Source organism: Rhinolophus hipposideros (genome assembly GCF_964194185.1).
Source record: "Rhinolophus hipposideros genome assembly, chromosome: 20".
NCBI lineage: Eukaryota > Metazoa > Chordata > Mammalia > Chiroptera > Rhinolophidae > Rhinolophus > Rhinolophus hipposideros.
In genome coordinates this window covers 48,203,234-48,466,057 of record NC_138066.1, presented here as the reverse complement: position 1 = coordinate 48,466,057, position 262,824 = coordinate 48,203,234, and the positions used below count along the sequence as shown (strand labels likewise).

Sequence of the window (262,824 nt, the reverse complement as noted above, 5' to 3'; positions counted from 1 at the left end):
CCAACCACCTGAGCCACCGGGCCAGCCCTCACCCTTACTTCTTCAATACATACCTCTTCATGGGGTTGTTGGGGGGATTCTGAGTTAACAGGCATAGTGTTTAGAGCAGGGCCTGGGCCATGAGAGCACTAGTCACTGCCTTTAGGATCATTATTATTCGAACTTTTTTTACCTGGAGGATCTAATCCTTGCCCATCACTACCCCTCTTCTGGCAGAGCTCCTAGGGAGGCCTGTCCAGGAATCTTACCTTCTTGGTGGGGGTGGGGGCCCAGGGGGCAGCTGAGGCCTTCAGTTAAGGCTAGAGCCACGGGCCCAAGAGACCTGTGGAGAAGACATTTGGTCACTGCCAGCTGCATGGGCTCCCACTGCATCTTGCATGCCTGCTACACAGTGTGCTAGACCCGCCTCTCGTCAGACCAAGAGCTCCCTAAGGGAAGGCATATAGTAGGTACACAATGGATGAACAAAAGACCAGTGGTAGAACCATATCCCTTGGCCTTCCTTCATCCTTCTCCACCCCAGGTCAGATCTACCTGCCCCACCTGAAAGGCTCCTAAAAGTACTGAAAAATGAATCTGAGAAACGGTTGGTGAAATGTGTTGTTCCTACTGACTGATGTGGACAACCAAAGTGACTCCATCTTCTATGATCCTCCAGGAGTTATCTTCACTCATTTATCCAATAAATAATTGCTGTGTGCTAGGCTGGTGCTCAGTGATGGGGATGCAGGGAACATGTTTGGGGAATAACATCAGCAGGATATGGTGATGGATTGGATGTAGGGGTGACAAGAGACATCCCACTTGTGATTGCCTCAGTTCAACCCTAATCATCTCTCACCTCGTCACCCAGCTGGATTCCCTGTGTTCAGGTCACTTCATCTTTCCTGCAGCAGCCAGAATAACTTTGCTAAGACGTAGCTTCAAAGGCTCCTCATTGCTCATAGAATAAGGTAAAAGCCCCTTAACAGGATGGATGCAGTCAGTCCTTTATGCTCTGGTCCTGGTGCCTCTCAAGGTTCATCTCTTGTCACTCTGCATTTCACCCCAACTGGGTGTTTCCGTTGCCTAGTCGTACCACACCATGTACACTTCCGGGCTGTCTTTCTGCTTGCTCCAACTGCCTGGATGTGGGACATGTTCCATTTGCCCTTTTAGATCCCTTTCCATCATCTCCATCTGCTCCAGGCCCTGGAAGCTGAAGCTTTTGTGGGCTGCAAGCATGTGTCCCTTGCTCTCTTGATGTCTGTGAGTGGCTCCACTGATGGGAAGTACCAGTTGGAAATCAGGGGACAGGAGAAGAGTGAAGGTGGAGTATATATCCAATAGCACCCTACCTTCCAGAGCCTGGGAGGCCACCGCTCCTGTCTGCCCTCTCCTACAGCTGGGCTCTCTGCTCTGGGTTTTGACAATCATTCTGCACCTTGCCCCTTCAAGCTGAAGGATGGCCGAGGCTCCCCACTGCTTCTGGCCCCAGAGTGCTTCCCAGCCCTTGTTGGTTTCCCTCTCCTTGTAAATCACCTGTAGATTAAATTCTCTTTGCTTACTCCTCTGAATGTTCCATCCGTTTCCTGTTGGGACCCTAACTGATATTCTTAGTCATCTTCCAAACCTCAGCCCAACCTCTCCTTCTGTCGAGTCTTTCCTCACCTGTTCCCACCAGGGCTCTGGACAGACTCCCACTCTTGACCCCATAACTCTCTATTACTTGTATTGTTGCCCTGTGTGTCTCCCTCTCTCTCGGTCATGGGAACTTATCTTTGCAGCTCAGGCCCTGGCACATTGCAAGGTACCTGGCACTTAGTAGGTGCTGAGTCAATGTTTGTTGCGTGACTGATGGTTCCATTCAGAAAACAAAGGCTGCAGGGAGGGCTGTGAGAACTATGGAATAGTGACTCTTCCTTTAGGTTGGGCATAAAAGGAGGACAGGGCATGTTTTCCATCTTGGAAATCCTAGCTAAGAACCCACTAAGGAATCATCAAATTAATAATGGTAATTTCCTTAAACTTTCAAAAGCTCTCTTTTACTACCACTGTGTTTTTCTGTATACATCCAGTCTTTTTTCTCAAAACTTTTCACTATAAAAGTTTTCAAACGTGCACAAAAGTAGAGAGACTAGTAAGTGAATCTCCACATACCCAACCCAGATTAAACAATCACCAAGATTCTGCCCCATTTGCTTCATCTCTCCCATTGTTCTTTGCTTTGTTTTCTTTGCTGCAATATTTTAAAGCAAATCCTAGTTATTGAGCCATCTTCTCTCTACACACTTCAATATGCCTTATTAAAAAATAACCAACAGCATTTCAAAAACATGATCGCTGATGGAATTAGGGAGGGTGTTAAGTGTAACTTAGAGACGATAAACAAATGGTGGGGATAAACGGGTATGTTTCCACTTAGATGTGTTAGCAGTCACATGCCTGAGGACAATGTTAACATTTCCCCCTCATGCGAAGAGGGCAGAAGTGCACAGGGATCTTGTAAATTTTTCTGGATAGGGACACTAAGATTTTTCTGAGAAGCAGGATGCCCAGTGAATGGGAGAAGACCCCCTGAGGTTGGATGAGGATAAATGGACTCATTTGAATCTATCCCATGAAAACTGATGGGACAAGCGAGGTCCATGAGTTACCAGTAATATTTCGGTGGCACTTGAATTCCCTGGTTGCAAACCACAGAAACGGCTCTGAGTGATGGGCAAGACCAAAGGGCTCGCAATTACTTCTTTAAAATGGCCAGTGAGCACCTGCTCTGGGTTTCTGTTCTTTTAAAGTCAAGTTTATTGAGGTATAATTTATATACAGTAAAATGTACCCCTTTTAGGTGGTTGTGTGAATTCTGACAAACATATACAGTCCTGGGACCACCACCACCACCACAGTCAAACAGAATATTTTCATCACCACCCTCTCCCCCAAATTTCCTCACACCTTTGGCAGTCAATCCCCTTATCCTGCTCCCAGTTGATGGCAATGATTTATCTATTCCAATGTTTTGCCTTTTCTGGAATGTCGTATAGGTGATATAATACAGTTGCCTTCTGTGTCTGGCCCAGTGCTTTGGAGATGATCCACATTGTTCCTGCATGTGTTAGCAGCTTGTTCCTTTCTGTTGCTGACTACTAGTCCTTGTGTATGGATGAACCACAATCTGCTTATTCACCAGATGATGGGCATTTGGGTTATTTCCAGTTTGGGGTGATTATGAATGAAATTGCTGTAACAATTACACAGGCTTTTTGTCTTCATTTCTTGTCTTCAAATACCACCAGTGGCTTACTGAGTCATATAGTAATTGTATATTTAACTTTTTGTTTTTTAACTCATTCTAATAGGTGTATAATTGTTATCGTATTGTGGGTTCAATTTGTATCTCCCTAAAGACTAAGATTCAGAATTGTTAACATTACTCTGGGCTGGAACAGGGCTGGGTGATTTGTAGAGTGGACTGAAATTTTCTTGTTAAACACCAAATAAAGGTACCCTTCGTTATCTCGAAGTGATTAAAAAAGCCATTGAGCCTGCCCAGGATTTCATCCAGGGCAGGGAAAACACACCTCTGGAGCAAGGACAGAGCTATCCTGTCCAGTCTGCTCACTGGGTGACATGGTGATAACCTGTCCCCCTCCTCCCAACCTCCACACCTGTCCTACCCTGACTTTGTGTCACTTTTTTGCTGCCTAATAGTGCATCCCTCATTTTTCACCTGTGGAATTCCTATTTAAGCTAAGTGTCACCTCCTTTTGAAGCTTCTGGGATTTCCAGAAGCTTCCAGACATAACATGCAAGATGACGTTGTGGAAAAGTGCAGCCTCTTTTGGGGCCAGAGTTAAATAGGCTTTTTTGGCTTTGTTCCTTACTAGTTGTGCAACTTTGGGCAAGTAACTTAAATGCTTTGAGCCTTTGTTTCCCCAAGTGTAAAATGTGGATAATACCTACCTTAGAGGTAGGTTTTTGTTGTTAGAGATATTGTCGTCAAATTATATTATCATTATTATTACTAATCTGCCTTTATCAAAGACTCACTGGGTTGAACCATGGCTGAGTACTTTCTTGATTCTCTCCCTAGCTAACTGCTCATAAAAGGCAGATACTGTGATTTCAGTCTCTATGCCCCTGTGTCTGACACAGTGTTGCTAAATACCAATCCTTCAACACATTTGTTGAAATTGATGGACCTAAAAGGGTTTTCATGGAAGGCAGGAGTCCAGAAAGGAGTTGTGGGACCCGGAAGGACCTCCCGCCGTCATCAGGCCGGGAGCTGCTTTCCTGGAGCAGGGGCACTGAGTCAGCTTCCCTTCCACAGAGCGAATGGCTGAGCCTGGGGCTGTCTGGACATGTGGGTTTGACAGGTCAGAAAAAGGGGAACCAAGAGAGCAGATGCTCAGGGGAAAAAAAAAAGTTGGACAGGGATTGACGAGGAAGAAACCCAAGGGAAAGGGCTGGCTGAGAAAGTGTGGACCCAGTGATGGCTTGGGGACCAATGGTGAGGATGGGGGCGGGGACGGAAGGCTGGGAGGGTTGTGGGCCCTGGGGCTGGATGGAAATGGGGGAGTGGAGCAGGGACAACGCTAGGACGCTGAAGGAAGGGCGCAGAGGCACTGGGTCAGGATGGGAAGGGCGTGCGGCAGCTTTGGGTCGGAAGGGCGGAATCTGTACGCCAAGAGTGGACCATGAGGAGCGCGGCAGGTGTCGGGAGGGCGGAGCCTGACGGGGCGGAGCCAAGAAGGGGCGGGGCCGGCGCCGGGCTGGCGGGCGGGGTGTGCTGCTCTGCTCCTGCGAGAGCAGCGGGGGCCGCGGAGCTGGAGCTGGATCCCAAACCCAGGCCGGGGCGGGAGTCGGGGCCGGGGCCCGGCCGGAGCGGGCTCCAACGGTATGGGGTCGGCCGACTCCAAGCTGAATTTCCGAAAGGCGGTGATCCAGCTCACCACCAAGACGCAGGTGCGCCCGGGGCCCCAGCCTCCCCACCCACCTGCAGGGCTGGGAGCTGGGCAGGGCCGGGGGCAGGGGGTGGTGCGCGAACTTGGCTTGCCCTGAGATGGGGGGACCGGCTTGCCTGTAGGTGACACTGAGGCCAGGGCCGGAGCCGAATCCCTTGGCCTGTGTCCCAGGCTCCATCCCGAGCCCGAGCCTCCCCATCTCCAGCCTCCTCTCTCGGGAACATCCTCCCCGCAGCCGCTGCTGCCACCTTAGGCTGACGTGTGCCTACTTCCCGAGCCGGCGCCGCCGCTGTCCGCCCCCTGTCCCTCCCCCACCCTCTCCGCCCCTCCAGCCCTGCATCTCTAGCCTCTCCTGTCTCCACCCATCCATCAACCTCCCTCATCCTCTCCTGCCCCTTGGTGCCCGCGGGTCCCGGACGCACAGACCCTGCTGACTCAATGCAAACAAAGCCCGGCCCGCGCCCTCTCGGGTCGGAGAAACAGCTGGTGCGCGGCGGCAGGGGCCTCACTGGGCCCAGGTCGATGCCCACAGCTAGGAAGGCCCAGGTCTGCCTGGGGACGTGCAAAAAGTAGCGGGCAGTGCGGCAGCCTGGCCACGGAACCTGTTCCCAGGCCTGTGGGGTCCAGTCTCTCAACTGGGACCACCCCTGCTGGGGGCTTCTCCTCTGAGGCCCAGCGGTGGGGATGGCTGTGCTTGCAGTACCCTCCGTTGTCTGGGTCAGGGCCGAGAAACCTCCAGATTGCCCTTGGCCTGCTGAGTGGGGCCTGGGATGTCTTGCAGCATAGGCCATGCTGCACATTCCCAAGTCTACACGTGGCACAGAGGCCATCTCCTTGGCCCCAACAAGCAGGTCCTGGCCTCAGCAAGGCTGCTTCCTTGCCCAGCCCTTCTCTCCTCACCCCTTGAACTAAGTCTATGCCCTGACTTTACAGATCCCTCACTTTCAAGGGAGCCAGGACCTGCTGCTCTGCTGCCATCTGGGTCTTTCCTCTTTCCTCCACTCCCACTCCTATGCTGCTGCTCCCCGGGGCTCTCTCTTGCTCTTGGCAGTTAGAGGGGGATTGAGGGAACCATTTCCCCACAGCTAGCTCGTCTCCAGAGGCCAGACTGCAGGTCCCACCCTCTCTCATTCCCATGAGAGAAAGGTCAGGTGCCAGCAAATGCCCAGGGCCTCTGGAGTCCAGCCCCAGCTGAAAGGCATTTGAGAGAAACCAGACCTTACTTCTCACCGCTTCCCCCATGGCTCCTGGTTAGTTCTGACATGGAATGGGGCTTCTAGGTCTGTGGGGGGCAGGTGGGCCAGCCCTTCGATGTGGGGCCACAGAGAGAGGAGGGAGGGAGGCTCCTGTGTTTACCTACTTTCACAGGGAAATACCTTGTTGGAGAAATGAACTATGGGCTGTTGGCTCAGCTGCCAGGGTCCTTTGTTGGGCTAGCAGGACTAGCTCAGCTAGGTCCCAGAGGATTTGGGTGGACTAGATTCCTACCTGCTCCAGCCCCTCTCCCCCAAATACCGTGATGGAGCTGACTGTGGTGGTGCTGTCCAGTTTCCCTGAGGAGCCTGAGGACAGTGAGTTGGCTTAGAACAGGGTCTGAGCCAGAGACCAGCCTGAGCCTCCTTCCAGGGAGCACTGGGACCTTGCAGGTGGGAGGGGCCCTGGGCCACATGGAGGGAAAGACCCCCAGGGCCTGAAGCCTCGGGCCCTGTGTAGTAACCTGCCTTGGACAGTTTGGGAGTAAGGAGCAGATCCCAGGTGATCATTCCAGACTTTGCCACTCGGTGGCCCCCAGGAGATTCAGGCCAGTTGTCCACAGGGCGTCCTCTGTCCCAGGTCCTCAGAGGCTGTGCTGTGAACACGGAGTTTCAGTTTTGCTCTGAGCAGCAGACAAGCTGACCCAGCTCCTTTGCCATGGCCTGGGCCCGAGCTGTCTCTGCTGGGCCTTCCCGACCTTCCTGCACTGCATCCTGTTTTCTTCCTGCCCTGGGCTGGGCCTGACCCTGGTCCTGAGGGCCAGCAGATTGGGCTGTTTCCTGAGCCTTTCCCAGGTGGGTGGGGCCCTGGAGGAGGCACATTCATGGACCTGAGACCCTCTTCTAGAGCCTGCCTGTTTGGAGGTTCTCTGCCATCAGCCAGATGAGACCTGCTAGGGCCATGTTTACATGTGTGTGCATGTATGTGTGTATGAATGCCATGGTAACAGTCCTGCTGTGGTAACACAGCACCTCCAGAACAGGTCACCATTAGCAGGCTGGAGCACTGCTGGTCCTTCCCTCCTCTCCCCAGAGCGGTTCAAAAGGTGTAGCTGGTCCCCCAGGCCTGTGGGGGTTCTGGCCTGAGCAGGTCCTGACAGAGCTAGGGTAGGAATACCTGGTTTCCCACCAGGGTAGCTCAGTGTCTGTGGAGACCAGACCACCTCCAGCAAAAATACTTTTGAAGAAACTGGCTCAGTTTTTAGAGCTTCCTTGGGTTGGATGGAGCCCAGCTGGGGTAACTGAGGCAGGAGCTAAGCCATGTCCTGCCCCTCAGAAGCCTAAGGGGCCCCAGTGATCCTGGCCAATACCTATAGCATCAGGCTAGCCTGATATGGTCAGGTAATGGTCACCAAATTGAAGTGTCCAAGCCACAGAGGGACGAGGAGAGGATGCCCATTTGGGGATGGAGAAAGTGAAAGTCGTCACTCTTGAAGTTCAAGGCCAGCTCCCATAGCTGGGACTTTCCTCAGTTTCCAGGCTGGGCTATCCTGGGGACATTTGCCTGATGAATTAGGTCAGAGGTGAAGTCCACTTTGTGCTCTAATGAGTTTTAGCCCCTTTAAGGGGGTAACGGCTACCTGGGAGGTGGGGAAAGTATAGAGATAGGAGCTCCCAGAGGCGATCCCAGATTGGGGTGTGGACTCTGCATGTTTTTGGGGATGTCCTTCTCCACCCCCCAGCCACCCACACTGGGGTATGGTACCCCTGGACCCCAGTGAATGTCAGAAGGCTGTCCTGGCTGAGGGCTTGAGGGCCAGCAAACCCCAGCCCAGGCCCCTCCTTTGGCCTTGTTCCTCTCCCCCAGATAACTCGCTCTACCAGTTCTGGAACTGAGCTGGCCCTGGTGCCAGGCCTGTCCAGAGGGCTGAGACCACACTGCCCTGAAGCTCAGATGGGGGCGTTGCTTGGAGAGTGGGCCAGGGTACACCTGGCCCTTGGCATGGCTTGTGACCCAATTTGAACAGCCCTGCTGGCCCTCAGCTGAATTTGAACAGCCCTGCTGGCCCTCAGCTGACTGGGCTGAGGGCTTGTCTAGGACTAATTAGAGCCTTTAGCTGAACAAAATATTCGCTGAACATCTGCTATAAGCCTCAACTGGGAGGTCAGGGAAGAGGGGCTGGTGGCCTCATGGGGCCTAGAGGTAAGTACACTACCACCCGTGGAATCAGGGACTGTGATGAGTGCCTGAGGGGTGGGAGCAGGGCTCTAACGTGGGAGCAAGCCCCTCAGTCTGGAGCTCGGAAGACTTCTTGCAAGAAGTGGCTTCAGAGAACTGAATTATTTCTTAACAATATATCTATTTATTTCTGATGACAAGAGTAACGCATATATTACGTATGGATTGGTAGTGATGTCAGGGCCCTTTATCAGCCCTTTCAAAGAGGGGAAAAGCCTAGGTTGATTGGAGCAATGGGGAAGGTCTCTTGCAGGAAGTGCTTTCTGAAGGGTAACAGTGCCTGGACACCCTGGCCGCTCAACAGATGAGCATGCAAAGGGGAAAAAATGGTAATACTGTGCTTGCAGGAAAATATAGAGAAAAAAATAAAAACCACCCAGAAAGATCATTGCTGTTAACAGTCTGTCATTTTTCTTCTAGGCTTTTACTATATAATTTAACACAAAATTGTGACCATCCCATAGTTTTATATCTTGTCTTTCACATAACATTGCAGTGTAAGCATTTTCCATTCTTTAATATTCTTTGAAAACATGATTCTAGTGTCTGCATGTTATGTCATTGTATGAATGTGCCTTGACTTTCTTTCTTTTTTTCTTTTTTGGCTTTACACCGTCAGGCTTTATTGGCCTTTCATTCTTTGTGGGGGACACCTTAGCTTTCTAAGCATCCCGGATTGTTGGTTATTTAGGTCATCCCAACTTTTTACTTTTGTCAAGAATAACACTTGAGTAACATCCCTGTACAGGCATATCTCCGATCATTTACTTAGGAAAATTTCTAGAAGTGGAGTTTATGATTCACACTGGTTGCCTATGTGATTTAAAAGGCATACGTGTGTTTAAGACATATTACCTCAATAGGACGGTGGGACTTTGGGTTGTGTTAGGAGGGGTGGGCATGCTGGAAAGAGGGGACAGTCTGAGCAAAGACAAAGGGAAGATATGGCAGGGTTGTGTCGTAGGGATAGTAAATACAGGTGTGCATGCACGTAGGTAGGTGTGTTTAGGTAAGACCTTGGCTGACTGGCTGAAGTCTGGATTCCATCCTGCAGGCAGTGGGGAGCCCTAAAAGTCTTTTTTGAGGGAGCTATGCCTTTGGTGCTGTGCTTTGAATGTGGGTGGTAGGCAGTGTGGAGGCTGAATTGAGGAGGTAAATTTGGAGGTGGGGCCCTGGCAAGAGTGGCCTAAACTGTAGCGCCGGTAGGCACCTGGAAGAGCAGGTGCGGTCAGAGAGCTGTGGGGTTGGCTCCTTTAGGTTTGACATCTGTTGGGTGTGACGGGAAAGGGTGGAGGCTGTGGCCGACCGGGGATAGCTCTGGTGAATGACAATGAGCACATGCCCCTTGTCTTCCGAGAGGGAGGAGCCCAGCCTGGTCTGGTCGCTGGGCACTTATCCTAGTGGTGTGGCCTGGGGAAGTCCCTAGGTGAGGAGGCCTGGCCAAAGGAGGATGGTGACTTACCCAGGGTCACACCGTCCCTCAGGGGCTGGATTGGGCTTTGGCTGCTGAACTCAGTCACTGCCCAGCTGACCCCTGACCATCCGTGCCATGTGTCCCCATCCTGCCTGTGCTGGCTGGGGCTCATGGTGGCTGAAAGCTGTCCCCCATGTATGAATGCTTCTGGGCACAGCGAGGATGGAGTAGAGGGGCCGTGGCTTCTCTCTCAGAGGCTTCCTTGGCACAAGGTTGGGCAAACTGGGCCCGTTGGTAAGGGATTGTGCAACTCTGGACACTGGGTTCTCCCACAGCCCGTGGAAGCCACTGATGACGCCTTTTGGGATCAATTCTGGGCAAACACAGCCACCTCAGTACAGGATGTCTTTGCGCTGGTGCCGGCGGCAGAGATCCGGGCCGTGCGGGAGGAGTCACCCTCCAACCTGGCCACTCTGTGCTACAAGGTGAGGGGTGCCCAGCTCCTTACAGCTACTCCCAGCTGAGCCATTTACCACCGCCTTAGGGAGGCTGAAGCTGGCCCAGCCCTGTGGTCTCAGAAGGCAGGCACCCTGGACATCCCACCCACCCAGGTGTGGGCAGTCCTGAGGCTTCACACACTGGTCCCCCTGGGCTCTGGGTTCTGGGGAAGTGATCATGGCAGCTGCCATTTGTGAGGACTTCCTCCGGGCCATACCTTGCTGAATACTTTCCACAGGTCAGCTCATTTAGCTCACCCTCTGCTGTTGGTACTATTAGTGTCACCATTTTACAGATGAGGAAACTGAGGCTCAGACGGGTGGTCACTTAGCAAGGTCTCGGCTAGTGAGGGGTGGACTGGGCTCTCACTCCTTGATGGTCTAGGCTGCTCTCTGGCCCACGTCCCGTCCACCTGGGCTGGCTGACCCTATGTGGAGGGGTAGCCCTGTGGGGTGGAGCCTCCACCTGGGGCCCTGCTGCCTGTCCTCCTCTGGAGCCTGGGGTGCCCATCCTGACCCCAAGTGCCAGGGCCCCACTCCCCAACCTTCCATCCCACAGGCTGTCGAGAAGCTGGTGCAGGGAGCCGAGAGTGGCTGCCACTCGGAGAAGGAGAAGCAAATTGTCCTGAACTGCAGCCGGCTTCTCACCCGAGTGCTGCCCTACATCTTTGAGGACCCCGACTGGAGGGGCTTCTTCTGGTCTACAGTGCCCGGGGCAGGGCACGGAGGGGTCTGTGGGCTGGGCTGGGCAGGGCTGGTGGGAGGTGGAGTTGTGGGGACAGGGAGAGAGAAGACCAGTTCAGGTCCCGTCACATTCCTCCAAACCTCTCCTGGGGTTTAGGAAGTTCAGGGGAAGAGGTGTGGGGTCAACTCCTGCAACCTGAGCCCTGGGTTCCTCTCCCACAGAGGGAGCAAAGATGGGAGCAGGCAGCTGAGCCTTCTTCTTCCCTCTCACCCACCCCCTTCCTGGGTTTATCTCTAGGCACCTGGCCTAGGGGCTGAGGCTCAGAGTTTGGGGGATACGGCCTGTCCCCTCCCAGTCAATGGGAGGTTTCCTCACTGTTCCCAGTTCCATTCATCACGATGTCCCCTTTAGCCTTGGGAGGTTTGGGGTGATTGGGAGTCCACTTCCTTTTCCTTCTCCTGCCTCTTCCTTCATCCCTCTGCCCACAGAGCCGGCCTGGGCTCAGACCCTATCCTCCTCCCACCCCCTAGGTCCTGGGGCCCCCTCTCCTTGGCCAGCTGCCACTGAGGTGGCCCCTGGGTGCTCTGTCCCAAGCAGGGAGAGGACGATGATGAGAATGCTCGGCCCCTGGCCGAGTCCCTGCTCCTGGCCATCGCCGACTTGCTCTTCTGCCCAGAGTTCACTGTCCAGAGCCATCGGAGGAGCACTGTGGTGAGAGCCCCCCGACCCCCACCCCTGGACTGGGGAGGGCTCTGGTCCTGGGCTGGGGCTGGTTGAAGTTCCCTTGGGCAGGATGCTGTGAGGGCAGAGGCTGTTCTGGGAAGGCTGGGTTGCCTGGCACGCCTGGTCCCGGGAAGGGGGTGGTGGCTGGCACAGCTGGAGAGGAGCCAGCTGGTGCCTGGCCCTGCCCCCTGCATCCGGGAGGCTGGGCACAGGTTCCCATTGTCTTTGCCTGGGTGGTGGGTGGGGTGTGGGGCTTGGCCCTTTCCCTTGACATGGGCCCATGGACTCGACCTTGAGTGTTCTCTGCTCTTCACTTCCATGTACTACCCGGGGCACCCAATTCCATTCCCCTCCCTCCCTGGCTCTCTCTCCCTGTCTCAAACTAGACTGAGCAAGTAAAAGAACGAAACTGAAAAAAATATGAGGTTTTGAGAGGTTGAGAACGTTCATTTCTTCCCTTGGGCATTAGCACCTGGGGCATTTTGGGATCATATGAGCGTATCTACCCCTGGGAATGGCAGGGGTCTGGGGTTGGCAACCACCAGCCTAATCTCTCCCTGACCCTGTTCCCAGGACTCAGCGGAGGACATCCACTCCCTAGATAGCTGTGAATACATCTGGGAGGCTGGCGTGGGCTTCGCCCACTCTCCCCAGCCCAGCTACATCCACGACATGAACCGGTGAGCTCTCTTGGGCCCAGAGCCATGGCATAGCTGCCCCCGAACAGCTTAAAGAGGGAAACATGCTTAGGTTCTTACAAAGAGACCCTGCCCACTCATGACCCAACTTTAGCCTCACAGGGATAAAATGAGGCCATTTCTTTTCATGGACTTGAGCTGGGGCTGGGCAGAGGGGCCCTCCTAGAGGAGAACTGAGATCCTCAGGTACTGAACCCCCTCCTATAATCATCTCTCCCCAAGGATGGAGCTGCTTAAATTGCTGCTGACGTGTTTCTCTGAGGCCATGTACCTGCCCCCGGCTCCGGACAGTGGCAGCACCAACCCGTGGGTGCAGTTCTTTTGTTCCACGGAGAACAGGTGAGGGGTGCCTGGCCTTTCCATTCTCTTCCCTCTTGTTCCAGGCAGCTCAGAGCTGAGGCCACTCTCCAGCCTTAAGAGTCTTACTATTTGAGGGGACATGCTGCCCTCTGGTGGTCATAACCTGTAACTAGACTGCCACACCTTATGCCTGCGCTGTCCAATGTCCCATTGCGGGGCTCTGGGGGACCTGTGCCTGGGTCCTTCATCTAATAGAAATATACTGCAAGCCACATTTGCAATTTAAACATTTCTTGTGTCAACAGTAAAAAAGTGAAAACAAAACAGGTGAAATTAATTTTAATAATGTGTTCAACATGATCCAATATATTGTATATTGAAAATATTAGCATTTAACGTAATTAATATGTAAATTTTTTGGGATGATTTACATTCCCTTTTCATGCTAAGGTTTCAAGATCATATGTGTAGTTTGCACTTACCATACATCTCAATTCGGACCAGCCACGTTTTAAGCTCTCAGGAGCAACGTGTGGCTTGTACTGTCTAAGCAGAGCAGTTTAGACAGTGGGTTGGGGAGGGGACCTAATGAACACCCTGAAGGATGGGGAATCCCCGGCTGAATGGGGGTGCTCATGGACTATAGGGGCTCATATGGGTACAAGGAGGTGTCACATGGTGGGATTGAGTATTTGGAGCAGATACACGCACTCCAGCTGTGCAGCTCCAGCTGTGCCCAGCGCAGGAGTCAGTGCTCCTAAGGGTCCTGGTTCAGTCTTTTACTTCCAAACTCTGATGACCACGTGGCAGGCCTCATCCTTCAGGTTTTCCTGGCCTCCCGCCTAACCTTTTTGTTCCCAGAAGAGAAGGGAACCCAGGTGATTCCTTCCACCAGCCACAGTCGAAAGCTGGCCAGAGTTTTCTTTCTCACCAGGCTTATCAGGCAAACGGCCACACCTTGCCACTCACTTAACCTGTGTGGGTCTCAGTTTCCTCATCTGTAAGATGAGGAGCTTGAACCCTGACATCTTACAGATCTCAGAATAGAGTCATTCTGTGGCCTGGGGTCTAGGGGACTGAGCGTGTGCTCTGCTTCCCGAAGGGAAGCCCACCTCCCTGTGGGCCTCCAGCCCCTTCCCTAAAGCCCTGAAGGAGGGTATCTGCCCCTCAAAAACCTGGGAGTATGTCATTATATACTTGTCCCCACCAAGAGTGATCTATGAGGAAATTCTGGACTTTAGGTGGTTATGTTGTGTCCATGTGGATTCATCTATTGTAACAAAATGGGGCAGTCTGTGCATGCGTGGGGCAGGGGGTATGTGGCAAATCTCTGTACCTCCCTCAGTTTTGCTATGAACCTCTAAAAAACAGTCATTTAAAAAAAATAATAAAAGAAGAGTAGGCTTTAGCCTCTGGGGGGGGGAAATTAAGGGGTGTGGACATGATTTCCTCCAAAGAGCCCCTCCTGACTGGCCATCCTACTCTTGGTAATAAATTCCTCCTGCCCTCAGCCCAGCCTGGTGCAGGTCCCCGATACAGGCAAGGACAAGCAGGAGTCCTACTCAGGAAGGGATGAGCTCCTGGTTCTGCTCCCCAGCCCCCAGCCCCAGCTCAGGGCTGGCAGAAACATGTGTTGAGTGAGGGGGTGGCTGACCCTTCCACGTGGCTGGGGTGGACGGACGGAGCGCCGGGTGGCATCTCTGCAGCCCCGCTGCTCCTCTCCCACTGCAGACATGCCCTGCCCCTATTCACCTCTCTCCTCAACACCGTGTGTGCCTATGACCCTGTGGGCTACGGGATCCCCTACAACCACCTGCTCTTTTCCGACTACCGGGAACCCCTGGTGGAGGAGGCCGTCCAGGTGCTCATCGTCACCTTGGACCATGACAGCGCCACCAGCACCAGCCCCACAGTGGATGGCACCACCACAGGCACTGCCATGGATGATGCCGATGTAAGGACGGGAGAGGGAGAGCAGGGGTCCTGCTGGCCTCTGGGGGGGTGGCATTCCCTCCAGCAGAGTGGGCACCCAGTGGTGAGCCTGGGGCTCTCTGAGGTCAAGGAGGCACTGCTGCCAGCACCTAGGCCTGGGGTAGGGGCAGAGGGCAGGGTACCTGCTCACCCCCGCTCCACCCTTGGCAGCCTCCAGGGCCCGAGAACCTGTTTGTGAACTACCTGTCCCGCATCCATCGCGAGGAGGTGAGTCGAGCACTGCTCTTGCTCTGGTGGATTCTAGCTGCCCATCCCACAGTGATTATGGCTTTGCAGGGGGTGAGGGGAGGCAGATGAGATGGGTGGGGGAGTCCTGACCCCTACATAAAGGAACCATGGTCCCCATGGACTCAGGGCTACTCAAGGTAAAATAGTGACAGTAGGATTGAGATGCTTTTGAGATACTGGAAAGGGCTGATGGCCTCAACTGGGTGACCATAATTGGGAAGGCTTCCAGGAGGAGGCGCTCTAGCCTCAAGTTTCTCCCAATGTCCGGGGAGGTCATTTCAAAATGACAGTGGACTTAAAGGCCAGGGAGACCCAAGTTGATGTGTCTTGTGACCTTGGGTGCACAGTTATGCGATTCCAAAGCTCTAAGCTCTGCAGCTGTAACGTGGGAACAGTAGCTGCTTCCTTGCCTTGCTGTGAGGATGAATTGAGAGCACATCCCAGGGTGTAGTAGATGCTTAGTGAATGACTCCTCTCGGCGGAGGGGAAGGGGCGCCTCCAGGCCAGCCCTGGACTCACTTTCCAGAGGGGCTTACTGATGACATTGGAATCTGGGGCCCTCAGACTATCAGGGTGGGGTCAGGCTCTGGGGGAGTGAGGAGGCATTTGTGGGGGGCTTGGCCCCAGAAGCTGGAGTTGCAGGGAGATAGACTGGACAGGCCCCCGTTCCCCTCCCACCCCAGGACTTCCAGTTCATCCTCAAGGGCATAGCCCGGCTGCTCTCCAACCCCCTGCTCCAGACCTACCTGCCCAACTCCACCAAGAAGATCCAGTTCCACCAGGAGCTGCTCGTCCTTTTCTGGAAGCTCTGTGACTTCAACAAGGTGAGCTGGCTGCAGGGGCCCAGCCTGGGGGCACTGGTCTGCCCCTAGATGGGAAGAGGCCACTCTGCATAGCCCAGTCTGGGGAGACTCCCAGGAAGGGGAGAGGGTGGGGCAGAGCTGCCCCTCCCTCTGACCCGCCTACCTGTTCCCTTCCCGTCCCCCCAGAAATTCCTCTTCTTTGTGCTGAAGAGCAGTGACGTGCTGGACATCCTGGTCCCCATCCTCTACTTCCTTAATGATGCTCGAGCAGATCAGTGTAAGCTGGGGAGGGCATAGGATGGGGGACACAGCTGGGGGGGCATAGAATAGGGGGGTTCCTGGAAGAGGGGCAGGGCCAGCTAGTCTGTCCCCCTCCCAGGAGCTCAGATCTGGTGCCCTGACCTTCCGGGGAGGGCTTTTCTCAGTTCCGCCCCGCCCCAAATGGGTCCCTGCCCTGGTCTCCCTTCCTCCCCTCCCCACCCGGCGTGGTGACCCCTCCCATGCCACCTGCTGCAGCTCGGGTGGGCCTGATGCACATTGGTGTCTTCATCCTGCTGCTTCTGAGCGGGGAGCGGAACTTTGGGGTGCGGCTGAACAAACCCTACTCAGTGCGCGTGCCAATGGACATCCCGGTCTTCACCGGTACCCATGCCGACCTGCTCATTGTGGTAAGGGGGCGCCTGGAGGCATGGGGGTGACGTCCTCTTCGCTGAGTCTGGAGGTAGAGGGGACCCCATGGCTGCCCCTCGGCCCCCCCGCACAGGTATTCCACAAGATCATCACCAGCGGGCACCAGAGGCTGCAGCCCCTCTTCGATTGTCTGCTCACCATCGTGGTCAACGGTAAGGGGCCCAGAGCCCGCCTTCCCCGTGCTCACCACCAGGTGGCGCCAGGCCACAGGCTGACCTGCCGCCCACTCCCTGGTTCAAACCGGTCTTGTCCAGTAAGGGCAGCCCCACTAGGTACTGATCAATTTCCTAGTAGCCACTTTAAAACAACAACAGCCACCAAACAAACAAACAAGCAAAAACCAAAAAAAGAAACAGACGACAATAATTTTATAACATTTTATTTAATCCACTATATCCAAAATACCATCATCTCGACAAGTAACCAATATAAAAAATTATTGAGATAGTGTATATTCTTTCTCTCATTCAGTCTTCAACATCTCGTGTGTGTTTCACACGTGCAGCACGTATCAGTTAGGGCCACCTGTTTCAGAGCTTTGAGGCCAGATGTCGCTGTGGCTATTGTATTGGCCAGTGCAGGGGTTTGGAGCACCCGGCCCTGGGTGCTGGGATAGAACCTGCTCACCAGTGAGGACAGCAGACAGCTGGCCCGAGAGAGGAGGGGGCTCCGATTGGCTGGGGAACTGGGCCCAGCAAGGGGGGTGGCGGCAGGCTGAGGCAGGATGACTTCAGTGGTTGCCTTTCGGAGACCATGGTCCTAGATGGGAGGGGCTGACTTCTCTGTGGTCTCCTTTTGACTCCAGGGTGGTGGGGGTGTGTGCAGGGCCTGCCTTTGAGGCCTCTAGCTGGACTGTAAGTTCTGGGGCCTTCCCTTACTTGTTGACTCACTGGGTCAATCCCTCCACTCTTAACCGAGCACTGGATAAGTGGGGCCCGCTCTGAGAATGCATTTGTGAACAAGACAGCACAGGCTGTGCAAAACACATGTATTTAATTATATGGAGAATATCAGTTTGATATTCTAGAAAGACCTAAAGATCCTGAGTTTGTATCCCTGCCCAATCATATTATAACTGGGAAACTTTGAGCAAATTTATGAACTTCTCTGAACTTCAGTTTCCTCGTCTGTAAAATAATGATGGTTTCATCTGTGTCCTGCCTCCTGCTCAGAGGTGTAGGAATGAGTGGGCAAGATGGCATGTGTGAGTGGTTTTCTAAACAGTACAGCTGTCCACACAGTGAAGGGACAAGGGTGGAGCTTCAACTGCTACCTGGGGCTCCGCAGAAGGCATGGCCAGTGTGGCCTTGGCTTCTGGGGGTGTGGTTTTCCTGGCTTTTCATGGACTTGACTGGTAGGGGGCAGGGAAGGCTTGGGAGGGAGAGCATCTTGTCCTGCCCAGGCAAGGATGTGCAGGGATGGCTGGTTGGGCCCTAGGAGTGAGCCGAGCCTTCCCCTGCAGTGTCCCCCTACCTCAAGAGCCTTTCCATGGTGGCCGCCAACAAGCTGCTGCACCTGCTGGAGGCCTTCTCCACCACCTGGTTCCTCTTCTCTGCTGCCCAGAACCACCATCTGGTCTTTTTCCTCCTGGAGGTCTTCAACAACATCATTCAGTACCAGTTTGATGGTGAGGCAATGACCCAAACCCCTGGCCTGGCCCCAGGGGCAGGAACCAGGGCGGGCAGTGGACGAGGACACCTTCTCGTCTAAGGGGGCATAGCCTTCTGCCCCCAGTTTGTCCAGCGTACATTTATTGAGCACATGCTATGTACCAAGCCCTATGCTGGGTGTGGGGAAGGCAGTAGAGAGCAAAGGAGAGCGCTCCCTGCCCCATGGAGCTCACAGCTGGAGATGGAGTCATGGAAGGAGGCTTTAAACAGATGGTCACCCAGACAGGCCATCTCCATCGGATAAGAGGGAAGACGTGAGTGGTATGACCCTAATGAGTGTCACAGATGCTGGGCTACATGATGTCAATTAGAGACTTGGCTTTGTGGCTGTGGGCGCATACCCTCTCTGAGCCTGTTTCCTCAGCTGTGAGATGGTCGTGACAATAGTACGAAGAGGCATCCTATCTCAGAGGGTGTTGGTAGGGTTAAGTAAAAGAATCTACAAAAAGCACTTAGTACAGTGCCGGGAGACTTAACTATTAGCAGTTATTATATTATTATTTCGAAAAGAAGTAACATTTGCACATGAATGAGGGATGAAGGAGGGTGGATAGAGGTCAAAAAGCATTTCGGGGAGAGGCAACATATGCAAAGGCTTTGGGGTGAGATGCTGAACTCAAAGCAGAACAGTGTGGTGAGAATCAAGGACCACACAGGAGGACCAGGCCTGGAAGGCCTGGAATGCAGCTGTGTCTTCCCTGGGAGCTGAGGGAGTTCAGCTCCAAGGAAGCCCAGGGACATCGCTTTCTCCCTGGTGACCTGGTTCAGGGAGACAAGTCAGAATACTGAGCAGCTAGCATGGTGTGGACACGGACACTGATATGTTGGGCCAGCCCCACTTTGCCAAGTGTTACCCCGTAGTGCTGGGTTGGGAGGGGGCCTGGGGGTTGGAAGGTACCAGGGAGGGGATCAGGGGAGCTCACTCTAGTCCTTTCCAAAAAGGTAACATCTTGGTGTAGCCACAGTTGGCACACACCGCAGGGTGCCAGTCCTGCCCCAGCTACCTCTCTTGGGCACATCTCCTTTCCCTGGGGTCGATACCTTCCCGTCTTCCAAACTCCGCCTCCCAGAAAGCCCACTAGGTGGAGGGGATGTCAAGGGTCCTTCCTGAGGCAAGGTGTGCTCCCTTCCCACAGGCAACTCCAACCTTGTGTACGCCATCATCCGAAAGCGCAACGTCTTCCATCAGCTGGCCAACCTGCCCACTGACCCGCCCACCATCCACAAGGCTCTGCAGCGCCGCCGCCGGGCGCCTGAGCCCTTGTCTCGCACTGGCTCGCAGGAGGGTGCCTCCATGGAGGGCTCCCGCCCTGCTGCCCCCGCCGAGCCAGGCACCCTCAAGACCAGCCTGGTGGCTACCCCAGGTCTGGCACTGGCGGGTGGCAGGGGGTGTGGATACTGGCATGGCTGGGGGACGGGCAGGGTCTCTGGGGTGTCATCCCCATCTCTGGAAAAAGAAATGGCGTGAGTTGGAAAACTGAGGAGACGGATTGGGTTGGAGATATGGGGGGGCCCAGGAGGGAAGTTTCACGGGGCGACCTAGCCTCAGGCCTGGGTGTGGCTCTGGGAAGGATGGGCGCAGGGGTGGGCTTATTGGGGGATAAGATACAGCATCTCTAAAGTGGGTGGAGGAAGGAGGGAGCCTCGAGGGGGCCTGGCCCAGTGGAGACGCTGTCTAGCAGAGGCACTGGGCAGGTGTCCTCACACCCACCTGGGCCCCTCCAGGCATTGACAAGCTGACAGAGAAGTCCCAGGTGTCAGAGGATGGCACCTTGCGATCTCTAGAGCCTGCGTCCCAGCAGAGCTCAGCAGATGGCAGCCCAGCCAAGGAGGTGGGTAATGGGGACTCCTGGAGTGGGGTGCGACGAGGAGTTCCCTTCCTCCCTGGCCTCTGTGGAGTCCCCTCCAGGGCACTCTGAGGTCGCCTGCAGCAGAGGGGCAGACACCCAGCTGACTCTCTGGAAAGGGGGCTTTCACAGACCCCTCCCTTGTTTACTGGTCAGGGCTTAAGCCCTTGGCCTTCAGACTCATCCATCAGCCTTATCTGAGGCTGGGCTGGCCTTTACCCTAAACCTGTCACCGGGCTGGGCTGGGCTGGGCAAGGCCTGGGGCCTAGGGCAAAGGGTGCTGGGCTGGGCTGCCCCTCAGTTGGGAGTGAGGCCCCCCATACACATGAGCCAGTGGGGAGACCTCATTGCCCTCCCAAGTTCCAGGCCGTGGGAGGGGCAGGGGAGAGGGGCAGCTTATCTGCCCTCTGCCCCCACCCTATACCCATTCCTTTCACTCCTCACTCCGTTCCTTCTCGGGGACCAGGAACCTGGCCAGGTGTGGCGGGAGCAGCGACGACTGTCCAGCGCGTCAGCCACTGGGCAGTGGAGCCCAGCGCCGGAGTGGGTGAGGGTTTGGGCAGGTGGCACCCAGGTGTAGGCTGGGTCAGGGGCTCCTGGCCCGAGGAACAGTCCAGTAAAGGACATGTGTCCGAATCCAAGGACTGGCCTGAGAGCCGGGCTCAGGGCCAGTCCTTCTGGGAATGACCTTGGCCTCTCTCTGGCTCGGTTGCTTCCTCTGTCTACAGCAGAGTTAAGCTGCACTAACTTTCTTAATAAATTACCCTTTCCAGCTTCCTTCCCTGAATCACTTGCTCAGTCCCTTATGTATTTCCTCAGATCACAACTAATGGCACTTGCATGGGGATAACAAATGTCCCTGCCTGACCGTGCCATTTCGAGGATCCAAGGGGACAATTTCTAGCAAATAGTATGTTCTCAGTGTGAGGGCACAGCTCTTACCTTGAAGACCAGTCACTGCTCACGGGCACGGCCGCATGCCCGGCCCTTGCTGCGGTGAGCATGGAAGCTTACTGCCTTGGGGAGCCTGCAGTTCTGAGTCAGGGGGCAGGACTGTCCCAGCCCCAGGAACCCTGGCCCCTCCCCCAGGTCCTCTCCTGGAAGTCGAAGCTGCCACTGCAAACCATCATGAGGCTGCTCCAGGTGCTGGTTCCCCAGGTGGAGAAGATCTGCATTGACAAGTGAGGCTGGGGCGGGGCAGGCAGCTGGGCTCGGAGGAAGGGCCAGTCCAGGCTTGTGTGGGGGTGTGACCGGGAGCATGAGTCTTGGGGGTCCAGGGTGAGCGCCATGCTCCCCGGGACCTTCGTGGTGGGCTTTCCACGTGAGCATGTTGGAGACGCCCCTCTCCCTGGCAGGGGTCTGACGGATGAGTCAGAGATCCTGAGGTTCCTGCAGCATGGCACCCTGGTGGGGTTGCTGCCCGTGCCCCATCCCATCCTCATCCGCAAGTACCAGGCCAACTCTGGCACCGCCATGTGGTTCCGCACCTACATGTGGGGCGTCATCTATCTGAGGTGGGCCCCGCGGGCTGGGGTGGGGCAGTTACCAGCATGGTGGTGGGTCTGGTGTCCACCTGAGGGGTCTGTCCAATGGGACTCAGCATAGGCCTCGGCTGTGGGTCCCATCACTGTCGTGGTGTTAATGTCAAGACAGTCAATCAGGGTGGTCCTGTCTGGTTGAGGGTGGGTACCCACTGCCCTGGGTGGGACAGCAGGGAGGGAAGGGTCTGGGCTTTACCACCCCCTAGCATCTCCCCACTCCCAGCACCCCATGACGGCCTGCCCCCTCCACAGGAATGTGGACCCACCTGTCTGGTATGACACCGATGTGAAGCTGTTTGAGATCCAGCGGGTTTGAGGATGGGGAAGCCTGCAAGGGACAGAGGCCAGGGGAGGCCAGCACCCCCACGTTGCCCCCGACCCACCGCCTGTTCTGAGCTTTAAATTACTATGATCAGGGCTAGGGCTGGCAGCGTGGCCGAGTCCTGGGTGGCAGGCCCTAGAGGCCCCTTGCAGCTGGGACAGTGGGGACTGGCTTTGACTTTCCCCAAGGACCCCCCCCAACACCTCCGGAGCCTCCTGTCTCCAGGGCTACAGGCCTCAGCCAGAGCCCCCGTCTCACTCTGCTCTCCCTCCTTGTTTCTGTCTTGACCCTCAGTGCCCGCCCATCTCCTGTGCTGCCCACCCCCAGAGGCCACCAGGTCACTGTGCCCTAATGGGTTGCCCAAGAGGGAGCCGTGGGCTTCCCTTGAGGCACTTGGGCAGGGTGAGGGGAGCCTGTCCAAGCCTCCTAACCTGAAACCACCTGGTCCTGGCCTGGCTCCATGCCAGGGCCTACGACAGGAAGGCGTGTGTCCAGGCTGCTTAAGGAGGAGGCGGGGGGGGGGGGTGGCTCACTGCAAAAGTCAGACTGGGGGACCCCATGCCTTTAGGGGTTTGGAGTGGGGTGTGGAGGGTCTCCTGCTATGTTCTCCCAGGTCAGTGGATATAGCCTGGCTCCCTGTTATCCAGTTATAGGGGCAAAGGGGACGAGGAGGGGTCAGCTGTGCAGTCCTCTCTGCCCTCACCCACTGCCTGGACGACTGGTGGGGGGGGCCAGGATGTCACCCCTCTACCCTCCCCCTCTGTCCTCCTGATTCTGGCCGCGGGCTCTCCCTCATCCCACCTGTGTCAGTACAATCTTTGCTCTGTACAATCGGCCTCTTTACACAATAAACCCTCATCTCCATGTCCCGGCTCTTTGTGCTTGGAGGGGAGGGTCAGGCCATGGGTCTTGTCATTAGGGGAGCTTGGCATTCTGTCTCCCAGAGTCAATCCTCTGAGGACCTCGGTGTCTGACTGGGAATCTGTGTTTGTCATTTTCTTGGTGGGGGGAATGGAGAATTGGACCCTCTCGCCCAAGGCATGGCTCTCTGGGCTCTGGCCACCCAGAGAAAGAGCCCACAGGGAGGTGAGGGGCCTACCTCTCAGCCTTTTGCATGGCTCCCAGGGGCTCTGCTGGCCCCAGGTAGCCATTGGGAGATACTGGGGTGTCCCTGGGCCCTTGGCTCTGTGCTTACCAGTGCCCAGCTTCATAGGGGAGGGGCCCAGAGGTATGCAAAGCCTGCCTGCAGGCCCAGGGCTGCTGTCTCCGGGCCTCACCCTGGGCCTCACCCTGGGCCCAGCCCACTATTTGCACTGGGATCAGGAAGATGGATGGGCTGTCATGCTTGCCCTTTCCACTTGATGGCTCAGAGGATCCAGCAGGCCTGGGGACCCAGCAGCCAGAGGCCACAGCCCCCATGGTAAGCCAGCTCCAGAAAGTCACCTGGGGCTCTGTGTCCGAGAGATGGCTTGCTGACGAGAGCGGGGAGTTGAGAGCACTGACCCCTCTCCACCTCGCAAGGATCAGACCAGGCAAGGATTGGTTTAGACCCCTCCTGGACCAGAAATGTGACTGTCGCAGCCCCACAGCTGTGCCAGGAGGACTGTCCCTTCCCACCATACCTAGAGTGGCAGCTCTGTCCCTGGGAAAAAATGCCACGAAGCCCAAATGCAATCAATCAGTTTATGGCAGCAGGAGAGAGCTGTTGAACCCTGCCTGGCAGCTAATTAATGAGCTCATTAGGTTGTGTGGAGAGAGAGGGGCAGGGCTACCTGCCCAGCTTCAAGCTTCCAGGATGCCCTGGGCCGAGCTTAGACTGCGTGCCCTTCCCCCAGCAGGATGCAGACTCTAGAGAGGTGGCTGGGCAGGAGAGCTCCTCTCCAAACTCCCGAGACTCAGTCATACGGGGCTGGCCCTCCCAGAGTAGCTGTGGGGGCTTCCTGGGTGCACCGTGGGCTGTATTGATGTGGTAGTGAGCAGGGCCAGGCTTGTGCCCCTGAGGGTGTGGGCATCGGAAACTCAGTGTCCAGGTTTTGCCCTTGGTCTTGGGCTGTGAACAGTGCTCCCACCCCATGCCCAATTTAACGAGGCTCTAGGGAACCCAGGCTGTCCTACGCTCCCCTGGAATGGGGCGTCTGCTCAGACTCTGGGCTACATTGTCCCAGCCTTGGCACTTCAGGGTTCTGCGGGGGTGGGTTCCTTGGGCAGCCTCAGGCCCCCAAGTAGACCTCCACCAGCCCCCCAACAGAGTGCATGCGGTAGAAGACTCCTAGAGGCAGACCAAAGTTGACGATGGCGAACCACGTCCGATAGCCATAGAAATCCTTCTCCAGTCCATTCTCAAACTCCGGGTGTATGCCAAACGCAGGCATCATCCACAGCTGGGGAAGAGAGGAGAGTGTGGAGTGAGGGAGGGGTGCTCCCACGCCCTCAGGCACTCCGCTCAGGGGAGGAAGGCCTCAGCACCTGCAGCTCATCCAGTACGTCCCTCAGAGCCAGCCCTTTTCCCGCCATGTCCCCCTCACCCAGACCACAGTCACCTCCTTGGCTTGCCAGCCTGAACTCCAGATGGATCACGAGACCCCAGGCTGCCACCACCCATGGTTCAACCTGCTCTGTCGAGCAGGGCTCCCCTGGACCTTGATTTTGACCCCCTTCTTCTGTTCCAGCTTCATCCTTCTGCTTGTCTCGGCCCCCTCCACCCCAGCCCTTGAAATTCTACCCATTTCTCAAGGCCCAGATCAAACCTTCAGGGAGCCTTCCTTGGCCACTCAGGCCCACACATCCTTCTCTTACCTCCTACTCTGCTCTGCCAATTTATTACTGATGCTCTGCCTGGACCAGGGGTTTCAGCATCTGAGGTGTGTTGCCAGTCAGTCATTTCCCACATGAGCTCAAACAACCCTGACTTGTCCTGGCTCTGCCACTTAAGCCAGTGGGATCTTGGGCAGGTCAGACAACCTAAGCCTCAGTTTGCTCATCTGTGAAATAGGGACAGCAATAATGCTTGTTGCGTGGACTCGTGATGATTCACAACATGCAGAGCTATTGTCTGGAGAAGGGGACTTGGGACTGAGCAACCATCATCAACACATCGCACTAGAGAGTCTTTAGAAAACCTGGCACTTTCTCATCTCGCCCTTTGACTGAATTCAGTGGACAATTAATTATTTGGTAATTCCCTAACTGGTCCCCTGGTGTCTCCCCAACCAGACAGGGAACTTGCCGAGGATAGAAGTCTTACATGTTTGTCTGTAAAGAGCACTTGGCTACTGGCACATTCGTTCATGCCAGGCACCTCACAGGGAGCTGGGGGACAAGCTCTGCTCTCAAGCGGCATAGAACTGGTTGGAAAGAGGCGTGTGTCCTTGACAATCAAAGGCATAAGCCAATCACCCTGAGGACCGTCAATGCGCAGTGAATGCGCCTTGATCCAGTCCTTCCTGAGTGAGGGGATTTCTGGGGCCACCCAGCCAGCTCTGCCCCATGCCTCCCCGCGTGTCACTCACTGTGATATTGCAGAGGATGAGGAAGACCGAAATCTCCTTGAGCGCCCGCCGCTTCCAGTTGAGGTGGCTGTAGGAGTGGATGTAGGCCCGAGAGGCCCGCCGCAGACCCTGGCCCAGCTCCAGCAGGGAGCCCCTGCGGTGCGGCTCAGCCTCCTGCTTCTCCCCCAGACCCTCCAGAGCTGCCTCCCAGAGTGGGCGGCGGTGCAGGCCCTCGATGACGAAGAGGTTCTGGGCGATGTGCTGCAGGATGAGCAGCAGGGAATAGGCCAGGATGAGGCGGTTGAGCAGCTCATGGGGGCGAGTGGCCACGATGGCCACGATGGAGAAGTAGGCGATGCCCATCTGGCCCAGAGCTGCCCCCATCAGCAACACCACGTCCAGGCTGCGGGTGGGGTTCTTGAGGGTGTCCAGCTCTCGCTCCTCCAGCCCGTGAATGGCCGTGCCCGCCAGGCACGCCAGGCTCATGGCGGGCAGCACGACTGCATAGAAGGCATAGTAGAGGGTGAAGTACTGGCGTGCAATGGTAGGGCCACTTGCTTCAATCTGGAAAAGCACAAAGACACATATGCCTGCCACCAGCACCAGCAGGCCCAGCAGTGGCCCGAAGATGGCCCCGAGCAGGTGGAAGGGCGGGGTGCTGAGGTGGGCGCTTGCGTGGGGTGCCAGGCGGCGGCCCACGTTTTTCCACATGACAAAGAGCACGGCACAGCAGATGAGGCAGTACTCAGTGCTGAAGGGGTAGAGCATCAGGTAGCCCTTCCGGAAGACCTCACACACGGTGGCATTGAGGCACAGGCAGGTGTTGGTGTCATTGCCTGGGAGGGGACAGGATGAGAGGGGACAGACGTTCAGGTGAGCCTTGCTCTGAGGAGACCAGCTGCACAAATCAGTCCCATTCACCCCCGGCGTATGCCAGAGGTGGAAGGGACCCAGCCACCCATTTCACAGGTATGGAAACTGAGGCCCAAAGAGAGCAATCAGAAATCACAGATGGTCATTCCTTTACAAAGCTATTCCAGACCAGGTGCCAAGATTACTATGCAAAGCATTGAACGTATGATGACTTTGGTGCCAAATGTCACTTCCACAGATTACGTATTGGAAACGAGGGGACACCTGTAGTGTTCTAATGGGAGGATCTGGCTGCTACACTTGAACCCTTTGCAGCATGCACTGTGGGCTGAGCAGACATCTTGCTTCACTGTGAGGTGCAGGGCACACAGCCTTACTTATGGATTGCTGGTGCCAAAAGTGTGTGGCCTAAAGCTAATCAAGACTTTGCTCCACGCCTCCATTTTCTAGGAAAAGCAGGGGAGATGGGCAAAAGTCAAATGCCACTCACTACCAGAAAGCAACCTAACAAATTTCAGTGTCATTAGGGAAAAAGGCTGGCGACTGAACAACCAAATGCATTGAATGTTTGAAAACACCACCATACAAGACATTTCATGGGCTGCTTGGAGAAAGTCAATATAGATTTATGTAGAGGGTGGGGATGATGTGAAGTGATTTTGTTAGAAATTATAATAGCATTATGGTAATGTAGCGAAATATACTTAGTTTAAAGAGATACATACTGAAATGTTTTGAGATGAAATGCCATGATCTCAATAATGTAAGTAATTCAGCAAAAAATTGAAATAAACATGGCAAAGTGTTAACCATTGCGTCTGGGTGATGGATCTGTCTTGTTCGTCCACTGTGTGTTTGAATATTTTAATAAAAAAATATCTATGATGTGACTTCCAAAAAATTCTCTTTGCACAGTTCTGAGAAACGTATCCAGAGTACAGAGAATGTGCACAACGTACAGGCACACCATGACTTATGTGATGGGTGTGTAAACACATGGGGGGGTGCTGGGAAGGCTGTTCACAGGTCAGGATGGCAATGCCACTGGGTGGGGGCAGGGCTGTACACATACAGGTGTGGCTGAATCCCACTGACAGCGATGTTCCCATGTAGGTTTATGGGACATAGACTCTAAGGGGCAGGCTGCACAGCTGGGGATGGGGCAAATGAAACCATGTGGGTCGTTCTCTCTCCCCACAAATCTTCCATCCCTCCTGATATGTCCGGGCACTTACAGTTGTATTAGGAAGACATTCCTTTCAGTCCTGAAGGCCTTTTTCTTGCAAATAAAATGCAAATACCAGGGGTGGGGTGCAGACCTGCACTTATCAGTGACTACCTCAGCCAGGATTAGTGGCTAGCTTGCTGACAGCTAGATGGGTGCCTGGAGCAGGGCTGCAGGGTGCCAATACCTGATGGGACAGGTACAGAATGGGGGCAGGATGGGAACTACCGGCAAATGTCTGTTTTCTGTTTAGTCGTGATGGGGCCTCTGGAGTTCGCTCCCAACTCTACAGACTCATGGAGCCTCACCCGTTTGAGGAAGTGTAGTGTGTGTGTGTGTGTGTGTGTGTGTGTGTACATTCAGGGGTGAGGGTCATGGTCTCCTCTGTACCTGAGAACTTTTCCATGAGGGCACTGAGCTCTGCCTCAATCTCGCGGTGCATGGAGTCGTTGGTGACGGCCAGAACCCACATCAGAAGGTTGGTGGCCAGGGTCAGCATCAGGCCACACCTGGAGGAGATGCCACACTGCCCACACAGCTTGGCCAGCTCCCTGGGTGCCCGACCTGCACTATCACTGCCTTTGGGGTGTCCACTGTCTCCCCAAACAAGATCTCATCTGGCGTTAGGACTTCAGGACAGGCAGCCTTGGGGCCTCCCGGGACCATTCCCATACCAACCCGCAGCCCCAGGGTCACCATGCCCAGGGAAGCTGTGGGGGACAGGCACTAGTTGGGGACAGATAGCCCCAGGAGTTGTTGGAGGAAGAGAAGGCACTCCCATCTTACCTGGTGAAGTTGGTCTGGACCTGAACGCAGTCCTTACAGTGTTTCCAGAGCACCCAGGTCTGAAAGAGACAGGGCCTTGAGCCCAGGAGCTGGGAGTGGGAGTGCGGGTGGGACCCTGGGGTGTGTGCCTTGTGTGTATTTACCATGGAAGAGACAACGAGGAAGCCCAGGTTGGAATCCTGGCTCTACCGTTTCCTTGCTGTGTGGTTTTGGGCCAGTGGTAAGATATCTCTGAGCCTCAGTCACCTCGGCTCTAAAATGGGACTACAATGTCTACCTCTCAGGGGAATGCATACTTATTGGCAAAATAAAAAGATGCTGAAAGTGAAACGCAATGCCTAGTATAGAACAGGAAGTCAGGAGGGAGTTGGATATTCATTAATAGGAGTAGCTTTGTGTATCTGGGGGTATAGATTTAGGTATATGCAAGTAGGTACAGGCAGATGTATTTATAGGTGTCTGCATTTCAGGACATGATGTGTGCAGGTGTGTGTGGATGTGGGTCCACGGAGACAGGCATCTGTGAGGGCTGTGGTGTGTGTACACACTCTGGGCCACGTAGGTTATTTGCCTATCAGGCTGTTTCTAGGCATAAGTTGGGGTGTGTGTGCACGCTGCATGGGTAGGGATAGCGTGTGCCCGGTGGCGTGGGGACTGAAGAGGCCTGTTACCTGGACGCTGATGAAAATGATCTCGATGGCAGGGAAGATGAGCTCCAGCTGTGACTTGCAGTGGATGTGGCTCATGTCGTAGCCCACACGGAAAACATTGAGGCAGATGGTGCAGCTGCCGAAGAGCAGCAGGGAGCCTGGCGGAGCCAGGCGGCCATTGGCACCTCCCCTGGAATGGGCTCTCCCTCTCCACCCCTCTCCATCCACCCAGCACCCCAACACTCACCCTGCACCCAAATGGATCCTGCGTGAGGGTCCCTGTAGAGCACGGCATGCGTCCGGCATGTGGTGCCGGCCACATAGTAGAGAAGCCAGAGGAGGGAGAGGGCCTTCAGTGCGGCCAGCAGGATCCACACGTCGCCCAGAGTCACGGCCACGTTGTTGAAGATCATACTGCAGATAAAGGCTCCGCCCAGGAACAGCACATTGAGGGCCAGAAGCCCTGAGAAGAGCTGCCCCGCCTTCTGGGCCTGCCGGTCCCGCCGCAGGAGCAGCGAGAAATGCCGCACCAGCCAGGACTTCTGGTGGGGCGAGGCGTGGGCCTCTGTCACCTCAGCCCCCATGTCCACTTGGTTCTCCTTGGCTGGAGCCGCTCTAGTCTCCTGTGCTTCTGGAGAGGCCACGGGTGGAGCCTCAGCAGCTGCTGGGGAGGGAGAAAGGAGCCTGGTTGGTTGGTTGCCTGTTGTCCTGGGTTCAATTCCACTCCTGCCCCTAACTGCTGTGTGACCTAGGGCAAACTCTCTAGTCAGAACATTGGAAATAATAGCAGCTGCCCATCTACCTTACAGGACCCTGGGAGGTTCAAATAGACGAGGGGATATGGAAGCACTTTGGCTCCACATAAACACAGGGATTATTTTGACTGGCCTGAGGACCCCCTACCCCCTACCTCCACCTCCTGTCTTAGAGCCTGAGCCAAAGATGGAATGATAATATCTGCCAAGGGAGCCAGGGGCATCTGCACGGTGGTTGGCCACGGGGCAGTTTCGAGGGCTGTGACTTCTTGCCAACAGGCAGCTTGTGCTCTGCTGACTTCTGGAAGGAATTTCACTCCTGAGAGAAAGAGCAAGGAGGTGCCCTTTCTTTTCCTGACTCATTAGCAGGTAATGGTTGCCTAGTGTTGTGTGTTGAGAAGGATCCTGAGGCTGAGAGTGGGCCTGGGGAAAAAGAATGCTGTGCTCGGAAATAATACTCTATTATGCGTACAAATGGGGGTATATAAATTACTTTGAAAAGGTCTAGAAGACACCTACCAGATTCACAATAGAAGTTTCTTGTGGGAAGAGAGGACAGCACTAGGAGTGGGAGTGGTTTAATGTTCTAGTTTTTAACAAACACACTACTTATATAATTGAAATTAATTGTAAAGGCTTAGGGGACAAAGGTCCGGGAGTGACCTGTGATGTCCACGCTGAGCATGGGGAGGTGGGGATCAGCGGGAGTGCCGTACTCGTGACTTGACTTTGACAGAACTGACTGCCATTTGCACCACCTCCTCCTGACTCCTGGACGCCCCGTGACTGCCCAGCACACGAGGAACACCATCCTTGACACTTCTCCACCATGAATGTCTCTCGCTCCTTCCTCACCGTCCCTAAGCTTTCACTCAGGCCAACCCCTATGTCACACCTCTCTTGGACCCAGACCTAGGTCACCTCATACGTGCAGCTCAAGGCCTTTTCCTGGAGTCCTGCACACTCCGCCTGTGGACTTTTGGGTAGCCATTCCTTGTGGGACTGAGCTGCTCTAAAGAGGGGGACACCCTATGGTGCAGGGTGCTGTCCTGACGGGAAGGCTCCCTCGCCACTCCCTGCCACCCCAGGTGCTCCCCTTGGTCCTGCCACTGCCCCGGCATCCCTGGTGCTCTGGGCTCAGGATTCTAAGTGATTGCGGTCCCGGTCCTCCAGGCTGCAGGAGACCTGCTTTCTAAGCTCACTATCTCATCGAGTGGTATCTCCATCCCCACATCTCTCAGCAGGGAACTGGGCATCCTTGCCTCTCACCTCTTAGGCCCCAAGCCTGTCCATTCCAGCCCCCAAATTGCTCTTAGATTTTTCTTGACGCCAACTTCTACCCTAGTTCCGGGCCCCCTCCTCTCTCTCCTGGACTGGTCTCCCTGCCCACCATGCCCCTCCCTTACTGCAAGCAACCAACTGCGCTTAGTATAAAGTCCAAGCTGCCTAGCACGGCCTTTAAAAATGAAACGAGGCCGTGTGTGTGTAATATGGATTTGGAGCACACAAAGTACTCAAGGCAGGGGAGCTGCTGTTACTTCCTGGTCTGGCCTCGACTTACATCTCCAGCATTGTCTTCATACCCCACTTGCCCACAGGCTGTGCCATCCTGCTGTAGTTCCCAGAATGCCCTTGCTTTTGCTCACCTCCCTATCCAGCCACACCTGACCCTTTGCCCATAATGCCAACCCCCATACCCCTTGGCTGACTGCAGCTTGTCCTTCAGGACTCAGAAGAGCCCCGCCTTCTCTAAGCTGCCTCCTCTGAGCCCCCATGCCAAGGCTGGATTAGGTGCCCCTCTTGGTCACCCCACTAAGTTCTATGCTTGTTTCTGGAGTCCACCTCTCATGCTCTATGTTAGTTAGCTGTGCTTCGCTCTGTCTGTCCCTCTGAACTCTGAGCGTCAGAAGCTTCAGACTTTTCCACTGTATAACCACCAGAAGACCCTCATCTCATTTGGTTCTAAAACGCAGGCCCTCCAGCCCCTCATTCTCCCATGGGCAATCTGCTCAATATTCATACCTTCTACTGTTCTCTTCTGAGGCAAATAGCATAATAAAACTTGGTCCTCTTTTAAAGGTTCTACAAATGAACCTTTCCTAGTCCTCTCTGTCATTCTTGTTCCAGTTCTGCCCCCTCCCTGTCTGGCCCCCTCATCGCACTCCAGGCACCTGCTCCCCTTGTCCATCCAGGCCCAGCCAGAGGGCTCCACATTTCTAATGTGGTATCCTGCCTCCCGCCATCATGGAGCCGCTATTCTTTCTGCCTTGCCTGTGTACTCCACTGTGGCCCTAACCCATCCTCCCCACCCACCTTAAATACCTCTCCTGGGAAGCTTTCTCTCTCCGCCCAAATGTCTATTTGGAGTGGGTGTGCACTGTCTGGTGAGGTTCTGTGGGTGTTCCTGGCTCCCTTCAAGACCAGGAGCTCCTCCAAGGCAGAGAAAAGATCCTCTTTAACTTGGACCCTCCAAACATGGCACAGCATGACATCAACCAGTGTTTGCCAAATGACTGGCATTTTCTGGGGGAAATTTCAGCACCAGAGCTGTGGACAGAGACCCTTTCCAATAAACATTTTCTATGTGTCACTGCTGAGGAGACTTTGCGGGATCTTTATCTTTCCTCCTAGGCTCCCACACCCAGGTTGAGCAAGCCTGAGGTTCATGGGAACACCTCCCTGTTCCTTCTCTTCCAACCCTGACTGCTCCGTCCCTCCTTCCCCAGATTCTCCCCCATCTTCCCAAGGCAGGATAACCTAATGATTTAAGAGCCCAGATTCTGACACCTACTATCTGTGTGATCTAGGGCTAGCTACTTAGACTACCTGTGCCTTGGTTTCCTCATCTGTAAAAGCAGACATATAACTATGGAACAGTACCCAGCATATAGTAGACGTTCAATAAAGATTTCTTGAATGAATAAATGAAGGAATTAATGCATAATACCTACCTCTTAGGGGTAGGTTTTATTGAAATTAAATGATTTAATTTAGGTAAATGAATGTGAATTCCTTTCTGGCACACAGAAAGCTCTCAGTGTTAGCTATTTATACACTACCAGTTCTCTTGAAATCCTGGAGAGACTGGAAGGGTCGGGATTATTGGTGAATTTTGGAGGCGGTTTTTCCTTGAACTGCAAGCCTCGAGAGGATACCGAAGGTTCCCGGGCCCTCCAGGGTCCTCGCCCTACATTTCCCACCCCAGACCGGCGGGGGTTCAACCCTCCATCAGCCGCTAGAGGGAGCCCTCAAAGCGGTGGATTCGGTCCGCCCCCGCAGGGTCAGTGACCGAGAGGGGGTGCACTCAGGGGTCGCAGGAAGACGGTAAGGGCGCCTGAAACTGACAAGGAGGAGTCCACCGCCCTCTGGCACGCCTTTCGGCGCGACACCAGCCGGAGGAAGAGCCCGCACAACTGGTTTGTGGGCCGCGTTTAGAGGCAGGTGACGAAAGCCGTGGAGCCGTCGGGGCGCGGCGTCCGGCCAGGAGCGCAGGGCCGGGGGCTTCGGGATTTATTTCCGAGCCACTCGGGGGACTGTGGGGTCCTGGGCAGCCTCTACACGTATGCCTCAGACCGGGCGTCCAGGCAGCCCCAACCCCGCACCCCTTTCCCCAGCCATCCGGTTTTTCTCTTCTTCCTGGCCTCCGCAACGTCTCAGTTGCGCGCGCCCATCCGAGGAAAGGAGGTAGGGGCAGGAAAGGGCGGGCGTTCGGGCCGCCAGTGTTGACCTCCCACAGTCATCCCGCCCCGCACCCCAGTCCCCGCAGCCCCTAGCCCCGGAAGCCCGCTTTGGGGGCGGGGTAGGTGGGAGTGTCACAGTGGGCTCTCGGAATATTCCTGCAGAGGTCGAGGGCGCTCCCGGCCCTAAGGGCACCGCCGGAGCGCCTTACCTGAGGCCTGGGCGGGCAGCGCTGCCGGCTCACCACCAACCGTGGGCGCAGTACCGGTCATCCGTCCAGGTGAGGCCATAGCGCCCGGACCGATGCCCCCGACGCCCTCTCCCCGCGGGACTGCGCAGCCGCCGCTCGGGCTCTGCGAACCATCGATTTTTTTTGTTGACTTTGGAGATCTCATTAATTCTTCCTTAATTACCCGCCGGGGGCTCCGGCTGGGACGGAGCAGCCAATAGCGAGGCGGCTAGATGGACGGGCGGGGCCGGAGGCGGTGCAAGCGCGGAGCTAAGGGCCAAGGGACCCACGGGAGGCCGCCTCCAGGGTGAGGTGGGGCGCAAGGTTCCTAGGCCGAAGTAAAGGCCTTGCGGGGTTCAGGCCACACTTTCCTCTGGCGGCCAGACAGGAAATGGAACTCTCAGGTCTGGGGTTGCCTTTGCTTGTACCCAACTCTGCCCCAGGCCATGCTGCTGCCACCCCGCGTGTTCCAGCACCCTCTCTGTCCCTAAGTCAAACAGTGAACTTGGGGCGGAAGAGACCCCATTCAGATGGGGCAAGAGGCGAGTAGGATGCGAAGTCGCCCCCTCTGGCCCTGCTCAGCTCCTCCTGCGGCTTCTGAGACCCGCCCACCTCATGAGGGAGAGGGCAGGGACCGGGCACATTTTCCTCTGAAGTCCTGCGGCTGCTCCCACGCTCTCCTCCCTCCCAGCGCACTCCCCTCCCAACGCCCCGCCTGTCCTCCCTTCACCTAACTCTGCTGGCCGCCAATCCTTCCTCCTCTACCGTGTTTCCCCGAAAATAAGACCTAGCCGGACCATCAGCTCTAATGCGTCTTTTGGAGCAAAAATTAATATAAGACCCGGTCTTATTTTACTATAATATAAGGCTGGGTCTTTAATATCATATCATATCATATCATATAAATATAATATAATACTGGGTCTTGTATAATATAAATATAATGTAATACCGGGTCAGTCCTTCCTCACCTTTCCTGTGTCATGGAACATGGAACAGGAACATAAAAAATGCATATGTCACTTGAGGATACAGGGAAGAGGAAGGGGACCGCCTGGGTACTCCGCCAGCCCCTCCCAACCAGCCAGGTACTAGTCTGTAACTGGTTTGTAACTCAGACTCAGCTCACCCACTGAAAAGCTTGAGACCTGAAAATCTCCAGGGACCTTCCCAGCTCCTACCCTCAAGATCCTCTCCTGTGATCATCTCAGATGGGACAGCTGAGACAAGAAGTGGGGGACAGGGAGCAAACTGCAGGTTTATTGGTTCCCAGCTCCAGATGGCAGCATCGGCCAGGTCACAGGGCTGGGATGAAGGGTGGAGCTGGAGCCACCAGCACTTACTAGTCCTACAGCTGCAGGGAGAAGTCTCCCTCCCGGTTAGCCCCATGCCCCAGGGTCATGCTGGGGTGGACAGGCATCTCCTGATTGTGAATTAAAAACTCATCCGGAAAAATAAACAAAAAACTTTTGTGACAATTCCACTCTGGTGCCAGCACGGAAAGCGTGGTAATGTGGCACAGTGACTGCCAGCCTGGGTTTCCATCCCGAGGGTCTCTGGGTGGGTACATGAGCTGAGTCCCTCCCTCCACGGCTCCGTCGGGGGGTGAGGGGGCGGAGCTTCAGGACAGCACGTAGACCTCCAGCAGGCTAGAGACAGCATGCATACGGTAGAAGATGCCGAAAGGCAGGCAGATGTTGACGATGGCTGCCCAGAGGGAGTAGCCATAGAAGCCCACCTCCACCTTGTTGCTGAAGTGAGGGCGAGCTCCGAAGGCGGGCATGATCCACAGCTGTGGGAGAGAGGGCAAGGTTAGGGCCTGGCCCAGCCTGGGTCATTTATGTGAGCTTTCCTGGGGGTCCCAGTCCTCTAGTTTGGTGAATGGCAGGGGATGGAGCTGCTGAGTGGGGACTTCCTGCATCCTAGGCAGGGACTGGCATTCACTAAGGTGTTCAGGAAATGTGCCCAGCTGAACTTGCCCACCTCCAGGAGAGGGCTCCCTACTGTGATCCCGTCTCCCACCCTCAGTCTGGGTCACTTTTTGGGACGTGGGGAGGGGGAAGAGGTTTCAATAGATGACGTGAGAATTTGGTACAAATGGCTAAATCAGCGCTCTCTCCTGGAGAGATGTGTGCAGGGTGGCTGCAGAATCAGACACATCCTGGGCAGGGGGTCAGATCCAGCAGAAGGGTACCCCACCACAGCCCTTTATGAACTCTGCTCTCCAGCTCCACCTCCACTCCCTGCCCCCTTCCCAGGTCTGCAGGAGGTTGAAGCTGGAATCCTGCTTCATCTCTGGCTCTGAGCTCAGAAGGTTCTGGTGTGGGGTAGGAGGCAAAGAACAAAAGCTTCTCGGCTAGCCCCACCCTCCTCAACCCCATCGAACTTCGCCCTTCAACACATCACAGCTCCCCTCTGAGCCTGTTTCTGTCCTATACAATGAAGGAGTTGGAGATGATGTTTTCAGAGTTGATCCAGGCAGATACTAGAGCAAACACAGCCTCCCCAAAGGTGACTCCCAGCCTATGGGCCTGATGAGCAGAAGGTGGGGCGGAGCCAGGGCTGGGCATCTGCACTAAAGCTGGCTCAGGATATGATGAAGTTTTGAGCCTTATTGCTTCCACTGGTAGTTTGGAGATTGCTGATCACTTTTTTTAAGGTGACCTATAAGATGGGCAATAGTTAAAGTGGGGACTTCACTAAGAAAGCACCTCAGTGAGGATGGATTGTTGGTGTATTTCATGTAGATGAAGCTAGGGTAGAATTCTCTCTGGAGATGTGTTTTATATTGGATATACCCACATTACGGATGTTTCTATATTATGAGTGTTTTTCTATTGGAGGTTATAGCTAAAAGGACTATTTTCATATTGAGCAAAATTTATTTAGAGGTTTGTTCTTTCTTTGGGATGTACTTATGTGGGTACATGTTTCTGTATTAGAGATTTCCTCTTGGGGACTGTATCTACACTGGGACATTTCTCTGTTGGGTTGTAGCTGTATTAGGAATGTTTCTTTATTGGGGTTCACCTTCATGAAGAGTATTTCTGCACATGGCATATACTTGTGTTGGGTGAAGTCTGTTGCTATATAGAGGAGTTTCTTTTAGTGAGAGACTCTGCTGAATCACTGGGAAGGGGGTGGCTGTTGATGGTACCCCGCTTCCCAGCCAGCCTGCTGCTCCACTCTGCTAACAGATTGCTCACACTTACACTGGTCTCTGCTACTTCCTGACATGGCTCCAATTATTCTAAGAAACAGGCTGATCACAAGTTCCCAGGAGCAGTCACACCTCCGACCTGGGGTGAGGGCCCCCACTCTCATGTCCACCCAGCCCCCATGTCAGCATTCCCTAGGATTCCTCTAGCTCTGGCTGCTTCCTAGATTCCAGTACACTGGGAATTCATTCTCTGTGTGCCCTGAGATGCTGTTTGCCTGGGGGCTGGCCCTGATCCCCTCTGAATCTGCTCCTTCGCTAGAGACCTGTGAGATTCTCTAGTAGGCTGGGGCAAGACAGAGAAGGTCAAGTGAATAAACCAGAAAGAACCTCCTGGTCTCCTCTTCCCTGCAGCCCACCCCTACACCGCCAGTTACTCACGATGACATTGCAGAGGAGGAGAAACAGAGAAATGTCCTTCAGGCATCGGCGTCTCCAGTGGCCCCTGGGGGCCAAGGTGATGGCCTTTGCTTCCTGAGGGCCTGCTGGGCTCGGGCCAATTGGCCTGGGGGTGGGTGGGCAGGTGGGCAAGGGGTGGAGGGCATCCAGATTGGCAAAGGTAAGGCAGGGCTCCTTGGGAGGGGTCTCGTGAGGCTTAGCCCCAGGGGGGCCCCGGTGGAGGCTCTCAATGATGAAGACATTCTGGAAGGTGTGCTGGGCAATCGTGAGCAGAGCATGGGCCAAGTTGAGCCCCCCCAGCAGGCCCCTGGGCATGCCTATCACGACGGCCACGATAGAGTAGTAGGAGATGGCGTACTGGCCCAGGGCGGCACCCATCAGCAGGGCCACGTCCAGGGTTCGCGTGGGGTTCTTATGGTGGTCCATGGCCCGGCGGTCAAAACGGTAGATGACTGAGCCGCTCAGGCTGACCAAGGTCATGAGCCCCAGACAGACAATGTTGAAGCTGTAGTGGATGATCAGGGCTTGCTGGGTGTGGTCCCCCTCCCCACTCACTCGGACCTCGTAGATGATGAAGACGGCCAGCCCCACCACGAGGAGCATCAGGCCCAGGACCGGGCCGGCAAAGAAGGTCTCCTGGAAGAGGCTGACCCGGGATGGGGCGTGGCCGTGGCCATGGGTGGAAGAGGCCAGCAGCCTGCCCACATTCTTCCACATGACGTAGAGCATGGTGGAAGCAAAGAGGCTGTACTCGATGTTGAAGGGGTACAGGTAGAAGTAGCCTTTCTGAAAGATCTGGCAGATGGTCGTGTCGCAGGGGCAGTCTCCTCCCACCTGGCTGCCCGCACGCGCCGCTGTGGAGAGAGGGGTACAGAGCCGTACTGACCTACCACCTTCCTGGAGGTACCCCGTCTGAAGAGCCTCAGCCGTGGACTGTGACCTTTGTAAGGGCAGGGTCTCTGTCTGCCACATTCACCGCCATATCCCAAATGCCTGCATAGGGCCTGGCATATTCATTCATGCCAGGTATTTATTGAGCACCTCTGTGTGCCAGAGACTGTGGGACACAGCAGTGAACAATAGCAGTTGCTCAAGGGAAAAGAACAATCTGAGCCACAGAACTGCCCACTTCGTCCCATCCCATTTCTTCAGGAAAACACTGCCCATCTGTCCCTACCAGTAATGACCCCTGGCTCTTCGAGATGGATGAGGTTCTGATTCTGATAGAAAGTAGCCTTCTTGGAAACCCCTCAAGTTGCAGCTTCCTCTAAGCTCTCCCCAGCATCTGCTCAGCCCAGAAAGCAAGCAGCTGTGCCCACATCTGGACGATGACCTCCCGTCACTTCTGTTTGAACCACACTGAAAGGTGTTTTGTGCTGCACGCAGACCGTGCTTTGTAGGATGCCATGGGCCTTGGCAAACATCTCTCCGATCCTCAGAACTATGCCAGCTGGCTTTGCAGATGAAGAAACGGAGGCTCACTGGATAAGGTGGCTTGTGACAGCAGAGCTGACTCAAACGACCCGGCTCTGAACTCCAGGGCAGGGTCAGCGTGCCTCTCCAGCGTGCCTTTCTGCAGCCCAGCATGCTCAGTTGGCGACCTCCCCAGGTTGGTTTTAGCCATTCTCAGGAAGCCCTCTGTATGTGAAAGGAGGCCCTTTGTATATTCTGCTGGACTGGGGTCTCCCCATGGCTGGCCTGTGTGTTCTACTCTAGATGCTTCCATACTGGAGTATGTGTGTCTTCAGGCGGAGTCCCGATGGACTCAGCCATTTAGTCTGGTCCTAGCTAGTGAGGTGCCCTAGAGAAGTCCAGAGAACTAAAACCGGGGGACTATGGACCCCATTCTGCCTCAATACAGCATATTGGTTAAAAGCAAAGATGGATCTGAACACTAGTTCTCCAATTTCAAGCTCTGTGACCTTGGGCAAGGTACATAATTTCTCCATGCCTTAGTTTCTTCATCTGTAAAATAGGAACATTAACATTACCCATTCATAGGGAAACTGTGGGAGTTAAGACACTTAGCACAGCACCAGACATATAGAGCTCAATAGATTGTCACTACTGTCATCGTGATTATTATTTCTAGCTTCTTGCCACGCTCTCCATCTGATCCCATGCTTCCGCCTCGAGCAACTCTGCCTCCTTTCCCCTCCCTCCAGTTTGATCACCCTGGCCCTTTCGTCCTGGAGCCCGAGTCCCTTCTTTGGTGGAATGGAGACCTGGACAGTGGGGCCTAGGCTGCACCCTCCAGGATGAGAGGGTGCCCCTGATACTCCCCTTCCTGAGTCACCTACAGTTATATGCCAGAGTCAGAGCTTGGAGCAGGAGGACGCTGTCCTCTCTCACGAGGGCACAGGAGACTGACTCTAAAAGTGCACAAAGCACCCAGTCTGAGTTCTGGAAGTCATAGGGCCAGACTTCATCTGAAGTGGGGACTCACGGTCAGGAGCGAGGCGGGAGTGGCTGGCGTTGCCGTGAGAACTGCTGTGGAAGTGGGCCTGGTGTACGGACTCATCCACCACAGCTGCCATCCAGATGGCCAGGTTGGTGGTCAGTGTGAACATGAGACCACACCTGTTTGGGGAGGGAGATCAAAGGCCAGTCAGTGTGTTTGGCTCATTTTGGGTCCCTGGCGAAGTTGAGAGAGGGTTGGGGAGCTACACTGGGAGACGGTATTGAGAAACAAGAAACAGTCACGCCCCTGTGTGAACAGGAAGCTGAGTTTGGAAGGAACACAGCCTGGGGGGGATGCCATCCAAGAGAGGGCCAGGGGGTGTCCAGGGGCTCAGGCCACCGCTGTTCCCTGTCCTAGGGAAAAGGACATGTAGTGCACTACATAACCCATCCCACCAAAGCACATGCAGGTGCACACACACGCACAAACAGCACAGCACAGGGTGATGGAAATCAAGCTGACAAAGCAAGGGGACTTTGGCTGCAACCCACCCAAGCGGCATGAAGAGGACCCCTGCCTCAGGTGCGAAAGCCCTCATCTCTCATGCAAGGTGGGCACAGGCATCATGGGCAAGGCCATTGAGCTGTGGATCGGGCACTCACCGGGTCAGATCCAGGTGGACGTGAATACAGTCTTTAGCAGAGACCCAGAGAAAGTAAGTCTGTATTGAGAGAGAGTGGTGAGGTCATTTACTCTGCAGAACAAACACAGCTAAACTCCAGAGTGCCCATATCCATGCCCAGCATTAAGGTCTCTCTACCTCAAGAGCCCTCATGCTAAGTTATTATGTTTATTTTAGCTTTACAAAATGAGATCAAGAGCTTTCTCTCTTCTATGGAACAATCCATATAAAATAATACTCTGCTCTTTAATAATGTGCAAAATGTCATATCTGTAAAACTCTCTGGTTTCAGAGTTTGTGTTTTGCAAGGTAGAGGTCAAGTAGAGTTTTGACCGTCTGGTTGTTTATTCCTGAGAGCAAGACCAGCCTCAGGCTAGGTCGTGTCCAAGGCAGAAAGATTCTCTGGTGACTACTCACTTCCCTTTGGCAACACCCCGTGCCCCAACCTCATCCTTTGTTGCCCTGCAAGACTTCACTCTCATCCGGCTGCTAACAAACCCTTGCTATGTGGGGGTATCTGTATGTTCATTTTACTTGAGTCTCCTCCAAGCCCATAAAATGTAAAAGACTAAAACTATATAAATGCCAAAGTCATAAATGTTTTGAATTGTGGAAACCTGGCCACACGGTGGTGTTTCACGGGAGGGAACCATAACATGTGATCGTTCTGATGTAGTGCTGGGGTCTGTTCTAGTCCCATATAAGACTAGTCCTGCTCAGTCAGAAGGTCTTCAAAAGTGTTATTTACGCTATACATACATACCTACATACATATCTGTCTATCTGAGGCCAAACTGGCCATGCCCGCAGCAGGACCTGGGGCTGAGCCCGATGCCTCCGATGGGCACGCAGGGAGGGCAGGCTCCGTTCTAGGAGACAGGCTGGTTGCCACAACTCACACCTCTGAGGCGTTAACTGCTCTGCTCGGGTTGAAATGAAATCACTGGGCCCCTCAGTAGGTGCTCACATTTGCATATTACTTCGTTGCCACGTCCTTCCAGATGCATGGACTCATAGTCCCACTACAGTCCTATCCCCACCTTATTCGACTGTTCAGGGTAGAAGAGGAGTGGAGCTCAGGTCTCCGGACCCCAGGCCAGATGTTGGCTCCTTTCTGCCACACTCAAGGACCCTCCTCCCACCCACCCACCTGGACAATGACAAACACAGCCTGGGTGAGAGGGTGCAGGATCTTGATGGCTGACTGGCACTCAAAGAAACTGGAGTAGTAGCCGGTCTTGAAGACATCCATGACCAGAGTGCAGATCCCAAATAGCACCAGCCCACCTGGGAATCAGAGGAGCAGGAGAAAAGGCTTATAAATACGAGGAAGGATGGCTAGATGGGTGGTTGGGTGGGTGATTAGATGGATGGATGGATGGATGGATGGATAGGTGGATAGGTGAACGGATGGATTGAAAGATGAATGAGTGGATGGAAAGGTGAGTGTATGACTGAGTGGGTGGATGGATGTCCCACTGAGCCCCCATCTCTTTGGGGATACATAGATAAGGGGAAGGGCCCTAGATGGGCTCTTTCAGCTGGAGCTGTCATCTGTTCTGCCCTCCATCAGAAGCTGTCCCATGACCACCGTTTTCCCATCTTTAGACAGGGCAAAGAAGTTCCCCTTCCTCCCTCCTCCAGGACCCTTTCCCTTTCTCTTCTCCCTCAAGAGCTGCCCACCTGTCCCTCAGCCACATGGAATCCTGCCAGGGGACTTCTGACCCCTCCACCTCGACGTGCACTCCCTCCACAGTTCCTTGGAGAGCCCCAGCCTCCAGCTCCATGCCTGGTCCACCCCACCTCCGCCCACACTTTGCCTGGCACCTCGGAGCCAGATGGGGCCGGCGTGCGCATCCCGATAGGGGACGGCGTCCGGGAAGCGCGCGGTGCGGAGGAGGTAGAAGACGATCCAGAGCGCAGCGAGCAGCATCATGGCGGTGAGCAGCGCGAACACGTCGGTGTCATACACCGCCACCTTGTTGAAGGCGCCGCCACTGATGAGCGTGCAGGCGAGAAGCAGCACATTCACGGCCAGCAGCACGGACAGCAGGCGGCCGCCCTTCTTCCACACCTCGCGGGGTCCTGCCCGCGGCGCCCGCGGGCTCTCCTTGGGGCCGGTGGCTAGCTCCTCCGACATGGCGGGAGGTTGGAGGGGTCACTGTGCGGAAGGAGCGGACAGGGGCCCAGGTTCATTCTCCGGTCTTATCCCTAGATTTGGGGACTGGGGGTAGTTCCTAACCTCGAGGGTGGGTGATGGAGGAAGAACTGCGACGGGGAAGAGAAAAGCTGAGCCTGCCAGTCTCGCGGGACGGCAGCACCGTCGGACTCCGTGCAAGGTCCCCTCTCCCCAAATCCGTCAGCCCGCTGGCCGGGGCACTCACCTGGCTGGGCCCAGAGCCCGCGCTGAGCTTGGGGTCAGAGGGCGGCGAGCGGCTCCTCTCTCGCCTGGCGGTACAGGCGCTTTATAGCGGGGAGGACAAGGCGATTTGCAGCCACAGAAGCTCAGCTCCGTAAACCTCTCAGTGCCACTCACATGATCCATCTTTTCTCCGAGCTGAATTTAGGGAAGAGCGCGCCAGAGCCAGATAAGGTGAGATTTATGTTTACCCGGAGAGGCGCCCCCTCCCCCGCTGCCCCGTCACCGCCGCCGGGCCAGGCTCCAGCGCCGCCCTCACTGCGGCACCCAGAGGGCACCCCGCCCCCGGCGCCCACCGCGCCCTGGCGCCCTGTGATTCCGCCCGCTAGTTGCCCGGAGATCTCCTGCTCAGTGGACGCCCCGAGGGCCCGCAGGCATCCTGGCTCCCTCCCACCCCCGGCGCACCCTGTACCTCTGCGCTCCTCTGCTGTTGGCCCGGACCCTCGAGACCCTTTCCCCGGCACCCTCACGGTGATCGAAATTCCTTCTTCCTCTATCCCGCTCCCCTATCCCCCGCTCCGCTGGATGCTGTGAAGTCGGGCGTGGGTACCAAGTTCCGCACGCGGAGTCCACGCCCGGTCTCTGAGCGCCACCTGCTGGAACGCGGCTTGCAGACCCCACGGGAGCCGGTGGCGGCCAGGACAGCCCGGTCCTACTGGCTGACTGGCGGTCAGTCCTACGAGCCCCCGTAGGCCCACTGTCCTAAGGGTCAGGACAGTGACCTTGGCCCTTGGCCTGTTCCCTCGACGGGTGGCACATCAGGAGCCGCAGCGTCTGGGCTCTAGTGAGGACAGACCTCGGACTGTCCCCAGACTGGGGCTCCTGGGGCGGGGCTCTGGGGTAGGCACTTTCGGAGAGAGGGCAGGACCTCGCGTGTGTCATCCGTGTGATCTCGGGAGCAGGGTGTTTAGGACCCAGGGGCAGCCCGGGGGCGGCTCCCTTGGGCCGCTGGAAATCCTCCCGCCTCCTGCCGGGGGAGCGGCTCAGATGTCAGTGTAGCCGCGGCTCTGGCGCTCCGCACCCTCCGTCTGCGGCAGCCGGGCCTTGCGGCCCCGGCCCCTGCCCGGTCCCCTCCAACCCCATGCCTCAGTCCTAACCCCGCCGCCCTCCTCCGCCGGGGGCCCTTTCCCCGCGCCCCCTGCCCGCCCCGTCGAAGTCGGGCGCCATGAACGACCAGTACCACCGGGCGGCCCGGGACGGCTACCTGGAGCTCCTCAAGGAGGCCACCCGGAAGGAGCTGAACGCCCCCGACGAGGATGGCATGACCCCCACCCTCTGGGCTGCCTACCATGGCAACTTGGAGTCGCTGCGCATCATCGTGAGCCGGGGGTGAGTACCCACCCCAGCACAGGAAGGGGGCCCCTGAGACCCTCCCCCAGACTCCATGGCACCCTCTCCTCTGAGTTGCTCCCTTCTCTAGCGACAGACCCTAAGGTGGGACCTTGGGGCCTGGCGGTCATGGGATGGAGGGGGCCACAAGCTGAGGTGTGTGACATTTGTGACCTGGATATGGGGCTAGGAGGGGAGGACTAGGATTTGGGGGTTCATGACTGAAAGGGACTGCAGTGTGAGGGGAAGGTGGGAGATATCTCCTGGGTGGATGGTGCCTGGAAGCAAGAGTGAGAGCATCGTGAGAACCAGAGAGAAGGTGCTGAAGTCTCAGCGGAGTCAGGAAGGGTTCAGGAAAGGAGCGGCTCCTCACTACCCACCTCCAGCCTGGGATCCAAAGGGCTGTCCCAGCAGCGCCTCCTCCCCCATGCTGGAACTCACATGCTCTCTTCCTGCTCATTGCTGGGATTTATGGATACTGTCCACAGCACCAAATGTCACTTGGTTCAGCCACCCATGACTCCATCTGTGCCCCTCCCCCACCACAGTCTCCCTCACTCTCCCTCAGTCTGGGGGCAGGGGTTGGCAGAGTCCAGGTGTTAGGCCCAGGGAAGGGTTTTGGAGGTAGCAGTTGAGGAATGCAGCGTTCAGGGTCACTGAAGGGGGCTTTCTGGGGCTGAATGACACTGTGGACAACTTCCCTGCCCCCAGCAGTTTTACAAAGTCAGATTGAACTGGGCACCAGGGCGGCCTGGACAGAGAAAAGGAGTGAAAGAGATGCCCCAGGAGGGTCAATATGTGCATCTCAGGCCCTGGGAGATCGTGGTGGAGAGGCAGGGGCCCAGCTGGCCCTGATGCCAGGTGCTGGCCTGTGGCCTGAGCATGTGGTGGATGGGGGACACCCCCCCCCCCATTGCACTCCCTGGGTGGCTGTTCCTGGGACTGGGCAGCAGCCCCTAAGACCATGCAGCTAAGCCATGTTCCAAGAGGCCAAGACTGGCCTCTCCTTACTCCAGGAGTAAGGAGTAATCTGCCCTCCTCTCTGAGACAGTGTGACATCTGCTCCTACTCTCTGAGACTCATGGGAGGAGGGGAAGAGGGTGCCCCCTTTGTGCTCCAAACCTCCCCAACTCCCACAGAGGGCAAGGGTTGGTGTTCGATGGGGTATAGACCAGATAGCAAGCAGCACCTCCCCACATTGTCCTGCGGGACTTGGTGGCAAGTAGAGGAAGTGAGGAGGGGATTGCTCAGGGAGCTGTAATGATAAAGGGGTGATTCTTTCTCCAGCCGTGTGAGGTGGCCTTGTGGCCTCATTAACTCAGGGCTGAGGAGCTGAGCTAGGCCCTGAGGGAGGGTAGAATTTGGAGAAGCCAGCAGGAGCTCGCCCAAGTGAAGCACAGTCTGTTGTGGAGGGTGTTGGGAGGGGGCTGGGTGGGTCCCCTGCACAGGTCCAAGCCAGCCTACCTCACTTGGCTCCCAAAGATGGGGCAGCCCAGGGAGGGGAGGGCTGCTGGGCCCAGGTTGCAGACTTCCCTCCTCCTCTTCTGTAGTCCTGGCTGCCCCCACACTCCCCTCCAGGCTCAGGCCAAGACCCGACACCTGCTCTCACACGCAGGCTTGCCAGGGCTGGCCCCGCTCCCTACAGACATGGCCATGCCTGCCGTCACGCAGGCATGCGCTCTCGCTTACTCACCCAGGGCTGAGGCCCAGCACACACCACCCTCTTGCCCTCTTTTATGATCACTCCTACACACGCAGCCACGCTCATCTCCACCACTTCCACGCCTGCCTAGAGACCCAGACTCTGGCCCTGGCCCACCACCTCTCTGGGCCAGCTCCCCACTGGGCTCCATGAATAATTCACTCCTTTCTCTCTGGGCATCAAATATTTATCCCCTGAGATTCCCAGCCCTCAGTTCTCTTGGGGAAGGTCCCGCCTTGGCCCCGCCTTCTCTTTCACCCCACCCTCTGAGTGCCTGGGGCCATTTTTCTCCTGGGCTCACTCTATGTCAGTCTAGAGGCTCAGGGCCGAGTGTCTCCTGGAGTCAGAGGAGAGGTCTCAGGGCCTCTGTGGGGAGGATGAACCAGGTTGGGAGCTCCTCACACCAGCAGCCACTGCCCACTGCCTTCTGGAGCTGGAGATGGCTCACCACCCGTCTCCACGTGTCCTCCCTGCAGGGGTGACCCAGACAAGTGTGACATCTGGGGCAACACGCCCCTGCACCTGGCAGCTTCCAATGGCCACCTGCACTGCCTCTCCTTCCTGGTGTCTTTCGGGGCCAACATCTGGTGCCTGGACAACGACTACCACACCCCACTGGACATGGCCGCCATGAAGGGCCACATGGAGTGTGTGCGCTACCTGGACTCCATCGCGGCCAAGCAGAGCAGCCTGAACCCCAAGCTGGTGGGCAAGCTGAAGGACAAAGCCTTCCGCGAGGCGGAGCGGCGCATCCGCGAGTGCGCAAAGCTGCAGCGCAAGCACCACGAGCGCATGGAGCGGCGCTACCGGCGCGAGCTGGCGGAGCGCTCGGACACGCTCAGCTTCTCCAGCCTCACCACGTCCAGCACCCTGAGCCGCCGGCTGCAGCACCTGGCACTGGGGAGCCACCTGCCCTACTCGCAGGCCACGCTGCACGGCACCAACAGGGTCAAGACCAAGATCCAGCGGAAACTGGAGCGGCGCAAGCAGGGTGGCGAGGGCACCTTCAAGGTCTCCGAGGACGGCCGCAAGAGCGTGCGCTCTCTCTCCGGCCTGCAGCTGGGCAGCGATGTGATGTTCGTGCGCCAGGGCAACTATGCCAACCCCAAGGAGTGGGGCCGCTCCCCGCTCCGGGACATGTTCCTCTCCGACGAGGACAGCGTCTCCCGTGCCACACTGGCGGTCGAACCTGCCCACTCAGAGGTGAGCACCGACTCAGGCCACGACTCCCTGTTTACCCGCCCCGGCCTGGGCACCATGGTATTCCGCAGGAACTACCTGAGCAGCGGGCTGCATGGGTTGGGCCGCGAGGATGTGGTGCTCGACGGCGGGGGCACACCGCGGGGTCGGCTGCACAGCTCCCCCAGCCTGGACGACGACAGCCTGGGCAGTGCCAACAGCCTGCAGGACCGCAGCTGTGGGGAGGAGCTGCCCTGGGACGAGCTGGACTTGGGCCTGGATGAGGACCTGGAGCCCGAGACAAGCCCGCTGGAGACTTTCCTGGCCTCGCTGCATATGGAGGACTTCACCTCCCTCCTGAGGCAGGAGAAGATCGACCTGGAGGCCCTGATGTTGTGCTCGGACCTGGACCTCCGCAGCATCAGCGTACCCTTGGGGTCCCGAAAGAAGCTCATGGGCGCCTTGCGGAGGCGGAGGCAGGCGCTGGAGCGCCCCACCGCCCTGGAGGACACAGAGCTGTGAGTGCCCTGGCCCTGGAGGGGTGGGAAGATAGGCGTTGGAAGGTGGGGGACCTGCCTTTTCAAGAAGGGGGGATAGTACCGTATTTCATAAAGTCTAAATCGCCATCCATTACAAGAGGCCCTACTTACCTTCTATATCCCCAGTTTAGAAAAAGAAGCTGCCTGTTTGATAATGACACGAGGTTTGCTTATACGGTGAATATAAAACGCACCTCGATTTTGGAGATATCAAAATGTGGGAAAAGGGGTGTCTTAGTCTGTGATGAGTAGTAGTCATAATAATCACAGCTGAGATGTTTTGAACCCTCCCATCTCCGGGGTACTGGAGATGCCCTTGCGTGTATCCTCTCATTCAATCCTCCCTAACTCCCAAGCACAGGGGTTATGTCGTCTCCATTTTCCAGGGGAGCAAGTGGAGGCTCAGAGGGTTCGAGTAGCTCACCCCAAGGCTCTGCTGCTGCTCTGTGCAGAGCTGGACTTGAGCCCTGGTCTGTGTGTGGCTCTAAAGCCTAAGGACTAGGTGACTCCCGTGGGAGGGCAGTTATCACGTTCAAAAAGCTATCATGGGGAGCTCAAGGCTGCTCCCACACTGGCCATGCTGTGGCCCATCTCTGCCCCGCCCGTCCCTCATGGCGTCCCAGAGCCCTTTGGTATCTGTGGCCTTTACCCTACGTGTCTGGGCAGGGGTGGGGAAGCAGTCCGGTTTAGAGTTTGGGGAATAGTAAGGGAACCCCTAGGTTAGCGTTCCTTTCCCTGATCGTTAGCCTATCTGGAGAGGGTAAGTTGTCAAAATGGCTGGTCTTGGTTTAAAATGATGTTTTGAAGGCCCTCATCTGAGGTCTGTTTCTGTCTCTTTCTCTACAGATAACAAGGGGCTTCTCTCCCCAGACCAAAATGAATTGCAAGTTGCCACAACCCATGGTGGGGTCTGGAGGTCCTCACAGTCGCCAGACCTGTAGCCCCCAGGGCCCTCCCTAGGGGCCAGGACCATGTGGGTCATCTCCCTTGAAAGCCTTTCCACACTCTGCAGCAGAGGGTATGGCCTGGAGGCACCCAGAAGGGTCCTGGAGCCCTGGAACCACCCCCATCCGAGTGGCCCTAAAGGACATGTGGATTTGTCAGAGACTAGAGGAAAGGCAGGGGCCACTGGGGCCCCGGGGACTAGATGGTGTGCCCATTAGAGCTGGGTGGGTGTGTGTATGTCAGGGGTGGGCATGGCCTGTCCCAGGGGCTATCGTCTGCCCCACCTCTCTCCCCAGGCTGGAGACTTACTCACTTCCTACATTTTTGTGAAGGGAAGAGTTTGGGCTGCCTCCCCTCCCCACCATATACCCCAGAGAGGAGGTCCCAGCTAGACTCTTCAGCCAAATGCCCTGACTTTAGTCCCCACCCCTGCCTTTAGCACGGCCAGCCCCTTTCTCCTCCCACTGGCCATGCTGGGGAGTTGGAGTGCCAGGCTGGAGTATTGGGGGTGACTGGTGCCATTGCCGGCTCACCTTGGGGCCCAGCCTGACTCCGCCCTCCCCACCCTGTCCTTCACCCTCCCTCTCTTTGTTGTGCAGCCAGAGGCGGGACCCAGAGGGTCAGGGTCATAGACACGTGGTGCTAGAGCAGCTGGCTGCAGTGTTGTGGTCCCTCGGCCCAGCAGGCGTGCTCTGGGCTGGAGAAAGGCATCCACCCTCTGCCTCTGTCTCCAGGCCTGAGACTGTCGGAGACTGGGTGTGGCAGGGCCTCAGGCCTCGGCCGGGCAAGTCCTGTGATGTGGACACAAGAGCAGCTGAGGATGTGGATCATCTAAGCGGCTAATTGTCCCCAGGTCCCCGGGGCTCTGTGTTGGGGGTTGGTTGGTGGATTTCCCTTGAGGTCTGGAAGCGGATGGGTGGCTCCTTGGTTCTTCATGAATAGTGGGTAAGCGAGAGCCCAGTATGTGCCCCTGCTCTGGGATGGTGGTGAAACCAGGAGAAAGGCCGGCCCCCATATGTGTCCTCAGACATGTGTCCTCAGATATTGTGTCCTCAGAGCTCTTCAGTTGGACTGAGGTCACAGATGTGGGAGAGTCCCTCAGGAGTGCACACACGTGTGTGCACATTCACACCCCCACGCAGATGTGTCCTTCCTCCTCTGTCAACAATGGACCCCCATCCCTGACCTTCAGCTTGGGAAGCAGTTCCTGCTGGGAGCACTGCCACAGCCCCCCCACCTCCTTCCTGGGCCCCCTTGGCTGGGGCAGGGGAAAGAAAACCTCCAAAGAAGGCCACAGCCTCCCTTTGGTGTGTCTGTGCCTGTGTGTGGGCCCTGTCCACACATGCCCAGAGCTGGGGGGTGTGATGGAGGTGATCTGTGGTCCCTGGTCCCACACAGAGGGCTTGGCTGCCCGCCACTGCCACCATCAGCCCACCCCTGTGTTTCTCCCCGTTCTCTGGGCCTGAGCCTGGGGCCACCCCCCAAGTGCCTACTCGGAGCCCCAGGTGCTGCCCCTTCTCTCCTCTTCCTGGCTGTGTACTGCCTCAGCCCTCCAGGTTCTCCCAGTGCTGGGCTGGGCGGGGCTCAGTGACTCCCTCCACTGTACAGAGCACCCCTTCTGCAGGCTCATTATAACTTTTGTAGAGTACGTTCTGCATCATTGTCATGCTGTGTCTTGTTCTTTAATCGTAGGGGGTAGGAGAGGGGTGGGGTGAAGAGAGCAAGGGGGTGGGGGTGGGAGAGGGAGAGGGACTTTTGGTGCCTTTAGAATTCGGTGCTATTCCGTGGAGGGGGTTCTGGGATGGATGGTTGGGCCCTCCCCCCACCATCCTGGGCATCTCTGCAGGGCCTCCCCTCATCCCTGGACCTTTACCTGCTCTCTTTGGGCCCAGAATTTGGAGCTGAGGGAGAGGGAAGGTTCAGAAGAATTGGGGCAGGACAGCCCCCAGCAGCTGATGGCGGAGGATGGTCCAGGCTCCAGCCCTGTTTCCAGGGCCCGCAGCTACTGAGGACAGGATGATGCTTTCTCTCCCTTCCCTCCGGGGTCTGCCTGGGTTTCTCCAGACACGGGCAGAAGCTGTACCCCAGCAGGCTGCCAGCCATCACCCCAATCTCATGACCCCTGATCTCAAGGCCCCCACCCACTCCTGGGACATTTCCACTGGGGTCTCCATTTCCCTACCTCAGGCAGCTAGCTCTTGGGGCAGCCCTATTTAGAACCCTCTTTCTCCCAGGGGTAAAGCTTCCCCTTAAGCTGCAGAACAATAGGCTCTGTTTTCTCAGTCAAATTTGGGAAAGGGCCCCAGAGTTATTATGTTCCATTCCCTAAAGATGCTGGGCCAAGTGCTTCTGCCAACGGGAGGTCAAGATAACCCCCTCCCTCCAGCGTTAATCAGAAAGGTCCACAGGATGGCTGGGCCCAAATGTTGCCTAGCAATCACCTAGGGTTCCAGGCCACCTCCCTCCACATTACCAATGGAAAACCTGAGGCCTACCGAGGGGAAGGTTCAGACCCAGAACACAGGCCTCCTTTCCTCACCCGCAGGCTGCCAAGAGGGCCAACAAGATATGCAAAATTCTCCTGCCCCACGCTCCACGGGCCGGCCCCTACTGGCCATCCTGGTTACTGCACCTACCTCACAAAAGACCCGCCAGTCCTGGCGCCGGCGGTCCAGGGAAGGACATGTGGATGAGGACTCCAGAGCCAAGACGGAGAGTGGATCAGAGCTTCGGCGTGCAGACAGAAACTAACCGCAGGCAGTGGGGCCGGGGGTCTCCAGGAGTCTGTGTGGCTGGAGGGTGGAAGCCTGGGGCGCAGGAGCCTGTGTAATTCCCGGAAGCCTGAAGGGACTTGAAACACAGCAAAAGGAAGAATGTTACATGGCAGGGTCTAAACTTTCTAGACTCATTTCTCTAAAAGTTTAGATCGAGGTTAGGGAAATTCTAAAAGGTTAGAATAATCAATGGTTCTTAGCCCATCTGGTAATAATATGGACAGTTTCCCTGGAAAAATGCACATTGGGCGCACACACACTCATACACAATTTTGCTCCTAATTCCAGGCAGCTCACGGAGCCGGGAGAGGTCCAGGGACCTCAGGTTAAGAAGCCTTCCTTAGACTACTGTGAAGTTGCCTCATAAGTGGGATTACTGAGATGATGGAGGTGAGGGTGGTGGAATGAATCACGGGCAGGAAGGGCCTCCGGGGATGTGGCACAATCTTCTCGTTTTACAAAGGAGGTAACTGAGGCCAGAGGGCAAGGGGCTGTTCGGAGGTCACAGAGCAGCCAAGTGGGCAAAGTAGCAGCAGGTCTCCTGCTGTCTTTGATGGTGACAGCTGCCTCCTGTCCCCAGGTTAGATCAGTCCTGTCCTTCCAGCATGCCTGTGTCACCTCTGAGATAAGCCTGGGTGGTACGGGAGGTGGCAGGACTCAGGACACAGCCAGATCTGGGCAGCAAAACGATCTCCACCCCGTTTTTAGCTGTGTGTCTTGGATAAGCTACCCAGCCTCTGAGTCTGTTTTCTCATCTGTAAAATAGGTATTATAATTTATTATAATAACAGTGTTAATCCCGTAGGTCATTAGGAGGGTGAAATGATAATGCATGCAAAGGACTTAACACACTGCTCAATATTTAGTACACATCAGTTAATAGTGATCATGCTTATTGGTGGCCTGAGACAGATTCATGGGGTCCTCCTTGCATTTGTGGTCCCAGTTGCCCAGGGGAGTCCTGGGCAGTCCCAGGGAGTGGTCTTGCTTTTCTGACCCTCATGTAAGTGTGAGCCCTTGCCCCCGCCCCCCCCCACTATCTCTGGAGGCACCCTCATCTGACCAGCAGGGGGCATTGACAACCCAGCCGGTGGCTAAGGAATGGTCAGCTAGTCAGGGGTGGGCCACCATTCAGCGAGAGGCCCCCTGGGAAAAGCCAGAGATATTACTAGGATGCCCAAGGAGCCGGGCATGTTTTCTGGAGAGAGAGTAACGCATCCATGGGCCAGGGCCCCCCTTATGCCACTAGCTGAACTTTAGTTTATCAAAAGCTTTCCCCTACTCCTGTGAGGCAGGCAGGCGAGGGGTTTTATCTTTCATTGATGAAGAGATTGAGTAGCAGAGAGGTTTTCTGACCTTTCTAAGGTCCCAGTAAGTTAAGGAAAGTTCAGGCTACCTGACCTGGGTTCTTTCTGCCACCCCTATCCTCAGAGGTAAGCTTTCAAGTTTTTACTATCAACTGTTGAGAGCTTATAAGGTGTCAGGCGCTTATGTTAAGCACTTTATATACATTTAACCCTCAAAATAAAACCACAACCCTATAAAACAAGGACTATATTATCATTATTATCCCCATTTTACAGGTGGGAAAACAGAGGATCAGAGCAGTGATATGACTTGGCCCATGGTCACAAGGTCACAGGATGAACCAGTCCTCAAAGACAAATGTCCATGAGAGTGAAACCTGCATGCCTAACCATAGTCCTGGATTGTGCCCTTTGGTGGGGGTTGTCTTTGTTCTTGGGTCCCTTTGACCTGGGTGTGCCTAGCAGGTGGGGTTGGGGGCAGGCTGGCAGCTTCAGCAGCCCAATCACATGGTCTGACCCACAGCTCAGCACTCAGCAGCCTTGGGGGACTGGGCTGAGAGAGGGCTGGTCAGGTGCCTGGGGCCCCTGGGCAGGATACTGGGGGCTGTCAGGGAGGGTAAAAAGCTTTGTGTCTTGAGCCTCCTGATGGGGAATGGGGGAGCAGGCCTGCAGAAGGATTTCATCCCAACCAGAAGAGTCTGCTGTCCCCCTCTCCGTCTTCTTGCCTCTTGGACTCCCTTCTTTCTACTGTCTCATCTCTTTAGGCCTCACTCTCTCTTGGTGCCATGAAAAGAAATATATATATCTGCTCCCGGCTCCTAAAACCCTTGCGAATTCCTCAGTGATAAGGACACTGGGAGTACCTTTTGTTCTCAGATTTGGTCTTTGACCCCAGTTTCTGTCACAGGGCTCCTAAATCCCTTAGAATTTCCTGGGTGATAGGAGTGTTTTTTGTTCTAATGAGGGAAGTCTGGGTGGGCTCCTGGTTGGGAGTTGTCACTAGAAAGACCAAGTCCTGATTAGAAGCTTGACACTTTTAGGGGAGGGGAAAAAGGCTGAAAACTGACTTAATAATTGATCAAGCCTAGATATGTGTGAAGTCTCCACAAAATCCCTGAATACGGGATTCAGAGAGCTTCTGGGTTTGTGGACGCTTTCAAGTGCTGAGAGGGTGGTGCACCCAACTCCTTGGGGACAGAAGGTCCTGCTCTAGGGTCCTTCTGGGTCCTTCTGGATCCTATGTTTCTCTTCATCTGGCTGTTTATGCGTATCTTTTATAATATGCTGTATAATAGACCGATAAATGTGAGTAAAGTGCTTTTCTGACCTCTGTGAGCCGTTCTAGCAAATTATAGAACCTGAGGTGGTGGGCTGTGGGAACCCTCACATTGGTAGCCAAGTCGGACAGAAGTGTGGGTAGCCTGGGGACCCGGAACTTGTGACTGGCGTCTGAAGTGAGGGGGGTCATGTGGGACTGAGCCCTGAGCCCTGTGGAGCTGATGCTAGGTCTGTCTGGGTAGTCCGTGTCAGAACTGAAGTGAGTTATAGGATACCCGGTTGGTGCTGAGAGAGCTGGTGGCTTGGTTACTGATGTGGGAAAAACCTTCACATTGGGTATGAGAAGTGTTATGAGCAGAGGGACAATTTTCCTTTAGTGTCTTTCTCTTAATCTGTCTCCCCACATGTCCAGCCTCCCTGTTCCTCTCCCCATCTCCATCCCTGGCCCTGGCCCAGGTTGAGCTGCAAGCCTGGAGCCCAGCCTCTCCTTGAAGGACCCCTTCTTCTCTCAGTCCACACCTTGCACCTCAGCAGCCTCCGAGGCACCTCCGGGGAACCTGAGTCTTTGCCCGGCTCCCACAGCCAGTGAGAGCTCTGACAAGGCCAGACTCCTTATCTGCCTGACTCCATAACCGCTCTGGACCGGCTGCCTCTCTTTGCCCCATTTTTTCTGACAAGGCTGAGTGAGCGAGCCCTCCCCGAGTTTCTATTGCTGAATGATACGTCTGATGGGGTTTGCAGTCCAAGGTGGGGAAACTTGGCAAGTCCATTCAAAGCCACCATTGCCTAGTCTTTAGGAAAAGGCCCTGGGGCCTGCCAGTGTGGTGGGCCCTGGAAAGCCTCAAAGCTGTACATCCCATGGAGCCCTATTTCCACCCTCACTCACTCGGGCGTCTTTATTGCGTGGGCCCTGGTGGGTCTTCGTGGGCAAATGTTCCGGGGGCTGTGGGACCCTCTCTCTACTCTGGATATGCGTGTACCTGGGAAGTTGCCCCACCGGACCTTGAACAGTAGCCGGTGGGTGCCCTGGTGAGCAGGGGAGCGCGGTTTCTCTGGGAGAAGATGATGTGGAGCTCAGTCTGGCCCTGACCCCCATCATCACCGCCCCATGGGGGCTCTCTCTATCCCTCAGAACCAAAATGCCCCTCACAGCATTGTGTCTTCAAGTCACGCAATTTGAAGAGGTGGGCGAGGGCAAGAAGGCATTATTTACGAGCTCCAGTTTAGAGATGTGGCTACTGAGGTCCAGCAGAGCAAAGGACCTGATAGGATATCTAGTCTGGTCCATATGCACTGCTGCACATGGCCAGCTGCCTCCCCAGAACATGTATCTAGCACCTTCTACCGACCAGGCACGGCAAACCCATGAGAACAGTATCACTGACCTGCCTCACAGATAAAGAAACCAGGGCTCAGGCAGAGGAAGTCATTTTCCAGGCCTCTGAGTGCAGAAGGGTCAGGGCTGTGGGATTCAAAACTGAAACTCTAGCTCTTTCCATGGCAGCCACTGCCTTCCAGTCATTGAGTCACCTCCCCAGGTTCTCACCTGGCATGAGGATGGCTCAGGGGTTCCACGGGTCAGAATGGGGCTCAGCTGGCAGGACTTGGGGAGATGGGCTGGGGGACAGGTGACACTTGCCGCCTCCTTCTCTTCTTCCATTTCTGTTTACCTCCCTCCCAGTCAGCCTCTAGCTGTGCCACTGACTGCTCTCCGCTCTGGATGGCCCACACGTATGCCTGGGTATGTGTGCGTGTGATGTGGGCAAGGACCCTGACAAGCATGGGGTGGCACAGTGGGCACAGCTTTCCCAGAAGGCTGTGGTCTGTGAGCTGAGTGTGCTTGCGTATCTCTGAGGTTTTGCTCGTTTATCGTTGCTTTGAGACCCCTAGGTTTCCCTGACGAGGGGTGTGTGCACACGTGTGTGAGCATGTGCACACACACTCACAGAGGCTCCACGACTCTGTCTAGAGCCCAGTTTTAGATGCCTCCTCCCACCCATTATCCATTTTCAGGGTTTCAGCTCTTTCAGACCAGAGGTTTGAAGCTCTGGCCCCCCCCACCTCCCCTCACCTTATCCCTCATCCTGAACTAGGGGTTCCCACCAAGCTGCCTCCAACCTCTCTCTGGGTGGCTGGCTTGTTGGGGTTCAGAGTCCTGGGGGAGGAGGTCGGTAATAGGGGGAGAGAGATCAGTGGCCCAGAATGCAGGGGAGAGTGCTGAGGCAAATTTACCTTTCTGGGTAGCTAGAGTCCTGAGTGGCCTGATTGGGCCCTTCCCTGGGTTCGGGTGTCCAGGTTGGACATAAGGCTCTGCCACTTGCTGAGAAGGCTAGTTTGCCTTTCCCAGCCTTGGTGTTTCTGACTGTCAGTGAGGAGAATTATACCCCATATTGTAGACCAGTTGTGGAGATAAACTTTACATAAAGCGCTCAGCCCAGGGAGCTGGTGTTCAGGAATCTGGGGTGGGGAGGGCATCAGCCAGGCCTGGGCATCCCTGAGTTGGTGGCAGAGAGAACTGACAAACTGGTTGTTCCCAGACTCCCCTTTCCAAGCTCACCACACCTTCTGCATACCCTGGTCAGTACTTCAGAGCAGAAGTGAGAGGAGTCATCATGCCCCTGAACCCCAGCCCTCTACACACACACACACACTCACACACACACACACGCACTCACACATGGAAAACATGGGCAAGGAGGAGAGGGAAATAGAGTGAGCATGTTTAGGCCCTTTTCTCGCTAGAAATGGAAACGATTTATTTACTATCATTATCAATATCAATATATGTTAGATTTAAATCACATCAATATTCAACATAACAATAATGTTATAATAACACAAGTAATGGCATTAGTAAAAACTATATCTACCATGAGCACTTGCCCTTGGTGGTCCATTGATATCCATAGTACAGAAATTATTTTATTACTCTCTTCAGAGACCCGGTAAAGTAAGTAATATCACCCTCATCTACTTTGAATCACCTTCTCAGAAAACTGAGGCTCAGAGAGGCCAAGTGACTTCCCTAAGGTCACACAGCAAGGATGGGAATCTGAGTGTGTCTGAGTCTAGAGCCTCCCTCGCTCTAGACACTTCTCAGCCTCCACATTGTGCAAGAATTGTAGCTCTCACTTTCCTTCACTCCCTGGTCCCACCAGGCCCAACACATACCCTTCAGGCTAATCCATACCCCAGCGTCACTCACACACACACTGGATTGCGGTGCTGACCTGACTCAGGGCGAAGGACCAGGTAACCCTTGGAAAACCTCACCAGTAGCGAGCCTAGGTCACTAACAGCTCCAGTCTTGGGTTTTCAAGGACTTAACTTGCTATGTAACCAGGGGAGGTAGCCTGGGCCTCAGTTTCCTTCCCTCTAAGGTGGGGACAGGCTGATAGCCTTCATAGCATCTCCACCAGCTCACAGCTGGCCTCCTTTCCCATACCCCTCTCACTCCTTGACCTCCCTCTGGGGCATCACCAACCTGGCTTCGTCCCTGCAGAATGGCTGGCAGCCTGGGAAGGCAGGATGGAGGCTGCAGGCGGCTGGGGCAGGCCCAGGGTAGGGTCCTTGGAGGTGATGCTGACGCCCGTCAATGTGGCCCTACCCTCCTAGAGCCAGGAGAGTTTGGGGTGCCAGTCCCACTCTCAGCTGACCAACATCTGACCTAGAGGCCGGGCTACTTCTTCCCCAGCTCACTCAGCCCCACCCCTGTGAATAATGCCACTTGCCTCATGGAACCAGGCCTCACGGGGCTTTGATGATTTGGGGGATGGTATGAATGGGTGGAGGACTAGAACGGGTCAAAGACCCAGCCACTTAGGCTCAGAGCACAGAAATGATAACACTGCAGGAGGAAGTGCCTTTCTAATCCATCCTGTGACCCCCAGTCTCCCAGTCCCAGACTTCCTGGTCTCTAAACCCATCCCTGACTCTCAGGGTCCCCCCACCCCCCCCATGGCTTGGAGCCAGGGCAGGGCTCCCTCCCATCGCAGCCCAACCACAACAGTAATTAACCCCAGAACCCCAGCAAATAAAGATCTGAATCGCAGAAGGGAGGACTCATCGCTGCCCCAGGGTGGGAAGCTCCGGAGGTCCCAGAAAGGCCAAACCCAGCATCATCTAACACCCCACACTCCACGCCATTGTTGCCTGAGTAGGTCCATGGGCACCCAGTGCAATGGGGCCTGGGAGGAAGGCTCACCTGTCTCAGGGCCAGAATCTTCTCCACTGTCCAATTTTTTTTAAAACCTTTTATCTCTTCCTTCCATTCTCTTGAGCCTGTTTTCCTAATGTTTCCATGAATCCATCTATTCAGTAAATGTTTACTGAGTGCTGAGTGAGGCCCGAGGGAAGCTTCGTTGTCTAAAGAACAGGAAGGACCTGTCTCTCTACCAAGCCCCATCCCCTTCTCCCTCAGGCAGCATGTTTTGACTCACAACAGTCTGTCCACCAGCTGGTAAATATTGAGCACTGACTGGGTACAAGGCACTGTGCTGGGTGTGTGAGTTTGTGCTGGGTGGCAGGCAGGTTGGAAGTTATGGAAGAGGTTCTGGGAAACATGAGGAAGGTGTGTGCAGGCTCGCTGCCCTCAGAAAGCTCACAATGCAGCTGGCTTTGGGGCAGAGATGGCTGCTATACGGTCACTCATACTATGTCCTCTTCCCTGGGCACACAGGAAGGCTATTATTCCATGACTGCCGGTGGTTTGGTTGGGGTTAGATGCCTGGGTTCTGGCGGATGGAAGTGACATGCAACACTTCCAGACCCGGAGCTATAGCTACCTTTTCATTTCTCTCCCACTCCCATGGCAATCGTGGTGGCCTGTGTTGGAAATGGAGGCATTAAAAGATGAAAGGAACCTGAATCCCCAAGTCACCACTTGGAGGAGGGGCACATGACCCATATCAGACTTTGACGTGAGCAAGAACTAAACCTGTATTGTGTTTAGCCACTGAGACATTTGGGGTTGTTTGTTACAACAGCTAGTGTTATGTATCCTGACTGATACAGGCAGATGGCACAGACACAGGGAGCAGACTGGATCCTAGGGCTAGATGGCAGTATGCAAGAGGGATCATTGCTGGGCAGGTCATGGCAACTGATGTCTACTGCAAGCTGGTAGATGAAGTCAGAGGAGGGAAAACACAGAGCTGGAGCACCTGGCACACAGTAGGTGCTCAACAAAATTGACTGAACGAATGAACTGCGTGAGAACATTGGAAATGCTTTGTAGGGGTGGCTGAAGTCACTAGAGCCCCGGAGGATAGGTGGGGTTTGGATGAGGGCGGGAGTAGAAGCAATTATCCTGGGAATGAAGACAGAGAGGTGAGAACGGGCAACACCTGTCCAGGGGGCAGAGGTCAGTGAGCAACCTGTCTTACCCCAGCTGGAGAGTAGACGTAGCTAGAACTCAGAGACCCTCAAAAGCCAAGATGAGCCATTTAGACCTTAGGCTGTGGTCCAGTGGTCTCCACAGTGGGGGTGTGCACAACAATCTATTGGGGTACAGGAAGAAAATATGAAAACGTCCATTGATATTTATCCCACCCCTTTAAATCTCTGTTTGTTGGTTTAGTGTATATGAAGATACTAAGGCTCAGAGAGGTTGAGTAACTCAAATTAGGTCACAGAGTGAGTACGCATGCTGGACACCAATGCTGTGCTCTTCACAAAAGCTGAATCTTGGCAGACAGGTGAGGGGTTGAGTGGGGGCAGAGGTGGGTCTAGGCTGGGGGTGCTGTGAGGAGTAGACAGCTGTCAGCTCTGGCTGCCTCTGCCTTACAGCAGGCCAGTGACCTACTGCAGTAGAGGTCAAGGAGCCTGCCCACACCTGCTGCTCAAGACTGTTATGAGCAGCCAAGCAGAGTCTTGATGGGTACAGGTTTGCCTGGCCAGCCACCCAGAGCCTTGTATCCCAGGCTGCATTCTCACCTTTGTGAGTAAGGAAGGGGAGGACCAGGAGATGGATGGAGGTCAGGATGGCCCGACAGAGAGGAATGGGGAAGAGTTTGGTAAATCAGGCTCTCTGCCACCCCTTACACTCTGCTGCCAACGCCCCTGGCCAAGGGAACCCAGCTGCCAGCCCAAGGCTGTTTTCCCACACTTCATTGTGCTGGGTAGATAGGTGATGTCTACCTTCTGATTTATACCTGTAAAAAAAAAACACAAAAGAAAAACTATTACCAATTTTTAAAAAATAAATGTTTTCATTAAAATACACATATAGAAAATGCACAATTCCTAACAGTGTAGCAGGATACATTTTTGCAAACAGAACACACGCAAGGGTAACTAGCACCCCGATCAAGAAACAAATCATTTCCCAGCCCTCAGAAACCCTTTCACAGCTCTTCTGGTCACCGCTGATGGGAGTAACAGCCATCCTAAGCCTGTTGTTGAACTGTATCTGAATGGAATCAAATACAGTCCGTGCCTTGTGTATCTGGTTTATTTTGTTGAACATTAGATCTGGGCTGTATAGTACTTCACGACATGCATAGAACACATTTTATTTATCTGTTCTACTGTGGGGGGACATTTGAGTTGTCCCAGTTTTTGCCTGTTTTGAGTATTGCTATGTACTTCTTTTTTTTTTTGCATTTCTGTTGAGAAAACACCTTGGGCAGGCACGTGTTCAGCTTTAATAAAGCTTATTCCATTTTCAAAGAAAGTCTGCCTTGCCCTTTTGTTTTTGCTTTAATCAGCTTTATCGAGGTACAACTAACTACAACAAAGCACACCCATTTTGAGTATACAGATCAATGGCTTTTGACAAACGTGTACATCAGCACAATCAAAATATGGAACATTTGCGTCCTCCCAGTTTTCTCACGTGCCTTTGCAATTAATGTCCCCCACCCAGCTCTCCCCAGGCAACTACTGGTTTGATACATATCGCTGTGTATTAGTTTCGCCTGTTCTTGAACTTCCTGTAAATGGAATCAGGCAGTAAGTAATGTTGTGTGTGTCTGGCCTCTTTCCCTGAGCATGCAGTCTGGGAGATGGCAGCTATTAGTTCATCGACATGGCTGTCTGTGCCAGCTGCTCCTTTTATTATACTCGTATATGTTGTATGATTGTATCGTAGTTTGTTTTTCTATTCTTGCGTTGGACACTTAGGTGCTTTCCACTTTGCCTACAGTGAATAATGCTGCTGTGATCACTCAGGTACATGCCCTTACGTGGACACAGTCTTATTCCTGTTGGGTGTCTGCCTGGGACCTGTCTTGCTGGGTTGTAGGGTAAGTGTATATAAAACCGTACAGGAAACTGCCAAACTGTTTCCCAAAGTGATTGTGACACTTTCCACTCTCACCAGCAATGAATGAGAGCTCAGTTGCTTCACATCTCCTCGTCAATACTCGATGTTTCCTGGCTATTTAATTTTAGCCATTCTAGCAGGGCTGAAGGGCTAGCTCATTGGGGTTTTAATTTGCAGTTCCCTAAATAACAACGATGTTGAGCATCTTTTCACGTGCTTATTGGCCCTGTGTACATTTCCTCTGGTGAACTGTCTATTCAAGTCTTCCTTATTTTGTTAGTCCCCCATCTCCCATCCCACAGCCCCTCCTCGTCCTCCCATCTATTCCTCAGCACCTTCTCATTTTTAGGGTACCAGAGCAGTCTCCAAACTGGTCTCCTGCACTCCAGCATCTACTCCATTGTGCCAGACGAACCTTTCTGAACACAACAGTATACAAGTCACTTCTCTGCTCTAAAGCCTGCTGTGGCTCCCGAGCCTGCAAGGGCAAGCCCAGCTTCTCAGTCTATCATTCATGGCACTTCCACCCCTGGTCCCAACCTTTCTTTCCTGCCTTCCCTAGCCATCTCCCAAACTCTACTCCTGCCCCATACCTCAAGGACCCAGAATCTCTTGTTCCCTTCCTTCTCCCCCTGGTTTAAGTTTGTAGTAATTAAGTCTGCCTCTTTCCAGGGAGGCTGCCAGCCAACCCTAACCCTTGGGGATTCCTGGTTTCTCCAAGCTCAGCATTTGTCTCTTTACAGCACCACTTAGATGTTCAGGGGGTAGCCAAGGCCTTGGAGAGGGGCTTCTTGGTACCAGGAAGTTCCCGAGCTTATATAATAAAAGAAATGGGATTCCACCCTTATGCAATATATTATAATATTGCATATTAGTAGTGAGTATGCTTTTTAAAATTGTACATAGCCCCTCCCTGAAGATTCTAGTATGTCTGAGAAGGAGGGGCTTAAAGGTGGAATAGGGAGGGGGAAGGGCATCTCCCCCCTCTCTGTCTTAAGAATCTCAGATATAAACAAAAGGTATTGGGTGTGGAAGGGATGTCCTGGATTTGAGTTCTGGTTCTGCCATTTAGTAACTGTAGGGTGGGTATTGGACAGACCAGTTCATATCTCTGGGCCTCCATGTATTAAACGGGGATGACGCCATCTTTACCAGTTGTGGGAAATACACATAACCTAGTAAGTATATAAAAGTCAATGGTAACTGCAAGGAGCCAGATATGTGTGTGTGTGTGGAGGGGGGGAATTGGTCTATTAGATTGTAAACTCCTTAGAATACTGACCTGGTAAAGAAATCTTACCCTTTTATAAAGAATTGGAGGGACAAACTCTTAACAATTCACGAAGGAAAACGCCAAGGAAGATAGAAGGAATCAAAGCCATTAGTGTCCCTGACTCTCCCTCACAGTTTTCTCCTTCTCCATCTCTCTCTCCCCTCCTCCTGTGGGTCTCATTCTTCCTTTCCAAAGGTCTGATCCTAAAAATGCTATTGCCCTCACCATACCAGACCTCATTTTTAGAGGGACTTCAATGTGAAACTGGGGGAAAGTAAAACAAAACAAAACAAAAATAAACAAAAACAGGAGAAAGGACCTTCAGAAACTGAGAAGGAAGGTTGCAGAGTGCAGTGGCTTGTGTTCTGAGGACCAGGGCCAGCCTCCAACAGTGCTGATGGGAAGGGCTAGCAAGTTTGTTTGCCGTGGCCCTGGCCTTGGTTCTGGGTTCAGATCCGGGCACTCCTGAGTGAATGGAATTGCAGAGGAATCCCACCCGGAATGTGTTTTCTCTATAGCTGTCCCTTCTCACCCCCAAAAATCACTGGGCTGGAGAGCCAATTCTCCATGAGTCACCGCTGCTAAAACACTGGACACAGAGGGGACCCTGCTCCCATTGGCATGAGTGGAGTGAGTCCTTGAACTTTCTACCTCATGAATTTAAAAACCTTTGTGTGCCAAGCACCGTTGCAGGTACTGAAGGTACAGCTTGAGCAACAGTGCAAGCAAGGTAAGGCCCTGTGGGCACCCCACCACCAGTCTGTGGGTGGGGACAGACGAGGAACAAAAGCCTGGGTCCTGTGCAGGAGCGCCTGCTAAGTGCTCCTAAGAAAATTACTCAGGCTCTGGGATCAAAATGCTGCAACAAAGGCCACAGGGAGAATGGGAGGGAGTTATTTGAGGTGAGGCGGTGAGGGACCCTGGGGAGTTTCCACTGGGGTCTCTGCGTACCCCTCCTCCCACCGGCGTCCCCCTCCAGGGTCTCCTCGCCCCACCTTCGTGCATCTACCGGTTCCTCCCGCAGCGGTTCTGGTCCAGAGGTGCTCGGTGCCCGGTAAGCACCGTGACACCGGGAGTGGGGGGTGGGGGACGGGTGTCCCCAGCCAGGGCCTGACTCCGCCCAGACACGCCCCCGCTCGGCTCCGCACCTTGCTCAATGTCTCAGATACTCCGGTGTCCTCCGAGTTGTCCTGAGCCCCATGGAGACAGCACCGGACGCGCCCCAGGAGAGCGGCGGGGCTCAGGCGCTGCTGAGCGAGCTGGAGGCGCGGGTCCAGGATGTGGTGAGGGCGAGCTCGTGGTGGGAGCGCCACGGCGTGGATTGCGCCATCCTGGCGCTCAGCCTCCTCGCCTTGCTGCCTGGTGAGGGACATGGGGACATGGGGACACCGGGACAGGGCGACAAGGGGGCCGGGCTGGGGGTGGTAGTAGGTGGGGAGGTGATGGAGAGGGTTGGGGTCGGGGGCAGACACTGCGTGCCCGAGATCCCAGGACGGAAAGTCACACACCAAACCCGAAAGTCTGGTTGGGGTGTCCTGTCCTATGTCCCCAGAGGACCTGAGTGCTGAAGGAAGGAGAGGTTCTGATGGCATGAAGGGCGGTGGAGGGGAAAGTTGAGAGGAATCACTGATAGACAGCGAAGGAAGAAGGTGGCTTGGGGGAGGGGGAGGGTTTCCTGGGGTCACCATGGGTGGAGTGAGGTGAGTGAGGAAGGAGGGTGGGTATTTCCCCTGGACCTCTCCTAATCTGGACCCCCACCATGCCCGAGCCCCATCACTGCTCTGGCTGGGGCCCAGAATCAGCCCCCCAAATCCTTGGAGAGTCTATGGGGCTCTGTTTTGTCCCAAATCCTGGAGAGAGAACCAACCCGCCACCACAGGCCATTGTGGGACCTGCCTCCCTGCTGCCTGTGGCAGCTGCCCGGCCGGGGCCCACTTTGGCCTGGCCTCCCAGTGTTGGGGGCTGGGGTGGTTGGGCCTAGATCTCCAAAGCTGGAGAAAAACCCTGCCCCCCCACTGCCATGCAGGGTTCCTGTGCCTGCGCTCTGAGAATGTCTTGGTCTTTGTCCTGGGTGTCACCCTCCTGGGTGTGTGCCACTACACACTCACTGTCAAGGGCAGCCACCTGGCCACTCACGGTGCCCTCACGGAATCCAAACGCTGGAGCAAGATCTGGGCACTTTTCTTTGTGGAGGTAAGCCTGGAGGGGAGGGGGGCGGCTGCTGGTACCAAATGGGCAATTCATTGTTTTGTGCCAGCATGACTCTTGTTTAACCCAGTGCGAGGATTAAGGGAGACAGCGGAGATCTTGTTTAGGGCTTGAGCCTGACTCCTTGGTGCTCCCCAAGTGCTAGCTTTGCTTATTTCCTCTGGAGGGAACATGCATTCAGTTGCAAGGAAAGGGTTTTCATTGTTGTTTGTTGGTTAGTGTTATTTATTTTTAACTGAAAGGTTGATTCAATTATGCAAAGAAGTCAAAATTCTGTGTGAGTGTGTGTGTGTGTGTGTGTGTGTGTGTGTGTGTGTGTGTGTGTCTGTGGTGGCCCTGGCCCATCACCTGTTCTCTGGATTGCACAAAGGACAAGCTCTTGCCGCCCAGGACCCTCCTGGATCTCTGACTCTCCACTTGTGCCATGTCCTGTTGTCACCTCCTCTTTCAGGGTGCCTGTGCTCTTCCCAAGCCTTGACACTCAGGAGACCCCCCCAATAGAGAAGAACTTAGTTCTCTAGTTCACAACCTCAGGTGTCAGGAATATCCCAGGCTTTTCCTGGGCACCCAGTGTTTGCCAGGTTTGTCTCAGGGTCTGCTGGCTCGAGCTGGGGGTGGGCAAGGGCCTCACCCTCTCTGATTCATTGGATCTGGGAGCAGTGGGTAGGATGGAGGGGGCAGTGACACTCCAGGGTGTTGTTATTTCTTTGCGAAAGTATCTCAAATCATACATACTTCCGTACACCAGCATGAACTTCCCTCTGAAGACTCGCTTCTGGTCTACAGAATGTTCCATTCTTCCTGCTAGGGTACTTCTGACTCTCTCCCCAGCCCACCGATAACCTTAGCCCCTCCCTGTCCTGGGTGATGTCACAGGGACTGTCAGTTATACCCTCTGGGTACTGCCCCATGAAGGGCCACAGGAAGGTAGGGGCAGGTGGGTGGGCAGAGCCATCATGGTGTAAGTACTGAAGCTTGGGAAGATTAGCTCCTGAAATCAAAGGGCTTTAGAGACTCCCCTGCATGTCACTTACAATCAGGACACCCCCCTGAATGGGAGGAAACAGGCCAGTGCCAGTTACTGAGCTCTATTGTGTCTCCACTTCAAACCTTCCTTCTGAAGTCAGTTTTGTGCTACGGGTGTGGAGTCACAACTGGTCCAAGGGAGCATAGGCCAGTTCTGTTCCCTCCTCCTCCCCAGGGTCATCCAGGGGAATGCAGTCACCTTCATTTGAGTCCTGTGTGGTGGTGGAAACAGGGCCAAGAACGCCCAGCCTGGTCAGGATTCCAACGTTCTCTTCCCAGGAGTGCAGTGTCACCCTTATCCTCGGGGCCGTCTCTGACCTTTCCTCTGCTTGTTCCCACCCGAACCCTGAGGGGTAGTAATCTGTGGATGCTCAACTATGACTTTCTTTTTTTAATTTAAAAATTTTATTTAGGGAGCATTTGAGATCTTGCTCCCTGTCATATGTTGTCAGTTTGGCTCAAATAAACTTTTATAAAAATTCAAAAAAAAATTATTTGGAGGGAAAACTGAGATCTGCAGTACAAAATACACTTTTGTAATAAATAAATAAACGTTTAATTTTTATTCTTTTTTTTTTTTTTTTTTTTTTTTTTAAGGAGGGCGCAGCTCACAGTGGCCCATGCGGGGATCAAACAGGCAACCTTGGTGCTACTAGCACCACGCTCCAACCAACTGAGCTAACCTGCCACCCCAGTTTTTTATTTTTGAAATAATTATAGATTCACAGGATGTTGCAAAAATAGGACAGAGAGGTCCGGTGTACCCTTCACTGGGTTTCCCCCAATAGTTACATTTATATATGTCATTCAATAGCAAAACCAGGAAATTGACATTAGTATAGTGTGTGTGTGTGTGTGTGTGTGTGTGTGTGTGTGTATGCATGCCTGTAGTTCCATGCCATTTTATCATATGTGTAGGTTTGCAAAATGTACTTCCAAGGAGCACGCCTCCCCGCCCCCAGCTTTGGTCTGGCTTCCTCAGGGATAAGCCCGAGGACTCTGGGAAGGGGGTCTCATGGTGAATCCCACTCTCACATGGATCTGTAAAGCCTGGCTCCTGGTGGACGGGACCCTGGTGGGCTTGCACACGGCCCCTCAGAGGCCGAGAACCCTGCAGCAGCTACCTATGGATATCCGGCTCCACTGAGCCTGCTGAGTGTGCCCTCGAGGAAGGGGCTTGGAGAGAAAAGGGTGGGCTTGCTTCGAGGGTCCAGGGGCTGCCCAGCTGAGAGCAGAGACTAGGAGGGAAGCTGGTTGCATGGGGAGCTTTGGGGGCCGAAAGAGTGTTGGCCGAGTAGGCAATGGCATCACTGAGCTTCTGCTCCCTGTCAAGCCCTCTGCTGCGTGCTGGGAACATAACAGTGAATAAGACCCACTTCCAGTTCCCCAGGGGCTTTGAGTCAAGTGGGGAAACAGGCACACATGAATGACATCAAAATAATAAAAATCCTGATTATACCAGCTGACACTTATTGGGTGCTTATTGTGTACCTTCCATGAATGATCTCATTTAATAGTCACGCCGCTTTATGTGGTTGAAGCTATTGTTACCTATTACCCTCACTTTGTAGATGAGGAAACACTTGTCTGGGAGGTTAAGTCACTTGCCCGAGGCCGCTCAGCTGGCATGTGGTGCGGCTGGGAGCGGGGTAGGCAGAACCTGATGGCGCCATCAACTAGGCAGGGTGAATGCTGTGAGCACAGAGAGGGGAGAGTATGGCAGGGACACGGGCAGTGTCTGCTGACATTTTTGGCTATCATGATCGTTCGTATGTGTGTGTGTGTGTGTGTGTGTGTGTGTGTGTGTGTGTGTGTTACTGGCATCTAATGGGTAGAGGCCAGGAATGCTGCTAAACACCCTATAGTGCACAAAAAGTATATGTCTACAAAAAGTGATTGGCTGGGGTATATGTCTACAAAAAGTGATTGGCTGTTTATCTGCAATTTGAATTTAGCTGGGTGTGCTATACTTTATCTGACAAACCTGTCACCGAGGCCTGTGGAGCCCCGGAGGTCCCCACCACTCTGTAGCCAGTATGAAGGGGCTGCCCAGCCCCTGGGAATCAGTGAGAGGAGCTGGAAGGAGGAATGGGAACTGGGCAGACTCCAGCCCAGAGTCTGTCCTGCCCCTGGGATAACCCACAGCTCCTCTTTCTCATCCTGTCCCTGCCTGCTGCTCTCTTCTCCGATGCCCACCTCTGGAGTGGCTTCACCAGGTCCCCCGCCTTAGCTGGAGATCTGGCCTTATCCTTGATTCCTTCTGCTCCTAATCCTCCTCACCTTTCCCCCAGATCCTGCCCCCATGCTGCCCTTCCCATCCTCGCCATCTCTCAGCTGGCCCAAATCAACAGCCTCTGGCCCTATCACCTGCCTCACCCCGCCCCTTCCAATCCAGCAGGGTGACCTATTGAACACCCAAAGTTGGTTGCGTCACAAGTTTATAATGGTGGTTTTTAATCCTGCAAAGTATTGTTTGTTTAAACAATAAAATACAAGGGAAACATTAGAGGATACATGAGAGATCGAGAGCCTCCCTTACCTCCCAGGAAGAAGACCCTCACTGTGTACTTTTTGAATTCCGAATGATGTAAACGTATTACCTATTCAAAGATAAATTAGATAACTACATTTGGCCACCAGCTGAGGCCCAGGGATACTTTAGTGAACAAACAACTGAATGAAGGAACGCATGAACTAATGAGAGATTTGGGTCCTGATGTTTAGCTGAGAAAGGATGTCAAGAGGAATTATTCTGACATCCACCCCTAGCACAGTCTGCCACTTGCAGAGCCTGAGTGCTATTAAGACATTGGGGCTTTTAAGTCTTCCTGAGGAACACAGAAGGTGGCGATATCAAGAAGTGCCACCAACCTCAAGGCTTCTGGAACTTTCTCTGGGTCTGGATGTGGAATCTTCGGTTGAGACCTTTAAATAAACCTTTACAGCAGGACAGTCCATTCTCCAAGTAACTCCGCAGCATGTGGCCATTTCCTAGTGCCCTTTGGTTAATGGGTGTACACTCACGTACACATGCTGTAATTTGTGTGCAGTCTCCCCTTCTAGCTTAAATTCCTTTCTCTTCCTCTCCGGGAAGAACATCTAGAATTCCGGTGTTACAGAAACAGCCTCAAATCTGTTCTTATTCACGTGAAAAGGCAAATTGTACCCAGACTCTGGAAGTGTGTGCTGAGTCACAAATCACATGTTATGTACTGTACAGGTAACCTGTTCCCCCTGCATCCTTGGGTCTGGGCACACTGCTGAGAAACCCACCAGGGCCCTCAGGGCCGGGTTCTTACCATGCTCGGTCTGGTTCAGGCTCCAGGTCGTTTCTGGCATTGCTGCTTAAAGGAGACGCTGAGCTTGGGCCAGAAGGAAAATCGACTTTGTTACTAAGCAGACGGCTGCATTCAGCTGACATTTCTTCACGAAAGAAGCAATGCGGGGCTGGCCCGGTGGCTCAGGCGGTTGGAGCTCCATGTCCTAACTCCAAAGGCTGCCGGTTCGATTCCCACATGGTCCAGTGGGCTCTCAACCACAAGGTTGCCAGTTCAATCCTTCGAGTCCCGCAAGGGATGGTGGGTTACCCCCCCTGCAACTAAGATTGAACACGGCACCTTGAGCTGAGCTGCCTCCTGGATGGCTCAGTTGGTTGGAGTGTGTCCTCTCAACCACAAGATTGTCAGTTCGACTTCCGCAGGGGGTGATGGGCAGCGCCCCCTGCAACTCGCAACGGCGACTGGTCCTGGAGCTGAGCTGCGCCCTCCACAACTAAGACTGAAAGGACAACAACTTGACTTGGAAAAAATCCTGGAAGTACACACTGTTCCCCAATAAAGTCCTGTTTCCCCTTCCCCAATAAAATCTTTGGGGGAAATAAAAAAGAAGAAGCAATGCATGGAAGAACCAGCTGAAAACAGTCACTTCTTCCAGTTACGTGGAACGGAACTGTGAGGTTCAAAACACACACTTGCAGGCCTTGGGCAGAGGCAGGCTGGCCTCAAGACACCCCAACAAACTCCGGCTGTGGCCCCTGTGCCTGCTATCAAAGGGCTTCTGTCACTAACTTGAAGCAACCAAGGGACCCCCAATGGGTGCACGCTCTTGAGCAGGCAGGTCCTCCGAGACCAGCAGGCCTGGAAGAGACGTCACTTTAATTGACACGTTACCGGCCCACCGGAGAGCCAAAAACAGAGAGCAAAACCCGCCCCTCGGGGGTTACATCCTCTGAGAGCAAAGTGCCTGTTTTCAGGGACTCCTCAGCAACACTGTTGTTGAATTAGCTTAACAAGTCACATATGTAAAGGACAGAGTGCTGAGTATACATCAAAGTGTTCTGCTGTCTGTATCAGCTCACGGTGATTGGCACTGGGAAACTTCAGGTTCTTCTGAAACTGCTAGGCAGCATCTGCAATGAAATTAGCAAAACCTTCTGGCCAGGATGGAATATTGGAAGAGGCTGGCATCTGCACGTTCATTTGCATGTATCTGCATGAGATACACCTTAGTGCCTCTTTTGCCTTCAGAATGACCCTTCTTGGCGTCAGAGAGCCTGTGCTGGTGACCAGCTTAGGAGAACCCCACACCTGCCAGAGGAGCCACCCCAGGGAGAATTTAGCTCTCGGCTCCCACGAGGGCACCCTTGCTGCCACCCTTGTGGACAGTTCAGAAGATGGCTTCTCTTTGCTTGCAGACCACTCCCGCACTCCTCCCCTCGCTGCTGTGGGCTCAGAATGCAACGTAGGCTATGAAAGTACAGATGTTTCCAAGATAAACAAACACACACAAAATAATTACAATCAGATGCCAGGAAACTGACAAGCCGGGTGTCCAATCCTCTCAGGCTTTCAGGCTTACCTGGGCGGTGGCAGAGTGGCAATCTGGGGGCTGGCCTCCTGCCCCCTCACATGCCACGCCAAGCGGACGCACTTGTGTTGACTGGCTGCCACTCTGTGGTCCCAGATACCTGAGAGTTGATGGTCAAGGCTGATTGGCTAGGGCTGTGAGCAGGAAGGCCCTGGAAATGCGGCGTCCGGGGACGGCGGGGTGTTCTCGAGGTTCCCAAAGGTCCTGCCTTGCTTGGCTGTGCGTGCCTGACGTGGACCCCGGCGCCTTTTCTGGCTCCCTCCTCTAGGTATGCACGGCCTTCCCTGCAGAGTACGCCAAGTATGGACACGTCAAGATACACCATGGCTATACCAATGTACTGGGCTTGGGGGACTCGAGCACGTGGCGGCTGCCTTGCCTTAACCGCTACGTCTACATGTTCCTTGCTCCTCTCTTGATCCCCATCATAACCCCAGTGGTGGCTGTTGGTGAGTATGCCAGGGCCGGGATCTGGAGTGCCCTGCAAAGACCTGGTCTTCCCTTTCCTTCCTTTCCTCCTTGATTGCTGGAAGCTGCCTGTGGAGGAAGTGGGGAGCCCTGAATTAAGATGGGACAGAAACTTTCTGGGACAGCCAGGCAGGGTGGAAGAGCCTCAGACCCGGGGCCAGGGCTGGCGCTGCCACTTACTGGCTGGTGACCTCAGGCAGGTCACTTAACCTCTCTGAGCCTCAGGTTCTTACCTGCTCCTCAAGGGTGGTGTGAAAACATAATGAGACCATAGACGTAAAAATGCTTTGTAAATGCCTTGCACTGTATTGCATGTTATGACTAATATCATGGGAGCGCTATCAGGGTGGGAGGAGCAGAGGTTGGGGGGCAGCCAGTCCTGGGTTCAAGCCCCAGGCCACTGCTCACTATCAGAGTGACCTTGGTCAGGCTGCTTAAAGCTCCATTTCCTCTCCATAAAATGGGTAAACCTACTTTTCAGGGTGTGTGGGTGGACACACCTAGGTCACCCTAGCTGGCACCACTGAGTCGCCAGGGAGCCAGCTTATGTTGGATGGGAAGCTTGCCCACTGTGTCACTGTATTTCTTGCCCCTTCTGGCAGAGCGGCTGAGTAATATGGAGCTCAGAATGGCGCTGCGGACGCTGGGCCTGATTTCCCTGGGCCTTTATTCTCACTACTGGCTGCTCTTGAACGTGTCTGGCTTCAAGAGCCCCAGCTCAGCCCTGGCCTGCATGCTCATCACCAGATCCCTGCTGGCCCACCCTTTCCTCCATGTCAACGTCTTCCAGGTGAGGGCTCCCCCACCCTGGGCGCTGGGGGGCTGTGGGGAGCGTTCTCCACCTAAGGAAGCATCCCCCCATCTCCCACCCCGCCCTCTCCTCGTCTCCTTGTGGCTCACCACAGAGAGTTTTGGTCTCAGGTAAGGAACTGGCTTCCCTTCAACGCTGGCTGCCATTCCCACGTGGAGCAAAGATTGGTTAAGAACCTACTACTATGCTTGGGCTCCTGATTAAGTTCTGTGTCAACACAAGTGATTAGTCCCCAGCTCCTGCCCTCAGGGCGCTTACTGTGAATAACCTCACGAAGTGGAAAGCGGGCCATCACAGAGGCCCCAGCACAGGCCACGAGGCAGGCAGATGGAGGAGCTGGGGACGGAGTTCTTCCTGGGAGGCCAGGACTCAGCACACTGTCCTCGACCATTTCTGTAGGGACAAAGCCTCTGCCATGAATGACTTAGTGTCGTAGTTTGTCCCAGTTACCTGTCTTGCTAGAACGGAACCTCCCCTGGACCTAGGACGGTGCCTGGCGGAGGGGTATACACGTTTGTATACAAACCTGTTGAATGAAAATACACACGTGGTTGCACAAACTTGATCTTGAACGATGAGCAGGATTTTGATCGGTAAAAGCAGAGCAGAGAAGGGCTCTCCAAGATGAAGCAAAGACATAGTGACATGAGAGTAAATGGTGGGCAGTTGCGATCTTTCGAGACCATGGGATCTGAGGGGTGCCCAGGCCAAGACCCTCATTGTACAGATGGGGGGAGAGGCCCAGAGATGGATGAGATTGAGCTCAGGGCCTGGCCAGGTGAACCCAGCCCCTCACGCCTCTACCGGGTCCTGCCAGAGTGGGAGTAAGGGGGCAGAAGGACCCACTGGTCCCTGAGTGCTAGGCGAAGACTCCTGGGGCAGGGTGGAGGGGTGCAGGAATGGCCCAGGCGGTGACCCACGTGTCTGTCACAGCACATCGGGCTCCCCATGTTCTCCCGGGACAAGAAGCCCCGGCGGATTCACATGATGAGCCTGGGCGTGCTTAACCTGCCCCGGCTGCCCGTGCTGGACTGGGCGTTCGGCCACTCCATCATCAGCTGCCACGTGGAGCACCACTTCTTCCCCAGGCTCTCTGACAACATGTGCCTGAAGGTAGATGAGGCTCGGGCTGGAGGGGCTGGGATGAAGGGACTCCTGAGGGCAGAGGGTGAGTACCCTTCAGGTTTCGCTTGAATCCCATCTCCCAAGTCAGGCGGCCTCAGGAAGGGCAGCCCAGGGCACAAACAGCAGTGTGGGTTTCTGATCAGAGACATGTGGGTGTCTTGCTAGCAGTGCGACTGGACAAGTTAAGTGACCGTCTGTGAGCCTCAGTTTCCTCATCTGTCAGTGCTTACATTGACAGGCTTTGAGGATGAAATAAAGAAATGGATCTGAAATGTTGGGCACCCAGTGGGATGGTTAGTAAAAGGAACTATGGTTTTTATCCGCCATGGCAAGGAAGACTGGCATACAGCTGGAAGCCCTGGGTGGGGGGGGTGTTGAGGAGAAGCCCCCTCCCCCTTGCCTGCTGAGAGGGGAAGAGGCAGGAATTCTCCAAGCTCCTCAGCTCCTCCAGAACACCATGGAGCAAGGCAGACGGGAGCTGGGGCAGGGAAGAGGAAGGGCCCCCAGTCCTGGCTCAACGACCCCCTCCTCCCGCCCGTCTTCTGGCAGGTGAAGCCCGTGGTGTCCCAGTTCCTCCATGAGAAGCAGCTGCCTTACAACGAGGACACCTACCTGGCTCGCTTCCGGCTGTTCCTCAATCAATACGAGGAGTTCATGGTGCAGGCCCCTCCCATCACTGAGCTGGTGGGGCTGCAATGAGAGCTGGGCCAGCACAGTCACCCTGCTCCCCTTCCCGGGCCCCGACCCTGGCTCTCCTCCTCCTGCTGGCCATCCCTGGGGCTGGGAAGGTGTGGGCCCTTCCCCAGTGGGGGTGGCTGGGCTGCTGGGCAGACAGTGAGGCAGGGATCGCCTGCTGAGGGCTCTGGGGGTCACCTGCCCTGCTTGCTTTTCTGAGTTGCGAGGGATATCTGGAGAAAAGAATAAAGGTGGCTGGGTATTATGGGCAGTCTGGCCAACTTCATCTCAGGACTAACCAGCTGGATTCCTCCCCTGCTGTGCCTGAGCCTTGGTAGAGCTAAGGGAGGGTGACAGTGAGGACAGGCCCCGTGCAGGGGGCAGGCGAGGAGGGGGCATGGAGAGAGCAGGGTCAGCCCTTGGCTAAGGCCTCCCGGATGCCAGGAGAGCCGTACACTTAGTGGCTACTGCTTCTTCCTGTGCCCTTGGAGGCTCTGTCCCTTAAGGAACCCTCTCCTCAGAGACCACAGGGGAAGCTACCTTTGGCAGACCTTCCTCGTTTCTCAGCCAGAGAAGCCTGTGCAAGACACAGCCTGGCTCCACAGCTCCCAAGAGGCCCGGCATCAGTGAGATCTAAGTGTATGTTTTGTGAGGAGAGCACTCCAGTTTCTGGAAGTAAGGGGAGGAAAAATATAAATAGCTTTGAGCATGACCTTGGCTAGATCTAGAAAAAAATCTGCTTTGTTCCACGATATTGAGAAGGAGTGGGCCTGGAAGAATTATCAATTGAGGGAGAGACAAATTACTGGGAGGGTAACTGAGGCTAGAGGGGGTGATGGGCAAAGGGTCTGGAGGACAGATGGCCTTAGAGAGGAAAGGAAGGAGGAGAAGGAATGTGGGGTGCAGATATAAGAGCTGGAAGTCAAGGGCTGGGCTGGGCTGGGCTGGCTTGTGAGAGCTTTTTCTGCAGCTTGGGAGGGAGTCTGGAATGTCATGGAACTATTGATGCCAGCCAGAGGAGAGGTCGAGGTGCTGGGGGACACCACTAAGTAAACCAAAAGTAAGCAGACTTGAGAGAGGGCTGGGAGCTGCCCTGGCTGGAGGCTGGACGAGGGGGTACAAGGAAGGGCCCAGCTGGAGGCTGAGGGAGGGACAGAGAAGGAAGTCAAAGAAGTTCGTTTAAAACAGGGTTTCTTGCCTCGGCACTATGACATTTTGGCCTGATGATCCTTTGTTGTTGGGGCCTGTCCTGTGCCTTGTAGGATGTTTAGCAGCATCCCTAGCTTCCCACTTGGTGCCAGGAGCCCAAGTTGTGACCATCAAAAATGGCTGCAGTCACTGACAAATGTCCCCTGGGGGGCAAGATCATCCCTGGTTAAGAACATGCAAGTCATGTTCTGAGTGCATAACTGCCTTATTTTTCAGTGAAGTCCTTGGACGGGGCAAAGCGCATGCTGCCCCTGATGTTGAGAAGCTAAATGTCAGCAAATGGGATGGGCTGATGGGTCAGGTGGCAGGTGAGGGCATTCTCTAAGCCTGGCCCTGTTGGAGAACCCATCTCTAGTGAGGCCTTAGGTAGCTCTGCTGCGTAGCTGCCATTGGCCCCTCCAGGTCCTTTCCCCACTCCCCTCCACCCTGCTTTTGTCTACCAAAGGCACGCTCTTGCAGGCACCCTCTCCTGCAGCGACCACTGTCACTGTGAAAACAGCTCCTTCCTTTGCTCCTTCAGGGACTGGGGTCGTAGTCGCTTCCAGTTGTTTCCAGCCCAGGGGTGCTTCACGGTTTCCTTAATCTTGCTTACACCTCTGTACAAAGTTCCTTCATTAAACACTCTGCAATCAGACCTTTTGAGCATGCCATCTGTTTCCTGGTGGGAGGCTGATGGATAGAGCAGAGTTTTGGATCCATGCAGCCCTCTTGTAAGGAGGCTGGCTTGGCAGCCTGCCCAGCCTACGGCGTTGCTATACCTTACTGCTGCTCTTTTGAAATGCCCTAGTAGCTCAGAAATGGCCTTAAGGTCTGGGAGTGAGACTCATCAAACTTCTAATTCTCCATATGAAAAATGCAATGTCAGAAAAGTCTCCATTGCACAGTCCTGGCTAATGATTAAAACCATCCTAATATATAACCAATGACTCATTCTTATTGATCTGGGCCTGAGTAGGGAATGGGCAGCGGCTGGAGGCCTTGGTACCAGACTTGGCTGTACCACAGGCCCCTGGAAACAAGTCACTGGATCACTTTGAGGCTTCATTTTCTGTTACTCTGGGGATGTGGGCTGGGACTGCATGGGGCTTGAGAGGTGAGGGGTGGGGACAGAGTGAATGAAGCCCTTCTAGGGCTCTGCAGTGACCTAAGGTCTAATCTACAAAGTGTATCAGAGGTAATAATACTGATGATGATAGCTAACATCTTCAGATTGATGATGATCATGATAGTATCTATTCAGAACTTATGGCACATTTTTACCTATGCCATCTAACTTTAATTTTTACAAGAAGTTAGTACTGTTTTCTCCTCACATTACATATTGTGAAGATAAGTCTTGGAGAGATTAAATTTCTCAATGTCGTAAAGCTAGTAAATGGCAGAAGAAGGATTCAAACCCAGTGTGTCCGACTCCAGAATCCCTGTTCGTAACCACCACACATAGTGCCTCTGGGAGGTGAGCCCTACAGGGCTTTCAGAGGTATCTAATCCCGAATCTCCTTCTCTTCCTCCCATGTGAAAGGATAATGAATGATTTGATCATAAAGACAAACTACGAACATCCATTACGTACCAGGCACTGTGCGAAGCTCTGGGGATACAAGGCTGCATGAGACTGGGCCCCAACTTCTTGGAACTCACAGTTTAGTGCAGGAGTTGACAAGCTTTTCTGTAAAGACAGTAAATATTCTGGGCTTTGTGGACCATATGGTCTCTGTCTCAAACATTCAAAGCATTTTGTGCCAGCAAAGTGTGAAACAACCATAGACATATGTAAAGAATGAACATGACTGTGTTCCAATAAAATTTTGTTGAATTCGTGTAATTTTCACATGTCACAAAACCTTATTCTTTACATTTTTAAAAAAGATTTAAGAATGTAAAATCCATTAGCTTGTGGGCAGTACAAAAACAGGTGTTGGATAGGATTTGGCCTGCAAGCCATACATAGTTTGCCTACAGTTTGGGACAGGCACAACACACAATGACTTTATTAGACATCAGAACAGTAGGAGGGAAGAGACTAGAAGGGGGACAAAGGGTTCCTGGGGTGCTGGCCATGTTCTACTTCTTGATCTGTATAGCAGTTACAGGGTTACATCTTGTGATAATTCATCAAACAGTACCCTTCTGATTTCTGCACTTTTCTATTTGTGATTTCAATTTTAAAAAGGTAATTAAAAATGATAAGGTAGTGTAACAAGTATTATTAATAGGGTAGAGTGTTAGGGGACAAGAAGGGGCCCTAACTCAGCTCGGGAGACGATGGGTCAGGGAAGGCTTCTCCAAGGAAGCGTTTGACAAGAGGGTCCTTGGGAAAAAAGGAAGCTAAAGCTGGCATTCGGCTTATTGGGTCAGATGTGACCGCAGATCCTGCCATTTAAAAGTATATTTTGTTCATCATGGATTTTTTGCATTAATTTCAATCTTTCAAAATGTTGCATTAAAATATTATCTTGATTCCCGAGGTTTTTGCACCCAAGGCGAGTGCCTCAGGGCCTCACACTATTCCTGCCCTGATGGACCAGGGTCAAGATCTGGCTCTGTCTTTAGTACCCAGGGCGTCTCTCCTGCTCTGTTTCCTCACCTGTATAAAGGTGGGACTCTACGGAAAGTACGGAAAGTAACCTCACAGGGGGATCTGAGCTTACATTCCTAAATGGCCAGGTCATGGTGCGTAGTCACACCCCAGGCCGGTAACTTCTTTAGCGAAAGGTTTCAAGCCAGGCCTGTCCATTGTTCTTGTGCAGCTAGGTCAACACACCTTTGAAACGCCAGAAGTTATACCTTGGGAAGCTGTAATCAGCCTCAAGAAAACACACAATCCTAACCACCTGTAATATGATCCCCACCTTGCTTTCTCCCACTTTCACGTACTCTTCTTTACCTTCCCGCCTTAATTTCAAATGCCTAAAAGAAACTACAAAACTTATCCTTGGGAGCATTGTAGATCTTGCTTCTCAGCCATTGTGGTCAGTTTGGGCTCAAATACATTTTTACAAAAATTATCCACAGGTTTAGGCGTTTCTTACATCGACATCTCTAAGGTTTAAAATTCTCCCTAGCCCAACCTGGACCGCACCTTCAAAGGGGGGGTCACACCTGTGTAGCATCCTAGCAGGGCCGCCAAGCTATAACCTGGGAGCCCTTTTTCCCGCCCCCTCCCAGAACTTCCGGACTCGCTGGCTATTACCCAATGGGCGTGCTTGAACGGACCAGTGATTGGCAAGCAAGAAACCCGCTCAGGCAGAGGAGTACGCGATCACAAGGGACAGGCGGATGCGTCATCAGCCAGCGACGAGAGCCTCCGAGAAAACTCCTCTCTCATTGGTTCCCTTCGTGAGGCGATATTGAAACAGCGATGAGGATTCGCTCTCTTTTAACTCTAAACTCTAGCAAGTTGGAGGGAGGGCGAAGACCGGGGAGAAATTTTTTAAAGTCACGTGGGGACCAGAAATCCTGGGGGGGCGGACCTTCAGGCCAAGTGGGTGGATCCGAGGGCGGGCTTCACTTTTGGAGGTGGGATTCTTTAAGGGGACGGTGGTGGAGCCGCCCGGCTGCGCTTTCCTAGAGCGTGGGAGGCGGGATTTGGGGCGGGGCTGCGCCTGTGGGCGGGGTCAGAGAGGGGAGGGGCCGGAGCCGGCGCTCCACGCGAAGCGCGGGGCAGTCGCGGAGAGCCGATCCCCGGGCTGTTTCCTCCTCCCAGCCATGGCTCCGCGCTGCTGGCGCTGGTGGCACTGGTCGGCGTGGCCTCGGACCCGGCAACCTCCCGCCGGGAGCACCCCGAGTAGGAACAGTGCACCCCTGGGGCTGGATGGGAGCGCGGGGCGGCCTACGAGCGCTAAGGGGAGGGGTTGGAGCCAAGCTGGGGCCGAGCTGGAGAGGGGCAAGAGAGGGGACCAGGGCGAAACTGGAAGGGTCCACTCGTGCGGACGAGATGGGGCACGAGATCCACCGGAGGCAGATGAGGGCCTGTGGGGTGGGATGCCCTAGGGTGAGACCATGATGTCCACAGATGTGAGAAGCCGTGAACGAGGGTGACATGGAAGTCTGGGACAAGAGAGGAGTCTGAGACGAAACGGGATTATAGGAATGAGGCCGGAGTATACACTCCGGTAGGGTTCTGTGGAGAGAGGGGGTAGAGAGGTAGAATGGGAGCATTGTGGGGAGATCCACCGCGGTGAGCTTGGGATGGCATGGGGTCCGTGGTATTCTAGCGGGGTAGGTAGGGAACCCCACAAGGAAAATGAAGTACTGTGCAGGGCAGCTTAAGAGGTGGGGGCTGGGGGTTGCTGAGTAGGCCATCTTCAGTGACAGTGAGTTCATGGGCGAGATGTGGGTTTCTGAATGAAGACAGCCTTCGGGGTTCAGAGGCAGTAAGAACACTGCAAACACCAACGCTTAGACAAAAATGAGGGTGCAGCTTGGGAAGCTTCATCTCCTGTTTGACTCTGAAGTGGTTTGGGATTGGGGAGGGAGTGTTGTTCTGATCTCCCTACCTCCCGTCCTAGGTTCCCGCCAGCACTTCTCCACGCAGGAGCAGACCACCCAGATCTGTGTGGTGGGAAGTGGCCCAGCTGGCTTCTACACTGCCCAACACCTGCTAAAAGTAAGCCATGCCCTTCTGGTTCCCTCACCCACGATGCACCTGCTGCTCCAATCCTAAGGGCAGGCCCCACTCTTTTGGGTTTTAAAAGCACTCCTGGATTCCTGATGGAGAATGGGCTCCCAGCCGATCTAGACAGGACACTTTCTACTCGTTTTGTCATCCACATCTGGGGGTCGCCATTTCTAGGTCCTCAGCTATGAGAGAAGTGTGTCTACCTCATGGGCGATGGTCAGTGGTCAGTGGCAGAAGGCTGGCTATGCCTCGTTGGCCAAGCCCTTCAGGGAGCTTGAGCAGACCTGTAAGATGACTTTATCCTGCTCCTCATCTTCCCGTTTTTCTCCACCATCTCCACTCTGTTCCCAACATCCTACATCTTGAGGCTCTACCCCCTCTTGTTAGGGATTTCTGTAACTTTATCCACCTCACTGTGCTGTCCTCACCCATAGCTCCAGCCCTCTCCATGCCATGTTGTTCTTTCAGCCTGCTCTCCACCCTCAGGGCCTCCCCCAAAGGCCAGGGTCTCAAGGCTTATAGTAGTGGCCTTGGTGGGCGGGGCCCCAAGGTTACTAATTATCCTTGAGACTTTGCCAGACCTTGGACCTTGGTGGGAGGGAGGTGGGAGGGAGAACCATGTTGGGAGAGGAGGGGAGACCAAGGCTTACTAAGACATTGGACAATGGCCTTGCTTTGAAGGAATTTGGAGTGTCCATGAAGAGACAGGAGAAATGGTGAATATGTTAATTCTATAAACACATGTGCAGATAGTTAAAAGGTAGGGTGATCGACTACCCCAGTTTGCCCAGGACACAGGGCTTTCAGTGTTAAAACTGGGAGGGTCTTGGGGAGACTGACATGGGTTGTCACCCTGCTGAAAAGGGACCTCAGCATGCCTTTCAAGCAACACGGATGAAAGAGCTAATTACGATGATGTGACCGGCATGAGCTGAGATAGGTGGGGATGAAGGTGTTTCCTGTAGAAGGTGCATTTGATCTGCAATGAAGGAGACCATGGGCTCTGGAGAGGGCCTCCCACATGTGGGGAGTTGTCCCCAGGCAAGCTGCCACATTGTAGGACAATTCTGGTCTCTGTCCCAGAGCCCAGGAATCTCCCAGGGACTGGTGAAGTCCTGGAGGGTTTTGTGTAAGGGACACTGTTAGCTGAGCCCGAATTTTGGGGAAGGGGGAGAGTGGGCCTTCTAGACAGGATTCTCAGTGCCTCTGATGTGAGCAAAGGCTCTGGTCTGCACTCAGCCAGTTGACACGTACACGTGCTTTCCCTGTGGGAGGTGCTGGGAGATGGACACAGGGGCCAGTTAAGAGCTGGTCTTTGCCCACTGGCAGCTCCAAGATACATGCACGGCACATCTGGGGCAGTGACACTTAGCTGAGTCAGACACGGTCTGTGTAGCATCTCATCACATCCCCTAGACAACCTGCAGCAGGTGTCGTGACTCCCGCTTCACTCCCCCAGGTGAAGACTGGGGCTGAGCGAGGTTGCCCAAGGTCCCACCTAGACAGGAAAGGTGCTGGGATCTGAGCACAGGCAGTCTGATGGCAGAGCCCTCTCTTAGGCACCATGGCAGCCCATTCTGGAATCAGTTACTAGACACCGACATGTTCAGGCATGGGCCCAGCACTGGGAACAGGTGTGAGCAGGACAGGCATGGTCCCCACGCTCAAGGACCCGATGTGGGAATTATGGAGAGCAGCGGAAGAGGGTTTCCACAATATTGTAGGGCTCTGGTGGTGTAAGCACAGAAACTGGGGTGGGGGATTGTACAGAGAGGGGCACCTAACTCAGCCAGAGGAGGAGATGGCCAAATTGCTGTCTGAAGGATGGAGCCGGTGAAACTTCCCCAGGGGATGTGTCTAGGGGGAAGGGAGAGGGTCCCAGGTGGGAAGAAACTCAGAGAATGTTTTTGTTAGAAGGAGGACAGAGGAAAAGGGGCCCAAGAAAGAACAGCTTTCAGAGGGAGCTGCAAGGGTTATGGGGGAGAGGTTTGTGGAAAATGAGGTCGGCCTGCGCCAGATGACGGATAAACATGTGCAGTGCATTTAGCTTTGTGGGAGGTGGCCTTGGAGAGAGCAGTGTGACCTAGAGGGAAAGATCCACAGCAGGAAAGAATGGAAGATAAAGTGGGATTGTGCAAGGTATTGTCCACAGGCTGAGCAGTTTGAACTTCGTCCTGCGGCAGTGGACAGCCAGGAAGCCTATGAGGGTGGCAGTGCATGCGACAAGACCAGTAATAGTAATGGTAGCTTTTGTTGATTGTACACGCACGTGGGTCAAGCCCTGGGCTAAGTGCTTCAGGCCTTGCTCATTTACTCTTGAGCGTCATGCCAGAAGGGATATTCTGTTGTACAGAGAAGTTAAGAAACATTCCTGTGACACAGAGCCAGAGAGTGGTGGGGTCCCCGTGGCTGTTGACTCCACCGCCAGAGCTCATCCTGGGTACCACATCAGTGGGGTTTGAAGGAGGTGGGTTGGCTGCCACCTGTGGCTGGGGTGGGTGGGTGGTGGGGTGCCTGGACTCAGGTGTAGGCATTGGAGTGGAGGGCAAAGGGGGTTTGGACAAAGGCGAGGAGGGGAGCAGGAGCGTTTATCAGACTGAGGGCGACTGGAGGGCATGAGCTCATTTGGCCCGAGTTCCACTGAATCGGGGGTATTACAGCCAGAACCAAGATGGGGGTGCGAGGCAGGGCAGTGTCGTCTGTAGGAGCCCCAGCTGCTTGACTCCGAACCTGCTTGTGGCCCAGAGTCTCTCACCGTCCTGACCTCCAGGAGGCTTCCCAACAACCCAGCGACATGTCTCAGTTTACAAAGGAAGAGGCAGATCCAGGAACTTGCCAGTCATGTGGCTGGTTGGTGCCTGAGCGCCGCCCTGTGCCTTCTCCATGGCCCCTGTAGGTGTCCTGGAGGGTAGGCCATGTGGACCAATGTCTGAGTGAGGTCATTTTTTCTAAGACTAGGGCCGCTTCCATCCGTCTCTATCCCTCACATGCCCCAGCTGTGCCCCCGACTCCTTTTCCAGCTCGGCCCCCTTTCCAGCAGGATGATCTTAGAGACTAGAGCTAAGGCAAGCATGAATTTCAAAGGGTGGTTCTCAAGTCACCAGCCTGGCTGGGCATTTCTAGAAGTGTCGAGGGGTTCTAGGGCAGAGCGGTGTGGCACGCCCGGTCCAAGTAGATAAAGACGCTCTCCTGATACGTCTTCCTGTTAGCTGAGGTTTCGATGGGCTGGCAGGTCTGAGCTCAGCTGCTCCATTCCTCTTGTCTGGCTCTCTACGCAGATGGGGAGTCAGGGGGGTCTCTTTCTCCTTGCAGAGGGTCCAGGCCTCCTTGTGTCCTCCGTCCACTGAGCTGGGCCCTCCTGCTCTGTCCGGGAAGGGGAGGACCTATAGGGGCCCAGCCCCTCCCTCAGCCCCACCGCCTGCCACCTTCTTCCCCAGCACCACACCCGGGCCCGCGTGGACATCTACGAGAAGCAGTTTGTACCCTTCGGCCTGGTGCGCTTTGGTGTGGCGCCCGACCATCCCGAGGTGAAGGTGGGTCTCTCTGGGCACGGAGAGGAGGTTTGGAGATATCGGTCCAGGTGAGGAGGGAAGAGAGGCTGCCTGGCTGCATGGAATGACCCCAGGCCCTCTAGATGTCACCCAGGTTCCATCCTGGGGACATTGTGGGGTGAGAGTGGCACAGCGTGGTCCCTGGAGCTGCCTCATCCTCTAACCCCTCCCACTCCGGGGCCCAGCAGAATGTCATCAACACCTTTACCCAGACGGCCCGCTCTGACCGCTGTGCCTTCCATGGCAATGTGGTCGTGGGCAGGGACGTGACTGTGCCAGAGCTGCGGGAGGCCTACCACGCCGTGGTGCTGGTGAGTGCAGACGGCGGCCGGGCTGGGGATGAGGGGCATTGGGGCAGGGCAGCCGCGGGAGGGGGTGGCTGAAGGATGGAAGGCACGTGGGTGAGGCCCAAACCACTGGGTGTGGGCCAGCATGGAAGCTACGGAGTTGTCGCTGAGGGAGGCCCCTGGGAGCCCTGTGGGGGCTGCCTGGTCCCTCGGCTGGTATTGAGGGCTCTGGATCTTTCCTCAGAGTTATGGGGCCGAGGACAATCAGGCTCTGGAAATTCCTGGTGAGGAGCTGCCCGGTGTGTTTTCGGCCCGGGCCTTTGTGGGCTGGTACAATGGGCTCCCTGAGAATCGGGAGGTGAGTTTGGGGAGCACTCCCTCTGCCTCTTCCTCCTCACCCCTCAGCCAGGGCTGGAAGAAGAAGGAGTGGGAGGCTCCCAGTGAGATGAGATGTGAGACGTCAGGCTGAGCGAGGTGGGAGGTCACCTGTGGAAGGCCTCTGGAAAGTTGGGGCCCGGGGAGGGAGGGAGACCTGAGCTGAGGCTCATGTGAGTTGGACGTCTTACGTGTGGGGGAGCCCGAGGGCTCTGGACAAAGGCGAGGGGAACCCTATCCAGACCTCTCTCCTCCAGCTGGTGCCAGACCTGAGCTGCGACACAGCCGTGATTCTGGGGCAGGGAAACGTGGCTCTGGATGTGGCCCGGGTCCTGCTCACCCCACCTGAGCACCTGGAGGTGAGTGGGTAGGTCCGGGGCTGGAGGGATGGGGGTGAAGTCACACTGCGGGGAGGGTGCCCCTGCTTCACGGTTCCGGCCACATCCCTGCAAGCTGAGCCTCAGTTTCCCCTTGGTGTCAGGCAGAAAGTCTTTCGAAACTCAGCCCATGAGCTTCATGTCACACCATTTCCTTTTCACTTTCAGAAGTGCAGCTCTGTGGGCCTTTAAAAAACAGTACTATTCAGTGTGTTACAGGACCTTTGCACATACCACTCCTCTGCTTGGAACACTCCCAACTCACCTCTTGCCAGTTAACCTTTCAGTTCTTGGCTCAATTGTCCCTTCCTTCAGGAAGCCTTATACCCTCCTCTCACAGACTGTCTACTTCTGTTTTCCAAGCATGTTGTCACCACTGTAATTTTACATTTATTGATGAGTATTTGATAAGTATCTCTCTCTCCACCAGATCAGAGGCTCTGTGAGGGCATGTCTCTTGCACCGTTAACACCTGCCCTCTCCCCCTGCTCCTTGCGTGGTGCCCTGCACCTAGTAAACCCTTTTTGAGTAAAAGAGCATGGGCCTGGTTTGCTGCTACCGTGTTTCTGTTGCTACCGAAAATAAGACCAGGTCTTTTATTAATTTTTGCTCCAAAAGACGCATTAGGGCTTATGTTCAGGGGATGTCCTCCTGAAAAATCATGTTGGGGCATATTTTCCGGTTAGGTCTTATTTTCAGGGAAACGCGATTAATTGGAACCATTTGCAGAACTGGCGGCAGTGCTCCATATGGCCACCGGGGGGGGGCAGTGGTGCATTTCAGACTACCAACCTTCTCAGGCTCACTCAGGGTCGGGACATGACTGAAAGGAGGCTCAGTGTTGGATGACTTTAAGGTCCTCCTTTTGTTCCAGAAAACAGACATCACGGAGGCTTCCCTGGGGGTACTGAGGCAGAGTCAGGTGAAGACGGTGTGGATAGTGGGCCGACGAGGACCCCTGCAAGTGGCCTTCACCATTAAGGTGCTGGGGCCAGAGGGAGAGGGGCCAGGGTCCTAGGTGGATTGTTTGCCCTTGGGAGGTGGGGGAGGACAGAGCCCCTGGGGATAATTCTGCCTGGGGTGAGAGAGGGGAGCTAGGTGGAGGCCAGTTCCTCCTGCAGTGCTGGGTGATGGTGGTGTCCCCTAGCTGGCCTGGGCTCTGGGGTGGGCTCCAGAATGAACAGTGCTCTGGGCCTGATCTCCTCCCCCACTCCCCACCCCCACCCCCAAGGAGCTTCGGGAGATGATTCAGTTACCAGGAACCCGGCCCATTTTGGATCCTGCAGATTTCTTGGGCCTCCAGGACAGAATCAAGGGTGAGGGGCCCCGGCCTGGCCCCCCAGCTCACTAAGGAGGGGATGGTCTAGGTCAGAGGGCTTGGGGAGGGCATTCGGGGTGAGGACTGTAACCCAGGCACAGCCCTGAGCTGTTCTGCATTGCTGACAGAGGTGCCCCGCCCAAGGAAGCGGCTGACAGAACTGCTGCTTCGAACAGCCAGTGAGAAGCCAGGGGTGGAGATGGCCGCCCGCCAGGCACTGGCCCCCCGAGCCTGGGGTCTCCGTTTTTTCCGAAGCCCCCAGCAGGTGCTGCCCTCTCCAGATGGGCGGCGAGCAGCAGGCATCCGCCTGGCAATCACCAGACTGGAGGTGAGTCTCCTGTTACCCAGAGACACCCCTGTTGTCGAGTCTCCCCACCCCAGCCACGTGTTGCTCGCACTCCCCAACAGGGTGTCGGTGAGGCTGCCCGGGCAGTGCCCACCGGAGACGTGGAGGACCTCCCTTGTGGGCTGGTGCTGAGCAGCGTTGGGTACAAGAGCCGCCCCATTGACCCCAGTGTGCCCTTTGACCCCAAGCTTGGGATCATCCCCAATATGGAGGGCCGGGTTGTGGATGTGCCAGGTGAGAGGGTGTGGGAAGGTTAGGCACCAAACTATGGTGGGGAACAGGGAGGCTGGCATCCCCTGGGACCATTCACATTCATTCCTTCATCCAGTGATGAGCCCGGCCCTGGGAGTCTGGGTCCTGGGACCCAGCCCCACCCTCCTCGTGACTCTAGGGTAAGTTCCCAGTCTAGCTGAGACGCCCACGTATGTCTGGTTATTAAGTCATTCACTTTACTGAGGCCTGTTCTGGGCTAGGCCCTGTGCTCATTGCTGGATTTGGAGATTAAACAGCAGCGCCTGTCCTCAGGGAGCTTCCAGTCTGACTAAATATTCACACACCTGTCTATTCCTTCAGGAAACATTTCCTAAGGGCCTGCTGAAACTGGAGGTGGGCAAGACCCAGCTCCTGGTCTACAGGGAAACGGAGGTGTAAGGGGGGATGGTACGGTACAAACAGGTTGAGAAAAATCTGGGGTGGTGAGTGAGCAGCTGCAGTGGGCCTAGAGGACTTAGGGTATACCGATGTGTGTACTCACATCTATACTGGGGGCTCAGGCTCGCCAGGCTAGTGTCCAGCCGCCTCCCATTTTCTTACCCCTTCACTATCCTCTCCCAGGCCTCTACTGCAGTGGCTGGGTGAAGCGGGGGCCCACAGGTGTCATCACCACCACCATGACTGACAGCTTCCTCACCAGCCAGACGCTGCTGCAGGACTTGGAGGCGGGGCTGCTGCCGTCCGGCCCCAGGCCTGGCTATTCGGCCATCAAGGCCCTGCTCAGCAGCCGAGGTCTGAGCCCTGTGTGAACTCCTGGGAAGTGGAATGGGTGGTCCCGGGGCCTTTCCTCTGTTTGGGGGTTTGCTCTGGGCTGGAATGGAGGAGGAGGTTGAGGTAGTGACTCGTCTTTCCTCTGCCTCAGGGGTCCGGCCCATCTCTTTCTCGGACTGGGAGAAGCTGGATGCTGAAGAGATGTCCCGGGGCCGGGGCGCTGGGAAGCCCAGGGAGAAGCTGCTGGATCCTCAGGAAATGCTGCAGCTGCTGGGGCGCTGAGCCCAGCTCCCAGCCGGGCAGGGAGGGGAGGAGTGCTGCACAGGAGAGGGGCCTGGGCCAGTCTGAGTGGGACGCTGCACCATAGCTGCATACCCTGCCTGCCCTCGCATGGATCCTTGGCTGCTTCTTTTCCAGGGGTCTCTGAACACTTCCCCCTGCCAGAAGGTCACCCTTGCCAGTGTAGGTTTAACTCTCAGCAAGGAGATAACCTCAGGGATGGGTGCAGGTACACGCTGACCTTCTTCCCTCCCACCTCTCTCCTGCGGACTGTGAAGGGTCACCAGGTCAGGAATATGCTGAAAATAAACCAGCTACAAGGGAGGACCAATGGTTGATGTGCCTGCGCCTTCTTCTGGAGCCTGGGGTCACCTTCCAGCCACAGTTCCCCTCTAGCCCGCAGGTGGCGCTGCAGAGCGAGCTCCTGGCTCAGGGGCCTCGTGGAGGGGGGTTTGGTAGCCAGCCCTGGCTCCCACCCTTCCTTTCTCGGCTTGGCCCTGCTGCTAAGGCCTGCCTGCCTTCTGCCCACGCTGCAGGCACCCTAAGGCCCTGGCCTGCTTGCTCTGTTGGCCCCACTGCCTGGTCCCCTCCCTGGTTAGCCCGTGGTACAACCAAAAGAAGAAAAGAGAAAAAGAGGGAGTGAGAGGACTGGGCAGCAGCTTGCCCCAGTCCCTCCCTGTGGTCCCCACACCTCTGGTGCGAGTCCCCCATTCTGCTTCCAATGCCTTGCACGCCTCATCTCTTTCCAGCCAGACCAACCAGCCTTTTAAAAGCAGTACTAAACTCCCCGTAGCTATTTGCAGTTTACAAAGCATGTTCATCGTTTAAATGACAGTCCCCAAGATGCTGGCCTCACTTTATAGACTGGGGGAATCCTGGAAATTAACTGGCCCAAGGTCATACAGCTAGTGAGCTTTGGACTCGAACCCAGGACTCCTGGCCGGTGTTTTCTCTGAGGCTGCTTTGGCCCCGAGTGTCGGGTCTGGGGACACAGTCCTGGAGAGGGGAGAAGGGACCCAGACATCCGCACGCCCGTGGCGAGGAGGTGCTGGAGGAGCGCGGGTGCGGGCAGCGAGGCGGGCGGGCCGGGGCGGGGCGGGGCGGAGGCGGTGGGCCCCGGGTGGGGCGGGCAGCGCGGGCGGCGGCGAGCGCTCCGCCACAGCCGGCTGGCGAGTCCCGGGAGCCAGAGGCGCGGCGCTCAGCCCGGGACGGAGCTGGGCACCGAGCGGGCCTCGGGAGGGGCGCAGGGGCGGGCCGAGCCCGGCGCGCCCGGCAGCGCCACGGACACCGGCCCCGAGGCGCCCCCGGCTCAGGAGCCCCCCGAGCTAACAGAACGCGCCAGCGCGCGAAGCCGAGGCTCCGGGACATGCACCGCACGGGAGGCGGGCGGCGCGGACTCTGGGCGCTGGCGCAGCGCCCCTTCCTCCCGGTGAGTGGCGAGCTGCGAACTGGGGGCGCAAACTTCGCCAACTTGGGGCTGGTCTTGGGCACCGAGCGGGCAAGGACGGCGGAGACAGACGGGGGACACCCGGGGAGAGTCGGGCCAGCGCAGAAGGAGGGGCCAGCGGGGCACCCGGACCCTCGGGGGCCGGGCCTGGGGTTTGGACCCGGACGGGTGGAGAGGAGGCGAGGAGGAGAGACAGGTGACAGGAGCGCGGCGGATGCGAGGGAAGGACGCGGGCAAGGCGCCCAAGATGTTGGTCTCCCGGGTCCCGGAGCCCTCCAGTTCCTTCGCCTGGCGCGGTGGCAGCATGGGGGAAGGGGCGGTGCGGGGACTCCGGAGTCTGGGCTGCCGGACCCCCCAACTGTTGCTGCTGGAAGCCGCTAGGGCGGGGAGTGGGGGTCGCCGCTGGGTTCCGCCAGAGCGAAGGGGGCTGAAGCGGGCACTAAGCAGGACGAGGGGAGCTGTGAGTGGCTCCAGGAGCCCGGCCCCCTGGCTCCGGGAGGTTGGCTGAGCACCTGCGGCGCGCGTACGCACTCACACCCCCACCCCTTTACCAGCTGTGAGCCCCCCAGGCCCTCCCCTCCCAGCCCTTCTCCTTCCGGTACTCCTCCAAGCTTGACGCTCCTTCCTCTGATCCCAGGGAATCAGCGCAGGCTTCACGCGGTGGTGGGATCTTCCCAAATTCTGAGCCCGTGCCGGGCGGACCCAGGCTCCGAGAACGCGAAAGGAAGGGTGGGCGGAGAGGGCCCTGAGAGAGCCGTGAGCCCCCCCCCCCCCCGGGCGCTGGGCCCTGGCTGCCACACCAGCGGATTGCTCTGGTCTCCCGGGGCTTGGACCACGATCCCCGACGGCGGGGAAGGGAAAGCCGAGCCCCCTGCTGCAGAAGGCGGGTCGTGCCTAGGTCTAGGCGGGCAGGGCCGGGGACATGCGAAGGCAGACGCACGTAGCGGCCAGAAAATCCCCAAGGCGCGTCCCCTGACCCATCCAAAGGTCCTGCTAGGTGAGGAAAGCGGGAATTTCCGCCCGGCCCTGTGCTCACCCCAGTGCTCCACCCTGGTTCCTAGGCCTGCTCGCCCGACGCGACTTCTGGCTCCAACCCCCAAGACCTCCAATGGTGGCACTGCCTTGGCTCTGTTCCCAACCTGGAGCCATGGGGAAATCGAGGGAAAGAACTTATTTGGGCCTCGTCTGCTCTGTCTGCTCTGTGTCCGTGTAGTTTCTGGCTGTGCCAGTCTGTTTGAGTCTGTTTCTAAACTCCATACTAGGAATTTGAATAGAAACGTGAAGGGGACCGGCCAGAAACCGGACTCCAAGGTTTACGCCAGGCCCTAGGGCAGGCCTGGGCTGTACCCCGCCCACTGCCCCACCTGCCAGGACAGCTGCGCCCCACCCCACCCTCGGGGCGTAGGGATGGGGGCCTAGGAGCCCGTGACCCCGCCAGGGGTAGCAGCACTGTGGGGGGTGCGGGCTACGTGGTGCCCAATTTGGCCGCCAGGAGGCGTGGCGCGGGTCCCCGCGTCTGGAGTGGCTGCCGCTGCCGCCGGCCGCCGCATCGCGAGTGTCCTTGAGCTCCTTGAGCCGCGAGTGACGATGGCTCTCTCCGCTCGCGCCCCCTCCTCCTGCAGGGGGAGCCTGATGCCACGTTCCCTATGAATTATTTATCGCCGGCCTAAAAATACCGCGAACTTCACAGCCCGAGTGTAAGAGATTCCTGTCGAGGGGAGGGGGGCGGGGCACCTCCCCTCCCCCGGAGGAGCAGAGCTGAATCAGCCAGGAGGCTGGGAGTAGGTCTTGGGAAGGAGACTTCTGTGCTGGTACCAGTGGCGGTTAAAATGGAGGGGCGGTCTTCTCCCCTGACGCTTGTGTTTGGGTTTTGGCTCCGCAGTAGGAAGGGAGGGAAACCCGACGGCAAAGCAGAGGCTGCTCACCGAAAGGGTAATGGGTCTTCAGTTAGCCGGGGTCCCTCCGCTGCAGCTCCCCAGAAGCAGCATGGACTGGTGGGTTCCTGGCCTGGCAAAGGGGGGAGCCCTCATTGTCTGGTGTGTGTGTGTGTGTACACACACTCACGTACGTGGTCGGTGTGCCGCAGCCTGCCTGAGATTGGGGGAGCCGGGGTGAGGGGGAGAGAAGAACCCTAAGCACGTGGAGGTGCGCAGGCCAGTTAAGGTGATGCTGGGTATCCCCTGGAACTGACCAATGGCACCCTCCTCTGGGCCATTATGGGGTCCATGTGTTCATTAAGCAACCTAGTGCGTTTGTGAACGGGGTGGACCACATATGGATGGGCAGGGGTCTTTTAGACAACAGTCCACTGTGGGGTCGGGCCTCACTGAGGGGGCAAATATAGCACGAGCCACCTCAGAGGCATAGCCTGGAGCTCCCCCCACCCAAGAGAGGTGGCGGAGGGATGGGAAGAAGCGCACCTGGCCTAAAGCCCTACCTGGATTCTTGTCTTCTCATCCCAGGTGTTCTGAGCCGGGGTAGACCAAGGCAGGTGCCCTGTGGGAGAGGGATTTAGGCTGGGCTCTGAAAATTCTGGAATTTTGTCTTAGTCAAGAGGGAGGCAGTGGGAAGAGGATGTTCCAGCATGAGGGAACAGCAGAGCAAAAGCCCGCAGATGAGGACAGTGGGGTTGTCTGGCCACTAGACTGGCAGGAGAGGGGGGGTCCACAGAGAGGAGGACAAGTGGTTGCAGTCAGGATAGGTGGAGCCCTGTCCATGGGACCAAGGTGTCTGGGCTGCATTTGTGGACACCAGACAACAGCTATTTTAGGACAGGTACTGTGGCCAGTGGGGTAGATGGGGTGGGTGGATGGGAGGTGGAGAGGTGGGAGGCCAGGGGGAGGGGTGAGTGGGAGATTGCATTGGGCCAAGGCTGTGGTATGACCCTCCTGGCCTTTGGGGGAGGCTGAGTGACACACAGGGACAATCTCCTTGAATCTGCCTATTGCTGTTTGCAGCTCAGACTTGCCTGATTGAGGCACCCCCTCCAGAGGTTTTCTGTGATCACTCCTGGTGAGAGGTACACCCAGCCTTAACTTCCTGTGCTCCTCCACTGCAATCTGAGAGGACACCTTCCCACGAGAGAGCGTGTTTGGGGCAGTGCCCCTGGAGTTGAGGGAGGGCTTGGGTCCTTCATCTAGAGTCCTGTTGTCCAAAAGAAACAAAACGAGAGCTGCATGTGTCCTTTAGAATTTTCTAGTAGCCACATTAGAAAAAGTAAAAAGAAACAGGTGAACTTTAATAGTATATTTTGTCTAACTCAGTGTATCTAAAATATTATTTTTTCTACATGTGATCTATATAAAATAGTGAGATATTTTACTTTCTTTTTTTCTTACTAAGCCTTCAACATCCAGTGTGTATTTTACATTTACAGCATATCTTGATGAGCCACATTTCTAGCAGAAGTGGGGAGGCTGGGGCTTCCCAGAGGGCAGGGAACCTGCAGGGATTGGAGGTGCGGGCAGGGGTGAGCACGACAGTGCCCTTTGCAGGTGTAACCTGCGATCCCTGATTGATGGTGGATGAACATGGTGTCTAGCCTGGCATACTTAGGTCCCATCCTAGACTCACCCATGTCTCCGGGATGATATCTTAAGGCAGTGTACCAGGAAACCATACCTGGGGGGTATGATCTCAAGGGCACCGAAATGAGTACCGTATTCCCTCTTCTGCTCCAAATCCTGTCTTCTCTGCCTGAAATTAAACCAGGCCCATCCTGGTCCCTCTTTAGCTCTCCCCTGTTCAGAAGTTTTGTCGGGGATGTGATGAAGATGGGAGGACAGGAAAGCTGTGTCCAATGGCCAGCTGGGAGGGAGAGCTATGTCAAGGGGCAGCACTCACCTGGCTCATGGTCCCAACCCAAAGCAATGACATTTGTTTAGCAGGGATACACGTCAAGCCTTGGGGTTAATTTAGAAAAGACAGCTCAGGTGTAAGAGAGTGACCCCAAGTCCTGCACAGGTCACTGTGTCACACCCCTGCTGTGAAAGAGCTGCTGCTAATTGGGGCCATAGGGGGAAGTGTAGGGATGTCCAGTGCCCAGGAGGAGGGCGCTCGGTGCCAGGCAGGGCCATGCAAGCTCAGTTTAGGTTCAGTTAGAATGGAGAATCGGGGCAGGGAGCTGCCTTCCTTCACCTGGCTGAGGGGCTGTCACCTGTAGGATTAGGTGACAGTGATAACAGCTGTGGAGTTGGTCCTGTGAGTATTGCAGGCACGAAAATGTGGCTCAGAGAAAATGAGCAACTCCTCCCAAGATCACCCAGCTAGTAAGTGGAAGAACTGGGACTTGAACTTGGATCTGTCCAACTCAAATCCATACATTTGGATACCAGACTGGCATTTTCAGTGTACCTTCCTCAGGCAGAACCCAGATGGATGAGTTTCTAAAGGGCTGATCTTTCTAGCTAAGAGTGCCGTTCAATAGGCGAATGGAAGTAATGAGCACCTATGGTGGCTCATGTTCTTCCCAGCCCCTGCCCCCTGGGCTGCCCTTGGGATGCTCAGCTAATCTCTCTGTCTCTTTCTCTTTGTCTGTTTGTGTCTGTCTGTCTGTCTGTCTGTCTCTCTGCCTCTTTTTGTGGAGGGAGGTTTCCCCCTCTTCTCTTTCATCCTCCGGATGTGTGTTTCTCCGACTCCGGCCTTCAGCTCCTGTCTGTCTGTTCATCTTTTCTCTCCGTGCCTCTGTCTCCCTCCCTGTGCCTGTCCTGATCTCTCTGCAGGACCCTCCAGTGGACATGGGTGGGGCCCTGGGGCCAGCCCTGCTGCTCACCTCACTCCTCGGTGCCTGGGCAGGGCTGGGCCCGGGGCAGGGCGAGCAGGCTGTGACGGTGGCCGTGGTGTTTGGCAGCTCGGGGCCACTGCAGGCCCAGGCCCGGACCCGCCTCACCCCCCAGAGTTTCCTGGACCTGCCCTTGGAGATCCAGCCGCTCACCGTGGGGGTCAACAACACCAACCCCAGCAGCCTCCTCACGCAGATCTGTGGGCTCCTGGGAGCTGCCCGTGTCCACGGCATCGTCTTTGAGGACAACGTGGGCACGGAGGCCGTGGCCCAGATTCTTGACTTCATCTCCTCCCAGACTCACGTGCCCATCCTCAGCATCAGTGGCGGCTCCGCTGTGGTCCTCACCCCCAAGGTGCCCGTCTAAACTCAGGTCCCCTAGTCCCTTGGGCCTGGAGCCAGACTGGGGCTGGGGGAGTGGGGCTGAGTCTGGGCCAGGGAGAGACTTAGGTCCTGGGAAGCTGGGTTTGGGTGGGACCCACAGGCAGGTGGGGACTAAGGGCGTGACATGGGTGAGAGAGGAGAAGGCTGCCGGCATGATGTTCTAGAAGATACATTTTCTAGGCTGCTTTCACATTTGTGTCTGGATGAAAGGTGGGCAGGTGGCCAGCCCACCTCTGGCTGTGGTGGCAGCCGTGGCCCACCTTCTCTCTGCTTCTCCGGCCTTCCTTGGTCAGGCTCCAGACCCAGGGGTAGAAGACCAGGCTGGGCATGGGACCTGATATACTCAGCCTGCAGGGACAGCATCCAGGGGCCGTCACTGTCTGAGGCATAGGGGAGACATGTTCTCACAGAGCATATATCCTGTGGGGAGAATATTCTAAACACAGATTCATCTGCGATCACAACTAGAATGAGTGTTCTGAAGGAAAAATACAGGATGCCATCAGGAAGTCAGACGGGGCCCCGGTCTGGGTAGGGGTTTGGTTGTTCAGAGAAGATGTCTTAAAAGGATTGTGAAGTTGAGATCTGGAGGATAAGGGGAGCTGGTATGCTGTGTGTGTGTGTGTGCGTGTGTGTGTGTGTGTGTGTGTGTGTGTGTGTGTGTGTGATGGAGAGTTCCAGGCAGAGGGATCAGGTGGTGTGAACCCCCTGAGGTGGAAAGGAGCTCCGAGTTTTTGAGGAACAGAAAGAAACCTGGAGGAGGGAAGTGGGATCCCAACTACATCGAAAGACATTTGGGTTTTACCCTCAGTAAGTGGGGAACCAAAGAATGTGTTCAGGGGTGACTGATTTGCCTTTCTTTTATGCTTGTATTTTTATTTTATAAAGACTTTTATTTTATTTTATGGAGATCATTATTTTACGGAGACTTTTGAACACACATAAAAGTAGAAGAGTATAATGACTTCATGTACCCCCATCCCTACCCCCACCCAGTTCCCCCTCTTCTGTGTTATTTTGAAGCAAAGCACAGACATCCTATTATTTCATCCATCAATATTTCTGTGTGTATCTCTAGCAGATAAGGGCTTTAAAAAACCCACCGTATATTATCATATCTAAACAAAAAAAAATTCCTTAACATCATCAGATATCCAGCCACCATTCAAAATTTCCCCATTGTCTCATAATATCATAGACGCTTATTTTTAAGTTTGTTTGCTTAAATCAGGAGCCAAAGTGGGTTCGTTCCCACATGACAATTGGTTGATTCAGCTTCTGAGTTTAAGTCTCTAGGCTCTTCCTCCAGCTCTTTTTTCTAGCAATTGTTTGTTGAAGGAACTGAGTTATCCGTCCTGTATTGTTTTTCCGGATTTGCTTTATTTTCTTCTTTTTTTAATGATTGGGACAGTAGCAGTATGGTGAAATCTCGGAGGGGATGCAGGAGCAGCAGGGAGCCCACAGTTAGGAGTGGTTTGCATTAAGCCCAGGCTCCAGCTGGCAGGACCCTGGGCATTTGTGGTGGCGGAAGTGGAGAGGGAGGAACTTTCTCATCGCCAGGGCTCTGTGGAGAATGGTGATTTCGGGCCCGACATTAGCTCCCACAACGGTGGTCCTCCACCCTCACGGTGTTTTAGAAAAACACTCAAGTCCAGCGTCCCATCTCTAAGATTCCAATTCAGCTGGTCTGGGGCAGCGCTTCCCAAACTACAATCACCTGAAGAGCTTGTTGAAATGCAGATTCCCGGGCGTCACCCCCAGAGATTCTGATCCAGTGTGTGCGCGATGCGCCCCAGCTTCTGCATTTCCAACCAGCTCCCAGGTGACGGTGATGCTGTCCTCCGGCCTCGGTCGGGTGGGGGCCCTGCATCCAAGTCATCTAACGGGTGCAGCGGTTAGAAAGCACGTCGGGGTCGGGGGGAAGGGGGAGTGGGGCGGGGCTCCCGGGCCGCCCAGCACCTTCCGACGCACGGACGTCCGGAGGCTGACCCAGGGGGCTGAGGTGGGGGCGGGGGCGCGGGGCGGGACTCGCTTCGCCCTGCCCCCGCTCAGGCCCCGCCCCACCCCGTCCCCAGGAGCCGGGCTCCGCCTTCCTGCAGTTAGGCGTGTCCCTGGAGCAGCAGCTGCAGGTGCTGTTCAAGGTGCTGGAGGAGTACGACTGGAGCGCGTTCGCCGTGATCACCAGCCTGCACCCGGGCCACGCCCTCTTTCTCGAGGGCGTGCGCGCCGTCGCCGACGCCAGCTACACGGGCTGGCGGCTGCTGGAGGTGCTCACGCTGGAGCTGGGCCCTGGAGGGACGCGCGCGCGCACCCAGCGTCTGCTGCGCCAGGTCGATGCCCCGGTGCTGGTGGCCTACTGCTCACGCGAGGAGGCCGAGGTGCTCTTCGCCGAGGCGGCGCAGGCCGGCCTGGTGGGGCCTGGGCACGTGTGGTTGGTGCCCAGCCTGGCACTGGGCAGCACTGACGCGCCGCCCGCCGTCTTCCCTGTGGGCCTCATCAGTGTCGTCACCGAGAGCTGGCGCCTCAGCCTGCGCCAGAAGGTTCGCGACGGCGTTGCCATCCTGGCCCTGGGGGCCCACGGTTACCAGCGCCAGCATGGCGCCCTGCCTGCCCCGGCTGGGAACTGCGTCAGTCACCCTGGGCCCGTCAGCCCTGCCCGGGAGGCCTTCTACAGGTGGGCACCTGCCCAGGGCATGTGAGTCAGGGGGAGTGAGCCTCAGGGGACCTGGGTGTCAGTGAGCTTGGACTCATTAGCTACACCGCCCACCAGCTGTGTGCCTGGGTCCCAGTGACTTCCTCTCTCTGGGCCTTAGTTTCTTCATCTGAAAAAAGATCAGGTGAGGATTGTAGGGGTCAGCACAGGAAAACGAGAGTGAGTACAGGATAAATGCTCCCTGTTGTCGGCGGTGAGCCAGGAAGTGGGGGACAGGCTTTGTGGTCCTGGGCAGGGCTGCAGGCAGGGCTAAGGGGACATCCTGGCTCCTCTCCCTGCTTGCAGATACCTACTGAATGTCACCTGGGAGGGCCGAGACTTCTCCTTCAGCCCTGGTGGGTACCTGGTGCAGCCCACAATGGCTGTGATCGCCCTCAACCGGCACCGCCTATGGGAGATGGTGAGAAGGGGGTGAGCCCAGGGGCCCTCTGTTTCCCCTCATTTTGTTCCCAGCCCCTCTTGTGCCCACAGCTGAGCAGAGAGTCCCTTCTGTCCCTTACCCAGCCCCTCATCCTTCAGTTCTCAGCTGAAACATCTCCAATGGGAAGCCTTCCAGGTCCCCCAGGTTGGGTGAAGCACCTCAGCTCTGGGCTACCACAACACCCTGGCCTCCCTCCACTGCAGAACTTATCAAGCTGTCTTATCACAGTCCTGCCTCTGGCTGTGCTGGCCAGGCGGGCATATAATTAAATAGAATTTGGGGAGATCGGTGCTTGAGTAGAGATGTGTGCAAAGTATTAAGGGAGTAGAATGGAGGGGCAGGAATTAATTCTGCCTTCAAAGGAGGAAACTGGGGAAGGCTTCACAGAAGTTGGGACGTTTGGGCTGGGCTGTGGAGAGTTGAGGAGGAGCTCACCAGGAAGAGATACTAACCTTGTATGGACAGAAGGGCAGGAAGGTTTGGGGCAATTTTATGTGATGTATTTGGGGGTGTGGAAACGGAGGAAGAAAAGTGGAATAATGGGGGTAATTGGACCTGAATGTGAAAGGCCTTCAAGTGCTTGCTAAGGAATTTATACTGAGGTCGGGAAAACGAGTATGGTGAGACAGACTCAGGTGTGGGCTTTAGGAAGATGCTGTGGGCTAGTGACAGTATGGAGGCTGGATTGGGAAGTGCAGGGATGGGAGCCGGGGAGGTAGCTGCAGGCCCCCTCCCTCCTGGCCCCTGGCCCTGACTCTCCTCTTCTCCAAATGCTCCCGTCTCAGGCCCTGCTCTGTCCTGCTCCATGCGTCCCTAGTTGTGGGAGGGGGCTTCATGACCCTGGCGGGTCTCACCCAGAGGCCCCAGCTAGAGGGTGGGAGTAGTAGGGGTGCAGGTACCCGGCTGAGGCTGGTTGCCCTCTGCAGGTGGGGCGCTGGGACCATGGCATCCTGCACATGAAGTACCCAGTGTGGCCTCGCTACAGCGCCTCCCTGCAGCCCGTGGTGGACAGCCGGCACCTAACGGTGGCCACGCTGGAAGAGCGGCCCTTCGTCATTGTGGAGAGCCCCGACCCTGGCACAGGCGGCTGCGTGCGCAACACTGTGCCCTGCCGCAGGCAGAGCAACCACACCTTCAGGTTGGTGAGAACACGGGAGGCCGCTGTGAGCCATGTGCTGCTGTGTGATGGCAGGTGTTGCATGTGTCCTGTGCCTGGCTCTGGGGGCGGGGTCCACGTGCCAGGTGGGAGGAGCTGCTGGCTCTGACTCCCGGTGGTCTCTTGGTGGCAGCAGCGGTGACACAGCCCCCTATACCAAGCTCTGCTGTAAGGGCTTCTGCATTGACATCCTCAAGAAGTTAGCCAGGGTGGTCAAGTTCTCTTACGACCTGTACCTGGTGACAAACGGCAAGCATGGCAAGAGGGTGCGCGGCGTGTGGAACGGCATGATTGGGGAGGTAGGCCCGCCCCCGAGGTCCACCTGAGCCCGCCTGCCAGCCCACCTGCTGGCCAGGGTCCACGCATCACTTAGCCACCCCAGCTGTCCCTAAGGCATTTCCTCTTGTGCTGGGGATCAGTCAGAGTGGGACCCAGGCCCAGCCACTAAGGGTCTCCCAGCTGACAGAGGAGATTGGCTTGTCACCGGAGATGCCCCCTGGGGTGGTCAGCACTGAAAGTGGAACTCTGAGGACCCCAGGTGGGAACAAATGACTCAGCAGTGGGTGCTGCACGGGGTGCCCGGAGGCGGCTGGGGAGAGCGCTCCAGCGTGTGGGAGCCCCTCCTTCAATCTGGGCTGGATCCCCATGGTCCTCAGGTGTACTATAAGCGAGCAGACATGGCCATCGGCTCCCTCACTATCAACGAGGAGCGCTCCGAGATCGTGGACTTCTCCGTGCCCTTCGTGGAGACGGGTATCAGTGTGATGGTGGCTCGCAGCAATGGCACCGTGTCCCCCTCGGCCTTTCTGGGTGCGGCTCGGGTGGGCAGGGATGGCTCTGGGGCAGGCAGAGGGACCCACAATGTGGATGGGTGGAGCTTGGGTCGAGCTGGGGAGCTTGGCGTGGGCCCTCAGAGGGCAAGCACAGCAGCCATGGGTACTTCTGAGCCTGGGTATTGAGTAAGGGTGGGGACAGAGGGGGAGTGGGATAAACGGTGATGCCATCGTGAGGGATGAGAGAACCAGTAAGGCAGGCTGGCTTCAGGATGTGCCTAGTGGGCTGGGCAGCAGAACAAGGGGAGAAGCTCCTTGGGGAATTGGGGTAACGCACCCAGAACATGGGAAATGGTGCTAGTTTCTGACTTGATTAGGAAGTCATTTGTAGGGTAGCCCCTTGTGCTAGGCCCCACAAAAGGTCCTGGCCTTCCCAGAGCGTCCAGTTGGGAGGTCAAGTTGGGACTTGCAATGTGGAGTTGAACAGAGAGCAATGAGTATGGGCTAGAGGAGGGAATCCCGGCTCTGCCCCTTCCTGCTGTGTGGCTTTTGGGAAGGCACTGAACCTCTCTGAGCAGGGCTCCTCAGCCACAGGGAAGACAGCAAACTCCACTTCACAGATGGGCATCTTCTCAAACGAGCAAGTGCTGACCTTAGTCAGGGAGACTGAAACCACTTGTCAGAGACCTCAGCACAGTCTCCCAGCTCCTTGGGCTTCGGTTTCTGTGTCAGTAGCTTGAGGAGAAAGACTTGGCCTCAGAGGCTATGATTCCAGGCAGAACAACCAGCGCATCCATGCCAGGCCAGGCATGGGAGTTCCAGAACAGGGGTGTGGTCAGCAGGGCTAGCTGGTGAGCGGGGAGAGGAGGATGGAGAAAAGTGGGCTTAGGCTCAAGGGGTGGAGAGGGAAACCGGATACAGGCAGGGGAATGGGAGAAGGGGAAGGAGTGTGGGTGTAGACCTTTTTGTGAAAGGAAGTGGAGGGGAGAGAGGGTGAATGAGAGCCAGGGGAAGAGTGAAGTGGAAGGGAGGTGTCCTAGGATGGGCTTATGGGACCCTGTCCCAGGGCAGATGTGAGGGGGAGACCAAAAATGCTGGAAGGCCTGACCTCCCCTGGGGGTGGGGGCTCTCCTGGGGCTCTGCAGCTCTGCTCAGTCCATGGGGCCAATGGGCCCTACTTTGACCCATGGACCCATCTATCTGCACCGAGCTCTCTGGGCTGTGGGTGGGAGGAGCAGCGTGGCGGCCTCTGAGCCCCTCCCTCTGTTCCCAGAACCCTACAGCCCCTCCGTGTGGGTGATGATGTTTGTCATGTGCCTCACCGTGGTGGCCATCACCGTCTTCATGTTTGAGTACTTCAGCCCCGTCAGCTACAACCAGAACCTCACCAGCGGCAAGAGTGAGCTCTCACCTGGGCCTGGGAGGAGGAGGCTGGGCTGGAACACCCGGAGGGTGGGCTCAGGGCCCCAGGGGCCCTTTGGAGAAGGCCAGATCCTTTGCACAACATGGGGGGGGGGTGGCAATCAGATACACGAGAGAGAAACAAGGTGAGTTGATTTGCCCTGGAGCGGGGATGGCCTGGGAGGGGGCCCCCACGTAGGCTGGAGTGGGGATAGGAGCCGTGGAGTTGGGTGGGCTGAGGTCTGAGCCCCTGTGTTCTGGACAAGAGGAGCTCCAGCATCTGTTCTCTCGCGCCCAGAGTCCGGGGGCCCATCCTTCACCATTGGCAAGTCTGTGTGGCTGCTGTGGGCGCTGGTCTTCAACAACTCGGTGCCCATCGAGAACCCCCGGGGCACCACCAGCAAGATCATGGTGCTGGTCTGGGCCTTCTTTGCCGTCATCTTCCTCGCCAGCTACACCGCCAATTTGGCCGCCTTCATGATCCAGGAGCAGTACATTGACACTGTGTCTGGCCTCAGTGACAAGAAGGTTCTAGGGCCACAGCTGGGGAGACCACGGGCAGGAACAGGTGTTGGGTGGGACACAGGACAATCGGAGTCAGTAGCATTTGAATTGGAGCCCGGAGTAGGAAGGAGCTGGGGAGGCGGGGGCTGGGAGTGGGGAGAGATGGCCCAGGTCCCATGAATGAGTGGCCCTGGGTAAGTCTCTCCTTACCGTGGCCTCAGTTTCCCCATTTGTAACTCAGGAGTGGCCTGGACAGAATCTAAGGTCATTCTGCTCTCACTATGCAAGTGTAGACTATGGGGGTGGGGTTGGGGTGAGACGATGCCTGGAAGGTTGGGCTAAGGGTCACAAATGGCGCTGCCCTCTGTCCGCAGTTTCAGCGGCCTCAAGATCAATACCCACCCTTCCGCTTCGGCACCGTGCCCAATGGCAGCACGGAACGGAACATCCGCAGCAACTACCGTGACATGCACAGTCACATGGTCAAGTTCAACCAGCGCTCGGTGGAGGACGCACTCACCAGCCTCAAGATGGGGTGGGTCAGCCCTGCACATCCCTTCTGTCTCTACTCACACGTCTCCCTGGTGACCAGCCTCAGCTCTGTCCCTTCCTGGGAAACCCAAGGTGGGGACAGCGAGGCTGGGCTGTCCTGGGGAGACTCCTGGGGAGACTCCTGGTGGGTCTCCTGGGGGCAGGGGGAAGGAGGTCTTAGGGCAGAGTGAAGCTTGAAGCAAAAATGGATACCCAGCATGCAATCCAGATGTGCAGCTGAGGTGGTGACCAGAGTTCGGCTTTGCCCTAGGTGGTAGCTGTGACCTTTTTAGGGTCTTCGGGACAACGAGGGTTGGGCAGAGAGGGTGTGTCCTCTGGGGGCAGAGAGGCCCTTGGCCTCTGTGAGGAGAGGTGGGGTCCCCAAGCTATGAGAGGGGCTCTTCTCTGCATCCAGGACCCAAGGGAACCAGAGAAGGCTCTGACTATCCCTCCCTCCTGGGTGGTGCCCAGCGGGCTCATGTGGCCCAGACCCCAGGAGGCCCCAGGTTTGGTGTCCCTACCCCACGTGATCCCTGGCCTGAGGGCTCCTCCTGTCCCTAGGAAGCTGGACGCCTTCATCTACGATGCTGCTGTCCTCAACTACATGGCAGGCAAGGACGAAGGCTGCAAGCTGGTCACCATTGGCTCTGGCAAGGTCTTTGCCACTACCGGCTATGGCATCGCCATGCAGAAGGACTCCCACTGGAAGCGGGCCATAGACCTGGCACTCCTGCAGTTCCTGGGGGACGGTGGGTGCTGCTGCTGGGGGTGGGCCCATGGTCAGATGGCTGCCTGATGGCTGCGGAGCATCTCACCGTTCTGAGCCCCCCAGGCCTGTGGGCAGGGAGAGGTCTGTGGGGTGAGAGGTTGGGGCAGTGTGGGGGGTGTATTTGAAGGGACTGAATGGAGACCTGATGAGAAGAGATGAGTTTGCCAGGAAAATAGGACTGGAAATAGGAAATAGGACTGGAGGAAATAGGACTGGAGGTTGCTGAAGGCCAGGAAGACAGGAAGAGCTCAGGCCACACCGTGGGTGTTGAGCGGGGGTTGAACTCCTTTTTTTCTTTTTCCACCCTGAGATTACCTGGGTAGTGCCAAGGCCCCGCCCAGTCAGAGCCTGGGCCCAGGCTTGCCTGTGTGAAGGGTCCAGCTGAGCCTGCCCGCAAAACCCAGAGGAGCTTTGAGTTTCGAGTTCCAACCCTATTAGCTAAGTAACGGTCTGATTTTCCATCAGTACCATAGAGTAATGATAGTGGTGATGACAGTGAAGGTGCTTGTGGCCTCCTCGGGCCCAGGCCTTTAGTCTGTGTGCCCAGCTCCATGCCTGGCATGTAGGGCATCAATACGTGTTTGACGAATAAAGGAATGATAACGTTTACCCAGTCAGGAAGCTTCTAAGGGCCATGTGGGGGGTGGGTATGTCGAAGGCTGGCATCGCCCACCCCAGCCCCCACTCTGCTTTCCTTCCTGCTCATTGACACCCTCCACCCCCATCATGCCCTGTGGGGTCCTACAAAGGGTGGCACCCTGGCCCCAGACCCTACCTTGCTCAAGCCTTGGGTGAGCATTGGGAGGGTCCCTCCTGAGCCAAGTATGCCCCCCACCCAGGGGAGACACAGAAGCTGGAGACAGTGTGGCTCTCGGGGATCTGCCAGAATGAGAAGAATGAGGTGATGAGCAGCAAGCTGGATATTGACAACATGGCCGGCGTGTTCTACATGCTGCTCGTGGCCATGGGGCTGGCCCTGCTGGTCTTTGCCTGGGAGCACCTCGTCTACTGGAAGCTGCGTCACTCAGTGCCCAACACGTCCCGGCTGGACTTCCTGCTGGCCTTCAGCAGGGTAGGTGCCCGCCCCGCCCTAGACAGCACCAGCTTTTGGGCACCAACCCAGACATTCAGAGCTAGCCATGGCCCCATTGACACATGTGCAAACCGAGGGCCCGAGAAGTGGCATGGCCTGCCAGCATCACACAGCCAAAGAGAAGCAGAGCCCTTCTGCAACAGGCAGGGCAGCACTCTGCAGCCAGGCCGACTCCGACTGGAGTCCTCCCTGCCATGTACAAGCTGTGTGACTTTAGGAGGAGTTAACCTCTTGGAGTCGCACGTCGCTGCTCGGTAAACTCACATCAGCGGTGCCTGGCACGCAGGTGGCGCTTAACAAACGCGAATTGCCCCCTGGGATTCAGAGGTGTCCGGGGTGGCGCCTCCCACGGGGTGCGGCGGGGTGCGGCCCGAGAGGGGGACACTGCTCATAGCCTGTGTCCTCCCTACTGCGCAGGGCATCTACAGCTGCTTCAGCGGAGTGCAGAGCCCGGCCAGCCCCGCGCGGCCACCCAGCCCCGACCTCACGACCAGTTCGGCCCAGGCCAGCGTGCTCAAGATGCTGCAGGCGGCGCGCGACATGGTGACGACGGCGGGCGTGAGCAGCTCGCTGGACCGCGCCACGCGCACCATTGAGAACTGGGGCAGCCGCCGCGCGCCCCCGCCGCCCGCCTGCCGCGGCCCTCGGCCGCCCACGCCCGGCCCGCCCCCCGACCCGGCCCCCAAGGGTTGCGGTCCACCAGGCGGGGGCCACAGGGCCCCGCGTCCCCTGGGACGCCCCGTGACGCCAGGGTCGCCCCTGACCGATGTCTCCCGGGTGTCGGGCCGGCGGGCCTGGGAGGCGAAGTGGCCGTTGCGGACCTGGCGCGGCGGACGGCACCTCTTGGCTTCGGACAGGCGCGCGCTCCCGGCGCGCCCCCTGTCGCCCAAGCGCTGCCACGATAGCTCCTTCCCTAGAGCCCACCGATTGGGGCGCCCCTTCCTCCCGCTCTTCCCAGAGCCCCCGGAGCCCGAGGACCTGCCCCTGCTGGGGCCGGAGCAGCTGGCTCGGAGGGAAGCCCTGCTGCACGCTGCTTGGGCCCGGGGCCCGCGCACACGCCACTCTTCCCTGCCCAGCTCGCTGCCCACAGGGTGTGCCCACCTGTCCTGTGGGAGCTTGGCGCAGGCGCAGTCGATGCGGCTGCCAACTTACAGGGAGGCCTGTCAAGAGGGCGTGTGGGCAGGGGTCCCCGCCTGGCCACACAGACAGCATACCTGCTTCCACACCCAAACCCACCTGCCACTTTGCTGGAGGGCTGTCTGCCCTCACCTCCCACCCTGTGCCAGCCACAGCCCCTGGCTCGCTGGGGACTGGGGGCCTCCAAGGCACAGGGGCAGGACTCTGGGGCTGAGCACAGGCTGCAGGGACAATGGGGGGCTGGAAGAGGTCAGAAGGGTGGCCTGTGGGACACACAGCTTCCCGGGACCTTGCAGTTGGAGGCGGATCAACAGCTTGGAGTCAGAAGTGTGAGGTGTCAGCTAGTCTGGTTCCTGGCCAGCTGGATTCTCCACCTGGCACTGCCAGGGTTAGGGGGCAGGCAAGCTTGGACTTTTCTGACTTCTGTCATGAAATCCTGGCTGTGGGGCCTGTGACACTGTCTTTCATGGTCAGTTCAGTGACCTCCGCAACCTCAGGTCCTGGGGTGGGCTCGGTTCTTGCTGTCCTCTTATCATGCAAAGCCCTTCCCACTGGACCTGGAGTCACAGGGCTCGGTGGGGTACCCTGCCCTGCTGTTAGCCAGGTCCTGGTCATGGTGGCAGGGGACTCGGTGTGGGAGCACAGAGGCTGGAACTCGGGGTTGGGGCAGGGCTGTCCCACTCCTCGATCTACTGGCTGGAGTTTCTGTTCAGCGCTGCGGTATTAAACCTTTTACAATCCACTGGTCCTGCTGCCTCATTCTTGGAGGGAGCACATCACAGTCTGTGGGCAAGAGGAGCATCATGGGAGTATCCCAGACAGAGTGCCCACCCAGAGCAGGCGGGCAGCTCCCTCTGAGGGAGTATCTGGGCAGTGAGGCTGAGAGAGGGCTCTGCCGGCAGACGCCACTTGGTATTCAGCGCCAGTTCCCGCCCACCCTAGTGCGGATGTGACAAATGTGCTAAGCACGGGGGCTCTGGTGGCGAGGAAGTTCATTCTTCAGTGTCCTTGAAAAGATAGGCTGGTGCCAGGGGCTATGGGTGTCCTGTCCTACCAGGGGCCCACCTGGGCACCTGACAAGTGTCACGGTGGAAACGGCAGAGGGACGTCTATTGTGGGGAGCCTGCTGGGCTCTCCTGGGCCCTGGCCGACTGCATTCTCTGCACTGCGCTGGCTCTGGAAGCCTGGCACCGGTGGCTTCCAGGGTCAGGCACAACTCAGCCTCGCTGGTGCTGGGACTCCTCGGAAAGGAGGTTAGAGAAGCAGCCAGCGTCTCAGTCCTTCACCCATGCTCCCTCTGGGCTGCCAGACCTACCTCCTTTCTGTCACGTCATCAACCATGGACCTGATGGCTCTTGCTTACAATTTGCAATGTTTCCCCATCTGTGATTACATTTGGCTCCCACAATGACTGTGAAGCAAGTACCCATTCTTCCATTCATTCGCACAGTGTGTGTGCCGTCAGACCTTTTTCTAACCGCACAGCACGTAAAGCCCGAGGCAGAAATTAGCTCCGCATAATAGGGAGGAGGCCAGGGAGGGCAGCCGCCGCCGCCCAGGGCACTTTTCGTCCACAGCCCTGCTGGTCCCCTCTTCAGTTCTGCAAGGCTCCCCTGCTGGGCTGGGCCATGAAAACTGGAAGTTTTTTGTTTGGTTTTTAGAGCTGAAATGGTAGAGTAAGGGATATTGCTAATGCTCCTGCATTCTTGGCTGGAGAGCCTGACTACCCCCAAAACGAGCAGCCTGGCCCATTACAGTCAATTTCATCATCTCTGTCCTATGCAGTTTCATGGATCCGGTCAGGGGGTCAGGAGGCTCAATCTTAGCTGGTGAGTATGAGTCTTGCTGAGAGCTAGAGGCCAGCACCCTGGAAGGGAGCTTGACCTTGGTTGCAGCCACTGGTGGCAAGAGGGTTAACTGTTGGCCAGCAGCCCCTGACCCCACATCCTCCCTGGGTCTGAGTGCAGCTCTGAGTGGAAGGCTGCAGCAGGTGAGGCTGAGGAGTCACAAGGTTCACGCTGCTCTGCTCAGTGCCCAAGATCATTAATAACCAAGGACCGGAAAGATAATTAAAAGCCCAACGTGGAGCTGAGCCTGCTGCTGCCGGCTCCAAGGAGGGGCCAACCCTGCGCCTGGGCCAAGCTATTGGTTGCCTCGTCCCTTCTCTAGGAATGTGTTCTGGGGAGAAGTGAGTCCGTGGGAAGTAGGGGCAGGAAGGACGCCTCCTGCAGGTTCAGAGCTGGCTTGGCCTGGCTTCCCAGCCTCCTGCTGAGTCACCATGCCCCCTGCCCCTCCGAGGGGGCGCCAAGGAAGGGTCCTGCGCTATCAAGGGGAAGGCAGAAGGCCTGGCAGCGGAGAGGAGGGAGCAGACCATGTCAGGCTACAGATGTTGAATCATTGTAAACAAGGGCCTGACTGGAGCAAAGGTCAAGCTGTGTCCACCCAATGCTAGCTTGTCCTTCCGGTGGGACACAGGCAAGGCCCTCATCACTAGTCTCAGGAGTAGGACCTTCTTTACTATGTCACCTTGTTCCCTCCTGTCGCTGTCGCTCGGGGATGCAGAGCTTAGACCAGGGCGAACATGATACCCTTGGTCCGAAGACCTGGCTTCCGTCTGGCTCTTTAAAAGGGGACAGCTGTCCTGAAGTTTCCTGGGGGGGGCGGGGGGAGGCTGGGGAATGAGACCACTCCCTGCCAAAGCCCTGTAGACCCTGAAGAATTCAGACCAATTTCCCATTTCTGAACTGTAGCAAGCAGTTGCTACAAGACGACACTTGACTAATTGGGAGGCTATGAAGCCAATTAGGTGCCTGGGTACCCAAAGCAGAGGTCTTCAGTGAGTCTGGGGGTTCGTGGCTACCAGGGCAGTTATGGCTGGCATGTGACAAGGGAGCCGGCATCAGCACAGCTGTATCGAGCACGTTTGTGCCAGGCAGGAAGCTCACTAGTTTAGTTCCTACAACCTGTCAGCAACACAGGTACTATTATCTCATGTTACAAATGACAGGAGAGCGTGGAGGCTCTCGGCCTGCAAGGGGCAGGTCCGAATTCTAGATCCACACTCGATTCCTAAATTATGCCACTCAAGTCCACGTGGAAAGTACCAGGCACTTAACAGATGTTACTTCTCCCTTCCTTCAATCAACACCATGAGCCCAGGCCTTGGAGAGAAGGGATGAGACAGCAAAGCTCCCTCCAGCAGCCCTGGATCTTAGTCTCGGAAGAGCTGACTTTTCAGTGGCCATTAGCATAGCAGGGCCAGGCATCAGCCCTGCTCAGAATCTGACAGGCGTGGTGTCTGCCTTCCGCTTGCCCATGGTATTGCATCCCGAGAGCCTGGCGCTGCCAGGTTCTTCCCCTGCCAGGGGCTGGTTTCCCAAGGGCCAGGGGCAGCTCCTATCCTCCCCACCTCTGTGACTTTAGCCTCAGCCTGTTGCCGAGGCTGCTCCCAGCTCCCGTGTGTCTTAGCTGTGTGGCTGAGAGCAGAGTGAGATGCCCACTGCCCACCTTCCCCTACTCAGCAGTGCCTCCCAGCCTGTCACCTGCCATCTGCCCCATCCAGAAGCCCGTGGCTGCCTCTCTGGCCTCAGGTGAGGGAACAGACAGCAGCTGCTGGCACGAGGCTCCAGTGCTTTGGCAGGGAACAAGGCAGAGAACGCTGGCTCCCTCCTTGACCCGGCCTGCCCCTGGGGCCAGTCTGGGCCAATGTGGGCAGATGTGTCAGGGGGAGGCTGCTGAGTTTTCGTTCTCCTGCACGGTGACACTTGTACCTGGGCTGGCATCCTCTTCTGCCCTACCACCACCAACCCCCTGGGGTCCCTCTGTAAGACAAAAACCATGACCCACCTGCCCACTCCCCAAGCTGATGTAAGCCCAACGTGCTTGAGGCACACAGTGAGTGAGCACCATTAGGGACATGTCCTCTCCCCCGGCTCTCAGCAGTAGAGAGGTGACCCCATCTGACCTCTAGTGGGACAGACAGCAGGTGAACCTAGAGCAGCAAAGAAACTCAGACAGTGCCCGGCTTGCCATCAGTGCTGTCGTCACCTCAGGCCAATTCCCTTCAGGACTGGGGCTGCCCCGCTTGGAGGGAAAGCAGCCACCAGACTCCACGGCTGTGGCTCTAGATTGTCACATAAATCAACTTGGGCTTTATGATGCTAATAAATTCATGTTCAAAATTTGGTTTGGAGCCTGGGGCAACAGGATGATTTAATTTCATTTGTCCTTAAGCAAAAGGGAAATTGGAGAAGGGTAAGTACAAATGTTTTGGGTTTTCAGCAAACAGCAGGGGCAGCTCCAGGAAGGGCCTGAGCCACAGGGGGCCTGGCCACCCCAGGGCCTTCCCTGCTGCACGCACCTTGTGGTCGGGCCTCTTGGAAAGAAGCTACAATGGAAGGTTGGAAAGGGGCATCTATCTTTCAGGTGAATGGAAAATGATGATACATGGGGGCAAGGCGTGAGAACTGAGAATGTGTGGTAACAGAGAAAGCAGATCACAACCAATTATGATATGGAGTTCTCACAGGTTGGGGCTGCTGGGGGCCAAATGTGGGGGGTAGTGTTGCCTGTGGACTCCCCATGTTCCTGAATATCCCACGTGCCTCTCTGCCCTCCCGAGGTCACCGTGGGCCCCAGGAGGCCCAGTGCTGTCACTCTATTCAAGGTACAAAGCTGGTGCGATGCGGAGGGCTACAGAGGTTCCCTAAAGAGGGCTGAGCAAGGCACACTGAAATCAAAAGAGGGGCAGGGGCCTGGGACCCCATCCCAGAGAGGCAGCTCCCGGCCAAGCTGCTCTGGGCTCCAGGACAGGTGGGACCAGGCCCAGGGCTGGGGGCAGCCAGTGTCAGGAAGGAACCCCAGGTCCTGAAGCGGAAGGCACATAGAAAATGCAGAGTGCATCGGTCAGCTGTTTCCGAGGAAGGCTGCCCCGCAGCTACATGCATGATTATGATGGGCAGGGGACCACTAAAGAGCTGACGAGGTGATGGGAACCCAACCCTCCTTCCACGGGAAGGCTGGCCGGTGCCCTGTCTTACCACACGGTGCCCAAGGGATGTGGAGTGTGTGAACATTGAGCACCCACAGCCTGGCTCGAAAGGGAGCCACTTTTAGTGTTGGAGCAGGAACAAGGAGCAGGTCTGACCTCTTACAGGGTGGGAACCACCAAGCCCACTCACTGCCACATGCCCAGGGCTCTCCCAAGTCACTACGGTGGAGGGTGGGGGCAGCTCCCTTGTAGTGGCCCTTATACACTGTGCCCCGCACTGCAGGACGCCCCAAGAGCCCCAGTGGGGCAGTCAGCAGAGCAGAGGGTCCCTTTCGATTTCAGGGGTCACAAGCTCCGGGCTTTAAACCAGTGCACGAGCTGCTGTGCCCCGTTGAAGGGCTGCTCCTGAGTCATCTGGGCTCAGGAGCCTGGAACAGGAGCTGGTGCCCACAGCAGGGCCCTCCCAGCTCTGGGTGAGGGACCTTGGTACCGATTAGCACCTCCTGCTCTCGTCATCAGGCTGGCCAGGACCTCCCCGAGGAGTGACACTTGGTGACGCTATGCCTGGTAAGAAGGTGGGCCCTGCCCCTCACTGGCAGGCCTGGTGGGGAGGAGGCGGCAGCTTCTAGTGGACGTCTCCCAAGCTGGGACAGGAGAGGGGGCTGGGAGGGAGGCGGGGACATGGCATCGGATATAAATAGTGGCAGTGCCAGCACTGCGTTACCACCGTGCAGGGACAGGAGCCCACCCCTGGTGGTGGGAGGGGTGGGCATGTGTGTAAAGCAGGGGGTCGATTCCAGTAACCAGTCCTGGAATTGGGAGCAGTGGCGTGCCCAGTTGTGCGGCTCAGCTGGGGTGGCCCTGGCAAGTGAGGTGAGATGCAGGCTGAGTGGAAGCCAGGACGGCGAGAGGATCCCCAGCTAGAGATGTGCAGGTCCCTTCCCAGAGCCTGGGTCGTGCCTGCCTCATGAAGACCTGGGAGGCAACTAGATTTTGGCTCTGCAGGCGCGGAGGGCCGAGCGGGGCCAGGCTGGGGCCCCTACCCCGTTGTCAGCAGACATGTCCCGCCATCAGAGCTTGGTCTCGCTGAGGACGATGTTGGCGGTGACAAAGAAGAAGCAGGAGAAGGCCCAGAGCAGCACAAAGCCCACCCAGAAGGTGTGGCGGAAAGGGGACCTGTGCTTGTTGACGGTCCCGTGGCCGAAGGCCAGCTGGGTGTCCTTGCGGCAATAGTATACCAGGAAGGCGGGGATGACATACTGGATACCGGTGCCCGCATAGGCGCCCGTGATGCCCACCAGGGACTCCAGGTCGTGCGTGCAAAAGGCTACCAGCACTGGGGGCACCAGGGTGATGGCGGGAAACACCACTCGGTCCACCACCCAGGGGTACGTGCCCCCCTCGCGGTGGAAGAGGGTCTTCCAGTTGTTACGCAGGGTCACGGCGATGATGGGGAAGTTGGTGCTGATGGTGAAGACAGGGAAGAGGCCCAGGAAGTAGCGGACGGCGGCCACGCTCACCACGTCACAGCGCGCGAAGTTGAGGGTGTACATGTCCAGGAGATGGTCCCCGCGGAAGCAGAAGATGGCGGTGAAGGACAGCAGGCCGTAGAAGGCCAGGATCAGCACGTAGTCCAGGAAGACCAGGCGTGTGACGTGGCGCTTGGAGGAGATGGGCGTGACGAGGGAGGGCAGGGAGTGCTGGCACATGAAGGAGTACACACATACCCCGAACAGGTTCCGGAGCCCCGAGAAGTCGGCCAGGGGCGGGTGCCCCTCCCCGTGCCCGCGCCCGATGCGGACCAGGGCCAGCACAATCATGACGGCGAAAGCTGGAAACGAGAGGGGAGTCAGCCAGGGCAGGAGGAAAGAGCGTGCCGAGGACGAGGACGGGGCCGGAGCCCTGTGAGCAAGAACCCTAAATTCATGTGACCCTGAGGGCCACGTGCTGGGGCAGGTCAGCAGTGGGTACTGACCTGATGCGTGTCCCGTTCATTTCCTCTTCGTGCCCCCCGTAAACCCTCCCTCACCCCTGCCCCCGCCCCCACAGCAGATAAGGGAACATCTTGGGGGGAGACCCTGAGCATGGTAGGAGGGTGGCTCCTCTTCTCTGAGGAGCGCACAGTCCTGGCCAGGGACAACCCAGCTCCCTTACTGGCCCCCAGGGGCGCTCTCAGGGCCTCTGCCAGCTTCCTGGCAAGGATCAGGCACAGGTACAAAGTGGTGTTTGCGTTCTCACCCTTGGTTTAAAAAACCCGTCTGGGAGCTGGGGGTTTGAGGGGTAAGAGGCCCCGAGCATTTGGGAGGAGGTGTCCTCCTGGGCCAAGGGCATCTGAGGGGAAATGGGAGAGTGCTGGCAGCCCTGGGCAGAGGTGGGCACCCAGGCCCTACATCAGACAGCAGGGTCCACATGGTCACTCGAGGAAGCAACGGCCCTGAAGTCCAGGCTGGAGAGGCAAACGGCACACATGGCTCTGTTCTCCTGGGCCTGGTGGCACAGGCAGCGGACAGAAAAGTGACTCTGACCTGGGTTTGCTTGCAGAAGGGGAAGGGGACCTGTGACACTATCTGTTCAGAACAAACGGTTCCAGGCTGGCTTCACCCGGCAGTCTTTTACAATGGCCCTCCTCTGGGTCTGACACCTGGGCCGGGCTCACAGGCCGGTGTTCCAGAACGTAGGCTCCCTGAAGACAGATGTACATCCAGCTCTCTCCGAGTCTCATCTGAGATCCAGATTACCCAGAACTGCCACCATTAGCCACTCAGCACACACAGGGTCCTTGTCTCTAATTTCGGGGTTCGCAAACCACTATTCTCTGTTCAGACCAAAGCCGACAGCCCCTCTAGCCTACGCCCCAATCCCTCAGGCCACGCCCACGGTGCCACTTGCCATTTCTTGGTGAGTGCCACAGGCGAGAGAGGAAAGGAGCAGTGGGCTGAAAGAGGCCAGGTGCCAAGTGGCCCTCAGATGCCCAGGACTCTTCCTTGGGTGGGAGACTGGGGGTCTCCTCACTGTCGCCTTCAAGCCACATCACACCCCCTGGCTCCTTCTCCTGAGACTCACAGGAGGCCAGACCATCTCCCACAGAGACGCTTGGAAGTGGGATCGGCAGCAACATCATCTATTACTTTGAATCAGAGCTGCCTGACCCTGCCGGGAACAGAGCGGGTGAGGAAGCAGGCCTGTGAAGATTGCCAATAAAGACGACGATCTGTTTCTGACTCTCGGCCGCCCTAGTCCCTGCTGTTCCTGACTCCCAGAGCCCCACGATTTGCAATGCCCCAGGGACATCACAAATCTTGCCAGTCAAGGGGCAAGTGGCGCCCCAGTTCCTCCCAGGAGCTGCCTCTGGCTTAACCCTCTGAGGGGTGGAGGGACGTGCGACAGGACACCTCGTGGGGCTTCCTGCACCCTCAGGCTGCCTCAGGACCGCGGCAGTCTGGCTCGTCAGATTTCTGGACTTGGGTACAAGGGGATGTGCCAGGCAGACATGCATGTAGGAGAACAACAGCAAAGGAAGTGTGCTGGGGCAGGAACTGAGGGACAGGGGACCCAGGGGAAAGGCTGGATGGGGTGGTGGTGGAGTACCCTGTGCCAGAAAGGGATGCGGAGCAGAGCTCAGCGGGTGGGGTGGCTACAGCTGGCACACGGAGGGCCCTGGCGCTGCCTGGTGATTAGCTATCCAAGAGGCCAAGCTGACAGTTCCATCATCACAGGCAGGGCACCGGGGTCAGGGCAAAGGGGACAGCTGCTGCAAGGCAAGATGCAAATCCTGCCGTGCCTCTGCCGCCTTGGGGTGTCACCTCATGACCTGAGCCAAGGCTGGCATGGACCCTGAATGCGGAGAGTGGAGGAATCCTCTAGGCGTCTGCTGGCCTTGGCCTCAGAGCCCTGGGTGCAGTGAGCAAGTGAGAAGCCAGGAAGAAGGTGGCTGTTGGGACGTGAGTGCCTCACTGCCCTCTCCAGCTCACAGCTGTAAATCTCCATGAGGTTGTAAGAAACGCAGGACGAAACTGGCTTGTGAGCTGTCTGGCCAGCCCTGAGTGGGGGCTCTGCTTATTGTAAATAAGTCAGTTTATGAAGCAGCTTTCTAAAGATGTGAGACTGGTTTTTTAAAGCATGCATGCGTTCCCCCCGCCCCCCCACCAAGAACGGTACACCTATACTAGGGGTGATAAGAAAATTTACCTTACAATCTTCTTCTAGCTGTAATTAGTTTTACCGTATAATACTATTACCTAGGTTAGTCACAATGTTGTTCTCTTTAATCAAACAAGTCTATTTCCAGAAACAACAGGCTTATTTCCAAAAACCAGGTCTAACTTCAAGAGCTGGAAGTCCAGGAATTATGATGCCAGAGGCTCTTGGGAGGTGATTCCAGGAGCATTAAAAAGTGGCCACTTCATGGTTGCAGCTCTCCAATAAGCCTTCACTAACCTCGAAATGGGCAGGGAAAACATGAGCCAGAGGCCTTTCGGTTCCCCCCCCACCACTGCTAGGATGCAGGGCGGGCACTGGCTCTGTTCTCTGGAGTGGAGCGGGAAAGCAAAATGTTCTGTGCTAGTCTCCAAGCTGGCCAGTTCAAAACAAACCAGGGCTACCCTAAACACCGTGTCGTGATGGAGGGACAGAGAGAAAAGGGAAGGGAAGGAACCAGGAGGGCCAGGTGTGGGCGGCTCTCGTCTTGAGCGGTCCTGGGAGCACAGCAGGAGGACTAACTCCACACTGCTGCCTGGCCCCTGCCCTTGAGACCACACTCCTTTGCTCCTGGCCCTTCGCTCCTCTGGCTGTTAGAAGGGCAGCCATCTTTCACATTGTTCGTCTGGTCCCTGGGAGCTAGCTGCTCCCAAAACTCACTATGTCTGATGATAAATCAAGATGAAATGAGGATGCGAGGCCGTGAGCCACGACATAGGTGGGAGGGGCAGGGCTCTGAGCGCAGCCCCTGCCGCCCGGGAGCCCGGCATCACCCACCTGGCTGAGGCGGTGTGGCAGGCGGACGACACCAAGGTGGACAGAGCGCTGAGCACGCCCTGACAGCTTATGACCAGGGCCTGCAGTTCTCCGAAGGCAGGGCTGGCCTCAGCTTCTGTCTCACCCTCACAGGCCATGCTCAGAGAACCATGTGACGGCGGAGGGTCACAGTCCACATCCACCAGCATTCTACAGCAGCAGTCATGAGCTTCTGCGGGAGGATTCTGGGGGTGGGGGATGGGGAAGGAGGCGAGGGCCTGACATGTTACATGAGTAGCTGTCGGGCCTTGGAAGGTGCAGCTACAAGGTGATGAGGTGGGACAAGGGATTTCTCTTTTCACATCTGAAGTAACAGGCCCTGTAAAGAATAACTGTACTTGTTTTGTGTGACTTATCGGCTCAACTGGGACCATGCATGCATGCATTCATTCATTCATTCATTCATTCATTCATTCATTCATTCATTCATTCAACAAAGGTGTACCGAGTGCCCACTGTGGGCCAGCACTATTCTGGGATTGGGGGTAGTGCTCTGAGTAAACAGGTACAGTCCCTCTCCTTTGGGAGTTACAGTCCAGCGGGACTAACAGATGGGAGTTAGAGGAGACAAATTATAACAACGTAGTCAAAGAACTGGTTAATAGTCACATTAGTTGCTGGAGTAGATGGTGAGACCTGTCATGGGAGGTGTCCAAGCCCGGGGGCAGAAGACTCCCTGGGGGTCACAGTTGGGAATCAGCTGTCAGAACCCGACGTGGAAAGACCCGTCGTCGGGCTGTCCCACTCTGCAAGCCTGTGGCTGCCACACTTCCTCTTGGTGCCGGAGGAGGAGCATGATGCAGGCTCCGGGGGACGCACTCAGCCTCCAGGCGCCATCCCAGCCCGTGACTAACTTGGCCTGAAGAGCTGTGCTGCTTTCAGACTTGTTCTGAAAGCTGCTAAGTCTGTAAGCCGGCCTCACCATATCGGGTCCCCATGAGCCCCAGCCTGCTCCCCACTCTCCCATACATCCGACTCCTCAGGAGGGAGAGAGGGGAGTGGAAGGCAAATCCTCATATCAGTATAAATCCTGAGCCCTGAGTGGACAGCTTAGAGAAGACATCTCCTCCCTTCCCTGTCTGAGGAGGTTAGGTGAAAAGTAAAATTTATACCAGGAGTGACCCGACCATCTGAGGGCACCGCCCTCAGGACCTGGGTAGCTCCCGTCCATCCAGTCAATGAGTGTCAGGACGGGCTGTGGAAAGGTCCGTGGTTTACGCCAATATCAGCACTGAGACACTGATGGCCAAGGGCCAAGGTATGATATGCACTAGTCCTTGAAAAGCTGAAGGACAAATAGGCTCCGAGTCCCCCTGGGCTGTGACTCCCAGGGTGGCCTGCCTTAAAGAGGGGAGGCACTGGCTAGGCCTGGGGGTTCTTTGTGAATGGCCTGTGGTCCTGGGTCACTGAGTCCCAGGGGCATCTTGATAAAGGCTGGAGCTAGAACTGAGCTCCTGGAACCCTAGACGGCTCTGCCCAATGGCCGAGGCTTCCTGAGGCCCTGACCTCAGCGCCACTTGTCTCCTTGGCAGCTGCTGGAAGAGTAAGTAGTACAGCTGTTGTGGAGGAGAGGGGTCACATGTCCACTAAGGCAAGGAGTGCACAAATACGCCGAGAGCCAGGACTCGAAGAGCCGGAGGTAAAGCCACAGACTCCTCCCAGCGGCACCGTAGGGTCTGCGCTCGCAGCCCCCGACCCTTCCCACAAGTGCCCCGCTGCATCCCCCATCGGGCCCTGTCTTGAAAGGGCTGCCTCCCGGGGAGCTGCCCCTTCAACTCTGACCTCTGAAACTGGCCCCAGATGCTCCGAGGCTGTGGTAGGCCCCAGCCTGGGTCGCCCCCAAACACCTTGCTGTTCTCCGAGCCAAGTAAGTGGCTCTGGCTGTGACACATGCATGGCAGAGCCACCCAACATGGCAGCTGTCGGGAGGGCGGGCGCTCTCTTCTCCAAGCAGAGAATCCACACACCAGGGCCAATGATAAGGAATGGCTATGCTCTGCCCATTCCCAGCTCGGGCACCCGCGCTCCACCAGTCTCGTCCCTCATCACTGCACTGCTTTCCAAGGGCGCTGGGCCGTGGGTGTGTCTCTCCCTAGGCTGGGTCATCAGTTTGCCCCCCCCACCCCGCCCCATTCAGGAGAGCTGGGAGGAGCTGATAGGGTAACACCAGCCTGAGCTGAGAACCACTAAAAACCAAGCAGCTTCTTGGCCCTAAAAGCAGGAACAGGTGACTGGGCCGTTGTTCCTTAAATAATAGGACCAACTGTAAACAGGGAGGGCAGGCTCACAAGAGCTGGGCGGGGGTGTGAGTGGAAGCTCAGCCCAGGAAACAGCCAGCGGGAGGGAGGCTGCTGCTTTTTTCTGAACAAGCTCCAGTTTTCAGTGACACTGGGTTCACCTCCTGATTCTGCCACTTAGCTGTGTGATCTCGGGGCAGATGATCACGGGACGCTGAGAGGATGGATAAGATGGCACAGCGAAGCACTCAGGCAGAGTCTGCCCACAGCAATTGCTCAGAAATGTGTAAATCACTTGAATCATTGCAGAAACCTTGTTCCCTCTCCTGAGAGCCCAGGTCCCAGGCAAGCAGGAAACCCTGTCAATGCCCGATTCTCATCTAACTCCTTTCGCTCCCAGGAGGATATTGGGATCACACTAGAGACCTCACCTTGCCAGGCCAATTGGAGCCACAGACACGACCCTTCCCAGGACATCCCCTGCTCTGAGCTTCTGGGGCCCAGGCATCCGCTAATCTAGCGCACTGGTGGTTGGGGTGGGGTGAGGAGACCCCAGACAGGCTGCTAACACCTGCTCTGTGAACCAGAGCAACCCTCTTCTTGCTCCACCTAAGGTCACACAAGGCCAAGCTGTCCCTGTCACTGTGTCATCTGGGGGGATTCTGGGTGAGTGCTCTGTCCTTATGGGGCTGAACGACATGGAAAAGGAATTTTGTTTAGGTTTTATCGTGGCTCGAGTCGGTTCGTCCTCCTCCAGTCATTACCTCCCCACCTGAGCACAGGCCTTTCACGTCCCGAAAGACAGGGCACACTAGGGCAGACTCGTCTCACTCGTCTCTGGCTGGGAGGCATTCCCTTCGGGAACAACGAGACGTTCCCTACACAGATGAGTTTCCCTCTGGAGCATCTTGGCCCTGGGTCACAGCTTTATCTCAGGCCAGTAAGACTTTCTGTGATTGCTGGTCTGGCCTGTAATAATAACTCACCAAAGAATCATGGGGGTTTCTGCGGAAGGGAGGGAACTTAAAGCCAATCTGACTACCTTCTCAGGTTGGTTCATCCCCGTGGTTTCTGGAGGATTCCAGCTCTGTCCTCCTCCTCTTCATCTCATTGAAGTAGAAGAGAAGGGTGTTTAAATAACTGTTACAGGACTGACGTTCTACTCCGTGGTTAAATTATTTATCCCAAAGGACTCAGAGTGGAGCCTTCCCCTTTGCAAGTGCGCTGGGGGAGGGGGTTGTGGATAAAGGGCAGGCATTGGAGTCTCTGAAGCTATTAAGTCTGAAGTAAGAAATCAAGAGTTCTGGCATCTTCAGCCTTCAACCTACCACACCCTCAGAGCATGGTGAGCGGGGCTGTCAGGGGAGGGTCTCCATTTTTCATTGTAAGCTGTCAGAGCCAGTTTGCAATTGCTGGGAAAGCGGAGCCGAGGGACCACTGGCTGCTGGCCAACTAATCTTCTTCCCAGAGATTGGAAACATAAACTTGGGCGCTGTCACCTTTCCTAAAGGCTGTCCTCTTGTTATGAACTGTCTCCCCCACAATTCTTATGTTGAAGCCCTGATGCCCAGTGTGACTGGACCTGGAGACGGGGCCTACAAGGAGGTAAGAAAGGTGAAATATGGCCCTGATCTGACAGGGCTGTGTTTTTATGAGAGGAGGAATAGACGCCAGAGCGTTCTGTCTCTGCATGCACAGATGAGAGGCCACGTGAGGACAGGTGAGGAGGTGGCCATCTACCTACAAGCCAGCAAGAGAGTTTACACCAGAAACCAGCCCCGACAGCACCTTGACGTTGGGCTTCCAGCCTCCAGAACTGGGAGAAAATAAACTTCTGTTGTTGAAGCCGCCCAGCCTGTGGTTTCCATTATGGAAGCCTAAGCTGGATCAGAGAGCAAGCAGGGAGGCGAGCGAGTGGGGAGTACTGTGATAGGGGCACTTGGATTTCCTCGTCTGAATGTAAATTCCCGGGCTCCGGGGCTGCTATGGGCTACGCCAGCTCTGCAGACGAATGTGGCTGCCTGACTGTGCCCCGAGGCTGATGTTACCCTGGCCCGTGGGAAGCCCAGCTCTGTGTAGAGACACAGTTGTACCCATCAGACACCTTGGCCCGCTGACCACCAGCTACTGGAGCCTTATCCTCCCTCCCCTTGCCGCGGTCCAGGCAGCTGGCCCACCAGCCTCCCAGGTGGAGCAGGAGTCCTTGCTGATGGCCAGGTCAACACACGTCTCAGCTACACGCAGAGCAGAGCTGCTGACCACAAAGGCTGCTGAGAGGAGAGGTGCATCCAAAAGAGCAAGGGCCTTTGCTCAGGGCCCAGCCGAGCTCTGAGATCAGTCCTGCTGTGCAGGAAGGGGGTGATCTGGTGGCACGTGGCTGGCAATCTTTCATTAAGTGTCCACTCTAGCCTAAGAGGCTTAAGACAGAAACCCCGGGTTCCTCTCCTTTAAACTGACCTCTGCATTTGCAGGGAGAACTTTCAGAAAATCAAGAATAAAATTAAGACCAAAACAAACATATACATAAAGGTTTTCCTGGATTCCCTCCACTGGCTGTATAACCAGGGAACGCTGGACACTTAAGGTCCCAGGAGAACCCTGGATGGTGGCCTAGAGAAAGCGAGGGCTCGGGGCACAGGGCTGGCTGGCTGCTCAGGGGCCGATGGGTACCTTCATTTTTGGGGGTGTGGGGGCCCTTCTTGGCCCTCTGAGAAGCACTCGTTGAGTAAAGGGACAGCAGTGAGTGGCTGAGAAGGAATGCATACACCGAGCTGGCATGCTGAGCAACAGGACGTGAACAGATGGCCCAGCCCGAGGGGACCCCTGGCTGCTGGGAGTGACAGATCAGAGCAGTCCTACGAGGAGACGCTCCGCTGAGATCAGTCATGGATCTGCAGGGAGCCGGCCAAGCAGCCGCACATAATTCTGGGGACGAGTAAAACCAGAGAGTCCTTATGTTCCCTCCCAGGTGATGGTCTCCTCCTGGGGACCTTCTGCCACTTGGGCCACCACCACCAAGTCCCACCTCTCCCCCCTGGCTCGGTCTGGAAGACAAATCTGGGGCACCTGCCAGGGGCGGGTGGTGAGAGCAGGGCCAAGAAACTTCTGGAGGCAGGAAGGCTCGATCAAGTTTATCCACGGACGCTCACTCAGAGGACGGCGCCTGACCCACTTTGAGCGGAACACCGAGACGGTAACAGTGTGTGTGGCAGCTGCTCTGAATACACAATCAGAGGGAAGGTGGCCCTGTGGGTCCCAGACCCAGACCAAGGAGGGCTGCTGCGCTCCAGAGCAGCCTTTATTAAAAAGAATCAGTTTTTTAATAATGCCAAATGGGGTGTCCCGAGCTGAGCCAGCTGTTCATGTCCCCAACTGGGAGGTGCCTGCTGGCATTTATGGGGTACGGGGAGTTGGTAACAATGGGAGTGAAGTAATGATGCTCCCTCCCGGGTGGCCCAGGTGGGAACAGTCTACTGTCATCGTTTTAGTGGCTTGGGGCTTGGGCTCTGAAACCACAGCTGCTAGGCCTGGGGACACGAGGGGCGGGACTTCTGGTCGTGTCTCTAAGGGTCCCTGGTCTGCTGACCGCTGACAGTGAGAGCACTAGAAGCTCCAGATGAAGCCCCCGGCTCCCCTGTGAGGTGGGCCTGCTTCTCCTTTTCCTCAGCTCAAGCTTCCTCGGAGGCAGTGGGGGTGGAGGCTTGTTGGGGTGCAGGAGGGCTCCCCGCCGGGTATGCGTCTGGGACCAGTGCTGGGGGGGGCAGAGGGGACGCTGTACACAGCTGACCAGTGATGCTTCGAGATCTCACTGGGGACACTCAGTGCCACAGTTCTTTCTGGGAGCCCTGATCTCATGGCCTCCCCAGGGTAGGCTCACTCTGAGGCCACTCTAGGCATGTGATGACTAACAGAGATGACAATAGCAGGGAGGCACACGGCTGCTGACCCGGTGCCAGCACTGTGCTAACAGCTTGCATACAACCCCAATTTCTCTTCACGGCTGGTCCAGAAGGAAGTGCTGCCTTTGCTACTGTCAAACGAGGAACCTGGCTAAGGCAGGCTGGGCCTGTCCTACACAGCAGGAGTGCACACGCTCCCACCTCCCCGAGCGAACAAAGGAAGGGGGTGCGTGGGAGTGGCCGGCAGGTGGGGCCCCCAGGCCAGAGCCCAAGCTGTCTACTCCGGAGGCTGCAGCTGATCAGGGCTGAGAGGCTGGATGGATGGAACCAGGCCGGTCAGGAAGTTGTCTAAGGCCTGAACAATTGCAGGCCCCGGACGGCAATTGCAGACTATTGTGCACATGTGAATTCAGAGACATGTGTAATCTGGTCTTCCAAATCCACTGGCCTGGTCTTCCCAGAACTTATTTGGGGAGCAAAAGAAATGAATCAACACTGACACTTGTCTTACATGTTCTGACATTTTCCTGGACGAGTGGCTATTTGCAAAGACCATCCAACCCTCTCCATCCCACCTGGCAGCACGAGGGGCTCCTGGGGCTAATGACGGGAGGAGGGCCCAGAAAAAGCCGGGGAGGCGCTGAGGAACCAGCCTCAAGGCTTCTCAGCTCCTCCTGAGCTCCAGGTGGGCCGCTCGGGGCAGGATCCTGACGTCCTCCTCAGGCTCGTTTCAACAGATGGCACAACCAATTCCTCATTAAGCTCAGGGAAGTTTCTGGCTCAGCACATTTATTTACATGATTTTCTGGTCCCTTTGGTGCTCACTCTTCCCTTTTGTCTTCCTAGAACCCAAGCCAGCTTATCACCACCCGTGCTCCCCACTCAGCTCTCTTGGACAGTCTGGGCCAAGGAGGAAAGAGGGAAGAGGGCGGAGTGTGGGGAAAGCAGGGACGGTCACGGGACACGGCCATAGCAGCTTTTCAAAGTCAACGTGAAAAGGGAGTTCGCTGCAAACTGACAACAGGGTGCAGACTTGCGAGGACAAACAGGGCAGGGCTTCGGTTCCTTCACTGCCTTTGGAGGAGTTCTAGAAAAATCACCTGGGATATGCTCAGGCCAGAGGAGGGACCCCCTCAGACGGCCTGTCAACCTCCAGTGGGCAGAACTCAGCCCCTCCCACTATGGGGTGGCCTGGTTGGGGTGCTTGGCGGCTCCCAGATTCCTCAATGTCTGTCCCCTTCCCCCTCCTGATGCCGCGCTGCTGTCTTCCACCAGCTCTACAAGGAAAAAGGCCCAGGTGGCTGCAGTGCCCCACGCTGGGACCGGCCCCTCCCCCCACCCAGGCTGGGCTACATTTCAGTTTACTTGACTGGGTGATTTTGTCTCAGGTGAGAGGTTTACTTTTCAAGTGCAGGAGAAAAACGCCGGCCTGTGATGTCACCCAAGGAGCACGCTGGAGGGGAGGCTCGGGAGAGGCTACTGCCACCTGATTATCTATCAAATCAAAGGGAGGAGAGAGGCAAATGACTTGCAGAGACAAGGTGTCAAGACAACAATGTCACCATCAAGCGTGCCTGACCTTCACGGGCTGGTCTCTCCCTCGGCAGCCAAGCACCTCTCAAGGCCACTGCCACCTCGCTGTGCCGCACTGTAGGGGGTGTCTGGGGGAGGGGGCCAGAGTCTCAGGCGGGAGACCCAGGGGTTTCAGCCCCAGGGCTGATGGTCGCCACCTAGCTGCCCTGTGGGAGGGGCTCTGGCAGGGAGAAAGTGAGGCAGAATGGGGTCACCAGGGGCCGCCCTGGGGAAGAACAGTCAATTGTCTGGCGGAGGAGAGGACTCCAACAGCAAGATGGAAAAGGGGCAGGGGCTGTTCCCAGGTGCCTTTGAGGCCCCCGGGGCACAGGGACGCTCAGCGCCTCCTCTGAGGGTGGGAGCTGGGCTGACCTCGTATTCTGTCAGTATCCTCCTCTCCCTCTTACGATCTTCTCCCTTTTAATGAATGTATTGCTCACCAGACAGAGGACTTCGTCACGCTCACCAGGCACCGGGGTGCTGCGGAAGCCATTAACTGTCATTATCCCCTCGTGGGCTGACATGGGAATCTATCACACTGGCGGCAGCACGGCCTTCCCTCCACCTCTCCCACCCCGCTCCTGCCCCCCCACTGCTGGTGCAGTAGGTCAAGGACAGCCAATCCCTAGTGGGCAGGTGCCAGGCTCCCAGGACTTTGGGACCCAACAGCACAGGGGGCGAGAGAAGCGAGGAGGAAGAACATTTTCCTCCAAATACTGCTGTACTGAGAAAACGCCTTCTGAAGGTCACCAGGGTGCTCAAATACTTCCGATAAGCAGCCTCACAAGGGGAAGGGCCTGGTTCTGATCCCTGAGGATCCCGACTTTTGGACATAAGCCCGCCTGGTGCCTAAGGAGGCTCCATTCCAACATCGCGCCCGTGGAGCTGGTGTGATCCTACCGTTCTAAGCAGCAGTGAGTCCTCATTTCCCCAGGGGGTCATGTTAACGTAACCCAGGGCTTTAGAGCTTGTGAATGAAGTTTGGGTGACAACAGGGTCAGACCCACTGAATGGGGTAGATAAGGAATCCTGCCCCCTCATCCTGACTGGATGATGATGGACAGGCTCATCAGGTTATAAAGGCCCCAAAGCTCACACTCCAGAAACTCAGTCCTGCTCTTGTTTCTTTGAAAGGAAGGACCAAGAGTGGGAAGAAGTTACAGGCGGGTGTGTCTGGCTCAAGCCGAAGCAGAACTTCCCAGCACTGACAAACGGTCCCCACAGAGCACAGCGGGACCCTTCTCTGGTCGTGAGCTCCTGGTGGCTCGCTGCACAGCCTGGGGTGACCGCTGCGTCCCTTCCAACTGAAGATGCCAGGGCTCCCGTGAGGTGATGGCTCCTTACCAGGGATCTTGTAATCCCGAGTGGGAGGTTCCGGGGGACCAGAGGTGCCAGAATTGCCGGTAGTCATTTGGCTCGGAAACTGTCTGGTTTGTCATGATCTAGTGCTGAGTGCCGGCATGTAATGAGGAGCAATGGACACCCGTGTCCTGACGAGGGGCAGACGCAGTGGAAGCTGTGGAAGGGGGTCAGGAAGGGGGAGCCCCACCAGAACAGCACCAGACTCAAACAAGCATGAAACCGATCTCAGAGCACAGGCCCGCTGACGGGGTGGCAGGGACCCCACACCTTCCTGTCCTGAGTCCAGGTGGGTCAGCAGCCCAACCCGTGCAGGTGGCTAGCAGGACGGTGTGGCGGAATGAACGTGCTCCCCACTGCATACCTGATTTAAAGGGAGAGACCCCCAAACTCCCCCCCAGGACAGCCACACTCTTGCTCAGCGGGGTGTCAGTCAGTCAGAAGGCACCGTAGCCGGGGAGGCGGCCGCCACGGCCGGCCGGTTTTATGGCTGTGCGGCATAGTGCACCCGCGAGCACGCAGAGTGGCACTGCTCTCATGCCCGAGGGGGCGGAGCCTGACCCCAGAGTCTGTGGGGTGGTGGGGACCCAGCATGGGCGTGTGAAAAAGGCTGGCTCCAGAGTCAGCGGTCCTGGGGCTACCGCCAGCCCTGTCCACACTATGTGACCTCAAAATGACATCAACTTTTCAGTACTAAAATGTCCCCACCAGTGAAAAGGCAAGCAGCGCACCCGCCTCCGCCTTGCCCTCGGGAGCCCACGCAAACCTCCACCGCGTCCCAGCTACGCCTGTGTGCCTGCACTGCTATCTCAGGAAAGGATAAGGAGGGGATGAGGGGAGAAAGGGCAGAGACGCAAGAAGTTTGTCAGACTCACCGATCCATCTCATCAGGGAGGTCAGGATCTGCAGGTATTTGGTTTTCTGGACGTCAAAGAAGGTGAAGGGTCCCAGGAGGAGAGTAAAGACAGCCTGAGCAACAAAAACAAGAGTGAGAGGGACGCACAGGCCAGGCCGCATGCAGCACACCATTCACGCAACCTCTGGGCCAGGCTGGTCCTAATCCAGGTATGCACCTGGCCTGGGGTCAGAGAGCATCACCTACGAGTTTCCAGTGTCACGGGTACAAGAGAAATCCAGAGCCATGCTTCTCTGCTGTCCCTCACACTCACTGTCCTGAGACTCCTTTCCAGGCTAGTCCAGGCGACATCCTGGGGCCACCATCTCCTACTCACTTCTGTTTAGCAAACACTGACTAAAGATTCACAGCCCGGCACTGAGCTGGGAAGAGCACAGATTGTACAAAAGGGCAGGAAGACAGGATCCGAAGCACCAGGCACGCAGGCCCTCAGGGCTTACTGGAAAGAAAGGACACGGGGAGGAGGGGCCACGGGGGCCCTGGCAATGCACGGCAGTGGAGGGGACACGGTTCTGGAGGGTTCAGAGGAAAGGATCAATCAGGGTGTCAGGATGTCATTAGTCAGCAATGTTTTTAACTTAAAGAGAAGAGGAAACTTGGAGAACCAGAGCCAGTGGCTTCCAGGGCAAATCCCTCAGAGAAACAGCCCAGACCAAGCAGACAAGTAGCACATCCAGGGAAAGAGGGTGTGGAGAAATCTGGGGAGGGGGTAGGAGTTCAGCCAGAGAAGTGGCTGCCTGCTGGCACCTCGCTTCTCTTCCTTTTTGGAGAACAGGGGAGAGCGTTTACTCAAAACAAACAAACAAAAAGAGAATTCAAAGGCTGTCTTAGAAAACTGGTCTGTGGGAGATCTGAACCTTGTTTGCAAAAGAAAATGGGGTGAACGTGGCACAGTAGAGATTGGGGCTGAGAGGATCTTTATGCCAAATTAGGTGCTCAGGGAGCAGAGGAATTAAGAGCCGCTGGTTGGAGTTAGGATGATGGCACCATTTCCAATCTGCCACTCGGAAGCAGCAGAGGCATCAGCCTTATTAGCATTTACACTGGGCCATTTTATCACGTTCATGCTAATGACACTGGGAAGCCCAAATGTGGGGTGTGGGGCCCACTGTGGGGTGTCAGGCTCTGGGTGAATACATCCCAGCTGCGGGGCCTGGCAGCCAGTCTCCAGCCAGCTTGCCTGCGGGAGCTCAGCAGAAGGGGAGCTGAGCCTGTCCCTTCCCCGCCCCCATCACAAGGAGAGCAGGATGTGGGAGAAGCTGTGACCTCTTATCCAAGTCCATTATCAGTGTGAGACTGAATGACACGAAAGAAAGACTAAAGTGCTGCTTAAGGAAAAGGCTCTAATTAGCTGGGGTGGATAAAGCCTTCTGGCAGTCACGAGGGCTGGGAGACTTCTGGAAAGAGCTTTCTGCTGGGGGCCGAGGATCAGCTCTGCTTCCGTTTAGGAGAGGGAGGAGAGAAGCGTCTCCATCAGGCTAGAGGACAGGGACTCAGGGCAGCCCGGTTCCCCTCAGGCCCAGGGAGAAGGGCTGGGGACACAGGAAGGTGCAGTCACCAAATGCCATCAGGTCTGTACGGAGCTCCATCCGCAAGATGTTTAGGAAAATTACTATTTCAGGGAAACTTTGCACCGATGGCTTTCTCTTCTGAAGGATGGGAGAGGGAGATGTCATGTGGAAGGATACGTACAAAGCCACTGGCCACAAGAGTTTCCGAATAATCATGGCCTGATCCGAACCGGACTCCCGGTGTGCCCGTAGGCCAGGTGGCGAGGTGTTTCACCTCTGACCTGCGGTGCTTCCCACGGAAAGCAGGGTACTCGAGCTGCGGGCGCTGGAAATCTCCTTGGGGGTGGCTCATGTGGGAGGTCAGACCTCATCTCTGAAGCGTAAAGACTGGTTTTCAGGAAGTTCCACTATGTACAAACGGGGAGAGCAGAATCAGCCCCAATGGCAGACAGGGAATTCTGCTTCTGCAAGCTGCACGCGTCCTTTCCTCCAGGAGTCCTTTCTCGGATGCCAAATCCATCGTCCTCCTCCTCGGCAGATGTTTACCAACATGCTATTACACAGGAGGCCCATTTTATAAAACCGTCGCATGGGATCCCAGCCCCCTACAGTGTCCCGCTATTTACTAAGCCCAAGCGCATGGACACATCTCAAGAATGCAGAGTCAGAAGTCCATGTGTAGTGCCAGCTGGCTGATGGGGCTGCGACAAGGGTCCAGCCCCACCTGGCACTCTTGTGTCCAGTCCTAGGGACAGAGGGTCTATCCTCGGAGTGGGAAGAGGCGGTGAAAGCCTCTTTTGGAAGGTTCATTTGGTCCACAGCAGTGACATCCACAGCTGGACGGCAGCTGGGACGTAGTTTCTTTTGCTTTTAATGCTTAGGACCCCAGATGGACTACCTCACTTGGGAGGGTGCAGGGCCGCTTGGTACAGGAAACACGCACAGACTGCCACACCACAGCCCTTGCACAGGGCCGCTGGCTCACGCATCAGAGGGCACCCAGACAGATACACAGCACAAGCTGGGGCTAATTACGGAACAGGTGTCCTCTGCAAATTAGGTAGAGCCAGACGCGGCTACTGCAGGGACAGGTGTCTGGGCTGGGAAAGGACAGAGGACATGGAGCTGCGTCCTGTGCTGCCATGCCATGGTGGCTGCAAGGTCTTCGGGGAGGAAGGGGGTGCAGGAGAAGACACAGCCCCAGGGTCCCGATGGTCTAGCATGGACAGAGGTCATCTCTGAGTGCTGAACAGCCAAGCGTGGCACCTTCTGTTTTCCTTTTTCTTTTTCAAAAAGAAGAAATAGAAAGCCGAGAGACAGCCTATCCTCTTGGGTCTTCTCGTCTAGCCGGTATGACATTATAAATTAGCTGGCTCCTGAGCAATTTTCCAACCCCCAAATGCCATTGATCAGTTCAAACTCAAGTCTCTGTTCAAGGACTCCCCTAATACTCCTAAGGGGAGGCACGACACCAACCACTGCAGCCAAATGCGTTTCTTAAAGAAAAGAAAAAAGCAATTCTTTGCTTTCTAACAAAATCCTCAAACAGATCACTGAGCATAATGCCTGAGACAGACCTGGGAAGGTGCAAATGGGGCCACTTGTGTCGCTCTTTCTCCTTCGGTCAGTGAGTTTAGACGTGTACCAAGGGCCCCACAGCAACTTTGCCAGACTTCACAGACACACGGCAGCTCCCGTCCCCAGGGACATGGCTGGTACAGTGTCCCTGCAGCACTCCAGGTTTAACATGGGGTCTACAGACAATGCAGCGGCTTCTCCCCCTGCGCCCCTGTGTAGGTTAAGAGCACAGCCCACCTCCAGTTGCTCTGGCTCCAAACTTCCAACAATCTCAGATTCCTTCCTCACTTCCTGTGCTGGTGTAGAGGATCTAACTTGGTGGCTTAAAACCACAGAAATGTATTTCTCACAGTCCTGGACCAGAAAGAGAGCGCAGGGCAAGGGCTCCTAGCCTGCCTGGGTGGGACTGGGGTGGGGACACGAGTGGGGGTTCTGGAGGAAATAATATCTAAAGTGAGAGGCATCAGGTAGGCAGGGGGCTGGGGAGAGCTCAGGACTGTCCTCTCGGAATCTGTCCCAATCCCTGTCTGTCTTCTCTCTCTTGGGCCCGGAGGCAGTGTTGTCTCCCAACACTCAGCCCCAACCATATCTGCTCGTTAATCCTCAGTGGCTTGTCACTTCAGAGAGGACAAAGGCCCCATGGTCTGGTTTCAGCCACCTCGCTCAACCTCGGTTCTGAAGACACCAGCCACCCCAGCACATGCAATCTCGCAGCCCTGGGCTGTGTGCGTCCCGGCGTGCTCAGTGCCTCCTGCCACTGGGCCTTTGCTCGGCAAGCTCGTCCCTCCTTTCTGTGGGACAGGCCTGCTGTCTGTGGAGTCCCACTCAAAAGCCTGCTCCTTCACCCAGCTGTTGTCTTAGGATTCCCCTCACTGGACTCTGCCGTGACTCCCCAGCAGTTCTCGGCACGGTGCCCTCACAGGAGGACTGAGCCGAGTGTTGCATATGCCTGGAGGACGGGGCTGGCAGGGACGAGACACATTTCTTCGGCCTCTGCCAGAAAGGAATCCAAGGGCAGGGGAATAAAGAGAGTCCTAACTGACCTCCCAGGCCTCTGTTCGCCGGAGGCAGGAAGGAAATCCACTCCTCAGGGTCAGTGGAGAGACACTGGACAGGACAGGCTCTGTGGAGGCCCGGGTGCTCACGCCCCACGAGCTGGCTGGCATCTGGGGACTGAAGGCTCCGTTGGTAACTTGAGCCACCACATTCCTGTCGGGAGAGGTTTGGAGCAGTCGGAACAGCCAGCCCCGACTACGGAACGGGAGACACACACGCTGTGCTCCTTAAGACAATGGATCTTTACGTCAGGAACTTGCGACTCAGGCCTGCCTACTGAGGTGGAGCTGTGCTCATCACCGGCCTCCCTCCCCGTGAGTTTTAACCCCACAGCCCACGGCACTCAGAGAGGAAAGGCTCCAATGCGACGTAACCTTGTTTCACACCCAAAATGAGCCCACGCGTGGCCACGTGTTGTATCCTTTGTTTAATTGTACAAAATGGGGAAGCAGGAGTAAGTGCGTCAACACCAGAGCCCGAGAGGAAAGCAGCTTGATACCTCTCTGCCTGCCCCCACATCTCTCTGTAAGTTTAGCTGGTCAGAGAAACAAAACTTAAATTTGGAGCTAATCTTAAAAGGAACTCCAGCTCGACAGGCTGCCAGTCTCTTGGTCCTGCCTTCAGCCTGCGTATCTGCCCTGTCTGCCCCGCTGCTGTGACTGCTCACCGCCCCCTCACATCAGAGTTGTCCCATGATAACGTCCGCCCAGTGCTGCACGTCCCCCTGCATTCTGCAGAGAGCGCACCCTCAGGGACCAAATGCCTCATTTTATTAACGAGGGGGCTGAGGGACGAGGGAGGTGTGGTGAGAGTAAGAAAGCACGGAGGGGGCACGGAAGTCTCCTGCCCCTGCCCCTCTGACTGCCCGCCCACACTCTGCACCGTGTTGGGCTGTTCCCTCCTCCCCCTCCACATTCCCACTTCGAGCTAATTCTCACCCTCAGGTCTTTAGTCTCCTGATCTCGCCTGCTGGCAGAGAACTTCCCTCTCCACCTTCCTTCTTCCTGTCACCTTCCAAGCCCCGCTCAAGTGCCAGTCTCCTCGGTGAGTCTCTCCAAATGTTCTAATCCTCCCTGGGGCTCTCGACGGAACCACCAAGCCCATGGCTGCTGTCATGTTACTTAATTTTTGTAGGCTGTGCGTTGCTCCTTTATCATGGGTTCCTTCTGTGCCCCCAACAGAGCGCAAGCGCCGTGATGGCACCCTGGTTCCTGCCAGCACCGAGGGAGGCTTGGCACACCTGAGATGCTCGCTAAGCATTTGCAGGCATTTGGAAGTGCCTGGTAGAAAGGTCTCATCCTGCAGCGGGGAAGGAGGCAATCCCAGTCTGGCTGACTTGCTTCATACCCTTTGCCATCTCTCCCGCAAGGGCAGTGTCTGAGCTGGCAGAGCAAAAGGCACACGGGAAAGCAGTTCACAGTGTCAGGGGAAAGACCCTTCCCCAAACAGTGGTGAAATCGACATGCTTTGACTTAGGAAGAGCGAATGGAAACCGCCATGCTCCGAGTGTACCCACTGGTTTCAGGGGGAATGGTACTCAGCCCTGACAAAGGAGAAAAGGTGCATCTGAGTAGAGCCTGGGGAACCTGGCGGCCTGCCATCAGCAGCGTCTCCCGGGACCCTCATCAAGGAAAGGCTTGGATCCCAGTGGGCTGTGACCACTCTGTCAGTCTGTGTGGCCTCCAGAAAGGATGATGTCATAGAAGAAACATCAGGTCAAGAACCTAAAAAGGTCTTCAAAGGAGCGACTCTTTCTATGCCTTCCTCTGGGAGACAGTACATTCACAGTTCCCAAATGGTCACAAACCAGCCACCTACCAGTTCTTCTCTTACAAAACAAAGCTAAAGCCCCAAATCCTGTTTGCTGTCGTCTTTTTTCCTGCTGGGAAGAGTGGAGTGGATTACAACTTCTAATTGGAACTTAAACTTGGACGAAATGCAACAACTCCCTTAGTCTCTCTCACTCCCCTCAGAAAAGACAGAAGAGACCGAGGGCACACTGCTCTTGGACGAAAGGGAAGACAGGAAAAAACAGTGTGTTAAAGTGACGGCCACCACACAGGGCAAATGTCCTAAGAACCTCTGAGCAACTGCATGGGACAGAGAATAACCAATTACCTCTGCAACAAGTGACAGTGAGAGAATCTCCTAGAAGACAGGTAGAACAGCCAGCTGACTGTTGATCCATGCGGACTGGTGGTTCCTCTTAGCCCTGCCCCGACCTAGCGCAGCACCAGTGGGAACCAAGGCCCAAAGGCCATGAAGCTAGCAGTGGCCAGTGAGGGGCAAAGGCTATGCTTCTGTGGTGTCCCCTTGCTCCAGGCCCGAGAGAAAGCTCGAACTGAGGGAGGCACCACTAACCAGCGGGCAGGTCCACTACGGACCTGACGAGACAGCAAGCGGGTGACTCACTAGATGGCAAATTCTCGGAGTGCTCGCTTATTATTGATTTCCCTCTAAAAATAAGGATTTTGGGGTTTGTTTGTGGCTCCCGCCGTGCTGTGAAATGGAGCTTCCAGGAGCCAAGAACGCAGGCATCAGAAGCTTTCTCTTCGCTCCACCTGTCTGCCCCCAGAGTTCCAACATAAAAGGCCAGAGGATCTACTTAGAGCCTTCTTGCTCGAGGGTTGGGGGGAGTCGGAGTTCTCTGCTAACTCTGTTAGCAGGGGTGACGAAGCAAGGCTGGAAGCTGGCACGCCATGTGCTGCCTACTCGACCCTAAGCACTCAGGGTCTGCGGGAGCCGACTGCAGGGCACACGGGCTTGGCAGGCTCGGGGCTCAGGGGCTGGTTCAGGCAGAGACGGCACCATGCTGATGGCACAGCTGAGCTCTCTGGACTGGTCCTGGAGGGTGTTTCAAGTGGTAGAGGAAGTGGATGCCCAGATTGCAAGGCTGTCCTTGTCAGGTTCGAGGGGTTAAGAGTTAATTGGGGTTAATGCAACTCAGCGGGAACCCATCCCTACATGGGAATGGAACTTTCTACCGTCCTTGAAGTACACTGGAGAAATGTTCAAGGATTCTATTTTTGTTTCTCAAGTGGCTCTGAACATTTTGGTTGGGGGGTTTTTACACTTATTTTCCCAACTTGAACGATGTCTGGGGCTTCATCCTCACAAAAGGAGAGGCGTTCTGAGACAGCAAGGGACAGTGGAGGGGCCGCCGACTCCAGGGCCCCCTGCACTGAAATGGGGGCATGGGGGGGCTGTGTCCTGATGTTGCCCGGCTGTGAGGCTCCGGAGCACTGGTGAACTTCTCCAAGCACGTTACGTGTGCACAGAAGGCAATCGGTGACCATTAGCCCTGCCCGCCTGAGCCGCCTGGTATCAGCACACACCCACATCAGCACACGCAGCTGTCTCCCAAGCATCCCGGGTGGGGAGGAGAAAGGACTGAGGTGAGTGAGGACCGCCAGCCAAAGGTTATGTCAGTACTCTTCCTGCTGGACTCCATTTCCTCCACCCAAGCTCAGTAAAGGTCCAAATGCTCTTTAGGGGGCTTCAAGTTCTTCCCGACCAAATGACTGTGAGGGAATGAGAACAGGTGCCGGGCCTGAAGTCGTGTTGGTAGCGTGTGCCAAGCCCAGTGAACCATCATCGCAGCTTATTTGCCAAAAACCCAGGATGAGGTGCATCACGCCATCTAGAGGAGGTTGTCTGAGCGTGAGAATGAGGTTTCGGAAACGACAACCCCCCCACCCCTTAGGACAGATGAGCAGCGACCCTCTAAGGGCCCAGCCCAGGTCTGAGGGATCCAGGGATGCGAGCAGCTGGGGTGGGAGGGGGGCCTTCTACCAGGACAGGCTGCCGGGCTTCAGACACCAACCCAACCATGATGGACACGCTGCCAATCTCTCCGCCACCGACCCCTCAAGTACTGTTTACCTGGTGGAGAATAATGAAGACAGAGGCTGGGGCGCCTCTGTGAGTGCACTCAGCCACTCTGCAGCCATGCTTCGTCTGCCCAACACCACCCCAGAACTGCTGCTTAGAGCAGTTACCACGGCGTCTAAAGCCTGGGCCCACCTCTCCCTCCCAACCCCGCCTAGAAGGTGCTTGGGAGGCATTTCCTGAATGGATGAAAAGACTGAAAGAGTCAGGGGATGCCAAACGATAAAAACAGGGAGTTAATGCCTAGAAGTCAACCTGGAACCCAACTGTTACCTCACGACATCTCTCAGCAGAAAACCAAGTGTGCTCACGCCAGACAAGTCAGCCCCGTTCTGAACCGTGCGGAGATGTGCAATGCCTGCAGCCTCGTGAAGAGGTGAGTCTCTGCTTGCTGGAAGACACTGAGCCTCCGGGAGAGGAGGGCGCTGAGCCCCAAGCAAAGGCAGTAATAAGCCAAAAAGGTCTAGCTTCCCACAGTGCGTTCTAAAACAGCCGCTGAGCTACGAAACAGAGGCAAGAAACCAGATCCAGAAGAGAAAGGCTCAACCAGCGAGTCAAACCCCTGCTCAGGGAGCTGGAAGAAGACAAGGCCCTACGCCCGATTAACTGAGAAGAGGCCCAGACACAGACGGGCCACTGAGCTGCTACTCAACAGCCTTTGTGAAAATACTGGCGAAAATGCTACCAGGGAGCCTGGGAAAGTAATTTCGGGGAGAAACCATGGAAGGGGAGCCTGCTCTTTTCCCTGACGCTGCCCCCAAGGACCTGGTGGGCCAGGGCTCCCCACCCGCCGCCACCTCCCCACGGATGGCTCCAGCTGTCACAAGTCCAGAACGCAGCCTTCCACGTGTGAATTCAGTCGCTTGTGGCTGGGAAGAGAATGGATGAGAGCCTCCAGGACAGAGCTGAGGGAGCAGCTGCTTGCGGGGCCCGGAATCAAGTGGCAGCCGCAGTGCAGGCTGTGCGGGACGAGAGCTCCCTGGACCATCAGCACCCGCGCTGGAGGGGAGTGCCCAACACAGGACGGCCCAGGCCCCCGGAGTTTCGCTCAAGTCTCCAGGAGCCTGGGTGATGCCGTCTGCAGCCCTGTCAACCCCGAGACAGCCAGGGCACTGGGAAAGCAGCTCTGGGCTGGCTCGGTTACTCCCCAACACACTGACTGAAAGGCTGCCTTTGACTGTTAGACAGTCAAGAACACCCACAGGTCTCTTCCTCAACACCTCTGCCTCCTCTTCAAGGCAACTGGAAAGAGAGCAGAGACCTAGGAAAGAACCCAGATAACTTCCTTTGCGGAACCCCCTTCTCTAGACACCCCCTGCCCTACATGGATGAGACAGTAATCCTTAGAGACCTGGGGTCTGAAACCTATGGTTTGTGCTCTGGGAGGCAAAGAAAGGAAAAAAAAGGAGAGAGAGAGAGAGAGCATGTCTCCTCCTTAATCCATAGATGGTGATAAGAAAGGTCAGGAAACTCGTCACAAGCTTCTATTATCGAGCAGTGTGATGTCTTACCTAGAGCCTGGTTGCTTAACTGTTTTAAAGATGGTGGGAGAAGGAGCTGCCTGGGAGACAGTGAAACGTCACAACCCACTGGAGGTCTCCTTCAGTACAGGGTGGGTGGCCTGGCCACACACCACTGGGAAATGGTCCAGGTACTGTGATGACTGCTGGAGGAAGGCCACATCTTTCCAGTACGCATGCTGCCGTGGCTCCAGCCATCTCGACCACCACCTCACAACCCCCTCCTGGCCCCCGCTGTCGGAATCAGGACAAGTCGCCGACATCGGCCAGGTATCACCCCCAATGTCACCTCCAAGCCCCCAGCTGGGACATGGCTGGGGAGTTGCCTTATGAGGAGAAATCACTGGCAGGGAGGGAGAGTTCTACCCCCAAACACGCCACTCTTGCCCCTAGAGCCTTCCCCAGATTCCTGACACTCCCAAGGAGATGTCCGTCCTGCAGAGGAGGCTTTTCCCTGGGGACAGGGAAGAAAGAGGCTCCCAGGACCTGTCTGAGAAGCATTACTGGGCATGCGCTGTGAGCTTAGACGTGACAGCATCTTCCATCTAAGATCTCTTTTTAATCTTGACACCCTTTAAATGGATGACTGCCTCCATTTTAGAAAAGTGAGGTTGTGGGGATTAAATAACTTGTCTAACAGCTCGTAGCTAAGACACAGCTGAGGTCAGAACTCAGGTTTCCACAGCCAAGGCCCAGACCCTCTTTAGGGCATTTCACTGCCTCCCTTCATTACGTCCCAGAGGAAGAGTGTCCCCTACCCCCTCCACGCCTGGCTCCCTCGGGGGCTGGGCTGGTCCAATGGCGTCAGCCTGGCAGGGCTGCTGTCCCCCTCGCCCTCTTATTGGACAAGACTGCATGCCTGTGTTTGTCTCTTTTTCAGCTGAAAGGCCAGATGGTACCCGGGGGTGGGCAGAGGTCCAAGGATTTGGTGCCAAAGCTGCAACCCTTGAGAAAGGCTCAACAGCGAGGTTTGGGGGGAAAAGATAAATATTGTGGAAAACCCACAGTCACTCACTCAATGATTATGAGCCACCTGGGTTTTTGCAAAGGCCAGCTTGGCTCCTCACAAGCGTGAGAGAGAGCTGGAACCCACACCCACACGTCCAGGTGAAAAGACCAACGCCTGGTCTTGAACTCGGCGGGCTTTGAGACATTCTGACAAGAGGCTGGGGTGGGACATGGGGGTGTGCGTGAGGCTGTGGGAAGTGGGGTGAAACAGAGGGTTGGGGGCTCTGCCTGGAGAAACAGACCTGACTTTGGAGCTGGCACCTGTTCTAATACCTCATTGCTCACATCTCAGGCACCAAAGAGGGGACGGAAGAGAAAGAGATGGGCAGTGAGCCCTCCTCGATCTCCTGGCAAACAGCTTCTGACTGCTCCCCTCCACCTCCAGCCCCCAAAGACAGGGTGTCCGTAGCCCTTGCTGAGGGGTAGCTTCCATCCGGGCAATGAGGGGCAGAGGATGAGCCGTGCCTCTGGGAAAGGAGGGGCTGGCTGGACATGAAGTTCTTCTGGCTGGAGCAGTGGCCACCAGCTGTGGTGAGCCTGGGTGTCAGCAGGTACCAGGACTGATGGAGGGACTCGCACCCGTGCCCGGCCACAGACCCAGCAGTGGAAGCCCACCCGAGAGTGGTCTCATTCACAGAGCAAGTTCCTGCATGAGGCCCCACGCTGCTCTGGACGGCCAGGTGAACAAGGCACAGCCCTGCCCTTGAGGAGCTCACAGTGAGGCAGAGCTGCTGAACTCTATAAAAGGCCAATCAACGCCAGGCAAGGGCGAGGGGAGAGGAGGGTGGGCTGCAGGTGTTTCAGGGGAAGGGGCCTCAATCTCAGTCAGGAATAAGCAAGTGCTTGTCAGACTCTGAAGCAAGGGAAAGGCAAACGAAGGGCAAGGAGCCATGAAAGTGCACAGCGTTTTTAAGGACAGTGGCCAGTGAGGGTGGGGCAGTGGTGAGAGAGAAGGTTCCAGAAGGAGACTGGAACAGACCATGCCTCATTAAGTTCAGATACTGTCTTACGGAGAGGAGCTGCTAAAAGGTTTTTAGCAGGGAAATGGCAGTCAGATTTGCCTAAAAGCAGGGCTGAAAGAATGACATACAGAAACATAAAGCCTCGTGACCCTGGGGCAATCCTCATGCCTGGACGACAGGGACCAGGGCCCCGAGAGCAGCACCTCTCCGTGGACAAGTGGGCTCCAGGGCTCTCCTGTGTCCCCTGGGTGGGAGTCCTCTCTTTTCTAATGGGACGAGGTTTGAAAGGGACTTTAATCATTTGAACTACAGGTTCAGGGGGGCGGGGAGAGAAAGCATGCGGATACACTCCTGTCCACCTGGGCTGCAGCGGGCTGCGTGGAACCAGAGCAAGGAAGGTGCACATGTCCAGGGCAGGCTGCAATAAACTATCTGCGGCCAAAAGAAACAGGTCTTGGAAGGGAGGCAAGGCTTTCCTCACAGGCGCCAGATTTAGCCAGTGAAATCTCTCCAACCAGCTCTGTGTCTTGGTCTATGTACATAGCATGTCAAGGAAGGGAGAGGGTGGGGACAGGGCGTGCTTCTCCAAGACCATGCCTGGAGAGGAACTGTGCCACTGCCTCACACAGAGAAAGCTGGAGGGATTCCTCTTGCTTGGCCACATGACCCAGAGGCTGGGAATGGCTGTTGGGGCCAGGCTGCGGTCAACAGGTCCTTACAGGTTCTTGGAACTAGAGGACTTGGGAGCAGGTCAGTTGGGGAGCATTCTGTGCACCGTGGACTGTCATGAGTGACGGGGGTGGGAGACTCTGGGCCATCAATCTTGCCCCCCATCATCCTGGCAAGAAAGTTGTCACACCTGATTCTGATTCAGGAATTAAGCTGCTCAGATACTCTCAGCGATGGGGAGGTGGGGGGTGTGCCTCATGGACCTTAGAGCCTGCAGGGTGTCTGCATCTCCAGTCACCTGCTGGCATCTGATTGCTTTTGGTGCCCCAGCCCGGGGCTGTGAGGACACAGAGCCATTGCCCTCTGTGCAATGCTCGCAGAGAGGTGCCATGCGATCACTGCAGATGCTCTCGTCACCTTCCCTTCCTCATTCCACTCTACCCACTTGTCTCTATGCAGGAAGGGCGGATGGTGGTGGGAATGCTCAGCGCTGGAGCTGGGGGAGGGAGGGAAGGAAGTCAGGTGCCCAGAACACGGGAGCCCTGCAGAGAGGAGCAGCACAGGCCGAGCTGGCTCCACCCCTTCCCCCGCTGACGTGTGACCTCGAAATAGACCCAAACGGAGCAGGATTGGAACAGGATTCTTTGCCGGCACTGAGTAACCTTGGAGGTGGGGAAGGAGGGGAGACAGCTCGTCACGCTGGCTGATCAAGGAGCTCTGTCGTATTGGGGATAAGAAACCACACTAACAACTCTCCAGCTTCCTCCCTACTTGGTGGTCAGAGTGAGGCCTCCCTGTGGGGCTGGCATGCTGGGCTCTGAGAACACTTTCTGTAGGGACCTGAGAGGGACCTTTTGGTCCCCGGTAACAAAGCAGCCATTGGCAACGGCATGTTGTTGGAGGCCCTTTTCTCTTGAGGATACTCTGAATCTGAAACCAGTCTGGTCAGAGCAGGAGTGATGCTGTTCCCTGTTGGCACAGAAGCCCGAGGCATCAACTCCAGCTACTAATGATGCCAGGCTGGCGACCTGGGCACGTCTGGCCACCGTCTCCCTGGAAGAGGCAAGGCACAGGGGGTCCCTGACAGCTGCCTCCAGAGCTGTGGCTCCGGCAGCCATTCTCGATGGGAGACCAGAGCAGGCAGGACCTGTGAGGGGTCCTCGGCCAGCAGGATTTCTCACAGAGGAGCATACACAGAATCATGCTCAGAACTGGTTGCAAATGCAGAGTCCTGGGCTTGCGGCCCTAAATTCTGCTACATTAGGCCTGGGGTGAGACCCAGGAATCTGTATTTTTAATATGTGTCTGAAGGCATTCTCACACTAGGGGTCCCGGAACCAAACGTGGAGACACAGAGGTAGCTCCTATTCCTGATGTGGGGGAAGGGACCCGGCTGGGCAGTCTCCTGGAGGCCAGTTCCCTGTCTCGGGGGTGGGCAGAGCCCCCCGAGAGCGGTGAGGAGCAAGCTGCCAGGACTGCTGGGCTGCCACAGACATGTGTGTCTGTCTGTCTTCCAGCCCCAGGCAGCACCCAACACCCAGCCTGGTGGTCTCTTCCCTGGTCTTCTCAAGGTTTTTCTAGAACGTCTCAATCCCGTCACTACAGGAAGTTCTTCCCATGGCCAAACTCCGTCTGCCCTGCTGTACTCTCTGCTTCCTTCTAGATTCACACTTGGACCCAACATCTGCCCCACTACAGCCCCGGCAGTACCCCCCTCGCACGTGAACGCTTATGAAAACGGACCTTGGTCTTCTCTTGGCTAATCCACCAGACACCCCGAGGTCGTGCTAATTAATCAGCAATCAGTCATTCGTATGCAGCCTAATCGCTCATCCCACGTAATGCCAGCATGCCCGTGTCCCGGGCACCACTCTGCTGGCTTCTGTAAACCCTCTGGCGTTTGCTCTGCTGTCATCTCCGGGCCAGACCGCAGTCTGCAGAACGTGCCCACAGAAACTTTTATTCTCTGCACGGTTGCAGGGTAGCGTGCTGGGTGGGACGACGGAGAGGCGCAGCTCTTACTTTAGTACGAGCACTTCAATTAATTAAACAATCACCACCAGTGCCTGGGGGAGCTATTTAGAAAGACACCAGATTCTGCTTATAACAGACACCCTGTAACAGACTGTGAACACAGTTCAGGGAGCAGCATCGCTTCACGGAACTCTGCAGGGCCACCGCCAGAACCCTGCACTCCTCTTCATGGAATAAAAGCAGAGAGACACGGAGCCGGAGGAGGAAAACAGTTTGGCACGGTTTTCATTCCACTAGTGCAAAATATTTAAGCACATTCCATATTACGCTAAAACTATTGGAAGGCTGCTGGATTCCTCAGATTACAGTTTTTTCCTGCACTTTTGGGGAGATGAAGCAAAAAAAAAAAGGAGAAGGGAAACAGGGGATTGGGAATCAATAACTGGGACATTTCCTTGAAGAATACAAAGTCATTTTTAGCTCTTGGCCCGGAAATGGGAGGTTTGGAAGCAGAGGGGCTGCAGAGCGTGGAGATGGCCTGGGCTGCAGCGTTTTGGGCATTTGCCTGGAGCCGCTTCTTGATGGAAAAGACTGCACACACACACGGGTCAGCAGCCAGGGGCAGGCCAGTAGCTTGCGAAGCAAAGAACACCAGGTTACCATCCCCGACTGGGCTACTCACAGATGAGGAGAGCTCAAGCCTCAAGCTCTGGGTCAGCCTGGGATCACTGTGAAGTGTGGATAAAAATGGTCCCGAAAAAGCACAGCGCAGAAGGTCCCCAGCAGGGATGGACGCTCCCCACGGAGACCTACTTGGAGGCTTCCCAGCCAAACTGGCCTGTGCACGAGCGTGGGCTGTGGGTGTCCTGCAGGACGGAAGCTGCAGGAAGCTCTCCCTGCCTGGGGGTGCGTGTGGCCTGGTGATTTCTTTCAGGTGGGCTGCTTGTGATGCCACCCCAATCCCACGCTGCCCATTACATGAACTGCGACTCAGATTTCTGCACCTTCACACAAGAGATGGGTTTTGAAAGTTCGATTTATAAAGACTTCATTTTTACAGAATAACATTTTAAACGCACTTGGGAAATGGAAGTACTTAAGAGAAACCTGCTGGCAAGTCCTTCTATAAAGCAACCGATCATTTTATAACAAATAATCACCCCCCTGGCCTGTTTACACATTTGGACTTGCATATAATGGGGTTTATTAAGAGATGTTGAGTATGGGGTGGGGGTGGTGGCGGCAAGGTAATTGCCCCGTTTCCATGTACCCCGTCTCCATGTACTTCTCTGGGTGAACTCGAGAAGGGGGCGGGGCAGGGTGAGAGGGTAAGAAAACAGACAAAGTCAAAATGACATTTTCCCACTTGCCCAGGAATAAGAGTGGCTTGCCTCAGGCGAGTGGTATTTGCAAGGATGTACTCATGACTTTCCAGGTCACAGAGAGGGGGGTGGAGATCCAGGGCATTCCAACAGGGGCAGAGAGACAAACTGCCATCGTGACAAGGGGGTCTGGCAGTCAGCTGGCTCAGTAGCAGGAACCATGTTTTCTCCACCCAGTAGGACACCGTCAAGCCTGGAGGACCCCAACTAATGCACAAGCGAACAGCTTCTGAGGCTTGTGGGGAGGCGGTGGGGGATTGTCCAGAAGAAACCCCTCCCATGGGCTTGTGATCCAGATTCCCCAAACCTGGTCTCTTTACTGGGAGCATGAAGACGGGGGTTTGGGGGATTAAGCATTGTCCTCTAAGCTGGTGTGTCAGGTACTGGCCATGCAGAGGTGGGTTGTGATGGATGGCGGGCTTAACGTCAGCCGACAGAACCCCTGTGCCTGAGAGTCACATGAAAATAAAAACAACACTCTCACTGAGCTGGAGGAGGAAGCTCAGGCCAAACACCCAAAGGTGCTGGGAAGGGGGGGTGGCAGTCACTGTGCTACTCAGCTCTCCTCAGAAAGGTGAGGGTGGTCCAGAGCAACCCTGGGCAGCAGCTGGGCAGGCCTGGGGATGGCCTGGAGGCCGCAGTGGGTAGTGGGGGCTTACAGGGTCCCTTGGCAGGAGTTCACTAGACAGACCAGTGTCGGAGTGAGTGACAGAGTAATTGGAATTTCATTTAGAAAGGGCTGGGGCTGGGGGATGGAAAGCACGCCAAAACACAAGAAGTCATTCCCAGGATGCGACATACAGACAGCTCCGTAGGGGGGGAAAGACAGAAAGAAAAATACAGGCCTGTCCCTGTATTATTGATTTCCTTGAAAAAGAAAGACACCAGCTGATCCTTTAAAGTCACTCATTTCAATCTGAGCGCTGGTCACTGTTTCAAGATAGAATTCCCTCACCCAGCTCCTGTTTGGGTAGTGGGCACACGCGTTTTGGGATGTGGGGAGAAATTCATTCTTCCTTAGACCCAGGATCATGGGAGGAAAGCAGAGCTTAAGCACATGGGGGGCGGGACTGTACCCTGGGCCAGGGGTCCTCCCAGAGGCTCGTGCTGACACAGAACCAGAGCAGCTGGCTGAAGATACCACAGATCTCCGCCAGGCTAAGCTCCCAGCGCCTGGGCCTCGGCCAGGAAAGCTGCTCTCCTCACTGCTCCCACAGCGGCCACCCAGTAGGACGGGCATCTTCCCATGAACGAGTGGGGAGAAAAGGGTGAACGGCAAATGAAATGAGACCTTTCGGGAGCCTCCAGAACTGAATAAGGAGGAACTGACAGAGGCACATTGTGGGAGAAAGAGAATGAAAAGACGGGTTTCCCTGGTAGTCTTGGGTCCCCAAACAGTCACCACCCTAGGAAGGAGGTGCTTGGATGTCCCAGGTGCTGGAAGCAACACCCCGCTCCCTGCCGCGAGGCAGGCAGGACTCTCCTCTCAGCTTGCTCCCATTTACTGGACTTAGGACCTGCTCTGTTTCCAGACGGAGCCGACCCATCAGACCCCTCCATAAAGAAGCTCATCTGTCCTGCCAGTTCCTCCAGCCTGCGGGGGGCACCCTTCACACGGAACCCTACTGGAGCTGTGCTCTGGGAGCACACGGTGGTGCCCTGGACGTGTGCAGCAGGGTCCCTGAGCGCCCCCAAGTCCTGTGAAGTCCCTGCTGCCGCTAGAACTTGTGGCCCCACGTGGACTTTCCCTCCACACTGGTCCTGAAGGCCTCTAGGCCACCTCTTGACCCAGAATTGGTAAGAATAAATATTCAAGTGAAGGCAGCAGTGACCCACTTATTCACAGATGTCACAGCCCCAGGGCACAGTGGCTGATGCTGAAAGAACAAAGAGAGACACTGCAGGGGAAGGGGGACGTCCTTGGGAAGAAGTCTTCAATTACAACGCTGCTTGAGTGAAGCAAGGGGCAGCAGGAAGACAGCCTATGACCAGGCCGACCAGCAGGATATGCAAACAAGGGTCACTGCACAGACCATCCTCAGGCGTGTCGCCCCAACCCTCCGCAAACGGCAGCTCCAAGTACCGACGAACAGGTGCGACCTGCCCCCCGTACCTGGGCCTGGCATCGGGGCCACCCTGCGAGCCCCGCAAGTCTGTGTCACCAGGGCCAGAGGACGGGGCTGAGCTGGGCTCCCGTCTCTGTCTTAGCTCTGTGACCCCGAGGAAGTCACCACCTCCGAGTGTCAGTTTTCTCTGCTGCAAGATGGGATGGTGGCATGGACCTTGCTGTGTGGCCAAGAGGACAAAACCAGAAATGAGAAAGTAGCTGGAAACACGCTACGCCAGTGCAAGACAACCACAGCGGGAAGGGCCCATCACGGGTTGGCACGGCCCTGGGGGTGCATTACTCCCTTCTCCATCCTCACAAAGAGAATGCCTTCCTCTCGAGAGGTACTGTTTTAGGAAGAAACCATTTGGCTCTACAGGGGACTGCACACTGCTTTGCTTTAAGTATTGCAAATGTATAGAGGCAACAGGTGCTGTGTAAGACTAAGCTAAGACGGAACCAGAAAACACGGCCTCCTGGTACAGAACGAAACCAGGACGCTCGGGGAAGGCCCGGGAGGACCCTTCCAACGTTAGCCGGAGCCCGAATTGCAGACTGCCTACCTACTCCTCTAGGAAGGGAGTCCAGCACACAAGACTCCCCTGCGGCCCCCGGCACACACCGTGCTTCTTCAAGGGGATGTCTGGAGAGAAGCCCCTCTGCGCGGCGGAGGGTGGCAGGTCATCTGCCGGGCACTTGTAGGCCACGCCTCTCTCTCCCTTGTCACCCATGCCCTGGAGGCAGATCTCAGCTCCTGCGTTCAGAGCAGGATGGCAACCAGGGTGACCTTGTCCTGTTCCGAGGCAGCCCACGAGGGTCCCCCACTCAATACCGCCGCCAGTTTGCGGCCGAGTCTCAGCTAGGATGCGCTGCGCTCTGCCATCTGCACCCGCGCCTCTGCGTGGCCAGTGCCTGCTGGTGACCCAGCAGCAGTGTCTGTCCACCTGTAAATGGTGGATGCCGCTCCTGTGAACAGCCAGGAGCTTGGGGAATCCCACTGTACCCCCACGGCTTCCTTTGGACACTCCCGAGGCAGCAATGACAGGCCTAGAACCTGGGCAGGGACGTGAATGACAGGCTGGGAAGCACGTCATCTGAGGAAGTGAAACGGGAGTGCCTGGCAGTGGCCTTGACTCCAGGGGACGGCGACGCATGTCCCATTTCCCAGACACTCGGGGCAGTCTGATTCCTGGATGGGCCTGCTTTATATACAAAGTTACCGCTTCACCAGTAATCCCAGACTCCTGCTCACTGTACAGGAAGGAATGAAACACTAAATCCTGGCTTTGTTTCCTACCCAAGCCAGAGAAGCTCTGCAGAAAGAGTCCCAAGATATCCCCAGCCTGGAGGCAAGGTTGCTGGTTTGAAAGAGTTGGAACATCTAACACTTTTCCTTTTGATCCTTCAAAGGAGCAGGAGGGGGGTTGCTGGGGTTCTGAGACTCCAAGGCCTGCTGAAGGCAGGTCCTGATGTCAGTTCTCAAGGGGTCTCACGACAGGGCCCAGGTCACTGCTGGCTCCAGCTGTGGCAGCTTGCTGGGACGCCCTGGAGAGCACGTGACTCACAGGACCCCCTACCTCACAGCGCCCTGTAACGTGGCCACTCCAAAGAAGGAGACAGAGAAACTGACTCATCTCAGCTGCACTGGCAATCAGAGATGTGGGCGGAGGTCGCAGGGTGCAGGGGGGAGGAGGAATTTCCCATTTGTTAAGGTCAAGGGCTTTGGGAGGCGACTGGGAGCTGCTGGTGGAGGAAGCTCCCTTCTTACAAGTAATCACAATGCTGCACATAGGCCAGCCTCTGGAGAGAGTTAATATCCCAAATATTCTCATTCTGGGCGTGCATCTCAGCATTCCCAAGAAGACACAGACAAGATCGTTTCCAGAGGACTTTCTGAAAATTAAACCACAAAATAAAAGCCTGTATCTTTATCCCCCAGACCTGCTAGCCTCTTAGCATTTCAATGAAGAAGTGCTCATGTGGAGGCCCTTTTAAACATGTGGGCCGGACAGGTGACTGTACCTGGGGTAGGAAGGGGGCTTAAATATGCTTGCTGTCTTGCCAGACATTTTGGTGAAGTCTGGCTGGCAACAAAATCAGAAACAGCTGGTAAAAAGAGGTGCATGGGAGTCTGCAAAAGGGAAGGACAATCTTCTGAATGTGAAAGACTGGGGTGCAAGGGGAAAGGGAAACCCTTGTGCCCTGTGATCCAAAGAGGCCACTTGATGGAATGAAGACAGAGGGATGAGCCCCATAGGCCAGACTGGGGAGGGAAAGAAGCCATCACCACCTCTAACAGAGAGCTCAGGACCCAGGAAGGAAACCTACCCCTGCCACCCGCCCTTCCCACCTCACTCAGGGGGAGCCTGCAGAGGGATGGAGGGCACCCAGCATGTAGGTTCAGGAGACACTGTTCTGTAGAAGCCTGGGACCCTCGGAGCCACATACAAACTCTGGAGACAATGGGAAAGTCCATCTGCCTTGCATTTCTCTAAACCAGGCAGAAGAGTGCATCCGAGCATAAAACCTCCTGGGCAAACCGAAGTCCTCAGCAGTGGACTGAAGGGGGTGTGGGGAGAGGAAGGTTATCAACAACCCAGAGAGAACAGGCTGTTTCTGCTGTCCCTTCCCTTCCTATTGCTGTAGCTTTTGCAGGCCTGGTGGCAATTAGCTTTATGAGTTATAAGTATACTATCTGGGAGAGGAATGCAGTAATTAATGCCTGTCTGCTTTCCTGAAGGTTTCCTTCTGTTCGGTCAGAGAGTTATTGAGATTCAGGGAGTGAGGCTTCCATCATATGGAAGCTTTACAGGAATAAGTGAAGGAACAATTTAATAAGGCAATAATAATGCTTCTAAATAATTTACCAGGCAAACGGCAGCAGCCAATATTCCAAGGGCTCCACATCAATTTTGCCAGGCCGATTCTGTACAGAGTCCGTGGCCCCCCAGGGAGATACCCACCTGAGGGGCCCTGTTACTGCCCCCTAATTCTGTCAGCCCCTTTCCTCCATCTCCTTCTGCCCACACTAGTTACAGCTCCAGGTAGGTTCTTACATTTACTAATACTTTTGCTAACTTTACCAATCACGGCTTGTTGAAATGCTAAGGGCTGGCAGGTCTGAGTTCTCCCGGATGCCCCAAGTTACTCTGCCCACTCCCAAGGCTGGGGAAGTGGGGAAGGGTGCCAGGAAGTCAAACCACTACCGAACAGCTACCAGACCTGCGGAGGGCAGAGCTCAGCTAAAATTCTTTCAGCATTCTTTTAGGAGCATTGTACCTGAGCTCCTCCAGCCAGAGCTGGATGTGTGCAAGAAACATCAGACTGCTCCAGAAATGCAGAGGAAAACAAATGTCTCCCATGGTTTGGGCCACAGGACTCCTTTGGTAGGTCTGTGGGGTGGGACTGGGAAGGCAAAACCACCACTCAGCAAGCAGCCTCGGGGGTTAACAGATTCAGACCCAAATAACACCGCTGGCGGGTCCTGCGGGGATCTTTGCCAGGATAGGGATGATTAAGTTACGAGGCCAACTCCGTGAACAGCTCAGTGGTCTCCCGGACCTGCCTCCCAATCAGCTCAGTGGCCACGTGTCAAATTGTGTGTCACCTGGAACACCTAAATTTGTGTCAAAGCTCAGGAGAACCAAGAGGAAGCAGAATGTTAACAGATACTGCAAAGGGGAAAGAGAAACATTCCTGAGTCCCACCCACAGAGCAGGCGGAGATAAATAACTGCCTCTCGTTTCGTATCTTATTACTTCTTCCCCCTTCTGCCCCCACCCAGGGCACAAAGCAATCGAGAAGGAGCCTGGAGATTCATCATCCTCCCTAGTCTGCGGGGAGCAGGGAAGACAGGGAGAGCCAGGCTGACCCTTTCCTGGCTGTTTATAGTCAGGGGCGGCCGCAAGATGGCGTCGTCCTGCCTGCCCTGTCAGGTGCCCTGGTGTCCACCTGTATGCTGTTGGGCTGGCCAAGAGGGCGGTCAAAACATAGAGTCTCTGGAAAATTAGCTCTGGTACTCTTAACAGTTTTGCTCAGAGTGCCCCTCAAATTCTCAGCTAAGTTGGTAAGAGTTCACCGCCCTGAAGCTGGCAATGACTCAAATGCCAACCCCAAACCACATACGATGGAGGCCCGGTCGCCAGGACATTCTGGAGCTAGAGTCTCAGTGACACGGTCCATTTTGTACCCCAAACCGAGGCCCCAGTAATAAACCAGAGTGTGGAGCTGTGCAGATCTTCGTTTCTGGAGGAAAGCATTCCCCGGGGAGTAGAGGTGGTTCCAATCCCTCTGGCTGCCCAGGACGGCAGGGCCAGGCAGGGCCACTCACCAAGTAGATGCGGTAGGCGTCCACGCGGCGCAGGGGACCCCAGCACAGGTCCGTGTCGTTGAACCTGGTGTCGGCCTCCACACCACAGGAGTCGTTGCCAGCGGCGCTGCTGATAAAGAGAACAATGGCTCAGTGTGGCCCTGCCTGCTTGGCTGGAAGCACAGAGAACACGACATTATTAATTATCAGCCGCCACTGAGCCCATCCTCCCCCCACAGATGCTTTCCATCCAACAATCTGACTTCCCATGAACCCCATTTTCCTGTCTTTAAGGGCATGCACCATAGGAATGCCCCTGGTGGGACTCCTAGTCACTTTCCCAATGGGACAGGGCAGGGGACAGCAGTGTGGAGTGTGTCCGGAAGGACAGCACGCACAGCTGGCTTCCATGCAGGGAAGGGCCTCAGGGACCCGCATTCTTTAGATGCTGATGGATCCCCTTGGTGGTGAGCCTCTGCCCTGACTGCCTGAGGAAGCCCATTTGGCTACAGTAGTGGGGGTGGGGGAGGACACTCACCAGGACACCTGCATGAGGGAGAAGGGCACGGCGGCAGCATAGATGGCCAGGTCACCGTACAGGTAAACGATGATGCAGAAATAGAACAAGTTGACCCCCACTGAAAGGGACAAAGTCATCGGTCAGGGAGCAACCGGGGGACTTCGGCATGTTTTTTTTTGAGGACTCATCTTCTACCTCTTTCACAGCTCTCCGTTCTCTAGGTTGCATATTTTTTCCAAAAAGAGTGGAAAAGCAACTCCAAAGTCCTGTTTCTTATTCTGGCCGGCATGTGATGCTGGCACGAGATACATTTACTCATTACTTTCGCCAAAGAGGGGGCTAAGAGAGGCCTGGAGGGTGGGAGAGGTTCCGAATCCAGATGGGAGCCAGGTGAATGTGAGGTGTGGAGGGGAGGAGGGGAAGGAGATGCCAAGGCAGGAGCGTGGGCCAGGGCCCCCTGCACAGCCAAACACAGGGCTCTAAGACAAAAGACTGCTACTGAGGAATTGAAAAGCAAAGAGAAGATAACTGGAAATGAATGGCCCAGCTTCTGAAGCTGAAATCGAGAGGGTAAAAAGCCCTTGATTTCTGAAGACCAAGCGCCTCATTCTGAATCTGACCTACTGCCAATCACCGGAGGGGCAGAGGCGGCCTGGGGGGCTGGGGAGAGGGAACGACAGGGGTTCATGGTCCTTACAAAGAACCTGAAAGGGAGGACTCTGGCTTGGGAGGTGTGCAATGTGAAGCTCCCGCTGCAGAAGCAAACTGTGGTCCCTTCTCCTGCCACAAGGGGCCTGAACTAGGAGCTGGGGGTGCAGGCTCTGGTCCTAATTCCACTGGTTTCACTGCCCAACCCTGGCAAGTCCGTGACCACCTCCACTCCTGTACAGTATGAAGGCCCCCTGTGCTAAATTCCCTGTGTAACTCCAGCTGTAAAGACTTTGAGCAAAGTGTCTGGGCCCCACAACTTCAGGGTCATAGCGCTGACAGCCAACCTCCTGTTCAGACTGACTGCTTGTTTTTGATGTCACTGGTCTCTAGCTGCTGGCTTCATTGAAAACAGAAAGAAAAATGAAGTGACAGTTCCCTCCTAAAGCTGGTGGCTCAGAAAAATCTCTAGGGTCCCCAGGGGGAAAGCCAGGGACATGTTTCTCCTGGGCTATATGAGGTTGGCTCTGCTCCTAGGAGTCTGGGGAAAAAAGACCAGGAAAAAAATGGTTCTTGAAAGATCCTAGGAGGGCCTCAGACAGGTTCACTGTCCAAGCTCAGGGGCCCCTGGGGTCTGTCTGCCACTCACACCCAGGCTCCAAGGACAGCCTATGCCCCAGCTTAGACAAGCTCTGCCACCAATGCTCTGTAGGGAGGCACTATCCCCTCCCCACTCCCCACATCCTCCACCTGCCCACGGACCCCAGTGTCAGCTCTGCTTATAAACTGCCACTGGCCCTCCCTGATCAATAAATTTCATTACTAGACACAAAGTGGGAGGATCAATGAATTTCCTGAGAGGACAGTAATGACTAGGCCAGGCATTTTTAATTACAAAAAATGAGTCTGGACCCCAAGGGAGTCTTCTGTGGAGGGTGGCAGCCCTTCTAAAGGGGAAGGTCATGATCTGGAAATTAGGAATAGAACAGAGCAGTGGGTTTTCAACTGGGGGCAATTTTGTCCCGCAACCCCTACTGGGGACGTTTGATAATATCTGAGGACATTTTTGGTTGTCACGACTGGGAGGTGCTACTGGCAACTAGTGGGTAGAGACCAAAAATGCTACTCAGCATCCTACGCTGCACAGGACAGGCCCCCACAGCAAAGCATGATCCGGCCCAAATGGCAACAGCGCCGAGCTTGAGAAACCCTGGAGCAGAGTCCCTAAAGAGACTGCTCCCACGCGAACATGCTTATTTTCTAGTCGACTTGGGTAAACTCGGAGTCTAGTCCGTAGGGGGCAAAAAGACAACAAAACCACAAGTTCCTAGAATTCTTAAAAGAAATCAGGAGACTGTAAAACATTAAAATTAGAAAGGAGGTTTAGAAGGTATATCTCTGCCTTCCAAAGTGCATTTTATTTCAAAAGCTTGCATTTGGAAGGAGGCCACGGCAGCTTCCAGGAGGAAAGGTTTACGCTCTTATCTTAGTCTAGTGAGATGGGGAGAGGCAGAAATGGAACAAAGGAAAAGTACAGAAGTGGGCAGACACAACCAGTCTGGTTTTCATGAATTTTGGAAACTCTCCACAAGGCTGGTAGCGGGGGAGTGGGGTGGGGGGTGGACTCAGACTCTCAGGCCACCTCTCGCTAATGACCACGACCTTCCAGACTGGACCGTCAAATCACACCACCAATGATAAAAGGAATGCTTACTGTCCTAAAGAGCAGCCAAGAAGCTTCCAGTTTCTACAATCCCCACCCGGCTCTAAGTTAGTGCGGCCACCTTCATGACGGGAAGCACTGGTGGAGCTGCCTCCCTCTGCAAACGGGTTCCGACAGAGGGGCCAAATACCTTCCAGGGTAACTGCACACACAAGGATTTATTAAGCTGTGTCTGATTTTCTATGAAGGAAAAATGGACAGGTTTGGGCATTATAAAACGAAACTCTTATATCGCTCATTTTCCAAAAGAACAAGATTTGCCCTGGTGGTTGGTGTAAGGTGTTGTCGCTGGAACGCCAAACAAGCCAGCACCTGAGCTGGGTTGGACACTTTCAGCTTGAAGCCCACCTGGCTAAGGGGCAGGTACAGAGTGGGGAGAGGTCGGAATTAAGAAACTCAGATTCCCAGACAGCAGCCCGGTGAATGGGCTCCTAGCGCCCTCTGCTGGCCACCCGGAAGAGACAGACAGACAGAAACGCACGCACAGGTGCACGTGCACAGCGGGTCTGACCACTGTCACAAGGTAGCTGCTCTGTGTCGTCCTACACAGAGCACAAAAGAGAGACAAGAGACACAAGTCAGGAGAAAAGAGAGACAAGTCAGAAACTAAAACAAGAGGCACAACATGACCAGCTGGCCTATGGGCTCCCCTCCTTGGAAAGCTGCTTAGGATCCCCACTTCTTTGTTCCGAACGAGGCGCCCAGAACACGGAGCAGCCCAGGCCTCTGTGCAAGGTGGCTTCTCAGGCGCGCTGGGGGCAGGTCAGCAATCCACTCCTCCCCAACGCCTGCCCTATCCCGTCGTCAAGGTGGGACCCCCATTCCAAGCGCCCAGGTCTTCAGGGAAGGACCAGCTTTCCCCGTGCCCTCACCCCTCCTTGAAAGGAACAACTTATACCTTTATTGAAAAACATGGAGGCCATCTGTCCCATTTCCACCCGGTCTGTGATTTCAAACAGGTTCAGAGATCCGCGTCTCTCTGTGGAGCCAAAGGACAGGAAGAAGTGGTTTGTTCACTTGGAAAAGATCCCAGAGGCGCTGTTGAGCTCACTGAATGCTCTAGAATAATGAAATCTCTAAGCGTTTCAAACTCTTTTGAGAAAACTTTCCCTAATGCTTCCTGTTCTGACCACTTAAAAACAGTCTGTAGACAGGGATCCCAGGGACGCTGGTTGCGGGGTGAGAGGAAAAGCTGAGACGCTTTGCCCTGGTTTAGCAGGACCAGGCATGAGAATGTCAGGCATGCATGGGCGCGTGCGTGCGTGGAGACAGGAGAGAGGGCAGAGACCTGATATTTACTCGAGCTTCCAGTGTGCACCGGGCATTGAACCAGGTGTTTAATCATTTCAGGAACAGCAGGAGAGGTGGGAACTAGGGTGCCACGCTTATGTAACTTGCCCAAGCTGCAAACATTAGTAAGCGATGGCGCCGGCAGGGGTGAAGCCTGGACCCCGGGCTCCAGAGCCCTGCTCTTCTTCCTACATCACGGTGCCGAACTAGAAACCGACCTGCAGGCAGGAAGTGCCTGGGGTCTCTGCAGAGATGCCCACCCGGGCCTCTGTCCACGAGGTAAGGGAACCTGTGGACCAGAGGAAGTGCAGGCCAGCTTGGAATCCCAAGACTTACGCACAGACAGGATGGGCCGTTTCTCGGCCCGCTCGTAGTTGTCCTGGATGAGACTGTCACTGTCAGAGGCTGTGGAGGAGTCCTCGTCTTCGTCCTCCTAGGACGGGTAGGAGGAGGAAGGAAGACAAGTAAGGAAAAAGGAGGAGCACGTTACTACAGAAAAACCCCGGGACAACGGAGACCCCATTTCCTTTGTTCTTTCTTTCTAGAGGGGATCTGGTTAGGAAGCTCTCAGTGCTTCCACGCTGTCACATTAGGGGGGTAGATGCACTCGGTTGTTAGGCTCCTGGGTACAGAGGTTCCGAATGACTGAGCTGGCTTAAGGTGGGGAGAAGGAAGAGCCATGATGCAATGCTACGAGAACAGAGGCTGCACGGGTTTTGTTACACTGCAGCTGTGGGACAGGGTCCTGGAGTGGGGCTGTGGACACAAGCCCTCCACGTGTCGAGGGAAGGAACTGGCCGCTAAGGGCTGACTCTTTGGTACACAACTGGCCAGAGGCACTGCCCAGAGACAAGGGCACACACACACCTGGTGGTTTTCCATCCTCTTCCAGTGGAGCCGAGCGTTGCCTGCTGCCATGGCCTCCATCACAAAGGTAGTTGTCACAAAGCTGCAGTGGAACGATGCAGGCAGGAGGTTGGAGAAGGCACCAAGAACAAGGAAAAGCCATCCGCCGCCCTGACCAGGCCCACAAGCCCCAAGCATCCTGTTCTGAGAGCTGTTTCCTAGGGAACTTTCAAGATGGGTCTGACCCGATAAAAAAAATGTGTGCGCACACGTGACACCTCGCGTCCTTGTCTTGATGTTCCTGTTTACATTTAGAATGTATTTCTGACACACAGCAGAGTGGAGTGCAATAAGCAGATGGGGGAGAGAGGGGAGCCTGGGGCAACGCAGTACCGCACAGCAAGAAGGGGCCTGGTGGGGGCAGAGGCGGAGGGCAGGCACCAGCGGATGCTTTCCATCGGGAAGAGGAGGCTGATTCCCAAGGCTTCTGAGAAGGGCAGCAGGCAGCTCTTAGCTCTCCTTGGGAGGACACAGACAAGCAGTCAAGTGCCAATCACACACACTAATGGACGGAGCACAGGCATGGATAACTGAAAAGGAACGCTTGGCCCTGGAATCTGTTCCCTGTGTTTTTTTGTTGGCAGTATTTTTACTTTCCTAATAACCTGGCTAATATTAAAATAAGCCTGCATTTTAATGGCCTGAATCAAAGGGGAGATTGGGAGGTGGCACCAGGCATTTGCTGAGAAGACAGACTAGAGTGAAAAGTCATCTTTTCTTTTCCTCTCAAAGAAACTGGAGAGAACTAGACGACAGCTGGAACGCACAAATGCTTGCTTCTGTCAGCAGAAGGTACAGGGAAGGGCCGCCTTCCTGCTAATAAATAAAACCTGAGGAATGGATCTATCCTTGCCGGAACGACCTGGGATGGAGTGTTCCTCTCCCTCTTTCTTGAGGCCAGCATGGCTCTGCTGTAGGTTTGGGACCCTGAGACTTTGAGTGCTGTCGCCCGCCCCAGGCTGACTGCTGAGCCCAGCAGTCAGGTGGCAGGTGGGACAAGGGTTAAATCCACATGTACTCCATCCTGGGGGGCAGCCAGCTCTGAAACTCCCATTCCAGTCTCCTCGGCACCTCCTAGAAAGGTTTCTCATGATCTTGCCCAAGTGACCCTTTTAAGGACTTTAGATTTTCCCTTCTTTTTGGAAGAAAAACTAAAATCAATCTTAATTAAGGCGTAAGGAGGCTTCTCATAGTTGCACAAAGCCACCTCATTGATCATGTTCAAATAAATGGATTGAGCAAGAAGGGGGGCATGGCGGCCTCTACCTGGGGGCCCCCAAAAATCACTTCCCATTTTGATGTCTGCCTGTGCTGAAGGTCTTTTAAAGGGGACAGCAGAGTCACAGAAGGACAAGGACGAGAGCTCTTGGCTGCCAGGGCTCACAGAATGTAATGAGCCAGTCCCCTAAGGCTGGCCCCACACCCCCCAAGAGAAAATGTGTGAACAAACTGAAAAACACGGGCATTGTCCTATCCTATGCAGCCTCCTCAAGGTCTTAATTTGCTTCAACTGCTAAAACATTTCATTCTTCTAGTAGCACCCACTCCTTTCTCCTTCCAATCTGCTTAAATGCTGCCATCCACGGCCACCGACCGCCTACTTGAAACTTCTATGACCCCCACCCTCCCGATACCCTCACCCTGCTACACTTTGTGGGGTTTTGTTCCATATTACTCATCACCTTGAAACTTATGCTACAGTTGACTTATTTAATGTTTTCATTATTTACTGTCTGTCTCCCCACCAAAAGGAGAGTTGGTGGGCTCTTTGTTTTGTTCAGTGGGGTACCCCAGTACCTAGGAACACTGCCTAATGTCACCTCTCCCAGGGGAGGTGCCCCTGGTGGTGTTGCCAGCTGTTCCCTCCCACCTTTTTTTTCTGCAGCTGCGGCTTCCTATTTGGTTAAGCGGGCTGGAAGTGCTTAGTCCTACATCCCTTCCCAGCCTGGGGCAGACTTCAGAGCTGTCTGCGGAATGCCGGAGGAGAGCCTCAGGTAGAAGCCCCAGTGGTGAACCTGGCCGACACACCAGCTCAAGGAGCCGAGGCTTTGAAGGCTTGGGAAGGCACTGGCCTCCTATTAGCTGTCAGGCACAAGGGAGGGGAGAGCAACATTGATTAGATGTGTGCCTGTGTGTTTATCACTTCCTCTGTGAACTGCCTTAAGAAAATTCCAAGTTATGGATTGATTTCCCATCTCACCTTCAATGATGATCAGATTCTTTGTCTGTGACTAGGTGGTATCTTCTCAGAAATACACACCAGGGGAGGTCCACCAGTGGGGAAGGAACACGTGAGCACCGTGGGAAACATTCCAAAGCCTACCTGGAAGACTTCATTTTTAATGGGTCAGGGTTGTGTGGCTGCTCCCTTAGCACCGATACCGGAGACCTGTGTATCACCTGTCCTCTGTCCAGGTCACCCTGGTTAGGACTCACCCCAGACATCCTCCTTTCCCCTAAGGACACTTGCTCACATTGATGGGTTTCTGGGCAGGCGCCCTTAGCTTCGCCCCCAGCCCTCAGGCCCGTGTGACAGCTTCTTACCTCATGAAGCCCAGGAACACCAGCATGATCAAGCTGACGAGCCACCCAGCGGTGGCAAACGCCTTGGGCATGGTGAGCGCGCCGGTACCCACGATGAGGTTAAACATGTACACCAGTCCAACCTGGAGCCAAGAGAAGTGACCGTCAAGCCCAGAAATTAACGTCTCCCCGCATGGGCCCCCAGGACGACCCTGGGCGGCAGCAAAACCGAGGCAGCCAGGAAGCCAGACTGGAGACGGAAGTGGGTGAGAACTCCGGAAGGTTCCGAGGTTCTCAGGAGGCATGCTCTGCTGTAGGACACTGGGGGCCAAACAGTAACCCTCGGAGGACTCAAGTCCACATTCTATCAATCTTCAAATGTTTGCGACCATCAGTTTCATTCTCCATTTTTGCTGTTGTCATTTCGTATTATTTAAAGCCGAGTCGTATGTGTCAGCTCTCTGCTCAACCAGACCGCAGGCTTCCTGAGGACACACCATTGTATCTGTTCTTCCACTTTCCCCAGACGGCTGTGCATGTGACCCAATCCTCCCCTCCCCCATTCTTGCCATTGTGCTTTGGGGACCCCGACATTCCTGCTCCTTCCCTTTCCCTGCCTTCCTCGCCATGCTGATTTCAAGGATTTAGGGGACGAAAAGAATTTACACACCATAAAATTCACCCTTCTAAAGCACACAGTCCAGGGGTTTTTAGTACATTCACAAGGTTGTGCAACTAGTCCCACTATCTACTTCCAATTCAGCACCCCCAGGACACCCTGCATCCACCAGCCGCTGGGCCCCATTGCCCATGCCCTTGGCCCCTGGCAACCAACCTCAGGTGGAACTGCTGGGTCGCTGAGTTCAGGTTTTAAACTTAACTCTAATTCATGCCAACTCGACTCTAGGTCAGTTCATTACAATCGTTCCTTTTCAAGATCTTGACCATGAAATTCCTTTCTCTGACCCAAAGCCCTTGCCTTCCACAACTCTCTCCATTCCCACTGAACCTCCTCTGTCCCCATCAGGACTTCCTGTCCCCCCAGTCTTCCCTATCCGGGCCACCACCGCCATGTGACCTCACTTACATTCTTGGGCATCACTTAGAATCAGCTGGTTCCGCAGAGCACGCACTGCCCCCGAGCTTGCCTCCCCCTCCCCTGCCCTAACCTTTCTGACCCCAGCCTTGATGGGTGGGACACAGCACCTGTTTCTTCGACTCCCTCATACAAAACCGCTAAAGGTTCCTGGAATTTTTTGAAAAATTATAATGACAGGTCCCACAATGAAGGATGGATCCTTCACCCGTGTCACCTTCACAGCATGTTTTCTTTACTCCTCACCATGGACTTCCGAGCATTTCCCACGGAACTGCTCCAATCCTGTCTTCAAGCCCCTAGACCCATGACCGCCATCTTTCTCAGATGAAGGCTGTATCTCCTACGTCGTGGAGGTGACAGGCTATCTGACATGCACTCCCCATGCCTCTCTCCTTCGTAGCTCACAGATCAACTGTCTGTGTCCCCCGACCCTCTTCCCTGTCTTTGGGGAACAGGTGTCCTCCCTTTTTGCCGTGAGGCTCAGCCCTTCTTTCTGGAACCCTCTCCTCCTACCAGCTCCTCACCTCTGTCTGACGTATACACCCTTGACTCCTTGACCCTTTTAGAACATCACTCTCTCACTTTCCCTTAACCAAACTCACTGAAGAAGCAACCTATACCCTCTGCCTTCCTTTCCAAGTTCCGATGCTTGTAGCGTCCGGCCCCAGAACCCTTTTGAAACTGCACTTAAAAATCACCCGCCTCCTTTCTTACCACTCCCCATCCCAGTGCTAGTGGTTTTATTTCTGAAGAATCTTCTGTGGCCACCTCTGGCTCCTATTCTCATTTACAATTCAAATTAATCATCTCGGCCTGGACTAAGACAGTAGCTTCCTAAATGGTCCTCCTGTTCTCTGCTGAACTGGCTGACGTACCGTTTGCTTTACCACTTGTTTCTGATAATTTAAAAACAGCAGAAACACTTTGTCTCTGGGAACACCTGCCTGTCCCTCATTTTTACTTCCCCGTTCTTAGATGCACTTTTCTACATTTAAAATTTTTCCTAAGATACCCACCTGCTACGTTTTTTTAATCAGAAACACACCCACTGGGGCCTAGCCTCCCAGCCTCAGTCAGATTTTTAAGGAAAAAACAGAGTTAGGGAACATCCACTACCATTTTGGGGCGCTTGACAGGTAGGAAGGAGGAGAAGGCATTAGTTAGGGAGGGAAAGGCTCCTGGGCATCTGAGTGCTGGACAAATATAAGGGCACCCTGGAAAGAGGAAAGGGCTCTGCCCAGTCCATCTGCACTTGGCACATGGCACCAAGCCCACTGTGCCTCTTGCCCAGCCCCACCCAGCATCCGGGGCCCATTCAAATGATACGTCCACTACCAAGCCCGCCCCAGGCTCCCAAACTCGTCTAGCCCTCGGGGCGAGAACACTTCTTATGCCCCAGCTGGGGTTTTTGGTGTTGGTGTGGTGTATTTATCTCCCCCCCCCGCCCCCCCCCTCCCCCCGTCACTAAATCTGAAGCTCGTCATGGCCTGTGTCTCACTTCTCTTGGCGTCTCGCAGGGGGCCTGCTTGGCACACAGGCTCAAGGCAGGAACCCTCCATGAAGCCGACTGGATCTGGCTCATGTTCTTTCTGATGCGTCTCTGACAGTCTTTGTCTGTTTTAAACATCACAGTCTCAGTTTGATCCCACAGACAGATCCCAAAAGTATTAAAACATGTCTGAATCCTCTTCCTGATTGGGTGACAACCCACCGTGACGTGACTCCCCTACTGGGAGTCCAGGCGCACAGCGGTCTTGCAAGACTAAATGTGAGGGTGGCAGCTGGGTGGGAAATGGCACACAGCCCATCATCGCTGGCCTTCTGACCCGGAAGTTCCTAGTGCTGGCTTTTCACAGGTAACTGTGAACGTCTATAGGAAACCAATCTTTAGGGCCGACCCGGTGGCTCAGGCGGTTAGAGCTCCGTGCTCCTAACTCCGAAAGCTGCCGGTTCGATTCCCACATGGGCCAGTGGGCTCTCAACCACAAGGTTGCCAGTTCAATTCCTCGAGTCCCGCAAGGGATGGTGGGCTCCGCCCCCTGCAACTCGCAACAGCAACTGGACCTGGAGCTGAGCTGAGCCCTCCACAACTAAGATTGAAAGGACAACAACTTAACTTGAAAAAAAGTCCTGGAAGTACACACTGTTCCCCAATAAAGTCCTGTTCCCCTTCCCAAATAAAATCTTTAAAAAAAAAAAAGAAACCAATTTTTACTTTTGTTGGCGTGATTTCAATCACTGCACTGGTATATCCAAGTACGGGACTGAGGCATTTAGCTAGCTCGGTTCTGCCTATTTACTCAACAACTCCGAGCGTCTTCCATGGGCCTGGCCCCGGAACCTAGGATGTGACGGTGAGAAAGACAGACGTGGCCCTTGACCTCCTGCAGGAGAGAGGCAACAAGAACAGAATGATGACAGCCTCAGAGACGCGTTCTGAAGGAAAGCAGCAGGGTGCCGTGACAAAGCACAATGGGAACACGTTAAATAGAGGGCACTCAGGAAGGCCTCGTGGTGACATTCAAGCCGGGACCTGAAGGATGAGAAGGAGCTGCTCAGGTAAAGGGCCAGGAAGTGACATCCAGGTAAAGGCCGGAGGTGGGAAAGAGGGCGACATGTTCGAGGCTGGCGTGGCTGAAGCACAAGCCGGTGGCAGTTGGACTACACAGAGCCCTGGTGCCTGTGACAGGGAGTTTGAGGTTCTGCAGGGTTTTAAGTGGGGCACTAACAGCCCAGACCTCAGCTGATGACCTAACGTCCGACCTCCCTGCAGCTTTGTTCTCTCCGTATCACTTTTATAAACAGCAACACTTCTGAAGGGTAAAACCTTATTTTTTTTTATGGAAAATGGCCCTGGTGGTGGTTCTCACGATGAAAGTAAAGAGAAAGCAAAGAGGCCTAGGGAAGTGATGGTTCTTGGCCAGAAGTTTTATGGGGAAATGAAATAGTGCAAGAGACATTTGTAAAATCAGGGTGCCTGAAGGTTGGGGTATAAAAGTCAGAGTTTTATTGCAAGTCAGGGTTTCTCAGCCTGAGCACTGCTGACAGCTGAGATCAGATTCTCTACCGTGGGGGGCAGGGGGGGCGCTGTCCTGTCTTGTAGGATGTTTAGCAGCACCCCTGGCCTCTACCCGCTAGATTCTAGTACCCCTACCTTGCCCCTGAACTGTGACAATTGAAAATGTCTCCAGACATTGCCAAATATCCCCTGGGGGGGAGGGCGAGACTGCCACCAGCCGAGGATCACTGCTAAGACACAGTGAAATAAGCACACTGTCTACAGAAACTTAGAATAATTCTCAGTGAGAAAGGCCCTTTAAGAACTTCACAAAGAAATCCATTGGGGATAAACTGCTGGCAATTCGGAGCAGGTGGGTAATCTCATTTGTCTTGTGTTGTTGCTACCGAAGCAAGCAGCCTGGGCCCCGTGGGGCTCAGGGAATCGGGGAGGACAATCCAAAGCTTCTTCACCTTCCTGGAAAGACTTAAACCCTCTTTCCCTTCAGTAAAGGTGGCCGATGAAGACCAGTCACTAGAAGCAGACTCTGGAGGCAGGAAGCAAATCTGAGCTGGGTCACAAGTGGGTGTGGAGCAGGAGGAAGAGGATGGAGACATTCTCTTCTGCGGGTACGGGCCAGTTCTTGGGGACAGCCTGCTGAGAAGTGTGGCCAAAAGCTGAGGAGTAAAACTCCATTGCATTGTCAGTAAAGACCTACGCGCACTGTGGCCCCTGCAGGCCAAACTGAGCTTCCTCCCCCTCTTGGCTCTTCCTGGGTGGCTGCCCTGGAGAAGCACAGTCCCTGTTCCCTGGGACGGCCGACCTGCTCCCCTACGCTCCAGGGCGTTCAGGGCAGCATTCCAGCTGCCTCACCCCCCGCCAGCCGCCTCGCCCACAGATGTGTGTGCATGCGGCTGGGTCACGGGCATCTTTCAACAGCTTCCCCATTGACCGTTGTCAAAGGAAACAGATGGCAGCAGAGATGGGGAGGTGACCACTAGAGCTTAAGGCTGTGAAACCGGTACTCTTTCCTTCGAAAGCAACAGCAACGGTGTTTGGCAAGACCGGCTGGCGGAAGGCAGTCTCAGCAGCTGGCCCTTGTGGAGACACCTCACCCACTATTTTGATCCCACAATCCCTTCAGTCCTGAGCCCCTCCAGGTCCCCGTAAATGGGACTGTACGGGCCTGAATCGTGTTCCTGTGTTCAGCACTATCCTTGACAGGGCCTGTTACAAATATTTTATGCAGAATGATGCGAGCTAAGACAAACGTCCTCAACACCCCTGAAGGGGACAAGCACTCACAACAGGGCAACACAGAGGTGGGGAGACGCCTTGTGCTGGGGATGCCTATGGAAGTGCCCCCAGTCTCCTGATGTGCCACAGCACGTTCTGCCCACACTGTGCTGAGCAGGGGAATTCTAAGCAGCACCCACTGTAACGCCAGTTCCACAGCCTGTCTGGGATCAGGGGATAAGGAAACTTTCACTCTTCTATAAGGTTCCTTATCCACTGAGCCCGGATCTTGGCCTCACGGGGGGGGGGGGGCGGGGGGGGAGATCAAGAAGTATTCTCCCAGGATGATGGAGTGAAGGAAACCTCAGGAAGAAAACACGTTCTCTCCTCAAACCCTGACCACTAACTCCTGGTAATGCTACCTCGTCCTCCACGCCACCCAGAAGTTGTTTATGGCAAATGCCCAGAGTAGGCCCTCAAAAAAACCCAAACACATAGGAAAGGGAGGGGAGAAAAAAGAGAAAAGCAGAACCCACTGGAGCTTTTAGGGTACGTGACCAATTTCCTGTGGGCACAAGCTGACATGTGAAATGATTACCTGAACGACCAGAGACATAAGAAAAGTGGGCATATCAGCGTTTTTTCCTTCCCCAAACTCAGTCACAGACATGACTCATCTCTAAGTGAATAGGTATTGTGAGAAGCAGCAGGAACCGTGGTGACCCTTAGGGACAGTGTGGACACTGCTGATACCAAGAGGAGGCTGTGGGCTGTTACACAATTCCTCAGATGAGGGGGACGCGATTCAGCGATTCAATTCATTCCAAGACTCAAGGAAGACTTCCTCTGATAAATTCCTGAGGTTCTGAAGCCCTTTGGTGCTACACACGAATGACACACACCCAGCAGGAAGACCCTGGTGTAAGGAAGGCTTTTTCCCAGCTGTTCCCAGAGATGCTTCCTTATCCATCACACAGCGCTAGAGTCTGTGAAGCTAGCAGGGACCCCCAGGCCAGGAAGGTAAGTACAAAGGAGGGCAGCTGTTTAAGAGTAGGTAAGTTCTAGAACAGGGGTGTCCAAACTTTTTTCAACAGTTTTCACCAAGGGCCATATGCGGTAAAATACACAAACAGCCGGGCCACTCACTCGAGGTAAAGTACTATTGCCTCACCTGGTTTATTCAAGGAAACTAAATATATTTTTGGAATTTGCTGCGGGCCAATTAACAATGGATCGAGGGCCACAGTTTGGACACCCCTGCTCTAGAACGAGGACTCTTGCTATTTTCCCTGGGCTACTTGGTAGCAACATGAGTCAATCATTTGATTCTTCTAACCCTCCTTCTACTTCTCCAGGCAAGAGGACTCCGTGATATAACCATAACCAGTCTTATATTACACAAAAAAGATAAACTGAGTGTGTGTGTGTGTGTGGGGGGGGGTGGCGTGAGGGGGAGGGGGTAATGCAGACCCAAGAAGGGAGCAATCAATCGTTCTAATTTTTCTAACTACAGACTCCACCAAACTGCAGCTGGAAGTGTCCGCATGCTTTCTCTGCCTCTTACACCATCCAAGACTAGAAAAGTTGTGCAACTTAAAATTCAGCTGAAAATCAAAGTGGTTTCCAGCTGCTGAGAGGAGCAAAACCCAGAGTCAACAGCTGTCAGTCACTGCCCATCTGAACCGGCAGGCAGCACACACGCCAAGTTGTAGCAGCCCGGAGGTAAATATTCCAAAGCGTTCGCAAGTTAATTTGGTTTTCTTGACCGCTCTCTCAAAAGTGAACAAACCTGACTCTCACAACATGTTCTCAGCCAGGACAGCCAGGAACTGGCCGCAGCTAAATCCATGCCCCCACCCCTTCCCCCGGGGTCTAGGCAAACAGGACATTCGCGAGCACAGTGCACAGGACGCAGAGTGCTTCCCTGGGAGCCAGGAGCACCGATGTGGGCCAAACAGGTTCCAAACGCAAAACTCACGTAGGGAGAATAGAGCTCCCCGGTCTCTGTGATTTCACCCGCCATTTCCAAAAGTGAGGAAGGGTCGTTCCGCAGCTGAGCTTCCTCCGGTGCGGGGGGCTACGGCTACTGCAGCTCCCTGAAGCAAAAGAGCGGATTTCAACTTCACGATGGGGCCCTCGGTGGGGTGGGGGGAGGTCTGCAGACGCGCTCGGCCCCGTCCCTTTATCACAGACACTGAGGGCCTCCGGATCTGCCACAGGACAGCGGGGAGGGAAGGGTCCTCCTGGACGAGTGACACCTGGCAGGGCTCTTCCCTTGCTGTGCACGGCATGAATCTATTCAACGCCGCTCGGACCCCCAGAGACAGAAGGGGCCCCAGAAGCCACCAAGTCACACCCTCCACAAGCGCCCCCTCCCACAAGTAACTGTCTCCCTCCTCCGCCTAAGGCGAGGGTCCGGGGCTTTCCTAGGTCTCCCTCCAACCCAGCTCCTCGCCCCAAAGCCTCTCCTTCTTAACCGGCCTCCAGTTCCCGCCCGTCCCCAACCTGCCTTCGGGCTCCCCACCCTTAAGCCTCCCCGTCTTCTCAAGGGCTCCGCTCCGAGGCTCCACCGACTTCTTCCCGTCCTGGACGAGGCGCGGGGTCTGGCGCTGCCCGAGCGCATCCCACCCTGGCGCCCGGCCCCTCACCTGCAGCGTAGCACGCTCGGGACGCCACCGCCGCCACCTCCAGCCCCTCCGCTGAGGCCGGCGCCCGCTGTCCTGCACCAGCGCCCACAGCGCGCAGGCGCCTGCGCCTGGAGCGCACTTCGTCCGCGCGCGCCTCGGGCGGGGCGCAGCGCGCTGATTGGGCGCCTCGCGGGGGCGGGACCGGGATTGGGTCCTGGCGGCTGCCGTCTGCGTGGCGGAAGTGGGAGGGGTGCGCTCCCACGCGCATGCGCGAGGGGCGCCCGTCGGCCGGGTCGGGCAGCGGGGCTGGTTAGGAGAGGGGGAGCGTGACTTCTGCGGGGCAACGCTGTCGTCGGCGCCGAGTGGGTGTGAACTGGGTGGTTTGGGGCCTCCGGTGGTTGGGTTCGGGGGTGAGGGCAGAGGAGCGTAGCCTGTAACTCCACACAAAGTGGGGGGCACGGAGAACTTAATCTGGCCTCACCCGCAAGTGGCCTGGTGGGCCTGGCTTGCGAGGTGGGGAAGAGGGACGGCCGGAGCCCAGAGGGGTGGTTGGAAATAAGCTGAAGGCAGGGCCGGAAGTTGGTTCTGGGGCGGAGTTTCACGGCTGGACAAGTGATGGGAGCTTTGGGGGTAAGTCTCCCAGCCTAAGTGGGGGAACACTCGCGCGGGGCCCTGAAGTCTTTGCCCTTCCCACCCGCAGGCCGCCACGATGAGGTTAAATCAGAACGTCTTGCTGCTGGGGAAGAAGGTGGTGCTCGTACCCTACACCTCACGGCACGTGCCTAGGTAACGGGGATGCAAGCCAGCTCTAGAAGGCGTAGCGAGGACGGTCGGCCTCCCTTAGCCCGAATCTCAAAGGCCATTTCCTCTGAGAAGGAGAAACACGGGTGTGAGAAGTAAATTACAGGAAAAAGCGAGAACTAGGACTCTCCTGGAGGAAGTCACCCGTCCCCTTGCTTTTCCCTTTCACCCCCCCGCCCCCAGCTTCCTTTTTGGCCTTTCAGCAGGGACTTATTTTGTGTCGACTAAATGTATGTAGGAAACCAAGAAATTGTCTTCTCACCTGCTTGTAAATTAGTGACATGTACTCAGTTCCTGGGGGCTTCGTGTTAGCGTGCCCTAAAAGTGCGCCGATGGCTTGTTCTGATGTCTGTTTGGAAAGGCCAGGACTGAGTCGCAGGGTGGGACTCGTGGGGCAGCGGGCAGTCTGGTAGACTGGCGTGGTGGTTATGTAGGGGTGTTCTCTACTTGTAGATTTCCGGTGCCCAGCCTCTGGGGATCGGTCCAGATTTCTTTGCTGAGCTTGGCTTGCCGTCCACGTCCCCTGAGGAATCTGAGGAATGTTTGGCCTCAGACTGCTCCTCTGCATTGACCCCCAAGACAGGATGGCGGATAGAACTCCTGACCCCTCCTGCTGTTGTCTTGTGGGCCTTGTGCTGTGGCCATCTGCCTTAGGAACCATTATAATCCTTTCTTTGGGTCTTCCATGAGTCCTGTGTTAGCCCTGTAGGGTTCACCCTTCTACCATCCATTTCTTTATCTCATAGTGTCAGATCCACGCTTCTGAATCTGCCCTGCCTGCCAAAGGCCATCCCTCTGTCCCTGCAGGTACCACGAGTGGATGAAATCAGAGGAGCTGCAGCGATTGACAGCCTCCGAGCCGCTGACCCTGGAGCAGGAGTATGCGATGCAGCGCAGCTGGCGTGAAGATGCTGACAGTGAGAAGTGGAGGCCCTGGGCTGGGCTGGTAGGGGGAGGGCTGACTCCAGAGGCAGTCTCCAGGTTCCCTCCCTTTCTCATTGCCAGCTGTCGCCCTTCTGCAGCCACAGAAGCCTTTTGAAAAGCACTTCATGAAAAGCCTCAAGGTGCCTGAAAACCTCAGACTCTGATGACCACTGAGGCTGGTCCATGTGGCTGATGCCTCTGTCCTCTTCCCCACTCACTACACCGGGCTTGGAAGGATTTAAAGTATTTGGGGCTCTGGCTGGAATTGAGGCCTTGTCTCTCATGTCCCTTGTTGCAAGCCCAGTGTAGTTATTGCTCTTTGGGTCCCCCACTCTCTGAGAATACGGGTAAAAGCCATCATTTTCCAAAATGGTGTTTGGAAAAAGCCGTTGTTTCCTGCAAGAGGCAGATTTAGGCTTTGGAATCAGCTGAAGGAAGGCCTGGCCCCCCCCCTTTCTCCCACCAGACTCAGAGATAGTCGTTCTCTGGCTTGGGTAGGAAGACTGTCCTCACTGCATTTCTTTAGGGAGTTAGGTGATAACCCTGTTGCCTCTCTCCTTAGAGTGTACCTTCATTGTGATGGATGCGGAGAAGTGGCAGGCCCAGCCAGGCACCACCGAAGAGAGCTGCATGGCGGGAGACGTGAACCTCTTCCTCACAGATCTAGGGGACCCCTCCTTGGGGGAGATTGAGGTCATGATTGCAGGTTTGTTCCACTTGGCCCTGCCTTCTCTCCCTTCTGGCCCTCGGATCTGCTGAACCTTAAGCCAGCCAAGGCTGCATAGGGACCGCAGAAAGCCCAATGGGAGGCTCCAGCTGGGGCAGACGGCCACTCGGCACCCATGCTTAGCAGTGAACTTAACCTTGAGTTTTAGGGTCTTCAAACTTCAGTCCGTCCCATTTTGAGGGTGTGCTGGGGACGCTCCAGAAATAGTCTTGCCTGGAGCATCTTCCCACACTACAGGAGGAGCCCATCCAGTTTGTGTCCTTGGTCCTTAGCCTTCTCCTGAGGGGTTGAAGTGGCACACTGAGGTTCAGGGATCAGCTCTGGGTCAGGTTACTGGGTGCATTCAAGTTGAGACCTTGGGCAAGTCATTTACCTTCTCATTGCTTCTGTGTACTTATCTGCAGAATGGTAATATTTACAAACTGTGTAGAGTGATGAGGATTAAATGAGGTTGTACCTGTCTGGAGCCTGGCACGTGGTGTCAGTGATTGCTCTTTTTCCTAGAGCCCGACTGCAGGGGCAAAGGCTTTGGCACTGAGGCTGTTCTCATGATCATGTCTTATGGTAAGAAGTCGGAGCAGACAATGCGGGGAGATGTGGCCAGGCCCCAGGTGAGGGCTAGCGCATGTTGGGCGTGAGCCTTTTTCAGGCCTGGAGGGGGTGGGGGTGAGGGTGTGACAGGTGCCTCCGCCACAGACTGGGACAGGAGGGGTGGAGTGTGCTGGAGGGACCTTCGTCCTGCAGCTTGTCCCTCTCTGATCTCTGGGAGGAGTGACCAAGCTAGGTCTGACCAAGTTTGAGGCTAAAATCGGGCAAGGAAATGAACCGAGCATCCGGATGTTCCAGAAACTTCACTTTGAACAGGTAAGGGTGTCACGGGCAGGAGGGTGAAGCCTGGGTCTGGGTGGGGAGGTCTGCTGCTGCTAGAACTCGTGGCTGTAACATAGCCAACCCTGATGTTTCTGGCTCACTAGGTGGCTGTGAGCAGCGTCTTCCAGGAGGTGACGCTCAGACTGACGGTGAGTGAACCAGAGCGGCAGTGGCTTCTGGAGCAGACCAGCCACGTGGAAGAGAAGCCCTACGGAGATGGGTAGTGGGAGCCCCGCTGACAGCCCTGCAGCAGGAGGCGAACGGATGGAGCCTTTGGGGCCGAGGGCTCCCGGTCCCGCTCCAGGCTGGGAATCTCTTCTCGGGGCCTGTCAGACTCTGGGCCGGACTTGCCCTCAGACTGGCAGTATGGCTGAGGGACTCAAGGGTGCCCCTCCTCCCAGCCAAACGTGCACTCAGATTCTGGGAACCTGGAGTAGACAGCACAAAGCCATGGGAGGAGGCAGGGTGGAGCTGGAGCTGGAGACGAAGGGTGCCGGGTGAATAGGCAGGTCCTCTCTTTCCCCTGGGAGGCCAGAGGTGCTGCCCTGGGGCTGAGGCCCTGGCTGGGAGTAAAGCACACTGCATGGCCAGCTTCCTGTTTCCTCATGGGCCTTGTAGACGTGAGCCCCTAGGAGGCCCAGCCAGCAGTGCCTGGTCCAGCGTGGGAGTGACAGGACAGGGGTAACTCAGTGCTCTAGGCCGGGTGTGACCCTGGGAGCTTTGGAAATGAATGAGCTTGGCCCTGTTAGGACAGAGAGATGGCTTGGAAAGTGGGCGACTGTCCTTGCTCCTCCTTCCTCTTCTTTGGAGCCAGTTTTGAATGTTGAATAAATTAGTTTTGGACACAGCTCCTTGTGGCCGGATCACCCCTCTGCTGAAAGCTTCAGGCCTCCGGCTCTCCACTCCTCAGCCTCACACCTCTGGGAGAAGCTGACAAGGCCACGAGGGGGCGTCGGAGGCACAGGTTCGGGTGATCAGGCTGCCTTGAGCTGGTGCTTAACAGGCAGAGCTGGGCCAGGTCTCCCCACCCCAGAGGAAGGGGGACACACTTTGACTTCTCAACGTCCTCAAAGCCTGTCGTAATCTGGGGTGGCCATCCAGAAAGGCCAGGCAGGTTTCAAAACACAATCGTGGCGGAGACTCTTGAGGGCACCTAGGATATTTCTGAGAAGAAGCAATCCCAGACAAGTTGAGGTGGCTTGCCTGAGGCCTCCTGATGGCAGAACCAGAACTATGGTTGAAGCCTCCCAGCTCCCAGTCCCCTTGATTCTGCCACCTGACACCAGGCTATGCATGTAAAAACAAAGAATCTAAAACATGCCTGAATCCGAGACACAAACTTCACTTGCTGGGCTCTCCTGTGTACCATGTCCCCAGCCCCGTAGCATTGGGGTTCCCTCTGAGCCACCTGTCCTTTCTACCTGTCTTCAGCTTAATCAGGGTCAAAAGTAGCTTAGGGCTTTCCCACCCAGTAGATGATGTCGTGGGGCAGTCCCCAGGCCTGCTCACCTGTGGGGGCCTCCATCGGGGGTCAAAGGGTAGAGGCAAGGGTGGAGGGGCCAGGCCAAGCCCAGCTGAGCCGGGTTTGGGGCAGTTGGTGCTAATATGGGCTTTGGACACAAACCCAGAGGTCAAGATGGCCGGAGAGCAACTGGCCTTCTGTCAGTCCTAGGGCCTCACAGGTCCCCTCCCTGGTTCGCTAGCTCTCTTCTTGTTCTCAGTCCCAGAAACCTGGTTTCTGAGGTTTCCTGCTTGGGTGGAGAGTAGCCCGGGGCCAGCTTCCCTTCCTTCTCTCTGAGCACCTCCTGGCCCAGCAGCCTCAGCTCTCAGGCCACCCTGGCATACCACTAGGATGTGGCCTCAAGAGCCAGAGGTAAGGGAGCTGGATTTCTGGAGGAGGAATAGGGCATCTTGCCCTTGGCAAGTCCCCTGCACCCCACCTGCCACCGGGCCCAGCACCTGGGTTTGTTTTCCCCTAGGCCTGGACAACTGCCCTCTAATCAGGCCCAGGCTAGATAAGATAAAAGTATCTGGCGCCAGCTCAGGCCACTCCTGGGAATCCTGCACCCCACTGGCTGAGGGCGGAAAGATCAAAGCCTAGTCTTCACATTCCCAATGGGCTCCAGCCAGGATTCACACTTCCAGCCCTCCTGGAATTAGAGGGAGGCTCAGAGCCCTCAGCAGGTAGGTCTGGGCTCGCACCTCTCTGGATGTCCGTCTGGATCAAGCCTGTGCATGTGGGACAGGGACAGGCCAACGCCTTCTGGTTAAAGCTGCCCACCTCCCACTGTCGGGCGTGGGGTCCCAGGGAGCCGTGGACCCCCCTCTCCCTCCAGCCCTACCTTCTCAGCCAGAGGCCATGCTGGGAACACCTGTTCACCATTTCTCAAGGCCAGGAGGCCAGAGCTCTAAAGGAACACACAAAGCCGAGGAGGTTTGGAGAAACCAGTTGAATTTCTGATGGGGTTTCCTTAGAATTACAATGGTGGTGCCTGGCTCAGCGCTGGGCAGGGGCTGGCCAAACTCTCCCCTACCTGCCCAGTGTTCTGGGGTGGGAGTAGAAACAAAACAGTTTAAGGCTGAGGCCACTGCTATGTCCTCGATGCAACAACCTGGAAAATCATGTGAATCAGGAAACAAGTATCCCTCTAAACTCTGCAATACTGCACTCTTAAAACAAATCAAATGACAACAATAAGATGCTTAACCCACAGCTCTCAGGATGATGTGTTTGTCGAATCCTTGAGTCCTTGATCAACCCCAGACCCACATCCACTTGGGGTCACGATGTCTCACCTGGTCCTGCAATTCTTGCTGGGCGCAGGTCCCTGTGATGTCCCAGGTGGGGTGGCAAGGGGACACCTGACAGGCTGAGGCACTCAGGAGGAGGACAGTCTGCTTTTTGATTGGGGTAGGACAGAAAAACATTCCCTTTCTCTGCGGTAAGGGAAGAACACAGTTCTCTAGAAAAATCAGATTTGCCAAGGGGGAGATGCTGGTGCTGATTTGCATGTCATTCGTGGGTAAGTGGGAGAAGGGAGGGAGTTAGATCGGGGTGTGGGCCCAGCTCGCCAGCTTTCCTGGGTGGCCGGGGCAGGCCCTCAGAGGTTGCTGAAGAGTTCGTTTTTCTTGCTCCAGTCCATCTGCGGGGCCCGTTTGTTGCTGCGCTTCTGGTGGGCCCTCTCTTTGGCCACGGCCAGGGAGATGTTGAAGTCTGGGATGGGGTCGGAGGAGGAGGAGGTAGATGAGGGTACAGTGGAGTCTTGTTTCTTGGGGCTGTCTTGGGAATTCAGCTGTGAAGAGCAGGGGAGGCAGAGAGCGGGAGTCAGTGCCTGACAAGGCTTCCTGGTCCTCGGCCTGGGTGAGGTGGCTCCCTTGGGCCAGTGCCCAGGGAAGTTGGGTCACGAGTAGACTGTGGCTCGGCATGTGACCTCTAAGGCAGGCTGGTACGTGCCAGGAACGAGTGTGGCCTGGGAGTGGGCTGCTAGTAAGCCGGTGCCCCCCCCCCACCCGCCCAGCCGCCTACCTCCTCGCTGGTGTCACTGGATGTGGATCTTGCCAGGGCTGGCCTGGGGTTCTCGGATGCCACCTCGGCCAGGCCTTCATAACTGTTCTCCTGGCAGAGAGAGGACAGGTGTGGGCTGGTGGGGGATGGGGTGGTGAAGTCCTGAGCAAGAAAAGGGAGTTCCCAGGGAAGACAGGTTCCTGAGCCTGAGAAGTTCCACTTGAGCCCTCGTCATCCACCGCACAGCCCCACTGCCTGAGCCTGCCAGGGGCCCTCGGGATTTTCATTTTCACATTCCTCCAAGGATCAGAGGCAGCCGGGTTCCACAGGGGGTGGGGGGTGGGGGGAAGGTGAGGGTGAGTGGGGGGGGAGCATCTGGGATCAGCTGAGTTGCCCACTCCCCAATCCTCCCAAGGAGGATTTGCCTTTTGGGCCAGTGGGGCTTTCTGGAGCATGAGGACACTGGGGGCCTCCTTATTTGGCATGGGGTACACCTGTGATGTGCCCTCTATCTCCTGTGGCCCCCCCTGACCGTTTACTTGGACTTGACCCCAGGAATCTTAAAACCGTAACCCCAAAGCAGCTAAGAATGGCTTTAAAAGCATAAGGTGGATGACAGCTCTAGACCCACAGATGGAGCAAAAGGAGGTTCAGGTGGCCCAGGGTCCCGTCCCCTTCCTTTGTGCCCCAGCAGGAGCCCCTGGGGAAGGGAAGCCTTTGAACAAACGCTGCAGAAAGCTCCGCTCTGTGGTCCAGCTCCGAGTCGGCCTGTCCCAGAGTGAAGGCCTTGGCCAAGGCTTCAGCTTGGCGCTCAGCCCCTGCCTGGGTTCCTGTGGCCTCAGCTAGCACCGGCCCCGCCATCTCTTCCCCAGCCTCCACTGCCTTCCCGTCCCTTCTGCCCGGGGAGGAGGGGTGGAGGGGCTTTGTTCTTCCAACCCAGACTGGAAGTAGCAGCGGCCGGGCAGCATGCGGCCAGACACTGAAGCTCTGTTCTTGGGGGGAAGAATGGCCTCCTCTGTGCGGTGGGGAGTTGGAGGTGGGGCTTGTCACCCAGGATGGCGGGCTGCAGAGGGGCGTGCCAGGCCTCTCCGTCTGAACGGCCCTGGTCCTAGGCAAGGGCCGAGGCTACAGCGGCAGTTGTATGGCTGGGAGCTCCTGAGCCTGACAGCCGTCCTCCCAACCACACCACCTTCCACCCTTCTCCCGCAGCCCCGGACTGAGAGCCAGAGAAGCAGTTAGGGGTCTGTTTTACCTTCTGGATCTCCCCATTGGTAAAGGGCTCGGGCAAGGGACCTAGTGAAGGAAAAAAACAGAGATGAGTCCAGAAGCTCAGGGAAATGTGGATGGGTTGAAGCACGGAGACGTGAGCAGTGGGAGCTGGACAGATAACTAGATCTTGTGCCTTGGGACAGTGTTTAAAAGTCTCTTGACTAGACTGCAACTCACTGTTAAGTACAGTTGACATTTTGACAACCCAGCAGCACACACAGACTGTGTGAGTGTAACACAAGTTTCACAAAACAACTTGCCTTTAGTACATCCCCAAACCTTACGCTCATTATGTCACAATGCTCTGATATTTTCTATTCAATTTCATGAAAGAAATGTGCTAGGCGCTGCCTACTAAATTAATATTTAGACCACTGATGGGTAAGGAGCTGTTGGAGAAGAGCACTGTGCTAGGTGGGGTTGAAATTCCTGGCTGGCTGCCTAAGAATCACCAGAGAAGCTTATTAGAACCAGATTCCCGGGCCTTGGCACCAGAGCTTGTGACTTGGTGGGCCTGGGGCAGGACTAGGAATCAGTGTTTTCCAAATGCTTCCCAGGTGATGGTGGTGTCACCAGGATTAGAACCACATCCAGGTTGTGGGAAATCATCCCAACTCGTACTTGCCCGTGTGGAGTTGAGGGGATGGGGGCTCAGGGCAGGGTTCTGGGTGTGACCCCCCACCCAGCAAAAATGGGAAACCTGGTGGTGATAGGAGGGGTCGGAGGGAGAGAACCCTGGCCTGGGGTCACCCTCGCTGGGCTCACTCAGGGTAGAGGTCCCATGTGGTGGCAAGGGGGCTGCCTCATCTCCAGGGACTGGTCAGCCTGGGTGCAGTTCTTCTGAACTCTTAGCTTGACCTTTCCCCTTGCCCTGCACTGGAGGCCTGAGCAGTGACGTATACCCGACTCGCACCTTTTCCTCCCTTCCAACATCCTCGGCCAGACCAGGGACTGCGGAGACATAGGGACACTCACTTTCCCACTGCGCCCAAGCCAGCCTCTTCCCTGTGAGCTCCAGACTGTTTCATAGTGGTCAGGGTGAAGCCCTGGGGTGGGGTGGGGGGGCACATTCCTCTCTATGGGACACCCCAGTTACATCTAGTTGGGAGGACCGGGTAGAAGACACCACCCTGAAGAAACAAGGGGGAACACTAGGGAGACCTGCCCCTGGCCTCTCCCTGTGCAGGCCCTCTGGCCAGAGGCTGCAGTCACCCTAGTTCCCAGGGCCCTTCCCATCCCAAGAGGGAAGAATGTGAAGGCTGATGACTTGGTTGAGGGGAGAAGGATGCTGGAGGAGGCGGGGAAGGTATTTGAGGAGCTGAGTGGAATCCAGATCTCTGCTGTGTCTTCCTCATATCATGTCCCCAAAAGCAAGGCTGGTTCCCAGGGCCTCAGTTTCCCCCTCCCTAAGGAAGGGGATTATCTGAGTTACCTGGTCTCCATGAATTTGGGAGACAAGGGTAAGTTGACACCCCACCTCTCACGCCCAGTGTCTGCTAGGGACTTCCAACTGACCCATCCTGCCTTCTGGGAACCCCTAGCACCCTAGATTGGGCTAGATGCAGACTGGGCCTTCCCATTGGGTCCCTCCAGCTAGGGATCCAAGCCTGTGGCAGGACCTTTGTATGGACCCCCAAACACACAAATATAACCCTGACAGCCTGAGGGAGGCCCCAACCACTGCAAAATCCAAAGAGATTCCATCTCCCAACCCCCGCTGGAGCCATCTTCCCAGGGAGAAAGTCCAGACCAGGGAGCAGAGCGCTGCTTAACTCCTTGCTTTGGTCTAGCAGCCCCGCCCCCTTTGGCTTGGACTCACGTAAGGGGAAGTGCCAGGCTTGGCAGGGTGATGGTGGGGGATGGGGAGGGCAGGGGCCCAGGGACCGAGAGGGGACCCACTGCTCTCTAGAGCCAGCAAGCCTGGGTTTCCAAGACAACCTGAGAGAAGGGAGGGGAGGCACTGGGCCCCTGTCATTGGACTCTGATCTGACCAAGCAAAGGCTGGAGGCCTCCCCAGAGTTAACCCTTTCCTTGAATCAGCACTGCCCTGAGAACACGCTGGGGGTGGAGGGATTGGAAGCTCAGGCCTCCCTGTGTTGTTGCAGCCTTGGGGCAAGAAGCAGCAGCTCATCCCATCTGGCCATCCCTCAGGCCAGCTTACCACTGTCATATGCCATCCTCAGGAACCCACTGCCAACCCACACCCCTGGGCCTCCCCCGAAGGACGTGGGGGTGCACTGAAGCAGGAAGCTGTTCATCCCTCACCCGGGACACAGTGAAGTCTAGAACCCTGGCCAACCCCTGACGTGGGGGCCTCGTCCTCGCCAATCAGCTCACCGCTCAGGTGCTCCTGAGACGGGATCACTTTGCATTTCTTGAAGAACTCGTCGGTCTCCTTGTCCACCACCAGCAGCTTCGTCTCGTCCCCACCAGCTTTGATGGCAGATACCACATCCCCGTGCTGCTTGCCCTCCATACAGACCCCGTTCACCTGTGAGTGGGGGCAGAGTTACCGGCACAGATCTCAGTTCTGGGGGGGGTAGGGTGAGGAGGTGCAAGTGATCTTCATTCTCGGCCAGTTGGCAATCTGGGGACACTGAGCCCCACTGGCCTGTAGAGGCCAAGTGGTCCTCCCACTTGACAGTCAGATGGGAGGCAGGACACGTGAGAAAAGCCAAAGTAAATATTCAGATGAGACTAAACAAACACAGCTGTGACCGGAGGGATGGGAAAGGTTTGGGAGGCTGGGTTGGGCCCCAGCTTTTCTGTGTACTTGTCGACTTCCTTCTCTGGACCTTGGTTTGCTCACATGTAAAATGAGAAGTCTGGGGAGAGCTGATTTTCCAGCTCTAAGGTTCTAAGACTGAGATTCTGGGACCTGCCCAAGGCATTTGGGTCACGTTTCCTCTCCTGTTGAGCACAGCACACGTGCCTAACAGCCTACTTGGGGAAGAGGATTTCATCCGCCCATCCCCATCCCTATGCCTGGCCTTGAGGACTCAGGCAGCAGGAAACTCTAGGGGTGGCCCCAGATAGCTACCTGGATAGACAGGTGAATCAGGGGCTGCGCTCGGTGAAGAAGAGCCAGGGGAGGTGGGGAACGAGAGACGTCAGTCCCTCCACCCACCCACTCACCACCTTTCCATCTCCCCTCCTGCCCGCCTGCCCGCATCTATGGGATGCCTGGGCCCCAGGGGCTAACCAAGGAGCAGAAGGTGTGATGGCTGCCTGGAGATGCTCATCCATGTGGAGGAATCAGGAAGGAAGAACCTGGGAAGAAGGCAGGAAGCATTACCTCAATGATGCGATCCTGGGCCTGGAGCCCCGAAGCTTCGGCCGGTGAGTCCGGGTCCACTGACCGGATGAACTGGCCAGGCTTGGACTTGTCACTGTGCAGGTTGAAGCCATAGCCATTGGTGCCCCTCTTCATGGTGCAGAGCCGAGGCCGAAGCTCACGCTGTGGGGATAAAGGAAGGTCCGTGTCACTCCAGTGTCTTGGGTCCTACTCTCCTTGCCCTGTGCCTGACCCCATGTCCCCATCAAGGAAGAGTGCTCAATAAAGCGAGTCTGCTTAGAGCCTACACAGCAATGTGAGAGAATGCTGGCCTGGGACTCAGAGACCTGATGTTGCAGCAAACTGCCTAGGCGACCCCGGGCAACAAGGCCCCTGTCCAAACGTGTTTCCTCTTCTGGCAAATGAGGGGTGAACCAGATTAGCTCAAGTCCCCCTTTCAACCGTCTAAGGTTAATCATGTTATTTTGATTGCTACCTTGTCCCTCCTACCAAAAGTTCAGTCTGGCCCTCCTGAGCGGGGGGCGGGGTGGGGGGGGTAAGTAGCACCCCTGCCAGTCTGGCTGGGTACCTGAGACATGTGACAGGGGACCCCAGACCCTGTACCTCATTGTCTGCAACAGGGAGGCAGAGGCAGGTGTTTACTGAAAGCTGCTCGGCATGTTTACAGTAAAGCCCTTCCTCACCCACACGACTCCTGTCTCCCCCACCACGACAAGTGGCCCAGTCAAAGGGAGCCGGGGCGGGGAGGGGCAATGATGACCACAGACCCGGAGTGGCACAGCTGGGGTCCCTGAACAAGACAAGGACATCCTACTGGCAGCACCAAGACTGGCCTAGCAAAGGCAGCAACAGAACCCCAGAGATCCTGTTGGTCCCCCAAGAAGCCTGAATGGGGGGGGATCTGGGCTAAAGGGAGCCCAGTGTGGCTGCCTGGACAAGGTGACCTATTGAAAAGGCACAAGCAGATTTCTCGTGAGCACTCAGACACTTAGCTGAACGTTTTCTTTACCAAATGTTTGCTCCAACTTGGCAGCTGAGCTTAGAAGCTGCAGGCCTGGGACACGTGGACAGGATGGAGGGAGGACGTGTGAGTGGGCAAGAAACTGAAATCTTGACCAGAAGCCCAAGCACCAGGACTGACTTGGGGTCCCTCTCCCCCTCCTCCCAGGCCTGGGGCAGGGCCGCAGCAAATAGCTTGCACACTCTGGGTTACCCCTGGACCCCAGACAATGAGCAATGGCTGGAGTCAAGGCCAGGCCCAGGTTCCAGCTTCCCCACTATGTGACCTGGGGCAGTAAATGCCTTCTCAAGAACCTCAGGTGCCTTATTTATAGACCATTCTTAGTGCCACCTGCCTCCCAGAGTTGCTGTGAGGCAGTGAGATAATTAACATAGGAGAGAACACCTGACAGTTGTAAAATCCCCTTGCATATGTAGACTTTCTCACTTGTGCATACTAATGAACAGTCAAACAAAAGTGAGAAGTGAGATTCTGGGGGCTGGGTGGGGTGCCAGGTTGCTCTGAATTCCCAGTCCCCAGCTTGGAGTGGAGAAGGCAGGGATAGGTGGGGAAGGAGAGAAGGGTTTACAGGTCGCCTGCCCCAACTTGCCAGCCCCAGGAGGAGGTGCCATCTGCAGTGAGACTCAGTCCCCACCCCTCCACTCTCGGGGTGGTCAGAGGGTGACTAGGTCTTCCTTTAAGCGTAGCGGCAGATCTTTCTGTGTTTCAGGATGTTGATGAAGGATGTGGAGAGGCCAAGACAGGAAGGAGGGGTGACGGTTGGGCCTGTGGGTACCCTCATCTAGGCTAGAGGCCCCAGGAACCCCCTTTTCCCAAGTTCTCCTCATCCCTCTCCTTTTCCTCCCTGCAGAGCCCACACCAGCAGGCCCGCGGATGCCTGCTTATCCGGGCCAGCCACAGCCGTGTGGGATCTTGTTCCTGGGAGTGAGTGAGGCTCTTCTCCCCTCAAGCTAATCCCTTCACAAAGCTGCCAGCCTGGCCCTCTGAAGCTGAAGCCTAAGCTAGCAGGAACAGGTCTGACCAGCTGCCACCACCAGGGCAGGCTCAGCTTTCTGCCCCAACCAGGCTGAGCTCCAGTGGCCCTGAGAAAGTGGGGAGGGTGAATCCCGGGGAAGGAAGGGGGGAGCTCTGATGTCTCTGCTTCTTCCCGCTTCCCCTCATTCCAAAGAGCCTTCCCATAGCAACCTGGCGGGGCCTGGTCACCTCCTGCCCCCATCTTCAAGATGCGGAAACTGAGACTCAAGATGTTATGCGCACTGCCTGATGTCACACAGCTTCCAGTGGAGGAGGAGCCGGAACTCCAACCCTGTCTCTGACTCGACCCTTAAGACCAAGTCCAGACTGGGAGGGGGCCCACTTGGAGCTGAGGCCTCAAGAGTCACAAACACTGGAGTGGCTCTCCCTGAGGTACCTGCAGTTTCTGTGGGGAGGTGCTTGGGAGCTGATGAAACCACAGCCTTCCTTCCGGGGTCTCAAAAGGCCTCTTGCAGCCAGAGCTACAGACTGAGCTTGGGACAGGCGACAAGGCAAAGGGCAGGCCTGGGCTGCTCTCCTGGCTGGCAGGGCTGCCCTGGCCCCGTGATGCCCATCTCCAGGCCCAGGTCTTTGTGCTGCGGGCTTCCCTTACTGATCCTCAGCATGTTTCACCCCAGGACTATGTGCCTGGTGACCTGTCATTAAAGCTGGAAGCCTGCTTTCAGTCTTGTTCCCCTCTGCCAGCAGCAAGCCATGAGGGTGGGGAAAATGGGAGACCCAGCCTGAGGGACTCAGGGCCCTGCTGCTTCCTTCCCCCTGCAATGGGACCTGGTCCATTGCCCGCTGGGGCTGGGCAGGCAGACTGGAAGCCCCAGGTAGTTTTTTGAAGTGTTCAGATGCCTACAGAGCTCCATCTAGCTCCCTCCTTTCCAAGCCCCTGGAGACTCCCCCCTTCCCACAGTAAGGGGTGGGGGCTTCCCATTCTTTCAGGGAGACCAGCCTTGTTTCTCCCTCCCCTGCCCCCAGCTGTCTCCAGGAGGTGTCATTCCAGCGGCTAACTCAGCTCATCTCATCCTGGGTGGAGGCTGGTGCTGACAGGAGTCCCTGGGGGGCAGTCTCCCTGGGGACCTGTGGGGCTGGCCCAGCACTGAGAAGATGGGGGGGGGTCAGGCACTTAGTCTGAGCTTGACCACCATTGCTCCTGGGCCTGTACCCCCAGAACTGGGACAGGGCCTGGTGTGGCCCCCTGGAGTTCAGGAGGAGCCTCGCACCACAGTGCTAGAGCGGTCCAGAGCTGGGGGGGGCGGGGGGTGACTTCAAGAGGACCATGTTTCCAGGGTGTTCAGAGCCTCAGGTGGGACTCCCAGTGATAACAGCTCCCAAATGAAAATCAGGATCTGCTCAGTGAGGAGACTGGCGGAGACTCGAAAGCCAGAGGAAGGAACCTGAGGGAATGGCGGCCAATGGGCAGGGGCGGCTGGGAGCTAGATGGGTCTGAATGTCTCACTTCGAGAAAATGCCAGACGACGCACATTCTGGAAAAGACCCTGCCAGGAGAGCTGCTCCCAGACTCTCATGGGGCCTTCTCCCACTCTCAGGTTCTCCGGCTATTCCAAATCCTATCCCAGAACTGATGTGGCTGCCCCCCTCCATTCCTTCCTCTCCCCCAGGGAGTCCAGCTCCACCCCAAGTGGCCGCCCAGTCACCTCCACCCACGCAGCCCAGAGAGCGGATGGCGGGCACGGAATTCAATAGGCACCACCAGCAACCACCTGGAAAGCTGGGGAAAGTCGATACCATAATCCCAGTGACTGTCTCTGGGGAACAGGCCCAGGCCGCTCCCTGCTCCTCCTCAGGGAGGGCAGCTGGGGGTGCCAACGCCCCACTGGGCCCGGCCCCTCCCTGGCCAGTGCCGTGGTGAGGAGCCTATAGAGAACAGCCTGGCGGCTTCCCGTAAAGGGCAGGCTGGAGGAGGCGGAGACCACCAGGGTGGCTGGGGGAACAATAGAAGTGACCTCACCCCCCCCAAACTGCCCTTCCCCCAGCCCAGCCCCAGCTAAGGGCTCTTGTTCATGCACCTATGAATGGTTCCCTGCTGCACCGTACAGGGAAATCAGCTTCAATAACGGGGTGAACAGGTAGGAGATGGGAGAGGTAGGGAGAAGGGGCCCTGACAGTTCTGCTGGGGTGGTGGAGGGGGTAGGAACCATGGCTGCTCTGGGAGGCAGCTCAGTCTGTTCCACGAGACTGTGGAGACACAGGCTTGGGTCTGGTGCCAGCTCTTCAAGGAAGCCAGGAAGGAGAGCTGGCCCAGCCTGGGGTGACGTGTGACAGGGCAACATGGGGGTATTGTCCTTAGGGCAGGCTGGGAAGTGCCCAGGAGCTCAGACCACTAGCCAGGATCCACAGCTCTAGACTGAAGGGATATTATGCTCTCCTCCCTCACCCAGGGGAGGTAGTGACCCATGCCTTATGGCCCTGATGTGGTTCCAATTCACCCTACAGAACCCCCCCAGGTCTGTGCAGGCTGAGGAAAGTTAGACACCTCCATTTGCAAAAAGGGAGCTGCTCCTAGCCCCTGATCTTGGACTTTCTGTTTCTCAGTGGGAAGGCACTTTGCTGGAGCCCAGCAGGGTGGGATCCAGGAAGGAGACATAAGCTAAAGTGGGGGCTGCTTCTTCAACACCCCCAAGCAGGAGCCCTGAGCCAGATCCCCCCTCTGGCTCTTTTCTTCTGGTGCTGTCCAGAGACACACCTGAGGGAGTTTGGCTCAGGTCTCCGCAGGGCTGGGCAAGGCTGGGATGGAGCAGGCTGGTACGTGGCCTGGGCTGCTGCCTGGCTGGCCACCGTCCAGGCTGGCTACCCCCTGCTTGCCTGCCCAGCAAGCACTCTACCAACAGTCCTCCTCATCCCTCTCCCACCTCCCAGAAGGTGCTGGATTTAACTCCTGTGGGCTGTCCCAAGAGGCTACTTGTAAGGACCTTCAGAGAGCTTGTGAAATGGGGGCTCTACTGAAATAACAAACAGCAGCTACTGTTTTCTGAACACTTACTATGTGCCAAGCACTGCACTAGGGCTTTATGTGGTTTTTTTTTTCGTTAAAACACAATTACAACCCTGTGAGGAAGGTATTATTGCCCTCATTTCACAGATGAAGAAACTCAGCTTCAAACAGAGCACATAAATCGCTCAGCTCATAGGAGAAGGCAGGCTCTTAACGTATGTCTAGACCAGCTATCCAGTAGAAATATAATGCCAGTCATTCAGGTGTTAAAGAAAACCTCAGGTCCAAAATGGTGTCACTCGTGCTAATAGCCCATGATACCAAACCTAGATTCAACACCTTATCTAACTGTAGTTTCAACCTCTCCATGAAATATAATCTTAATCAACCAGTCTAGAATTTTCTGGTCAAGCACCAGTAAGGTAATCGGTCACCTGGTAATTGGTCACTTCCATCTCCCCCATAGAGAGAAGAAGCAATCTATATCAGAAAAACCCTTCCCGAAGAAGACGTCAGGCCCCAAAATAATCTTTTCTTTTGTTTGTCAATAGCTCCAAACCTTCCATTTTGTACAACCCTTCGGAGCTCCCCTCTAGTTGCTAGATGCGATGCTGCCCAATTCATGAATCACTTAGTAAAGCCAATTTGATCATCAAAGTTACTTGGTTGAATTTTGTTACGTAACACAGGTAATTAAAAGTTTTCTAGCAGCCACATTAAAGGGTAAAAAGAAACAGGAGAAATTAATTGTAATAGCTTACTTTACACAATATATCCAAAATATTATCATTTCAACATGTAATACATTTAAAAAGTTATGAGGGGACTATTTTACATCTTTTTATTTGTACTAGGTCTTCAAAATCTGGTGTGCATTTAACTCTTACAGCATATCTCAATTTGGACTTGTGCACATTTCAGGTACTAAGAGCCACACGTGGCTAGTGGCCGTGGCAATGGCCTGAGTAGATCCTAGAGGTCTTACTCTCAACCCTTAGGCTGTCAGCGCCAAACACTCTTCAAAATCCCCACCCGTGACCTTCGAACAGGGCACAGGGAGAGGCTGGAGCTCAATCACACAGCAGAGAGCAGTACTTGAACCTGGACCACAGGGAATCTGTATCACTTACCCTTTTCCAGGGCACAGAACCCTAAACATTGTCTAGGGGTCTGGGGACTTGGTGAGCTGTTCTAATCCCTAGGGATGGCGAATGCAAGGCCAGGGCCAACAGTCAAGGTCAGCCTCCAGATAGGCCCTTTGTGCTACAGGGTAGCCCAGAGATAGCGAGGGCGGGTTCTCAGGACCTGAGGGTGGAGGCAGAGCCTTGGTCACTAGACTGCCCACCCAGCCCATCACAGGAGAAGGGATAGGCCAGGAGCCTGCATCCTCAGGTGCTTGAAGGGTGCCACTGGGAACAGGAGCACCTGGGAGTCCTGGCCCAAAGGGCTCAGCTACCGGGACCTTTTTAGGGAGATGGTTCAAGCAGCCTGAACTGATGTCACTCTGATGGGCAGAGACACCCAGCTGGAGAGGCAGGCCCCTGAGCACAATCCAACTGTGTGGCCAAATGGATATGCAAACAGACACTGGAATCCGAGTGAGCTGGGTTCCAAGACACAGCCCTGAAGGTAAGAACCAGGCGCTATAGACTAGGGGAGAAAGAGACCCCACACATGGCCTAAGAGGAGGAACCAACGCACACGAGAGCCCACACCCTGTTCATTTCAAATCCAACATCCTGCTGCTCAAACCTTGTTCTGTTCCCCCAGAAATGGGATAGCAGTTGGGAGGCTGCCAGCTCATGGTGCCCACCTACCCACCTTGTTACCTGGGGTGCCTGTACCATCTTTGCCTCTGGAATCAGGGTCAGGTCTGGCAGAACTCACACCAAGGTGGGCACTTACCCCCGCCCCCCATCATCGCATCGAATTCCCCCACCAACCATGCAGGATGGGTGCTTGTGTCCCCATTTCACAGAGGTAGAAGCTGAGGCTTGCAGGGAACAATGAACAATTAGGGGCCCAGAGCCAGCCAGTTGGCAGAGCTAGGATTCACATGTTGATCTGGCTTACTCCTAATTTTAAAATGGAAGCTGCTCATAGGCAAGAAAAAGGAGTGGGTAGGTTCTGTCTGGAATTCCGAACTCTGGGTGTGCTTGAGTTGTAATGAGGCCCAGGTGTGCTGGACTGAAATGATTTAGGACAAAGGTCCCGGGTGGCTATTATGCATTCATTTCAAAAACGTTACTGAGCCCCTCCCTACTCTGTGCCAGGCACAGTGCTGGGGATATAAACACAAATCAGCCACAGTGGTTGCCCTGGGGAAATCACCATGCAGTGATGGAGATCATAAAGAGATGATTCAAATACCGTGTGTGCAGAGCAATAAAAGAGGTAAGGACAGGGAGCAGGAGGAGGAGGCGAGGAAAGGCTCCTTGGGAGGTGAGAGGTCTTGGAGAGAGTGCCCAGTGGAGAGGGGGGCTGAAGGGTTCCCAGGCCGAGGGAGGTCAGGAAGGGAGGGTCAAAGACTGAGTGAATACGGTGTGCTAGAGAATTTGGACCCTCGGTGTGGTGGGGTAGACACAAGGGGGAGGTGGGGAGAGTAGGCTGCCAGGTAGTGAAGGGCTGTGAAATATATGGTTATTCAACAATAGCGAGCCCTGATTGCGCAGGTACTGAGTGCCAGGCGTGGTCACAGCTGCACCTGCCTAAGGAGGGAGGCAGATCCAGTGCTACTTGCCCCATGGATAGGTGTGTAACAATCACTGTGAAATATTTAATTCAAATACCGGGCACTTACTGAGTACCAGACACTGAGCTTTGCAGATAGCCTCGTATAATCCCCATAAACCCACCAAGCAGCTGCTATGGCCCCCAACTTACACAAGAGGAAATGGAGGCTTAGAGAGGTTAAGGAACTTGGCTTGAGGTGGCCCAGCGAGTACAGCTGAGCTGGCTTAGGCCTGCCCAGCCACCACTGTGGGCCCATGTGCCAACCACCAAGCTCGAGGGTTTAGATTCCATCCTGTGACTGCGAGGTTATGAGCCAGGGTGCTGCTGCTCCTCTCTCCCCATGGGTGTGGAGGTGGGAAGGCCATCGACAAAGGTGGGCAGAGCTGGAAGTACACCTCCTCTTCCTCCTACCAGGCACCAGGTACTACAGGCACCAGGTACTACAGGCACCCCTCGCCCTCTGCCCTGTATTATCCTCCCAATGAGATGTCACCTGCCACCCACAATCTGCAGAGCACTTTCCCCCATACCACCTTTTTCACGGATGAGGACTCATGTAGATACCTTAACGGCACCCACTTTGCAAACAAATTCAGGCTACCACTAATTAGTAAACCTTGAAGTGCTTTACATAGGAGAGGCCTTTGAGGAAAAAAATAACACGATATTACCATTGTTTTGCAATGTCAAGGCAGGTCACCTGCATGCCCAGATTCCATGGCAATTTCCTACTAGAGGGATTTAACAGTACTGACTGGCTATGCATAACTCTAAAGGCAGTGTGTGTGGGGGGCTACACAGAGCTGGTATTCAAATGCCTGGACATAAAGGAACTCAATTCAGTATTCCATAGGGGCATGAGTACTTCTGTTATCTATAAAATTCTAGAGAAGGTAGGTATCACTGTATTCCAAGGTCCCCATTTTACATATGGGAGAACCAAGTCTCAAAGAAGTTCTGTGATTTGCTTGTTGACCTGAAACCCCAAGAGGCCTGGCGACTATGTCCCTGGGACAGGGGGACTGGGTAGGAGTGGTTCTACTCCCTTCTGCTGGCCTAACAAAGTACACACAAATGCAGGTGTCACACCACCACCTATGGGAATCTGATTCTGTGCTCATCCTGACAGCAGGAAGCCAAGCGTTGCTGTCCTTTCAGATGGGGGTGGTGCATGTGCTAGGTCCTCTACCACCCCCCAGGCCCTCTGGCACCCAGCAGCAAAACCAAAAGGGCAATGGGAGGAGCTGAACATGATGCAACTGCTGGGGGAGGGGGTGTGCTACTTGTGTGAGTGCCAAAGTTCAAAAAAATAAAAGAATGGCAAATCAATGCCCTCAGCACAAAGTTCAAACTGTATTTCTGCCTGGGACCAACTCCCTAGTCTCTGACCCCTGGCAGGGATGCTTTGACTCCTGCCCCACCCTTGCCAATGCCGGCCTGGCAAGGGCAGGAAGTGGGAGACTGGAGGCCCTGGCATTCCGGGCACTAGGAGCTCCGGCGGGACAGGGCTCCTAGTGACCTCACTTCCTTCACTTCCACCGAACCAGTTGGTCCTCTCGGGCTCCACCTTCTACCTCAATGCTAAACTGTACCCTTTCTCTGTCTAGGGGAGGCTCCTGCTGGCACCGGACACCTGCACCACACACTGCCACCCGGTGGAGAGCTGCTGCGAGCCATATAGGCCCTACTCCCAGTCTGCACCGAGACCTCCCCTTCACTCTCTGGGGACAGGAGGCTCAGCACAACTTGTTTTGCCACTGCCCCTCCTGCAGCTGACCCAAACTGGGATCGTTTAGGGGAAAACCAAACATGGGCAAAAAGCAACCAGCCTGCTTGGCTGTCGGGGCACTGGAGTGAGGCAGACGATGCCAGGGCAAGACCACCTGCCCACAGCACGCTCCGCTCGCCCATGCAGAGCTGCGTGCCACGGGACCACTCCCTCTCCTCCATCCCCCTCAGCCACCTTTCTCCTCCTTCAAGATCCTCCCTCCCAGCCGACACAAGCTAGCGCTTACTCCTCACATTCCTGAGAACCATAAATCCTCCTGGGCGGCAGAGCCGCCGCCAACACCCCCGAGAGGCCTCTGCACCTCCTCCCCGCACCCCACCCCCCACATCGCCCTAAGACGGTGGGGCTTCCTCTGTCTTTCTTAGAAGTCACACCGGACTTCAGAAGAGGATGAAGTCCAGCCGGGCTGAAGCTGAAGTTAAGGATACACACACCCGTGGGCTGGAGGGTAAAACCCTGCCTGCGACCCCTGCCCTCCCAGCGCCAGGGCTCCGCACAGAAAGGGAGTTGTTATTCCTCTAGCTTTTTGAAGTCGGGGCGGCGCTCACTTTACCCCAGCTTCTGTTACCACCCACGGGGACCGTGGAGGAAGCTGGCAACTATGGGGCGGCCAGGAGTGGGATAGTCGAGGAATCGGGCCCGGAGAGGGTGGGATTGGAGGGTTGCGAAAAAACGAGAGCAGACTCCACCAACAGAGCCGAGGAAACGGGGACTGGATTTCCCCGAGTCGTCCTCCCTTCCCTCACTTCCAAAGGCCAAGGGACAAGAGGTGCTGGTGGCAAAGAAGCTCAAAGTCCAAGCGAGTGTGGAGAGGGGGTGGGGGTCGTGGGACGCAGCCCCAAGCCTGTAACTGCCAGTGAGCCTGGGAGGCGGGCGGAAGCAGTCTCCCCCTCGAGGATCGAGTTTCAGAAAGACAAGGCGGGCGCGGGGCGCCTGGGTCTGTCCCCGCTCCTTCCCTCCCACGCCGTTCCGGCCTCGCCGCCCGGCCCAGCCCGCACTTACCCGCTCGGGATGGCTCTTCTCGGCTTCACGCGGTTCCCGAGCGTCGGCCTGCGGCTCATTTTCGCCGCCAGCCTCCTGTGTCTCGGCGGCGGCCGGAGGCTCGGCCTGCCTGGGCCCTTCCTGGACGCGCAGCAACTCTTCCCGGACCTGGACGCCCAGCTTCTGCAGCCGCTCGTCCGTCTCGGGATCGACCACCAGCAGACGCACCGCGTTGAGCGCCGCGCGGATGCGACTCACCACTTGCTGATGCGTCTCCTTCTCCACGTTCTCTCCGTTCACTTCCACCAGCCGGTCTCCCGCCAGCAGCCCCGCCCTCTCGGCCGGCGAGCCGGGTTCTACCAGCCGGATGAACTGGCCCACCTTGCCCTTCTCCCCGTGCAGATGGAAGCCATAGCCGTTCGGACCCTTCTCCAGGCAGCAGAGCCGGGGCAGGGGTGCCCCGGCCGCCGCGTCAGAGCTCATCTCGCTCTACGATGGCTGAGCGGCGCTACGCAGGGTCCGGTAGGGGTCCGAAGACTGCACGATCCGGTCCTTTTCCCAGCCCTGCGGACTGCGAGGCTGGAGGGAGCGCGGCCGCAAATCTCCGCGCCCGCAGCACTAGCAGGTGTCCCGCGAGCGGCGGCAGTGAACTGCGAGGAGCCAAAAACACAACTCCTGGACCAATCCCCGTCCCGCGCGGCGTCTGAGCGTTCCAGAACCCGCCCCGGACCCTTATTTAGGAGGCGGGGCCGCGCCGAGGGTGTGGACCACCTCGGACCAATCAGGGACCACGGACAGGAGGAGCTCAGGCCGGGTGAACGACGCCGGCCAATGGGAACGCGCAGGGGCGGTGCCCTGCGCTCGGCCTGGCGCCCCGCGGCGGGAGAAGAAAGGGTTCAGGAAGTGGAAGTGTTTGTTGCCAAGTGGCCGGAGTTGAGGCGGGGGGCGGGGCGAGTTCCAGGTTCTGGGTAGACGGGCCCGCTGGCTGGGTTCTGATTTTCCCCCACTAGTGGCGGGAATTGAGGAGAGCCAACCCGTGGGTAAAGGACCCTAAAGTTTCAACAGCCTTTAGCCAAAACCTTGTGTGCAGCCCCAATGCGGGGGTGGAGGGGCGAACGTTGCCGGGGAAACCGCTCCGGGTCTGGGGCTACGAGGTTCCAGCGGTCTTAAGAATAACACTGAGGTCTACCTCGGACCCAACAGAGTTGTTTGAATAACAACATTTTCCCGTTTGTGGAGTCATTTTGTGCTGTCTCAGGACCTGCTTATGGAGGGGAAGGGGGCGTGCTCTGATCCTCACTGGGAAAGTGTGAAGGCTCAGCAGAGAGCCGAAGGAATTGCAGGGTCTGCCCACTGAAGACAGGCCACCTAGGGCAATGGCCTGGGCATTGGCGTCAGCGTCTGCCAAGGGAGTTGGGGTGGGGAGAGGCAGAACAGAGTCAGGTAACCAATCTCTGGATACAGTCTACAGGGAAAAGAGCCCAGGCTTCCTTCAATAGAGAAAGAAAGAAAAAAATGATTAGGACCTTAAGATAAGCCTTTAAGCTCCTTCCAGATAGATGAAAGGCTGGTCACAGAGTCTGGGGGGCAGTCTGTTAAGGGTGAGGTGACCAGTTGGGAACACTGAAGGATGAGGATCAAATGATTTTGGCACTCAGTGACAGTGCCTCCAACATGCACTAACAATCCTTTCAACATGATCCCCTCCCCATGCGCATCTCAAAGAAGCAATGAACAGGGTGTACTTTCCAAACTACTGCAGTTTAATTCCGAAGAACACAAATGCTAGAGGCCCAGAGCAGCCTATGTGATTGGATCCTGTGCGACCTGCCTTGGGCAAGGTCAGGCTCCTCCTTGCTCTGCCTGGGAGAGGCCTAGGAGAGCTTCCTTATCTGGCCCAAGTAGGAGCTGCTGACTCTGCTCAGACAGCAAGATTTCTGCCTTGAAAGCAAATGCAGTAGCCTCAGAAATGTGCAGTGCATACCTCTTTCTTGCTCTTTCCCCCACCCATAGCCTGGAAGAGCTGGAGTGAAAGTGCCTCTGGTCATAACATGCATGTCTCTTATGCCCTTCTGGTGGCTGGGCTCAGGGTTTTGGGAGACATGTGACCTTGGCCCCATGAAAACTCATTGCTGCCCCTCTCCTCTCACCCCAGTCTTACCCACATGACCTTGTTTTGCACACATCACGTTGGTTTATCCAGAAAATGGATGACCTCTCATTCCCTAACTTGGCTCAGTAGGAGGGGAGAAAAAGCAGTTGGGTCCCTGGTGTCTGTCTCAGAAGAAAAGGGTGTTGGTGATCAGGGGAGAGGCAGCACTTGATACACGACGTGGGGTGAGGTTTGCTTCCCACCTGCTCCAGGAGTCAGAGGTTTTTCTTTATCTGGCACCTCAGCTTTTTGAAAAAGTAGCCTGTGGGCTGCATACCTGCCAAAGGGTTGGGACAGGAATAACCTTTCCCTTGCTGTGACCTTAGGTGTCTAGGGGCAGAGACAGGAAGGCAGGTGAGAGAAGGGATTAAGGAAGGAGGGGCTCCCCTGGATCTGAGGGCCAGAGAATGGGAACGGAATGTTTCCAGGTACCCCAATGAGATTGTGGGCTGAAGGAAAAGGGGTACACCGCTGAGGGGGGGGTTGGAAGTCCAGAGGTAGCCAGACAGACCCAATCTCCGCTACTCCACTCTCCCCCTCCCTGGGAGCTGGGCCCCAGCTCAATCTCCACATTTCTTATCTTCCCTGATAAGAGATAAGCTTTGGTCTAGCTCCGGGCACAAGCGCCATCATATGGGGAAGATTGTCCCTGGAGAGCTAGAGGAAATGAAGGCTGGGGTCTGCTCAGCCTCCCTCCAGCTGAAGTGAGGGTGGGAACCGGGTCACTGCCTGCCCTCATGCCCCAGAAGTGCATCAGGGCCCCTGGTAGTCAACTGGAGCAATGCCACCCTCATCACGGCTAGAAGGGAGGCCCAGCACCCACGGACTCCTAGTATATACTAGAAGGCAAAAGGGCTACCAGGTCCCTATCTCAGTTGTCTGGTGCCTTTTTTTTTTTTTTGGTATTAAACTATCATTAAAACGAAATATAAATATTTTACCCTCCCTGGGGATGCTGAGAAGCTACAGGAACTAGGGTAGGGGTGGGAGTATAGCCCCCTCTTGGGAAGGGGCTGTGCCCTGGATCCCCCCAACTCTCTCCCCATTGGCTCAGCTGCTCAGAACCAATCCGATCTGGGGGAGCACGCTGTATCCTCGTGGGATTCCTCTCAGCCCCTTGGGATTCACAAGAAGGAGCAACAGCTGGGGCGCTTCTTCTGGGACTCCACATAGTCTCGGATCTGGAAGCTGGGTTCATCAGCCTGTTGCCTGGCTCTGTATTTCAGCTCCCTTGAAGAGGAAGAAGCAAAGGGCTGGGCAGGGGGTGAGGAGCTGAGCATCCTCCCCACTCCCGTGGCCCAGGGCAAATGGTCCTCAAAATGCAGTTGGGGGCTGGGCCGGCGGCCAGGCCATGCTGGGTGCCACTCTACCCTGCACAGTTCCCTTCCCTGCTCGGCTCTCACTTGGCAATGGCCAGAAAGGCTAACTCCACATTCATGCCCGTCTTGGCGCTGGTCTCCATGAAGGGAACTCCGTACTCCTGCCAGGGAGAGAGTGTCCTCAGGACCAGCCTCTGGCTACCCCCACCCCTCACCCTGTCCACAGGCAGTCACTTACCCTGGCCAGTGTCTCTCCGTCCTCTGAACGTATCACCCTTTCACTGCTCACATCTGCCTGTCAAGCCCAGGTGGGTCACTCTGAAGAAGGAAGCCTTGGCCCCAGCTGGCCCCTCTCCTGCCCCTGCTGGCCCACTTTTTGCCCCAAGAGCAGGCACTGCCCCGCCCTCTGCTGGTGGCCTATGTGACTTGCAAGCGGTATGATTGGCATGGGGCCGGGGTTTCCATTCGGTTCAGGCTGAGTTCCCCAGTTCCCAGTCGTGGGATCTCACTTCCACTTGGGGAGGTCAGTAACTCTCCTTGGCAAGGATGGGGTGACCCAGCCTCAGAGGTGACAGTTGGGGCTAACCCTTTCTAGTCTTAGCTGTGCGTCTGTGACCCTAGACACTATGACCTAATAGGGGTTGAGCAGCTGGGTCTCAAAGTAGCAGCTTGAGCTTTCTGTGCAGGGGGGCATTTCCAAAGCTTTAAGAGGGCAGAGGAGATGGCTGAAGACACCAGATAGGTCTAACCCCTGAATTGGAGACTGGAAAGAGTCCTTTGCTGGGAGGATGTCCAGCTAACACTCCTGGGCAGTGACAAGGCTGGATGGAACTAATTCTGTGGCAGTGGGAAAGGAGATGTGGGTGAGCTGACCCTCACCATAAAGCCACTTACCTTGTTGCCTAGCAACATGATCACCACATCCCTCTGGGCGTACTCATGAATCTCAGTAAGCCAGGCCTGTGGAAGAGGGTGAGCTGAGCCAGGCCCAGCCTGAGCATCGGCCATTCTCCCCCTCCCTTTTGCACTTCCTTCTTCCGCCCTGTTTGATTATCCCACGCTACCCACTGTTCCCCTGAACATGATGCCCTGTGCATTCTCTCATCTGTATCTTTGTTCTGGCCTTTCCAGTCCTGAGGGTCCTCAAACCCCATATAATACAACTCCCAGCTCTATGGAATATAGAGATGGCAGAGGCTTTGTTTCATAAATCAGTTGGTAGTCACCAGCAATTTCCTGGAGCACCCTGTTGAGTATTCTGAAGCCACATAAGGGCTCAATGATCAAAAAATACTGTGATTGATTAGTGATTTAGTGATGAGCATGGCGTTGGAAGTGGCAGTGTGAGTGCTGTGGATTTCCATCCTCTTTATAAGCTGTTTATACCTTTATGTCTTGTTCCCCCAGTTTGCTTGCAAACCTGTGGGGTTCAGGGAGCATGTGGAACTTTACAGTGTTGCCTACAGTCAGTGCTTATATTTGTTGAATTATTATCTCTATTCTCCAATAGTTTGGTTGTAAGGACAGAGCCACTCACTCTATCTGCCTGAGTCACTTTCTTGCAACTTGGGCTGGATGTGTGGATAGGTTTTTCTGCTTGAGTTCTCCCCTTGGTCTCTGTGGGTAATTGTCCAGGGTGGAGCTGAGTACTTTCTGAACTTTTGTCATGAAATGCACTCATGAATCACCGTCATGGCTAAGCAGGTGGCAGAGGCAGCCTTCCTGGCCTCCATGCTCACGTGCCAATCAAATACCCAGCAGCAGCTTATTACTTCTGAGTCACAGCTCAGGTATTTTTAGAAGTCAGCAGTGTTCCATGCTCCACTCCCTTCCCACAAAGCAGGAGGCAGTTCTGAACTTCACAGGCCCTGCCTGGCTGCTTTGGGTGGTGGGTAGAGGGACCTACCCGGATGTTGTCAAAGGAAGACTTGTTGGTGATGTCATATAGCAGGAGCAAGGCTGCAGGGGAGAAAGAGGTCACACAGGGGACTTGGGGCAGAAGGGTGACGTCACAGGTGGGCTGGGGGAAGCAGTTGGAGTGCAGGAGGGACTTACCCTGGGCATCTCGGTAATAAGCATGGGTGACACTGCGGAACCGCTCCTGCCCTGCGGTGTCCCAGATCTAGGAAGGGACGGACAGATGGTCAGAAGGAGCCAGGGTGCAGGGACTGTGCTAGCAGAGGGAACACACGCTGTGATATGGGAGATTGTGGGAAGGTGAGATTTTTCCTTCTCTAGGTTCTCATGGGCTTCTGAATGTCCTGGATGGTGGCAGTTACTGAGCTCTCAAGCTCATTTAGTTGTTGCCTCTTCCCCAGCCCAGGGGTTGGGGGTGTCCAGCCTCTGAGAGCAGAGGAGGCCCGGGAAACTATGGAGGAGATGGAGGAGCCTGAGCTTGTCAGAAGGCATTTGAGCTGTCTTTGATAGAAGAGGGTGCCTGGGAGCTGCTTTTTCTGCAGACATCAAACAAACAGAAGCCGTTTCTTCTCATGGGCCCCACAGGAAATTACCCCAGGCTGAGGGCAGGGCCGCAGGCCTCCTGTGGTTTGGGTGAGGAGCAGGGGCAGGCCTCTCCGCCCTCCCCACTCTCCCACAGCCTCTGGTCTCACCTGCAGCTTCACCCTCACACCATCCACAGTCACCACCTTGTTCTGAAAGAAAAAAGGGCAGAGGGAGAGGTGGGGTGGTGGGGGGAGGCGGGGGAGGCTTGGCTCCTGTGCTCTGCTGATATCCTACCAAGGAGAAAACACCCTGTCCAGGGCTAGAAGAGGTGTGGTGAGCCCCAGGGATGTCTCTAACCAGATCACCCCAGATACCCTCACCATGGAGCCCTCTGTTCTGGGCATTCCATCTGCTCTTCTCACAATATGCCAGGGCAAGGGGAGCCTGAGAACCTGCCCAGCTCTCTCCAGGACTCAGCAGGTAGCACAGAGCTGGGCACTGGGGGCCCTGCCCCTGCTTTATTTCTGTCTGCCTCTCCCGGAGCTCGGTCCCATCCTGCAGCTGAGTCCTTTGAGACGAGATGTCCACTAGCATCTGGGGACCTCAGAGGCCCTATCTGCCGGGTCACCTTTTCTCTAGCTGCCCACTAATTTTCCCAAGTGGGAGGGAGGCACCAAGCCTCTGAGAACCACCCTCCCTGCTGCTGCCAGGGTTAGACCCTTTGTGTGTGCTTTGCTCAGCGTGCCCAGCATTTCTGATGCAGGTCCGTAAAGATGGGTTCATCAAGGGGAGAGGAGGGACACTGGCAAGCTGCTCTTTCACCCTCTCTCTTCAACATTGTGCAGCGCTGTGCTTCCTGGTAACTCCAGAGAGGCTGGTGGACCTCTGAAGCCTTGCCCAAGGGGCCCAGGTGAGAGGGCGATGAGCAAGAGGGTTGAGGGCCAGGAAACTCAGCTCACATGGGATGTTCTGCCCTGCTGGGGGCAGAACTTGAAGACTCAGTCTCTCATTTCTCATATCCTGTAGGGGGGTGCCCAGATTCCTCTAACCTGGCCACCGCTGTGGTCCCTGGGAGCACCCCTGGTGCCCTCCAGGAAGTGAGCCACAGCTGTCATGAAGAGCCAAGATGGGCAAGGATAGGGCAGTGGCCCTGTGCCTGACCCCAGCTTGCTGCTGAGGGGCAAAGCCTGCAGCCACCTCACCCTGAAGTCTATGCCGACGGTGGCTATGAAGGTCCCGGACAGGAAGGCCCCGTCTTTGAATTGGATCAGGAAACAGGTTTTCCCGACGCCTGAGTCTCCCAGAAGCATCACCTAGGAGATGGGGGCAGACGCAGTTAATGGGGAGTTGGGGCAAGTTTCTGGGCTTCCAGGGAGAGAGGCCCTGAAAAGAGGGGCAGAAGGCGAGGGAAGGATGATGACGGCACTGAGGGGTACCTGCTTCTGGAAAGCCTGCTGCTGTCTTCACCCTGCCTCTCCGCCCCACACTCTCGCCTCTCAGGCTCTCCCTCTGACTCTCCTGTCTTCAGCCAATATCCTGGAAGCCTGAATTGAAACCTCAGCACCAACAGGTGCCCAGATTGCTCAGGAGCCCTAGAGAGCCACTGCATTTGTCTCAGACACATTGGCCCCCTGCCACACCATGTCTGATTCCCTCCTTCTGTGTGTGTTCCAGGCATGTGTGCATGTGTGGGTGGGGCTCTACTACCGGGAAAGGGAAGTGTTAATACCTGGGACAGGATTCCTACCCAAGGGAGGGGTCAGGATCTGATGGGGGCGGGCACTGTCGTTTGTAAAGGCATATTCTAAAATAACTGTTTTAGGTTCTTTTCCACAACATTTATTTGGAAGTTTCTAATAACATTTTATGTTTATAAAAAGGTTACATGAATTAGGGAGGGTTGAAATTTATATTGAAGTGAGGAGAGTTTAGTCTTAAGTTCGTTCAGCAGAAACCTCCCAAGTTGGGCAAATGGCTGCAAATTGGCATCACCGGGTCATTGTAGGGCTGGGAGTGTGGGGCGGTGGGGTGTGTCCTGCTCCTTTATTGCCTGGCCAGTCTCTGCTCATCCTCTCTGAGGAATATGGGGGGTGAGGGAGGGAAGCCCTTTGTCCAGTCATTCCTCAATCTTGGAGAACAGAGGTCTAGACCTCCTGCTGGAAAATTCACAACGGGCAGGTTAGATACTTAGTGGTTTGAGCAGGGACTGGGTTTGAGTTATTTTTGAGGCCTTGACCATGACAATGGAGCCCAAAGGTTTTCCTGCTGTGCACATACATGTGCAGCAGGTTTTCCTGCTACTGGGATTAACTAACTTTGGTAGACAGGTAGGAGGGCTCAGTAAAAGGTGTATGAAGACTGGGGTCCTGGCTAATCAATGGCTAACTGGGGGGACTTGGGGAAGATTCTTTAAACCATCTGTGACCTAGTTCCACAGTGGCAAGAAGGCAGGAGGGATTATTTCTTTGAGGCCTTTCTAGACTCAGTCGGTGGCTGGGAACCATAATGTTGGTGTGAACAACCTAAGACTCCAGAAGAGTGGCGCAGGACTGGGTATGGCCTGCCAGTAGTCCCCATCCCCTCTAATCCAGCCCAGGAGCTCCTGCCAAGCTCCTCCCAGTCTGTCCCGAACTCCGTCTCCTGGGGAAGTCTTGGTGCACACAGGCTGGTGGAGGCCAGGAGCCAACTCTCCACAGATGCTGCTTGGCCCAGGGGACAGATGGAGGGCTGGGGACTGGGAGGGCCCTCTGGAGCCCGCATTGCTCCCTGGCTCCTGGGTCCCAGCCCCCAAGGGGGAAGGAGGGAGGGAGGGTGAGCTCCTGTGTACTTTACAGATCACAGCTGCCTTGAGCAAACGATGCCAGCTACCTACCCAGCCAGGCAAAGCCACTAAACACAAACAGCTGCCCAGCCTTGCTACCTCCTAGCAAACAGTGCAGCTGGCTTGTCCCGTGAGGAGGTCAGGTGGTCCCCACTGGCCCAGGGGCTGGCCCTCAGCAGCTCCCCTCCCACTGAATGCACAGGGGCCCATTTCCTGCTGAGAGCCCACACAGGACGTCTATCTCAACGGCTCTGGGCGGGTGACTTGCAGAGTGGCTTCCCCTGGAACAATGGGGGTGGAGGCCCCAGACTTCTTTCATGAGTGAGCCCCGTGTGTGGGGAGGAAAACAAGGCACAGAAAGAGGCAGGTCTCCTTTAAGCCACGTAGCATGAAACAGGCTTGCCCCCTCACTTATCCCCAAGCCTAGAGGAACAGTGGAAGGTCTGGGCTCCCTCCGCACAGCTTGCAGAGCTCCTAGTAACTGCCTGCTCCAAGACAGGGGGGCAGACAGACCAGTGCCCACCTCCACCCTCACCTGCTTGTGTGCATGGCCACCCCGCGGAGGAACCGAGCCCCAGAGAGCTGACTTACACTCTCCCAGGTGGGGGCATTGTGACTAACCACATCGATCTTTCTCAGGTTCTAAAAATTCCCAGGTGGGCCTGCATTCTGGCTAGCAACATCCTCCTGGAAGAAAGTATGAGGCAATAGTGGAAAGGGAAGAGGTAGGACTTGGGGGAACCTGGGGATCTCAAGAGTTTGGGGCCTAAGGCCTTGAAACTGGCTGTTAAGTGTTAGCTGAGAGCTTAGCTGGGAAAAGGGTATTAACCTCAAGTTGCTCGGCCGCCAGGGGGCGTCCGCTCTGGGTTTCCAAGCATCCCTATATCCTAGCACTTCGGGCGCCCGTGCCCAGCAGGGTAAACCCTTATCAAGAATCGTGGGGTCCCAGGGGGCCCATACTGGCGGGAGAGTGGCAGAAGAAAATTGGGTGGGGAGTCACTTCCGACCTACTTCTCCCACCTCCCACCGTGCCAGCTCAGATCCCTAGAGATTGGGACGGTCCCAGGAGCTGCGTCTCTATCCTCCCTCCCTACTCTGGGACACCCGGCTGCCTGGGGGAAGAGCTGAGTGCAGCGCAGATGCAGCCAGAAAGGCGCTTACGCCCGGGAACGCCAGGGTCTTAGGGCAAAGGACGTGGGGAGGGGTGGCCCTCAAAACCCGCACGGGAGTCCCTAGCGCTAGGCGCAGTGCCCACCCACCTTGCCCGTGAGATCGTAGCTCGGACTGCAGGGCGGGGAGAGCTCGGGGGCCTCGCCATCCCGGGTGGCAGCGGCGCCAGGCGTGCCCGTCATGTTCCTGGACGAGAGGTGAGCTGGGGCAGGCGGCAGGCGAGGGACAGCTCAGAAATAGCTCCGCCTTAGGCCCCACCCACTCCTTCCCCCCACCTCCGCTGCGGCCCGGACCCCAACAGGCTCCTCCCTCCCTCCCACCATCCCAGCGACACCCGCCCAGAGCGGGCAGTCCCGCAAGGGCGTTTAGGACCTCAGTGTCAGTGCCCGAAGGGGCAGGGGGGCCCCCTAGGCAACACTGACCCGGTTTCCTCCTCTGAGGGCATGGGCCAAATCCAGTCCCAGGAACGGTTCCCCAAGGTCGCCAGCCGTGGGGGTTAGGCTCCCACGAGGAGAGGTCCCTGGAGACCCCGCTTGCCGCGGAATGTCTGGCATCACTGGGATCAGAGCACCTGCACCCGTGTTCCCGCTGCCTCTGCTCAGCGCGGCCAGCAGGCGGCGCCCGAGCCCGGCCAGCTGGCGATGAACAGGTGGCCCCCCGGGGCGGGGTCGGGGGGGGGGGGGGAGGAGCGGACGCCGGGGTGCACCCCCTCAGGGCCGTGCTGCCTTTGAGAGGAGGCGTGCTTTCTGAGGACAGCGATCAGGCAGTTTCACTTTTGTTAATGCAGTCCAGCCTGAGCTCACGTGAATATAATTTTATTTACCGACCGATATTTATTCATCTTTTCACATCTCGCCGCTGGATGGTTGGTGCTCGAACTTTGACCCTTCAGAATGATTACTTCTCCTTTCTCCCTAACCTGTTGGGCTGCGCCCAGGATATTCTACACCTGGATGGGAGAGCCTTCCCCCCCATACCCCTACCAATCTAGGCACTCCTGCAGGCAGGGACGGCCTTATTAACATGTGACCCCCCCCCCTTTGTCACCTAGTAGACCTTAAATGTTTAATATCAAATGAATTCACGAAGTTGTGGATCATTGTGAGCAGAGGCTCCAGGACACCCTAGGAACCCTGCAGCTGCTGGAGGCAGAGGGTGGGAGTGTGTCCTGGGTTGCCCATAGTAGAGCTCAGCTGGGCCAACCATTCAACTACCCCCTCTCCTGACATTCTCTACAAGCTCATTCAGCTCACCACCCACTCTCTCTGAACAGGGTGGGTGTATTATAAAGGGACCGTTTGAGGGGTGTAGAGGAGGAGGGGCACCTGCACCTCTTTGCTTAGGTGTTGGGGGTGAGTGGCAAGGGCAGGAGTGACTTTGGGGATTGTGTGTATATCCACCTCCAGCCCTGTGATTTTTGTCACCAGTTGGGGTTATTTTCTGGAGGTGGACATGCCATAACCTCATATGTACACTGGGTGGGATTCCAACACGGAATCGTGTCTGGGAGAGGAGAAGCTGCATGGATGATGGATTTAGGATTTATTTGGAAAGCACTCCTGAGCCACTGAGGGTGTTGGGTGGGGCTGAGCGAGGCTTCCCAAAGATGAATTTTGCAGTGGCGTTTAGGCAAGGCTAGAGAGTTTGGGGAACACCGAGGCAAGAAGTAACAGGAGGAACTGAATTGGGGTGGGAGAGGGGCTGGCTAGAAAGGCTACTGTGTGAACCCTATTGATGTCAGCACCCCAATAAACCCATCCGCAGGACTTGGCATCAGTGTGCTGGTGCAGGTGGTGGAGGAGTTGAGGAAAACCATAATTTGAGAGTCGTTCACACAGAACCTGCGCAGGTCCCACTTCCAGAAAGCAACGGGCCTGGTTTCTGGGGTAAAAATTGCTGAGAGGCCCTGGTACACCCAGCTAATCACCCCACTCACCATTGACATTTAAAGTGGAAGACCCAGGACTCCTTCCCTTTCCTGCTGCCCAGGCCACACTCAACCCTATGAGCTGGGCCTGCACGAGCTCCAGTGGCTCCCTCTGCCTCAGTTACCACAACGCAGGAATTCCGGGCCACAGCCAGGACCAGCCATGGGGCACTTGCAAATAGCCAGCTGTAAGCAGTATTTAAAATCTCTGTGTGAATGACATGGATAAGCAATGTCTTGTAGCCAGGCTCTTTGGGGACCCCAAAGATGATGATGAAGGAGACCCCAATATCCTCCAGCCTTTTTGTTCGACACGATATGGGAGATTTTAGCTGCTGTGCAAAGAACCAGCTGCTCTGAGCGGAGGGTTGGAAAGAGACATGTCTCTGGAAAGGAAAGGAATAGCAGGGGGCGGGGGTGTCTCCATCATAGACAACGGTGTGGGCAGGGGGCTTGTGGAGGAGACAGACATTTTTCTCAGCAAGAGCCTCAAACCTCTTTGTAAGTGAGCAACTGTTCCTAGGCCCAGGGTCAGTCATGTGGGGCCTATCACAGGCTGCTGTTGCTGCCCCCCACCACCAGTGTGGGGGGCCCTCTGGGTTGGTGTCCCAGCTAAGGAGCAGGGTGTGGTCTGTTTGTGCTCCCAGGTCGTACACCTGATCCAGGTGTCCCCAGGCTCAGGCTTGAGCTGGGCCCTCAGGCTCTCACTCAGTGTAAGCGGCCCAGGGGTTCATCCTGAGGTGAATGGAACCTTCCTGGTACTGACCGATGCCAAGCAAACAGCAAGGCTCTAGAAGGTTCAGCCTGAGGAGAGAGGAAGGGCCTGGCCTGGCCTGTCTCAGGCTGCTTCAGTCTCAGTTTGAGCACAACTTTTTTCCTTTTCACAGGCAAGTTGCCTCACTTTCCCCACCAGGCTCGCGGAAAAGTTGGGAGGCCCCGCCCTGTGCCTCTGTGGAGTGAGAATCAGAGCTTGCGTACCATAACCTCACCCACACCCACCTCGCTCTCTGCCCTCTGAGTCTGACAGGCAGGAGGACAAGCGTGGAGGGGGCGAGGAGACGTGAGTGTGACTGTCGGGCACAGTCTGGGCAGGAGCCCATGGTGGGGGATGCCTGGCCCTGGACTCCTGGTTCGCTTCATGGCAGCTGGTCCAAGGCTAAGGGACTGTCAGGGCAGCCTCGCCCTCCTGGGACTCAGCCTTTCCCTTCCCACACTCCGGAGTCCAGCAGCTCCCAGTCGTGGGAGAGCCCTGGGCACTGGTGCTTCAGGTTGGATTCCAGACCCTGACACACACTCTGGCCAGGTACTGATTTCTGCTTCCCTCTGAAGCCCTGTTCATCATGGGCCCTCACCTTCCTCACTGTGACCCAAGGGGCAAGCCCAATTTCTGGGGTTCTTTCCTCTTCCCACCAGTGTGAATCTGCTGTGTCCCAGCCCCAAGTGTGACCTCGCAGGCCTATGCTCCGCGCAGTCGCAGAGGCTGGCCTCTCAAACACCCATGCTGCCTAAGAAATGACGTTAGCTCTTCCCCATCTCTGGATACGAGGATTCTGGAGACCCCAAACGAGGGCCCTGCAGCTCCTGCCACAGTCCAAGAGAGGAGCCAAACCCTCTCTAAAGGTTTTCCCAGGATTCAAGGGTCACTGGAAGTGGCCAGCAGGCGTGGTACAAGTGGAGAGAAAGGTGTGCCACGGGGGGAGGACTTCTTGGCCCACAGAAGGGCTGAGGGTTGGGAATACTTCCTCGTCTGAGCTGCCTTGCTGCGCTGTGTCCAGGGAGAGACTGAGTGCTAAAAACTGAACTTTAACCTTTGACCTGCCAGCATGACAATGCTAAGTTTGGACTATGCTTCAAACTTCAAGCCATTCCCTTGCCTCTCCAGATTCCTCTTGCCTTGGAGGATGGACCTGAGTAATCTGTATTGTGATATTCCCTTGCTGATTAAGAAGTACAAATCGCCAGTGCTAAAAACAGTCATGGGGATGTAAAGGACAGCATAGGGAATATAGTCAATAACATTGTAACAACTATGTAGGCTGCCAGGTGAGCACTAGACATATTGGGGTGATCATTTCGTAGTTATATAAGTGTCCAATCACTACGTTGTACACCTGAAACTAATATATGTCAACCGTAATTGAAAAATAAAAAAAAATCATTAAGAAAAACATTAATGCATCTAACAGCATGGCATATCAACATAAAGCAAAAATTGATAAAAATAAAAGAAGAAACGGAAAAATTCACACACGCGCACACACACACACACACACACACACACCTTCCCTTGCTTTCTAGCTTCTAGAAAAGAAGAGTGTTCAGCCAATGGGGAGTCCCAGAAGCAGATGGGGGAGCAGGAAGAAAGCAGTGTGGGAGGGAGATTTATTGCCCTGGTTCCCTCCCAGTGAGGCTACTATGCGTTGCTGTGTTCCCTCCAGCCAGCCCTCTCCACACAGCCCTCTTTGTCCCTGTGTCTGGTGACCGTTCCCTCCTCTCACCTTTTAGGCTAGGGGGTGGAAGGGAGGCCCTATAACTACCCAAAGCCACTGCACCATCCCTCCTCTTTCCCCAGCACCCTGCCTCCACCTTGATACGTAGTTTTATATGAAACCTTCTTAAATGATCTAACATGAGTGTCCACCTGTTTCCTGCTGGGACCCTGACAGAGGTACACCAGGGTCCTGAGGCTGGGTGCTTACTGTGAATCCGATGCCCACGGTGGCCGAGAAGGAGCCGGGGATGAACTTGCCCTGGTCGAACTGAACCAGCAGAGATGTCTTCCCCACGCCACTGTCGCCCACCAGGATGGTCTGAAAGGGAGCAACAGAGAGGCGTGAGGGCCTGCAGTGTGAATTAGGCTTCCTCGTGGCTGGGGGAGTGGGTTTCGCTAAACACATATATACATGTGTGCGCACACACAAACACACACGCACAGACACACACAGACGCACACTCACACACACAGAAGAGTACACGCACACGTCACACTCTTGGTTTCCTAGTAAAGTCGCTGAAGAAGACGTGAAGGCATAGAGGAAATCTTGTTTCACCTCAAGTTAATAAACATCTGAGGTGACCATGAGAATGTGCCTCTCAGACTTCCAAGCCCAGGGGCGGAAGGGACCGAGGGCCCGCTGCTGCGCTCTGCAATCCACCGCTGGTGTCTGCACCGCGGCCACGTTTCCCATAGGCAGTCCCCAGCAAAAGGCGGAGTGTGGCAGGGACACTGAGGCGGGCCTGTTTCCCGGAGACACGGGGCTCCCCTCACAGCTGATGTTGGCATGAGGACCGCCTTGTGGTTTTACAGAACGTTCTTCCAGAGACTGTGTGGTGGTCTTCGACACTTCCACACAGCCTTCCTGGCCTTTCTCCTTCACGTGGGGTCACTCCTGCATCATGGCCTCATGGCTCTCCCCTCCTCTCCTGGTTCTTACCCCATTTCTCCCTCAGGTGTTTCCCCTGATAAAAATCCCTGCACATTTAATTCCCTTTTGACACCTGCTTTTTGGAAGACCTGGACTAACGCAATAGGTCTCCTGTATGGGAAAGTCTTAGAAAAATAGTCTATAGAATAAAATAATAATAAAGAGGATGTCTAGCTATATGCTTTAGGAAGAGTTTGCAGTTGGCCCTGGAACAAGGCCTTGGAGAGGACAACATTTCAAAGAAAAACAGAGTTTGGGAAAAGAGAGGAGGCCACTTCTGTACTGGGAGGATGAAGCAAGGAGAATTAACGTGGACAGGTGCTGTATGGGGAAGAAATCATAAGCAACAAAGAAGAAATATACGTCCAGAGGTTGGTACCCAGCAGTCTCTCAGTGAATGAATGAATGAATGAATGAATGATTGAATATAAATGCCTTAGTTTCAAAGTGGACAATAGCCACTTTTCAAAGGCAAGCATCAAAGTTGTTGGAAAGGTTTAGGACATGCCAACTTTAGTTGGACTTGCAAACACAAACAAAAGCAAGCAAGCAAGCAAACAAACAAATAAAACAGAGACATAAAACCCCCCCAAAATAAAAGCATAAGGATTAACAGGGTTTTCTTGGGCCTGACCCACAGCCCCAGCACTGTTTGTCTCTGACAGTGTCATGAAATGGGTAGCAGGGCAAACATGAGGTTGTCCTTGACGCTGACCTTGGATGTTCCCTGTTTATGGTCCCCCAACCCCTCTCTTCCCAAGCCAAATTCTGTCCAGCTTTTATTTCCTCCTGGGTTAAAGGGCTCCAATTGTTTGTTATGGGTAGTGGTTTTAACAGTTTACATCTCAAATCCAACTTCCTCAGGTGTGAAGAAGTGCTTCCCAGAGAGAATATTCCAGAAAGTGAGGAGTCAGTCCTTCTGTGTCCACCTTGCTCATTTACTAAAAGGATAGAAAAGATTCTGATTCTTTTCCTTTTAATCCATTTCTTTTCCAGGGGGAAGAGTTCTCATCACTTTCGTCTCTCATTATGCGAAAACAGTTCCATCTTCTTGGGACCTTTTCTGGTTCAGTGGGGACACGGTCCAGGGTGACAGGGTTCAGAATTTCAGATCCAGCTGAGTCCTGCCTTCGGCCAGGGGCAGGACGATGCTCTTGTATTGGCCTTTCTAGAAGCAGTAGTCCCCTGGAGATGATCACATCAGGAAGCCTCTGATGACTCTAAGAACTTTTTCTGGGCCACAATGGAGAGCTCAGAGCTGATCACTTTACAAACATTATTGAATTATTGCTCCCTAAATCCAGGACTTCCCTGAGACCTGGCTCTCCTCAGTTTGTGCCCCTCTGCATGTAACGAGTGGTCCACAGGGCCAAAGGCCCGCATCCCTTTTATAGATTATACTTTGCCCCAAGCTCACTGTGCGTGTCGGCTGTCTGAGGAGTGGCTAAAGGGCAACTGTTTTCAGGCGTGTGGACAGAGCTTGGATGTGAAGCCTGGGGTGCCCACATCATTCTCTTGAGGACCTTCAGGGTGTGAAGTGTGCAGGAGAGAGAAGAGCTCAAGGATGTCCTGTTTTATAAAGTCTTTGATGTCAGGTTCCTTCTTCACTGTCAGCACTGAGCAGAATCTAAGGGCAGCTGGCTTCTTTCTTAACCTCTCCAGCAGGAGGCGGAGGGTGTGCTTATGTGCGCCAGACCTGGCGTTGAATCCTGGCTCTGCCAACAACGTGCCATGGGACCTTGGACAAGTTGCTTGTTCTCAGAGCCTTGATGTTTCTTTTATTTTAACTTGAAAAGTGGAATTAATATCACCTTTCCTCTAGATGTGTAGTGAGGATTCAATGTGATAACTACGTAAAATATGGAGCATAGCACATAGTGGGTAGAAAAGATGGATGAAGTGTACTTGGGACCAAGGGGAACTGAAACGGTTCGGGAACGGTTGCTGAAAACAATTCTTGTTTACGATCGGTTCTTAGGTGCTAGACAGAGTTTCTTAGCAGAGCTTACAGGACCAGGGGAAGATTGACAATACAGTAAAAATAGTTCATTTGTTTATTCATTGCCCATCAATTATTTTATTGAGCATCTACTATGCGACAAATGTGGTTTTAGCCACTGGAGACACAGCCCTCATAGACCTTTAATCCAGAGTGGAAGAGACCCAGTTAAACAAGCCCTTTCAATACCGGAGCTCTGTCACCTATGAACAGATTGGGTTCTGAAAACAGATTGTCTATAGTTTGCAAATCCACAGTGACCATAAGGAGTTTGGGATTGTAGTCCCTGGAGGCATTTCCATCTAGAAGAAATGTGAGCTGACTCCCCAAAGTTTTAAAACCATCCTTGTTGATGACATTTGTTTGTAGGACGTCTTTCCCCAAAGTAGACAGTGTTGTTTGCAATGAAAAGCTGTTGAGCAATGAGTGACAAGAGCTCATACAACACATTAGTGACTGCTCAATTTCTGAAATAATTGTGCATTTCTGCAGGAAGAGATAAAAGACGGAAGTATAAACCTTAATGTTAAAAGTGATTATCTCAGGGTGGTGAGATTAGAGGCAATTAAATATACATATTTTACCTTACCTGTATTTCATAATTTATTTTCCTAAGGTGAACATGTATCGCTTTTGTAATTTAGACCAACTTATTGTTTTGACTAACAAGCCGCAGATGGTTGGTCCAAGGTCTGTTCTGATCTGAACCACATCAGAGGGAGATGAGTGGGTGGAGTCTTGAGGGGCAGAAGGGGCCATCTGTGAGGAGCTGTAAGGGAAAGTCAGAAAGGCAGAGGATCTGGATGAACAGAAGCCAGGTGGCAGCTAAAGCCGTATAGAGGCGAGGATAAAGCAGCTGCTATAGGGCGGGTCTATGTTTTGGGGTCTTCTTTTAATTTTCTGTTGCCACAATAATGCTGCATAGAACTGTCCCAAACTCAGTGACACAGGACAAGGTTGTGATTTGGTAATTTAATCTGGGTGGCCCTTCTGGTCTCAGGTGGACTCCATGGGTGTTGGGGGTCAGCTGGCTGTTGGCTGGGGCAGCTTGGCTCTGCTCCACGTGTCATTCCATCCACCCACAGGCCAGCCGGTACCTTCTCACGGCAGGAACAGAGGCGTATGAGAACAAGAGGAAATGTAAGAGGCCTCTGTAGCTGAGGTTTGGAACTGGTGCATCATGACGTCTGCTACCTTTTCTTTGGCAAAGTAGGTCACAGGCCTGGTCCAGACTTGGTAGATGGAGGGGAATAGACCCTGACTCGTTAGTGAGGACAGCTATGGGGCCAAAGGAGCCAGGGGGGACTGTCTACCACAGGCCTGAGGCTTATACAACACGGAGGTCCCCTTTTAGGAAAAAGGACCCTAAATTATGAACACAAAATTGGAGATAGGGCTTCGAAAGGAGCCTGATCAAATGAGAGGTGCAGATGTTTAAGATCCATTAGCTTCATGGCAAATCTCTCTTCCTCATTTTCACAAAGAAGTGAGAATTGAGAAGCCCCACTCACTGGCAGCTGAGAAGGAAAGCACAGCAAAGCCACTGTCATGTTGGTGGCAGAGCCTGAAGTGAAACCCATTCAGCCCTGAGGCGCTTGGATTCTGGTGACCTCTGCTCTGGTCTGATGAACTCTGTCTAAACACTGTTTCTTGTTGCTCCTCCATGGAGAGGCTTTGTTCCTTGGTTTTCTTCAGGTCCAATGCTTTAGACTTTGTTTTTTGTGATTCTCGGGTGGGCCTTACAACAAACTTCTCATGGACCTTCTATTCCAGAGTGGGAAGAAACCCGGTGAAACTGGCCCTTTGAATACAGGAGTGCCTCCACCTATGAACAGATTGGGTTCTGAAAACAGATTGTAAGTCCACAGTGACCACGACCAGTAGCTTGAGCAAGACTGTTCTTTGTAACCAGGAGATCCCAATGAAACTGCCAACACGCGCGCACACACACACACACACACACACACACACACACTACATGTGCACACAATGTGCGTGTACACATGCACACGTTCACACAGGTGATTCAGGGCAGGGGGAATCTCAGATGGTCCGTCCAATCCCTTCTTTTACAGTGGGGACCTGGAACCCCGGGGAGGTAACTGACTCATGCAGAAGTCGATGACCCAGCCAGGTCTAGGGCGCAAATGGGTCTTTGAGGACACAGGGCCCTCAGGATAGCCTGGCTCTCCTGTAGTCCCCAGAGGCACTTGTTCAGAGCAGCAGTCTTGCTACCATTCCCAGACACTGGGGACATCTCTGTACTTGATTCAAAAGGCAGTCCTCCTTCAGTAGGCGGGGCCCAGGGAGGCCCAGGTCAGATGCATGGGCCACAGGCAGAACTCTGAGCAGCTCTGAGGCTGTTCACTCCTTACTGCCCCTGCCCAAGAAAGGAAAGGTTACCGGACGACCCTCAAAGCATCTGCCCCCTTGTTTTTCAGGCTATCACTTTCCCCCCGAAGCCAAACACCGTCCCTATTTGCAGAGGCCCGCGGTCTCAGCATAACCGCACAGCGACCTGGACAGAGGGTGGCCTTGCGGAGCAGGAGCAGTGAGGGCCACGGGCTGACCAACTTCTCACCCCCTATTGTTGATCTGTTGATCTTGCTTTATGGCCTGGAGATATGTAAAGTGAAAGGCCGGCTCTGGCCACATCCTGGAAAAGCCACAGCTTATCAGCTGTTGTGTTTTACTGTGCAAATAACCTTCTTGCACTCCTACTCATTCCCGATTAGGGTGTGAGGGGATTAGATCCCCCCTTGGGGCTCACTTGCCCCTCAAGATGTCACAGGGTGTGTGTGACACAGAGCAAAAGTGGCTCCAGGAGAGAAATATGAGAAGGGCTCTATCTTTTCCTAATCTCTGTGCTCCACCCCAGGGCTTGTTGGGATCCTGATGGGGGAGGGAGTTAGGGGACAGGCTCAGAGTTGTTGGAAAGTAGGGAGTAAGGAGAGCTGGTGCTTCCTTTCTTCCTACTTCAACCGATAGATATTATAAGGTGGGGGCTGAGGCATGAGAAGGTAATAACCATGAACAAGGAGCTGGTTTCTTCAGACAGGAGCCCTTGGCATGACTGTGGCCCCGAATTCCCCTTAATGCGATTGAAATCCTGACCTTCTGGGCTCCTGAGAATCTGGTTACACCTGAAATTCCAGGTTTAGGATATTTTGTCCATCAGCTTTGGGTATCCAATGGAGCTGGGTTTCTCCTGCCCCTGTCTACCCACCTATGGAGAGGATTGCATAAGAGCCAGCTTGAGCCCATGGGTCTGTGCCTGCAATTTCCAGAAGACCTAGAAACACTGCAAAGTTCTCTTTTTAGAGAGCCCATGTGGCTCCAGACAGGAAGGTATTTCTCAAAAGCTTATTCACAACCTCTATGACTTCTTGCATTGCTAACTGCTTTGCCATTTCACCCATTCCCCCTCCTTCCTCTTTTAGGTTTATTCATCAGTGGGAAGTGACCAAAGGAGGAAGTGCAACAGCAAGAGTGAACAAAAGTAGAGATTGCAAGATGAAGGAGTTTACTCTGTAGTTTGTCCTTGCCCACGGGCTTGACCCAGGAGGACCTGTGTTTGGAGAACGATGTACCTGCTGCTGCTCTTCCCCCTTCTCTGCTCATTTTCAGGTGAGTGGGGTCTGGGTCTGTACCTGTGGGAAAATGTTATGGGGCAGGAGGAAGTGGCTGGCAGATGGAGGAGGGGGCCCAGCAGGTGTCCTGCTGAGAAGGGGACCCCATTGCTAGGTCGTTCCTCCGGGCCATGAGCCTGTGGGTTTCATCCACTCAGTCACTCACCCAGTGTTTCAGTGCCTACAGTTGCCAATGTGGAAATATTGAGCGTGGTGTTTGTGATGAACCCAGCACACGGCATAATTCCTGAACACCCAGGGGCTGATAATTCAAAATGGACAGATGGGCCTCTGTGGTCAAAGCAGAGGGGACCTGGTTCTCAGGAATGCGGATGAATGCTTGCTTCTGGACCTTTGTGAATGCGTTAGGAGCAAGGGAAGGCTTTGGGGAAGAAGTGAAGGTGGAGGGGGCTTTGAAGGAAGGCAAGCAGGGAGTGTGCTGAATAGGGAGGGAATGGTGATTCTAGGCATTTGGGGTAGAAGGAAATAGTAGAAATTGCTGAAGGACTGAAAAGTCAAGAGGAGGTAGCTTCGTAGGATAAAGAAGGAAGCGGTGGGGCTGAGATACAGGTAGTGATAGCAGGTTGAATTAAACTTTAAGTTGATGGATACCATTTTGATCAAAAGTTAAGGGGATTTTCTTGACTTTGACATGTTGGAGGACCTCAGGGCTTCGTCTTTGGGCTTCTTCTTTATTTAGAGTCACTCCCTTGTTGCTCTCACCTCCTCTTGTGGCCCTGAACACCATCTCTATACAAATGACTCCAATTTGGTATCCCTAGCCCAGCCTGGACTCCGACTCCAGAATCATCTATCCAATTGCCCACTGAACATCAGTCAGATGTTGACATTTCAAATGTGACCTGACCACACCTTCCCCCTCATATTCCTTTCGCCCCCACCTTTGTGTTTGGAGCCTCTGTCTTTCTAGGTGCTCAGGCAAAACCCAGGGAGCACCCATCTCTTTTTTCATATCCCATAATGATCCTTGGAAAATGGAGGCCAGATCTTGTCTCTCCTTTGGTCAAAACCTTCTGACGACTTCCCATCCTACTTGGAGTAAAAAGTCCTTACAGAGGCTACAAGGTGCTCACCATTTGGATTCTTCCACCTCACCATCTCTCTGGTCTCTCCTCTCCTCTGCTCCCCCTGGCTCAACCCACTTCAGCCACACGGGCCTTTTAGATGTTCTTTGAACATGCTAGGCACAGTCCTGCCTCAAGGCCTTTGCACTTGCTGTTTTTTCTGTCCAGAATGCGCTTTCCCAGATAGCCACAGGCTCCAAAGGTCCCTCCCCCCTGTCATGTTTTTGCTTCTCACTGAGGCCTTCATTGATGACCCTAATTAAAATAGCAATTCCCTTGCGTTATTTTTCTCCCCCCATCGGGAGAGAATGGAAGCTTCAGGAGGAAAGGGATTTTTCACCTACAACCACACAGATTAGACAAATAGTACTAGTTGAATGAGTGAATGTGTTTAATGAAACAGAAATAATATGATTGCTGTAACGACCCCACCCCCAGGCCCAGTCTTTCTCTTTCTACTTTCGTAGAACTGAACAATCGAGAGGACTTAACATTAATGAACATTATTTGGAGAGGACATACATTGCTCATGGGAATGTAGAGTGGTGCAGTCACGTTGGAAAACAATTTGACATTCTTAAAAATGCTAAACATGTGGTTACTATGTGACCAAGCAATTCTACTCCTAGGTAAATGCCCAAGAGAATTGAAAACATGCGTCCATGTAAAAACTTGGATGACAATGTTCATGGCAACATGATTTGTAATAGCCAAAAAGTGGAAACAATCCCAGATGCATCAACTCGTGGATGGATAAATAAAATGTAGTCTATCCATACAATTCAGTCAAAAAAGAATGAAGCACTGGTGCTAGAACATGAATGAACTTCAAAAACATTAAGCGAAATGAAAAAATCCAGACACAAAAGGCCATACACTGTATGATTCCATGTATATGAAATGTTCAGAATATGTGAAGTCATAGAGACATAGTAGATTAGTGGTTGCCAGGGGCTGGGGGTGGGGAGGGAGTAAAGGAAAGTGGCTGCTAATGAGTAAGGGGTTTCTTTTTGGAATTAGATGGTGGCGATGTTTGCACAGCTTGTGAGTGTCCTAAAAACCACTGAATTGTACACTTTAAAAGGGGGGATTGCATGCTATGTGAGTGGTAGCTCAGTAAGAACAATATCAAGGAACAGAGAGAATAAATGAGAGCACTAGAGTTCTCCTGAGAGAAGCTTCTGGGTCGCCCCTGGAGTGTGTGTGGATCTGAGGCCCTGGAACTGGACGTTCAAGGCAACCGGATAGCCCTTTTTGGTTTGTGATTCTTCCGTGATCTGATTTGATCCTTCATTCCATCAGCCATAGGAATGAAAAAGATACTTGCAAAATGTGACACGTGCTGTGAGGAAAGCCAAGCTGGTGCCCTGACAGTGAGATTTAGGACGAGTAGGAGGCTTTAGCCAGCATGAGCGGAAAGGAGCCCTCTGAGGAGACTCCTGAACTGAGACCCGAAGAGCAGAAGCAGCAGGCACTTAAGATCAGGGGACAGCTTTCCAGGCACAGGGAACAGCAAGTGTCTGCTATGGAAATAAGCTTGGCTTTGGCATGTTTGAGGAACAGAAAGGCCATATGGCTTGTTACGTGCTTCAGAACAGCCTGGTGTGGCAGGTTGGGAATATACTATTATCTCTTTGGGGAAAGGATTTTAGGAGAGGAAAACAACATGCCCAGGACCACTAGGTTGATAATGGAAGAGCTGGGGGCAGTGCTTGGACGCTCAGTCCCGAGTTTCGGTGTAGATATGGAGAAGGCTGACTTTGGGTGAAATGTTAGGAGAGAAATTGGCAGGGAACACACATAAAGCCCTGCTTTTCTTCTGATGTGTGGAAACGGGGGAGCTTGATGGTGAGCAGATGTGAGAGTAGTGCTGGTGTGAGTGTGTGTGCTCATGGCTCAGGTGTGACTGAGGCAGAGTGGGAGGGTCTGTCTGAAGCCAGCAGGCACTGCTGCGCGTTAATTAGGAACCTGGTCACCAGTGTGAACCTGTCACCTCTCACCAGCCTCTCCCCCAGAACGTCCAATCACAAGTCACAAATTTACCTGGCACTGCTTCCCGCTTCTAAAGGGTTCGTTATTTTAAAAGTACACAAGAAAAAAATATCAACCAGTTCCCACTGGGCTTTATAGCATTCATTTTCTGTGAAAAAGAAAGAGAGTTTTAATTACCCTATTTTTTTTTCAGAGAAAAATGAGTTGCCTTGTCCAACGTAAGCTGCTCCCTAACTGGCGGCAGAGATGGACAAGACTCCAGTTCTGCTGACCCAGCGTGGAGACTAGCTGATGTCTTGTGCTGGGCTGGAGATGGGGTCTATTATCTCCTTCTGGGGCTCAGCTTCCTCCTGATCTAGGATTGTTCCCAATCGATCATGTAGGCTGTGAATAAACACACCTGATGCAGATGGTGCTCCTTGGAGCTCAGGGCTGCCCTCTGTCAGGAGGGTGCTCTGCCGAGGGTGATGACGAGTGGGCACTTGGGCAGAGGGGTCCAAGCAGGGAGTTGCCCAGATGCTTCGAGAGTCAGGCCCCAAACCAAATGCTCAGGGGAGACAGGCTAACAGGGCGGCTAAGAGTGGATATTTATATATGATGTATGAAAACTTCAGATTGTATCAGAATCTCTGGCAAAGCCAAGTTCAAAGTGGTGAGAACTAGAGACCATTTGACGGCACATAGACAGAACTGTGCTACCAGCTGGGTGTCGGTAAGGAACAGAAATATTTCAAAACTGGTCTAGTGTGGAAAAAAGGAGGCGAAACAGGAAAGGAGGAAATCTTGTGGCACATGTAATCAATAAAAATGAAATAGTGTGTGGAATCGAAATGTGCAATCGTAATAGATATGAACATTTTAATTAAAAAAGGATACTTCATAATTGCAGAACTTTATGCTAATACATACTCCATAAAATAGATGACTTTCTGGGACACAAAACAATGGAATTGATTCAAGAACAATAAAAAAACTTGAATAGATCAATATTGATGGGAAAATAACTTTAAGTAATCAAAGAATTTGCTCCAATTGATGTAATGTACAGCATAGGGAATATAGTCAATAAAATTGTGATAGCGTGGTATGGTGTCAGATGGTTGCTAGACCTATGGCGATCTCTTTGTTAGGGATAAATGTTGAATATCTATGGTGTACACCTGAAACTAATATAATATTGTATGTCAGATATATTTTAATACAAATATTTTTAAAAACATGAGGAGAGGTTAAAAGTCTAAATAAAGCGAAGCCTCCGCCAACAGCCACCACAACAAAAAGAATTTACCCCAATAAAGAATTTGCTGGATAGTTTTGTAGATAACGTTTTAGGGTTCTAAAGAAACAAAAATTTCTTTGTTCTATTTATGTTCTGATAACAGAGCATAAAAATGATGGGAATCTGCCAGACTAATTTTGTGAAACTAACGTATCTCTAATACCAACCTTGACACAGCACAAAGAAAATTATAGAAAAGAGCCTTACTTCTGCATATAGACCTGGAGCTCAAGATGGATGCCAGGTCCAGCCAACAGACAGGGTTTGTGGGGCCCAGTTTGTATCTGTTGTTTTAAAGTTGAGAGGTTCCACGTAAGATCCAGATTTCTGGCTACTCCAAAAAAATGAAAAGATCTGAAAATACAGAGCCTGCTGCTTGCATGAGGACAATCGGCTGACATGGAATGGGGGCCCTGCCTTTGCATAAGTCCCCTGTTCTCCCATCTCTGTGGTCCTCACTACTTCCCAGGGTCTGGCACTGAGGCTTAAGTGACAGCTGTCATTTTTCATTATGCTGGAAGTATTGTTCTCCTTACAGTAAAGAAACATTTTGGGCTGGCCCGGTGGCTCAGGCGGTTGGAGCTCCGTGTTCCTAACTCTGAAGGTTGCTTGTTCAATTCCTCGAGTCCTTCAAGGGATGTTGGGCTCCGCCCCCTGCAACTAAGATTGAGCACAGCACCTTGAGCTGAGCTCCTGAGCTGCTGCTGAGCTCCCAGATGGCTCAGATGGTTGGAGCCAGTCCTCTTACTTGTAAGGTTGCCGGTTCGACTCCCACAAAGGATGGTGGGCTGCGCTCCCTACAACTAGCAACGGCAACTGGACCTGGAGCTGAGCTGCGCCCTCCACAACTAAGACTGAAAGGACAACAACTTGAAGCTGAATGGCACCCTCCCCAACTAAGATTGAAAAGACAACAACTTGACTTGGAAAAAAGTCCTGGAAGTACACACTGTTCCCCAATAAAGTCCTGTTCCCCTTCCCCAATAAAATCTTTTTAAAAACCCCCACAAACAAACATTTCTCCATACCCTGTTTAAAAGATGAGAAAAAAAAGAGAACCAGAAGAACATACATGATAATAAAATGCTGCTTCACTCTATAATACCTGCCTTCCTGCAAAGCTATAGTATTGAAAACAGTATGGATCGGCATAAGGATAGACAGACACATGGATCAGTGGAACAGAACGGAAAATCCATAAATAACTCACAAATTTGCTTTTTGACAAAGAAATCAAAGCAATTCAGTGGAGAAAATGGGATCTGCGTGGCATGGGTCCACAGTTGGCATTACGGTTTTGGTCAACTTCAAAGGTGCCCCGGGGGGGGGTTACTATAGAGCCACTAGAAACCCTTCGGACCACTAGGGCCACAGCCTCTGCACAGCCAGGCGGTGAGGATGCTTCAGCTGGACCCACTGTGATCATGGGGAAGGTCAAGGCAGTGTGCCTTCTCCTGTGGAAATGGGTCCTCTGGTACTTCCTCCCCATGAGACCAGTGTCCCAGAGATGGCTGCATAAGGATATTGCTGGAAATACCAAGATGATATTGGCCATAGGGACGGGGAAAAAGGTGAATTGCAAGAAGCTATTATTGCTCGGTGTCAACATTTTTGTTTCTTTGAGATCTGTAGTTGTGCTCGTAGGTGATTCTCATGGTGACTCTGACCCAGTGGAATTTTGAAGGACAAAAGGTCTGTCTGGTGGAAGGGGTATTCCCTTCTTGACTCTATTTGACCCATCAGGCATACGGAATAATTGGAGCTAGTCACAGTGCAGGAAGCGGCGGCCCTGCCCTCAGGTGAGAAGTGACAGGTACATGGGTTTGTGTTTTCCAGGCTGTTTCTCCATCCAGGGCCCAAAGTCCATGAGAGGCCCAGAGCGGGGCTCATTGACAGTGCAGTGTCACTATGACCCCGAATGGGAGACCTACGTGAAGTGGTGGTGTAAAGGAGCTGCTTGGGGTTCCTGCAAGATTCTAGTTAAAACTACTGGATCAGAGTGGGAGAAGGACCGTGTGTCCATCAGGGACAATCAAAGAGACCACTTCATCACGGTGACCATGAAGGAGCTCAGGCGAGAGGATGCAGACACCTACTGGTGTGGGATTGAGAGAAAAGGAATTGACCTTGGGTTCCAAGTTGTAGTGACCATTGGTCCAGGTAAGAGGATGTGATGTGTCTCTTCATGGTCTGCTCGGTCCTAGTCCCTAGGGTCCCTCTGTAATGACTTAACTCACTCAGAGTGAACTGTCACAGGGTGGTTGAGTCCTGAGGTCTCGTGGAACCCTGACTGATGGTTGCGCGTGGGAGGGGCAAGGCTTCTCTGAGATGCTTCCATGGCTCCCAGGACCTTCTCCAGGATGGGATCAAGCCTCATTGGCATATATATTTTTTCTCTGTACAGCTCAGTGCCTGAGTCTATTGTCCATAGAGATGAAGGTGATGGTCCCAGTTTTAGCCTGTGGGTCAAAAGGACCCTCTTCCTTGGGACCCAGAGACCTCAATTCCTGCAATGCTTTCCTGGGACCTCTGGTGCCCAGATAGTCCTGCTCTTTGTGGAGTGTGCAGCTGGGACTTCACAGCTGTTATTCTCACCCCTCCACATCCAATCTCAGGGAGAAAGAGGCCCAGAAATTGGATGGGGGCCTAATTTCTGAAGTGTGGAAAGGCCTCAGAAATCAAAGAGCTGCATTCCTGGTGCCTGAAAGCCCATCGTGAGCCGTTCATGTATCTGGGTTTAATGACACTCTCTTCCTAAGTCCTTCTAGAATGCAGACACTCCTGGGAATATCTTGGTTTGAACATGTTTATCTGTCGGGCTGTTTCTGCCGACCCGCGGACAGGCAGTGCCAGTTCACAGGGCACTAGTGGCACGAGGGGGACACACAGTCAACAGAACCCCCACAAAACCTGGAACCTGGGAGGCCTGTTATATCTGCAAAGCACAGCACGTTCACTGTCTTATGGAGTCCTGACAGTATTCCTGAGAAGGAACTGTCCCCACTGTAGAAACTTAGAAACTTGTCTAAAGTAGACACTTCCTGAACATTGTCATTTTGTTCAGGGCTGGTTCTGACCTTGGAAGTCACAGATCTTGGGTATGTTACCTGGTAAGCCTCCATTCTGCTCCTATCCTTGCTGGATAAATAAGACGGGGGAGGCATTGGCCGAAGCCCTGTCATAAGCAGCAGGAGTGCTTCAATTTCAGCTGAACTCCAGCTGCCCTTGACCTGAAGCAATCCTGGGCCCCCTCCCCCTTCTAAGGCCTGCTTGATGCCCTCTCTGGACCTGTGCCCAGCGCTACCTGCCTCTGAGGCTCTGAGTCTCGTAGAGGCCAGGGAGGTATGAGTGGTCCAGGCCATAGGCCCCTTCCACGGCCCTGCTCCAACCTCCTCAGGCCAGGGCACCCCCTCACACCTAGGCTCAGAGCCACATGCAGGGCTGTGGGCAGGCTAAGCAGGCAGAGTAGAATGTAATCTGGTCTGTATGCCAAGCAACAACTACAGTGTCGACCACCCCCACTACCTCTACTGCCACCTCCACCAACAACATCTTCACAGCTGAAGTCGCCCCAGAAAACATTACAGACGTCCCGACGGTGACCAGCCACCACACTGATGGCAGGTAAGTCAGCTTCGATGCTGCTGTTCCCTGTGGCCTATGTGCCCCAAACTCCTCCAATGTGGGGACCCTTTCTAGTCCTAGGTCCCAGCCAGGATGTCAGGAGCCCCTCCCACTTGCTATCAGGCTGCACAGTGTTTTGGGAGCCCCCAGACCTTTCCTCCTGGAGCTCAGTGCAGTTTGCAGGTTTTTGGTTCTTTCCTTCATCCATCCCATTTTTACTGAGCTAATGTCTACATGGCTGGTACTGCGTTGAGCTCTGGAGACACAGACGTGGAGCACCCCCTGCGGAGCTCAGAGTATGGGAGATGAATGAGCAGGCACACACGGCCTGTGGCACGGCCAAGGCATGCGTGGGCATGGGGGCGTGGTGCTCTTGGTCCAAATTCCGGGAGAACAGGGAGGGCCTGGGGAAGTCCTGTTTCCCTAACCACTGCTATGGCGACAGCAGTCATACTGATGGTCCCTCATGTCTCTAGAGCATGTGGTAGCTCCCAGAGGACGTTCCCATCCTTTATTCTGTTAACGCTTTGACCCTGCCGACAATCACCTTATGAGGAAGGATGGGTAGACACACACGTTCCCATTTTACAGAGAAAGAAACTGAGACCTGCTCATGTTTCTTAGTGCCCTGCCCAGCCATGGCAGCCAAAGGGGCTCTCTGGAGGCTGAGAGGTCCCTTTTGTTTCTTCCTTCACTTTGCTTGGCCTTCTTGCCTGTGTTTCTAGATCTGCTGTGATCTATTGCTGAATCTTCCCACAGAAGCCATATGGGACATCCCCAATCTTTCTGTCCCAAGGACCCCTTGGTCCCCTCTTCCATTTGCCCTCTGTTTGGAGAGGTTCTTTCTACCAAACTGCTTTTAATAAGTAATAGCTAAGGAGTTTCCTCATTTTATGAATCAAAGCCATATGTAATTACCAATTAGGATCTATGATCAGCATTGAATGGATAATTCATTCATTTATTCAACAAATAATCAAGCTGTCTGCCCTCCAGGCACTTACGACCAAGACGTAATTAATGTACCAAATAGAGTTAATTGATGGATGAATTCATTCTACAAATTTCCATGAATATTGATGAGTAAGAGATAGTCCTTGATAGTCAAGGCTGCTATAACCAAGTACCATAGGCTGGGTGGCTTAAACAACAGACATTTATTTCCGGACAATTCTGAAGGCTGGAAGTCTGAATCAATATGTCAGCAAGCTTGGTTTTTTCTGAAGCCTCGGTCCTTGGCTTGTAGATGGCTGTCTTCTCCCTGTGTCTTCCCATGGTTTCCGCTTTGTGTGTGTCTGTATCCTAATCTCTTCTTCTAAGGACCCCAGCCATTTCCCTCCCAGTAGAACCAGCGAAGGTGAGCATAGTAAGACATGAGGAAAGAGAGTTTGGGGGAGTGGAGGCCATTGTCAGCGTTGATCGTTTTCTTGGAATGAAATGGGGCTGTTGCAGGATTGTAAGCAGAGGAGGGATGTGCTGGAACTTTTGGTTAAGAGGATTCCCCTGGCTGCTCTGTTGGTGCTGAACTACAGGAAGCCTCCTGGGGCCGCCATAATGAACTGGGGGACTTACAACAACAGAAATTTATTCTCTCTCTGCTCAGGAGACCAGAAATCTGAAATCAAGGTGTTAACAGGGTTGGCTCCTTGGAGCTCAAAGGTAGAGCTCCGTCCCAGGCCTCTCTCTTAGCTCTGGTAGTGGCTGGTGGTCCTTCGCGTTCCTTGGTTTCTGGCCGCATCACTCCAATCTCTGCTTCTGTTCTCCCATGGCCTTCTTCCTGCGGCGTGTGTGCCCACATCTCCCTTTTATAAGGACACCAGTTATTGGATTAGGCCCAGCCTAATCCAGGAGGACCTCACCTTACATCTGCAAAGATCTTATTTCCAAATCGGTCACTTTCACAGGTGACCTTCACAGGTTCTCCGTGAACATGAATTATGGGGTAAGGGACACTAGTAAACCAGTACAGAGGATATATGTAGAAGCAGGGAGACCTTATCGGCGCCTGTTGTCATACAATTTCTGTTAGGCTTCTAGACCTACTGAAACTTTTTCTTAAACCATTTTTGAGGGCACCCAGGAGTGGGGGTTCTCAGTCTGGAAACCGCAGATCAAAAGGTGTATGACCCTCCTTGCTATGAGGTAACTGGGATAAGGCCCAAAGGTGAGCCAGGCTGCATGGGTGTCTTCTGTTTTTTTTCCAGCGGTGACTCCATTAATCTCAACACCCTCCTGCCCATCTTCTTTGCTGTGTTGCTGCTTCTCTTGGTGGCGGCCTCCATCTTGGCTTGGAGAATGGTGAAGCGACAGAAGAAAGGTGAGAGGATCAGGGCTGAGATGGGGCTGGGGCTGGGCTGGGTGCAAATGTGTGGGGCCAATGGCCAGAAATGTCATCCAGGAACCATCTGGCCAAGGGATTACCCACCTGGTCTGGAAGGGGGCACTGTACCAAAGGCCACTGGCAGCTGAACCCAGGAGGCGTTGGCATTAGCTGTCTGCCTTGCACATCCCTCCTGGCTCTCCTCTTCTCTCTGACCCACCTCCCTCGGTTTCCTGGCTTGGCTCTTGGTGGCAGAGGTGGCAATGGCCTTAGGTAGGCAGCCCATTTAGGGCATCACACTTATCCACTTCAGTGGAATTCATGTGGTTACCAAGGAGGTACTGAGCTGACATGGGGCTAGGGAGAAAGACACACACACACACATGAGCGAATGTGCACACACTCATGCATGCACACACATGCACAGAGACACACACACAGTTAATATACATATGTGCACATGCATACACGGTTGTACACAGATGTACACACACACACACACACACACACACACAGTTCTCTGGGTTTTATTAAAAAGGTTGGCTGTGACTCCTACCTTTGCTCCTCCTCTGCCCCAGCCTTTGCTCAGGCCGACCTACTGCTCTTGTAAATTTGCTCCTTAGGGAAGAGGCTCATCGCTCACCAGCCTGCACTTATCCATCACGAGGCATGGCCTCAACCAAACCCTTTTCCTGTCTGGCTCCACTTCCCCATTCTCACGTAGCTGCACCTCCTTCCCCTCTCAGTACCCACTGGGACCTAATCTCTCATGGTGCCCTCTCCACAACCTGGGGGATCTTGTGGTTTGGGGGGCAGCGTGCCTGACCCATGTTCATCATGTTTTCTCCCAAATGTATTATCTCTGACTTAAGTTCTAGGTACTTTCCGTGCTTCTCAGTATCTAGACTTTTGAAACTAAAAATCAGGGGAAAAACTTCTTGTTTCTCTATTGTCTCTAAAGCAGAGAGTAGAGGGAGGGCCAAGGGGCAGAAAGGGGAGCCAGCAAAAACCCGAAAGCTAGCCCACTATGCTGACCCAGTTCACACACTCCATTTGGAGGGCAGCTTGGTTCAATCCTCTGTCTCTGTGAACAGCTTTTCCTGATGGGCACTCGTGTGCCAGGCACCAAGAATACAAGGAAGGGGCAGGCTCAGCCACCCTGTAGCCCACAGCCCACCTGAAGACAAACCAGAATCCAGTGGGACAAAGGTGACGAGACAGACATAAGTCAAGGGCAGTGGGAGCTGGGGAAGGAGGGATTAGACAGCCTGGGTGGCAGGGGGAGGTAGGTGTGAGAGATGAACCAGGTAGGCACATGGTGGAGTTATCGGCAGCACTTCCGGCAGGAGTTCCAGGCTAAGCCTGGGATTGCACAGGAGGAAACTTAATCCCAGGAGAGCCGATGGCTGGCAGAGCCACTGATCAGTTGATGTCAGAGTTGTGTGTCATGGGGAACAGATGGGCTGAGGTCTCCTTATTTTTCAGGTAGAAAAATGGAAGCTCAGGGAGGTGAAGGGCCCTGTGTCACAGAGTGTCTTTTGAGGAGTCAGAATTAAAACCAGGTCTCCTGTCTCTGAGCTTGGAGACTAATTTACCTCTTTCCTTCCGTATTTCTCTCCCCCAGACCTGCTGGTCCCTGTAAGTCCCAGAATAGGCTTTCTAATTCTGATTGTTTTTGTCTTTTAGCTGCTGGGACATCCCCAGAGCAGGTAAGAAACTCCCTGAGGTCAGACCAGAGAACCAGACAGCTCCTTTCCCTCTTTCCTCATTTTCCAGCTCCCAGGAGCACAGGGTCCAAAGGTATCAGACAAACCACATACCCAAGTGTCCACATACTCATGGCCCAGTTGCAAGGCCTGAGAGAATGGCGGGGGGTGCTGGAAACAGCCAGAAGGGAGGAAGGCAGGGAGGGGACAGCGTGGGGGACTGAGAAGTGAGGGGCCCAGGGAAGCAGAAGGCTGGTGTCCTGTGTGAGAGAAACCTGGGCTCCCTCTCCTAGGTGGTCCAGCCCCTGGAGAACGACCTTTGCTACGCCAACCTGACCCTGACGCAGACCGGAAGCTTCCCCAGCTCTTCCCGGAAGGAGGCCTTCACAAGGTCCCACGCTTCTGCCCAGGAGGAAGTGGAATATGTCACCATGGTGTGTACTCGGTGTGGCCCAGAGCCAGACCCGCACAGAGGAGGGTGGGCGCTAGGCAAAGTGGCAGCTATTAAAAGACCTGTCTGCTGAGCTCCCCCAGGCTTTTGGCTCCATACTAGGAGCCCAAAGTGTCTCCGTACCCCGTCTCAGCAGTGGGGACCCAGAGCCTGGTCATACACGGTCCTCGTGTTGGGCAGGCAGAGTACCCTGGGACTCCATGCAGACTGTGCCGCCCGGCACGGAGCTGAGGGAGAGTGTCTTCTGCTGTGGGAGATGCTCAGGGTGCCTGGCAGGATACACAGGGGAGCTGGAGGGTCCGAGAGTGGACTTCAGGAGCCCTGAGGGGGTCTGTCCCTCAGCCTCATGGAGGCTTCCTCTGACCATGGGCTTAGCCTCCTCCAGCCTCCCTGACCCAAGCGTCTTTATTGCAGTCTCCCTTTCCAAATGAGGACATTTGCTATGCAACTGTGTCTTTGGACACCTCGGACCAGGAGCCAACCTATAGCAACATGGACGGCCTCATCAGTGACCTGCCCAACAGGAGCCACGAGGAACTCACGGAATACAGCTCCATCAGGATGCTTTAGCTCGTGCTAAGACCTCCCCTCCACCTCACACAGGGCCTGTCAGCATGTCCCGGCCTCGTCTGCTTTCTGTTCCCAGTCCCCTCATGGGGGCCAGCTGGTGCCTGAGGCCTTTGCCTGTTCCAGCCAGCCTCACCCTCAGCTCTGACCTGGGATCCAGGCCTGGTCTCAGGGAGCCTCTGGGAGATACACAGAGGTCTCTCCACATCCCTTCCTCTCCCACACAACTTGGGAGGGGGCCAGGGCCATGCTCTGGGGCTGCAGAGGGAGGAATAACGAATGATAATGATACTAGGAATGCATTGTTATTTACTGCTTACCACATGTGGTGGGCTGAGTAATGGGGCCCAAAGATACCTGTGTGCTAATCCCCAGAACCTGTGAGTGTTAGTTACCTTACATGGCAAACGGGGTTGTGCAGATGTAAAGAAGTTGAGGCTTTTGACAGGAGGAGATTATACTAGATTTTCCAGGTAGGCCCTAAATATAACCACAAAGGTCCTTATGAAAGGGAGGCAAGACAGTCACAAGAAGTGAAGGCAATGTGACGTGGAAGCTGCCTGTGGAGCGATGCGGCCAGGAGCCGAGGACCGCCGCAGCCTCTAGAAGCTGGAAAAGGCAAGGACCGGATCTTCCCCTGGGGCCTCCAGAAGGAACCAGCCCTGCTGACACCTTGACTTTGGCCCAGTGAAACTGATTTCGTACTTCTGGCCTCCAGAATTGTAAGAGAATAAATTTGTGTTGTTTTCATCAAGCCACTAAATTTGTGGTAATTTGTTAGAGTAGCCAGAGGCAAAAGATACTATGTGGCCGATGCTCTTCCCTACAGCAACTAATTTAATCCTCAGGACAGCCCCGCGAGGGTGCCTTGATTACTGCCCCATTTTACAAAGGAATCGAGGCAAAGAGGGGTTCAGTGAGTTACCAAGTTTTATCGCTAGCAAGTGTGTACACACACTCACACAGCTACTCACACGGGGATAGTTAGCGAATATTTACAAACTCTGGATTCATCGTCTTTATTCCAGAGTCCCGGAAGCCCTCCCCTCCGGAATGTGACCTAAATCCTCTCATGTCTCATTGTCTCCATGGAATCGTCCAGTTCCCTGCCTGGAGTCCCTCTTTCGTTCTCTGTCCCTGAGCCCATTCTCCTCCCAGCAGCCAGAATGATCTTTTTAAAGCACAGACCTGCTCACTCCCTGTTTATTACCTTCTGGTGGCTTTTCCCCCAGCCCACAAGGCCCCAGGACCCACAAGTCCCTGCCCACCCCTTTGATGCCGGCCACTCTCCCGCTCAGTTGCTCTGCTTATCCACACCGGCCTTTCAGCTGTCCTTCTAACAAGATAAGGCTTGCTCCCTTTTCAGGGTCTTGGCACTTGCTGTTCCTCCTTTGTGGAACGCTCTGCTTGCAGATATATGAATATTAGCTTCTTTTTATCATCACCACTCAGTTCAAATGTCCCCTCTCAGAGCGGCCTTCCCTGACCACCCAACGGCAGTGGCCCCTGCTACGCCTCCCATTTCTCTGTCACGTTGCCCTGTTTTACTTCCTTCATAGCATTTACTACTTTTTGAACTTATTTATTGGTATGTGGGTTTGCTGTGTTCCCCCCTCTATTAGGCTGTAGGCTGCCTGAAGGTGAGGACTTTGCCTTATTCACCTCTATACCCCCCATGCCTAGTTTCATGTCTGATAAGCGGTGGGTTCTGGAATGTTTATTGACTGAATGAGTAAATAACGCATGTTGTTTAGACTTGGAACTCAGAGCAAACTCTCGGGAGCAGGAACACCTGTGTTCATCATTCCAGGAAAGACATTCTGGGCCACCTGGGCCACCTAAGGAATTTCAGCATTGCCTTCACGAAGTGTGAAGTGGAGCAACTTCTTTCTCTCCTCCTGAAACAGGGGAGAGGTGATTCCTCCCGACTGGAGGACAAAGTTCTATTACTTCACTGAAGTCTCTTTTGGAGGGGGCCTGGAGTGAAGTGTCAGGGAAAGGAGTCATGACTTGGGAAGAAATGAGCTATGCCTGGGCCACAGGCAAGTGTCCCAGCAGGTATGGGGGCCGTAGGAGTGTTTAGTGGGCCGATTTCAGTGTGTCCTGGGGCTTTTCAGATTTCTCACAGCTATGGACCCCGCAAGTGTCTGGGGGTGGTGGTTTTGGTGGATGGCCATTCCAGCATGTGCCGCTCTTTGCTTCTGCTCCCACTCCCTGAATAATTCCCTAGAATCTCAAGAGCTTTACAATCCTGGGGAATTTGCAGAACCCAAACAAGCTTAAATATTGTTGGGCCGGTCATTTATGCTGGTTGGGTCAGAGTGAGACTGTTTGACCCAGGCTGTTTGAAGATTTACAGAACAAGAAGTACCAACAGAGAGATCTTTAAATGGAAAAGCTCAGAGCAGAGCAAAAGTTGAGTGAGTAGAAATGTAAAAGTCAGAATAGAAAGCCTTGGGCCAGGGAATCATTGTGCCATTTTAACGACTGCGTACAAAGTGGTTTCATTGCTGAGTTTTTAAGCAGCCAGCACCAAACAGAATCTCTAAGTACATAGTCATGTTGGATACTAAGGAATTCATCTTTTCTGGTAATCAGATACTAATGAAGATTACAGCCGTGAAACTTCTGACCTAAATCGAGAAACACAGGGAGACTAGCACTTTTAATTGCTTTATTCAAGCTTTAAAACAGGTGTTTACCAGGTATATCACTGGCTATAATGTTTTAATCCAGAATTCCAGTCACCTGGATTGGTGGCTGTCTGAAAAGGGACCTTTTCATGACCTCAGAAATGGAGTTGACTAGCCCATGACATTTGTGAAACCTGTCCAGTCCATTGTATAGGCGGACAGAGAAGATTTCCGACTGGTGGTCCTCAGGGGAGGTATTCGGGTTCATTAGGTGTTGGGTCATGACGGCAGGAATCTACCTCGAAGCCAGCCCAGTTTGTTCAAGCCTGAAATAGAGTTTAGAGAGTGCCAGGGAAGTGGTCAGGGCTGGGAGGAGTGAGGCAAATATATGCCAGAGGTTTGAAAGGAAGTTGTGCCTTTACAGATTGGTATCTTCGTGTTGTCTCAGCCGTATCCGGCTGTTCCATAAATTCTTTGCTAAGGCAGATTTTGGGTGCTAGACTAGCACCTTTGTTGCAAAAGAAGCGAAAGTTCAGATATGATTCCTCTGGGCTACGTGAGGCTGGCATTTACCATTTTGCTGTATGATTTTCAGGAAAGCACATTGTGTTGACAAACTCCATGATATTTCACCACTCAGCTCTGATTGAGTGCCTAATTATCTACAGCTTCTCTAAAGTTGCTGGGGTTTCCCTCCTCTGGCTTTTGAATTATTAATATTTAAACATTCTACTTTATAAAAATTGTAGGGTTTGGACAGTCACCTTTTGAGAACTAGTTGTCTATTACTGGCCTTTAGAAGATGGAGTCTTTTTGAGAGTTAGCTGAGGGAGGAAAGCATACTGGGCTTGTAACCTCCAAAATACATGATTAAGAGAAATGTCAGACTGAAGTGAGGCTAAATGCTACTGTTGCCTGACACCTTAAAAATAGAGTTCATAGCCGCTTAGCTGTGGAAGAGCCAAACTGCTGGGATCAGTTGATTTCATTTCATGTATCAACAATTTTTTAGATCGGGAGGGATTGATACATAAGGTCAGCCTTTTATTTTACCAAGTAGGAGGTGCATTCTTATCCAATGTAATTTGAATTGACATGGGTTCATTGAAAAAGTTGGTTAAATCAGGGAATCATGAAAAAGATACATTCTTTCTCTAAATGCTTTATTTTGACTCAGAATATCTAACTGCTAACTGCGTAGTGATTTGCTAGTATTTTTGATGTCACCGAAGCCTTTTCTTTGCTTGTGGGTCTGAGGAAAGAAGGGTCCCACGGCCTTTTCTGCATAAACTACACACTCATGTCGCATGGCGCTGGAATTCCAGTTTCAGTTTCTCTAACATGAAGCCAGACACTCCAGACACTTATGAAGCAATCTGATTGCGAAACCCTTTTTCATTTTTGTGTTTTTACTCTGAATATTTTATAGTTCTCCCTCATTCCTAATTCGACAGTATTTTTTAAAATGATATGCTTTTCTCGAGTCTTTCCAAAGCATTTAATTTAGTTTCTGCAGAAAGAACAGTTCTTTTTTGTTCACGCTCTTATTTCACACATCAATGTCCTTTGTGTTTATAACCTTAATTGATTAGTTTATGGGTGAATTAATGAAATTACATAATTATAATTAACATGTATAACCAGCCTAAACAAGTTTGGGCCCAAACAGAGTCAACTCTGGCTGAATATGTACCTCAGAGGGTGAGAGCAGAAGTGAGTGGGTCTTCAAGAGAAGAATCTACCCATTGCCACAGACAGAAAGTCAGTATGTTTCACCAGGAGACTAAAGGCTGGTGGTTGATTTAGTAAGTTGCTTAAGAGAGGGATCAGTGAAGAAAGTGTCTGCTAAACCATCTGTTAGGACCATAATTTCATAAAAGAAAGGACATTTGAGGACCCCAAGTCTTGGGAAATACTGCCTAGAGTAGTAGGCAGTATTTCCCAAGAAAGGACAATTGGTAACTTTATGCCAATATGGATTTATGTTGTGTGTGCACAAGCTCCTGCAAACTGATTGATACTGAGTCAAGGATGGACAGTCACATATAGAGTAAGGATTGGCAGCCATTGATTTTGTTCACACTGTTCTCTAGAAAATGGATTCTCTCCACTACACCCCAGCTAGTATAGTCTAGCGCCCCCTGAAAGGCCTCTAGTAATTATATGCGTCTGGACACTGACTCACGTTGTCACTCATGAGGGCCTGTGGTCCAAATGCAGTGGGAAAGGGTCCCCTGCAATCACGCAAATTCCCCTTGCCCAGCACAAGCCCTTCCCCAGCGTAGTTCCCTGAGATCTCAAAGTCACATGGCCCTGTCCTGAGGGCATGGGGTGCTTGCATCAAGGAAGGGTGGCTGACTCACTGGTTTTGCTGAAGGGACCTCTGGGGACAGGTTCAGAGTTAAAGAAGGGGTAAGACTATTCCTAAGGGTCCGAAATAGAGAAGAGACATTCTGAACCCTTGTGTGGCAGAAAATCTACTCTTAGCGGAGTGGAGGAAAGTCTTCTCTTGCTTTCACTACAGGTCCTAGAATAAAAATTCCATCCTGGGGAGTTTCTGACGCCTTCCACATCTCTTCCCATCACCTTCCCACCTTCTATATCACAAGTCCATAACCCCAATCCTATCATTTATTCGCTTATTCATTTTTCATTTTAAGTTACAAAAAATTTGATGTGTACCATATATGTATATAATGTGTACGTATGTTAAAAAGATAATGAAACAAACTCCCATGTACGGGTTACCCTACCAAAGAAATGGCACATTACAAATACGACTGGAGCCACACAGCTCATTATGCTTTTTTTCCTTACTTGGAGGGATATGTTCTAGGGGTCCATCACAGCCCTGAGCTCTCTCTGTTTGCCGTCATGTTAATTAGTAAAATCATCAGATGAGCTGGCACTAAATTGACTAGACTATGCAGCTCTTCTTATTTTAATATTGTTTTTCTCCCCCCTCAAACCCACATGCCAATGCCCAATCGTGCCTCATGTTCTTTAAGGATCTGGTGATTGGTTTGTCACTCAGAAAGCACTGGAAGGAGTTGCAACATTCAGGCAATGTGCTCATTTCAAAATTTCACACAGCCTTTGCAAGATTAATAATAACCCACAAAAGCAGAAGGACTAAACCCCACTGTAACACCTTGCTGTCTGGCAGTTGGCAAGTGAAGGAAGAACCAGGAGAGAGGTAAGGTATTTTATCTTAAAATACAACGAGATGTGAAAAAAGATGTGAGAGAAGGTGGAGGTAAAGTGAAGCAGATTCTGCCCCGAGCGGTCCTGGTGTCAGTAAATCTTGGCTTGCTTTCCTGGGGCTGTTATCCTGCAGTTGGCTTCTGATGGAGGCAAATCCCCAGGGGATGACGTTGCTCGGCTCTTCTGCTCCTGAGACCCAGTTAACAGTGACTCACTACATCAGGCCTCCTTCCCAGAGGCATCTGAGCCGCTCTGGAGGCAGAGTCTTGAATCTGTATTGTGAATAAGTGTCTTCCACTGGTACTGACTCTGTTTCAGTGTTTGTCCTGGGCCAGGCTGAGATTGTCCCTAGGGCTGCACTAGAATTTGTGGAGGTCTGTGTATAAAAATTATTAAGATGGCAACAGCAGAATATTAAACCAATCACGAGGCCCTTTCATTGGGGGGCCGTGTTTGACTGCCCAGGTTGCACACACAGGAAGCTGGCCTTGTCTGGCAGGCGTCTGTCTCACTTCTCGTCTGCCTCCATGGCCCCTCATGCCCTACCCTCACTGGAAAAATCCAGTCGTCTTCACCAACTGACCCTAGTCCCAAAATGAGGAGGAAGAGCTTCCCCTTATTCTGGCCTGAGCCTCACTTCCTGTGTCCTCGTCCCCTCCCCCCACATGAACCTGGATGACTGAAAATCGGGACATCTATTTCCTCCACAACAAAGTCTACTGTCGCCCAAAGGGTGAAGTCTGGCTCCACGGCCCCAATAAGCCAATCGTGTTGTAGGGTGACATCATCTCATTTCTTAAGTCTGGTTATTAATAACTTAAGTCTGTTTATTTAGTCTTAAATAACACCACGTGTGGCACACAACCAACTTAGTGATAAGTTGAGAGAGTGGTAAGTTCAGTTTATTTCTTTTTCAGTCACTTCTCATTAAATCTTTAATGAGTAGCCTCCCCCGGCATTACCTTGGGGACACCTGTTGTGGTTGCGTGACTAGCCTATGCCAACACCACCTCCGTTTCCCTTGGAAACTACTCTCTTCCACTCTTTTCTGCTTCAGATGGTTTCAGTTGGGTTTTGTCACCCACAATCCAAAAGGCCCTGACCACAAGGGCTCCCCTTTTACTGGCAATAACCAGTACCTGTGCTGCTTATCTCAGGGCTGTGGAAATCAAATGAGACAACGTACGCGCAAGTGCTCTGCAAACTCTAAAGCGTTGTTTGAATGGAACGACCAAGGAAGCACAATTGGCTAATGGCAGACCCAGGACCAAAGCCCAGTTTTTTGGACACCCCAAGTCCAGTTCTTCTGTTTCGCTAATGAGCTACCTCCTCCGCTAAGAACATCAGTGAGTAGGGCACGTGGTGGCAGAGCAGGTGGCAGACAGGGCAGGTGATGGAACAGGCAGGCGGGGGTCAGGGGCTTCTCTGCGGCCTTCTCATGTGTCTGTGGTGCTGACTGGTGTCTGGAGGAGACCTGGCTCTTCAGGCACGGGGGAGGGAGGGTCCGGGAGGGCATAGCACAGGGCTCACCCGACCCTTCACCTCTGTCTTTCCCAAGCTTCTCTTTGTGTGCCAACCTGTCATCCCAAGAGGTCAGGTCCCTGGTGTTTTTGAGTGTGGATGTTTTTTGGCTCAGGTCTTTGGAGGTGTTCAGGGAGGGAGGTGCCAGCTTTCCTTCTCTGTATCTGACTGCCAATCTTGGACCATGGATCTTTGCTCTGGGCACTTCTCAGCAGTGCACTGGGGAACACCTTCCTTTCTTGGACATGGACTTGAAGGGATCCCTTCTTTGGGAGCCCAGAGCCATTCTGACCTTCAGAGCTGGGGCCTCCTCCTGGATCTGTGGATTTTGCAGCCCTTCTGAGGTCACTGAGTCAGGACCTAGAACATGGCAGCTGGACAGAGCTGCCAGCATTGGACCTGGTCCCCAAGGGCCCTCTTCCCACCATGTGAGATAGGAGGTTCCTGACTTCTAAGAAGTCTTCCATGCGTCATATTGGGCTGAAGTCTTTGTGGCCGGAGTCATCTTTCTGTGCCAGCTCACTGACCCACCCAGCCTGCCAGACTCAGCTCCTTGGGGATTGGGCATGGGTCCTGTTCCTGAGTGCTCAGGAATACCTGGCACCCAGCAGAAGTTTTCAGGTAGAATCGCTTCACTACCAGAAATGTCTGATTTCAAGCAGGGCATGTGGGGTGAGCCGGTGGTGGGTTGTAAGGTTCCCATCACCCTTTTTTCTTTTTCATGGTTCTCTCCTCTGAAACCCAAATCCCTAAGGACCTGACACAGGCACTGAGCGACATGGAGGCAGAGATGTGAGCGGACAACTCTGGGTGTGACTGACGGGGGCTCCCGAAGAGGAAGCACCCCTCCCCGTCTGTCCTCCCTCCCCATAACCAGGTCAAGTTCAAAACATTCTCAAGCTCAAGGGCAAATGGTTCCTGAAGGAGTGAAGGCGACGGGAGATCTGGAGAGAATAGAAGCCTACCCAACCTGGGTCACCGTGGAGGGAGGAAGTGGAAGGAAGCAGAGGTCCGGGTGGAGAGGGCCCGGGGGTAGAAGGGACTATAGGAGTTGTAGATTGAGGCCGTCCTTACAGTGTAGCTGGCCAATGTCAGCCTGATTTCATTCAACATCTAAACCCTCCAAGTCTCGTTTTTCTGTCATGCTTAGCAAACAATCCCCTGATTATCATGTGGCTTGGCATGCAGGGCATTGCTCCAGTCTTGTGAGTTTAACACGGGCCTGCCTGGGGAAATGGATCCACTCTTGAGGGAGTGAGCAAATCTAGGCCTTTGATCCTGCAGAGCTGGGGCCACACACTGGACTACGTAATGACGACCTGTGACCCGCTCAGCAAAGCCCTTTGTCCTCTCCTGACTCTATGCCTTCGCACGTCCAGCTTGCTGGGATTTGCCTCTGGGCTCTACCACTTAGTAGCTCTGCGTGGCCACAGGCAGATTTCTTAATGGCTCTGTGCCTCAGTTGACTCATTTGTAAAATGAGATTAAAATAGCGTTGCCGTAGGATTGGACGATGTAAGTGCTTAGCACAGAGCCTGGCACGTAAGTGCCATATGAGAGTCTGCCACGATTATTTGAATTCCCACAGTACCTACCTACTGTGACCTTGAGCAAGTAACTATTTTTTTTCCATCTGGCCTCTGTTTCCCATTTTATAATATGGAATTAATAACAACATCCACTGGAAAAATCATGTGGTAAGTATAAAGTATCACAGCCCATATTCAAGTTTTTTTTGTAAACTGCAAAATGCTCCACACAAGAACCATGGGTTTATTTTTATCATTTATTATGAGCAATTATTGGTCTCACTGGCTCCCTCTAGATTACAGTGTAGAGATGATTTTAATATTTCTCAGTTTGTAACCCAACAAAACCTGAGGAGGTTGTTTTGGACTGGAAGAGGAGGAAGAATCTGGATAAAGACGAAGGTTTGTCTTTCTCTGTCTGACTTATTTCACTTAGCACAACGCTCTGATCACCACATTGTACTCCTGAAACTCATATAATATCGTATACCAAATATATTTAAACTTAAAAAAAAGATGAAGGTTTTGGACTGCCCTCCCACTGAGGGAGGAGGTACCTGAGGGTCTGGAGGGGGAGGGGGAGCCCTGCCTGGTCTGACCTGGGTCTGCACAGCAGTTTTATTCCTTTCCAAAGGGTAAGGGCTTCTCAGTGTGTGGTTGGGAGGGGCTTGAAGAAGCTGGGTGACCGTCCCCTGGGGGCATTGCTCTGATACAGGACAGATCTGCTTTTTAATAAGTGGCGTGGCTGGGGAGTGGTGAGGATACAAAATTCAAACGGTGGAGAGAGGAGCAGGAGGCGGGGAAAGTTTGCTTTGCCTTTAAAAGGCCCATAACAACAAAAGACAAGGAAGGACAGAGAACAAAAACACGTCATCACTGGCCCTGCCTGTACCTTGTGAAAGGAGGTGTGCGTGTGTGTGTGTGTGTGTGTGTGTGTGTGTGTGTGTGTGTGTTAACGGCAGCAGGGGCAGAGGAGTGGAAAGCAAGAGGAAATATGAGCTTTAACATAACTGGTTCAAGACCTCTAAAAGCATAGCAGTGGTACTTGTAGCAGCACAAATGGTTAAATGACATCTCCACATTGATGGGTAAAAGCTGTCCCTACAGAGCAGAAATGCAAGTCAGAGTGAGGGAGCAGACTTTGGCATCAAGGTCAGGGAAATAGGAATCACTCGCCAGGGGAATTCTTGAGCTCTGCTCATTTCAACAGTATATTATTTTCACTGAACCACTTAGGACCTCGCAACTTTCAGGAACAAGGTGAAGTCTGGGGAGGCTTTGAGTGGTGCAGTCAGTGAGGGGTTAAGATTTCCAGATCTGTTGTTTCCTGCTGGCGTGGAGCTCTGTTCTTTGGCCCCAGAAAACCTCCTCTGGTTGGCAGGTGGGAGGATGGTCCAGGGTTGCTCCCAGCTGGGGAAGGGCATTGCCTGAGTGCTCTGTAAATTAGCAAAGCAGCTACAAACTCCATTCTCAATTGGAGTCTCCAGGGACAGCTTCCCTTGCCTGAGAAGGGAGGATGGAAGCAAGGAGCATGCTGGGATAAATTTAGAGCCACTTCAAATGTCCGTTCAACAATTCCCCAGGCTGGTGCTCACCTCTGGCTGTTTATTTCCAATAAGGTTGGGTTTCCTGCCCTGAAAATGAAGGAAGTCAGAGCCCTTCCCCAGAACAGCTTACGGGAGGAAACATTAGCACACCAACACTAGTGAGTTTTAGATATTTTCTCACGAAATGTCCCAGGGACTTTAAGTTAGAGGGAAAAATGCCTTCCTTAAGCCTGAAGAGTTTGGAAAACGACTGAGATGTTGGACTGAGTCACCATCATTTCCTGCTAAGGTTTTTGAAAAGACCCAGCCAGCACCACTCCCCAAGACAGCTGCCTGTCTTGGGACCTGGGCGGGACCCACAAGTCAGCAGTCATCAGTGAGGTAACTCACACTTCATTTGTTTATCAGAAAGTCTCCAGAGCGAGCAAGAGAGGAAAACAAGCTATTGGAAACACTCTTGGCTTCTTGTTTGTTCCTGAGCTGAGGATGGAAATCTGGCAAGAAGTGGAGCTGGTGCTGTCATTTTGATTTTATGTACTTTTTTCTTTAAAAAACAAACCACTTACTGCCTGAGGTATGACAGGCTCACTTTGAAAGTCAAATCTCTTTATCTATAGGGTTTGGATTTCCTGTGGAATTGGTTTTTTTTGAGCACAAATTTGTGTTCCATTAACACTGTTTAATTGAAAAAACAACAACCAAAGCACAGGAAGCATTTTTTGAAGAATAAAGAATAGTAGAGGAAGACAGAATAGCGCATATGCACCTTTGCTGGTTGATTTGTTTTCCCCTGGTACAATTTTCTGGTAGGGAAGAAAAACGTTAAATCCAGAGGCTTTACTAGGATCAGTGGGTGATGGCCCTGAGGGGGAGGGCAGCTGGCTAGTGTGTGGAACTCTGTCTCATCTATTTACTCTTCATCAGAGGCCATGGGAGAGAAAGGATCTAGCCTCAAATTGAGGTCAGAAGTGACCATTTCTTCCTCGGTTATTTCACTGTATCTTCTTGTGCTTTCTCTAGGGCACTTCTGAGACCTCACACAGTATTATAGCAATTTGTGTGTCTTATGGGCCAGGAGCTCATTGAAGGTGGAAGCCAGTGTTTTTGTGTGTTTGTTTCGTGTGTGTGAGTGTGTGTATGTGTGTGTGTGTGTTCTCTATAATGCCCAGCATAGTTTCCTACACTTTGGAAATGCTCGCTGCATGGTTGCTGAAGGACGAGATGAATCACGTGGACTTGTGAGGGACATAAAAATCACAAGATGAGCAGAGGGAAGTGAAGGACAGACACACAGGAGGAAGAAGATACTAGAGACGAGCTGCTTGCCTTTCTCACCTAGAAGAGGTGTGAGAGCTGCGTCAGAGAGAATGGAAGTTGCTTGTAGGACAGAGACCTTGGGTCCTCATCTCCCCAATAATTCCATCTTTTCAAACAAGGACCACATCCTGGAGGAGTGGATGGACAGTGCACATCTCTCTGCCCCCTGGTTGCCGGTCTTTCTGAGATGCTATGGAGGAGACTGACTCAGTAATGGCTCAGTAATGGCTCGGCCCTCTTGGAACAAGATTGGCATATGGGTGTTCATCAGAGCACTGGCGATGGTGAATTTGAAATTAAGCTCTTGAACTGAAGTCCCTTTGTCCTGATTCACTAGCCTCTGGGGCAAAAACTGCCCCCTCTCTGTGCTTCATGTTCCCAGAGCTCACAGCCAGACCCTGGCATAGCAAGAACCCCACCCAAGGGCTGTTTCTGAGCCTCTAACTCACATCACTGCCCTTAATGGCCCTCAAGACTGTGCAGGTAGCAAGACAAGGCTGGGAGATCGCTGAGGGAAAGAGCAGCAAGGTTGTTCACACGTTTTCAATGATTTAGTTGCATAAAACATTCAAATTCGTGAGCACAACAGCAACACTATTGAAAAACTCCAAGCACGTGATGGATGAACTCTGTATTTCCCAGCAGTTCCCAGCTTCCAGCTCACCCTCCAGAAATATTCTAAGATATACTCAGGCTCATTTGGGTCAGCTTCCCACTCTTGGGACTAGCTAAGAAGCAAGTGCTATCCAAGGCTGATGAGATTTGGCAAATGTTTTTCATATAACTGAATTTTCACAAGAGGTTCCATTGCACTTCATAGCTCACCTCCCAGAGAAAAGAAATATTCAAATTGTGAAATCAGGGTTGGGATGTTTCCACAGATGTCATGGTTTTTGAATAGGAGGGTGTGCGAGCTTAATCCTCTGTGGCCGTGCCTATGAAGTGTGTGTGAGTGTGTGTGTGTGTTTCTGTGTATGCAGCTACTGCTCTTTCTTAACAAGCTTCATCAGTTTAGGTGAGACCCAACGAGATACTTATTGAAGCTGCTCTGGAGCCCAAGATGTGTGCTCTAATGACAACCACCATTTTTAAATGCTTCCTATATGCCAGAGAGCAAACCAACAAATAAATAATATTATATTATCCAACATCTTCACTCAAAAAACAATGAGCCAGGTATTATTATTCCTATTTTAGAGATAAATAAAGTAAGTCTCCCAGATGTTCAAAGTCACATCAAGGTCTGCCTGATTGCAAGCCTGGGGTTTCTTTCCACCACACAACAATTCCCTTCCCTGGCAAATTTCTAGGATTATCTGACGTAAAAACTGACTTCACTTTCAAGATGCTAAATCATACCCCCCCACACACACTCCATAATGGGAACTTCTGGGGAGTGGAAGGGGGAGAGTGTGTGGACGGTTTCTGGGAAGGTGGCCAGGTTCTATCTTTTTATATTGGTAGTGGTTGCACAGTGGTTCTCACTTTGTGAATCCATCAGGGTGTACATATATGATTGGGGCTTTTCTTGCATTTGTTGTACTTCAATAAAAAATTTACTTGAAAAAATCCTTTTTCTTAGCAACTAATCTTAGAGGGAAGCCTGCATCTCATGGCCCATGTGTTCGAGTGAATCGGCAGGAATTCCCTGATATATAGCAAACTTAAAAATGAGACAAATATATTGATTCCCTGGCCATTTACTAATAAATTTTAAGTGGATCACAATAAAAAGTGATGCGCAATAATAAAATAATATTAGGAGGAGGCAATCAGCATTAAATGGGAAGGAAAACTTTGTAAACACATATGTCGCTCTCTTGGGTACCACAAAAGTTTTAAGCCAGCTTCTGCTCTCAGCAGCCTCACAACCAAGCTGAAAAGACCAAGCATGTATTAGCAGTAAGTAGATACTTGTCTTCAACTACAGTAGAACTTGTAGGAACAAGCTCCCCCACAATTCGGTGGTCAATAAACCCAAAGGAAGTGAAAGGTCTCAGGGGCCACATCCTACATTTCACGTGTTGGTAACTGAAGTGGGAAAGACCACACTTGTTCAATAGTTTGAAAACTTTGACCTCCAAATCTTAAATCTTCCGTAAGAAATATTTCTATCTTTATACGATGGTTTAAACTTGGAGAAGCCCATATATCTAGTCACCAGGATGCTTTTGTAATTGATTTGTAATTATGTTCCTTTTTCTTGCATGTACTTTCTACTGAGGCTAGATTCACAACCTCAAAAAACACACATTTAATACTAGCGGTTTTAAAATTTCCAGACTGGAGTAGTTGTTACAAAATTTTCTCCTCTCTATAACCTAGGGGTTCAGAGACCTGGAAAAGTCACATGGACTCTTCAAATCTACAGGCCTGCTTCCTCCAATAGTCAATTTTCCTTCATTTGTGTCAGAAATAACCAACAGGACACAGGGCTGTGCATCTGAAACTTTAACGTGCATATTTATTTCCTAGGGATCTTGTTAAAAAGCAGATTCAGGTGCAGCAGATCTGGGGTGGAGCCTGAGATTTCACATTTCTAACAAGTTCCCAGGTAATGCTTCTGCTGCTGGTCTATGGACCACACTTGCGTAGAGAAAAGAATATTAGACTTGGAGTCATAATTCCTGGCTTTTAGTACTAACTCTGCCATTTTCTACTTTATTTTCTTGAACAAGTCACTTTGCTTCTCTGGACTTCAGTTTTCTCAAATATAAACTGTGTAATACGGGAGAAGGGTAAACCAATTATTTCAAAGTTTGCATTCATGGAGTTTTCAGAGTGATATTTTGATTAACAAACAAAACCCAAACCTCCAAGTATAACACAATGCACAGCCTCTCAGGGGACGAACAAATAAACTGATATTAGCAAAGGAGAAAATAGGAGGGCTAAATAAAAAGGGCAGAGAAAGGGATGAGGAGCCATGATGACTTCTTATGGCAAATATTAGGTTCTGATTCTTTCAAAGCAACGGATTTTGGATTAAAAGTGAGAACTTTGAAATAAGCAAACACTTTCAGGAGGCTGTGAGTGAGTCAAGGCTGGAGGGCAGCTTTCTGGAGTCACAAGGGAGCCTCATGGGAAAACAACAGTTTATTTCTGCTGCAGAGCATTGCCGTGTCTAATTTTAGCTCGCTTGGCCAGGAATTCAGGTCTGACCACAACTACCAGACCTCATGGGGTTGGAGCTTGGATGGGAGGACAGACACAGCCTCCCACAGGGCGACACAGGCATTCACACGGACGAGAGGCAGTAGGGGGGGAATGAGAACGGGACACAGGTGATTTAAGTACATGAACGAAGCTCCTGACAATCTGAGCCTCTGGCGGCGGCCCCTCCCCAAGCGCTCACGCATCTCTGTGTTGAGCCCCAAACAGGATCAAACAGAAAGAGTTCCCCAGGCGAACAGATATGGACTCGCTTCTTTTTAAGTCCCGAAGCCACGTCAGGGGAAGGAAGCGAACTGCCAGTGACGGACGGTGTCCCCTCCCAGAATTGGGAAGGGGGCGGAGGACTGGAGGAGATTCTTACCTTATACAGGACGTGGTCAATGAACTCAGGGCCGGCGCCTCCCTGGTAGGAGTCGAATCTCTGCAGGTCCATGCCGGGCTCGGAGCTCGCTGCTTCCCGTTGTCCCGGCGTTCTGCGTCAGCGCTCCCAGCAGCGCGGTCCTGGCTCTGCGGGGGCGGCAGGCGCGGGGCTGAGCCCCGCCGGGCGCGCCGCACCCGAGGTCAGCACTGGACAGCTCCCGCAGCGGGCGCGGCGTTTCAGCACCAGGGACAGCGACAGCAGAGTTCTGAGTCCCGTCTCGTGACTCAAGGATGCTGGGAGGGACGCAGGATTTCAGTCTAGCCCGACAGTGGTTCATTCGTGTCCCATTCAGCTCTGCCGGTCACCGGAGGCCCCGCGACCTGGCTGCGTTCTCAGGGCGTTGCGGCCCCGGGCGCTCACGGTCCCTGGTTTTCCGTCACACAACGTACAACGTAGAACAGCTCTCCTCCCGCGTGTGTAGAGGCGAAGTCCTGCGGCGCTGGCACCGCTTCTCGTTTCTCCCTGGACAGTTCCCTTCAGTATGTAGGAGACAAACAGCAGTTTCAAGCCTGAGGTTGATCGATGATGGGCTTTAGGGGTCCCTGAAGTCTCTGAAATACTTTGCAAAATTCTGCTTAACTGCATTTTCCTTGGGAGAGGGCCTGGAGCTTAAACTACACACTCTAGGATGTATACGACCCCAGAAAGTTAGGAACAACTGGCTTGGGAGAGACAGAAAGATGTTGGTTCAGAGCTCAAACTCCACAGATCAAATCTGGGCTTTGAAAACTATCAGCTGTGCAACGTTGGGCAAGTTTCTCAGCCTCCCGTAAGTGTCCACAAAGTGGAGATAATAATTATGCCTACCTCGTGGTGTTGTTCTGAGGATTTAATGAGTTAATTCACGTAAAAACCTAGAGCAGTGTCTGACATGGATTAGGAACTCCAAACAATGGTAGCTATTGTTCTCTTTGGGCAAGAGTCTGGGGAGATCTGGCTACCTCCCCTTAACACCAGACTCCTGATGCTGGAATTCTGATTTACAGAGTTGCATCACACCTGAAATAAATGAGCATGCGGCTGACCACCACCGGAACTGGGGGCTGCGACTGTGGCCTCAGAGATTTTCCTCATATGATGACCGTGGTAGGTGGCTACCTCGCTAGACACAAGTGCTACCACCACTGACCACTGGACTCAATCTTAATAGGGAGGGAAAGAGCCAGGCCTAGGGTTTAAAGCAGGGGTGTCCAAACTTTTTTCAACGTTTTTCACCAAGGGCCGTATGTGGTAAAATACACAAACAGCTGAGCCACTCACTGGAGGTGAAGTACGTATTGCCTCACCTGGTTTATTTAAGGAAACTAAATATATTTTTGGAATTTGCTAGGGGCCAATTAAAAATGGATTGCGGGCCACAGTTGGCCCGCGGGCTGCAGTTTGGACACCCCTGGTTTAAAGAGTGCATTTCATTCCTGGGCTTCAATTGCTTTTTGGCTGGGTGACCTTAACCAAATCACTTGCATTTTCAGAAATTATTTACTCATTTGTAAAATAAGTAGAGCAATGTGTGTCTACCTCACTGGTTTTTTCTGAAGAGTGAATGAGACGATTATGTGAAAATACTTTTTCTTTTGAACTGTAAAGCAAGTTTCATTTATAAATTGTTATTACTATATTCTCTATGCTATAGATACTTGGTAAACACTGATGAAATGAACAAAACCAGGGAAATGTTTGTGCAGTTGTGTGCACGACATTTTCTCTAGGTCTACAGTTGGGGTTCTTAACCTGAGGTGACTAGATGGACTTTAGGGAAACTGTGAAACATTGAAAACAGTATCAAGGCTTTTGCCTACGTGCATTACTTTCTGGGGAAGAAGTCGCATAGATGTCATTACATTTTCAAAGTTGTCTATTCAAAGAAAGTTAAGGACCAACAGCTTAGGAGAAACTCTCATCATAACTTTCTCCTTAGCTTTCTCACCATTCCTGACTGTTGTAGATAAGAAGGTTCCAGAGGACAGCGGTTGCTTTGCCGGGGACCTAATATTTCTGGAAGGGTTTCCACTTCTCAGGGTGTGTTTCCAAGATCTGAAGATTCAGACATGTGTTTTCATTTGTTTCCCTGAGGGTTATGAAGAACACATGGCAAGGATCGGAACCAATCTGGAGTTGATGATGGAAGAATTCCCTGAGAAATGATGTGTAAGCTGAGATCTGGAGGAAGAATGGGCATCTGTCGGATGAACGGAGTGGTGGTGGTGTGACTCCAGGCAAAGCAATCAGGATGTGCAAAAGCTTTATGGTGGCAAGTCTGGCTGGAGTCCAAAGAAGGATGAGAGGAGGATGATCGGAGAAAAGTCTAGAGAGATAGGTAAGAACCAGATCATGTGGGTCATGTGAAGAGTTTTGGACTTTGTTCTAAGGGCAGCGTGAAGCCACTAATGGACTTTCAATGGGGAAGTGATATGACAAGATGTGGGTTTTAAAGGTACCGTTCTGGTTGCTGTGTGGATTAACAGCCAGGAATAATGTGTGCATCTTTTTCTTATTGATTTTTAAAATCTCTTTATATATTAAGGACATTAATCCTTTATGTCATAAATACTGATGCATTATTTTCTGTAGATTGCTTTTCAAAGATTAACTTTGTACGTTAATTATACTGTATTAAAGTTTTCAATCTTTAAGTGTGGGCTGAGTATGAGCAGGCATTAGATAGGCAGAGGATATCAGAAGGTACATTGTTGAGAAAACCATTAAAGTAAAGGAAAATAGACATTCTTTAGAAAATGTGTCATTAAAATGTGATCTAGTCGTCAGTAGTGTTGGATTATGTGGGGTTCAGTTACAACTTCCCCTTTATATTTGTGGTTTGTAATTCACGTTTTTATATTAATGGTAGGTTACGTCCTCCCTGAGAAATTAATCTCTATCAGCATCTCCTGATATGTGGAATTCGTAGAGCACTCATTTCCATTTTAATATAGAAGATTTCAGTCCTTTGTCTGGGAATAACAATCATTTTTGGTGGGTTCCATTTCCGTACCTGTCATGATGGGAACTAACTAGGTTAAAGACCTTTTCCCCCTCATTTCATCTTGAAAAGTTTAATCAAATTAATAAATAACATAGTCAGAAAATAAAATGATATAGAAGGGCTTGTATATCCCTTTTCTCCCCACTGCTCACCCTTCTCCTTGAAGGCAACTTCTTTTTAGCTGTTTCTGTTTTTAGTTCCTATAATGCCTTTTTTGTTTGTTTGTTTATCAACTACAAACACTTTCTGTTGAGTCATACCCCTCTATTTCCTCTGCTCATTCTTCTTGATATAGTTAAACCACTATTTTCTGCTCTTTCATTAGTCAACTCTACAATTTCATGTAACAGAATTAAACCTCCATTTCTTGCTTCATTAGTCACAGATTGCATCTTTTTAGTTCCCAATATGTGAAATGAAAGATTAGTTCCCCCATCCTTCCTTTGACTTCACTTCCCCTTTCATTTCCCAACCTCCAGCAGATATACTTTTAAAAATTAACCTTTTTATTTTAGAATTATTTTATGTTCACAGAAGAGTTACACGAATAATGCAGAGAGTTCTTGCCCTGTAGGACTTGATTTCCCTGCTCCAATCTGATTGCTTCCTGGGACTGCTGCAAAGCTGTAACCCTGTTTTTCTTTAGTTTTATTCCTGGTGGGTTTGGTGTTTCCCATGGTTCATACGTTCCTCTTTCTTGGTTTATTCCCTCGTGAACTTGGTTTACTTTCCTTGGTTTACTTCTCATGAATAAGCATTTGAGGAAGTTACTCTAGAATGTACACAAATAGCTTCTTAAGAAAGGGGGCGTGGGAGGTCCACTTTCTGAGGCTTTGCATATCTGCAAATGTGTTTGTTCTACTCTTACTCAGTTTCAGCTGGATTTGGAATTCCGGTTGAAGACGATTTCCCCCAATTTAGAAGACATGACTTTACCGCCTTCCAGTAGTCAACAGGAGTTAGTACTGCTAATTGGAAGTTGCTGATCAGAAGTCTGTTCCCAGACTAAGTCCTCAGCTTTGGCAATGGCCCGTTTTATTGTTTATTTTTCTTTGGCAGCTTTTAGGAAGTTGTCTTGACCCATGGTTTTCTGAAATTTCACATTAATGTTTTTAATTGTATACCTTTTTACATTTATTGTGCTGGGTACTCAGTAGACCCTTTCAGTTTGAAGATGCATGTCTACTTTTCTCTCTGGAAAATTCTCTTGATTTAACTTTTTTTCTCCCTTTAATTATTACTTTTTATTTCCCTGAAGTTCCCAGGTAGTGAGATGTTGCATTCCTTCGATGGTTCCTTTTGGTATTTAAAAACAAAAAATCTCATATTTTACATCTCTGTGTCTTTGTTTTATGAACTAGGATATGTCCTCAATCTCACCTTCAAATCCTTCTGATGCATTTAAAAGTTTTAGTAACCTTCCTTTCAATTTCCAAGAATTATTTTTTTGTTCTCAATTAAAATGTTTAATTATGGTAAAATACACATACTATGAAATTTATCATCTTAATGTTTAAGTGTACAGTTTGTTAGTGTTAATTACATTCACATTGTTGTACAACCAATCTGTAGAACTCTACTCATCTTGCAAAACTGCAAGTCTATACACGTTAAACAACAACTCCCATTTGTCCTCTGGTAACCGCCATTCTACTTTCATTTACTATGATTTTGACTACTGTAGATAACTTATATAAGTGGAATCACACATTATTTGTCTTTTTGGGACCGGTTGATTTCATTCAGCATAATGTCCTCGAGGTTCATCCATATTGTAGCATGTGTCAGAATTGCCTTTCTTTTAAAGACTGAATAATAATTCATTGTATGAATGGACCGCTTTTTATTCATCCATTGATGGGCACTTGGGTGGCTTCCACCTTTTGCCTACTGTGAATAATGCTGCTGTGAACATGACCAATATACAAACAGCTCTTCGAGAGCTTGCTTTTAGTTATTTTTGCATATATCCCCAGAAGTGAAATTGCTGAGTCATATGGTAATTCTGTTTTTAATTTTTTGAGAAACCACCATGCTCAATTTCTTTTTATACCTTTGTTTTATTAATATACAGTTGACCCTTGAACAACATGTGTCTGAGCTGCAAAGGGCCACTGATACACAGATTTAAAAAAAGAAATATACAATTGTCCCTCTGTATCACAAGGTTTTGTACCCACAGATTTAACCAACTGTGGATTGAAAACAGTATTTTCCATCTGTGGTGGGGAATCCACGGATGCAGAAGGCCAGGTCTATGCATTGTTCTGTGCCATTTTATATACAGGACTTGAGCACCCTTGGATTTTGGTATCTCTGGGGAGTCCCGGAACCAATCCCCCCATGGATGCTGAGGGATGACTGTAGTTAAACTTTTTGGAGAGTCAAAAATTATATGCAGATTTTCAACTGTGCAGAGGTTGGCACTCTTAACCCTCATGTTTGTTGTTCAAGGACCAACTGTAGTATCATCTCAGATCTCTCTATTTTAAAATTTCTCTCTTGTTCTTCAAATGATCTCTGCTTTGATTAGAGTCAGCTTTGCTATTTACTTTGGTTTTCTTTTTCATGTTGCTGATTTAAAAAATGTCTACAGATTCTTGGTTGCTTTCGTGTTTAAGAATGAGGCATTATAAAGGCTAGCTGAGATCTCTGTATGTGGGAAGGATTTGTAGTGGGTTAAACTTTTGGGTGAGAGGCCAGGGAGTCTGCTGGTAATCTGGGGAAACCCTAAAGCTACAGTGATCTGGACTTTATTCTGGGAGTATCAACACCTATGTAATTGTCTTAGGTGTCCTTGACCTCACTTTTAAAAATTAACATTTATTGAGCATATACTATGTGCTAGATAATGTGCTAAATGTTTTATACATTATCTCATTAATCTCAAATAAATCTATGAGATAGCTATTATTGTATCCATTTTACAGAAGTGAAAACTGAGGCTTCAAGAGTTTCAAAAAGCTTATGTAGCTAGTTGGAATCTGAAACCGGAATACGTGGCTTCAGATTTTGTACTCGTAATGAACATACTATTTTGATTCTAAAATTTTGAGTTGAATCTCATGGGGAATTAAATGGCAATTTCATTTTGGGTCCCTAAGGAAATAATCTCTAAGCCATAATAAAACAGGTGAAATAGGAGAACTGCTGAGTTGAATAAATTTGAAGAAAATATCCAGAGTAAGCTCTATGAGGGTTTAATGCTGCAAAAAGTTGTGAAATGGGAAGATGGCATAGTCTTTCTTGCATTAATGACCCAGCAACATCTCTCCTCTAGTGGAGTGCTTGGCACTGCTCCCATAGCCAGGCTCTGGGCTCTTGGCATGAGTGAAAAGTACACTGCAGGGAAGGAGCAGTCTGTTCCACAGCCACCTGCACCCTTCCCCCACACCCATAAAACTCTCCCTGATACCAGACTTCTGCTGCCTTGTCACCTCTTAGTGTCTTTAATGGGTGCTTTCTGGGAGATACAAGGATGAATAATGAACACACGAACCTTTATAATGACACCATGTGCCAGATTCTTTGGCATGCATTATTTAATTTAAGCTTACCAAAGAATCCTCTGGAGGAGGCGCCTATTCTTCCCTTGGGAGCAAGGTTCAGGGACGTTCATTTAGTCCTGAGATCATGCAGATGGCAGATAGAGCTGAGATTCGGGCCCTAGCAGTGTGGCCCCATGTTGATATGTTTTCCAGATCCTGCAGATGCCTCGTTTGCATTGAAACATCAACCCAGAATTGTACGGTTCAGGAAAAAACAGCAGAGATTCATTCAGTGCTTTTAGCTCCATTGCTGGAAAAACTCCCTGGCATAAGGACTTTTTCCAACTTTTCCCGCCACTCAGTCAGGGTCACGGGGAGGAGAAGCTAAGGGGTCTGTCTCTCCAGAGGTACAGAAGCTCCTAGTGGTGTTACCACCTCTGTGCCAACACCCCCATTCCTGGTACATGCATGGGAACGCCGCAAAGCACAGCGCATGTTCCAGGGCTTCTCTGACCTGGAACCTGGGGCAGTATGATGGCCCCCCGGGCTAGGACTCCAAGAGCCCGTGGTGCTTCCAGTGGTCGTCAGGACTGGAGCTCTCTCCTGTCTCACATACAGGCTAGCAGCTGCAGACCCCAGGACACCCCGAGCCTCCAGGCAGGCTCCTCGACTGAGCTCTAAGTTCTTTGCAACTCACTGTCTCCTCCTTGTGGACTTTTCTCCCCAGCAGCATCTCAGAAGCTGGCAACTGTGCTATTGGAGAACTGCCAAGTTCAGCAGATCTGGGAAATGGGCTTCTTTTGCCCAATATTCAGGGGAGCTCAGACAAAACGATAAAGCCAGTGTATCTGCGCTTCTCTTAGCCACTCTTTCTGCTCTGTCTCCTCACTTAGCCCCCTTTTCACACAAGAAATAGCTATCATTTGCATCTTACTTTGATTTTAAGCGCACATATCATTGTTTGGGAAGGTATTTGCTCTTTAGGCTTCATACTTGACTGCGAGTATTAAAAAATGATTTTTTCCATCGTCAGCAGCCGGTGTGTGTACATGCCTGTGTGTGTATATCTCTGTCGGGGAGGCATCATATTTTTGAGGGCCTTTCTTTGCTGAAACCACATCCCATTTGGCCATCACCCTTTTCTAGGCAGGCCCTCTTACCCAGCTGGCCACCTGCTTGCTGGGATCAGTGGATTCAATTTCAGGTATTTTCCAGAAGAGGCAGAAGGTACTCCAGGCTTCTTCATGCTATCCTGTGTGATTTTTCTCCTTGGGGCACACAACTGAGTATCAGAACTGGTAATTGGAGAATTCAATCCCTCATTCCAAGAACTGATAATGCAAGGATGTCAAGTCATTTAGTTGTCTATTAACCTAAATTTTCTTTAAATTGGACCTTAGGCTGCAGAGAATCAGGACAATCAAAATAACTGAATTGTTACACACTCATCATTTGTCCACGAATAGTTTGCTTGCTTTCATTCAGTCATTCATTCATTCATTGATTCAAATGTAGTAAGAACCTGTAAACCCAAAGCAAAAGCAATGACCTTGACAAAAATAGAAGGCTATCTATTGTTTCGCTTTCCACACTCTTTTGAAGAAGCAAAGGTGGTATTCTTCAGTAGAATGCAAATGTGGAAAGGATTGCTAGTTAACACCTAAATATATACTCTTTGTTTCACAGTAACAGAAGTGTCAGTTGGACATATGGCTGGGAAGTTAAAAACCACGTTTCCCAGCCTTCCTTGCAGCTAGGTATGGTCACATAACTACAAGTAAGTTCTGGCCAAGGGGATGTGTGAGCAAAAGCCATGCCTATAACTTCTGAATCATGCCCTTAAGAAGAAAGGAGCAAGCCCTCCCCTTCCCTTCTTCTTTTCCTCTTACTGGAATGTGAAGGTCGTGGTGGAAGCTGGAGCAGCCATCTTTGACCTTTGACCTGACATCTTTGACCTTCAGATGGAAGCCAGGTGCTGAGGATCGTAAAGCTACAGGCTAGAAAGAACCTGAGGCCCGTGGAGCTGCCGTATCAGCCTTGGACTGCTTACCCTTGGATGTTAGAGGAAAGATAAATGCATTTCTAGCTTGTGTTTGATATAGTTATGTTGGCTTTTAATACAACAGATGAATGGGTATTTTAAATAATATAGTTGTTATGTGTATAAAGAGTAAACACTCCACCAGGTGGTCAAACGAGCGAAGAAGTAGAGAAGGATGGGAGAAAAATACTTGCCTGAATGATATAAAGACAGGGGTGTGGGGAAGGAGGGCACAGGGCCGGGTTTAGCGTGAGGCAAGAGAGATGCTTAAGGACCATCATCACTCTCAGAATCATCCAAGCTTTACATTCTGTGCCCTAGTTGCCTCTTTTGTAGTCTTGATCGTGGGAAGGAGAGGAGATGGGTAATAGAAGGATAGAAACTGAAGAAAAAGAGGGATGGTAGTAACACAGAAAGTGAGGCGAGAGTGGGGATGGGGTTGGGTGGAGAGGAATTATGGGAGAAGAAAGGGAGAGAGGAAAGGGAAAAGAAAAGAGTAACGTTAATGATTCAAGTTAATGATTCAACATGGAAAGTTTTTAATTCAGAGAGAATATTCCTTTACACCTTGTATTTTAGAATTGAGAGCAGATGGAAGGTTTAAAAATCCGGCATAGACAGGGAGAAAAATACTGGACTCAAAAATACTTAAAAACCAGGCATAGACAGGGAGAATGTGACAAAGGACAGGGATATATGACAGTCAGGTAAGTGTCAGCCGCATAATACCCCACAACCATATTTCAAGTGAGGTTTCTATGCAATGTCTATGGCTGAACTAGAGGGAAAATCTGTTTCCAAGGCAAGCTCTGAGGATGGGACTTTTGTCCCATGCTTTTCCCGTTTCCAGGAGGCCAATACAGGGGTCAGAACTATTTTGTCCCATCCTATCAGCTATGGCACCTAGTCTTCTAGGTAAGCAATGGCTGTGAGACACACTAAGTAAAATCAGCCTGGACTAATCTGAAAAGTCTAGCACTGCCTATGTCTGTTATGTATCCAGTCATTCCATGATCTCATTGCCTGCCCCACAGTTTTTCTCTAGCATGAGGCATGGAGAAGGGGAGATTCAGACCTCAGAAAGGAGTCATAGGGATAGAGGGCAGCTAATTGGATATTGCAGTTGTCTGGAATTGCTGTTTGGTCCAATACTAACGGGTGTGCATGAAAACATAATTCAAATAGGGCTTTGTTTCCTTCAGAGCGCTGGGAGAGAGTCTCAGTAGAATGGAGGTAGATGGACAGTAGACATAGGAGAGGCCATTTTTCTTTGGGTAAGGCCCCCTATGTAGAGTGCTCCTGGCCATTGGGGTCAGGTAGGGCAGAATCTGCAGTGAGGGTTTAGAAGCCAGGCAGGTGCTGGAAGACCCAGGGTCCCAACGCTCATTTATGGAAACACTTCCTGATCCTGTTTTGGGATCTTTTCTGGTCTCCCTGGGGCAATAGCCCATCCAAGGGACCATGAGCAAGATCCATGGGAAATAGTGGAAAGAAGGAATACCTGAGTCTGGGATGGGTTAGGAAGGCGCCAAGGATCACCTACTACTCTTAGCAAGCACACCCAATATTTCACTCTGGACTTGCCGTGGACAGACCAGAATTCCAGTCTTTACTTTTCCTCCAGCTTACCTGGGCAAGACATGTCATTTCTCTTCTGAATCTCAGTCTCCCTATTTTTCAAATAGGATTTGGGGTGGGGTGAGAAAGATATTTACAATACATCTTATATTTGTAACATCTTTTTAGTTCATGTTCATCTTCATTTTTACTCCTCCTGACATCAAAGGAGACACATATTCTTGGCCCCATTTAATAGATGGCTAGTAAAAGTAGTTAGTATGTGCACTGAGGTCCCTTTCCACTCTAAGATCCTTCCAGTAGTAAAGCTCTGTGATTCTCCCACCACTGTGTAACAGAGTGTTCTTGAACACCCACTGTGTGCAGGGAACTGGGCTACAAAGGGGCTTCTATATGGCATAGAGTCATTTGTCTGCTTCCCCCACTAGATTGTTCACTACTTGAGAGAAATACACATGCCAGCTTCTTCTTTGCCTCTCTCAAAACACCCAGAACTGTGCCTTATCCTCTGGATAAATATGCAATGTCAAGCCACAGGAAACAAGCACTCTTGGTATGTGTTCAGAATTCACTCTGGACCCAGAGCTTGGCTTGTGCTGTAGAGAAGGCTTCTCAGGCATTTTTGTTTATCACGAAAGCAGTGGCTTTTGTTTACCCTCTTATCTCCAGAGATGCTTTCAGCCTCGTGAGACGCAGTCATCAATCAACATTTACTCTCCAGATACTACCCTGTGCCAGACACAACAGGATGCACTTTATCAGCCTCTTAATTTAGTTTATGTTTCAGGTAGAAGCCAGACAAGGAAGATAGCCCCCATCCATCAATTCCCGCCTCTGCTTCTTTTTGGAGAAACAAGTCTCTATTCAAAAATAAGTGTATTTAAGGATTATTTTCCTGGCGGTGGAAGGAGGCTAAGATATCAGGTGGTCCAAGCAAAACAGTCATGATGGAAAAAGGGGATAATTTGTTTAAGAGAAGTTCAATTTCAGAAAAATAACATACATTCAGGGGAGTATTGTTACCAGAACGTTAGCAGTAATGTAGTGAAATTGTGATGATTTTTATTTTCTCAGTCTTCTGGATTTTGCAAAATTTCTATAGCAAATATACGTTATATTTAAACCTGGAAACAAAAATTAGAAAAAAAAAGAAATTCTCTTTCTTAAACTGGGTGGGGGCACACAGGTGTGCATTTCATTATTATTCTTTATAATTTACTTATAGGTCATATATACTCTTTGCATAAAATACTTAACAGTCTAATTTTTTTTTCAGTTGCAGAACCTCTTGTTTAGTAAAATTTAATCTGGAAGCTGTATTCATTGAAGCGGGGGTTCCCTGGAGGCTGTGCTAACATGTATCTATCCTAAAGAATGTTTTGTGTGCACTTGAGAAGAACGTATATTCTGCTGCTGCAGGATATAATGTTCAATATGTCTGTTAGCTCCATTTGGTCAAGTGTATGGTTCAAGTCCAACATTTCCTTGTTGATTTTCTGACCGAATGACCTACCCAGTGCTTAAAGTGGGGTATGGAAGTCCTTTACTATAATTGTATTGTTTTCTATTTCCCCCTTTATATTTCTTACTATTTGCTTAATATACTTAGGTCCTCCGATGTTGGGTGCATATATATTTTCAACTGTTATATCTTCTTGCTGAATTGACCCTTTATCATTATTTAATGACCTTCTTTGTCCCTTGTTATGGTTTTTGGCATAAAGTCTATTTTGTCTGATATAAGTATGTCTACCCCTGTTTTCTTTTGGTTTCTATTTGCCTGGAATATCTTTCTCCGTCCTTTCACTTTGAGCCTATGTGTGTCCTTAAAGCTGAAATGAATCTCTTGTAGGCAGCATATAGTTAGATCTTGTTTTTTTAAATCCATCTAGACAGTCTGTGCCTTTTGATTGGAGAATTCAATTCATTTACATTTAGAGTAATTATTAATCTGTAAAGACTTACTAATGTCATGTTATTAACTGCTTTCTGGATGTTTTGTAGTTCCATTGTTCTTTTTCCCCCTCTCTTTCTATCACCTTTGGGAATTGGTGATTTTCAATGGTGGTATGCTCTGACACCCCTCTCTTATCTTTTGTGAAACTACTATAGTTTTTTGCTTTGTGGTTACCATGGAGTTTTCATAAAACATCCTATACTAGATAAAACAGTTCATTTTAAGCAGATAGCAACTTAACTTTGATCACATGCAAAAGCTTTACCCTTTCACTCCCCCTTTTATGTATTTGATGTCACACTTTACCTGTTTTTATCTTGCACATTTGTTTAAAATTGTAGTAGTTATAGTTATTTTTAATACTCATTTCCTTTAACATTTATATTATAGCTAAGTGGTTAACACATCATCACATTACAGATTTAGAGTTTTCTAAATTTAATTATTCAACGTTTTGAATATCTCAATTCTGCTGTCTCCTGACCTATAGAGTTTCTGCTGAGAAATCCACTGATTCCTTAATTTGGCTTCCTTTGTAGGTTATGATTTTTTTTTCCTCTCACTGCTTTTAGGATTCTCTCTTGTCTTTGAATTTTGGCAGTTTTATCATAATGTATCTTGGAGAAGGTTTTTTGTTTTGAGATAATGGGGATAATCTATTAGCTTTATGAACTTGAATGTCCAAGCTTCTTCCCCAGTTTGGGAGGTTCTCAGCTATTCTTTCTTTAAATAAACTTTCTGCCCCATTCTCCCTCTCTTCTCCTTCTGCAACTCCGATTGTTCTGAGATTTGTACTTCTGATGGTGTGCTACAGACCACGTTGGCTTTCTTTGCTCTTTCTTATTCTTTTTTTCTTTTCTCTCCTCTGACTGGATTATTTCAAAGTTCCTATCCTTTAGCTTGCTGATTGTATCATCTGTTTGGTCTATCCTGATGTCAATGTTCTTTATGTTTCACTTTATTCATTGAATTCTTCAGCTCCAGAATTTCTGTGGGGTTCTCTTTTACGATTTTGATCTCCTTGTTAAGTTTCTCCTTCGGCTCATGTATTGTTTACCTGATTCTGTTCAATTGTTTTTCTGTGTTTTCTTGGTTGAGGCCTCAAAACATCTATTTTGAATTCTTTAGCAGGGAGATTGCAGTTCTGTGTCTTTGAGATTGATTACCAGAGGATTATGATGATGGTGGTGATGTCATGGGGCTTTGATGCTTCATGTGCCTTGGAGTTTTGCATTGATGTTTTTGCCTTTGAGGCGGTAGTCACCTCCTCTAATATTTACTAATTGGCTTCAGGTGGGAGATATTCTCCATTGCTTCTGTTCATATCTGGGACTTTCTCCAACCTTGTATGGATACATCTGCTTCATGTTTCTTGCTCCCTCTCATTTCAGAATTGTTAAGCTCGTATATGGTCTCTTTATCATCATCACTCATCAGGCTGGCTGTTGGAAACCTCTCTTGCTTTCCAGAAGGTGGTGCTACAGCTCGAGTGTGTGGCTTTCCTTTCCCACAGAGCCCGGCTTGTTTTCTGAGCACAGAAACAAGCCTGGATTGTTTTCTGTCTATCAGAGCTCTATTTAGCCGCCATACTTGGAATGTGCACAAGCATCTGGCTGCAGAGTGGGGGAGGTGTAGGTTCAACATTTGGGCCATTTGGGTTACCCATGGTCTGTGTCAGGGGGATCCTTGGGTGGGGTTTTCCCAATAGCTCATGGGTGAGTTTTCTGCAGGAGTTCTGAATGCGGTCAGCTGGAACCACATCGCTTTAATTCCATTTAATAGTCTTTTCTGCCCCGTTCCCACCCTCCTCCCTACCCCCAGTGATGGGGGTCCTGCCTCAATATTCTGGTGGTTACAGAAGGAAAATGGGTTTCTCCAACTGTGTCCTTCACAATTGGGGAAGCTGGACACTCTCCCTTTCCTCTTCAGGAGAGGTCGACACAGGCTAGTTCAGCCGCACTCTGTGCTGCCTTAGGGAAGGGGTGATGCCGGCAAAGTTTCTTTTACCCTCTCCAGTGGCTCTAACCTTGCCACCCCCCTCACCCCGCCCCAGTGGAGTGCTGGAATCTTTTCTTGAGAAGCCTGGACTTCTCCAAAGGCTCTCTCATCAGTGGGTGTCTGCCCAAGTCAGCACTCTCCAGAATTTTTCCAACCGCTGCCACGGAAGGCTGGGGCCAGTCATTCACACGTGCTGGGTACACAGCGTATATCGAGGTCTGTCTGCCTATTACTCAATGCACAGGTGGGCAAGATTCCTCCTGGTTCCCTTGGTATACCGTACTGAATCCACAGCTCCTACAGAAGCACGATTGTTCGTGGATGGACGCCCATTTTTAATTGTTAAAAACGGGGACAAAAAGGAGGGATGTCTTATGCCACATGAAGCACTTGCTCATTTCTTTTTAATAGACTGACTAATATCTCTTTGATTGATGAAACACAGGTGATTTATCGTCCACCTACCGAAGAACATCTTCTTTGTCTCCAAGTTTTGGCAATTATGAATAAAGCTGCTATAAACATCCACTTTCAAGGTTATTTTTTAACATTCCAAGGAGACCCTACAAGCAGGTCCCAAGGCCTGTGGCACACTAATTTCCTCTCCATGGCCACAGGACTGTTGGGATTTCCAGGTTATGAGAACAGAAGTAGACTGCCACGCTACTGTTTTCTAGTACTTCTTTGCCGCACTTGCTGTTTTTCTTTTCAGTTTCTTCCTTGGAAAAAAAAAAGGTCAGAAACAACTATTGGGTTTTGAATTGAAGCCACGATGGTGAGAGGTGGCCATGAAAGCGGAGGTAAGGGAATGCAGTCTTTGCACTCTGCAGGGTAGGCTCAGTTAGAGTCTGGAATGGCTGGGCTGTGGAGAGGGAGAAATGAGCTCAGTAGGTAGAGCCATGAACCTGTTTGTGGCTGCCTTCCTTTTCTCTCTTCCTGGTGACTGGGACAGAAGTGTTGATAGAGAAATGAGTAAAAATACTAAGAACAGGGAGGGAGAAATTGAAATTGCAAAGACTTCTGTTTATTTCTGTAGCCATTCCTGTGTGCTTAGTAGAGGAAATGATAAAATCATCTGCATTGTTCCAGAGTTGTTCATTTCAACCAGTCTCACCTGCATTTAACAAAGTTTTATGTTGAAATAATTTTAGATGATATAACATTTTGTAGTTTGCAAGGAACTTTCTATTCATCAACGCATTTAACTCTTACAACTCTGTGGAGGTAAAGCAAGGTAGGTACTTTTGACTCCATTCTATAGATGAGAAAACTGAGGCTCAGAGGTTATTTGACCTGCCCGAGGTCATATAGCAAGTCAATGGCAGAGTTGAGACTAGAATTAGGGGTTTTGACTCCCAGTCTGGTGCTCTTCCCAACGGCTTGAGGTCAGGGGCAACTGAGGGAAGTGAAGGGACAAGTGGAGGTGAGTGGGGTGGTGAACACAACATTGGTGGGGGCGGGGGGACATGCACAGAGACACAGAGAAGGGGGTTCAGGGGTGGTGGCAGGTGTGGACGAGGATGGGCAAGAGTCACTTGTTTTTAGGCTGGGCTTAGTAGTCTCAGTTCAGTGGAGTCACCATGCTTCAGGGCAGAACTTGGCTTTGGCAGTTGAGAACTCAATTCTGATTTTCATTTCATCAAATATTTACTCGCCTAAATCCCAGGTCCTGTGCTAGACGAAAGGAGGTAAGATTTACTCTCACAACCCGAGAACTTTATTGTTGGCAGTGATGGGAATATTTCACCACACTCACACCGTCTAAGAGACTGATTCAAAAGTCTGAATTTAATTTATTGATTTGCAGTGGGAAATATCCCTGACATGATAATTAGTTATTTTCACTTACCAGGTGGAAAGGTCTGTTCAGGAGACCAAATGATTGGTCTGAACATTGCTTGATGAAAACAGAATGAGCCACCAGGCATGGGTACTGTCAAAGGTTGCCTATGTCCTGTTGGTTCAGTCTGCTGTTTTTATATTGTGATTTTGTTTGTCTCAGTAGAGGGCTGTCACTTTCTGCTGGAGACACACTAACACATTGTTACTCCCAACTATTTCTTCTGGATTCTTTCCTGGTTGTTAGACACCCCTATCCTGCCATCTCCAGCCTTGTGGCTCAGAGACGGTACCTGAGGGTGAGATGCGTGGGTTCTGGAATCTGGTGGCCAGTATTTGAATCTCAACCCTCTCACTCATTGTAACTCATACACACACTTAACCTCCATTTCCCCTCCTGTAACCGGGGCTGAGGCTATTCCCAGGGGAATGCTCTAGAGTGCTCTTGGCCACAGACACTCGGGGAGATGAGTGTGAGAATCACCCCAGCATAGACTGTAATGGCGACTAGTCAGAAGTGTGGGTTAACAGGGAAAGAACAGCTAACAGGTGGTATCTGGAAATAATGGGAAAGTCTGCAGCAGTCAGGAGGAATGACCTTTCACTTCCTGGAAGGATCTCAGAATTTCGATGTCCAGCTGAAAAAGTAGCTGAATAAGATGCCTATCAACTTGAAATTGATGTAAGATAAATATTCAAAAGAGGGTATTTCTATGGGTGAAAGGGAGAAGATGAAAAACAGAGCAGAGATAAAATAAAAGCAAGAAAAGTCTTATGCGTGGGACTAAAAGTCACAAGCCGAGGTGTACGATTGATGGGGTTCTATGTATCTGAGGTCCAGTACTACATAGGGAAATTAAGTCATAGAGCAGATGTGAGGCCTGAATGAGATAATGCGTGTAAAGCCCAAGAGAGTCCTCATGCAAACGCTTAGCAACATTGCAGCTCTTCCTTCTTTATCTTTCCTAAGACACGTATGCTGCAGCTTAGCTGCTTCCTAGTGATACGTCAGGAAGCCATTGCATTTCACCAATCAACAGTGAACAAATCACGACAGCGGGCAACGAGTTGTGGGCCTCATCTCTTGGGTACTGATTCCTTTTGTCATTAGTTTTATAAAGTAGGAGTTCATAGAACAGGAATTTATAACAATGAGATATGAACCCATCCACTTTATAGTTGAGGACACAGAGGCCTGAGTTTTTGATTTTGGCCATTCTAGTGGCTGTGAAATGGCATCTCATTGTGGGGGTTTTTTTGGAGGTACATCTAACATTTTTATTTAAATTTATGTTAATATTAATACCTTATTTATGTTACTGTCTTGTCTGTGAAATAACGACATAAGCGTATTAAAGTTAGTGATGACACTAAAGATCTATTAGCTAGGAAGCCAGATAGGATGAGGGTGGGTCTGTATGTCCACATGACCAAATCTTTTTCTGAAAATGATGATTTTTTTTTTTTGGAGTTCCAGTGGGCTTTTATTGAGATAAATTAACAAAATAAACAAAACAAAAAAAAAATCAAGATTTTTATCAACCATCTTTTCTAAACTCAGCAGACTCTGGTCCATGTACATATAACATCACACATCCCAACAAAAACAGAGCCCCACTGGAACATTTGCCAATTAACAGAAAGCCAATTTTCCCTTTCCCTAAATGTTTTCAAAATTTTGAGTCCCCACTGTTAACTTCTCAGTGGAACTGGTCCCTTGTGTCTAGGGACATTGAAATTCTATCCCACTTTTATTGAACAATTTTTTTTTTCAAGTTTTAGTTTTGTTTCAAAAAAGGGAAGTGACTTTGTTTTCTCCAGGCACCCCGCCCGCCCAACCATTGGTTAAAATACAGGAGCCTGTATCTTAATAACCCAACCCCTCCTGCCTCCCCTGCCCTGCCCAGTACTGTCTACTGGAGAATTTAAATACACTTCTGTTGGAATCAGCTCAGCTGTGGAGGGGCTGAGTCGGTGCCAGGCTAGCTCCCTCTGACGTCATGAACTGTTATAACCTTTGGACACTTAACTCTTTACCCCAAAGATGAGTTTTTTAGATCAGGAGAGTGGATTTTCTTTGGGACTTTTTAATAACTATCTTTAAGGATATAAAGTAGAACTACAAGTTCACCAAAGTCCACTTAAATTCACCAAGTTGACTTCAGCTCCCCCAAGGCCAGTATTTTGAAAAAGGTATTTTGACAGAAAATGACTCACTATTTTGAAGATACACAGAACACTGAAAAAAGTCGCAAATTAAAATAACATGGCTTAATTCCCAATAATTCATCTTTTGTTACTCATCTATAAGGTCAGGAGTGTGCCCAAGGGCAGTTTCTGACGAGGTTATGAGCTTCCAAAGTATTTCTAAATCCTAAAGCAGACACCCTCCCTTTTGGGGCACAGTAACCTCCCTCCCACCCCTATTTTTTTTAAAAAATAATTAAACCAATGATCAGAATGAGATGTTTTGATTCCAACAATTTACACTCAAGGCTTTGTGCTGAGTTGTCTGGTTCTAACCGAAGCATGATGGTATCAAACACAAAGCACATGGTAAGGAAAGATGCTCTCATCTCATTCTGAAAATATATTGATAACCAGTTGCCTTCCACTTCCCCCCTGTCTTTGGGGCCAACCCATTTTATGATGTAGGGCCAACTTGAAAATAATTTCGAGACATGTTTAGGTTTCCTTCTCCCTTACTCCTTCCCATGGAAGATCATTTAGGAATAAGTTTGGAAAATGATGATCTTTTGAACAGAGGTCACCGTTTACATATCTATGTGCCTGTTTCCTGTTCTTAAAAAATCTTGTGGTAAGATATATATAACATACAATTTACCATTTTAACAAGTATACAGTTCAATGGCATTAAGTATATTCCCATTTTTGTGTACCCATCAATACCATTCTCATTGTGGTTTTAAATTGCATTTCTCTGATGATTAACGATGGTGAACACCTTTTCATATGCTTCTTAGCTATTCATATATCTTCTTTAGTGAAGCGTCCATTCAGATTTTTGGCCTAATTTAAAATATTGAGTTCTAGCCTTTTTACTGGTAATTTATAAGAGTTCTTTATATACCGTGTTTCCCCGATAAAAAGACCTAGCCAAACCATCAGCTCTAATGCGTCTTTTGGAGCAAAAGTTAATATAAGATCGGGCCTTATTTTAATATAAGACTGGGTCTTATATAATATGATATGATATAATATGATATGATATGATATAATATAATAGGACCGGGTCTTATATTAATTTTTGCTCCAAAAGATGCATTAGAGCTGATGGTCCTGCTAGGACTTATTTTTGGGGAAACACGTATTCTAGATATCCAGTGTCTATGGTTCACTGATGAGACACATGTATTGCACATATTTCCCCCCAGGTTTGGGTCTGCCTCTTCATTTTCTAAATGATTTCTCTTGAGGAACAGAAAGTTTTAATTTTGATGAAATTCGATCTGTAATTTATGGTACCATGTTTCCCCGAAAATAAGACCTAGCCAGACCATCAGCTCTAATGTGTCTTTTGGAGCAAAAATTAATATAAGACCTGGTCTTATTTTACTACAATATAAGACTGGGTCTTTAATATAATATAATATAATCAGGTATAATATATAATATAATAATACAGGGTATAATATAATAATACAGGGTATAATATAATAATACAGGGATAATATAATATAATATAATAAATATAATATAACATAATACCGGGTCTTACATAATATAATATAAGACCGGGTCTTATGTTAAGTTTTGCTCCAAAAGATGCATTAGAGCTGATTGTCCTGCTAGGTCTTTTCGGAGAAACACGGTAGTGCTTTTTGTGTCCTAAGCAAATAATGGCCTACCTCAAAGTTCTGGGATATTCTCTTATGCTTTTTTCCCCTAAAAACCTTATGAGGGCCGGCCCGGTGGCTCAGGCGGTTAGAGCTCCATGCTCCTAACTCCGAAGACTGCCGGTTCGATTCCCACATGGGCCAGTGGGCTCTCAACCACAGGTTGCCAGTTCGACTCCTCGAATCCCACAAGGGATTGTGGGCTCTGCCCCCTGCAACTAAGATTGAACACGGCACCTTGAGCTGAGCTGCCTCCCAAATAGCTCAGTTGGTTGGAGCGCATCCTCTCAACCACAAGGTTGCCAGTTCGACTCCCCCAAGGGATGGTGGGCAGCGCCCCCTGCAACTAGCAACGGCAACTGGACCTGGAGCTGAGCTGCGCCCTCAACTAAGACTAAAAGGACAACAACTTGAAGCTGAACTGCGCCCTCCACAACTAAGATTGAAAGGACAACAACTTGATTTGGAAAAAAAAGTCCTGGAAGTACACACTGTTCCCCAATATAGTCCTGTTCCCCTTCCCCAATAAAATCTTTAAAAAACACCCTTATGAGTCTAGCTGTTATGTTTAGGTCTGTGATCATCTTTAAATTAGTGAATTACAGTGAATTCATGTCAATGGTGTGAGTAGAGGTCAAGGTTCATTCCCACACATGGGTGTTCAGTTCTTCCATCAGCGTTTTCCTTTCCCAATGAACTGGCTTGGGGTCTTGGTTGAAAGTCAGTTGATCACGTATATATGAGCCTATTTCTGGATTCTCCATATAGTTCCAATGATCTATTAATCCAACTGCCCTTAGATTTAGGGGGACAACGAACTCTTTAACTTGCAACTACCTAACAAATAACCACAGAAAGACTTGAGCCACTTTTGTGGCTGCATCTCACCACTGTTTACACCCCTCAAGTTTCCGGGACACTCACTCTCACACATGTATGAGCTCACACCGAAACTTCTGTGGAATCTAAGAACTGAAACTGCAGCCCGGTTTAGAAGGAATTGTGCAATGTTGGGCAGTTCCTAAGAGGTACTGCTTGCGTGGTTCTTTGTGATTCCGAATTAGAAGCTTGTTTTCATCATTCTCTCGCTGATTAGGGGACCGTGCACGTGAACATCAGTGGGAATGTGTAGAAGTTCTTTGTATTGGACTGTGAGCATTTCTGTGTATTCTTCTATGGGGTTCACCAACTGGAAAACGGACCTGCAGGCTCAGATTCTTTTCAGATTCTTTTCCTGGGGCATCTTGTGGGCATAAATGTTTTTGTCTTGGGTTCCCTTGGTATTTGGTCACCTCAAGTTTGTGAGGGGGTCCAGGATTCAATCAGAAACCAGAGTATGGGAATGTGCCACCCACATCATAGCATTGCTGAGTTCCTCTTCTGTTGAGTACCTCTGGGAACAAGTCAAGTTGTGGGGGCAGAGGGCAGAGTCCACGTTCCAAGTTGTCCAAAAATGGGTTGATGGAAGCAGAAGTGGCGGAAGGACACGTGGCAGCACCATTGAGTACAAGCCTCCACAAGGTGGGAACAGGCAGGGTTTACATCACTGGGGCTGGAAAACTGGGGGAATGGGGGGAGGGACAAGGGTCTCCCTGACACAGAAGATGTCCCAAGTGTGACACAGGGCTCTGAGGCCTGAGGAGCTGAAGCCCAGTGATGAGAAGGAAGAAAATAGGAGGGAAACTTCATTCCAATATTCATGTTTTCTCTGTGACCTTGACCTCTGGCAATAAAGGTCTCCAGTAACATCCTTCTGCTAGACCCAAAGGTCAACTTTCCCATCTACCTCATTGACGTTATTGACTGCTCCCTTGGGAAACCTCACCATATCACAGCCTGATTTTCTGAACTTAATTTCTTGGTTTTCTGCATTGGCGCCTCTTCCTCGGCCAACCCCGTGAATGCCAGGGTCCTCCAATACCCCTGTCTTCTTCTTGATCTGCAGCAGAGATTCTCTCAGACATCCTCATGATTCTAATACATGCTTAAGTTGGAGAACATTCTCGTCCGATGCTGTCTCATCCATTCCAGTGGTCTCTCTGAAACCCTCCGTCAGACTCTCCAATCAACATATCTACCTTCCGGGGCCTGCCTGGTGGCTCAGGCAGTTAGAGCTCCGTGTTCCTGACTCTGAAGGCTGCCGGTTTGATTCCCACATGGGCCAGTGGGCTCTCAACCACCAGATTGCCAGTTCAATTCCTCGAGTCCCGCAAGGGATGGTGGGCAGCGCCCCCTGCAACTAAGATTGAACAGGCACCTTGAGCTGAGCTGCTGCTGAGCTCCTGGATGGCTCAGTTGGTTGGAGCACGTCCTCTCAACCACAAGGTTTCCGGTTCGACTCCCGCAAGGGATGGTGGGCTACACCCCCTGCAACTAGCAATGGGCAACTGGACCTGGAGCTGAGCTGCGCCCTCCACAGCTGAGACTGAAGGGACAACAACTTGAAGCTGAACGGCACCCTCCACACCTAAGATTGACGCACTGTTCCCCAATAAAGTCCTGTTCCCCTTCCCCAATAAAATCCTTAAAAAAAAACAACAACAACAAAGAAAAAAAAATGTATCTACCTTCCAACTCTCTCTTGGATCTCGACCTGGAGATCTCACGACCGTTCCTGAAGCTCCTCCAACTCCCATGCCCCAGAGCACACTTCTCACTCCCCTCCCACCTGGCTTCTCCCGGGTTTCCTGACTCAGTTCATGGTGTCCTGAGCCCCATGTTTACCAACGCTAGGCACCCTGGACTCATTTCTGGCTCTTTGTCCTCCCCCTCCAATGGGTCAAGCATCTTGTCAATTCTACTTTTATGTAATACTCTCAAATTTTTATTTCTTTGGTCACTTCTCATAGTCACTCTTGTGATTTGGAATTTTATTAGCAGACTCTCCTCTTTCCAGCTCATCCTACATACACCTGCAGGGGAAGTCTTTTTCTAAACCTCACCCTGATCAAGTCACTCCTTTGGTCAGGGACTATTTGTCACCTTCAGGGTAAAGTTCAAGGCCCTCCATGATCCATTTCCTGTGCTTGCCTCTGTGACTTTATCACTCCCCACTCCCATGACATTCTGTGCTCCAGCCACAGTGGACGGACCTAGCTCTGACTTCTCTTTCTGTTTTTTTTTTTTTCTAAGTGATTGCTTTGGCTATAAACATCTTTTCATTTCCCAAGACCTAGTTCCACCATCACCTCCTCTGTAAAGCCTTCCCTGGTCTGTCTAGTCACAGCTAATCACAGCCATTCTCTGGGGTTGCTCTGGTGGATTGCAAATCCCACTGGGGCTGGGGGATGCCCTGCTCATTGTATTCCCCCACCCTTGGTACTGGGCCTGCCCCAGAGTAGACGCTTTGTAAAGGTTGGTTGAATTGTTGCTGAGTGAGACAACACTATAAAAATATGTATTTCCACAGGCATTTCTTTGTTGCCTCTTTGCTACACAAATCAAAGCTCAAAGCTTGGTAATTCTTTGACAAGCAAGTGGGATATAACAATACATATTAAAATTGGTCTGCTTTTGACAAACTTTATTCCTTTGTCCTTAAAGGGAGTTATCCAATAAATTACAGTAGCAAAAGAAAACATTCTTGGCTAAAATGAAGAACTGAGAAGAGAACTTCATTGGAGAATTTTCTGCGAATGATCCTAAAATAGATTTGAGGGAAAAGCAGCGTTGACACAAATTTCCAGGAAAGATCAAAAGCTTGAAAGTGATGGTTTTTGAGACGCCATTCTATCCCGGAGGCTGTCTATGCTGACCAAATGATTCATGGGGTTTATGAGAGGAGAGAATTAGATAACAGATGGAGAAGTGCTTGGAAAAGTCAAACACGCTATTCTAGTCAACTTCATACCCCATGAGTGGTTTGTAGAGTGCTTCTCCTGGGACCTGGTGTCGTCCCAGCTGCTTGATGGTCTTCAATTGGCAGAGAGAGAAGGTAGAGAAGTGTCTTTGAAATAGACGCTTCCCTGGTTTGGAGGTCTACTTTTAGCATCTTTCTTGTCTGGGCAACCTTCTTGGGGGCTCTATGGGGACCAGTGGGTAAAATGGGTGTGCCTGAGGGATGGGCACTGAGGAAGGAAAGAGGAGCAAAAGAGCCACTCAGCACCTATCCCCGTGTTCCTCCCATAGGTCTCTGCTCATCAGTCTCCCCTCCCTGCTCCTCTGAAGGTGCCCCTGATCCTGGGCCTGCTCTGTTTTGTGATCTGGGTGAACTGGCCTCAGGAAGGTGGCTGAGGGGAAATGGGGAAGACCTCCATTTCCTGTCTACAGCAGTTTCTCATGCCAGGTTTTGGAGGAGCCAGATTTTTGACCGTCAGCATTGAGCCCTTCTCAAGAGTAATCAGAAGTGATGACTCGTTTATACCTGTGACCTGAGTGCCCAGCACTAAACCCCCGCTGGATTGTGCTAGAGGCTCTGGGACCAGGGATGCTCTTCAAATGGCCAGTGATGTGGGAGGTCTCTGGTGTGAGACTCTAGGACTCTGCTTGACCAAACCAACATGGACCCCAAACTGGAGATTCCCACTTATGTCCCCACGGCTCAAGATCTGAGACAGTTTCTTCATCTAGGAGGCTGTCTGGAGGCAGTGGTCCTGCTTATCCCATCTGTCTTTACTATGGGTTGTATATGTATCCATCAATCTCCTTTTTTTTTTGTATCTGCCCCCACTTTTGGGTCTTGCACAATGGGTGTTTATAAATGTTTGTGGAATAAACTGACAAGAGGTGTCAGCAGGGTTGGTTCTTTCTGAGGGCCTGTGGTGGCAATCTTTGGCATTCCCAACCTCTGCCTTCATCTTCACACAGTGTTATCCCTGTCCATCTCCGACTCTCAATTTCCTGGGAACTCTAGCTTTTCCCCAACACGTGCTCCTCCATCTGTGTCTTGGGCTTAATCAACTGTACAAGTCTCAGCCCAAGATGGAAGAATGTTATCAATTGTGTTCAAAAGATGCCCAGTGACCTAGTACTACGTATTCTCCCACATCTCTCCCAACGGTCCCCTCCACACTGTACCAGGGATAGTCATTAACTGCTTAGAAAATTGCAATGCAGTCCCAACAGTCTTCCTGCTTCCATTTTAAACGTCTTTTAATCCATGCTCTCATCATAGTGTTCTTTCCAAGATGCAGCTCTTTTTCTAATGTACAGTTCTTTTTCGTGTGTGGTAAAATATACATGTCAAATTTACCATCTTGACCATTTTTAAGTGTACAGTTCAGTGGTACTCAGTACATTTACATTGTTGTGCTATCATCACCACCATCCATCTTCATAATGCTTTTCATATTGGAAAACTGACACTCTGTCCTAATTAAACAACACCTCTTCATCCTCCTCTCCCCCAGCCCCTGGCAACCGCCCTTCTGCTTTTTGTCTCTATGATCTGGACTTCTCTAAGTACCTCATATAAGTGGAATCTTACAGTATTTTTCTTCCTGTGATTGGCTTAGTTCACGTAGCATAATGTCCTCAGGTCCATCCGTGTTGTAGCATGATTTCCTTTCTTTTTAAGGCTGAATTATATTCCATCATACGTATATACCACATTTTGCTTATCTAGTCATTCATCAATGGGTACTCGGCCTGCTTCTACATTTTAGCTATCGTGAATAACATTACTATGAACATGGGTGTGCAAATAGCTCTTCGAGACTCTGCTTTCAATACTTTTGGGGTCTACCAGAAGTGGAATTTCTGGACCATATGGTAATTCTATTTTGAAGTTTTTGAGGTACTGCCATACTGTTTTCTACAGCCACCGTATCATTTTATATTCCCATCAACAGTGCACAAGGGTTACAATTTCTCCATATTCTCACCAAATTTGTTGTTTTCCATGTTGTTGTTTTTTTGGATAGTAGCTGTCCTAATGGGTGTGAAGTGGTATCTCACTGTTGTTTTGATTGGCATTTCCCTGAGGATGACTGATGTTGAGCATCTTTTCATGAGCTTATTGGCCATTTGAATATCTTTGGAGAAATGTTTATTCAAGTCCTCTGCCCATTTTTGAATCAGGTTCTTTGATTTTGTTGTTGAGTTTTAGGAATTCTCTATATATTCTGCTTATTAATCCTTTATGGGATATATAATTGGCAAATATTTTTCCTTATGTCTCTTGATGCTCCAGCTTTTCTGGAGCCTTTTGCACTGGCTGAGTCTGCCTGTTGAGTAATCTGAGCTGAGCGTGGGTGTGGGCTTGGGGATTTTATGGGCAGCTTTTATGGGCAGATTTTATGGGGATTTTATGGACTGTGCTAAAAACACCTCTGCCGGCAGCACCCCACCTTCCTCTGACTCTCAGGATATCCTGAGAGGAGAGTGGGCCGAGCTGACAGTGCAAGTTGGTGACTCTGGGATGGACTATGACGTTGGGACCAGTGGCCATGGGTCCTGTGCTCTGTGATACATGAAAGGCCTGTATTTGGGAAAGATGAAGACAGAACTACCTGTTCAAGCCTAAGAGAGAAGAAGAGGGAAGTTGTGGGAAGAGGGGAGAGAGTGAGAAGGAAAGACTAAGTGAATGCCGCAACCACTGGTTCATCTGGCTTTGTGAGTGCAATGATAATTTTGCTTTCAAAAGGGAGGGTTGCCTCTTCACTCTCACTTGGTATCCCACTGACCTGAGAATTTTACTGAGCCCCAGGAAGTGGGGGAAGTAGCAGCAATTACTTTGGACTTTTACCAACTACAGCTCTAAGATTTACTTTAGATTGATTAGCTGGGGGTCTTGTAGGAATGAGAGATTTGATTCAGCCAAAGGTGAGGGGTGACCTCAGAGAGGAGAGAGAGGCTGACTGGGTGAGTTGGTCATTTCTTCAACAAACTAGACATGTGTTTTGCATCACCGGGGTAACCCAAGGTGACAGAGGATTGGGTCAGAGTCATGGGATTCTGGGTTCTAATCTGGCCTTGCGTCTTATCCAACAGCCTGGCCTTATTCGAGTCACTTACCTCAGGGCTTTGGTTTCTTCAACTCTAACTTGAGGGGATTGGACTCAGTAGGCTATGATGAATTACTATTCCTAGGTTATAAGATCAACCTGGGGGTTGCAACCAGCATTAAAAAAATGAAATAGGATAAAAAACATCCCAGTGAATAGTATGTAGTAAAGGTTAAGTTTTATTTTATGAAACTTTTGTTTCAGACGTAAATATGGGTGGTAATTCTGGGCTGAAATGTAAAATGTGTTTCTTACTATGGGTTTCAGTCAAAACACTTTTTAAAACACTGAAGTAGATGGAGCTCCTTCCCAGCAACCATATTTACTGTTTCTAGGTTAGTTATCAAATACCTCAAGTCCATACATTTTTTTACCCCTTTTCCCTCCTCACCTGTAGATACATACATACTTTAAAAAGTGTTCTAGGGATTTTTCTTTCTTTATTTGTTTATTTGTTTATTTGTTTATTTGTTTATTTGTTATTTGTTTCGAGGCCCATTGGGATAGAATCCTGGGACGTGGCTTGTGTTTTCCAGGCTGTCTGTCCCTGACGGGCCCACAGCCTGAGAAACTCCTGGCTAGTTCCGAGTCACTGACTGGTGCTGCTGCTCTGTACCCTACCTGAGGCAGTAGGTCAGACCCTGATTTCTGAGGGACCTGATGAAATGGTACCACCTGTTCAGGGCGTCAGGTCCGGTGTCTGGGCGCAGCAGTGAGGTGGGTGGCTGAGAGAATGAGCCATTGCAGGCAGAATGGGGTGTGGAGCTGGAGTCCTCAGAGCCCCTCTCCTCCACGTGCAGCCATAATGCATCCAGAATCAACTGCTGGTGTTTCCGGGCAGGAAGTGATTGCTGACAGCAGAAGGCCCTGGAAGGGGGCAGCCCGGGTTGTTACCGCCGAGAAGTCGAACAGGATCCTGAATCGGTTATAAGCAGCACTTGAGGGTCTAGACTGAGGGATTTCAGTAAGAGTCGAAGAATCACTGCATTTTTTACACCCCACCTGATTGAGCAAATCCATACCAAACTGCCGGCTGGAACCAAAGGGGGAAGTCACGTCGTGAACAGTTTGTGAAAACTCTGCTCCTCTTGAATGACACAGGTTCTGTTTGTAGACTCAATAGCCAAGTGCAGCCGGCCATTCTGGAGAGTGATCCGTCAGGTGAAGTGTGTGTTTACCTTGGGACCCGGTGATCCTGCTTTGGGGAGTATATCTCAGGAATATTCTCATGCAGGTCCATAGGAGGCACGCTATAGGAAGTGCATCATGACATACACTGTGCACGGTGGCAGGGAGTGGGAGCAACCTAGGTGTCCAACGTGGAGGGACTGACGAGTGAATTCTGGCATCTGTTATGGAACCAGCGGGAGCTGGAAAGAACAAGCTCTGTAAATACACAGCACCACGGATGGGGCTTAAGAACCGGGTGCTGAGTTAAAAAAATAAAACCAGAATGAGATCGATGGCACGAAACCGCTCATGTAAACTGAAACATGGCCACAAAGCGAGCATATGTATCTTATGATCACACAATGCAAGGATATACATTACAGACCTTACAATGGCTGTCTGTGGGGACAAAGTAGTGAAAATAGGGAATGAAATTGACTAAATAAAGAAAAGACAAGTAATGGGGGCTTTCACAGACCAATTAACTCCACCCACAGGACCTGAGGTAACCTCCAAAGACAAAATAAAACAAAGCAAAACCAAAAATGGAAAACCCGGAAAAGCATGTTGGGGCAGGTTTATGATGGGTCAACTCTGCCAAGCCGGGGTTGGCAGGGAAAGCTTTATCTGCATCTTGAAGGAGGCCAGGAAGAAGGTGGGTGGGAAGCTGGAAGGGCATTCAGAATGTGCTTGCTGATTTGAGGGAGCATCTGCTATTTGGGACTTAGAAATCTGTTTGGGATCTTGGCGCACAGAGTGTGAGCTCTGGGGGGACCGGGAGAGGATGGAGGCCATGCAGGAGCCGGGTCCTAGAGGGCCTTCTGTATCATGCTACAGTTTGCCCTTGAGTGTAGCTAAGAGGACACAGTGCAAGTTTGAGATCAGGGAAGACACCGAATCAGAATTCAAAGCATCCTCATTTTCTTTGAAAAGCCACCAGCAACTTTAATCTTTACACACTAGTGTCTGGATTGGAGACACTTGTGAGGACATCACCTTTTAACTCTGGGGCTCTATTTCTACACTTGATCTTAGCCAAAAGGCCGAGAAGTGATCTGAGGCTCTATTTCTATGGTAATTGCTTATTAGAACTCACTTTGGGTCCTTTCAAGAGTTAGACTGGCCTCAGAAAAATTCTCTCTTCAATCATTACTTTCTTAAAGTTTTGACGCACATTATTCTTTACCTCCAGTGTTGTTTTTCAGTTTCCACTTATTTTTCTCATTTCTCAAAATGCATTTTTCATCTAGTAATTTTATTTCATTGAACTTTATCTTGAGTGCATCTCAAGAGGCATTTTTTTTTTTAAAAAGGAAATGTTAATAAAAGCAGTTATGGGAGATCGCACTCATGCTTACTATTGCTTCATTCTTCCTTTGCTCAGGACTGCCCATATCGGCAGGTATCTAATTTTTATTTTTTTTCTAATTTTGGAGCTGAGCTTTCTGAGTTTTCTCCTACGTTTGGGTCACCCACTGTTGAGCAAGAGGAGAGTGGGGGAGAGGTCCAAGTACCTGTCCTTCCTGAGACCCAACCATCACTTCCTGCTCACCAGCCGGCCTCTTGCCTCTCTGTGCTCATCTGTTTTTTTTTTCTCATAGCTTCAGAAAGAACAATAAAGTCAAGAGAAACTAATTTAAAAAAACAGCTCCATTGAGATATAGTTCATGTACCATGCAATTCACTCATCCAATGTGTATAATTCAATGGTTTTTAGCATATTCACAACTATGAGTGACCGTCACCACAATCTTAGAGCATTTTCATGACCTTAGAAAGAAACTCCATACTTTTTAGCTATCATCCATCTCCGTACTCTCCAGCCCTAAGCAACCACTAACTACTTCTGCAGCTGTAGATTTCCGTATTCTGGACTTTTCATGTGAATGGCATCACATGATATGTTGTCTTTTGTGATGGGCATCCTTCACTTAGGATGTTTTCCAGTTCACCCATGTAGATATGTCAGTGCTTCATTCCTTTCTGTGGCTGAATAATATTTCATTGTGTGTAGGCACCACATTTTGTTTATTCATTTGTCTGTTGATGGACATTTGGGTTCTTTCTACCTTTTGGCTGTTACGAATAATGTTACCAAAAACATTTGTGTTCTGGTTTTTGCTTGGACATATGTTTTCATTTCTCTTGGGTATATACCTAGGAATGGAATTGCTAGGTCCCATGGTAACGCTACGCTGAATCATTTGAAGAACTACTCGACTGTTTTCCAAAGTGGTTGTACCATTTTACAGTTCCATGAGCAGTGGATGTGTGTTCTGATTTCTCCACATTGTCAAGACTTTCATCTGACTTATTGATTCCAGCCATCAGTGGATGTGCAGGGGTATCTCCCGTGGTTTAGATTTGCTGTTCCCTGATGACTAATGATGTTATTTGCATTTCCCTGATGACTAATGATGTTGTCTGTGTTTCTACTTCCTCCCTGGGGTGGCGAGGCAGACAATGATCTGATGAGTCTTCTCTTCCTG

The 262,824-nt window shown here is 53.1% G+C and overlaps 12 protein-coding genes across 29 annotated transcripts; 7 read left to right on the top strand and 5 right to left on the bottom strand.

Moving 5' to 3' along the window:
- The first annotated feature begins 4,754 nt into the window (after positions 1 to 4,754).
- Positions 4,755 to 22,649, top strand: HID1 (HID1 domain containing). Of its 4 annotated transcripts, none has more exons than XM_081027966.1 (19): positions 4,755 to 4,944; positions 10,125 to 10,274; positions 10,846 to 11,016; positions 11,569 to 11,682; positions 12,268 to 12,374; positions 12,615 to 12,731; positions 14,424 to 14,646; positions 14,835 to 14,891; positions 15,653 to 15,736; positions 15,902 to 15,992; positions 16,232 to 16,383; positions 16,479 to 16,557; positions 17,868 to 18,032; positions 19,212 to 19,439; positions 19,801 to 19,907; positions 20,389 to 20,469; positions 21,012 to 21,103; positions 21,278 to 21,436; positions 21,716 to 22,649. In XM_081027966.1, exons 1-19 carry the CDS (start codon positions 4,879 to 4,881, stop codon positions 21,777 to 21,779), a joined length of 2,307 nt encoding a protein of 768 aa, XP_080884092.1. In that variant the 5' UTR covers positions 4,755 to 4,878; the 3' UTR covers positions 21,780 to 22,649. The 4 variants fall into 4 exon arrangements, with proteins under 4 accessions (XP_080884092.1, XP_080884090.1, XP_080884091.1 ...); XM_081027964.1 differs by having other exon boundaries at positions 15,596 to 15,736; XM_081027965.1 differs by having other exon boundaries at positions 11,566 to 11,682.
- Positions 22,650 to 23,995: 1,346 nt separating this feature from the next.
- OTOP3 (otopetrin 3) lies at positions 23,996 to 33,635 on the bottom strand (the record flags this gene model as incomplete). Its single annotated transcript, XM_081028304.1, has 7 exons — positions 23,996 to 24,166; positions 25,295 to 26,109; positions 27,762 to 27,880; positions 28,158 to 28,216; positions 28,829 to 28,965; positions 29,055 to 29,471; positions 33,452 to 33,635. The coding sequence occupies 7 exons, from the start codon at positions 33,633 to 33,635 to the stop codon at positions 23,996 to 23,998; spliced, it is 1,902 nt and encodes a 633-aa protein (XP_080884430.1).
- A 1,080-nt stretch (positions 33,636 to 34,715) lies between these two features.
- Positions 34,716 to 42,323, bottom strand: OTOP2 (otopetrin 2). Its single transcript, XM_081028763.1, has 6 exons — positions 41,996 to 42,323; positions 41,319 to 41,455; positions 40,149 to 40,207; positions 39,532 to 39,665; positions 37,068 to 37,939; positions 34,716 to 35,261 (listed from the first exon to the last, which is right to left on the bottom strand). The coding sequence occupies exons 1-6, from the start codon at positions 42,306 to 42,308 to the stop codon at positions 35,091 to 35,093; spliced, it is 1,686 nt and encodes a 561-aa protein (XP_080884889.1). The 5' UTR covers positions 42,309 to 42,323; the 3' UTR covers positions 34,716 to 35,090.
- Positions 42,324 to 43,737: 1,414 nt separating this feature from the next.
- On the top strand, positions 43,738 to 47,319 carry USH1G (USH1 protein network component sans; the record flags this gene model as incomplete). The annotated part of the gene is made up of 2 exons (XM_081028760.1): positions 43,738 to 43,916; positions 46,095 to 47,319. The coding sequence occupies exons 1-2, from the start codon at positions 43,753 to 43,755 to the stop codon at positions 47,317 to 47,319; spliced, it is 1,389 nt and encodes a 462-aa protein (XP_080884886.1). The 5' UTR covers positions 43,738 to 43,752.
- A 16,042-nt stretch (positions 47,320 to 63,361) lies between these two features.
- FADS6 (fatty acid desaturase 6) lies at positions 63,362 to 75,198 on the top strand. Its single transcript, XM_081028518.1, has 6 exons — positions 63,362 to 63,539; positions 64,204 to 64,370; positions 70,546 to 70,726; positions 71,348 to 71,535; positions 72,490 to 72,669; positions 73,231 to 75,198. Exons 1-6 carry the CDS (start codon positions 63,377 to 63,379, stop codon positions 73,378 to 73,380), a joined length of 1,029 nt encoding a protein of 342 aa, XP_080884644.1. The 5' UTR covers positions 63,362 to 63,376; the 3' UTR covers positions 73,381 to 75,198.
- Positions 75,199 to 78,184: 2,986 nt separating this feature from the next.
- FDXR (ferredoxin reductase) lies at positions 78,185 to 87,543 on the top strand. Its single transcript, XM_081028298.1, has 12 exons — positions 78,185 to 78,352; positions 79,077 to 79,174; positions 82,624 to 82,719; positions 82,926 to 83,048; positions 83,269 to 83,382; positions 83,657 to 83,758; positions 84,651 to 84,758; positions 85,008 to 85,092; positions 85,223 to 85,422; positions 85,503 to 85,674; positions 86,275 to 86,445; positions 86,576 to 87,543. The coding sequence occupies exons 1-12, from the start codon at positions 78,274 to 78,276 to the stop codon at positions 86,704 to 86,706; spliced, it is 1,479 nt and encodes a 492-aa protein (XP_080884424.1). The 5' UTR covers positions 78,185 to 78,273; the 3' UTR covers positions 86,707 to 87,543.
- Positions 87,544 to 88,015: 472 nt separating this feature from the next.
- Positions 88,016 to 104,321, top strand: GRIN2C (glutamate ionotropic receptor NMDA type subunit 2C). Its single transcript, XM_081028915.1, has 13 exons — positions 88,016 to 88,132; positions 92,798 to 93,285; positions 95,390 to 95,988; positions 96,313 to 96,427; positions 97,375 to 97,586; positions 97,738 to 97,903; positions 98,261 to 98,414; positions 99,651 to 99,776; positions 100,077 to 100,306; positions 100,657 to 100,817; positions 101,375 to 101,562; positions 102,422 to 102,654; positions 103,093 to 104,321. The coding sequence occupies exons 2-13, from the start codon at positions 92,887 to 92,889 to the stop codon at positions 104,143 to 104,145; spliced, it is 3,636 nt and encodes a 1,211-aa protein (XP_080885041.1). The 5' UTR covers positions 88,016 to 88,132; positions 92,798 to 92,886; the 3' UTR covers positions 104,146 to 104,321.
- A 3,622-nt stretch (positions 104,322 to 107,943) lies between these two features.
- Positions 107,944 to 161,462, bottom strand: TMEM104 (transmembrane protein 104). 4 transcript variants are annotated; one of them, XM_081028911.1, is made up of 10 exons: positions 161,354 to 161,455; positions 160,684 to 160,801; positions 153,394 to 153,515; positions 150,811 to 150,892; positions 150,280 to 150,376; positions 149,552 to 149,632; positions 146,301 to 146,400; positions 145,784 to 145,892; positions 123,758 to 123,851; positions 107,944 to 110,633 (listed from the first exon to the last, which is right to left on the bottom strand). In XM_081028911.1, exons 2-10 carry the CDS (start codon positions 160,726 to 160,728, stop codon positions 109,873 to 109,875), a joined length of 1,491 nt encoding a protein of 496 aa, XP_080885037.1. In that variant the 5' UTR covers positions 160,729 to 160,801; positions 161,354 to 161,455; the 3' UTR covers positions 107,944 to 109,872. The 4 variants fall into 4 exon arrangements, with proteins under 4 accessions (XP_080885037.1, XP_080885040.1, XP_080885039.1 ...); XM_081028914.1 differs by having other exon boundaries at positions 107,973 to 110,633; positions 150,280 to 150,373; positions 161,354 to 161,462; XM_081028913.1 differs by having other exon boundaries at positions 107,973 to 110,633; positions 145,784 to 145,889.
- Positions 161,463 to 161,592: 130 nt separating this feature from the next.
- Positions 161,593 to 167,096, top strand: NAT9 (N-acetyltransferase 9). 6 transcript variants are annotated; one of them, XM_081029433.1, is made up of 7 exons: positions 161,593 to 161,694; positions 162,033 to 162,118; positions 162,941 to 163,050; positions 163,620 to 163,763; positions 164,289 to 164,348; positions 164,554 to 164,648; positions 164,759 to 167,096. In XM_081029433.1, the coding sequence occupies exons 2-7, from the start codon at positions 162,042 to 162,044 to the stop codon at positions 164,876 to 164,878; spliced, it is 606 nt and encodes a 201-aa protein (XP_080885559.1). In that variant the 5' UTR covers positions 161,593 to 161,694; positions 162,033 to 162,041; the 3' UTR covers positions 164,879 to 167,096. The 6 variants fall into 6 exon arrangements, with proteins under 6 accessions (XP_080885559.1, XP_080885563.1, XP_080885560.1 ...); XM_081029437.1 differs by having other exon boundaries at positions 164,631 to 164,648; positions 164,759 to 165,500; XM_081029434.1 differs by having other exon boundaries at positions 161,595 to 161,694; positions 162,033 to 162,106; positions 164,759 to 165,501.
- Positions 167,086 to 183,958, bottom strand: NHERF1 (NHERF family PDZ scaffold protein 1). 2 transcript variants are annotated; one of them, XM_081029415.1, is made up of 6 exons: positions 183,248 to 183,958; positions 172,724 to 172,885; positions 171,766 to 171,919; positions 169,412 to 169,452; positions 168,181 to 168,270; positions 167,086 to 167,947 (listed from the first exon to the last, which is right to left on the bottom strand). In XM_081029415.1, the coding sequence occupies exons 1-6, from the start codon at positions 183,707 to 183,709 to the stop codon at positions 167,756 to 167,758; spliced, it is 1,101 nt and encodes a 366-aa protein (XP_080885541.1). In that variant the 5' UTR covers positions 183,710 to 183,958; the 3' UTR covers positions 167,086 to 167,755. The 2 variants fall into 2 exon arrangements, with proteins under 2 accessions (XP_080885541.1, XP_080885540.1); XM_081029414.1 differs by having other exon boundaries at positions 168,181 to 168,321; positions 183,248 to 183,931.
- A 1,011-nt stretch (positions 183,959 to 184,969) lies between these two features.
- On the bottom strand, positions 184,970 to 232,855 carry RAB37 (RAB37, member RAS oncogene family; the record flags this gene model as incomplete). 4 transcript variants are annotated; one of them, XM_081029419.1, is made up of 10 exons in its annotated part: positions 184,970 to 186,608; positions 186,782 to 186,858; positions 186,936 to 186,992; positions 187,592 to 187,657; positions 188,604 to 188,656; positions 188,753 to 188,819; positions 189,307 to 189,348; positions 190,342 to 190,452; positions 197,757 to 197,867; positions 232,421 to 232,616. In XM_081029419.1, 10 exons carry the CDS (start codon positions 232,490 to 232,492, stop codon positions 186,503 to 186,505), a joined length of 762 nt encoding a protein of 253 aa, XP_080885545.1. In that variant the 3' UTR covers positions 184,970 to 186,502. The 4 variants fall into 4 exon arrangements, with proteins under 4 accessions (XP_080885545.1, XP_080885547.1, XP_080885546.1 ...); XM_081029421.1 differs by lacking the exon at positions 190,342 to 190,452 and having other exon boundaries at positions 232,421 to 232,855; XM_081029420.1 differs by lacking the exons at positions 197,757 to 197,867; positions 232,421 to 232,616 and adding an exon at positions 193,220 to 193,332.
- Positions 203,926 to 217,894, top strand: CD300LF (CD300 molecule like family member f). Of its 3 annotated transcripts, none has more exons than XM_081029418.1 (7): positions 203,926 to 204,108; positions 210,303 to 210,626; positions 212,027 to 212,090; positions 214,295 to 214,407; positions 216,097 to 216,119; positions 216,410 to 216,550; positions 216,982 to 217,894. In XM_081029418.1, exons 1-7 carry the CDS (start codon positions 204,066 to 204,068, stop codon positions 217,135 to 217,137), a joined length of 864 nt encoding a protein of 287 aa, XP_080885544.1. In that variant the 5' UTR covers positions 203,926 to 204,065; the 3' UTR covers positions 217,138 to 217,894. The 3 variants fall into 3 exon arrangements, with proteins under 3 accessions (XP_080885544.1, XP_080885543.1, XP_080885542.1); XM_081029417.1 differs by having other exon boundaries at positions 211,973 to 212,090; XM_081029416.1 differs by having other exon boundaries at positions 211,961 to 212,090.
- Positions 232,856 to 262,824: the final 29,969 nt, after the last annotated feature.

What these genes read in the sequence shown, in the direction of transcription:
- GRIN2C (XM_081028915.1), top strand. Translation starts at nt 92,887, where the DNA reads ATGGGTGGGGCCCTGGGGCCAGCCCTGCTGCTCACCTCACTCCTCGGT. An exon ending in GCCCGGGAGGCCTTCTACAG is followed by an intron (nt 95,989 to 96,312) that starts GTGGGCACCTGC and finishes CCCTGCTTGCAG; the next exon opens with ATACCTACTGAATGTCACCT. An exon ending in GGCACCGCCTATGGGAGATG is followed by an intron (nt 96,428 to 97,374) that starts GTGAGAAGGGGG and finishes TGCCCTCTGCAG; the next exon opens with GTGGGGCGCTGGGACCATGG.
- FDXR (XM_081028298.1), top strand. Translation starts at nt 78,274, where the DNA reads ATGGCTCCGCGCTGCTGGCGCTGGTGGCACTGGTCGGCGTGGCCTCGG. An exon ending in GGCTCCCTGAGAATCGGGAG is followed by an intron (nt 83,383 to 83,656) that starts GTGAGTTTGGGG and finishes TCTCTCCTCCAG; the next exon opens with CTGGTGCCAGACCTGAGCTG. An exon ending in CCCCACCTGAGCACCTGGAG is followed by an intron (nt 83,759 to 84,650) that starts GTGAGTGGGTAG and finishes CTTTTGTTCCAG; the next exon opens with AAAACAGACATCACGGAGGC.
- NAT9 (XM_081029432.1), top strand. An exon ending in CTGGCGTGAAGATGCTGACA is followed by an intron (nt 163,051 to 163,619) that starts GTGAGAAGTGGA and finishes CTCTCTCCTTAG; the next exon opens with AGTGTACCTTCATTGTGATG. An exon ending in AGAAACTTCACTTTGAACAG is followed by an intron (nt 164,649 to 164,758) that starts GTAAGGGTGTCA and finishes CTGGCTCACTAG; the next exon opens with GTGGCTGTGAGCAGCGTCTT.
- HID1 (XM_081027963.1), top strand. Translation starts at nt 4,879, where the DNA reads ATGGGGTCGGCCGACTCCAAGCTGAATTTCCGAAAGGCGGTGATCCAG. An exon ending in CATTCAGTACCAGTTTGATG is followed by an intron (nt 18,033 to 19,211) that starts GTGAGGCAATGA and finishes CCCTTCCCACAG; the next exon opens with GCAACTCCAACCTTGTGTAC. An exon ending in TGGGGCGTCATCTATCTGAG is followed by an intron (nt 21,437 to 21,715) that starts GTGGGCCCCGCG and finishes CCCCCTCCACAG; the next exon opens with GAATGTGGACCCACCTGTCT.
- CD300LF (XM_081029416.1), top strand. Translation starts at nt 204,066, where the DNA reads ATGTACCTGCTGCTGCTCTTCCCCCTTCTCTGCTCATTTTCAG. An exon ending in CCTTCTCTGCTCATTTTCAG is followed by an intron (nt 204,109 to 210,302) that starts GTGAGTGGGGTC and finishes TGTGTTTTCCAG; the next exon opens with GCTGTTTCTCCATCCAGGGC. An exon ending in CTGGGACATCCCCAGAGCAG is followed by an intron (nt 216,120 to 216,409) that starts GTAAGAAACTCC and finishes TCCCTCTCCTAG; the next exon opens with GTGGTCCAGCCCCTGGAGAA.
- OTOP2 (XM_081028763.1), bottom strand. Translation starts at nt 42,308, where the DNA reads ATGTCGGAGGAGCTAGCCACCGGCCCCAAGGAGAGCCCGCGGGCGCCG. An exon ending in CGGCCCCATCTGGCTCCGAG is followed by an intron (nt 41,456 to 41,995) that starts GTGCCAGGCAAA and finishes TCTGATTCCCAG; the next exon opens with GTGGGCTGGTGCTATTTGGG. An exon ending in CTGTGTTTGTCATTGTCCAG is followed by an intron (nt 40,208 to 41,318) that starts GTGGGTGGGTGG and finishes CTCTCAATACAG; the next exon opens with ACTTACTTTCTCTGGGTCTC.
- NHERF1 (XM_081029414.1), bottom strand. Translation starts at nt 183,709, where the DNA reads ATGAGCTCTGACGCGGCGGCCGGGGCACCCCTGCCCCGGCTCTGCTGC. An exon ending in CCAATGGGGAGATCCAGAAG is followed by an intron (nt 168,322 to 169,411) that starts GTAAAACAGACC and finishes TTTCTTGCTCAG; the next exon opens with GACTTCACCACCCCATCCCC. An exon ending in CCAGTGACACCAGCGAGGAG is followed by an intron (nt 167,948 to 168,180) that starts GTAGGCGGCTGG and finishes TGCTCTTCACAG; the next exon opens with CTGAATTCCCAAGACAGCCC.
- FADS6 (XM_081028518.1), top strand. Translation starts at nt 63,377, where the DNA reads ATGGAGACAGCACCGGACGCGCCCCAGGAGAGCGGCGGGGCTCAGGCG. An exon ending in AACCCCAGTGGTGGCTGTTG is followed by an intron (nt 70,727 to 71,347) that starts GTGAGTATGCCA and finishes CCCTTCTGGCAG; the next exon opens with AGCGGCTGAGTAATATGGAG. An exon ending in CTGACAACATGTGCCTGAAG is followed by an intron (nt 72,670 to 73,230) that starts GTAGATGAGGCT and finishes GTCTTCTGGCAG; the next exon opens with GTGAAGCCCGTGGTGTCCCA.
- TMEM104 (XM_081028911.1), bottom strand. Translation starts at nt 160,728, where the DNA reads ATGGCGGGTGAAATCACAGAGACCGGGGAGCTCTATTCTCCCTAC. An exon ending in GTGTTCCTGGGCTTCATGAG is followed by an intron (nt 150,893 to 153,393) that starts GTAAGAAGCTGT and finishes GTTCCACTGCAG; the next exon opens with CTTTGTGACAACTACCTTTG. An exon ending in ACGGCCCATCCTGTCTGTGC is followed by an intron (nt 149,633 to 150,279) that starts GTAAGTCTTGGG and finishes TTGGCTCCACAG; the next exon opens with AGAGACGCGGATCTCTGAAC.